Raw genomic sequence first — 215,776 nt, forward strand, 5'->3', positions numbered from 1 at the left:
CCCTCATTCAATGGCATAGGCAGGTCTGATACGGCTTATTCTTCCTTGCCTACAAGTTTTTCCTAATGACATTCTGATTAGCCACTTGCAAAGGGAACAACATTGTCTGCAGAAGATCAACTGAATAGATTCTAAGCCTCCAAATTCCTAGAATCCACCAGCCTTCTTCTAGGGGATTGCCTAATTTATTAAGCAAAGTGTATGTGGTGTGTGTGTGTGTGTGTGTGTGTGTGTGTGTGTGTGTGTGTGTGTGTGTGTGTGGTAGTCAACGCCAGGGCCTCTTGCATGCTAAGCAAATGCTCAACTACTAGGCTTTACCTCTAGTACCAGGCTTCCTATTTTGAAGGTTAAGTTTGTAGTGATGGGAGTGGATAACTGATCATTCCTTTGTGGTTCTTTTTTTTTTTCTCCCTAATTGCCTCAATTATTTGTGAAAATTGATTTTACTGGCACCAGGTGCTATTCAGCTCCTGATCAATGTAAAGGACAAAGAGAAAAGGAGTTTTTGTTTTTGCTTTACCAGAGATCCTGTCTTTTCGGATGTAAAATTCCTAGCTGGGTGTCGGTGGCTCTCAGCTGGAATCCTAGCTATTCAGGAGTCCAAAGTCTGAGGGCCCAGATGTGAAGTCACCCAGGGCAGAAAGGCCAGAGTCTTGTTTCCAATTAGCCAGCCTTAAGGAGAACAGGTAAGCAAAAGTGCAAAGCCCTGTGTTCAAGTCTCAGCGCGTGTGCACACGCGCGCACACACACACACACACACACACACACACACTCAGTGTGCATCCAACGTTAATCAAAAGATATAGGGAGACGATATGGATGGCTTGGTGGAATTTGGTGGTGGCCCACAGGGAATCTTGCCTATGGCCTGAGCCAGGAAGTTTCTGCAGAATTGACTCCAGGTTCACCAGGCCCCCCCACCTCGCCCTCACCCCGGTTCATTGGAATGCCAGGACCATAAGGATTTGCAGACACTAATGATAAAAAAAATAAATGGCACTGAAAATAGAAAGAAAAAAAAAAAGTAGCCACGGTGCCATTCCGGTTTCCTAACATTGGGGTGCTAAGATCCGTTTCAGGGACCCCCCCGCCCTCCTCCCCAGCCCTAGCCAAGAGATCCACCCGAAGGCGAGCAGACGGGGGTGGGGGGGTGGGAGGGGGAGCAGATCGACCCGAGAGCGCGCGGATCCCGGGGGAGAGCACCAATTATTATAATTGAAGGTAATGGGGCCGAGGCGCCGAGGAGCTCCGCTCGGCTGACACCCGCTCCGCCCGCCCCGTCCACGCCCTGGGGGGCTGGTCCGCCCTTCCCTCCTCGGGCGCCCAGGGTCAGATGCCCGGGGCTGCGCCCAGGAGGTACTGTGCACTCTTTCACCACGCCCCCTCTCATCCTCGAATGCGGGGGGAGGGGGAACTGATTGCTTTGTGGGTGAAACTAGCATCCATCCGTCCATCCCTCCATCCATCCATCCCTCCATCCATGTGTCCATCAAAATTATCTACCTACCTACCTATCCATCCATCCATCCATCCATCCATCCATCCATCCATCCATCATCCATCCCTCCATGTGTCCATCAAAATTATCTACGTACCTACCTACCTATCTATCCGTCTGTCCATCCATCCATCCATCTGTCCATCCATCCATCCATCCATCCCTCCATCCATGTGTCCATCAAAATTATCTACCTACCTACCTACCTACCTATCCATCTATCTATCTATCTATCTATCTATCTATCTATCTATCTATCTATCTATCTATCTATCTATCATCTATGTGTCTGTCTGTCTGTCTGCCTATCTGTGTCTATCCTATTACCTATCTATCTAAATATCTATGCTTTGGTCAGTTATTTATTTTAAAAGCAGTCATATAGCAGGGAGTTTGGCCTAGTGGTAGAGTGTTTGCCTAGCATGCATAAAGACCCAGGTTCAATTCCTCGGTACTACATACATAGAAAAACGCTGGAAGTGGTGCTGTGGCTCAAGTGGTAAAGCTCTAGCCTTGAGAAAAGTCCAGGCACCGAGCTCAAGCCCTGTGACTGGCAAAAAAAAAAAGAGCAGTCATGTCACCCCACATATTCTTCAGCAGCTGTATTGCTAAACAACAGCAGCAGAACAAACAACGACAAAACAAATGCAGATGTTGCAGGGTCAGGCAAAGGGGTGCAAGCCTAGGATTCTGTCTATCTCACAATCCAGGTAAAAATCACCTTTGAGACCTTGAGAAGTCTCTATACATAAACTAAAACCAGAAAGGCTGTGCGGCCCTGGCTCGAGTGGTAGAGCACCTACTTGGCAAATTCCAATTCGAGCCCCTGTGTTCCAACTCCAGCACGACCCAGAACAAATTGTGTAACAAACACAACAGATATGAATAATAATGCAAATATTTGGCTGGGCATCTTGGTACTGGTAAGAGGGGAAAGTCAAACCCAAGATAATTAGTGTCCTACAGGAAACTGCTCAGAACTGAATATTCTAGAATGCACAGCCAGTACATGTATGGTTCTTATAAAGATTTGGTTTATCTTCCTGCTTTCCTTCTTCCTTACCCTCTCTCCTCTGTGTGTGTGTGTGTGTGTGTGTGTGTGTGTGTGTGTGTGTGTGTGTGTGTGTGACTGGTAATGGGTATTGGGGCTGGAATTCAGGGCCAGGACACACTCTCTTAGCTTTTTGTTCAAGGCTGGAACTCTACCACTTGAAAAAAATACCTCCACTTCTGGCTTCTTGATGATTAAAAGTCTCACGGACTTTCCTGCCCCTTCTTCTTTAAATTGTGATGCTGAGACCTCAGCCTCCCATGTAGCTAGGATTACGGGCGTGAGGTGTTCTCGGCCCTTCCTTGGTTTTTACAGTTCTGGGAATGGAACCCGCAGCCTCTGGCATGTAAGCCCCAGTCCTGGTCCTCTTCTTTCCTTACGCAGCTTGTGCTTCATGACCTGTCTTGCTGGGTGGGGTGCCCCCACCCTGACCCTCCAGAACCAGGGACAGAATCCTTTTAACCCAGCCCAGGTGCTTTCATCTCTTGCACAGGTCACACTTTTCCAACTCAAGACCAGCAGGGCTTGGCCCAAGGCTTTTGCTTATTGTCTTTGGAAGCACCATGAGTTAAAAGGTGTTCATTCTCTAGAGAACAATCACATTCTGAGCTTTCAAAAAGGTCAGGGAAAATGAACAAGCAACCCTGACACTTCAAACAATCCACCAAGAGCCAGGCATACCTTCCTGCAGTCCTAGCAACTCAGGCCACCGAGGCTGGAAAATCATTTCAGCCCATTCTGGGCGACACAACAACTCCAACCCGACCAGGGGAACCACCTTTCTTAAGCCAACACCTGGACTTTGGCCCCGTCTTTGTTTTCCAAATGATGATACTCCAGAGTGGTGAGCGCCTTCAGGAGAGAGGGAGAGATGTCATGGTGTGCTTCTTTCGCCCTCTTGTGGTGAAAGCAAAATAGTGCATGGTCAGGAATCAGCAGCAGCTGTTGCAGTTGATGCAAGAAGAAATATTTCCACTTAGCGTTTTAATGAGGGGATCTTAGTATCTTGCAATAATCTCAGTAAAAGAGGACTGTGAGCCATGTTCCCAGACTTTTTGGACAATAATGAGCAGGATGGCTGCTTTTCTTTCTCTTGCTCCATGAGATCATTTATCTGCAGCTTCTCCCTGACTGGTAGGTTTCCCATCCAATAGTCTCCGAAATACAATCAAGTATGGACTTCCACAGCCCAAAATATCTCCCGAAGATGTCACTTCCCCAACTGGTTGGAGAAATCTAAGTTGATATGCAAGTAGTAATTCCTGTTGACTCCTGCTTTTACCCCCTAATTAGGGCTGACAGTCATGGTCAGGGCTAAAGATTTCCCATAGAATATATATAATTTTTTTTGCCAGTCTGGGGCTTGAGCTCAGTGCCTGAGCACTGTCCTTGGACTTTCTCAAGGCTAGAGCTCTACCACTTGAGCCTCAGCACCACTTCCAGCTTTTTTCTATGTATGTGGTACCGAGGAATCGAACCTGGGCCTTCGTGCATGCTAGACAAGCACTCTACCACTAGGCCAAACTCCTGGCCCCTATAATTTTTTTTTCCAAGGAGAAAGCTGAGTTCTGGTGACTTCAAACCTTGATTCTCTGGATCTCAGCCTCCTGGGTAGGTAAGGATTATAGGGGTACCCCAGCAGTACCCAGCTTCTTGATTGCCTAGGAAAGTTGAAGTCAATCAAATATGGTTTGTAGCCAGTCCAGGTACTAAAGACCATGAGACTCTTATCTCCAATTAATCACTAGAAAATGGGAAGGCCCTGTCCGCTGCTTCCATACTCTCCCAGCTTCTCTACATAACCGTGCTTCTTCTAACAAACAGCTTTTCTTTCATTAGCAACTGCAGGTGGCTTTTTTGCCATACATAAAAGGGACACAGGTGACACTCAAGAATACTGGACTGTCAGCGTGTATGTGTGTGTGTGTGTGTGTGTGTGTGTGTGTGTGTGTGTGTGTGTGTATTTGGGTTTGAACCCAGGGCCTTCTTCTCTGCTTTCGTTTTCTAACACCTGGCACTCTACCACTTGAATCAACCTCTACTTCTGGCATTTTGCTAGTTCACTGGAGATTAGAGTCTTTTGGATTTGTCTGCTCAGTCAGGCTCTGAACCAAGATGCTCAGATCTCAGCCTCCTGAGTAGCTAGGATTACAGAGGTGAGCCACTGGTGACTTCTGGCTTGATCCAAGTCACCTTGACTCACCTTGACACTAGCTCTTGGCCTGGGTTTGGATCTGGTCTCTTTTAGCCCCCTAGACTAAAGAATTCTCAGGTTCAACTGGCCAGAGAAAAGGCTTTCCATGTGCCAACCTGAGAATTGGAGAATGCTGGGCTTGGTTTGCAAAGCTGGAATCTGCTCTGTAGAACGAGGAGCTGGCCTTTTGCTGTGGGCTCTGTAGAGACGCCAGGACCTTGCTAAAAGCTTCTCACACAGCATGGATCAAATCATGTGGAGCGCTAATGAAAACCTACTCTGTGAGCCTGTCCCCAGAATGTCTAATTCAGTGGGTCAGACACAGGTCCTGAGAACTGGCATTTGTCAGGAGTTCCCAGGGGGAGCGGTTGCTGCTTACTGGGGACCACACGTGGACAGCTTTTGGCCTTCAGCTCTGCAGGGGGCTCCAAGTTCCCCAAGATAAGCCGAGAGATTGTAAATGTGCTGCATCAGGGAAAGCAGAAAAAGAGCCTGACTAGGCAATCAGAACAAAGGCCTTCTCTCATGGCGGTTCTGCATTCCACACCTCGGCCTTGAACTGGCCCAGCGTCATCACCACGGCCTTGCAGCTGCATGTTACGTGGGCATTACATCATGGTTTGCCTTCTTCTCCCCCACCCCCCACCCCAGGTCAGTGTCATTGCTAGCCTAGGATGCTTGAAATGTTTTTGCTTCCTTTTCCTCCCTAACAACAATGAGTTTCAGGGAGCTGTTTAGTGATGTACTTGATCTCAAAGTCTTTAAACCTAAGCAACCATTTCCTTATTCCTAGTAAGGTGTCTGCTATACAATGTCACCAGCAAGGGATGTGGACATTGTGAAGTACAGAGCGAGATGCAAATCATTGAGTAAGTCAAACTTGACCAACTGCTCATCCTCAGGCTTGAACTCAGAGCCTAGACTCTGTCCCCAAACTTTTGTGCACAAGGCTAATGCTCTACCACTTTGAGCCACAGCTCCAGTTTGGACTTTTTTGGTAGTTAGAGATAAGAATCTCAGAGCTTTTTCTGCCTGTGCTGTGACCCTCAGATCTCAGCCTCCTCAGTAGCTGGGATCACAAAGTGAGCCACTGGTACCCAAGGAGTCATTCTTCTTACATTCAGTTGTCATTTTGGTCACATGCTAAAGATCAACTAAAATTTGTGACTCTGGACCAACAGTGACATTTAGCCTAGGTTGTATGATTTGAGAAGGAACAGCTAAGTAGGCTCACAGCTGCTCTGTAGTTTGGATTTCTGCCTTAGTTGCTCATCTATCAATGGAGGGTGATGGTGATGTCATGGTCACAGACATTGTAAGGCTTCAATAAACAATCTCATCATAAGCTTTGAGGAAGCCTTGTGAAAGCATAGTGAAGGATGGGTTTCTGAGGAGGACCATCGAAAGAGGAATAGAAAGAAGAGCTGGGAAGATGCCAAGTTCAGTATCTGGGTTCATAATGGTGCCCGGAGGCTGACGTGAAAAGCCCAATGCTCAGGTGGGTACTGGTTGCCCACTTCTATAATCCTAGCTACTCAGGAGACGGAGATCTAAGGATCATGATTCAAGCCAGCTGAAGCAGGAAAATCCATGAGACTATTTATTTATTTATTTACTTATTGCCACTCCTGGGCTTGAGCTCAGGGCCTGAGCACTGTCCTTGGACTTTCTCAAGGTTAGAGCTCTACCACTTGAGCCTCAGCACCACTTCTGGCTTTTTTCTATGTATGTGGTACCAAGGAATCGAACCCAGGCCTTCGTGCATTCTAGGCAAGCACTTTAACCACTAGGCCAAACTCCTGGCCCCTCCATGAGACTCTTATCTCCAATAAACTACCAAAAAAATAAACATAAAAGCCAGAAGTGGAGCTGTAGCTTGAGTGGTAGAGCATTAGCCTTGAACAAGAAAGAAGCTAAGGGACAGCTCCTAGCTGGATTCAAACCCCAGTATGAGCACAGAAACAAAGAAGAGAAAAAGGAAAAACTAGGTGCTGGTGGCTCACACTTGTAATCCAAGCTATGGAGAAAGCTAAGATCTGAGGATTGTGGTTCAAATCTGTCCTGGGTAGGAAAGTCTGTAAGACTCTTACATCCAATTAACCATGAGAAACCTGGAAGTAGAGTTGTGTTTCAAAGTGGTAGAGCTCTAGCCTTGAGCAGAAGACAGTGGCTAGGCACTGAGTTCCAGACCAACCCCCCTCAAAGTTCAATTCCCAAACACAATTGCATGGTAGGCAACATTTTAATATCATTACTTGATTCTTTATATGGAGGTGGTCCAGATTCCCTGCTGAAGTTCTCTGGATTGTTTTTTTAAAATGCAGATAACGGGGGCCAGGAGTTTGGCCTAGTGGTAGAGTGCTTGCCTAGCATGCACAAAGACCCGGGTTCAATTCCTCGGTACCACATACATAGAAAAAAGCTGGAAGTGGTGCTGAGGCTCAAGTGGTAGAGCTCTAGCCTTGAGAAAATCCAAGGACAGTGCTCAGGTCCTGAGCTCAAGCCCAGGACTGGCAAAAAAAAATGCAGATAACGTACAGTTCCATTTTTGCATTTAATATGAAAAGCCACTAAATTCCAGGACCCCCATTCCTGCATCCGACCATCCATCCTCTCCTTGCAGCTCATCAGCGCTGCTAGGAAGAACAGCCATTACTCCTCAGGCATATCTGTTGTACCAGGAACTGGTACAGTCTTATCCTTACTCCAATTAACCACCAAAAAACTGACAGTGAAGCTGTAGCTCATGTGTTAGAACATTAGGCTTGCATAAAAGAAGCTAAGGAGCAGGAGTTGGACTTATGGCTCAGCTCATAAAGTGCCAGCCAATGGAATGAAATAAAGCCTCAGTTCCAGTTTTGGAGGTGGGGGGGGGGTGAGGGTGGAAACAAACATTACAACCCCCACAAAAACCTAGATTATCACAAGTTCATTTGTTTTGAGAGTCAAAAAATTTACAACATGTGTGTTGAAGGCAGACATTCTCTGTATTTCTCCCTCTTACTATGAGCTAACAGTATCACCAGCTCAGTCTGGAATGTCAATTTGAACTTTTAGCAGTAGAGTACCACCAACTCCAACTCAATATAAGTGTGCTTTTTTCATTTGATTGAGTGTTTCAATTTACTCTATACTTCCTGAGGCCCTCAGGTTAAAACAACATGATCTAATGCAATAAAAACCAGCAGAGGAAAAAAATAACATTCTTTGCTTCCAATAGCACAAGGCCAATTGAACCTACTGCAAGCAGACTTTAATTGTGTTAAACAGCTTGAGGATTGGGTTGTCTTCTTTCTTGGTGCTCAGACATCCAATTTGGAGGCATGTCTGTCTTCCAACATCACATGAATGAGCAGAACTTCTAGGACAATCAACTGAGACCTACAGGAGCATGAGCAGTGTCTTCTGAAGGACCTTTTGGAATCACCAGGCAGACTAAGCCAACGACTAATGAAGCTTAGTCCTTAATAATTATTTCTAATTCCATAACACCTGCCAGGGTCATAAGAACTTTACAGTGTTTTTGAGGATATAAAACCCTGAAAGGGGTCAGAGGGAAGTTACTTCTTGACTTAGGCATGAAAGCACATGTAGGACTTGGTAGATATAAGAGGAAATAGGCCAAGCACCGGTGCTCACATCTGTATACCTAGCTATAATCTCAGGAAGCTGAGATCTGAGAATCTCAGCTTGAAGCCAGCCTGGGTAAGAAAGTCAGTGAAACACTTCTCTTTGATGAACCCATACACATAAAGCCAGAAGTGGAGGCGTGACTCAAGTGGTAGAACACCAGGCTTGAGTGAAAAAGTTAAGAGACCAAGACTAAGAGTTTAAGTCTTAATACACACACACACACACACACACACACACGCACACACACACACACACACACACACACACACACACACAGACGTGCATGCACGCACAAGGATACAAGGATACACTGGCAAATGGAGCCACAAGTCAAGGCAGGTAGCTGCCAATCAGTGTGGGTATTAATAGAGCAGCTACTATGTAACAGGAAATGAATTTCAGGAAATAATAGCAGAAAACCTCCCAATCTCAGAGAAGATACGAATACCCAGGTTCAGAACCCAAATAGATGTGACCCACAGAGAGCCCCAGTATAACATTTTATTAAGTAGAAGACAAAGAAGAAAACAAAATTGGCAGAAGAAGCCTGTCCTGTGTAAAAGTGGTTTGTTCCATTAGACTAACTGTTCATTTCTAGCAGAGGACATGGGCCAGAATGCATCTCAAATGTGACTGAGGCCCTAGGTTCACTCCCCAGCATATGACACACACACACACACACACACACACACACACACACACACACACACACACACACACAGAAATTCTGGGAAAGATGTAGAGAAGAAATAACTCATAAACCCATACATACTTGCGGTGGGAACGAAAGTTAATATAGACATTATAGAAGATATTATAAAGGTTCTTCACAGTGAATCCCACTGATTTGAACAACTAATATGTACTAATAATATGTATTAAGAAATTAGAAATCTGAAAAGCACAAAAGATTTATCTTATACTTTCATATGTACCTGAACATATATAAATTACTAAGTGTGTGAACAGATTAAAAATGTTCAGTTTTAAGCAGAGTTATGAGGAAAAAGAACCCTATTGCACTGCTGGTGGGAATGTAAACTAGTATAACCACTCTGGACAGAGGGCTGAGACCTTCCCTACAACCCAGCAATACCAGCCAGCCCTGGAACCTAGAATATCACGAGCCAGGATACCATAAAGAGATCTACACATCCATGTTCATTGATACGCTATTCAGAATAGTCAGGCCGTAGAAGCAGCTCAGATGCCCTATGATAGATGTGAGGATCCAAAAAAGAGTAGACCCTATACACAATGGAACTTAACATAGCCATTGGAGAGAATAACATGTCATATCCAGAGAAATGGAAGGATCTAGAACAAATCATGTTAAATAAGGTAAGCCAAGTTCAGAGGGATAAACTGTACATGTGTTCTCTCATACGCAGAAGCTAAATCTAAAATAATCCAGGGCAAGGTAAGTTATACAGGACTCTAGGCCTTCATACACAGTGAGACGGAACACAAAAAAGGCCCGATGCCTCTGTGTCTCTGGTCATATAAAATAAGATTTATGGAAATGAACTCCAGAAAATGGGAATAAGAAGTTTTTCCTTTGTTGTTTTGGTTTTGTTTTCTTTTTGACTTGTTTATGTGTCTTTGGGAGTGTAAGGTGGGAGGAGGGACATAGCAATGGAGAGACAAAGGACAGACAAAGGCAGCAGTGGTATTCACTAGAAACTATGTTGAAAATTAACTCTACTACTTGTGGATGGGGACTGGGAGGAAAAGCTGAGAAGACTGAAGGAAGAGATGCCTTGTTAAAAAGGAAATACACCTTTTATCTGATTTATGTAACGAATTCCTCTGTATATCCCCTTTGAAATAGCAGTGAAATATTTTAAATGTTCAGTTTTAAAGATAAGATCTAATGATCATCAGCATTGAAATACACACATCACATTTTAAATTAACCAACTATTTTTTGAGGCAGTGTTCCTCTGTGTAGCTCAAGCTGGTCTCATCCTTCCCATCCTGCTGCTTCCATCTCTCGAATGCTGGGGTTACAGGTGTGTGCTCGTGCCTGCTCTTCTGGCTTACCTTTAGGGCTGTAACCTCTTAAAGCAGAGATGAAGACAAGGCAGAAGGTGAGCCAGACTCCCTCAGCTAAACTGTTCCAGGATGCCTCCAGGCTCTGGCAGATAAAATCAGTGTTTATTGTTTTAAGCTGCTGTGTTTAGGGAATCATCTGTTACACACACTGAACTCTCTAACAGGGTCTCCCAACCTTCACTCTCTGCTCTTAGAAATTATTCAGACCAGCTCTCAATGTCTCATCCTATTAATTTGTCACAGCATATTTAGACTAAGATCTTTAAAAATGCTGTAAAAGTGGCACCCCTGTGATTTAGTATACTAATTAATAGGAGTGTCGACTGTGATTAAGGTAGGGGGGATGCATGCTGTCTTCTGGAGTGGGCAGTCTAGCAGGTCATATGTAGTCAGCTGTGGACACCCAGCAGGATAATTCACCCTGTAGTTGCGGGTGTGAAAATAAGAAAGTGTAGTAACATGTCAGAGAACACATTTATAAACTCACTGTATTTTACTTTATTAGAGACAGACTCCTAGGAGATATTGAATTTAAGGTGAATTCAAGCAACACAACAAAAATCCCATCTCAAAACAATCAATCAAAACAAAATACTCTATTATGTTTTTTAGTATCTCTAACTAGTTGTATAAAAAGGTGACTGTTCAATAACTCAATTTATAAGCACAATGCCCCTATATCGTTTTATACAAGAGAGCTTTGTATGTGGTTAAGGTTTATAATTATGTGGGAAGGTAATGATGATCTGATTTTGTTCATATATAAGAGCAAAGCAATACTCACATTGAGGCTTTTTAAAAATTTCAGGTATGGGGCCGGGAGATTGGCCTAGTGGTAGAGTGCTTGCCTAGCATGCACAAAGACCCGGGTTTGATTCCTTGGTACCACATACATAGAAAAAAGCTGGAAGTGATGCTGAGGCTCACGTAGTAGAGTGATAGCCTTGAAAAAGTCCAAGGACAGTGCTCAGACCCTGAGCTCAAGCCCAATACTGGCAAAAAAAAAAAAAAAAATTTCAGGTATGGCACAAAAGGGATTTAGTTCAACATGGCAGTTTGCAAATACAATGCATCTTGATCAATGTCTCTCCTTCTTTCCTTTTCCCTCATCTGTCCCAACCTCATTCATCTCTCAAGTTACCTGATTCCATTTTCACATAAGTACATTGAATATTATGACTGTATTCACCCACTTTTCCTCTCTCTACTTGAGGATGAGGCTTTTCAAGGGCCTGATCATGAAGTTCTATATGCTTAGGAGTGATCTCCGCTGTTCAGTGATTTTTCCTTTACTTATCTATTTTTCTGAGCCCTGGCACACAACTTTAGGCCCTACACACTGTATATGTCATTGCTGCTAAGTCACTTCAGATTATGGACACCTTGGTTCACAGGCAGGCAGTCACTGTTACATACTGGTCTTAAGTGAATGATGGACAGATCGTGATGCCTAGTTCAAGTTGAAGTAACATTTGTGTTCACCAAGCCTCCTGGGCTCTCAGCAGATGAAGTGACAAGAAATCCCTGGTAAAGACAAGGGCCTCTTACTGAGTGAGGAACTAGCTCCATTCCTTCTTGGTTTTACAATCTGATTTTTCATCCAAGTCTGTAGATTTACTGGAAATTTAGTGCAACTCACTTCTATGTAGGAACTGAAGTAGTGTGCCGATGAATTTCATTTTGCATGTATAAATTGGTCACTACTATTTAAGTGTTTTGAGCTGAAATGAGAGCTAAAGGAGACGCCTTAAATCCTGGACCTGGTGAACTTGGTTTCAGGCAGTCCCATTTGTTTAGGAAGTTGAAGAGGAAATACAGGCAGCAACCTTGCTATAAGGTTGCTATTGATCTAGTACTAAGTGCACTTTATAAAGTTGTTATTAGTTGTCAAGAGCAACTAATTGGCTAATTGCTAAGTGCACCAGACTAATAACAACTCTAAAGGAATTCAGGGTGACAAATCGTTTAATGTTATTATTCTTGTTCTGCCTAGCCATATATGACCTGCTGTGTGTGACTTCACCCGCTGCTTATGTAAAACCTCCTTGTTCTCTACCCCTACCTTTCACTTTGCTTTTTCACCTTCTCTCATTCATCTTTTTCCTTCTTCCTTTCCAATGGTAAACTGCACTGTCATCCTCTAAGTCCTGTACCATTTTTATTCCCATCTTTCCCTTATCTAAACTTCCCCGAGCAACTAGTATGTTTTAGCCTATGAAATAAGGCTTTTTTAAAATTAAATAGTGAGGTTTGTTATTAAGGCTAAATACAAATGATTCGGATCATTGCATCAATTTAAATCAAGAGGTCCTATCTGTTGGTGTAAGGGCAGACCACTCCAACGTTACTTGTGAAGAAATCCCACATGAACTCACCAGTCGTGGACTTAGCACTCTGCAACAGCTTTGCTCCTGAATTTCGATGGAACCATTTGCAATCATAGTACGGATGCATCTAGTCAGCTGTGGGTAGGCATTTTCCTCCATTCTTATTTGCATTTTATTTAGGAGACATTCCACAAACTGAGGCCTTATAAATGCCATCTTGGCTCAGGTTCATCTTATTTCTTTGATCAGTCCAATAATGTCCAGTAAAAAGGTCTTTGGCAACTTTCCTTCCAAAAGCAGTAATTTTTTTGCGGGGGGGCAAGCTACTTGCTGATTCTAATGTTTCCAACTCTCTCTCAAAGACACTTGCTGATTACCTTATTAACACCTAAAATAGTTTGATCTTGGTTTTTTAAATTGTTATCTCTTATCCAAAAGCAAAGAATAATCATGGAAATCACTGTGGGTTTTTTCCCCAGGAAGTTGAAATTTCCTGGCTGAAATAACTCCGAGTCTGACTGTCATGGTAAGTGTCTACACTTGAAAGAATTTTAAAGATGGAACAAAAAAAGGCTTTATTTGGGTGTTTGTAAACAAGGAGGGAAATGGTTCTTTTTAAAAAAAATAACTTTTAAATTAACATACATCTATTGTACAGATTTCATTGTGACATATCCATACATGTAGACAATACATCCTGATTAAATTGGATAAAACATACCTTGATTAAATCTGTCCTTTCTGTCTTGCCACAGTACCACCCTCCCTTCTTAAAAGTAATTTCAACAGGTTTCACTGTTCTATTTTTATACATGCAACAAAGAAATAAAGGATTCCAATGAAAGAGTGATTCTTAAAGTGGTCCTGATTTTGGCAATGACTAATGTATTTTTTATTTATTTATTTTTAAGTGAGATGAAGTCTTTAATTCTTTCTACCCACAAGATGGCGCCACGTTTCCATTTAATATTTTTAGCCCACTGTTTTTTCATTTCTTTCCCCTCTGGTCTCCAAAATTACAAACTGTTGGATAAAGTTTAGTTACAAACTTTCCTAGAATAATTGACTCATGAAGCATAAAGGTAGGCTTATGGCACTAAACAAGAATTCACAGGAAGAATAAGATTTGCAATTCACCTGGCTTTTATCAAGTGACAGTATGGAAGAAACAATTGGTAATGAAAGGGAAATGCTTGGAGATTTTGTTCACAAGTAAATTACAGAGTTAAGTTTCAAACTCAAGGCCACAAGTGGGCAATTTCATTAAAACTTCTCTCATACAAACCATTCAAATATATTTTACTTATTTTTCCAACTCCCCCAACCCTACATTCATGAGCCAGCTAGAAAAAATAAATACATAAGGTATCTATTGGCATGCATCAGAATCTATTTATCTTGTCTTTATTACATGATTTCAAATGTATTTGAGAGTAACAATGGCCAAGCCCAATAAAGACAGTTTGCAATGGAAGTCCTCAAAGTAGATTGCATCTAATTACTTCCCTGCTGGCTTTTCTTGATTATTCTATAAATGGAATTTGAATTTCTCAGAATGTCTATAAACTTGAATTTGTCTGAAACTTTCTATGATCACATTTTCTGTGATGTTGGTTTTAAAGTGCCTTAAAATTGTGAGATCCTACAGCACTGGTTTTATGGCTCTGAGACTCTAACCCCTGGTGAGTTTGAGACAGAGCCTGGAAACCATGAGATGGCACACCATCTTAAGCATGTCTGTTACAATATTTTTCTTTCCTGTATTAGTTTACAAGTATCAGAACATCTGCCCATAAAACTTAAGGCGACGATAGAATTATTTTCTCATTCAACTGATAGTGTCTGCAGGTAATACATTAATTCAAACAATAAAGGCTGGGTGTTTGGTCCTAGTGGTAGAGCACTTGCTTAACATGCACATAGACCTGGGTTTGATTCCTAGGTACCATATACATAGAAAAAGCCAGAAGTGGTGCTATGGCTCAAGTGGTAGAGCTTCAGCCTTAAGAAAAGCCCAAGGACAGTGCTCAGGTCCTGAATTCAAGCCCCAGGACTGGCAAAAAAATAAAGACCAATAATATTGATTCATTCTATGTATGCTCCTATGACTCGCTAGGTAGCAAATGCATTGTGTGTGTGTGGTGTATTTTTACTCATCTCTATGGCAAACACTTAGTTCTCAATAGTTAGGGATTTGAAGCTTATCACAATTAGTGATAAATTTGCAGTGCCTGTATTTGTGTATTTGGACAACTTCTAAACCTACTGACCAATCAAAGCTCAGGAAATATTATAACAGGCGATGCTCAGGCCAACCCTGTACGATGGTACAGATCCTGAAAGGGCTGCTTTGTGGCTTAACAAGTGATAGATCCTTATCTAATTCATGATAAGCATTATATTCATTTTTCAGGTGTTTGCTGGGGCATCATCAGCTGCTCACAAAAATAATCTACACAGAGAAGTATGTTGTCATTTCTGAGATTGCTTTGCTCAGAATTAGAGTACGAACAATCGCTTGTATCAGGTAAAGAGAAAGTTCTGTGGGGATTTGGCTGGGATTTTTTGTTGTTGTTCAGTCATGGAGTTTGAACTTCGGGCCTGGGAGCTGTCCTTGAACTTTTGTACACAAGGCTAGCACTCAACTACTTTTGAGCCACAACTCCACTTCCATTTTTTAGGTGGTTAATTGGATATGAGAATCTCATGGCTTTTCCTGCCCAGGCTGGCTTTGAACCAGGCTTACAGCCTTGAGCTACCAGCGCCTCACTTGATTGAGATTATTATTCAGAATTGTTAGACAGTTTCTATTTGAAGAATAACAAAATAAAAAAGGGGGTGGGAACATGGCTCAACTGCCTTGTATGTGAAAGGTTATGAGTTCAAACTCAGTACTGCCAACATAAATAAATTAATTAACTCAATTGAAATAAAGGTTTAGGGCTTGAATGACTTCACACAACTTTGTTTCCTCATGTGGTCTGCATGTCTATTAGGTGAGAAAGATCCCCCTAAGAAGTGCCAGTTTGCACATTATTTTTACAGCTATTACTGTCAAAAGCCATCCATCTCTCCTTTCCAGCATGTGGACCCTCACTGCCTGTCCTGGGTCATTTGATGGATAGTCTCATAGGAATCTCATGAACACATGAGGCCAATGGCCTTGCCTGACCATGGAGCCATGCCTGAGTGCAGACTGAAGCTGGCCAGCCTCTATGCAATCCTGGAACAACCTTCAGCAGTCTTGCCCTGGAGCCACGCCAGCCCATTCGACCACAAACCCTGGCAACACACTGGCAATTCCCACGCCTGCAGCTGAGCCTCATATGATTCTAGACGGGATTGCTGGAGAAGAGGGTTTTGTTGTTTGTTGTTTGTTTTGTTTTTCTGCTGAAGCAGTCTAGAAGACTAGAAGAGGTGACTGCTTTAATGCCCACGGATCAAGGACTCATTCTGGTTTTAGGATCCTATTATTTAACAAATGCATCTGTAGCTACCATGGCTAAATAAGTCAAAAGCTTTCAGGAAAGGAGTCACCATTTTGGATAACACTGATAACACTATTTCTGTGGAACAATGGAAGAAAGTCAAAGCACCAGCATTAATGGGGAGTAGGAAGATGTCGATTCTAACCATCCCGACTGACATAAGAAGTCCAAGATTTCAGGAGGAGTTAGGGGCCTGGGGCTCAGGCCCAGGATCCTAACTACTGAGGAGACTGAGCTCTAAGGATTGAGGCTGAAAGCCAGCCTAAGCAGAAAAGTCTGTGAGACTTATCTCCAATTAGCCATCAAAAGGCAGAAATGGAGCTGTGGTTCCAGTGGTAGAGTGCTAGCCTTGAGCTAAAAAACTAAGGATTAGTGCCCAGAAGCTCCAGTACACACACACACACACACACACACACACACACACAGAAAGAGAAAGAGACAGACAGACAGACAGACAGACAGCCTTTAGTAGAGGAAGTAGCCTCAGGTAAGTATTGAAGAAGCAAGACAGAACTAAAATCACCCAGGGAAGCTGAAGATGTCTGCATTGCTGCAAACCCAGCTGAAACTTAACAGAAGAGCAGTTGATTTTAATGGGTGAGCAAAGATGGAGCATACTCTTGTTTTTGTTTTTTTTTAAATCAATGTGAAGCTTGAACTCAGGGCCTGGCACTATTCCCCCAGCTTTTGCACTCAATGCAAGCATTCTATCACTTTGAGCCACAGCACCACCTTGTGGTTTTTTCAGTGGTTAATTGTAGATAAGAGTGTCATGGACATTCCTGGCTGGGCAACTTTGAGTTTCAATCCTCAGATCTCATCCTCCTGAGTTACTAGAACTACCGGCGCGAGCCACTGGTATATGGCTAGAGCATACTTCTGGTAAGAACGCTGCGAGCACTGCTGAAATGACAACAAAGGAATTAGAACATCACATGGCCTTAGGAGATAAAGCAGCAGCACCATTTGAGAGCACAGAGTATGATTTTGACTTAGGTAAGAGGCATCAAATAGATTGCATGTTACATGCATGTTCATGAAATAATCAATAGATGAGGCAAACCCCACTGTTGTGTTATGTTAAATAATTGTCACAGCCATCCCAACCCTTAACTCTACCCTTCTGATTAGCCATGGGCCATCAACATTGTGATAAGACTCTTCACTAGCAAAATGGTTACAACTAGACAAGCACCAGGGGCTCCCTCCTGTAACCCTAACAACTCAGGAATCTGAGAGATGAGGATCATAGTTCAAAGCTAGCTCAAGCAGGAAAGTCCGTGAGATTCTTTTTTTTTTTTTTGTCAGTAGTGAGGCTTGAACTCTGGGCCTGGACACTTCCCATGAGCTCTTCAGCTCAAGGCTAACGCCCTACCCCTTGAGCCACAGTCCCACTTTATCATTTTTTTTTTTTGCCAGTCCTGGGCTTGAGCTCAGGGTCTGAGCACTGTCCTTGGACTTTCTCAAGGCTAGAGCTCTACCACTTGAGCCTCAGCACCACTTCCGGCTCATTTCTATGCATGTGGTACCAAGGAATCAAACCAGGGTTTTCTTGCATGCTAGGCAAACATTCTACCACTAGGCTAAACTCCAGGCCCCTATGAGATTCTTAACTCTAATTAACCACCCCAAAGCCAAAAGTTTGGTAATCTACCTTGAGTGAAAAATCCAAGTCAGAGCTTGAACACCAATACTGGCTCTACCATGTAAACCCATATCTTATACATACCATAAAACCAAAGGGTTGGTCTGACTTACTTTATGGTGATATTTGCTCTACTGAGGTGGGTCTATAATATTTCAGTGGTACACCTGTAAGCTTATCTATGCACTCAACATGAAACCATCTATCTATAGCAAGCATTGACTGAGTGATGAAATAGACAGAAAGATAATAAAAGTACAAGAGTATAATCCATTTAATAATGGATAAATTATCTTCAGGGAAGAATAAGAAAACTAGAAGCGTTGGATGACACTACAGATCAAATTAGTCTAAAAGGCATCCATCTATCTATCAATCCATCTATCTATTTATCTATCTACGTATATAGTAAGCTTTTTACCCTACAAGAGCAGAATACATGTTATTTTTAAGAGCCTGTGGAATATTCTCTAAGATGGGTCCTATGCTGGGTCATACAAGAATGCATCAAAGTTTAAGAAGACAAAGTTCATGCCGGTAACTTTTCTAGCCACAATACGTTTCTAGCCAAATGGAATAAAAGAAAGCATCAATGACAAATCAGGAAAAGTCAAACATACATGGGAATTAGCCAGCTTCCACATGCTTGAACAATCATGGATCAAAGAACAAATCAAAAGGAAATTATAGGGTATCTAAAAATAAAATATAAAAATGGAAGCAAGAGGTTTTGGGGTGTTTTTTTCCAGCAAAGCAATACTAAAAGGAAGGTCTTTAATGACAAATGACTCAGTAAAAAAAAAAAAGACATATCTCAAGCAATCTAATTTTGCCTCTCAAAGAACTGAAAAAAAGAAAAATAAACCAAGACCAAGTTAGCAAAAAAAAACTATAATAAAGATTAGAGCAGAAATAAATTAAACAGAGATAGTATGCACACACACACACATACACACACACACACACACACACATTCTGGGTCTTGAAGTTAGGGCTTCACTCTCCTTTAATCTTTTTTTTTTTTTAACTTTTTTATTGCTGGGCGCTGGTGGCTCTTGCCTGTAATCCTAGCTACTCAGGAGGCTGAGATGTGAAGATCAGGGTTCAAAGCCAACCTGGGCACAAAAATCTGTGAGACTCTTATCTCCAGTTAACCACCCGAATATTGGAAGTGGCACTGTGGCTCAAGGGGTAGGGCAGTAGCCTTGAGCTGAAAAGCTCAGGGACAGTGCCCAGGCCTAGAGTTCAAGCCCCATGACCAAGAAACAAACAAAAAAATACTTTTTATTGTAAAGGTGATGTAAGAGGGGTTATAGTTACATAAGTCAGATAATGGGTGCCTTTCTTCTTGAACAGTGTCACCCTCTCCCTCATTTTCTCCCCACTTTCCCCCTCCCCAACAAACTATAGCGTTCATTTCTAACGGTGTCTAGTGAGTATCACTGCCCAATTAGTTCATCCGTTTCTGTGCTTAGTCCCATCGTTTCTGTGCTTTCCCACCCCTCCCCAAACATATGCACAAGACAAAAAAGTGCAGAAGCCATCAATGGTGACAAAAGGGAAAAAAGAAAAGCAACACACAAAAAGTAGTGTAACGGGCCGGGAGCGTAGCCTAGTGGTAAAGTGCACGCCTAACACGCTTGAAAACCAGAGTTCGATTCCTCAGTACCACAAACTCAGAAAAAGCCAGAAGTGGTGCTGTGGCTCAAGTGGCAGAATGCTAGCCTTGAGCAAAAAGTATCCAAGCACAGTGCTCAGGCCCTGAGTTCAAAGCCCCAGGACTGGCCAAAAAAAAAAAAAAAAAGTAACATGACAAAAAAACCCTCTTGTTTATATTTCTTGGAGTTCATATTTTGATAAATATCTCTTTTCTTTTTGGCATTCTTTTTGCTTTGGGCATTGTTCCTGAGCTTCTTTTGCTCAAGGCTAGCACTACCACTTAAATCACAGTGCCATTTCTGGCTTTTTCTCTTTATGTGGTACTGAAGACTTGAACCCAGAGGTTCAAGCACTCTACCACTAAGCCACAATCCCAGCCTTGATAAATCTCATTTTCTATGATCATGATCGTGTAATCTTCTAAGAATATCCTCTTTTGGCCTCACTGAATGTTTAGAGTCCTGTTAAATTTATCATGTCCAGTGTAGTCTTTTTTTTTTTTTGTCTTTTACCATCCCTTGTGTTTACTTGTAAATTTATAATCACATTCCAGTTACTACAAATGAGGGAAACTATGCAAGCTATGTTTCTTTGGGTGTGGCTTACTTTGCTTAATATTATCTTTTTTCTCCTGATTAGCATTTTTACCACTTGAGCCATGGCTCAAGATCAGGTTTTTTTGTGTGTAGGCTAATTGGAGATTGTCTCATGGATTTCGCTCAGGCTGGTCTCAAACTGCAATCTTCAGATCTCGGTCTCACCAATAGCTAGGATTATAGGTGTGAGCCACTAGAGCCCAGCTATATTCTAAAGCACAATAAGTAAAGCGGTAGTTACCAGCATAAAAATCGATGTGTCTACTAAAGGATAAAATATCCAGAAATGAACTAGCACAAAGTCAACTAAGGGGCCGGGAGTTTGGCCTAGTGGTAGAGTGCTTGCCTAGCATGCATGAAGACCCGAGTTTGATTCCTCGGTACCACATACATAGAAAAAAGCCAGAAGTGGTGCTGAGGCTCAAGTGGTAGAGCTCTAGCCTTGAGAAAGTCCAAGGACAGCGCTCAGGCCCTGAGCTCAAGCCCAGGACCGACAAAAAAGTCAACTAACTAGGAGGATTGCAGATCAAGGCTGTCCAGGCATACATGCAAAGCCCCTTCTCCAACCACAGCTGAGTACAGGGGCACGTGCCTGTCATCCAAAGCTGTATGGAAGACTGAGATGGAAAGAATTGCATTTCCAGCCACCCTAGGTAGAAGAGTCTTCAATACTCCATCTCCATGGAGGGCAGCTGGATGTGATAGTACATACCTGTGATCCAACCAACCAGAGGAAGCCAAACGCAGGCACGTGCCTAGGGAGGAAGCAAAACTCTATGCTAAAAATAACCAGCACAAAGCAGGGCTGGGAATATTGCTCAGCAGAAGAGTTGCAACCTAGCCATCATGAACCCCAAAAATACTTACAGTGAACTGTGAATCTGATAAGGGTTTAATTTTCCAAAATATAAATGTCTTATAACTCAGTAGATGTATGCTCATATATGTGCATACATATATATGTGTGTATCTATGTATATATGTGTGTGCATGTTATATATACACACAAATATGGATATAAAAGACATTAATATACTTTTCTGTAAAGAAAGCACAGGGATTGTCAATATACACCATATGAGAAGATGCTCCATATTGAAACTATAAAGGAAATTCAAACTGCAATGACAGGAAGCTGTTTTTTCAAACCTATTAGGAATAAGAATTATCCAAAACAAGCAAACAAAATATAACAAGTACTGGTAAGACTGAGGTGAAATATAGTAACTCTGGTTTGGGGAGAGAAGACTCTTACCTGTCACAATAAGTAGCACATTCACAGCAGGTCACCATCTTTGACATAGTTGTGAATAAACCCTCTGCAGTCATTCAGTCTGGATTTTTAGAATTTTGTCTGTGAGGTTTGTTGTACTATCCCAAAAGGTGAGTTGGTCTTGTATCTTTAGGAAATAAAATGAGCGCCACTAAAATGGAGAATAAAGTTGCTTTTTCTCTTTTCTACAGCTACTTGTGTTGTGCCAAGATTGTTCCATGTTCTGGGAATGACCCCCCCCCCCTTGTTTAGGGCCCATGTACTTGAACCCCAGGTGGTAACAGCTTGGGGCTCAGTGGTTAGACACCTGAGCTCTGATTCGACCAGTGGTTTGAGTTAAATAGACAATCAGGTAATTGTACTTTTCCTATAAAAGCAGTGTAAAGTTCTTGCTCAGGGCCTTTTCAGCGTTGCCGGCTGCTGCTGGTACGCGGAGGCCCGAGTCTAGACTCGTAAATAAAACGACCCCTGCTCTTTAGCTTTGACTGTGGCCTCTGGTGGTCTTTTCGGGGTTCTAGGAATTCGGGTACAACACTTGTCTCTGTATAAAATACCATTGGTTTCTGTAGAGCTCTGTGCCTAGAAATAGCCAAAAGATGAGGTGTTCAAAAGGTGTTCTCTGTATTTGTCAGCTCTCCACTGATGTGACCAAATACCCTGACAAAGCATTTAAAGGAGGAAAAAAATTGTCTTTGCCTACTGTTTCAGAGGCTTTAATCTAGAGTCACTTGACCTTATTTTTTTCTGGGATTGTGATAAAGCTGAGCATCACGTTGGGAGTGTGTGTGGTGGTGAAACACATGCATCCCCTGGAGGCTAGGAAGCAGATGAGAGGTGAAGAACAAGGTACATCCTTCGAGGCCATACTCCCCTACACCAACTTCGCCCAATGAGTTCCTACTTCTGAAACTTTCTACCACCTCCCACTAGCCCACTGAATTCCTCAATGCATTCACCCATGGATGAGGTCAGAGCCACATGATCCTTTTACTCTGAACTCTCTGACTGCTATAGTATTCAGAGCCAAGCCTTCAACACATGACCTCCTAGGGAAGATTTCAAATTCAAGCCATAACACTGTCTCTATTCTCAAATGGAATATACAGTTATACCCTCTAATCTTCTAAACACATAGACATAAACCTAGCCAAACCTCATCTGTACACACACACACACACACACACACACACACACACACACACACACACACACACACACACTGTGTCCTGGCCACTAGTGATATGAAGACTCCTTCCCTTGGAAGATTGAAAATAAGTTGGTCAAACTGTAGTAGTGGACCATATCATTCAACTTTCAAAACTCACCCTTTTTCATAACCAGTGGCATGGGAGTGAGAAAAACACGTGCATTAAGTAAAGCTTTACACTAGGAAAGCTGCGGAAAACTTCATGGTCTCAGAAAGCTATCCAAGAGTGAATTAATTAGAAGCAGAATTCATCTGAAGGAAATAATGGTGCAACCAACGAAGGGGATTTCTTAACATTCTTGAAGTTAACCTGAAACTACATGCATGTCATCACATTTCAGAAAGAAAATAAGAAAGTGCTGTCTATAGCTTGTCTTGAACATTTTTATGTGAGGATGAAATAAGCCAACATCAAAGTAGAAAAATCTGGAAATATTATTGGAAAGGTATTGAAATTATAGATTATACTTATTCATTCCTTTACTGGTAAGGGGATTATGTAATACACTAGCTTTTATTCATTTTATTATTTAACCCATTTTTGGCAAAAGGCCTTCATAATATATTACCCTTGAAATAATTCTCTGCAATTATGAAGTAACCTATTGTTTATTTTCTAAATAATGCCTAAAGGAGCTATTGTTTATTTTCAAAAATACCATGATTGGCATTGTAAGTTATATGATAATGGGAAGAAATTGAACTCTATTTCTTGGTCAGCAGTCTGAAAACTTCATCACATCCCCGTCCCCTCCTTGACCCTTGAGGCCCCCAGCAGGAGACTGCTCGCACGTCATTTCTGTTGATGAAAGATACAGGTGCATCTGCAGAGGGACCAGTATCTGGTGTCCTGTTATGTGAATAACATTACAGGTTTAGATGCACAAGCAGTATTTATAAAAGGCAAAAGTTGAAGAAGGAAAGAGTTACAGTTCTTATGTGGGTGTAGGTTTGTGTAATTTCATTAGCTTCCTCGTTCTAAGAAACAAAGCATTTGTATAGATCATATGGACAAAGCAATTCAGCAAAGGGCAAAAAGTTGAAAGTCAAATCTAGCATTAATATATTTGGAAATCAAGTTTTGTATTGCTGTGTGTGTGTGTGCAAATTAGAGACAGTTACAGAGAGAAAGAGAAAGAGGAGAGAGAGAGGGGGGGAGGGACAGGGAGAGGGAGAGGGAGAGGGAGAGAGAGAGAGAGAAAGAGAGAGAGAGGTAGCTCCTATTTCTGTTGGGAATATCTATTTAAAATTATGCATACCTATGAACAGCCTCTTAGGCTAAACTAGTTTTTATTCCAAATGTCTGTTTCTTTAATAAATGATTTTTAAAAATCCCAATCCTCAATAGCTTCATCATGGTCTACAATTGATTCTTGGCTCAACATTTAGTTGGCTTTAGGTTTTTATTGACTAACTGTGTGTTTTTCCTATTAACATTTCTTTTATGATTTCCATAGCAGTTTAACACCTGGAATACAGTTCTTATTTTGAAGGAAGATGACAATTGTTTCATTTCATTCTGTTTATTTCAAGTTTTTTTTAAAATCACAACACTTATGATTTTTCTCATTGTATTATTGGTGATCATTTTTACTTGAGTGATTTGATGATCCTCTCAGCTTATTCAGTCTATAGAATGAAGTGAATTTCATTTTGTCGTGCTAACATTACAGCAGAAGAAAAACAACCTGCACCGTTCTGAATCTGTAAAAGAATCCCTTGGACATCTGGTATACCTGCACTAACTGTAATCACCTATTTTTCCCTCCAAGCATAATCCCACTTTTTTTTTTTTACTACATTTGTCTGTTGCAAGATATTGGGTTATGTGCATCCCCACAGTCAGGCTACCTGCATGTTATTTGTAATGTCTGCTTCAGTGATTCCTCACAGATGTTTAGAGGACACGTATTATACTGGAGTTTGGAGAAATGTACCTTTGGTTGGATCTTAGCATCACAGTAGAATTCCTTTCTTTTATTTTTCCTTCTGCCTTCTTGAAAGAAAAAAAAATCCAAGTAGTTCTCTGCAGAACAACTTTAATGATTCCTGCACATACAAGAATATCTTCCAATTCACCATAGTACCTAAGATCTACTGAGCTTGGCTGTAGTGTCAGCCTCGGATAGACTTATCCCTGGAAAACAATGAGGTGTGGTCTTCTTGTGAGGAAATCCCCTTGGAATATCAGTATCTTTTGATTACTAAAAGCTAAAATTATGCCTGTGAATCCCTTTCATTTATGTACTGTTAATACACTTAAGTATATACTTTATAATTCACTTTTTTTTTTGGTTAATGCACAGAAAGATGCTGCTGCTCTCAGCCCTTTTAGAAAAAGAAAATAAAACAATAATCAAGCTTGGTAATATTCCCCCCAACTTTCTTTCCACATTAATATATTGGCATGATTCTAAGGTGTGTGTTTTTTTCTGTGTGTTTGTGCGTGTGTGTGTGTGTGTGTGTGTGTGTGTGTGTGTGTGTGTGTGTGTTGGTTGTGGACTTAAACTCAGCGCCCGAATTTTTCCACTCAAGGTTAGTACTCTACCACTTTGAGCCACAACTCCACTTCTGGTTTTCTGGTGGTTAATTGTAGATAAACAGCTCATGAACTTTCTTGCTTTGAACTGTGATCCTCAAATTTTAGCCTTCTGAGTAGCTAAGATCACAAGCATGAGCTACTGGAGCCTAGCTTTATGAAAAATATTTTCTTAAACCATTGACCCTACGGCAAAATCTAAAACTATCACATTTGTCATAGAAATGCATCAAACATGACTGTGGATACACAGATTATTATTCAAGGAACAAATTCCCGGTCAATAAAAACCAAGAAGTCATATGTAGCACATAAGAAAAAAAGGTTGGAGGCACAACTCAATAGAGTGCCACCCAGTGAGTAAAAGCTTGAGATAACAAGTTCAAGTCCTGGTCTTGAATAAAATAAAACAAAACAAAAACCTCTGCCAGCCTAAGGACATTGTTACTAAAATAAAAAGACAATGCTGAGGGAAGATATGATATATAAGTGGTCAGTGATTTGCATGTGATGATGTGAAGAGAAAAATTCATTAGCTTCACAGATATAATTTTTATACTTTATTCTGTCTTTATATAAGTATTACAATGTTTGTTTGCCACTAAATTGCAAATACTTTAGAAAATAGGGATGAACCTTCCGTGAGTATTGAGCTTGGGGTCCAAAGGTAGATGAGAAGAAGCAGAAGCATGACACAGTGGTAGAGTGCCAATCTTAGACGAAAAAGCCAAGTCATTGTATGAGACCCCGAATTCAAGCCCTAGTACTTGCAGTGAAAAATCATGAAAACCAAAAACAAAGGTGAATGACAGCGATCAAGAAAACTTGGGCACTTTAAAGTGAGAGTGCCTTTGAACTGACCTTCAGAGCAACCTTGCTTTGAGGGTTTGTTGGATTTGTTTCCAGACACCAGGCAGGCCAACCACATAGCCAGATGCTCTGGAATTCCAAAAAGGGCTGGCTGGGGGTGGGGGATTCCTTTCTGAGGACCCTAAGAGAGAAAATCTGTTTTCCTGATTTTTCTTGTTTTTGGAAAGCTGCTTTCATTCCTTGGCTCATGGGTCACTAGCTAGCAGCATTCAATATGACTAGTCATGAATCCATCATTACATTTGATGGTAACCAGGAAAGGGTCTAAGGAGCCTTGTGATTTGATCATTCCCACATGAATTATATCCAGGGTGATCACTCCATCTCAGCCTCCTTACCTAAATCACATCTTCACATAAGGTATTATACTCATTCACAGTAAAAAGCAGGACCTGAACAAATTTGGGGTCACTCGTTTCCCTACGCAAAGTTGATAAAATAATCAGGATAGAAAGATTGTGTGTGTGTGTGTGTGTGTGTGTGTGTGTGTGTGTGTGTTTGTGTGTGTGTGTGTGTTGGCCTTGAACTCAGGGACTGGGATCTATCTCTTGAGCTTCTTTAGGTCAAAGCCAGCACTCTACCACCTGAGCCAGAGTTCTACTACTGGCATTTTTTTTTTTTGCAGGGCAGGGGGTGGGGGGAAAGAACATGTAGTTTATTGAAGACAAGAGTCTCAAGAACTTTTCTGCCCTGGCAGGCTTTGAACTGCAATCCTCAAATCTTAGCTTCCCGAGAAAGTAGAATTAAAGTTGTCAGCCACTAGTGCCCCGTAAGATAAAATATTTTATGATGGATGGACCTCCACAATACCTGAACACAAAAAGAAAGAGCCAGTCATTAAGAACATACACCAAATGAAGAAAGTTCTTTGTGTAATGTTACAACATCATGAGTTATCGCAATATACAATAGTGTGCATTGCTTACCCTTTAACTTAAAGCAGTCTGGTTGGCCATGATTTTAGCCCCTTGAACTATCTAATCTGGAGGGAGTCTAGACTAAGTTTCTATGTAACCAGCCTAGCCTTTTCTCCACTTCAAGGTAAGATTTATAAATAAGAAATATGAAGGCAGGATTTGCTATGGGAGTATCCAGCTCTCTGTTGTGGACTTAAATACATGTCAAGTATAGAAATCCATCATCAAGTTGCCAGATTGAAAGATAGGAAGCGAAATGACGATTTCACAATTAGCTAATCAATTCCTGAGGTTGTTCTTCCTTGTCACAGATAGGATGCTGAGTATGCTGTGTAGGTGTGAAAACTGAAGATGCTTTGACGAATTGAGCTGAGGCTATAATTAATTGATCTCAGAAATGAAGAGTGAAAGCTGTTGGATCCAGAAGTAGGTTAGAGTGAGCAAGTCTTTTTTTTTTTTTTTTTGGTCGATCATGGGGTGTGAACTCTGGGCCTGGGCGCTGTCCCTGAGCTCTTCAGCTTAAGGCTACCGCCCTACCCCTTGAGCCACAGTGCCACTTCCGGTTTTCTGGTGGTTAGTTGGAAATAAGAGCCTCACGGTCTTCAGTGCCTGGGCTGGCTTTGAACTATGATCCTCAGATCTCAGCCTCCTGAGTAGCTAGGATTGCAGGCATGAATCACCATGTCAAGCCATAATGTATTTTATATTTATATATGTAAGTCATCTAGTCAGATTGATGTGTAGTGGAGAGATCATATTGTGAAAGTTAATCATAAATTCTTTTAATGATGCTAAGAATCTATGAATAAAGCAAATGCACGTGTTCAGTCACCATTAGAGAACTTGCTTATACTAGTTTTCCCAGAAATTATATATATTCATATATATACATGAAACTATATGAATAGTCCATAGGATCATTTTCAAAAATAATCTTTCCAGCTGAGTGCTGGTGGTTCACATCTGTAATCCTAGATACTCTGGAGGCTGAGATTTCAGAACTGCATTTTGAAGCCAATCCAGGAAGGAGACTTATTTTCGATTAACCACCTTAAAGACCAGAAGCAGGGCTGGGAGTTTGGCCTAGTGGTAGAGTGCTTGCCTAGCATGCATGAAGACCCGGGTTCGATTCCTCGGTACCACATACATAGCAAAAAGCCAGAAGTGGTGCTGAGGCTCAAGTGGTAGAGTGCTAGCCTTGAGAAAGTCCAAGGACAGTACTCAGGCCCTGAGCCCAAGCCCAGGACTGGCAAAAAAAAAAAAAAAAAAAAAAAAAAAGACCAGAAGCAGAACTGTGGCTCAAAGTGGTAGAGTACTAATCTTGAGCAAAAGAGTTCAGAACTAGGGGGGGGTGGGGGGGGAGGCTAATGGGTACCAAGACATGTGAAAGGGTATCAATGTATGTGATTAATGCACCTTTTATCTGGCAAATATCATGTAACCCTTTTATTAATTACAATAAAAAATTTTTTAAAAAAGAGTTCAGAACTAGAATCTGGGCCATGAATTCAAGCCCCATAACAGACAAAAAAAAAAAAAAAGGTTTTCTCTGTACTCTGTCTGGAAAAAGTCTCCAAAATTAGTAAGTTTGGGTTATCTTATCTCCAGGAGTTTTTTGTTGTTGTTTGTTTGTTTTTGGCCAGTCCTGGTGCTTAAACTCAGGGCTCCAAGCACTATCTCAAGGCTAGAGCTCTACCACTTGAGCCACGGCACCACTTCCAGCTTTTTTATGTATGTGGTACTGAGGAATCAAGCCCTGGTCTTTATGCATGCTAGGCAAGCACTCTAGCACTAGGCCAAACTCCCAGCCCACTCTCCAATTTTTTTTTTCTAATGTGTCTCTTCTTAGTTAAATATATTTAGTCTGAAGTTCCCAGGAAGAAGGGATTCTGGTGTCTATGTTGCCACATTTTGAAATCTTTCCTTCTATTATACACATAACTGAGCTTCTCAAAGGCTAGTTACCTGAAATATCTAAAACTACAGAAATTGCTTGGCAGGTTTTCTTGTTTTGTTTTGTTGGTTTTTGTTAATTAGCAATCGCTCACTATCAAGATTTTAAAGATAATTACATCTTCATTTGGGCAGATGTGACATTTCCATAAAAAAAAAACCACAAGATCATACGAGAGGTAAATTTAAACAATTGGGAGATATTTTAAAGGAACAAAGAAAGGAGATTTTCTATGTTGCCTTTCCGGAATTGGAATCACTGCCTTAGCGTGACCTTATCAAAATAGCCACAAGATGGTGCTACTGTCCTATGTCAAAAGCTGTAGGAAACACCCAGCTCACTCCTGTTATTCTAATTGCTTGTAGGTGGAGATGGGAAGGATTGGGGTTCAAGGTCATCTTGGGCAAATATTTCAGGAGACTTCATCTCAACCAATAAACGCTGAGTGAAGGAGCATGTATTTGTTATCCCGGTTAGGCAGGACATGTAAATAGATGAGTCAACCCCTCCAAGCCAACTTAGACCCAAATAAGAGATCCTATTCAAATTGCAACAACAGGGGCCAGGAGTTTGGCCTAGTGGGAGAGTGTTTGCCTAGCATGTACAAAGACCAGGGTTTGATTCCTCAGTACCATATACATAGAAAAGCGGGAAGTGGTGCTGTGGTTCAACTGGTAGAGCACTAGTCTTGAGGAAAAGCCCAAGGATAGTCAGTGCCCAGACCTTGAATTCAGTCCTCAGAACTGGCAAAAAAAAATAAAAATAAAAATAAATTATGACAACAAAAGGCTGAGGACATATCTCAGGTGTAACCTTGCCTGCCTAGCAATCTCAAAGCCCTACGTCTGAATTCCAGTAAGTATTGCTTTTTTTTCTTTCTCTGACAGTTACCTCGGGAATTCATTATTCATGAGTTTGCAAATCACATTTAAATCTGTAGAAGCAGTTGATTCAGGCATTCCATTCGTTGGGCCATATTCATAAAGGGAAAATGGTTCAGATACTCTTCTAAGCCTTTAAGACAAAATGTCTTAAGTGCCGTACACCAGAACAGATCCAAACCCAGAGCCACTCCCAGCCCATGTTTGTGGAATTTCTGTAGTACAATATCAGCAGATAGATTTTTTCCTTAAAACAATCACTAAGCATCAAAAATTGCTCAGAAATGAACTGCAAAGCCATGAGTTCCATAAAATGACATGCATGTGTTTTGGGACCTGGTTTTATCTAATCTTCTAGTTATAGATGACATATTCTAGATTATTTTATTTTAGTCATCCTGATTTCCAGGTAACTGGATAATGTCTGTGTGGATATAGAATGAAAATCACAAAAGACTATCTGGTCAAATATTAATGACTCCTCTGTCAGTTTTTCTGAGGCTTCTTTTTTTTTTTTTTTTGCTGGTCCTGGGGCTTGAACTCAGGGCCTGGGCACAGTCCTTGGACACTTTTTGCTCAAGTCTAGGGCTCTGCCACTTGAGCCACAAAATATTATAAAGTCACTCAGTTATCTTCTTACTGGTTAAAAAAAAAATCCGGGAACCAGAAGTTTGACCTAGTGGTAGAGTGCTTGCCTAGCATGCACGAAGACCCGGGTTGGATTCCTCGGTACCACATACATAGAAAAAAAAGCCAGAAGTGGTGCTGTGGCTCAAGTGGTAGAGCTCTAGCCTTGAGAAAGCCCAAGAACAGTGCTCAGGCCCTGAGCTCAAGCCCAGGACTGACCAACAAATAAAAATCCGGATTTACTAAATGACATCAGATCTGGTGCTGTTGGCTAACTCCTGTGGTCTTAGCTACTCAGGATGCTGAAATCTGAGCATCTGGTGATCTAGATCAGCCCAGTCACAGAAGTGGATACAGACTCCAATTATCTCCAATTAACAAGCACAAAGCTGCAAGTGAAGGTGTGGTTGAAGTGATAGAGCACCAGCCTTTAGTGGAAAACGTCCAGGAAGAGCATAAGGCCCTGAATTCAAGCCCCAGCACCAGCATAAATACCAGTAAAACAAATCGCATCAGAAGTATTGAGAGGAAGTTCTCTTAGTGAATCTGAATAATTAAGGTAGACCCTGAGGTTGAGACTGAAAGCAACAGCAGCAGAACAGACAAGGAATACAGTGTATAAATATCTGAAGAAATGTTGTTAACATGCATAAAAATATCCCAGTGGGATTGGAAGAATCAACATCATGAAAATGACAATCTTGCCAAGGGCTATCTACAAATTCAACGCAATACCCATCAATATCCCAATGTCATTCTTTAAAGAAATAGAAGAGGCCATCCAAAATTTCATATGGAATAATAAAAGACCCCGTATAGCAAAAACACTTCTTAGCAGAAAGAACAATGCAGGAGGAATTTCAATACCAAACTTTAGACTCTATTACAGAGCTATAATTATCAAAACAACTTGGTACTGGCACAAGAACAGGCCTGAAGACCAATGGAATAGAACTGGGGACCCACATATTAACCCACAGACCTATGGCCACTTAACCTTTGACAAGGGAGCCAAAAAAAATAGAATGGAAGAATGACAGCCTCTTCAACAAGTTGTGCTGGCAGAACTGGTTAAGTACCTGCAAACTAAACTTGGATCCTTCTTTGTCACCCTGCACTAGAATTACCTCCAAATGGATCAAAGACCTGGAGGTAAAAGCAGATACACTGAAAACTTTACAAGAAGGAATAGGAGATACACTAGGCCTCCTTGGCACAGGTTGAAACTTTCTTAATAAGGACCAGGAATCACAACAAATCAGAGAAAGGCTGGATAAGTGGGACTGCATTAAACTGCAGAGCTTTTGTATGGCAGGGCATAGCCAGTAAACTAATCAGGAAGCCTACAGAATGGGAGAAGATCTTCACTAACCATACAACGGACAAAGGCCTCATATCTAAAAAATATCAACAGCTCAAAAAATTGAATCACTCCAAAACTAATCTCCAAAGAAACAACCATCCCATTAAAAAATGGGCCAAAGACTTAAAGAGAGTCTTCTCTGAAGAAGAAACAAAAATGGCCTATAGACACATGAAGAAATGCTCAACATCTCTGGTCATAAAAGAAATGCAAATCAGAACAACTCTAAGATTCCACCTCACTCCAGTTAGAATGGCCAGGATCAAGAAAACTGATAACAACAGATGCTGGAGGGGATGTGGCCAGGAGGGATCACTACTACACTGTTGGTGGGAGTGCAAACTCTTTCAAGCACTATGGAAAGCAATGTGGCAGTTCCTCAAAAGACTAAACATAGGGCCAGGAGTTTGGCCTAGTGGTACAGTGCTTGCCTAGCATGCACGAAGACCCGGGTTCGATTCCTTGGCACCACATACATAGAAAAAAGCTGGAAGTGGTTCTGAGGCTCAAGTGGTAGAGCTCTAGCCTTGAGGAAATCCAAGGACAGGGCCTGAGCACTGAGCCCAAGCCCAGGACTGGCCAAAAAAAAAAAGACTAAACATAGAGCTCCCCTATGACCCAGCAATTCCACTACTTGGCATTACCAATTGTCCAGAAATAAGGACATAGTAAATCCACTAGCACAACGATGTTCATTGCAGCACTATTTACCATAGCAAAGATATGGAACCAACCCAGATGTCCCTCAGTTGATGAGTGGATCAACAAGATGTGGTATTTATACACAATGGAATTCCTATGCTGCTGTCAGAAAGAATGACATCGCCCCATTTGTTAGGAAATGGAAAGACTTGGAAAAAATCATATTAAGTGAAGTAAGCCAGACTCAAATGAACATAGGCTCAATGGTTTCCCTCATTTGCCATAATCAGTAGAAACCTTGGGCTCTCCTAGCCGAGATTTGCAATAGAGCAAAACCTAGATACATAAGGTCATACAGTATGACGCTAAATGAAAGGACCTCTAGGATATAGAAACAAAAGCCATATATATATATATATATATATATATATATATATGAGTGATTGTTGTCCTTCATGTACTATGTTATCTCTCATCTCTTTTGCTGTCCCTTGGTTATCTCATATTGTTACAGTATCTCACTTTGTTATCTGATATATTGGATATTTTTGTATTTGGTTATTTGAAATTGGATAGGGAAGGGGGGAAAGCAAGATGAGGGGTGGGGGTGGGGGGATGGTAATGGGGACCAAGACATGAGAAAGGATATCAATGTATGTGAATTAATGCACCTTCTATCTGGCAAATATCATGTAACCCTTCTATTAATTACAATAAAAATACATGAAAAATAATATCCCAGTGGGTTGTGTGGCTGCACTCTCATTGATGGCTTCCACTGAATCTTGGCTCCTGGTATGTGTGAATATTTGTACTCCCTCCCAGAATGACACAGCTTGACCCCTGATAGAATACAAGTGTAGCACAAGCATTTGAGGCTTGTTACTTAGAAGCAAGAAAGTACAGGTTCTTACTGACTAGGGGTCAAGTTCACAAGGCTAGTAGTAAAACTTCACAGAGGCAGTTACTTTGTTCTTAACTTTGATTAAATTCCTTTTCTGTCATAAAGTGAATTTCTCATTTCCTGTAGAGTAGGGGTGCCAGAGGTGGTGGGTGATGGTGGAAGGGGGAGCTCAGGGAAGTATGTAAGACAAGGAGCAAGGGGCTGAGAATGTGCTTTAGTGGTAGAGTGCTTGCCTAACATGCATGAAGCCCTGGGTTTGACTCCTCAGTACTACACAATCAGAAAAAGCTGGCAGTGGTGCTGTGGCTCATGTGGTAGAGTACTAGACTTGAGCAAAAGAGGCTCAGGGACAGTGGCCAAGCCTTGACTTCAAACAGGGCTGGCAAAGAAAGAAAGAGAGGAAGACAGAAGGAAAGGAAGAAATGGAGGAATGGAGGGAAGGAGGGAAGAAGCAAACAGGTTTTCCTGATTGAGTCGATGGAGTTTGGAAGCTTACACTAGAAAGTAAAAAGAAAAATCGAAGTTTGTGACGTTACACTCAATAGGCAAAAAGGAAAAGAAAATAAACCCAAAGATAAGGCCATTAAAAGGTGGCATAATTTAATAATAAATGAGATCATAGAGTGACTAGAACACTCAGAATTCTGACAGAGACGCAAATGGAGTTCTCAACAGAAGTTCTGGTCCAGAAGATAACTGAGTCAGAAATGGACAACAGAAATGGGAAGGTATTTGGATGTGTTCCATTCCTTGCTACTACATACATAGAAAAAAGCTGGAAGTGGTGCCAAGGCTCAAGTGGTAGAGCTCTAGCCTTGACAAAGTCCAAGGACAGTGCTCAGGCCCTGAGCTGAAGCCCAGGGCTGGCAAAAAAAAAGAAAAAAAATTAGTAGGATATATATATATATAAAATATTAAACAAGATCCTATGGATTCTCTTCTTTAATGAGTATATTTGGAAAGGGGTATTCTTATATTTTCTAATCTTGAAAAAATGTAAAAATATAATGTGGTTCCATTGACTGTTTATGGAACATTTCTGTATGCATATTTATAACTGTATTGATCTATAAATATATTATTAAGTATATTATTTAATTTGGGTAGCCACTTTATATTGTTTCACTAAAATAAAAGTGTTTTATCTCTTTTTGCCTTCTCTCTGCAAGAGGCTTTATTAGGATAAATTAGGAATCTTTACAAAATTACGATAGTTTGTACCTAAAAGACTGCTTATTCTCTTCTGTGAAATTACCTGGATCTAGTCACTTTAAGGAACAGAAAAGCTAAACAATCATTTCTTTAATAATCAAGTGAGCAACTCAGATGTTTTATTTTATTTTTTAAGTTTTCTTCTTCAGCCAACTTGGATACCATATTTTCCTAAAAATATGTTTATGTCATTTATTTCTAAGTTAAGTTGTACTTTACAAGTATTTCAAGATTGAAAAAAAATGTGTAGCTTATGAATCTGTTTTCATTCTCAGTATTACTTAGCTGTGTGTAGTCCTGTTCTCCTTAATCAAGCTCTTAAACCTTGGACTTACTACTTTTTTTTTTTTTAAAGAATGGGGTCTTGACTTGGTAGTCACACTATTTCAAGATTCTTTGATCTTTCTGCTTTCTTAACATCTATGTTTGTCATTATTTCCTTTCTCCAACTTTCTTTGTGCCTTTTCTGACCTATTTGTTGGGTGACTATTTTCTTGTTTTAAAGTAAATACATTTAAAGCTTTAACTTTTCACATAAATAATAGGCTAATTCTTTTCTATCTTCTTTGAATGTGAAGCATTCTAATGATATTGCACCAAATTAATTATTTCCATACAAGTCTCTTTGGAACTCATGAACTATTTCAAAGTAGAGGGAGTTCTGAAACTATTGAACTTTTATTTCTTGTTATAATTCTATTACACTGTCAGAAAATGGTTCTATAGATTGTCAGTTCTTTGGACTTCATTGAGGTATCTTTTCTGATCAACTGTATGGTCATTTGGGGGCAGTAAATATGTGTCTAAAATAGGTTGTAACTAATTCTATGTATATATACACATGCACATATATAGACAAATATGCAAATATACCTGCCTATATATACATATATATACATATACATATGTATAGCCAGTACCAAGCTTTGAACTCAGTGCTTCTTGTTTCCCTCGTTTACTCATGGCTGGAATGCTATTATTCAAACTCTATGTCTAGCCTGTTTACTAGAGATATAGGCTTGGGACATTTCTCCTCAGGCTGGCTTCCAACTGTGATACTGTGGTCTTTGCTCCCTGCATGGCTAGAGTTCCAAGCATGAGCTATCAGGAACTGGCTTCAGATTGTACTTTTAAACATTAACTAACCAGCCTTACTTTCTGAGGATTCAAAGTTACTCTTTTCCTCTCTGTACATTGCAAAAAAAGATAGCAATGTGAAACTCTCAGTATAGTTGTTAGTCAAGAAATAACAAATCTAAGTCTGCGTCATTGATTTGTAAATTAAGTTGTACTTTCCTGGTACTTCAAGATTTATTTTTTTAAAAAATGTGCTCTTTGTAACTGTCTGTTTCTGCAATAAGGATCAAAGAAATTCCTAGGTTGCTTTGTAAAGTCTTAGCTAGTTGGCCTAAGATTTGAATGATTCTAGATTCCAACTGGTGGTCTGACAACTTCCATTTGTAGATTCCATCTGTGTGTGTGTGTGTGTGTGTGTGTGTGTGTGTGTGTGTGTGTGTGTGTGTCTGGGTCTGGGTCTGGGTCTGTGTGTCTGTCTGTCTTCATGTGCTTTGCTCTTGGTTTTGGTTAAGATTGATATTTTTCCTGTACAAGTTCACCATAATGGTAACTTATTAGACATTCTAGTCACGTATCTTTTCCCTACTTGAAGCTGGGCAATCTATGCCTATGGGCTAACAGTACAAAGAATGAAAAATTAAAGTGTTAGGTTGCTTGCAAACTTTATTTTCAGTCCCCAAAGACTCTGTCTAGACCTCTGCAGTGCATCCAGAGTGATGTCAGCTCCGTGATGGCTCAAGCAAGCTGTAAGGAGGCATACTTATTTTTGTGTCATGGCTCAACAAATATTAAATTTCTATTTGGGACCAAATTTAGAGTCCACTTTGGGCTAAGTTTTTCTTGTGAACTGCTGTAAAATTCCCTTTTTCCCCCTTGCCAACTGGTTCCAAAGACTCAAAGCATGAAAGCATGCTCAACAAAGACTAGATACCATATGACAATACACTAGACTACCTGACAGGTCTAGATTCAAGCATTTGTATACTTCTAATACAACAAGAATACACATTCTCAGGTGAACACTGTCTGTAATCCTAGCTACTCAGAATGAGAAGATCTGAGGGTCATGGTTCAAAGTCAGCCCAGATAGAAAAGTCTGTGTGACTCTAATCTCCAATTAACCATCAAAAAAAGCTAGAGGTAGAGCTGTAGCTCAAGTGGTAGAGGGCTAGCCTTGTGCAAAAAGAGGCTCAAGGACAGAGCCCAGGCCCTGAGTTCAAGGGTTGGCACTAAAAAATAAAAAAAATCAATCAAGGGGCTTACAGTTTGGCCTGGTGGTAGAGTGCTTGCCTAGCATGCACAAAGACCCGGGTTCGATTCCTCATAGAAAAAAGCCAGAAGTGGTGCTGAGGATCAGGTGGTAGAGCTCTACCCTTGAGAAATTCCAAGGACATTGCTCAGACCCTGAGCTCAAGCCCAGGACTGGCACATACACACACACACACACACACACACACACACACACACAAATAAAATAAATAAATAAATATACATATATTATATATATACACACACATATATTCTGTTTTGTTTCCTGTATCCTAAACATTGAATTCTCATATTTTTAATTCATAAAATATGACAAGATTCCTGATTTTCTTTTGACAATAATATTTTGTATGGTTCAAGAACAATTTTTCTGCTATACTATAGATGATGTGCACATATTTTCTATAGAAAAGAGAGAGGAGCTGTGATTGGTACAATGAAGCCTAACAGATTTCTTCCTTTCCTTCTTGCTTGCTTGCTTGCTTGCTTTCCTTGCCAGTCCTGAGGTTTGAACTCAGGGCCTGAGCACTCTACCACTTGAGCCACAGCACCACTTCCAGCTTTTTTCTATGTACGAGGTACTGAGGAATCAAACCCCAGTCTTTGTGCATGCTAGGCAAGCACTCTACCACTAGGCCAAACTCTGGACCCAATAGATTTTTCTTGGATGTCTTTATGTTAATGAGGCGTGTACTTACATTGAAACCTTTTCTTTTCCTCCCTCAGATTGATCCCATTTTACATCCACAATTTCTTGCCATTTCCATTCCATCCTAGAATGTAGTTTTGAGAATTCAAATCATTTGCAGTGGGGCCCATGAATTTTTGCTATTTTTCAGTAATAGCACAAACATTCAGAGTTTTTTTTCTAACCAAAGATTTGTAGCATCACACCGTTCATATACAATTGAAGTGTTGGATTGGGTTATAACATGCAGTGGTTGAAATCAAGCATACACCCTACAAAAGGACTACCTCTGAGACTCATGCTTGTCATAGAAAACCTTTATATCCTGAAAGAATGAATCCATTTGTTCTTTGAGTTTAAGAGATAAAGACCCCTTGGATGGGAGTATGTCCTAGTGGTAGAGTGCTTGCCTAGCATGCATGAAGCCCTGGGTTCAATTCCTCAGTACCACATACACAGAAAAAGCAGAAGTGGTGTTGTGGCTCAGGTGGTAGCGTATTAGCCTTTTGAAGGCTCAAGGACAGAGCCAGGGTCTTGAGTTCAAGCCCCAAGACTAGAGAGGGAGAGGAGGGAAGAAATAAAGGCCCAAAGCAAAGGTCTGTCAGAGATTCAAGCATATATGGTATTAATAAGACAGTTGACGTCACATTAATTCAAAGTTGCTCTAGTCACATTAAATTTGCATTGAAAAACATATTACAAACTATTTTTCTTTAACTTTGCCTTTGAAGAAATCATAATACCTATTTACCACATTGTGAAAAATATAACAAGTCAGCTAGATTCTCCCTCATGGAGTAATTTTTTTTCTAGTTCTGGAGCTTGAACTCAGGGCCTGAGCTCTTCCACTTGAGCCACTTCCTGTTTTTTCTGTGTATGTAGTGCCCAGGAATTGAACCTTGGGGTCTGTGCATGTTAGGCGAGCACTCTATCACTAGGCTATGCTCCCGGCCCCAGGTAACATTGTTCTTTACAATAAAGCTATGTGAACTGGGTGCTGGTGGATCGCACCTATAATCCTAGCTACTCAGGAGGCTGAGATCTGAGGATCAAAATTCAAAGCCAAACAGGGCAGGAAAGTCTATAGGAGTCTTATCTACAATTAACCACCAGAAAATTGGAAGTGGCACTGTGACTCAAAGCAGTAGAATATGAAATGGCCAATAAAGCCCAAAGACAGCAAACAGGCCCTGAGTTCAACCCCCCCAAAAAGAATAAAAACAAAAAAGAAAAAAGAATAGAAACAAAAATTAATCTATGTGGGAAAATTTTAATTTTATTGTTTTGAAAAGTCCTTGCACTTGTTCAACTTGCTTGTCCACTGGGCGGTGCCCTACCACTAGAACCGTGCCTCTAGCCCTACTTTTTGCTGATTATTTTGGAGTGAGAATCTCTGGGGCTTTTCTGCATAGGCTGGTCTCAAACTGCCATCTTCTAGATTTCAGCCTCTTAAAAAGTTTGAATTTCAGGATTGGGCCACAGGTGCTCTAATTTTTTTTTCTTTTTTAGACAAGGTTTGTTTTTTTTCTCTTTCATATTTTAAGATATAAATATCTGATAAAAGCCTGTGATTGGTTCCTCAGGCAAAGTGTTTTTGTGGGCACATACCCAACATTTGACCTATTTTCAGAAGGGTTTGGACTTCCAGGCTCCCATTTTTTGACTTCAGGGTTTGGAGAGACGAGAACAAAAGATTCCTTTGATGCCTGTTCTATCAGTTCTACTAAAGGGAAAGCTATGTGGTTGTAATATGTGTATTTCTTTAAATTTCCACTGTGTACAGAACCAGAGGAAACTAGAGGAAGCAAGAATCTGTAAGAATATAGGAATCTGAAGACTGTGGGGAGCTAGTGTAGTCTGGGTGCTAATACTACTAGGCCTTTACATTGATCATTTGCAAGTGTCCTGGGTGCTATGGAAGGACAAAAATCTGATCATGAGCTATCTGTGCTCTCATTCCCATGGGCAGAATCGTGTATAGCCACTGGGACAGCACTGGGAACAATCAGCCTGTGTTCAGCTTGAGATTGCACTGGTCCTTCGTGGAAATCTCATGCATGCTAGTGACTGTGTTCTAAACAGCCAAATGATGTCTTGTTCTTACAGTATTTAGACTAGTAACTGTAGATGTAGGAAGTCTTGCTGATCTACACACACACACACACACACACACACACACACACACACACACACACCTCCTTTCAAATTTCCTGAGCTTGCTTCTTGTTTCAATCAGCACTGTTTCTGAGAAGGGTAGCTGGGATGGGGGACACGTGTACCTTCTGAGAGTCCATGCTGTGACTGCTCCTCTAGTATTTGAGTGGTCTGCAGTGCTTCCCAAGCCTGAAGAGTGGCACTTAGCAGCATCTGGGTTTTTGTTCTGCAATTTGTAGTCTGGGACCATTAGACACATTTCTTGGTTTTGACTCTTTGGAGAACTTGTGGAACAAACATAATACTATGCCACCACATCATTAAAACTAGTAAGAGAGACTTCAGAACTCTCAATTTAGAAATGAGCTATTTAGAAATACCTCGGTAGGAAGGCAGGAGTTACAATTTTCCCCCCAATGACAGGATATTTTATACAAATAAATGTAAAATAATTACAAGGGTTTTTTTGAAGTACCCAGAGCAAAGCTCTGCAAATGACTACCTTCAGGCACCGATTTTGGTAATGGGTAATTTAGACAACATATGGTAGCATTTACAAAAATATATAAGCAAATGGTCCAAATTAATTCATTAGACATTTACATTTCTGTCATGTTTTTATCTGAGTTCTCTTATTCTGAGGGGCCATTGGTTCTTTTGGTGGCATATTATGTAGCAGATGGAAAGTATTAACTACTATTTTCTATACTTGTCAAAAATATTTTTGCAATCATTACTAAAATTATATATATAGTACTAAAGCAGAGTAAAGAAATATTCATTATAAAATGGACATTGGTATAAAATGAGGTAGAGTTGAAGACAAAAATAAATATGCACTGAATCTTGAACTGAGTAGCAATGTTTAAATTAAAAGCCACACATAAATAAAAAAGACAGGTATTTGATTTTGATTTCTGGGAGATTTGTAAGATGTATGTTTGTGTATATGCATCTAACAAGGATAGACTTTATCTTATTCTTAATGGGGTTACCTCTGAAAGCTGGTAATAATTTGTCATTGACACAAAGTATTTAATTAATAATGAATATTCTGAAATGGAAAGTCTGCAGCTAAGCTAGCTCAAATGTTTCCACATAGACAGTTATGTTCAAAATAAAAATAATTTTTAGTGGCCGGGAGTTTGGCCTAGTGGTAGAGTGCTTGCCTAGCGTGCACAAGGACCTGGGTTTGATTCCTACTTACCATATACATAGAAAAAGCCAGAAATGGTGCTGTGGCTCAAGGGGCAAAGAGCTAGCCTTGAGCAAAAAATGTCCAAGGACAGTTCCCAGGCCCTGAGTTTAAGTCCCAGGACTGGCAAAAAAAAAAAAAAAAAGTACATACATACATACCTGCCAATGGCAATAGATCGATAGATTCTGTGAATAGAAAAGATGATTATTTGCAATATTGCAGACTCATGGAACACTGTAACTTGCTTAACTTGCTTGCATCTCATCTGGAGAGAATCTCTTTTCATTGGTCTAGAACACAGTTGGGGTATTTGGGTTTTTACACATTTTGGATGGATTTAATATGAAGCCAGAGTTGAAAATCAATAGTTCAGAATGCCAAGAGTGTTGATTTTTAGGCAGGTGGTGAGCGATGCCTTTTTGATTGGGTGCCATGAGAAGAGGCTCAAAGGAAGAGAGTGAACTCTGCCTCAGCTGTCATTGAGTGGTGATTCTGAGATCCCAGCTTCCTGAGTAGCTGCGATTACAGGCATACTTTATCAGTGTACTAAAGAAAATTTTGAAACTAGAAAAATAATTTTGCTTTCAGGGTTCCGGGTGATAGCAGAATACATGTTATAAAAGATGTTTTTGTATTTAGTAGAGGCCTACTGAATGGTTGAGGATTTATTTCCCTTTGATTTTGCCAGCGGAACAATAAAATAATTCCTAGTAGATGAGGTGTACCATGTTGTGAATTTGAATGTCAAGGAGTAGATTTCCTGTGGTATCAGAAACCGGAATGTGGATTACAGCCTCTTTCAAATGACAGCAAAGATTGTTTCGTCCATTTTTCTCTCAAAATACAAGCCAAAGATTAGTTTTCTTATAGAAAAAGGGAAACATAAAAGAAAAAATCCTAAGATTAAAAAACAGAATGTGGCTAATTTTGTGTGCCTTTATGGGCGAGGATTTTTTAATTTATATTTATTTATTTAATTTGCCGGACCTGGGTCTTGGACTCAGGGCCTGGGCACTGTCCTTGGATACTTTCTGTTCAAGGCTAGCACTCTGCCACTTGAGCCACAGCACCACTTTGGGCTTTTTCTGTGTATGTGGAATCACCTGAGGAATCAAGCCTACAGTTTTTATGTGGTTCTGGGGAAGTGAACCCAGGACTTTATGCATGCTAGATGAGCATGCCCTGGGCTATCCAGGAGTTTTATTTCTTTTCACTAGCTGTGCAAGCCTCTACATGGAAAATATCCTTGGCAATAAAGCAAAGCCTCCCTTTGGTGACAAGAACCACCATCACAATTTTATTTATTTTATTTTCTTGGAAGTTTGATTGCTGTTAAGTGCCATGAAGACACTAGTGGGAGAAGCATTGTCAGCTTCTACCAGTCTGGGTCACTTTGGGGAGCAGTGTCTGGAGTCTATTCAGAAACATGCATAGCATGTAATCAGGTACACATCAGCAAAGTACCATGGCTGTTTGGTAGGACCATGTTTCTTTCTACAGACTTCTTCTTGTGGTTCTTTGACATGAATCCCCAAGGCAGAGCTGAGTCTTTAAGAACCTTGGAAGTCATACAGACTTCCAGGAGTGTTTCTCCCAGATGGATCAAGTAGCTTTCAGTGGTGACGCTTGCTCAGAAGACATTGGCACAACCAACAGCCATCTAGAGATTTCCCTGTTCTCTTTCTGCCTCCGCATAGTTTTTTTTTTGGTAATCTCTTTTGAGAAATTGATAAACATGATATTTCCAGTAAAAGCTGAAAAAGCTGACAATGAAATCCTGGTGACATAAATGAAAATTGGCCAAGATGTGATTACATGAATTGCACGCACATAAATATGACAATAATGGCTCACATATGTTCAGCACTGGTTTTACTATCTAACTATCTATCTATCCATCTTCCATCAGTCTATATAGTCTATGTTTATAATTCATCTAGCTTATCTATGTATAGCCATCTCAATCTATCCTATGTACATATGTATATATATATATATATCTATGTATATATGCATCTATCTATCTATCTATCTATCTATCTAACTATCTATCTATCTATCTATGTCATTTAATCCTAAAAACAGCTCAACTCTGTAGGGTAAACTTTACTATAGTTTCATTTTGCAGATGAGGAAATAAATCTTAAAGATTAAACAACTTACTCCACTCTATCCAGCCACTGACTGGAACAGTTGGAAATTATCATGGCTTCTCCAAAAATATGTGTCTATAAACCTTCCTGCAAACAGTATACATGGGCTCTCTGGCTTTGGGACTGATGACAAAGTCCAGATGAGATTACAACACCTCCTCCTCACCACCTATGAGGAAGATCTATCACACTGCTAGGCTCTGGGAGAGAGACAAACTGATGAATACCCTTAACAAACAATACCGTGAGAATGGGGGTAATATTATTTAAAGCTAGAACCACCTCTCCAAAGAAGTTATGGAACAAAGAAAAGAGCAATAATTGTCTAGTGAAAACTGTCTTTCTTTTTCCTTTAAGCTGAAAGAAGATTGAATTTTGATCCCTACAAGCCTTGCTTTGGGAGGGATCTCACAGAAGCAAACAGCAAATCAAGGCCAATTTCTTTTTCTTCGAAGTTCATTCATGTACACACCCTTGTTCTAACACTTTTACATGTTGTAAGGTTTTATAACAGCTAAGTAGGACTGGCTTTGGGGTCTTAAATTTCTCCAGTAGGGAAAACTCTTGTCTTGAAAGTACTTCTACCCCCCAGATCTCTGGCAACAGCTTGAAATCATGAACAACCTTGTTCTTTCTCAAACGATTGTACTTGCAAGTCATTTCTACATATTCCTTGCCAAGTGGCTGGACTCCTCCAATCCCTGCTGTCTCCCAGAATTCATGTCTAGTCAAATCTGCCTTGTCTCCTCTCCTAATTCATCTCAGGTCTCTATGACTGAACATGATTGAGATCCAGAGGTTGGTAATGCTTAGAAGCAGTATTTTCCCTTTGAACTGCCAGCCTGAAGGGAAGCCCAGGTAGGTGATGATTCTGGTTGAAACTACCTTTCTCCCTGTCCAAGTGTTTGCTTTTGATCTATAAGAAAAGTTCTTTGTCATCTGTGCCAGGGAAATACAATTTCTAAAATAATAATAATAATAATAAGTAGGAAATTATTATGTAAGAGGAAGATTGCTTTGAGGTCCCTTGGCTAGGATGTTTCAAATGCTGCATTACAAGAGGATAAATGTAAAGTGGAGAAACATGACAAGCAGGGTCTTCACACAAAACAGGGATATAATATTAAGGAGAGTGGAATTTAAGTACACCTTTTAAAGGCCTTTGAGACCATCTTTGGGCTTTTCATGTAATTCCAGTTGTCGTGGCAGCGGCTGCTGTTTCTTTCCTTCCAGGTCATGAAAATACTGGAAAATTATGAGTCACAAGACTAAGGAAAACATTCTTATTGTTGTTTTATTATTGAGTAAGAGGCTAAATGACTCTATCATGTCTCATAGACTACATAATGGAAGCCAGGCATGGTAGTACTTGCTTGTAATCCCTGCTATTTGAAAGGTGTCTAGTAGGCAGATGAAGGCTGTCCTGAGCAAAGTACTAGAAGATGTTTGTTCATGTGAGGCCTCAAAGTGGATATAATCATAATGGCAGGCGAGAGGGGTATCTCATTGTCAGACAGAAGACCAGACAGAGATGTTGGTCCCATAATCCCTCCTGAGGGCATGCCTTCTAGGCTCCACCTTTTCTTTTCTTTTATTCCTTCCTTCTTTCCTTCCTTGTGCTTGTGAGGCTTGAACTCAGGGCCTGGGCACTGTCCCTGAGCATTTTCAATTGAGCTCTGCTTCCTGTTTTCTGCTGTTTAATTGGAGAGTCTTATAGACTTTGCTGCCTGGGCTGGCTTCGAACTGCAATCTTCAGCTCTCAGCCTCCCAAGTAGCTAGGATTATTAGCATAAGCCACTGGCACCTACCTGTCTATGCTCCAGCTCCTAAAGGACTCATCAGCTTTCTATTGCCACACTGTAGACCAAGCCTCTGACAAAATGAATCCTGGGAGAATAAACACAAGCTGTAAGCAAACTCCAGCACTGGGCATCCTGCAGAACTCTCCAAGGCTAGAGAGAGAACTCTCGAGGCCCTAGAGTTGAGTTGTAATTGAAAAGCAGCCAGAACTTCTAAGTGGCCCAAGATGAGCAAGAAGCCTGGAAAGCAGAGAGCCATGCTTATGATTTAGAAAGCCAAAGCTGTCTTGCACAAAATCCAATAGATAATAGAAATAATAGGGAAGATTTGCATCGTGAAACCAGCATATATTCAATACTGAAACCTGACAAGAACACACAAGAAAATCACAAGCAAACCAAAGACATCTATGTAAACAGGATAATCTATCCCTATGTGAGGGCTTACATGAAAAAATGCAAATTAACTTTAGCAAATCACTAAATGTAATTTATTGTCAAAGGTTATAAATCCTGTACTAGGGCCGGGAGTTGGGCCAAGTGATAGAGTGTTTGCCTAGCATGCACGAAGACCTGGGTTTTATTCCTTGGTACCAGAAAAGCCAGAAGTGGTGCTGTGGCCCACGTGGTAGAGTACTAGCCTTGAGGAAAGCCCAAGGACAGTACTCAGGCTCTGAGTTCAAACCCCAGGACTGGGAAAAAAAAAGAGAGAGAGAGAGAGAGAGGCGGGGGGGAGAGAGAGCAGGAGAGAGAAAGAAAGAAAGAAAGAAAGAAAGAAAGAAAGAAAGAAAGAAAGAAAGAAAGAAAGGAAGGAAGGAAAGAAGGAAGGAAGGAAAGAAGGAAGGAAGAAAGAAAGAAAGAAAGAAAGAAAGAAAGAAAGAAAGAAAGAAAGAAGAAAAAGAAACAGAAAAATCATGGCTGGGGGCCATGATTTACCACTCAGTTATAATAAATGGTAAGAGAAAGTTCCTAGAAAGCACCAAGACCCAAGTTCAAGTTCAAAGCTTAGTATTGCCCACAATAAGCATATCATGTCCCTCTAGCTGTTTGTTGCACCCTGCTTTTTCTGCATCCTTTGTCCCTGGTCTCAGCTCGGACAATGCTGGACTTGGGAATCCCCTAGTGAAGCAGTAACAGGAAGGTAGTAGTCAGGGAGCAGAAAAAGTGGGTGATTGTCCACTGGGATTAAATCCCAGGGATTCTGTTGTCCCAGGTTTATTAGCCACACCTTCTATTCGTTTTTGAAGTCAGGAAGAACATTTCTGCAGTAATGGAAAAGCTTCGGAGCCATCATGTCACTAGATGTAGCTTTCTATTCTGCTTCTAAAATGAACACATGAGGTTCTTATGGCAGCTGTACCTCCCATCGTAGCAATCTCCATTGTTATTGGCTACTGGAAAGAAACCGGATCCACTGTCCAGTCATAGAATGAGTTATGTAAGGTGGAATTTAGTTTACTAAGACTTGCTAAGGCTGGCAGGACTGTACAGGTTTCAAGATGATAACATTTTATGAAATAGAAAACATTTTTGAGTGGGGCATGGAGAAGAATGTTTAGTAAGCTCTCTAGACATACTGGGGCAGAACAGCCTCTGCACAAACAGGCTCGTGGTTAATTCATCTGAGTAAGTAAAGGGTTACCTTCCAAATGAATGTTCTTGGTTTTCTCTTGTGACTTCACAGGGCAAGGGATACCTTAGGATTAAGGAATATTAACATCTGTGTAGACGCTGCACACAGCTGAAACCAAGGCAATCCAGACTAACTTGTCTTACCACCCAAGCAGGTTTCAGGACAGTGGTGCTATGGACGTTCTGAGTTGGCTAATGCTCTGCTGGGGATGAGAGTGGGTAATCCTGTCCTCCTTCTGGAGACACCAATGGTATCCCTTGAACTGGACTCATCAAACATGTTTTACAGCCTTTGTGCAGTGGTCCTGGCTCAAAAATCACAGGAAATCACTCATAAATATATGCATATCTGTATAAATATCCTCCCTCTGCTTCTTAAAGCTTGCTGTTACAAAGGAATATGATTTGTAAAGCATCAACCCACACCCACACATAAATTTTAGCTCTCAATAAGATGTGTGTGTGTGTGTGTGTGTGTGTGTGTGTGTTTGTTGGTTAAGAGTGTCATGGACGTGCAAGGTGCCAGTGACTCATGCTTATAATCATAGCTACTCAGGAAGCTGAGATCTGAGGATCGAGGTTCAAAGCCAGCCCAGGCACTAAAGTCCATAAGACTCTTATCTATAATTAACGGCCAAAAAAAATGGAAGTGGCACTGTGACTCAAGTGGTAGAGCACTAGCAGTGAACTGAAGAGCTCAGGAACAGCGCCTAAGTCCCAAGTTCAGGCCCCACAACCAACAACAACAACAAAAAAGAGTTTTATGGACTTTCTTGCTCTGTCTGGCTTTGAACTGTGATCCTCAGATCTCAGTTTCCTGAGTAGCTAGGATTATAGGCATGAGTACTTGATACCTGGCTTCAATAGTTTATAAAGTGATTGTGATCACAATTTTAGAGAGTGAAAGGAGTCCATGCTTAGTGTGTATTTATTATATGGTTGCCTGGTAAAGGAGTTACTTCCAGTACATTCCTTCACTTAGACTGGAAGAGAATCTCTACAGAACAGCTATTCCTCTTTTTTTCCTGGACCAGGAAACACATTTAGAGATAGTAATAGCTTTCCCAAGGAACTGAGGTAGTCATCTGACTTCAGGCTTTACTGCTCTTTGTCCTGCATTTTACAGCTTCCTGGGAGACAGTGATCTGCTTTAAAGAAGGTAAAGTAGTAATTAGAACCTACATGCCAGAATTAACTGTACCACAAGGACTCAGACCGTATTTATGGCACTATTATGCTTCCTGGCTGAGAATCTAGCCTTAAATCACCAGACTGAAATCAGTTTGAATACATTAGTGTATTTTCTCCCCAGTATTCCAGTGCCAGAAGTGTACCCTCAGTGTGGCAGTTAGAACCAGGCGTGGTCTCTTTAAAAGGCAGGGTCCAGAGGGAAGGAGTTAAGTTGTTGCCCTAGGAAGAACTTGACGTAATTCTCATGGGTTCTTGATTAGTTCTTACATGAAAGTTGTTATAACACAGCCTGTGTGGTCCGGCTCAGGTGGTTCATGCCTGTAGTCCCAGCTACTCAGAAAGCTAAGATCTGAAGATCCAGGCTCAAGACCAGCTTGGGCAGGAAAGTCTGTGACTCTTTAATGAAGCACCATAAAGCCAGAGGTGGAGCTGTGGCTCAAGTGGTACATTTTAAGTCTTGAGCACAAAAGTTCAGGGATACACCCCAGACCTTGAGTTCAAGCCCTAGGACCAGCACAAAACAACAACAAACTCCCAGCACGTGTGGTTCTTGCCTGGTCTATAGCCGATCTCCTCACTTGCAAATGGTCTCTCCTTTTTGCCTCTGGTCTCATCACAATGCCATCCATCATGAAATTCTCACAGGAGCCAAGCCAGTGCCTGTATCATGCTCTTGAACCTCAAGAACTGTAAGTTCAATAAATCTTATTATAAGGAACCAGCTTTGTGTATTTCATTACAGTAGAGGAAAATAGACTACCACAGCCTACAAAAGCCTTCTATGAGAGGCTAGCCTTGAACTGAAGGGATCAGGGACAGTGTCCAAGCCCAAAGTTCAAGTCCCATGACTGACAAAAAACATACTTTGTATTGATCCTTTACTGAAGGATCGGGAGTATGGCCTAGTGGTCGAGTTCTTGCCTAGTATGTGCCAAGCCCTGGGTTCGATTTCTCAGTACCACATGTACAAAAAAAGCCAGAAGTGGTGCTGTGGTTCAAGTGGTAGAGCACTAGCCTTGAGAAAGCTCAAGAACAGTGCCCAGGCCCTGAGTTCAAGCCCTAGGACTTGAAATGCACATGGTACACAAGTCTATAGGTCTTTATTTATTATTATTATTATTATTATTATTATTATTATCTAAGCCTGGGATTAGAACTCAGAACTTGATGCTTTCACTCATTGGTGCTCTACCAATTAAGCCACATCTCCAGTCTCAAGCTCTTTAATTTTTATTAGCTTGTTATACTTGTACAACCAGCACCCAGAATGTTACAAGTATTCCAGGGCTTCTTTGTTCCTTTTCTCAGTCAGTGTAGGAGTTTTTATTGACTTAGAGCCTGCACAAGTCTGCCTCTGTGTTCTCTCTGAAAGGTAAAGGCTTTGCCAGGAGGAATTAGTTTTATTGTTGTACTACAACTAGTCAGAGATTCATACATGAAGCACAATGTCTTATATTAATTTGTCTTGAAATCATGGAGAATGCAGTCAATTTTATAAATATGGTGGTTTACAGACTCAGGAGGTAACCAGGGAAACATCATAGGTCTTTGTGTTTGGATTTCTTTCTTGATATGCTGATCCTGAGGCTTGAACTCAGAGCTGAGGCTCTGTCCCTGAGAAATATTGCTCCAAACTAGCACTCTACCACATGAGTCAAGCTACTTTTTTGATTTTTCAGAGATAAGAGAATCTCATAGGCTTTCCTGCCTGGGTTGATTTCAAACTGCTTTTCTCAGATCTCAGCTTCCTGACTAGCTGAGATTACAGGTATAAGCTACTATGCTCAGCCTGTATTTGAATTTCTTAGTTTAGTAGTCTTTTTTTTTTTTTTTTTTTTTTTTTTTGCCAGTCCTGGGCTTGAGCTCAGGGCCTGAGCACTGTCCTTGGACTTTCTCAAGGCTAGAGCTCTACCACTTGAGCATCAGTATCACTTCTGACTTTTTTCTATATATGTGGAACTGAGGAATTGAACCTGGGTCTTCATCATGCTAGGCAAGCATTCTACCACTAGGCCAAACTTCCGGTCCTAGTAGTCTTTTTTAAGTAGATTTCTCTCCTAGTCACCTAAGAAACACATTTTCTCTGAGTTCTAGATTAGTCAGCTTTTTATCACGAAAGCAAAATACTTGAGCTTATCAAGTTGAAGAAGAAAAGGTTTATTTTGGCTCATAGTTTCAGAGGTTTTAGTTCACTGTCAGTTGACTTATCAGAGTTCATTCCTCGCCTGGCCCTTGTTTTTATTTTGTCTTCTGGTCATCCCTGTTGCTTTTGGCTGAAGAGAAAAGCCTGCCTTTAGGCTTCAACTGATTAGCTACAAAGTCCATTGCACTGTTTCAGCCAAAGAAAGGAAAAGACATGCCTTTGCATACAAAGAGCCACACACACACTCATCTCTGTTTTCTTCAGGTCACCTCATGCCAGCCAGGAAGAGAAAGAAAGGAAGAGGCAGCTGTATTCCCAGCATCAGGGGACATCGCTGATGGTCTAACTTCCTCCTACAGGGCCCCATCTCCAGAATTTCTGAGGAATGGTATCTGATATGGATAGTCTGGAGTTTCAGATATTTCTCAAATGTAACTCATGTTGAAAAGTAGTAGTATCCATTACCTGACGAATGTATCCATTACCTGACGAATGTAACTGTAACCCCTCTATATATTAAATCAACAATAAAATACAATAAAAAGATAAGTACATGCATAAACACAGAAAGAATCATATACACATATAAATATAAAAGTACATATATAAAATATATGTATGTGTCTCTCTACATGTAGTTAATGTATGGTATATCCATAGTGAGATATCACAATTAAACTCCTCTGAATAATTAACATATAGGAGGCTGGGGTCATGCCTAGATCAGAATATTAGAAGGTGGATCATGCCTATAATCCTAGCTACTGAGGAAGTTGCGTTCTGAAGATCATGGTTCAAAACCAGCCCAGATAGGGAAGTCCATGAGACTTTTATCTTGAATTAGCTACCAAAAACTCTGGAAGTGCAGCTATGGCTCAATTGGTAGAGCTCTAGTCTTGAGCCAAAAACTAAAGCCCGGGCCTAGCATGCGGGCGCACACACACACACACACAAATAATAATTAAGAGAATCATTTGGCGTATAAAAGGTGTGGAGGGAGTTGGGTGAAGGGAAAAGGAGAATATAATCTATAAACTTCATGTATATGGATGATAATTAAACAGTGAAGTTTGTTGAAACTGGCTTGGGAGGAGAGAGGAAGGGAAAGAAGAGTATTCATATATAAGATGAATGTAACATAAATGCATACAGTAAAATGAAATTCCTTTGGGCACTACTTGATGCTGATACAAAGTAAGTAATATAAAGTAATGAAACAATTGCAACTTCTCAACCTTTCCTTGGAACACCCTTCCAGCTCAATTGAAAATATTCAACAAGAGTCTAAATTTAATTCTCTAACTAGCTCTGAAGCATAGGTTAAGGCATCCTTTCCTTTTTTCCATTTTTTAGATAAAAGTCTATGCTTAAGTAGTCATGAACCAGCAAAATATCCTGTTATTCAACTATTTACTTCCATGAAGCACCAGGAAGGAATCACCAAATTCCCTTGGGATCGTGTGTGTGTGTGTGTGTGTGTGTGTGTGTGTGTGTGTGTGTGCGCGCGCGCGCGCGCGCGCGCGCGCGCGTGCATGTGTGTGTTCATGGTTTGGTCCTGGTGCTTGAAGTTGGGGCCCAGGTGCTGTCCTGGGCTTTTTTGCTCAAGACAAGCTCTCTCCCACTTGAGCCACAGCTTTACATGCAGCTTTTTGGTGCTTAATTGGAGATGAGTCTCACAGGCTTTCCTGTGGGCTGGCTTTGAACCATAATCCTCAGATCTCAGCCTCCTGAGTTGCTAGGATTATGGGCATGCGACACCAGGGCCCAGTCCCTGGAATCCCTTTGGTGAGGATCTGGAGAAGGCTTTTCTTCTTCTGCATACCTCAGCATATCTTTCTTTCTCTGGTGGTATTCAGTTCAGGACATGAGGATTTACTTGATCAAAGCCCCACAGCCAGCATATATTCCAAAAAGTTTTGTCTCCAGGGTGACCCACAGGGGAGGCAGTTGAATATCAGGTAGGTGGGAAGTGGTGGGAGGTCCTTAAATTGCTTGGGGCATGAAATATTTCCTAAGAAGCCTCTTCAGTAGTTCTTGAAAGTGAATGTTATGGCGCTACACTAGTCTTTCCTGTTTTCTCTCTGCTCCTTGTTTGACATGCAATCTTGCTCTTGACTCTTCATGCTCCTGCTGGGCTAGAAACAAGGGAAAGATAACTCTTATCATGAAGTCTGTTTTTGTTCTTGTTGTTGTTGTGAGTCCAGGCCTGGATGTGGTCCCAGAGCTCTTAAGCTCAAGGCTAGCACTCAATCACAGTGAGCCATTTCTGGTTTTCTGGTGGTTACTTGAAGATAAGAGTCTCTTGGACTTTCATGCCTCCTGGCTTTGAACCCATTCTCAGATTTCCGCTTCCTGAATAGCTGGGTTTACAGGCGTGAGCCACAGATACTGGGCATCTTGAAGTCTCCTCTATGATGTTTGAAGTTTGAATCACCAATACAGAGAGATAAAAGAAACCTTTTTGTTGTTGTTATTTTCTAAGTCTTTTGTGTCAGGGATTTCATTATAGTGATATGGAGGAATATCAAGGGGAATAATCAAGATGACCTATCTTTCCCCTTCTGTCAGGCTGCTCTTCATGATCATTTTAATCTACTATTTTTCTCCATGTGGATTGGGAAATGGATACTATATAGGCGATTTATTATTAGAAAAAGGACATTCCGTGCTACATTTTTGTGTGTGTGTCAATTGTGGGTCTTGAACTCTGGGCATGGGCCCTGTCTCTGAGCTCTCCAGCTCAAGGCTACTGCCCTACCCCTTGAGCCACAGCACCACTTCCAGTTTTCTAGTGGTTAATTGGAGAAAAGAATCCTACAGTCTTTAATACCCCAGTTCTCAGATCTCAGCCTCCTGAGTAGTTAAGATCGCACGCATGAACCACTGCACCTGGCTATTCCTGATATTCCCCCCCACCTTTAGATTTAAAAGTGATCTGAGGGCAAGTGGTTTTTAAGCCAGCCCTCCACAAGAAACCCTCGGGGAATCACCAATTCCACAGGAGATTGGCCTGGACACTATTCATACAGCCATTATTTCACCAGGTACCGTGTGTTCATCGTATCACCCAATACAGTCAACACTAAGAAGTATGATTCATTGCATTCCTTGGATGAAGAACTCAAAACTCAAAAATGTAAATGGTTGGCCTTAGATCACACAGGCAATAAACAAGTGAAGCTTTGAAACTGTCTCTCATTAGACCTTGGTACCTTTAATAAAGTTGGTATCTCATGTTTTGCTTCAAGGCAGAGCTGCTAGCCCCTCAGGGTTGCTTCTTCCTGGATAATATCCTCAGTACCTGAGAGCCTTCTAATGTCAAGACTTTAACCAAGATGAACTCCAGTGCTGAGGATTTTAGGGGCCTTGAAAAGAGAGGTTTATGAGGAGCCTTTAGAGACTTTTCTGAATGGGTCAAACAAGACTCTTGAGTTGGAGAGTAAGGGGATTCTATTTTAGGGAAAGGAAACTGGAAACATATATGCTCCTAGATTCTCTGGCTAGAGAACTGTAAATTAGACCAACAAGAGAAAAATAGGAGTAACCAGCTTGGGTGTTGGATACATATATATATATATAATATATATATATGTATGGAGAAATAATGAATAGCTAACTAGGGTAGTTACAGCTAGGGTTTAGGTAATATCTTAACAAATAATGATAAATTTGTAAGAAATGACAACACCAAGGAAAAAGCCTTAGGTTTCTGAAGGCAGAAAAGTGAATATGTATGGAGAAGAATTAGAATAGTTTGTGGACATCCATCTTAGCATACATATATATATATATATTTTTTTTTTTTTTGGATGGGGCTTGAATTTGGCTGTCCCTGAGCTTTTCAGCTCTTGGCTGGAGCCCTACCCTGGAGCCAAGTCCCACTGCCCATTTTCTAGAGGTTAATTGGAGATGAGTCTCAGGTCCTTTTGTGCCCGGATTGGCTTTGAGCCTTGATGCTCAGATCTCAGCCTCCTGAGTATCTAGGATTACAGACTTGAGCCACTGCACCCGGCATATATATATATATATATATATATATATGTATATATATTATGACCATAAAACTTCTCCAGGAAAGAAGATTGAGTTATTGAGGTCTTCACTTCTCAGAAGGTTTGCTTTTAATCAGATAAAGGAAGTTCCAGGAAGGAATCTTTATGCATCTATTAAATCTCAAATGCCTCCCACTAAAACTAATTCTGACGCTATATTTTCAGGTGAGATATTTTAATCTACAAAAATGTCCAAGAGAAAAAGAACTGATGAGTATATATAGCTTTAGAGAATATAGAATATAGCACTTGAAATGAAGTGACAACTACATCTCTCAACATAAGTACAAAGGTAAGTTGCAGATATATCTAAAATGTATAGAATGTGTCCTCTGACCTTCCCTATTTGACAAGCACTGCCAGTCCTATCCCTGATGCAAGGTGGTGAAGTTCAAAGTAGACAGATTGGACTCCATTGAATGGCTGACCATCAGGACTGCTTTTCATGTGGACCTCAGACCTCAGTTCTAGGCTGTGCATGAGTTAGTACAATTCCATGCATGGCAAGTTTCCTGGCAGTCAAAGCTGAGAATGTCAAATTACCCTCAACGGGAAAGTCCACTTCTGTCCTCCAGATCACCAAACGGGGTGCTTCTGGTGCTTCTGGTCTTTTCACTACCATGAAATCTGGGTTCACCCATATAGTGGAACTCAAAGGAACTCTGTTCTTTCTGCGGATGCTTCCATGTTGGTGACAGGTATGAACCAGAAGCTCAACAATTCTCTCATGACGGTCAGGAACCCATCCCATCCCCTGCCAAGGTCCTCCATGGCAGCTTTGACATCAAGGAGGGATGCAGGATCACAGTTCATGCCATCATCAGCATCCACATGAATTTCCAGCACCCCTCTGGAAAACTACGACATAAGGGCCATGGAGTTTCCCAGGACACCACCTGTTTGTCCACTGGTGGTGCCAGTGCAAAGGTCAAGGTCTTCCTAGAGCTGACAGGAAAGTTCACTGCCATGGCCTTCCATGTGCCAGTCCTCCCTGTGTATTCACTGTGCATCCCACTTTCCCTCTGCAGAAAGCTGCCAACCATGATGACAGCGATGAAGGTGCTAAAGCAGGCATCGCAGGGTCCCTGAAATCATCCTGGACTACACTAAGGGACCAGGGTGTCTTCTATGACTCACAATAGCAATGCCCACTTTTGATATTGGGGCTGGCATTGACCCCGATGCCCACTTTGTTGGGAAAGGGAACAATGGTATAACAATGAATTTGGCTATAATGATGAAGTGGTATTCCACTAAGGAATAAGATCTCTAAATGACCCAAGAATGGCAAGAATGTGAGATGACCTTGGCTGATCCAAGGTCAACATACTAAGAAGCCCCCCTCTTTACGGTTTCTCTCACAGACCCCCTGATGAAGGGATAAGGCTTAGGGAGTCCTACTCTGTCTCTCCTCAATTTTGTATAGTAGATTGAAGAATACAAAATTAGGGAGTAAAAATACAGCTTCGTGTGTGGGCATAATAAACACTACACTTATGGCAGTAATTATGGCTGAGTGAGAGGAAAAAGAATCAGAGAGAAGCACAGAGTGTCTTAAACTTGCCTTTGGTGTTGAATGTCTCATACCCAAACATCTAATGCATATGATGTTTAATACAGCTGATAAAATGTGGTGCTCTCTTTATAGCCATTACTTAGATGTGTCTGTCCGGTTAAATATTTCATAAGTTTCTTTACAAGGGGAATCTACCAGTTTAGATCCCAGGAAGATCAATGAGTATCTAACTGGGAGCCAGTTCAGTGGGTCATTCAGAGTAGCCAGGGATGACTCCTCTCTTAGATCTCTAGTTTCATGCCTATTTTGGTTCTTTACTCATGAATACACAAAGGCTTCTAGCATGTCTTAATCTGGATCTTAACCAGTGGCTTAATTGTCATGCATCTCTTGCAAAATGTACCTTTGTCTTCCAACAACTTCAGTAAGAGTCCTTGAATTCCATCTTATCGTATCATGTGACCATCTGTAGATTAAAGTCACTTTTACTTGAGGAGTGAGTTGGTTATCAGGGCTTGGGTTATTTGCTATTCCAGAATTGGTGAGATAAGAGAGAAATGTTCCAGAAATAACATTAAAAGAAAGGTTTTCTAAAGAAAAGAAGGGGAAAAAGACTAGAGGCAATAAGAAATAACTAGTGCCTCCTACATGGATCTTTCCAAAAATATTTATCTGTGTTCTATATCCATAATTATACAAAAATGCTTACTTTGCTCTGTCACTACTAAGTGACAGTAATTTATAGGAAAATATTAAAAGGTCTCATGCATTTCTACATACAAACTTATAAATATAAGCCAGCAAATATAATTGGCTAATAGGTAAAGAAATAAATTGTTCAATGTCATAATATAACAAAATCTATTGATATAATTCATTGCATTAATAAATAATAAAAATACAGGGCTGGGAGTTTGGCCTAGTGCTAGAGTGCTTTCCTAATATGCATGAAGACCGGGTTTGATTCCTTGTTACCACAGACATGGAAAATGCAGGAAGTGGGGCTGTGGATCAAGTGCTAGCCTTGAGAAAGCTCAAGAACAGTGCTCAAGCCCTGAGTTCAAGCCCCAAGACTGGCCAAAAAAAATACACAATAGGTGAAACTATATAGTTATTTCTATGAAACCTGGGAACAAGGTTCTCTTAGAACTAGAGAACAGGACATGGACAATGTAGCTGTCAGTAGTGAATCAGGAAGAAGATCACACAGCCAGCTGGCTCCCTCCTAGAAGTGGGGGTTAGAAGCTCTGATTCTCTGAATAAAGCAAAAGAAAGTAGGGACTCAGACATCTTTTTTTTTTTTTTCCCATGGAACTTGAACTCTGGGCCTAGGCACTGTTTCTGAGCTCTTCAGCTCAAAGTTATCACTCTACCTCTTGAGTCACAGCACCATTTATAATTTTCTGGTGGTTAATTGAAGATAAGAATCTCACAGACTTTCTTGCCTGGGCTGGCTTTGAACTGCAATCCTCAGATCTCAGTCTCTTGAGTAGCTAGGATTACAAACACGAGCTGACGGTGCCTGGCTTTAGACTTGTTAGGAAGTATGCCAACACCTCCTGGTACGCTTGAACCATAGGCATGTTTGACAGCATTCTCATAACAGTAGAAAGACCAGAAATGTAACTGCGGTGCTGGCTGGAATAAAGGAATTTATCAACGTTACTATTATGGAGCAAGAAGTCACATTAAGAAGACAACATCTGTGCAAGTTCCAGGAGATAAGCAAAGTATGGCTCATTGGATATATGAGAGAAGTTCAGTTTGGCTGGAACAGAGTGTAAGACAAGGAATAGCAGAAGGTTGGAGGCCTTCTAGTAAGGTGACAAGCATTTGTCAAGGCAGTAAGGACCTTATAGGAGGTTGATGAAAGGCAAGGGGACGCATTTCAATTAATGATAGCATTCTGGCTGCAGTGTCATGTGAGGGAGAGAAAGTGGAGGCAGAAAGGCCAGTTGTGCAGAGGATACAGTGAGCCAACACACCAATGAAGATGATGGTCTGAAAGATAATGCAGTTCTGTCACATTTGGCCAACAGTGTTGCAGGCTGCCAGGGGTAAAATCCTAGATTTGTTATTTGGAAGGTTGAATTTTTTCTTTTTCTCTTTTCCTTCCTTTCTCTCTCTTTCTTTTTCTCTTCTCTTCCTCTCTTTCTATTTTGCTGATCCTGGGGCTAGAACTCATGTCCCCAGGTGCTATCCCTGAGTTATTTTGCTCAAGACTAACACTGCCTATTAAGCTACAGCTCCACTTCTGGCTTATTTGGTGTTTAATGAAGAAAAGAGTCTTGGTTGGCTTTGAACTACAATCCTCAGATCTCAGCCTCTTGAATAGCGAGGCTTGGTGCCTGGCAGGTGTCCTAACATTTAGATGAATACAACATATAGCATGAATGCATGTACTTAGAAAAGATACATAAATTTTAATAAAATTACAATTTGCACTTTCTCTTTCTTTCTTTCTTTCTTTCTTTCTTTCTTTCTTTCTTTCTTTCTTTTTTTTAAGGCTAGAGCTCTACCAGTTAAGCCTCAGCACCACTTCCAGCTTTTTTTTTTTTTCTATGTATGCAGTACCAAGGAATTGAACCCGGTCTTCGTACATGCTAGGCAAGCACTTTACCACTAGGCCAAATTCCTAGCCCCTGAATACATTTCTTTTTGAACAGTATTATCCCATTCCTCATTTTCTTCTAGGTTTTTCCTTCTTGTCCACCCAACATATGCATGTCAATAGTTGGCATATTTGCTTAAAATATGCTGGTGAATGAGGGGTCTCATATAAGGCTCCTGGTTATTTCTGGAAAGAAAAAGACCTGACTAGGATTGGGGAAGGAAACTCCAGTAGACATCAGCTGCATATTTAAAATTTTTATTTCAAGTAAGGTCAGATAAATCAGCAAAATAACAGTTTGATTAATCAAGCATAAGTTAACGGCTGAAACAATCACCATACCCCAATGCTTTAACACAATATTTTATTTATTGCTTACTTTACATTGAGAGCAAGCATGAGAATTCTGCTCCAGATAATAGTTCAGGAATACAGATTCCTTTCATGTGCAGTGCCTCAGAAGGTGTCAGTGGTTGCCCCAGCCATCACTCAATTATGTTGAGATTCTATTGGCCACCTTTGTATGGCCAGCCCAACTACATGGCTGGTGGCCTATAAAAGTAGCCTGTGAGATTAGGCGGGGTCCACTCTCTCACTCACATCTTAGAGAGGGCCCTGACCGGTCACTATGATTCTCGATGCTAGGTGCAGAATAAAACTGTTTAACTTCCGCTTTTGTGTCAGACTCATTCCTTTGATCACGGACCCTAATATTGGGGGACTGGACCCTAACAACAAGAGTCTCACAGACTTTCATAATTTTCTTGACCAGGCTGGCTTTGAACAATGATCCTCAGATCTCAGCCTCCTGAGTAGCTAGGATTGTACAGGTATGAGCCACCAGCACCTGGCTTCTCAGTATCTCTTATAATCTTGAAGTTGTCCCGATTTTTTCTCATCAAACTGGATTACAAGGTACAAAAATGAGAAACTGGTTTTCATTTTGAGCAGTTGTTCCTCAAAATAACATCTGTGTGTGTGTGTATGAGAGAGTGAGGGGGGGGAGAGAGAGAGAGAGAGAGAGAGAGAGAGAGAGAGAGAGAGAGAGAGAGAGAGAGAGAGAGAGAGAGAGAGAGAGAGAGAGAGAGAGAGAGAGAGAGAGAGAGAGAGCGAGCGCTCTGTCTGGGGCTTGAACTCACAGCCTGGGCATGGCCCTTCAGCTTTTTCCACTCAAAGCTGATGCTCTGCTACTTGAGCCGCAGCTCCACTTCTGCTTTTTGATGGTTAATAGGAAATAGTAGTTTTCTGTCTGGGCTGGCTTTGAACTATGATCCTTGTATCTCAGCCTCCTGAGTGGTTAGGATTATAGGAGTATGGCACCAGTGACCAGTGAAATAGATCCTCTTAACTGTATTTGATTTGAGAAGTTGACTCTAGTTCTCTCATCAGAAAGAAATAGAAATGATATTTAGTAAATATCTAGCATACTCTTTAATAGAGGTGACCACTACTTAGTTCTATTAAGTGCATATGAGAATATTGGCCCAATGTTGCCAGAATTCTCAAAATGTACTGAAATTTGATTTTCTCTTTAAACATGATATTCCCTGGAAAATAACTACTTTATAATAAAACAAAACAGAATAATGAGAAAAGTGACATTGTTTTGCATTTTAGCAACTCTAATATTTGAGCTGGTTGAAAGCAGATAAATTCTCACATTGGGTCTTTCATTCTGATTTGCTATCAGGTTTTTATACCTTCTGGTAAACTCCATTGTGTTATCATGAAAGACTAAGTTCAAAAAAGTTAATACTATTTTAAATCATTACAAAAATAATTGGATTTTGTGAACCTCCAGAAAGATGCTCATGAATCTTTAAGAATCTGAGGACTAAACTTCTAGAATTATACCAGTGCAGTAGAACTTGAGAATATTGTGAATCTCTAAATGAAGTGCCTTAGCCAAAAGTAAGCTGCTAATGGTTTGAGATGTCAAGAAATATTTTATGAGGGGTTGATGTTGTCTCACTGGCATCATTCTTTAAGATTAGAACTGAACTTGAACATTTATTTACTCATCAGGTATTTTAGCTTATTATTTTTGTGTCAAGAAATAATCATTGAGGATCCATCAGTAAGCAAAACAGAAAAACAATTCTTGTACCAATAAGACCTCTTCTGGGGGAAGATAAGGGAACAAATAAATAGTATAACATAAGTAAAGTGTTAATACAGAAATATAATGGAAAGAAGTATAGGCAATGCTGGAGAAATTTGTAAATTAATAGTACGAACAGAAACGTGCCATTAAGAAACAACATTTGAGGAAGGGAGTAAGGGGGGAGGAAAAACATGAGAAGGGATATCAATGTTTGAGAAGTAATGCACCCACTACCTGACAAATGTAAATGTAACCCCTCTATACATTACCCAGACTATTAATAAAAAAAAAAAAAGAGAGAAAGAAGCAAACAACATTTGAGAAGGGTGCCCATGACCCACACTCGTAATCCTAGCAGAGGGCTATAAGTGTCAAACTCTCCAGTTAACCACCAGAAAACTTGAAGTGGTGCTGTGGCTCAAATGGTAGAGAGATAGCCTTGAGTTGAAGAGCTCAGGGATAGCCCAGAGTTAAAGCCCCATGACTGACAAAAAAAGAAAAGAAAAGAAACAGGGAGTTTGGCCTAGTGGTAGAGTGCTTGCTTAGCCCAGGTTCGATTACTTAGTACAACAAACATAGAAAAGGCTGAAAGTGGTGCTGTGGCTCAAGTGGTAGAGTGCTAGCCTTGAGAAAGCCCAAGGACAGTACTCAGGCCCTGAGTTCAAGCCCTAGGACTAGCAAACAAACAAAAAAAGCACATTTGAGCAAACACCAGAGGGTGAAGACATTAGACATCTGATGAAAGAGCTTTACAAATTATTAAATAAATTGTTAACATTGTTTCAGTTTTCATTGTATTTTATCGTTGGGGTAATATGTAGAGGGGTTGTGGTTACATTCATCAGGTAGTGGGTGAATTACTTCTTGAACCTTAATACCCCTTCCCATGTTTTTGTTCCCCTTTCCCTCCCCCTCCCCTTCTGTCATCTTGTTTCCCCCCCTTCCCTTCCCCATTTCAAATTCTGTTTCATTTGTATGCGTACTCACACAACTGTCTGTGGTGTGTGACACTAAGTGCAAATATAAGAAATGAAGACCCAAGAATTCATTCATGTGCGTTGAGTGTCTTCTGTGCTGGGCTTTGCTAGGTGGTTTCTAAAGTCTGTCCATACCACTAAAATGTACAATTTAGGCACAGACATCCAATTCTTGCCCTGACAATGTAGGGGATCTTATTATTTTTTTTTTATTGTAATGGATGTAGCAGTTCTTAATGAATGGGGATAGGTGCTCTACCACGGAATCCCTGTCAAGGTGAGTTAATGCATGGACGCATAGTCTTCAGTCTAACAGAGGGTGAGCAGGGGAGTTAGTGATAGCTGCTCACGTCTTTTTTTTATTTTTATTTTTCCTAATAATTCTAAGCGGCATGACTGTTAGAAGGATTGTCTGGGAGCACAGGCCCAGGGAGCCAGCACTTAGTTATATATGGTAGAGCTGGATCTGGATTTAGGAGAGACTGCTTGCAAAAGCAATGCTTTTTTCCTCCAGAATGCAGCTGTCAGGCACAGCTGCTGACACCAGAACTGCTTTGCAGGCCTTCCCCATTCCGTCCATTGCGCCCAGCGAAGGAGGGTGAGGGAGGGCGGGAAGGGGGCGGAGGCGGGACGGCGCTAGCGCGCTCGCCGGTCTGCGCTTGCTCAGGGAAGAAGCCGCCCGGGACGGTGGGAGCGCGCAGGCGCAGAGCGTCCTCCAGGCGGAACGGAGACGACCCGAGCTCCGGGCGCCCCGAATACCCGGTGCTAAAGGAAGGTGGCAGCGGCGGGGGCCCGCTGCGCATGCGCAGGCAGCTCTCGGGGCTGAAGGGTTGAAAGGCAAACACAGGGACGGGCGGCTGGGCTGGGCTCCGAGTGGGGTCAGGATGGACGAGGACGTGCTGACCACCCTGAAGATCCTCATCATCGGCGAGAGTGGGGTGGGCAAGTCCAGGTGAGGCGCGTGTGCGGGCGGGGGCGAGGGCGGGGCCCGCGGCGAGGGCTGGTCCGGCCCGGGATGGCCGCTGGCGCCCGGGGCCGCGAACCGTCACCCGGCCCCCGCCAGGCCCCAGTCCTCCGCCCCGCCGTCCGCGGGCTGTCTCCGGGGAGGGATCGAACTCGAGGCCGCGGCTCGAGGCCTGGCCGCGCGGGCCCCTCGGGGTCGGGTGCCCCGCCGGCCCCGGGACCCACGGCTGGGTCTCGGCGGGGCTCCCCGTCCCCGGGGTCGGCTCCCCACGCCGGGGGGGCGGCCGGGGAGGCTGGCGAGCCGCCCAGGGTCCCCCCCCCCACCCCGCTGGGGACAGACGTGTGTGCGCGTGAGCGAATGAGTCAGCTGTGACAGCACGCACAGGTCGTGTGGTCACGGCCGAGCCTCGAACGCGTGGATCGCCTTTCGAGGAGACCGGGCGAGCTGGCGGGGGCTGAGCCCCGCCTACCCCGGAGCGAGGCGGGCGAGGACGGACCCGCGGGGTCCTTCCCGTGCTCGGTGGGGTGGGGAAACCCGCCCGGCGGAGGTACAGCCGGCGTCCGTGGTGAGGAGGGGGGGCGGTGGGTGGGTGGGGCCGGAGGGCGGTGATCTCACCCAGGTCTGGCCCGGTCCTCCCCGGCAAGCCGTCCTCCTCCCACGGCCCACCTCCCGGTATTGTTCTGAGCGTTCAAACAGCGCGCGCGTGTGTGTGTGTGTGTGTGTGTGTCTGTCTGTCTGTCTGTCTCTGTCTCTGTGTGTGTGTGTGTCTGTCTGTCTGTCTCTGTCTCTGTGTGTGTGTGTGTGTTGTGTGTCTGTCTGTCTGTCTCTGTGTGTGTGTGTGTGTGTTGTGTGTCTGTGTCTGTCTGTCCGTGTCTGTGTGTGTGGTTGTCTGTGAGTGTGTGTGTGTTTTGGGGCCTGAACTCTGGGCCTGGGCCCTGAGCTTCTTTTGCTCCAGGCTAGAGCTCTACCTCATGAGCCACAGCACCACTTCCAGCTTTTTCTATGTATGTGGGACCAAGGAATCCAATCCAGGTCTTGGTGCATGCTAGGCCAGCACTCTACCACTAGGCCAAACTCGCAGCCCTCTTTTCTTTTTAATTTTTCCTCGAGATGGGGGTCATCTCAGGATAAGGCATATGAGATTACTGGGTGGGTTTTGTTTTGGTTTTAATTATGTCCCAGTTAGGGTGATGTAGCCCAGAGTGACCCTGATCTTGTGATGCTCCTGTCTCAACTTCCTAAGGGCTTAGATTACAGGCATATACCACCAGGACCTGCTTTAAGATAGTTGTTTATGAATTCATGAGTAGTGATTTGCCATGGCAATGATAGGTTCACACCTCATGTGTTGGATAGAGGATGAACTGAAGTGTTAAAATTAGTTGGGAGTTATTTGAAATAGGGAAGGAAAGGGGAAAAACACGATGATTGAGAGGGAGTGGGGGAAAGGGAAGTAGGAAAACATGGGAAGGGTTATCAATGTTCAAGAATTATTGTACCCACTACCTGATGAATGTAACTGCATTCCCTCTAAATATCACCCCAACAATAAAATACAATAGAAAACAAATTAAAAAAGTTGTTGGGAGGTTAACTGGTGGCATAAAACGTCATAATACATAATGAAAGTTTCCTTTTTAGAATAAGTCCTGTTAAATATTATTTAGTTCCTTAGTTCACTCCCCTTACAATGTCGTTTGGGCCTAACTGCTTTTGTTTTCAAGGTACTTAATGGGGAATTATTAACTGCTCACCACAAAAATTTAAGGTCTGTTTTAATAAGGGATTGCATCTAAGGAGACAATTGTCTTTTTGAGCTAAATATACATTATCGGTTTATCTGAGCAGAGCAACAGCCTTGAACCTTATTTTTCGTATGGGAACAAAGGATTCTACTATAGTAGAAGCCTATGCCTTTAAGAGCCTAGTTTGTTTTAGTATAAAAACATTTGTCACAGACATGATCTTAATGCATTCTTCTAACTAGTACTCTGTGTCTTTGTACAGACTGGAGTAAGTGTGTGAGATAGCAGTTAAGATGTTGAGTAATTATTACACAAAAGAAAATTTGTTGTCACTTCTGAGGTAAAGCTACGGTTTGAATTCAGGGTTCATGATTGCCAGACACACACTGTACCGCTTGGAACACCCCCCCCCCCAAAGAATATCTTGAATATTCCAGCGTATTTCATATAGATAGTGCATAGAATTTGGAATAGTAGCCAAAAGATCAGGATTATGAAACTGTGCTGCTCCTTGTGCAGCCTTATGTGTGATATTGAACAACCTAGATCTTCACTGGAAGTATTGCCAGGCTAGAATAAAACCGTTTCAATCTCATGTCGAATGTACAGTTTAAGTCTATGGTTCTTTCACTAACCTTGGTGACATAAAAAGAAGGCCAGGAGCATGAGACTCTTATCTCCATTTAATCACCAGAAAACTGCAAGTGGTACTGTGGCTCAGGTAGTAGAACTCTATCCTTGAGCTGAAGAGCTCAGGGATCCCCCTCCCCCCACCCCAAGTACAAGACCCATAACCAAGGGAAAAAAAAAAAAGAAGAATGGCAATTCTTAATCATTTTAGGCTTGAGATTTCTTTCAAAATCTAGTAAGAGAAAATGTTTTTTTGCCTAGAAAAATGGATTTGTATTACGTAGAATACATTTTAGGCTAATGGCTTAACCCCAAATATAGCTCTGATCTGGCTTACACTCAACACTTGTATTAAAATTTACTGTTTGCATTATAAGAATTTATCTTTTTTGACAAAGTATCATTAACAACAGGCATTCCTATAATCCTAGCTATGGTAGGAGGCTGAAGCAGGAGGATGATTAGTTTGAGGTAAGTTCAAAACCACCTTGGAGTATGTAGAAAGCCCCTATCTCAAGAAACAGAGGAAGAAATAAATATATTACGTAGAAAGTCAGGAATTTGGTTCCTCTGTTTTACCTGAGTTTTTAGTGTCTTTTGGGCAAATGAAGAAAACAAAATTACAAAAAGGGAGAGTTAAATAATATTCTGTGGACAGAAAATACACCTAGCAGCAATAACCATTACTCATAGATTTAAATGTTCAGGAAATTACTCAGTTCAGAAATTTTATAGCTGTTTCTTTGACTTTATTACTGTAAATAGATCGATAGACTAGTCTTCTACTTTAGAAATCGATGTAAAAAGATAGATTATTTTGTAAATTTAGGGCTTTAACAAAAGCTTGGATTTTATTCTTGAAGAACTAGTAACTGACATTTCTGCCATATATTAAGTGAAATAATATTGAGAGACACAAAAATATGAATAATGTTTTAGTCTTGTATAATTCATTTTAGCCCTTCTCCCCTCCCCTCCCTTCCCTCTCTTCCCCTCCCTTCCCCTCCCTTCCCCTCCCTTCCCCTCCCTTCCCCTTCATGACAGCTATCTTTGGTTGGTTTCCTTACAGTTTTTAATGTCCTTAACATTTTAGAATGTAGAGCAGGTCTTTGGTTCTTTGTCTTCAGAAGCTTCACTAGCTACCAGTTGCCTACTTGGTTTCAAACACTGCTTAGCATTTGTGTGTGCCTACTCTGACTTTCACTGCTTCTTCTGCCTTCTATTCATTTTTCACTTGACGTGGACTAGATTGCACAACAGGGTTTTTAAAAGTGCATGTGTACATTCCAAGAGGTATGTTTTCTCTGTCTGTCCATTTCGGCCTTACCTTTCCAGAATCATTTCTCAGAATGGCCTATCTGTGCAGATTTGAAGCAACATTTGGGTAGAAGAGGATGGGAATACAATGTAAATAGATCACTCTTGGGTTTATTTATTTGGTGCTGGTCCTGGGACTTGAATTCAGGGCATAGATATTGTCCCTGAGCGTCCTTTGCTCAAGGCTGACACCCTACCAGTTGAGACACAATACCACTTCTGGCTTTTTCTGGAGTTTCTTAGAGATGAGTCTCATGGATTTTTTCTGCCAGGGTTGGCTTCAAACTGTGATCCTCGGACCTCAGTAAATAGGATTATAGACATGAGCCACCAGTGCCTGGAGCTCTTAGAATCTTAAAATTGTCTTTCTAATTTCATTAGAAATATATACCGTTGGAAGCAGTATTCTTGGGAGATCCTACATCAGTAGCTCATATGCAATGTGTGAGTGTGTGTGTGTATAAATTTGTGACAAAATACAGTAATGAACACATGATTAGGAGTAAAAGCAAAGTTCCTAATCCCGCTTTTAAACTCTATTTTAGCCTGCTCCTGAGGTTCACAGATGATACTTTTGATCCAGAACTTGCAGCAACAATAGGTGAGTTGATGTCTAAAATTTCAGTAGAAATGTTACTTTTTGTTCCTTTTGGTCTTTGGGCCATTTTGTCAAAATCCCTTTACCCTCCTCCCACCACTCTGCTACTACCATGTGTCTTGAACTCTTACTGACTTCTTAGGAAGTAACTGCCACTAAATCTCTTAAATCTAAGGTTTCTTGAGAAAGAGAATGTCTCTATCATAGGCCAACAATAAAGTGTATTACTTTTGTACTTTTAGCATTTGCTATTTAGCATGTATCCTCAGTTCCACATATTTAAGATTGCCTAAAAATGGGTTTGTCACAGTAACACTGGGATGTGTGAAAAGATATTAGGTAAATTTTCCATATCATGTTTTGGGTAGTAAGCAATACCGTGAAGATTTGAGGAGTGTTGTTGTGGGATTTGTTTGTTTGTTTGTGAGTCCTAGAGCAACTCTAAGCCTCGGCACTGTCCCTGAGCTCCTTTTTGCTCAAAGCTAGCACTTAAGCCATGGCATACTTCTAGCTTTTTCTGGTGGATAATTGGAGATACAAGTCTCATGGTCTTTTCTGCCTGGACTTGATAGAAACCACGATTCATAGATCTCAGCCTCCTGAGTATCTAGGATTACAGGCGTGATCCACTGGTGCCCAGCTGATTGTGGAATAGTTAAAGGACTGAACTGAGTCAAGGTAGAAAGTTGTCTTAGCTGTGCTTTGAACAAACTTTGATCCTGAGCAAGTTTTTTTTCTTCATTATCCCCATCTGTAAGTTGAGTTTGGAGAGAAAAATGCATTTTTTTCTTTCAATTGTAAAATTTTATGATCTGCTGAGTATGCAGTAAAATGATAGTAAAAAAATGATCTTAGACTTATAATAAACTGATAGTAAAATGATCTTAGTAAAATGTAAAATGATCTTAGTAAAAATAACCTTAGAATTATTGTTAAGGAAAGTAAAAAGTTCTTGAACTGACTTTGTTTTTATTTACTGTGAAATAATTTTGTTTGGAGATAAACTACAAATAAATTATAAAAATATTTCCAACTCAATTCCCCAAATGTAAATATTTATCACATTTGCTTCATCATTCTTTCATTATATATAACTGTATATACATCCATTATATACAACTGTAAGTTGTAGGCATGTCGTTAAGTCCTTTTTTCCTAAACGAACACAGATGTAATTCTGTTGTCTACTGACAGATTTTATCAGTTTTCTTATTAGTGTCCTGTATAACAAAAGCAAACATTCTTTGTCCTGCAGTTCTGTCTGTTGTGTTGTTTTTTTTTTTTTTTGATAGTTGTGGGGCTTGAACTCTGGGCCTAGGTGCTGTCCCTGAGCTCTTCAGCTCAAGGCTGCCACCCTACCCTTTGAGCCATAGCCGCACTCCCTGTTTTCTAGTGATTAATTAGAGATAAGTGTCTCACAGACTTTAGTGCCCAGACTGGCGTTGAACTGCGATCCTTAGATCTCAGCCTCCTGAGTGGCTATGATTACAGGCGTGAGCCACCTCACCTGGCAGTTCTGTCTGTCTTGTTACTGTATGACCTTTACAGTTCTGATGCGTACAGTTGTTTGGGGACTATCCTTCACTTTTTGCTTGTTCACTATGTTCTTGTGGTCTAGTTTGGGCAGGAATTCTACAAAAGTCCTTGTCAGAGCATTCTTCTAGGAAGTACATGGCACGTGTTAGTCCTGCTGTTAGGACCGTCACGTATAGTGATGACTCTTTTTTCTTTGACTGATAGATTTCTTTACTTAGATATCTTACATACTTATTTTAGCATTAACTGGTACTTCTTGCCCACAGCGGGTAGGAAGGATAGTAGTTGATCCTCTCATCCAGCTAGGGTCACCAAGTGGCTTTCTGTCTTCATTTGTTATTTGGTGTTCTATAGGAGAAGCTCTTTGGTTTCTTTTTATCAATCTGAACTCATAGTGCCCCTAATTTGTAAATTATATCAGCATTGCTTAGCTTTTTGTAACATTGTTATATCTAGATTTCCTCTTATTTATGTCATAAGAAAGGGAATCATTGAACACGTAGTAATTCAAAACCCATTTTAATTTAGTTTCAGAATATTATCTGTTCTCTAAAGAACAAAATAAAACGAAAAAAACCTTTGGCCAGACATTGGTGGCTTGCACTATGATCGTATCACTCGGGAGGCTGAGATCTGATGATCATGGTTCAATATCAGCCTGGGCAGGAAGGACTGTGAGACTCTTATCTCCAATTGAGCACCAAAAAAACTGGAAGTTGAGCTGTGGCTCAAGTGGTAGAGCACTAGGCTTGAACACAGAAGCTCAGAGACCACCCAGGCCCTAAGTTCAAGCCCCAAGATTGGTATACACACCAAAAAATTACTTGGTAGTAAATCTTCGTTTTATTCAGAACAGGCCTGTTAATGGAGAGTGAGGAATAGAGTAGTAAATGGCAGGAGAATCAACTTGCATGCAGTTAAAGTTTTACTCAAGAACTGTTTCTTGTGTGATATGGAAATGGTATCATTTTACATTGAGCACCGGTAGCTCATGCCTATAATCCTAGTTTACTTAAGAAGCTAAGATTAGGAGGTATCAAGGTTTGAAGCCAGCTTTGCAGAAAAGTCCATGAAACTCTTATCAGCAGTTAACCAGCTAAATGTCAGCCATAAAGCATTAGCTCAACTGGTAGAGTTGTAAACAAACAAGCTGAACAAGAACTTCAGGTCCTGAATTCAAATCTTGATACCAACCTCCTCCATTCCCCAGAGGAATTATCTATATTTCAAACTATTCCAAGCCTATGGAGGCTTGCAGAATGACAAATATGACTTATGAAAAAGATGTATTCTTTTATAAAAACAAATACTAAGGCTAATGCTGATTAGAACATACTGTTTTTTCCTCTAAGCCCAGCATCTTAAATAGCTTTAAAAAAGTTTCTTTTTTCATTTAGGTATCATACTACTGTCTGCTTTTTATTATAATCAGCGAGTTTTAAAAACAAATTGGGGGGCCGGGAGTTTGGCCTAGTGGTAGAGTGCTTGCCTAGCATGCACGAAGACCTGGGTTCAATTCCCCTGTACCATATACATAGAAAAAAGCCAGAAGTGGCACTGAAGCTCAAGTGGTAGAGCTCTAGCCTTGAGAAAGTCCAAGAACAGTGCTCAGGCCCTGAGCTCAAGCCCAGGACTGGCACAAAAAAAAAATTGGCTCAGTTATTGGCCTTGTGAAAGTTAAGGTTTTTTGGAGACTTAGTATGCTACCTCACAGTAAAATGAAATGGACCTCCTTATTTTTCAGTAATAATGTGACACTTCAGTTTCTCCCTTGTATAAGAACTTTGAAGACAATTGTTGGATTTTTGTTTGATGATGGCCTCACAAATTATGATGGCATTTTCTTTTTGGCGAGGAGCATAATAACAAAGAGTGGGAAAGATGAAACATGAATTCTGTAACCCAGAAGATGGCTAAACCCCAGGCAAACCACAAAGTATGTAGAGTGGCTGCCAAAAAGGCAGTGGTGATTACACTGCATTTGGGAAGAGAGGAAAGAGAGGGTGCCTCAGCTTCAGGGACAACAGGAAAGGCTTCTTGAAGCTGAGCAGTTGTGTGTGTGTGTGTGTGTGTGAGAGAGAGAGAGAGAGAGAGAGAGAGAGAGAGAGAGAGAGAGAGAGAGAGAGAGAGAGAGAGAGAGAGTGAGTGTGTGTGTGTGTGTGTGTGTGTGTGTGTGTGTGTGTGTTTGCCAGTCCTGGGCTTGAGCACTGTCCTTGGACTTTCTCAAGGCTAAGAGCTCTACCACTTGAGCCTTAGCACCACTTCTGGCTTTTTTCTATGTATGTGGTACCTAGGAATCGAGCCCAGGTCTTTGTGCATGCTAGGCAAGCACTCTACCACTAGGCCAAACTCCTGGCCCCAGCTGAACAGTTTTAATGAACCTAGATCACTGCTTACCTCAGCATCCTGTGAAGTGGGGAGAGGAAGTCATGTAGTACCACACACCATTTGTGCCACAGATGGCACTTATTTGTCCTTGTAGCAGTGGGGTAAGAGATGGCAACGTTTTGATAAAAACTCCAGAATGTCTGTCTCCACTGCCTACTGAGAAGAAAAAACTTGACTGTCTTAAGTAACAAAATCAACAGATCTTTTAAATAACTCATTTCTTTAAAAGCCAATTTTATAATCAGTTCTGAAGTTGGCAACAAAGGAAATGCTCAGTTGAAAAGTAGAGACCCTGTGAGGTATACTCTAATTGTTTGTTTTTTCAGCTAATAGTTGTGACCTATTGTGCTGCTGTTATGTGAGTTGACAACAATATTTTTAAAATTATACCTTTAAATGAATGTTTTTGATAAATACATTTTAATATAATGTATTAAAACAAGTATATCATCATAAAACCATCACTGTAGTCTGGATAAGAAACAGTTCAATCCCCTAAAATCACCTGTTTGTTCCATTGTTCCATTTTATTCCCTTTCCCAGCCCTTCTTTTTTTGCTGTTAGTCCTGGGACTTGAACTCTGAGCTTGGGAACCTTTCCTGAGCATTTTTTGCTCAAGACTAATACTGTATCTCTTTGAGACACAGTGCCAGTTTTCTGGTGGTTAATTGGAGGTAAGAGTCTTATAGCCTTTTCTGCTGAGGCTAGCTTTGAACTGTGATCCTTAGATCTCAGCCTCTTGAGTAGTTAGGATCACAGATGTGAGCCTGGCCCTTGTTTTTGTTTTTTTTTTTTTTTTCTCTTTTGTATTTGCTGGGTCTGGTGCCTGAATTCAGGGCTTCATATGCTCACTTGTTCACTTAGTTTTCTTGCATAAGGCTGGCTCTCTCCCATTTGAACCACATTTCTACTTATTTTTCTCTTGTCTCTAAACACTGGCAGCCAGTGATATGACAAGAATTTGTGTAGAATGGATTATTATTTAAATATTTAGTAGAATTCACTTAGTACATGGAGGCATTTTTCACAGAGAGGGCTTTATTTTATCTTATTTTATATTTTTGGTGTATGATACTTGCAATTGCTAGGCACGTACTCTACCACTTGAGTCACACCTCTACTTCTTTTTCCTTTTGTTGTTTTTATGGTGAGGTCTCAAGTTTTGCCTAGTCTGGCCTAGAGTGTCATCTTTCTGGAGGTGGTTTGATAGGCAAGTACCTCGTCACCAGCATCCAGCTTTTTAAATTTGTTCAATGGGGTTTCAAGAACATTTTGGTTCAGGCTATGCTCCTCCTAATCTCCACCTCCCACATATCTGAGCCATTGCACCTAGCTCATGAGTAGGTGAGTCAGTTTCTTTAGTAGATAATGGGACTTTCCAGGCTATTTGTTTTACCTGTTCTTCTGTCTGTTTTGCAGTGCTTTTTTTTTTTTGCAGTGTTTTTATGATCAAATATAAACATTATTATATAAACTACATATTATATGTATAATTCACTGGTATGGGGTTTATTCACATTGTGGTACGACTTGCAACACTGACCATTTTCAAATTGTTCCCATTACTTTAAGCAGAAAGTCTGAGCCAGCTGAACAGGAATCCCACACTAGACTTTCCCTCAGCCACTGTACATTTTGTCTCTGTGAAGTTTGCTAGCCGTTAGTGCCTTGCATAAGTGGAATCATACAATACTTGTCGTGTGTGTGTGGCTTATTTCTCTTAAGACAATGTTTTCAAAGGCCGTCCATGTCGCTTCACTTAGCAGTACTTTTTAGTGTGATTTAATGTTGTTTCAGTGTACATACCTTCCATAGTCTGCTTATCATCGATATAGTGATCTATTGATGAACACTTGGGTTTGTGTCAACTTTTGGCGGTTGTGATTAATCTTACTGTGAACTTTGTGCTCCAGGTATATACCTGGAGGTACGTCTGTATGATTGAGTCCCTATACAAACAATAACCTATGCGCAAAGTAAATGCATGAAGGGCTGGGAATGTGGCTTATATGGCAGGGTGCTTGCCAGGAAAAGTGCAGGAGCCCTAACTCAGCTTAATTACTGGGAAGAGGGTGGGGATTTAAACAGGCATTTTCACAGAGAACATAAGCAAATGGCTGATAAGCACATAAAATAATAGTTAATAGCAATTAGACCTTAGGGACATGTGTATCACAAACACTATGAGATACTTCTTAGCATGCATTAGGATGGCTCTTATGTATATTAAGCATGGAAGATAAGAAATATGAACAGGCCTTTGGAGAAATTGGGTTCTATGCATTGCCAGTGAGAATCTGAGCGGTGCAGCTGTTTAAGCACAAAGATCAGTTTCCTCAAAATGTTAAAATAGTTGCACATATAGGTAGTGCCACCAATTCCAGTTTCATACTTAAAATTCTGATTCAGAATTTTGCCTGGTAAATTTAAATCCTGCATCTTTACTGAAATCAGTTATTCTAATAGTTCGTGTGTGTGTGTGTGTGTGTGTGTGTGTGTATGTGTATTTCTGTGCTTATTTCTATCTGTATGTGTACGTATGTATTTCTATGCTTATTTCTGTGTGTGTGTGTGTGTGTGTGTGTGTGTGTGTGTGTGCTATTGGGTTTTGAATTCACATCCTTTCTCTGGTTTATATTGTATTACTGAACTGTAGGTCTGCACTGGTTATTTTTACAATAGGGTTTCATTTTTCCCTAACCCTGGACCACAGTCCTCTCTTTTATGTTTTCTATAGTAGCTGGGATGACAGACATATGCCACCAAATCCAGCTGCTTCTTTTGAGAAGTAATTTAATAGATGTTTTTACCCAGCCTGGCTTTGTACTGTGACCCTTCTGGTCAGCCTTCTGAGTAGCTAGGATTGAACTGGTGAGCTACTAGACCTGTTCCCTTTCTTTACTTTCTTTTTTTTTTTTTTTTTTGCCAGTCCTGGGCTTGCGCTCAGGGCCTGAGCACTGTCCTTGGACTTTCTCAAGGCTAGAGCTCTACCACTTGCGCCTCAGCACCACTTCCGGCTTTTTTTTTTTCTATGCATGTGGTACCGAGGAATCGAACCTGGGTCTTCATGCATGCTAGGCAAGCACTTTAACCACTAGGCCAAACTCCCAGCCCCCTTTCTTTACTTTCAACCTGAATGACTCTCTAGTTCTGAAGTTCATAGATTGTATAACATTTTATCTTTTTTTTTTTTTTTTGGTTGGTTGTGGGGCTTGAACTCTGGGCCTGGGCATTGTCCCTGAACTCTTCAGCTCAAGCCACAGTACCATTTCCAGTTTTCTACTGGTTAATTGGAGATAAGAGTCTCACAGACTTTAGTGCCCAGGTGGCTGGCTTTGACCCCAGATCCTCAGATCTCAGCCTCCTGAGTAGCTAGGATTACAGGCATGAGCCACTGCATCCGCTCCAGCTTATTTTTTATGTTATGTGTTGATTCTTTTTACATTACATTTTATATACGTTGTAATATATTTTTTTCATGATCTGTTTCTTCTGATAGATTTTAATCTTTCAAGGAAATAGTCTATTTCATCTGAATTGTTTTGCATGATTTTTAATTTTTTTTAAATTTTATTTTATTATCAGTGATGTATAGAGGAGTTACACTTACACTAGTAAGTTAATGAGTGCATTAGTCCTTGAACACTGTTACCCTTCCCATGTTTTTCTCCCACTTTCTCTCCCCCAATTTAAAAAAAAAAATTATAACATTTTTGTAACATTGTTATTCTCTAATGACCACAACAATTAAGGAATGTTACAGAATAATGAATGAATAAAGAAGGAATTGTATGTATGTATTTATTTATTTATTTATTTTCCAGTCCTGTGGCTTGAACTTAGGGTCTGGATTCTGTCTTTGAGCTTCTTTTGCTCAAGGCTAGCACCCTACCAATTGAGCCACAGCACCACTCCCAGTTTTTGTTTTGAATATTTTATTGGCGATGAGTCTTATGGAGTTTCCTGCCTGGGCTGGCTTCGAACTATGATCCTCAGATCTCAGTCTCCTGAGTAGCTAGGATTAGAAGCATGAGCCACCAGTTCCTGGACAAGAAGGAATGTTAGAAGAAATAGTCTTAGGGCCAGGATTGTGACCTAGTGATAGAGTGCTTCCTTAGTATGCATGAAACCCTGGGTTTGATTCTTTGGTACCACATATACAGAAAGAGCTGGAAGTGGTGTTGTGGCTCAAGTGTCACAGCGCTGTCCTTGAGCAAAATAGTGCTCAAGGACAATGCCCAGGCCCTGAGTTTCCAGCCCCAGGACTGGCAAAATAAATAAATAAAGGGAAGGAAGTTATGTAGGTAGCTTGGTTGGTTGGTTGGTTTGTTCCTGTCAGGCTGTTGGCTCATGCCTGTAATGCTAACCACTCTGGAGGCTGAGATCTGATTCTAAGCCAGCCAGTGCAGGAAATTACATAAGACTCTTACCTCCAGTTAACCACTAAAAAACTGCAAGTGGAATGTGATTTGAGTGGTAGAGCACTAACCTTGAGCAATAGAGGCCAGGGACAGTGGCCACACCCTGAGTTCAAGTCCCAGTGTTGGCGAAAATATAAGCAAAAAAATTTATTCTTCACCAATCTGTAAAGTTTTTGTATTTTTAAATGATAATTTATGTCTTCTTTTTCCTGATCGGTTTAAAAGCTTATCAGCCTTATTTTTCTCTCATTTTTCTTTTTTCTTAATGGACACATAACACATGTGATAAGTGTGTGAAAAGGGGGTCTGGGGGAGGACGGTTACGGTGTAGGCTGGCCTCTTTCTCCTAGGAATTGCAGTGGTGTGTGAGTTCCAAGGCTGTTCTTCAGACCGGGTGAAGGCCTGTGAATGTGCGTCTTCTCCAGAAGCGTTACGGGGGCTGTTTGGAGCATCCACCTGGCTTACCTTCCCCCCATCTCCGTGGGAGCTCCCTCGTGGTTCAGTATTGTCTTAGCTGGACAGAGGATGGCAGGTGCTAAGTACAGTTCCCTCTGTATTTCCTGTAGGGTTTTTTTCCCCCTACAGGGTCAAAATCTCTTACTAGTCTCATCTCAGACATTGCTGTTTTTATTTCGAGAAATTTGAGTATGTCTTGGGTCACTCATGTTCTAGGCATGGCTTATCATGTTTTATCACCCTACTGTGAAATACAAAATGTTGTTTATTTAATTTTAATTTTTGCCAGTCCTGGGGCTTGAACTTGGGGTCAGGATACTGTCCTTGAGCTTCTTTTGCTCAAGGCTAGCACTCTACCACTTGAGCCACAGCACCACTTCTGACATTTTCTCTGTATGTGGTACCAAGGAATTGAACCCAGGGTTTCATGGAAGCATGTTAGGTAAGCACTCTACCACTAGGCCACACTCCAGGCCCAAAATTTTATTTTTAATATACCTTTGTCCTACAGGAAGCAGTGCTACATTTTATATATTTGTTTTGTTATCTAATTTAGGTCTGTAATGAATTATTAGAAGTCAATCAGAAGTTCCTACTCTTTTTCCATATTGGTGACAGGTGTAATATTAGGCATTAGTACATGAGGATGCTGTTTGTTCATCTTATTTGTAGTTTTTCGGAATTAATCATCACAAGCTAATAAGATCCTTTCTATTATATGCAAACTTCTTGAGCTATTATTTTCTCTCTGCCAGTGGAATGGACTGCATATTATTTTTGATACTCTTTTAAAGACGTGGGAAGTTACTGTTCATTTAAGCCAGATGGCTCGTGTTAACTCCTTTTCCTGGAAAGGCCTGAGTTTATTTGGAGCTGCTGTAATAAAACTTTGTATGATTTCTTATGAAATTCTTCTCTTACAAGAATTAGTATTCATAGAAGCTTTTTATAGGACATTGGGCTACACTCTTTAAGAAAGTCTTAGGATTTTTAAAAGGTTGAGCATAATCATTTTATGTATATAAATTCCAATTTTGAAAATGTACAGTATCAAGTGATTATTGGTTATATAAAATAATAATCTTAGGATAAAAACTAAAAATTCTTATGATAAGGAGTGAGTGGTCCTTGTGTTTGTTTACTTGTTTTTTTTCCAGCCCTCCAGGCCACTTACATGTGAGATCTGAGATAGCACTTGGCTGTATTGGATAATTCTCTTAGCAGAATTGTGTGAATACAAAAGGATTTCTGGGAACTTCCATGGTTTATAGTTCCTAATATTCTTTTTGTATTAGCACTGTTAGAATTCTAGCTCTTGACTTTAGATACACATAGTCAATCATCACTTTACACTGAGTTTTCATTTTCATTTTTGGAAATGGGTGAGTATTTGAATTCTAAAGTATTTGCTTTCCATTTAACCAATTACATCCTCTACAACTGATTGTTAGTGACACTTCTTTCTTTTATCTTTATATCCAGAATTCTGACAATACAAGGTTTGTAACTGAGCATTTGATTAAGTAGCTTTTTTCTTTTCTGATTTTCTTGATAATGGATTTTAAATGTATAATTTACTGGGTGAATTACCAGAATTTTTGTTTCTTCAAGGTGTTGACTTCAAGGTGAAAACAATTTCAGTGGATGGAAATAAAGCTAAACTTGCAATATGGGTAAGACAGTTTTTCAAATGTATTTTTATAAATATTAAACCAGTCCTTTTCAGGAAAGCAAAAATAGATTTCAGGTGAATAGATTTCTAAAATAGATTTCTAGAGGTGAATGAAAAATTTGTATTTAATAACTTTTACTTAGGAAAGCCAAACTTGGTAAAAGGATAGTTGTATCTTAAAATTGGATAGAGATTTGTTTCCCTTACACTTGTGAAATGCATAATTTTTCCAGAGGATTCCCAAACAAAACAGTATAAATGCCATCACTTACTCTGCTGAGGAGAATCAGTGTCACTGGAGAGTTTTTAAAACACCACCGAGACCGAACCATACTAAAAGCAGTTGTTGAGGAAAAGGAAAGTGGAGTGGCACTTAGGAAAAGAATTGCTTTTCTGTCCTGTTGATGTGTAATGTTTATAAAGTTTGAGTTTGCCAACTTGAACTTGTTTATTTTTAATACCTTGTCTCTCCTTAATAGCTTCTTTTTATTTGCTGTGATTTCTACATTCTGGTTCACATTGCTGTGTTGACAAGACCTCTTTATGCTAGTTCTCAGTCAGGTGGCATTTCTGTCAAAAACATAAAAGAGACTTGGAGTCAGTCTGGCTATTAGTCTCTAATTGCTCATCTATAAATACAAATTAGGTATTTTATTTTTAAAGACATGTTCTTTTACAGATCTGATTTCTACATATTGGATACACACACACACACACACACACACACTCACACACACAATAAATAATAATGGACTGATTGCCAGTCATCAAGTTGGGGTTCCTTCCACATAGAGATTCGATGGTAAATGCTGCTTACATACCAACCACAGACTGAACAGCATGTTTTATGTCTTGTATGATGATATTCTCTCTGGATGATATGCTATTTCTAACATACATTTTCTTTCAAGATAATAATTGTGTGGCTGTATTTAATGTTTTTATGTTAATTATTTTCTAGCATGTAATGTATTTGTCTCTAAATAAGTTTTGCAGCAATCAAATCAGCACTATTTAATAGAAAACATTGTAGAAATGGTTGTGCTAGACATAGTCCAACATTTTGAACAATATTCTAAATGTATTGAGCAATTTATAATGAGGTCTTCTGTATTAGAGTGGGGCCTGATTTTCCATGGGCTTTTCTTTATTTTTATTTTATTTTTTTGAGCTTGTGGATTTCATTTATTAGTTTTTGACATTTTCTTTCTGGTTCTTTTTAAATATCCCCCTATTTGCTTCTTTGTGGCTTCAAAGTGACTGCAGGAGACTGGCTCATGGCAGAGAATGTAGTTACAGAATGAAGGATGTCTTTGACAGCACATGTTGTTAACTTATGGGCCCAACTCACCGTTCAAAGTCTCTTAAATTAATGTATTGTAGGTCTCTTATTTATAATGCTTTATTTAATAATTGTCTCTTTTAGGATACCGCTGGTCAAGAGAGGTTTAGAACATTAACTCCCAGCTACTATAGAGGTGCACAGGGTGTTATTCTAGGTAAGTTTTTTACTTTAAATATACTGTTTAGAAATATCATTCATTGGGATTTTGGGTTTTCATAGTCTGGGAAGGTCAGTAAGTTTTAGTTTTAGTTTTCTCTAGGGCAACTTTTATATAACTTGAAATTGACTTCATTGGCATTAATGAATATAACATGGGCATTAATATTACAATTAAAAATTGTTTTCAGACTTTTGTCTACCAATAAAATAAAAACAAGACACTTTTCTCAAAGGTTTCTCAAAGTTTTGTCAAAGGTACAAATTCTGCTCTTATCAGAAAGTTATGAGAATCATTGAGGTTTAAAATTATATACATTTTTTTTATATTTTTCTAAGATTTGCATTCGTTTTTTGGTGTTCAGACAGCCCATTGGTCCCCTTCTCATCATTACATACAGGGTATCTGTTGTTTTATTGTATGGGTTTTGGTTACTACACAGGATATAATTTTATTTCCATCACAGTGTATTCTAATTGTGTTTTGTGTTATGTTAAAAAACAGTTTAAGTGGATCAAGATGCGCATTGTTTACTATTGAAAAGTTAACTGTAAAAACCAGTTAGCTTGTAGTTATATATCATTAATAGAATATTGTTGTCTCTTATTTTTATGCTTATTAGACAACTTTGCTTTTATTTCAGTTTATGATGTGACAAGAAGAGACACGTTTGTTAAGCTGGATAATTGGTTAAATGAGTTGGAGACATACTGTACAAGAAATGATATAGTAAACATGCTGGTTGGAAATAAAATCGACAAGGTAAGAAAACAGACCTGAGCAATGAGGTTTCTACTCATTGGGTGCTTTTGCTAATCATTCCGTTTATCTTTCAGGAAAACCGAGAAGTTGATAGAAATGAGGGCCTGAAATTTGCACGAAAGCATTCCATGTTATTTATAGGTAAGTATGGCATTAAATTCTTGTCCTTTCTTTTTAAAAGAGGAATTTTATATGTTTTTGTTAAATTTCTTAGGAACCAAAGCCTCTGTTTATTCATTTCATAGTTATTTTGTGCTACAAAGTTGAAGATACGTTTTCTTTCTCAGAAAACAAAAAACATCTTCCCTTGAGACATTACAAAGAACCTAGCTAACCTGTTGCTCCTTTTACTGGCATTCAGCAAAGCACAGACTCCAGACTGAAGTTGTGCCCCACTGGTTCGAGTGCTGGCAGGGCAGCTTTAACACCACCTCCAGCTTGTCAGAATTGCTTCACAGTCCACCCTGAGGCTTCCTGAATTAGAATGTGCATTTTAACAAGCTCTTCATACAGCTCCCATGCACTTTTATGTTTCAGGAATGTGGTGGAGTGGAACAGGGGTTGGCAAATGACAGCAGGAACAAAACCTGGCTCCTGCATTGATAATAAGCTCAGCCATGTCCATTTATTTACATATTGGCTGTGGCTACTTGTCTACTACGTGGCAGAGGACATATGGCTCACAAAGCCTAAAATATTTACCTTCTGATCCTTTGTAGAGCTTGCTGTAGTCCTCTAGACAGGTGGTTTACCTATATTGCAGTCACCCAGGTTGCTTCTTTAAAATCACAGGGTCCCATTCTTTATCACAGAACTGAGCACCCAGAGGGATCTGGGTGTGGAGCCAGCATTCAGAATTAGTGATATTAGCTATTCTGTGGCGTTAGAGTGGACTTGGGAGCACGTTATATATAGTAGCAGTAGGTGTTATGAGAGGCGAGTGTAAGGGTTTTCAGGAGGGAATTGATACTGCCTTTACTTGTCTATCGGATCATTATTGAACATGGACAATACAAACTCCCTAACTGATGGAACTACACTCTTGTAGAGAACACAGAACAAGTAAATAAGTACTGCTAGGAAGGAAAAGAAGCATTGCAGAGGCAAAGAGAATGGGGTGGAAGCTAAGTAGGGAAAGTTCTCTGAGCTCTTGCCCCTTGAGCAAGAACTTGTCAATGTGAGGATCTAGAGGTCAAAACTCAGTATCATCTTAACATAGGAACTGATTTAGGGTGTAGAAGGTATAGGAAGAAACCTTGAGGGATGGTGCTTTGTGTCAACTGGGAAGGGGATTAAAAGAGTCATTTGGGGCCCAAAGAGGTGACCTTTCACCAAATGAGGTAGGAGCAGGGGACTAGTGGTAGAATCTGATGGATACTTTTACAGAGAAGAGCCTGGCTCTTCTGTAGTTGCCCAGATGAACGATGTTGGCAACCTTGGCTGTGCAGCAGTAGTGGGTGGTGGGCAGTTGGCAGTTCTGGGGGACATTTACAGAATATATGGGTGAATTGGATGAAGAGGATACAGAAAGTCCGTGCAAGCACTGCCATCAATTACAGTATGAAGGTTGAACATGTTTGAGATAGAGATCTAGGGAATCAAACATTTTGCTTAGGCTTACACAGAAAAAGACATTTCCCAGAGAACCAATGGCCATTGGCCCTTAGGTTCTATTTAGAAGATCTGGTGGTTGGAAGGATCCTTAAGGAATGTGGATGGGGAAGGGTTGAAGAGTGTACCTTGGGGAGCCCCATGAACTAGAGTCAGCAGAAAGAGGCAGTGCCAGCAAAGCAGGCTGAGTGACGTACACAACCCGCAAGATAGGAGGATTACCAGGAAGAGTGAGTGTCCTGGAATTTAAAGAAAGAGGAAGTGATCGGCAGTAAGAAATGTCACAAGATGTTAGATACGGCCAAGATGTTGGCTTTGGCCAGGTAAAAGGTGTCACTGGTCTTAAAAAGCACGGGATTAGAGGGTGATGGGGAAAGAAGCCTTCAATATTACGGAATCTGGTATGTATGTATAGTTTCTTTTTTCATTCTCTTACACATGCTCAACCTTGGGGTGAAATAGTAAGTGGAAGCTTTTTAAATTATTTCTTGTTACAGACTATTATTATGATTAATTAGTGTATTTTTGTTTTTGTTTTTGCCAGTCCTGGGGCTTGGAACTCAGGGCCTGAGCACTGTCCTTGGGTTTTCTCAAGGCTACAGCTCTACCATTTGAGCCTCAGCATCACTTCTGACTTTTTTCTTTTTATATTTTTTATTGTAATTAATAAAAGGGTTACATGATATTTGCCAGATAGAAGGTGCATTAATTCACATACATTGATACCCTTTCACATGACTTCTGACTTTTTTCTTTTTTTTTTTTTTTGCTGGTCCTGGGGACTGAATTTAGAGCCTGGGCACTGTCCTTGGACTTTCTCAAGGTTAAAGCTCTACCACTTGAGACACAGCACCACTTCTGGCTTTTTTTTCTACGTATGTGGTACCAAGGAATCGAACCCAGGCCTTCGTGCATGCTAGGCAAGCACTCTACCACTAGGCCAAACTTGCAGCCCCACTTCTGGCTTTTTTCTATGTATGTGGTACCGAGGAATTGAACTGGGGTCTTTGTGGATGCTAGACAAGCACTCTACCACTAGGCCAAACTCCCGACCCCTAATTATTATATTTAATTATTCTTAATTTCATATTATGCCTAGTTTACAAATTAACCTTTATCCTAGGCATGTGTACATACAAATAGTGTGTATATCTCCATATATATTTCCCGTGAGTTAAGGAGATAGCTGCCATTTGAAGACAGAATGTGAGATAAGAAACTAAAAGCACTGCCAAGTGTGATGGTGCATGAAGAACAGGCAGGAGGATTATGAGATTGGGGTCCAGCCTGGGCTCCCTAGCCAGACCCTGTTCCAACAGAACAGAAAAAAGTAGAAACAACTTACGTAACTTTACTCCCTAGGGTGTTGAGAAACTGACGACAAGAAGGGTATGTGGGCTGTGGGGCAAGTCTGTTTGACTTTTAATAAGCTGAAAAATAATTTGACTGCATTTTAGATTGGTTGGCATATTGATTGAGAAGAGATGGGGTTCTAGGATCTAGAAAGGGTGTGGTATAGGTGACGTGGGTGAGGGTAGCAGTGAGTGTCCATCAGTTTGCTTGATGTATTTACACTGGGGTGATCAGGTAGTTGTGGCCAGATCACGTCTGCTTTCAACATGAGGCTAGATCTTGAAGGACTAAGGTGTAGTTCGATGGTAGAGTATATCCTTTGCTCAAGGCTTCAGTTCATTTCCCAGCACCCAAACACTCTCAACCAAGTTAAAAAAAGAAAGAAAAAAGCCAGATCAACAGCTGAGATAGAGGATCAGCAAGAAGGCATAAAGTTACTCACCTCTGACAGTGAGGCATGGAATCACAGGCAGGTGGAGAGCAGTGCTGAGTTTCACAGGCAAAAGTAGAATAGAGCCAGTGTTCATATTTGTATTTCATTTTTTTAATTTTTTTTAATTCTTTTATTTATTTTTTTATTTTTTGCCAGTCCTGAGCTTGAGCTCAGGGCTAGCCCTGTCCTTGGGTTTTCTCAAAGCTAGAACCCTGCCACTTGAGCTACAGCACCATTTCCAGCTTTTTCTATACGTGTGGTACTGAGGAATTAAACCCAGGTCTTCCTGCATGCTAGGCAAGCAAAGCACTCTACAACTAGGCCAAACTCACAACCCTGTTTGCCATTATTCTTAATAAATAAAACTTAATTAAATTTTGAGAGTTCAGATAAACTCATTAATGTGGGGAGAAATTATTGATTGGGATTTAGGGCTTGAATTCAGGGTCTGGTACTGTCCTTGAGCTTTCTCAAGGTTAATGCTCTACCATTTGAGCCACAGTACCACTTTCAGTTTTTTTTCTATGAATATGGTACCAAGGAGTTGAACCCAGGGCTTTGTGCCTGCTAGGCAAGCACTCTACCACTAGGCCACACTCCTGGCCCCAGTTTTTAGTATCTCATAGGTTGATATTCAGGTGATGATAATTTACTAGAGAAACAGGGGAATATAACCAAGAAAGAATCTACTATTACCTCCCTGTTTTTCCTTTCCTGAATTCCAGAGGCAAGTGCGAAAACCTGTGATGGTGTACAATGTGCCTTTGAAGAACTTGTTGAAAAGATCATTCAGACACCTGGACTGTGGGAGAGTGAGAACCAGAACAAAGGCGTGAAGCTGTCACACAGGGAAGAAAGCCATGGCGGAGGAGCCTGTAGTGGTTACTGTTCTGTGTTATAAACTCTGGGAAATTCCATCTCTTGCATAGTTGATCAGATAATGACATCTTTCTGTATATAAACTCACTGCTATTTAGGGACCTTGCAGTTTGCACATAATTGTTTTGTATCATGGCAGTAAATACTTGCAAGAAACCCCACTCATTGGCTTTCCCAGGTAGAATGTTATGGTAAGCATGCACAGTTCGCAGTCTCTAGGTTTTATGTAACATAAAATAGGTGTACCTTTAGGAGTACATTGGATTTTATGACTTACATTTATCATGTAATTTTTTTTAAAACATCCACCTGTCTAGTATACATTAATACAAAGTCTACTTTTGGTCTCTCTCTTTTTTTTTTTTGCTTAAATACTCCTGTCAATTACTGAATTACTTGGTATACAGGTATCATACCTGTCAGATTTCCTTTGAGGAATAACACAGCTTTTCTAGGATGTGGGAGATTCTCTTAGCAAAATTCTCAGAATGTAGCCCGGGTCAGTTTATAATTAAATCTCCATTTGTTATGATGATGCCTCTAAAATGTACTTAACTGTTAAAGAAGTTTGAGATTTTAAAAAAATTTACTTCAATGATTAGTTCTGTTATTTAACTGGAGTTTTAATCCCGTAATGTGTCCATTGGATTTGTGATTCTTTCACAGTATTGTTAGCTGCCTGGTGTTGGCAGAATGGCAATAAGGTTTTCCTCATTTTGGTCCCAGAAGACCAGAACAGGGCAACGCACTAATGTAATGCCTTTAGTACTTTCAACTTTGAACACCAACATCTTTTCTTATGTGTGCTGTTCGTGTTCGTCCAGGTACCTCAACTGTACTCAATGCCACCCTCATTGTACCCATGTAATGTTTTTGGATATCTATGTCTAGCACTTCCACAAGTGACTAGTTGATCCTCAAAAACTTCCTTCTGTATTTTAAAGGTAAGGAGAAAAACCATTTGAGAAAGGCATGTTGCTTCCAGATTCTGACATGTTTGGGAAAATTCTGTTGCAATGAAAAGATTGATAATTTTTGTTGTAACATTTAACCAAGTTTATCAAAGCCAACTTGTACAGACTAATAAATCTTTTCCACAGTATTCAGTTTTCTAACCTCTTACTATTGTACATTATATTTTATCTTCACTTACCCATTATTTAATTTGCTTTGACCTCTGCTCTATTAAGCCCCAGATAAGTAATTTGTTCTTTAAGGCTGGTCACTCACTGTAATACCCCTCATTATATTAATTTCTTGGCAGTTCTCTATGTACAATTGCAAATGATAAAAGACTTTTGTGAATCTTTGCAATATGTGTGTTCATGAATTTCCTTCACTTGGCTTCTTTTATCTATGAAAACCTCACACATTCTACTTGGTTTACTCCTATGATGAAAGGTTTTATACATTCTCTATTTTTATGACACAGGAAATATTTCTATAACATTAGAGAAAAGTAGCTGATGTGAGGCTAATGATTTACTCGTGTTACATTAAACCAGGTTTGTGTGTTTATTTAGAGTCTGTACTGACAAGATTTCTGTTTACTACTTTTTGCTCCTTGAGCTATATAATATTCTGTGTATTGGATTATTATCTTGATTGAGCCAAAATTTAGATCTGTATGAGTCACTTGAATGTTTTAAATACAGTTTTGTTTGTCATATTTACATTGTGACTTTTTGAGTAAATATGGCCTGCCTTCCCTAGATGCATTTGTGCAGAAAGTGTTATACATTACCTTGCTGTTCTCATCTGAAGAAGAAAATTTGCATATGGTATTACTGAAATTCTTTTATAGCCATGTGGCTTCCTCCTTCCCCCTTATTTCATTTTTATTATTTTGGGATTGGTGTTTAAAACACTCACTATGTAATGGCTTTTGTTTTACTATTTTCTAGTAAGCCTATAAACAAACACCAGTTTGTTTTATAGTGGAGATTTTTAAGTTAAGAGACTTACTGTATCCAGAATCTTATACTATCTAATAGCTATAATACCTAAAATGAGGCACGTTTATAACAAGATTTTGTTAATTCTTTTTTTTTAATTTTTTTTAATTTTTTATTTTTTTGCCAGTCCTGGGCTTGAGCTCAGGGACTGAGCACTGTCCTTGGACTTTCTCAAGACTAGAGCTCTATCACTTGAGCCTCAGCACCAATTCTGGCTTTTTTCTATGTACGTGGTACCAAGGAATCGAACCTGGGTCTTTGTGCATGCTAGGCAAGCACTCTACCACTAGGCCAAACTCCTGGCCTATTCTTGTTAGAACGATTTGACATAGTCTTAAAAAGTCTTTGCAGATGATGCAAAATATAACAATTAGAACATAAGTATTTTGAATTCTAAAAGTACTGACATAGACCTACACAAATAAATACATTTCAATTTATGAGTAATAGTGCATATTTACTGAAAGCTTCTTGGGTGTTAGGTGCCATTCCAAGTCCTGAATTGTCATGTTGAAGCTTACAGATTGATGCTTTTATGACCACTTTGTTGTTTTTTATTTAAACTCTTATTTTGCCTTTGAGAGACAGTCTTATACTGTGTATCAAGGATTGGCCTTGAACTTTGAATCCTGTGTATCTGCCTCTGTGTTGGTGTCTGTGTCTGCCCAACCTTGTCTGCCCATGCCCATTTTAATGACAAGATTGTGAAGCAGGTAACTTCCTAAGGGTTACGAGCCTGCAGTGGTCAGGCTGGCTCCTGCCAACACATACTCATTTTTGAACTGAAAATCTGTACCACGTTCCCCTTTCTTATGGTTAGTTTGCTACCTATTTCACACACCCTTTAGGTGTATGTAATTGAAACATTCCAGATTTATTCTTCAAGAGTAAATCCCTTTGATATAAACTTACCCATAAGGCATTTGTCTTAGGTCAATGATGAGCAGTGGAATTGGTGGTTTTACCTTCTCACAGTGGCATACAATCTCTGCTTTAGTAAAGGTACAAAGCTAGGGGACTTACAGAGCTTAAACTCCCTATTTGTAATTGGACATGATAAAAGAAATCAAGTTCTCAGTCTTTAGTTTGAAATAAAAATCAGGGGATAGGGTCCAGCTGTGGATAAAGGAGTTGTTACTTAATTACCATCTTCAGACTTAGACTTCATTTACATTCTGAGTGCAATGGAATTAAATTTGATTTTGACTTACATAATTAGCATACTCAAGAAATGAACAGCTGGACACGAATGGCTCACACCTACAATCCTAGCTATTCAAGAGGCTGACATCTGAGGACCATGCCTCAGAGTCAGCTTAGGCAGAAAAATCCACAATTCTTATCTCCAATTAACTAACCAAAGCCAAAACTGGAGGTGTGGCTCAATGTGATTGAGCATCAGTCTTAAGTGAAAAAGCTCAGGAAGAGAACGAAGTCTTTAAGCCGCAGAACTGACACCAAAAACAAAGCAAAAAACAGAAAAAGGAAAGAAAGTAAGAAAATAGAGATAATAGATATTAATTTCCTACTAAGTGTGAGAGACTGGCTATTTGTCGCGTGATAGACTTACCTGATTTACACACATTTTTTTCCTTTTATGCTGGTCCTGGGGCTTGAACTCATGGCCTGGATGATATTCCTGAACTTTTGTTTGTGCTCAAAGCTAGTGCTCTACCACTTGAGTCACAGATCGACTTCTGGAGACTTCTGGAGTCTCACACACTTTCCTGCCTCAGCTTTTTTGGGGGCAGGGAGAACAGGGAGTTTTGGGGTGTGAACTTGACCCGGGTGCTGTCCTTGAGCTCTTCAACTCAAGGCTACTGCCCTACCCTTGAGCCAAGCCACACTTCCCATTTTCTAGAGGTTAATTGGAGATGAGAATCTCAGGTCTTTTGTGCCCGGGATGGCTTTGAACCTTGATCCTCAGATCTCAGCCTCCTGAGTAGCTAGGATTAGATGAGCCTTTGTTCCCTCCACTACCCACTCCTACCTGCTATTTTTTTTTTTAAGGGACAAACAATAGGTTTTGTAGGTTTAGTGTGTTTTGTATCTCTGATTGCTAATGAGGTACTTGTGCTGTCTTACTGGATTTTCTTATAATCTTAATTCCTTGCTCTTCCTGGGTATAGTGGGAATCTATCAGCCCACACTTCCTCTGCTGATTCAACCTCACTTTCTTCTGATTGAACTCCCGGATCTGTGCTTGTCATTATGTATATGCTAGAGGCATTACAGTCTTAGCTATCAAGATGACCCACTTGCCTTTAAGCAGTGTTATCTTCAGTAAATGGGTCAAGGATGACACATGACCCAGACCAAGCCACTGAAATCTAAGGTGGTACTTGCTGAGGCTTCTTTGGGTATTGAGAAGAGAACATCAGATGGTATGCTGTTTTCATTTCATGCTGCAACTAATTGGAATATAAAGAAGCCAGCTTGATACAGTATGGAGAAAATGAGAGGGCATCTGAATTGGAGCCCCAAGGCAATCTGGAACCTCTAGATCAAACTACACCTGAAGGATGATTGATTTCTGAGCTTTCACTGGGAACTAATAAATTATTTTTATTTTTGGTTTAAACCAGTTTGACATTTTCCCCAACTAATTTATTACTTGAAAAGCTGCTGCTTTCATATACCTGTTAACATTTCAGTGATATCACTTCCACATTTTTATGGATACCTACATAGAAAAACAGATAATCTCAATATATATAATTAATTTACATATTATAAAATTAATATTACATATTATATATATGGGGGGTCAGTTATGAGGCTTGAACTCAGGGCCTGGGCACTGTCCCTGTTCAAGGCTCTATAGCTGTACTTCTGGTAGTTAATTGGAGCTAAGAGTCTCACGGACTTTCTTATTCAATCTGGCTTCAAACCATGATCTTCAGACCTCGTTCTCTTTATTTGCTAGCATTACAGCTATCAGTGCCCGGCTCTCATATTTTCTGTTTAAAGGATCCCTTGATTTATAGTCTTGTATTCTTTTGTTGAATTTTCTGCTGGGTTAGCGGTGGTCCAGCCTACTTGCCATGTATGCCATCTGCATTTCTCCATGCCTTTGTTAGGGTCCAGTCCCCCAATATTAGGGTCCAGTCCCCCAATATTAGGGTCCGTGACACAAAAGCAGAAGTTAAACAGTTTTATTCCTCACCTAGCATCGAGATGACGGGTCAGGGCCCTCTCTAAGATGTGAGTGAGAGAGTGGACCCCACCTAATCTTACAGGCTACTTTTATAGGCCGCCAGTCATGTGGTTGGGCTGGGCCATACACAAGTGGCCAATAGTTGAGTGATGGCTGGGGCAACCACTGACACCTTTGCTGTTTGAATGGACCTATCATCTCGGTGGGCTTCTGGAGCACTTCTCTGATGACAAAGGAAAGGGAGGGAGTTTCCTGGCAGGCCAAGGGGATTGGGTGGGGGAGGAATTCTGGTAGCTCCACCTAGTTTAACTGCTCTTGTCCCTGCCTTGGGTCAAGTACTCCTTTGTCATGAAGATGGGAGATGCTTATAGGGGATGGGTTTTTGGGTAAGTCCCTTTCAATTTGTACTTACATACATACACACAAATGCCCTGTAAGCAGTCTGTCCATAGAACATGTTACTTTACAAAAGTGAGATTGTTTGTGATCATCTGTGAATTCCTTTATGCATGCTTTTCTTAAAAGGCACAAATCCTTCTAAATCAATTACATATAATATTCATTTCAGTAATTATACAATATTAATCTTGGTTTGGAGGTATAACTGTTCAGTACTCTTGCAAAAGACATTATCTTGTTTCTATTTTGTTTGCTGCTAATGATGTATCTTTGTACATGTATTTTTGTTCATGAATCAATGAAAGTGTGTCTTTAATTTTGCTGGCATCTTTCCAAAAGTCCATGGCAATGTGGTTTAGTTTGATTTTTTTTCTTTTTTTTTTTTCTTTTTTTTGGTCAGTCTTGGGGCTTGAACTCTGAGCTTGGATGTTGTCCCTGAGCTTTTCAGGTCAAGGCTACATCCCTACCTTGAGCCACAGTGCCACTTCTGGTTTACTGGTGGTTATTTGGAGATAGAGGCTTTCATGTCCAGGCTGGCTTTGAACTGTGATATTCTCAGCTTCCTAAATAGCTAGAATTACAGATGTAAGCCTCTGGTGCCCACATTATTTTTTTTTAAAGCACCAGAATCTTAAACATAATTTCATTTTTTCTCATTTTTCTTTTTGGTGGGAATGCAAAAAGTGTTTTTGTTTTGTTTTTTTAAAAATGTGGCATGGATATGAGGCCCTTTGGGTAATGCATCACTGATAATCTTCACTCAGTCAATGTTTGTGGTTTGAATTTGAAATCTTTCAAATTAAAATTATTTAAAACAAAAAATATTACAAAAAGGAATAGATATACTAGGTCTCTTTGGCACAGGTCGAAACTTTATTAATAAAGACCCAGAAACACAAGAAATTAAAGAAAATTTGGACAAATGGGACTGCATTAAACTGCAGAGCTGTATGGCAAAGGACATAGCTAGCAAGTTAAATAGAAAGCACACAGAGTGGGAGAAGATCTTCACTAGCCATACGACAAACAAGGGCCTCATAGCTAAAATATACCTACAGCTAAAAAAAGAAAAATGGAATCTCTCCAAAACAAATCTTCAAATAAACAGCCATCCCATTCAAAGGTGGGCTAAAGACTTAAAGAGATACTTCTCTGAAGAAGAAATAAAAATGGCCTATATATGCTCCACATGTCTGTCCATAAAAGAAATGCAAATCAAAACAACTCTAAGATTCCACCTCACTCCAGTGAGAATGGCCATGATCAAGATGCTGGCAGGGATGTGGCCAGGAGGGCATACTGCTACATTGTTGGGAATGTAAACTCATTCAACCATTATGGAAAGCAGTATGTCGATTCCTCAAAAGACTAAACATAGCTCTCCTCTATGACCCAGCAATTCCACTCCTTGGCATTTACCCAAATGTCCAGAAACAAGGACATACTAAAGCCACTAGAACAATGATGTTCATTGCAGCACTATTTACCATAGCAAAGATATGGAACCAACCTAGATGCCCCTCAGTAGACAACTGAATCAAGAAAATGTGGTACTTATACACAATGGAATTCTATGCTGCCATCAGAAAGAATGACATCTCTCATTCATTTAAAATAGGAAAGGGAAGGGGGAAACAAGATGATTGGGAAGGGGTGAGGGAAGGGAAATGGGGACAAAAACACGAGAAGGGGTATCAATGCGTGGGAAGTAATGCACCTACTTCTGGTGAATATAACTGTAACCCCTCTATACATTATCCTGACAACAACAACAAAAAAAACCAAAATGTCATCATTATCATTGTTTTTTTTATATCGGGATTCAAATTGAAATAACTTGCATTAATTATGAGAAAACTGATAATGACTTAATGTGTTTTTACGTATCTACATGGCTTATCTTTTTGTACTCAGATTCTTTACTATCTTTCACATAGATCCTGCATTTTCTTCATTGACGTTGTTTTTTGTTGGTGAGAATATTGTATGAAGGCGAGTGTGTGTATGTGTGTACTCACTTGAACTTTCACTTCAAAACCTAATCTATTGACTTTGCTTGGTTTATCTGGGCATCGTGGTATTGTTAATTTGGTACTTTGGTTTCAAGCAGTGGTTCTTTAGTTTTATATGTGTTAAGTTGCAAAAACATAACATGAGCCTTGTTTTTATGTATGTGTACCAGTTCTGGGCCTTGAACTCAGGGTCTGGACAATGTCCTTGAGCTTTTGTGCTTAAGGCTAGTATCCAACACTTGAGCTTTTCTGGCTTTTTGGTGACTGCATTCTCTTTTCTCTTCCCTACCCACTCTCCATTATTATGTGGACAGACTTGCACATCTTTCATTCTATGGCCTCTGAGTTCTCTTTTCAATTAAGAAGGCAACCTCACCCCAAAATGACACAAATAGTCCAGCAAATTTTCTCCCACTCCTTGGTTTTATGTTTTGCATGTTTTTGGTCTATATTTCTTGGTTTGTAATCTCATGTGGAATTGATGCATGTTTATAGTCTTCTTGTTGTTGTTGTTTTTTGTGGGTCATGGGGCTTGCATTCTGGCAATGTCCCTGAACTCTTCAGCTCAAAGCTACACCCTACCCCTGGGCCATAGCCCCACTTCCCATTTTTTTTAGTGATTATTTGGTGATAAGAGTCTAACAGACTTTAGTGCCCAGCTGGCTTTGAACTGTGATCCTCAAGTCTCAGCCTTCTGAGTCCTAGGATTACAGGCATGAGCCACTGCACCCAGCTGTTTATAGTGTTTTATGATATTTATTTTCTTTGAGGATGATCTCAGCAATCCTACCTCCATTTATAAAACAAGCATTTCTCTTGAGTAATAGCAATGTTATACTGGGTCCATACTTCCTTTCTTCTAGACACTATTCTAGGTCCCCAGAATAGAGTGATTAATAAAACATAGCTGCCATAAGAAGTAGGGTGGAAAACTTAGAATAAATAACATGACTGAAATAACAATGAGTACAAAGAAAATAACTACAGTCTACAAAATACTTATAGCCTCAAGCAAATCACCTGAGCAGGTGATATTTGGTCTGAGACCTTAATAACAAGAAGAAATCCTGATGTGTAGAAAAGGCTGGGAGAGGAGGAGCATCCTCGAGTGACAGCCATGGAAGGGTTTGCATTGAGCCAGCCTCATGAGGAAAGTGGATTCAGTAAGCCTTGCTAGTCTTATTGAATGAGGAAGATTCCTCAGTGTTTGGCATTTGAGGCTGGATAATGGCTCTCCATTATAAGATAGGAATTACAGAGGGAGAAATATTTGAAAAGGACAATACATTTGAACTTAACTAAATTTGTGTTGAGTATGGGCTATCCCAGTGAAATTTTGAATTTTTGCATAATGATTTGGTCAGAGGAGAGGAGAGAGCGGCATATATTTGAGAATACTCAGCATCTAAATGAACCTCAAATCAAAGACACAAGGGTGATGCATAGATCACCAAATAAGAGAGCATGTCTATAAAAAGAGAGGAATCCCACTTCCTTCTACCGCTCAGACACTAGGAGGAAGAGCTGTCAAAAACCCCAGTGTGTATCTGAGAATCAGAAGGAGGAAACAATCAATAGCAATGAGCCAATGAAGCTATTTAGCCCAATATCACTGAATGAAGATGGTTCACCAGCCATTTCTGAAGTGTTGATGTGTATGAAATCATGGAGGCTTTCCAGAGCCCTTTACCACAGTACTAGAATAGTATTGGCACCTTATTCATTTTCCAAATGAAGCAACCTTGGCATTGGAAGTGAAGAAACTTACGTACAGATGATGGATGGTCAGCAATCTTGCTTCCAGTCTGTGTGTTACCCTGTGGTTTAAACATGCTTTTACACATTGCTCTCTGCTGTTGAGAGTTGGAACATACAAGAATGGAGAATTTATATTTGGATTGGTAAATACAGATGTCATTGGTGACCCTGACAGATTGTAGAGACATGAGACAACAAGGTGGGGGTGGGTTAAAACAAGGATTGGGAGAGGAGAAAGAGACAGAGAATGGAGGTTTAGATTGAAGGGTTCACAGTCCAGGAAGAGGTAGGAGAGAGGTTATAGAATGTTTATATGTGGGTGAGAATTACTTGCTGGAGTGAGAAGAGAATGCATTTATAAGAAGGCCGATATATAGGACTAAAGTCCTTGACTGGGTGAGAAAGAATAGAACCACTGCTTGGGTGAAGGGTCTGGGCACTGTTCCTGAGCTTTAGGGGGTGTTTGGTGGTTAATTGGAATGAAAGTCTCACAGATTTTCCTGCCCACTTGATTATATAACAAATCCTCAAGAGCAAGTGGAGGAAAGAAGTTGTACTCTGGTTCATGGTTTCAGAGGTTTCAGCGCATGTTTGATTGGTTCACGCCTGAGAGGAGGCTAATGATGGCCGTGCTAAGCAGGGATAGCCAAGTAGCTCACCTTATGGTGAACAGGAAGCAGGGAGTGAGAAACGGACCAGAGACAAGCCACCCTCCCCAGTGACCCACCCAAGTGACTTATTTCTCCACGTAGGGCCTATCTTTCCACTTGTGCTGTATAACCCCACCACCAGATGGGGACCAATGGTTCAACCAATGAGCCTAGGGAAAACAATTCATGTTCAAACTACAGGATTCCTCTTGTGGGCCCCAGAAGATCAAGGACATCTCCACCCAAAATGTATTTGATGTGTTGCCAAGAGCCCTGAAGTCTCTGATGAGAATCAAAACAAACGGGGAGCCCTTGTAAAATCATGGAAAGCACATGACAAACTTTCAATACAGTGACACTGAGGACACATTCCATTCCAAAAGTATAGAAAGAAAGAGTGTAACCAAAGCCACATCGAAACCTATCATTCACTCCCAGACTCTGGGACACGTTGCAGTGTGCCGTGGTCCTCAGGGAACTTCAGCAGTCAGCCACTACTATTTACGCTTTGCAGACTACATGGCCTCTTTTCCTGGGATAGCCCTGCTTGCTATCTTCCTAGAGCTTCCACTGTATCTTTGACTTTCCCCTTTCAACGTTTCTCAGGTGCTGTCATATTCTCAGCCTCTTAGGTCTTTCTTTGAAGTCTGGGTAGAAGCCTCCATATTTAGTGCATACCTACAAAACCAACATCACCTAGAGGCTGCCAGGATCTGCCTCAGCTCAAACTGTGACTGATTCCCTTCCCTGTTTGGCTGTGGTTTCTGGGTATCTGGATGGCTGAATTTGGGAAGACAATTCCCTATCCACCTTTATAAAAGCAGGGTGTCCCGGTGCTTTTGTTTCGAAGTGTGCCTTTTCAGATGAGTTAAAACCTTGCAGTAGGTAGGATCTGGCTGCTTTCTAAGAGGCCCTCAAATGAATCTTTCTGTTGTCCCAATTCCAAGTACATTGCTTCTTTTAAATGCCCTTAACCTCTTCTGGAGTCAAATTTTCCATAGCCCCAGCTTTACAGTGTGCCTTTTTCAGGCAAACACTCAAGGTTTTCAAACTGGTTGACTACTTTTTACTCGTGATTTTTACGGTAAACTTGGCTAAATTCAGCAATAACTGGGCCACAGTCTGAATGCTGAGTGACCTTCCAATTCCCTCCACCCCCATAACCTTAAATGTACTGCTCACAAAGTATAAGGGCATGGATACAATATAAACAAGTTGCCAAGCCCTGTGCCACTATGTAACCTGAGTGGTACCCAGTCTAAATTCAATAGAATCCTCCTTCTCCTCTGAAATCTCATAAGCACAGCCTTTTCTGTTTGTTCAGGCCAAGTGCCAGTGGCTCACATTGGTAATCCTAGCTACTCAGGAGACAGATCTGACAATTTCAGTTTGAAGCCAACCTGGGAAGCAAAGTCTATGAGACTCTTATCTCCAATTAGCAACCAGAAAACTGAAAGTGGAGCTGTGGTTCAAGTGGTAGAGTGCTAGCCTTGAGCAGAAAAGCTCAAATAGCACCCAGGCCCAGAATTCAAGCCCCAGGATTGGCAAAAAAAAAAAAAAAAGAGAGAGAGAGAAGAAGAAGAAGAAAAATGATTAAGCTTGGCACAGCATTTTAGACTCATGTCCAAGTCTTTCCAAACTCAAGCAAGTTTCAAAGGCATCTTCGCTATGTCATCAGGTAGTCACAATAACAGCCCAGTTTCTGTAATAGATTGTCATGGTAGTCACAGCTTCCTGAGAGAAGTAATTTGAAAGGAATGTAGATGCATTTTAGCTCATGATTTCAGAGGGTGTAGTTCATTTGTTTTTTTTTTTTTCGCTGGTTGCATTACTGGGGCTCTAATATGGAATTTGAAGTGAATGAAGTCAACAACAACAGCAATACCAAAAAGGGAGTCAAAGGATAGGTGTTCCCTAAGAGGTACAATATTTTGGTATGGATATGGCAAGGCAGGTGAACAGGAAAGAGAGGCCATGTCTGTTAACATGTTGGAGGCATGAAAGAACATAGTTGAATGTTAGGCGGCTGAGTTGCCAGACAGTGGGGTTTTCTCCTTTTAATACTCATGAATGAACACAGTTAAAAACAGTGAATCTGCTTCTAGAATCATTTCCATCTCTATCAATGCTGATGTGCCAAGACTATAACCATGTTGATTTACTGTGTATTCACACCACAAGTTCTCCTCTCCTATTCTTAAAACTATTTTGGCCATCATTCTACACTTACAAAGTAAAGCCCTGAGGAATTCTAAGCTACTGCTTTAAATTTATATATTAATTTATAAAAATGACATTTTAATAAGCTTTCCTACCTGGAAACATGGCATATCCTTCCATTACTAACTTCTTATTGTACATTTGTTAATAAAAATTTAAAGTTTACTTCAAATAGTTCCTCCTCATCTTTAATGTTTTCTGATATACTCTACCACTTGAGCCATAGCTTCACTTCTGGATATTTGGTGGTTAATTGTAGATAAATGTCTAATGGACTTTCTTCCTGAGCTGGCTTTGAACCATAATTCTCAGATCTCAGTCTCCTGAGTAATTAGGATTATAAACACGATCCACTGGTACCCAGTCCATTTTTAAAATTTATTCTATTTCTCATGCATTTGCCCTGAAATAAAGAGAAGTGACTGTTTATATATTTCTTATAGTCTCATCAAATTTAATATTAATATTAACCTTTTTTGGTATTTCTCATTTTCTAAACTTATATGTGAAAAAGATAATTTGGGCGATTTCTTATTTTGTGACGATAGTTTTGGCCATGAGTATACTGTTAATTTTTTTTGTCAGTTGTGGGACTTGAACTCTGGGCCTAGGTGTTGTCTTTGAGATTTTCAGCTCAAGGCTACTGCTCTACCCCCTGAGCCACAGCACCACTTCCCTGTTATTTTTTTTTAATTTACCCTCAAAATTATTCTTTACTATTTTAACCCTTTTTTTTTTTTTGCCAGTTCTGTGCTTGAGCTCAGGGCCTGAGCACTGTCCTTGGACTTTCTCAAAGCTAGAGCTCTACCACTTGAACCTCAGCACCAGTTCCAGCTTTTTTTCTATATGTGGTACTGAGGAATCGAACCCGGGTCTTTGTGCATGCTAGGCAAGCACTCTACCACTAGGCCAAACTCCCAGCCCCTCTTTACTATTTTACAATGTTGATTTAACTTCATTATTTTAATATTTGACTTCAATCGTCTACGAGCAGTTGTGGGGAAATAAGTGTGATTACTTTGTCATTGTCCTGGGTTCTTGGCTCTCCATGAGGGTTTTTGTTTGTTTGTTTGTTTTTTTGTGTGTGCTGGCCTTGGAGTTTGAACTGAGAGTCTGGGTGACATTCTTAAGCTTTTTTGCTCAAGGATGGCACTCTACTGCTTGAGCCACAGCTCCATTACCAGCCTTTTTATTTTCTTACTAACTGGGTATAAATATCATATAGAATTTCCTGCCCAGGCTGGCTTTGGACAGTGATTCTCAGATATCCGCCTCATGAATAGATAGGATTAAAGGTGTGAACCATTGGTGCTTGTCCTTTGAACATTTTGCTCAAGACTAGGGCTCTAACAAGTGAGCCATAGCTCCATGCCTGGCTTTTTGGTAGTTAACTGCCTGGTCTGGCTTAGAGTGATCCTCAGCTCTCAGCTTCCCAAATAGCTAGGATTACAGTGGGAGCCATTGGTGTTCAGCTGATCATTTCCTTTGATTTATCATAATTCAAAAATCTCTTTGCTGATTTATTTATTATAATCTGTCTTTTCTTTTTTCTTCTTTTGGTCAGTTGTGGGGCTTGAACTCAGGGGCTAAGCACTGTTCCTGAGTCTCTTTGCACTCAAGGCTAGCACTCTACCACTTGAGCCACAATGTCACTTCTGGTTTTGGTGGTTAGTTGAAGATAAGAGTCTCACCAGGAATTTTCTCTCCTGGCTAGCTTTGAAGCACAAGCCTCAGATATTAACTTCCAGAGCAGCTAAGAGTACAGGCACGAGCCACTGCCATCTGGCTGGAACCCATCTTTTTTAAATACTTGAAGCACTTAAACTATGTATTTTTGTTGTGTTTGGTTAATACTTATAAATAAATACATATACGTGTGTGTGTGTGTGTGTGTGTGTGTGTGTGTGTGTGTGTGCTGATTTTCCTTTTTCTTTTTGTATTTTGATGGCATTTGAATTTGAACTTGGGGTCCCACATTTACTAGGCAGAAACTCTAACATTTGACTCATAATGCCAAACCACAATCCTTCTACTTATTATGCTGCCAGAAGCTGGAGTTACAGCTTATCACAACCAACGCTCTTTTCTTTTCCTTTTCTTTTCTTTTCTTTGTTTTCCTCTATTTCTCTCAAGAAGAAAGATGAGGTTCAAGACTCAATGTTTTAAGATAGAGTTTGATTATGTGGTCTAAGCTGGCCTTGAACTCCTGGACTCAAATGATATGTCTCATTTAGAGTTACAGGCACTCCCTACTGTGTTCATCTCCAAATATTTTTACTTGTAATATTCTTTTATCTTTTGGTATCAGCCTGAGTCACAACTCTGAGTAGGAACTATTTGAAGAATGTGTCTTAATTTTGTATTTAAAGGGCTTATTCCCCAGTAAAGTTATTATTTCTGCTTACTGTAAATTTAAAGTTTATAATTCAGTACTAGTTACAGAATCTCTTTGCTTTTGGGTCATCCTTAAGATTTTCTTGGCCAAGAGTTTGATTTGATGGGATTTTTTTTTTGTTAACTTGTTCATGCTTTAGCATTTCTTATTTTGGACTTGAGGTGTGGAGCACTTTTCAGCCAAAGGGCAAAGAGCAGGTCAGCTGGCTGGCTGGTGAGTCTAGCTGGCTCAGACTAAACTGCAGTGTGTGGCATGGTGGATAACTCAGTTTGGGGCATCTAAAATTCTGAGTAGCAGCACAGAGTAGTGCTATGGAGAAGTAAGAAGTACATACTACTCAAATTGAGAAAGATAAAGCCCAGGAGAAAATACAAATGCAGAAAGAAAAACAATAGTATTTGTTGTCTTGTTGGTATTAGGACCTGTGCTTCTCTCTTATTCACATTTTTATCATTAGATCACAATAATGTAAGAGTATTAGGACCATTTGTATTGTACAGAGAAGCCCATGGAAATTCAGAAAGATTAAGATATTTTTCCAAGGTCACAAAGCTAGAAGAGAATAGAATTGAGACACTGATTTTGAAAACCTGCTTCATGGATATAAGAAACTGAATGAAGACTACTTACAGAAATCAAAGTTTTATAATGACACACTTAATAAATAACATGTATTATTCACATTATACACATGAATTGTCAAGTCTGAAAGGTTGCATTGTGAATATTGTAATAAAGGGTGATGATTTTTTATAAGATTCTACCAGAAGTTCTAGTTTTGTATCATTTAGGAAGTGGGGAAATACGATGTACATATTCTTTATTGTTATATATTTAATGATATGGATATTCCCTTTTTGTCTTGCTTCAATTTTTCTTATTTTGATAGTAATGCAACCATGTTTTTTTTTACTTTTTTCATATATTTTTATTGTAATTAATAGAAGGGTTACATTATATTTGCTAGATGAAAGGTACATTACTTCACATACATTGATACCCTTTCTCATGTCTTGGTACCCATTTCCCTCCCCCCCACTCCCACCCCTCATCTTGTTTTTCCCCCTTCCCTATCCAATTTCAAATAATCAAATACACATATATACAATATATCAGATAACAAAGTGAAATACTGTAACAATATGAGATAACCAAGGGACAGCAAAAGAGATGAGAGATAACATAGTACATTAAGGACAACAATCACTCATATGGCTTTTGCAACCATGTTTTTTTTTAAAAAAAGTTTTATCTCATTTTGAATAGTTTTTATCTTTTGTGGGGGGAATTGAACTCAGGGCACGAAGTTTGGTAGGTAAGTGTTCTAACAGTTGAGCGAAAGCTTCAGTCCTTTTGCCTTTTGAATTTGTTTTTCAGATAAGGGTCTCAAGTTTTTGCCAGAGTTGGCAACGGACGGTGATCTTTCTCCCTCTACCTTCCCAGTAGTGTGGATTACAGGTTTGTACTAGCATAGCAATTCAATTTTCATCTTCATATAGGAGTATAGATAATACAGATATATTATAAAGAAAAAAATGATGAGTATTCATTTGAGTCTGCCTGTGTGTGTGTGTGTGTGTGTGTGTGTGTGTGTATTTGTGAGAGTGTAGTTACATACATGGTATTAGTTATAATTATTTGTGGTGATTTCTTAAGCTTCTTTATAAACTGTCTTGTTAGTAAAAATTTAAAAAGACTTTTATCTTAAATTTTTTCATTATGTTTGGAAACAGTAGAGGATATGTAAAATATAAATTCAAGAATTCTATTTTACTTTTTACTAAACAAAAAAAATGCTGCTTAGGATAAAACTGCAGACTATTCTCTTAGGCTAGTTCTCTGTAATGACATGCTTGAGTGAAGGAATAAAGAAGTCCATAACTTGTTGGCCAGGAGTCTGGCCTAGTGGTTGAGTGCTTACCTAGCATGGACAAAGATCCAGATTTGATTCCTCAGTACCGCGTACATAGAAAAGCCAGAAGTGGTGCCGTGGTCCAGGTGGTAGAGTGCTAGTCTTGAAGGAAAAGAAAAGCCCAAGGACAGCAGTGCTCAGGTCCTGAGTTCAAGCCCCAGGACTGGCAAAAAAAAAAAAAAAAAAAAGAAGTCCATAACTTAAAGCAAGTTTATGTTTCATTCCTTTCCTGGGTTTGTGTTATACAATACTATGACAATCCAGAGTAGAATCATTTATTTTACAATTAAATTACTTTTGAACTAATACATTAAAAATAGCAAGAAAGCCTGTACATACTGGAACATAATCATGCAAATGTTTGAGTTATTTTGTTTTCTTTTATTATACCGATATTGTGTCTTGAACAATACTGGGTCTCATGCTTTTACTAGGACTTTTTACTCATCACTGGTGCTCTACCACTTGAGCCACTCTTCTAGTTTTTTTTTGGGTTGATTAGGAATAAGAAATAAAGAGTCTTACACATGTCTGCTTAATCAAGCCTTAAACTGCATAGCTAAAATTTCAGTGTGAGCTACCAGTTCATTATCTAATAGGAAAAATTGTAACTAAGAAGAGAAGGTGTTTTTGTTTGTTTGTTTGTTTGTTTTTGCCAGTCCTGTGGTTTGAATTCAGGGCCTGGACACTTTCCTTGGGCTTTCTAAAGGTTAGAGTTCTCCCACTTGAGCCACAGCACCTCTTCCAGCTTTTTTTTCTGTGTATGTGGTACCGAAGAATTGAACCTAGGTCTTCGTGCATGCTAGGCAAGCACTTTAACCACTAGGCCACACTCCCGGCTGAGGTGGTCTCTTCTAAAGAAATCCATGTTCCATTTTGGGTTTAGTTTTTCCAGTTCATGGAAGGGGACATGGACATACTTGTTTCTAGGTGAGATCTTGCACTTGTCCAGGAGGTGGCAGCAGACCCCTGTGGTGAAGGTCAAGTTCAGCGAGGCCTTCCACACTGCCCAAGCGAGAAGTTTTACAAGGCAGTGTTTTCTTCTGCCAGATTTCTGCAGTGACTTTGTTTCTTTTCTTTTGGCAAAATTTCGCCATGAATCACCTTTTTATTAGATGTGAACCTTTCTATTCTGAAATGGCCTGCTTCTATTGAAGTCAGTAAACAGACTTCATCAGCTGTCCTGCAGCTGAATTACAGTTCTGTATCTAGAGACATCGACTGAATCTAGAGGACACAAATTCTTAAAATTTGGGAGGCCAGCATTCTTCCTTCCAACAGTATACCTTTATCTTTTATAAAGAGAGTTTTCATGGGAATCCTTCCAAAGAAAGCAAGGAGGCCAACTACATTTTGTCACACTGATTTAATTTAGAGCTTTAAGCTAACTTCTTGATTTATCGTTGTGATTTTTGCATTGAAGTCATTCTGAAGATTTCAGGTGAGGTTAGACCCATCTTTTTGAGAGAAGAGAGATCTGTTTTCTGGAAACACTCAGTTAAAATAAAGGATCTTAAATTACACTTCATTTTCCACCAAACTTTTAAAACTAAATCGCTCCATGATTTTGACTTCAGTCTACTGAATAGTCTTAATTGTAATAAGCTTCTTTCTCCAAATGGTTTAAATTAAGAAGACAACTCTGTCATTGTATTCGTCATCAGAATCTGGCACTGTCCCTCTCTCTTTCTTTCTTTGCTTAAATAATGTTCTTCCTAGATGAATAATGACAGACAGTTGTCATACAAATATGTATGTGGACTGAGAGAGTCACTTTTAGAATGTTCAGAAGTCTTTTGGTTTTTGGCAGTTAACATTTCTGGTCACACTTTATAATTGTGGCTTTATTGATAAAGTTTATGATGCTACTGCTGATGTTGTGCTGATGTTTCTATGTCCTTATTTTTTTTTTTTTGCCAGTCCTGGGCTTGAGCTCAGGGCCTGAGCACTGTCCTTGGACTTTCTCAAGGCTAGAGCTCTATCTCTTGAGCCTCAGCACCACTTCTGGCTTTTTTCTATGTATGTGGTACCAAGGAATCGAACCCGGGTCTTCATGCATGCTAGGCAAGCACTTTAACCACTAGGCCAAACTCCCGGCCCCATCTATGTCCTTATTTTTGCTTCAGTGTTGCTTAATACTTTCATTTAAGTTAATAGATGTATTTTTTTTAGTGCCACTGCTGGGGCCTGTGCCTTATCCTTGAGCTTTTATACTCAAGGTTAGTTGTCTACTATTTGAGCAACAGCTCTATTTCTGGCATTTTGTTGGTTAATGAGAAATAAGAGTCTCATGGACTTTCCCATCTGGGCTCGCTTTGAAGCATGATTCTCACCTCTCAGCCTTCTGAGTAGCTAGGATTACAGGCATGAGCTTCTCTTTACTCATATACCTTATCAACATACTTTGTGACCATGGTTAACCAGAGTCCATAGATTCAACTGGGCTTCTCTCCTGGACTTGTACATTGTGTAGGCTCAATAGTGTGTTTCAGGACACATTACGTAAGACATGTAATACAATATCAAAGAGAGTGGTTTTGCTACTGCCACCGTTCTCACCTGCCTCCCTGCTCTCAACTCACTCACTTGCAGCGTTAGAATCTCCATGGCTTCATCTTCTTCGGAATGTCATCCAGTTGAAATGATCATCGTTTGTAGCCACCTCAGACTGGTTTCTTTCACTTAGTAATACTTACCTTTGCCCCCTGTCTTGTCACAGCTTACTGGCTTAGTAAGGCAGAAATGAGTACTGTGGCTTGAATACAGCACCTCGCTCTTGAGTTTTTTTGCTCTCTGTTTACTTTCGGATTTTGCCTAGGCTAGCTGTGGATTGCGTTCCCCCTTTTTCACATGGCGTGGGCCTTCGGGCCCAGCTACTTCCCTTTCCTGGATCTGCTCCCCTAGGGAAGAACGTCATGGTTGCTTCTAAATTCCCACTATCATGAGTAAAGTGGCTCGAAACACCCACGTGCACATCTTTGCCTAGACATGGCTTTCGGATCATTTGAATGACTGTCTAGCTGTCTTCTGAATTAGCTATTGCACCTTGGACTCCCGCCAGCAATGCAGGAGATGAGCATTTCTGCAATTCCCATCTTTGCCAGCATACAGTGGTGGCTGTAATCTGGAGACTGGACGTTCTGATAGGTACAGAGTGGTATCTTTGCAACTTTCAATAACGTGATGCTTAGCATTTTTTTAAAAATCTACTTATTTGCCATCTTCATACCTTCCTTGATGAAGTGTCTGTTAAAATCTTTGGTTTATTGTTCAGTTGGGTTGCTTTCTTATGATTGACTTTTAAGAGAGTTTGCTCTATGTTTTGTATTATAGCTCTTTTTCTGACATTTTCTTTTATTCTGTGGTTAGTCTTTTTAATTTTCCCTCCCTCCCTCTGCCTCTGCTTCCCATGTAGCTGGGATTACAGGTATACGATACCATGCCTATTTTATGCATTCTTCTTTACAGTGCTTGGAAACATTCATAAAAGTGAGCCATGAAATGCATTTCAAGGAATGAAATTATATGGCCCATGTTCTTAGACCACAACAGAATAAAAACATAAATCAGTAATAAGAAAACATTTAGAGAACATCCAGCTTCGTAGTATATTTCTGCAGAGTCCATGAGCCAAAGACACAATTTATAAATTTGAAAAATATTTCAAATGGAGTAATGAAAACACAATCTATCAAGATTTGTGGGATGGAATAGCAGTAGTGCTTACAGGCAGATTTTAGCTTTAAATGAATGACTAGAAGGAAAATTTGAAATGAGCAATGTAAGTTTCCATGTTATAAAATGAACTAACACCAGAGTGGTTAGATAGGAAGGAGTAATATGGATAGGCCATATGTATAAATAAAACAGGAAACAGAAAAAAAGAGGTAAAATTATTAAATTCTGTGGCTTTTTCTTTTTTCCTTTTCTTTTCTGGTAACACAAAAGTTTGACCTCTAGGCTTACCACCTGCTGAGAGGGGTTCTACTACTAAACCACAGGTCCAGTCCTATTTCTGCCTTTTGTTTTTGTTGTTGTTGGGTTGGATTTTTGGTTTTTGTGGGGATCTTCCTTCTTGCATGGGTAGGCACCTGAGTCACAACTCACCTATTTTAGGGTTCCTTTCATTGCTGAGATGATCTGCTTGTACCACCATGTCTAGCTCTTCATCGAGAAGGAGTCTCAAGAACTTTCCTGCCAGAACTGGCCTTGAACCACAGTCTTCCTAATCTTAACCTCCTCCGTAACTAAGATTACAAGTGCCAGCTACTGATACTTGGCTAAGTAGATATTTTGTTCTTAGAATGATGAATTTTACAGACCAATCACATTAATAAACCTTAGCAATATTGATAAAGAATAAAAGAAAGCAAGGTGGTAAAAACATGAAGACAGGGAATGCCATTCCAGATCTCACAGGGGTTCTAAGAATAAGATAGGTCTTCTCATTCCTTGGGACAAATTTACAGTGGATTTGACATTTGAGCTGAAATAACTAATTGCTGGGAAAAAAATAGCCAAGAAACTGGAACCTGATAAGAGGATTGCTGATCAAGGCCAAAAAGTTTGAAAGAGTCCACTCTCTAAAATAGCCAGCAAAAAGACAGGCTGAAAGTATGGCTCAAATGGTAGAGCACCAGCAAACAAGACAAGTGAGCTTGCGAACCCAAGTTCATACCCCAGTGCCAACTCCCCCGACAGAAAATTCACTAATTCTGAGGAGAAGGTGTGGATATTTAGGGGACCATTTTCTGTGCATCTCTTTGGTCTGGGTTCCCCCTGAGCAGTAAGGATGGGCATTCTGGGTTTGAAGTTTAGTCTGCAATCTCCTCTGCTCCATGATGATCTTCCTACTTCTCAGAAGTCTCCTGTTTTTTCCGGTCCTTGTTAAATCTATTCCTCCACACTCATCTCTGCACGAGTCATCCTGCAAGGGGTCGGAGGTCATCACAGCCAGTTACCACAACTCCACATGTACACATGGACTATCAGCATGGAGAGAGAGCATAAAAAAAGAAGGCAGGGTTCCCTGTGGGTTCTGTACAGGCTTGTAAAAATCCAGTTCATGTACCAGAAATGACTACAAATGTTCTACAATCAAAATATCTCTACCAAATCCCGAAATATGTATGTGTTAGGCCTGCATTTAATCTAGGGTCGTCTCTTTAGATTAGGTGGAAATGTCCTTTTGGGGACTCTGTCAAGAAGTACATAGTCTGTCCTCGTCACTGAGCCCTGGCATGGGGCTGGCCCTCTGCTGTGCTGGACAGTGCAGGTGCGTCCGTCTGGCTTTTTTGCTCTTCTGTAGTGATAGCTCCTTTCATCTCAAGTCATGAGACCTGACAGTGGAGCCCATACTTAAGCCAACAGCTGAACTGTTCATAGAAATTAAAAACCTGGGGCCGGGAGTTTGGCCTAGTGGTTAAAGTGCTTGCCTAGCATGCATGAAGACCCGGGTTCGATTCCTCGGTACCACATACATAGAAAAAAGCCAGAAGTGGTGCTGAGGCTCAAGTGGTAGAGCTCTAGCCTTGAGAAAGTCCAAGGACAGTGCTCAGGCCCTGAGCTCAAGCCCAGGACTGGCAAAAAAAAAAAGAAATTAAAAACCTATCAGCCAAAGGGCTATCCATTCTCAACTTCAAAAATTGTGCATTAAAAAATGTTATCTAAGCCAGGCATGGTGGCTCATTTCTATAATCCTAGCTACTTAGGAGACTGAGATCTGAGGATCTTGGTTTAAAGCCAACCGGGGCACTAAAAAGTCTACCCGGGAAACTCTTATCATCAATTAATCACCAGAAAACTGGAAGTGGGGCTGTGGCTCAAGGGGTAGGGCAGTAGCCTTGAACTGAAGAGCTCAAGGACAATATCTAGGCCCAGAGTTCAAGTCCCATGATTAACAAAATAAAATGTTATCTTTCCAATATTCTATCTATAACATGGTGCTCTGAAGAAAGGAAAGACAAAAACAATAGGAAGAGAAAAGTGCTGGAAGTGGTACTTGATTAGACTCATTCATTGCTAGTTTGGATTATTATTTTTATTATTATTTATTATTATTTTCCATGTTGGGACTAGAACCCAGGGCTTCCCACACACTGGCAAGTGCTCTCCTCCTCCAATCTAATAACATGTTTTCAATGGAGCCCCTCTAATTAAGCACATTACTTCCTGTGTGCTCCTTTTTAAAACACAATATTTTCTTCTCTAAAGGAATCCAGGATTATAAGAAATGCTTCCTACATTCAGAAAATACTGACTGGAATATTTGTGTGCTACCTGAGAGTCCAAATGGATGAATCTTATATTTGCCTTGTTTAATTTGGATTTTTAAAAGAAGAACAGATATGATTATAGGCTCCTTATCTTTGTCTGATGGTATCATCTCTCTCTGTATAGGTCTAGCTATTCCAAAATTGCAGTGTCTTTCTCAGTAGACTTAAAGTTCTCTGGAAGGTTCTATGCAGCATTAATAAGCATTGTTGTTGACACGTTGGGCATTTTATATGAAGAGTGTCTTACTGCACTTAGCATTTTATCCTTTAGTGCTGCTTTTCAGATCCCTCCGCCCCTCCCCATGACATGACACATATGGCTCTGGTTTAAATAGTATCATTTATATACATCATTCTGATGCATTGTATCAGCACAGCATGTGACAGAAATTGAAATTGTTTTCAGTGCTGTGCTATAGAGTGTGTGTGTGTGTGTATGTGTGTGTGTGTGAGAGAGAGAGAGAAAGAGAGAGAGAGAGAGAGAGAGAGAGAGAGAGAGAGAGAGAGAGAGAGAGAGAGAGAGAGAGAGAGAGAGAGAGAGAGGGAGGCTTGAACTTGGCTTGGTTGCTATCCCTGAGCTTTTTTTTTTTTTTTTTTGCCAGTCCTAGGCATGGACTCAGGGCCTGAGCACTGTCCTTGGGTTCTTTTTTTTTTTTTTTTTTCCTTAAGGTTAGAGCTCTACCAGTTGAGTCTCAGCACCATGTCTGGCTTTTTTTCTATGTATGTGGTACTGAGGAATTGAACCTGGGTTTTCGTGCATGCTAGGAAAGTACTCTACTACTAGGCCAAACTCCCAGCCCTCCCTGAGCTTTTCTTTGCTCAAAAATAGCACTATACCACTTGAATCACAGCTCTACTTCTGATTTTCTGCTGGTTAATTGGAGTCTTACAGACTTTCCTGCTTGGAATGGCTTTGAATCACGATCTTCAGAATTCAGCTTCCTGATTTAGGATCACAGTTGTGAGCCACTGGTACTGGGCTGTTTCTTTTCTTTTTTTCCCCATATATTTTTATTGTAATTAATAGAAGGGTTACATTATATTTACCAGAGAGAAGACACATTACTTCACAGATAGGGGAAGGGGGAACACAAGATGGGGGTGGGGATGGGGGGGAAGAGATATGGGGACCAAGACATGAGAAAGGGAATCAATGTTTGTGAAGCAATGCACCTTCTCTCTGGTGAATGTAATGTAACCCTCTATTCATTACAATAAAATATATGAAAAAAAGAGTCTCAGGTCCTTTTGTGTCCGGGTGACAACGTATTTTTCATAATATTATTCCAGTTAGATCTGACATCTAACTGCTACTCTTGACAAGTCAATCTGTAGTCTTAATTGTTGTCCTTTTGACAGGAAGTTCTTTCTCTGGCTGAATTTAAGATCATATCGGTAGCATGGATACCTGACAGCCAGTACCATCAATGACTTAATTGGAAGTGATTGTTAGTTTCTTACTTCCTGAGTTACTGGTAATACAGAAATGTCATCTTAATATAACTTCCCAGATTAATTATTGACTATCATAAAGTTGGTTCCAGAGTCATGGAGAACCCACAGCATCTTTGGAATCAAACCGATCCAGGTCACACACAGCAGCAGCAATATTATGACTCACTTCTGTTGACAGGATGTTTCTCTAGGAAGGACGATCGCATTCCAGGCACAACAAGATAGGTTCTGGTATCTTCACCTTGACTTTTCATCCCAACTCTAACGAAGGAGGAATCAAGCTTAGAGTTTTCTTCATAAGGTAAATGGAAATATCAATGGGGAAAAAGGGATTATGCATATCTGATCAATGTGTTAGATATGTACAGAAAGAAATGCAGGTCTCATTTCCAAGTTCAGTGGTGGAGGCAGAGTTGATGGCCACCTGAATTCCAGGCTGCCAGATCTCTGTATTAACACACAGCCCAGAACTGCTCTCAAGTGGTTACTGCTTCTTCTTCTTTGAAAACGGTTATTTATTTTATTATCTTTTAAGTATCTGTACAAAAGAACTGCCATTGATCAAACCAGTGTATGAAGACAATTGTTCTTGAGCAATGTCACCTCTTTCAAAACAGACATCTACTAATAGGAATTTGAGGTGTGCCTCTACTTCATGAGCTGAGAGTTGGGGTCACTCCTTCCATCACTCAGAACCCAGAAATTTCACCATTGGATAGCAGCAGAATGATTGGGATACAATGTAAACAGAAAGCTGGGTACGCCAAACAGAAAACTAGTTGAGCTATGCAATTGCAAAGACATATCAGTGAATCTAGGAAATGTAGAAGAAACTTTCAGATGATTCATCCAATGAAGGAAGGTATGCTTAATTTATGTATATATGTCCTCATAGAGTATCTATAGGAGGCTATGAGACATTTACAAGTGACTTACACGCAAACACACACACACATGCACGCACACACACACACACACACACACAGAGTCATTGTAAGAAAGAGGAAGAAAGGCTTATTTGTCTGAGAACAATACATAATTCAAGTGTGTTAATTTCCAAATATATGAAGACATTTTAGCTATACTTTTAAACTGATTTCTAATTAAATTCTATTTTGGTCAGAGTATAGGCTTTATCAAGCTTCTGACATTTCCTCAACTTTAAATCATAGCTTATATGACCTATGGTTGTGACCATGTTTGGGGATCATGTTCTAGAAATGTCCATCTAGATAAATATGATGGATAGTTTATTTTGTATTCTATACCTTACCGGTTATTTTTTGGTCTATCTTTTTACTAATTGCTGAGAACTGGGTTGAAATTTCTGGCTATTATTGTGGCCTTAAAAAATCTAAGTGGTTATACAAAGAGGTTTCAATTCAATATATCAGTTATAAATACAATGCATCTTGATCAGTGTTACCTCCTTCCATCGATTGTGGATTTAATTTTCTCTCCCTTTAGTTCTATATTTTTTTTTGCTTCATATATTAGAAGTTAGATGCACAAATACTCAAGATTTGTTTTTGAAGTTAAGCAGTTATGTTGTCTCTAGTAATTTCTCTTTTTTATTTAGCCTACTTTGGTGTGTCAAAGACACACCAGCTTTTTACTGCATGGGATATTTTTCTTTTTATTTTCAGTCTTTTGTAAATAGCATACAATTTGCTTTGATTTTTAAAAAATCAACTCTGATAGTCCATACTCTTTAATTAGAATAGTATACTTACATTTAATACAATTATGGCTTTACTTAGAAAAATAGCTATCTTCCTATGATTTGATTTTTAAATCTATATTTCAGGTTACTTTTCTCTTCCCTATTCTTTCGGTATCTTATGCTTTTATTTTGTTATCTTATTTTATTAGTCAAAATGGGAATGAGACTAGGATGCTTTCTGAGTCTTTACTGTCTGATGGAGTCAGTCAGTCTGAGTCATAGGTTGAGTTTTAAAATCAAAATGGATCCAAGTAATATTTCACGTAGCTCCATGAGAACTGTTGCTGGGCTGAGGGTAGCCGAACTTTATCTCCAGTCTCTCAAAAGCAGAAAAGAAAAAGAGCAGAATCCTGACTTTTATGTTGCTCAAGCATTTCTAAGTGTGAGGTCTATTTACTTATTTTCCCTCCTTCCTCCACCCCCCTACACTCATCAAGCTCTTTCCACTTGTGGTGATATCTATTTCTTCCTGATTTTAGGAGACTGGAGTTTTTTCAAGACCCATCCTAAAGAGAATTATTGTCTGGGTACAACATTTTAGAGAGCAAATTAAGAAGACAAGTTGCCCGAGCAATTGTCACCAGATTTTTTCAGCTCTGTATCCTAGAAACACAAGACTGTTGAATAAAAAGGAACATAAGTAAGAGACTTTTTCATCAACAAAAACAACAAAAAATTCCCTTAAGCTGCACAAAATTAAATAGGTTATAATTAAAGAAGTGCTGTAAATATAGTCCAGCTGTTAATCTAAAGGCTACTGTTTTATATTTTTTTATAATAGTTTAGGACAGAAAAGATTTGAAGAGAGTACCTTACAATTATATCATTTTCCTTAATATTCTCTGAGCAGAAGTGCATTCCAGTTGGCTAGCCTAGCTGTCACGGTAGCAGTACATTTTGGCCCTCCTTTTATTATTTAACGTACTTTTCTTAGACTAGGAGGAAGTCAACACTTACTTCTCTTGACTTCAGTGGATCCTCTGAACTACTCTGATGTAAAGAGTGGGCAGGGATGTAAGAATATAATCTACCCAGTAATTTCAATGTGTCTTAAATATACATCTTGAGTTTCCGAGACCATTGTTATAACAAGTATTTATTAGATGGCATGAATTTACTTTGCAAAGGTGATAATGTCAGGTCATGTCTACATCTCTGGAGCCCCAGGGCCAAGGTAATAATTCAGTTCTGTTTATGCTATATAATGTTATTATCCTAAACACAGGGGTCATAAAAACATTCTGTCTGCTAGTTTGAATGTGTCACTATTTCTTTATGGAGTCCTTGTGTGCATCAACCATGAAGAGCTTGTTTTATGGTATCTGTAAATTAAATGCATTACAATCGAAGAAGACATTTGAACTTGGCACAGCTTGTAGTAGTCCAGATACATCAGACATAGCTTTGCTACTAGTAGTACCAGCAAAATGGAAATGTAAAGCCCCAGAGCCTTGCAGATACAACACAAGGGATTCCAAAAAACGATTACAACGCATGTGAGCTGAATATCTCCAAGTAAATTGAACCTAATGTGAGCTACCAGCCACAAGGTGGTATTTAAATCCTGATGTATTTAAAGTCTGGGACAATATTGGAATTGTACCCATTCCTAAGTCAGTCTCTTTTGCGTTCACTTCCGTATCACTGTCTGATCACCAGATTTATTTTCTGGGTCTTTTTAATTGTAAATATTTTAAGGAAAATTTATGACACATATTTTTAGGACCCTGAGTGGTATCTTTAAGAAATTTAGACTCTAGGGCCGGGAGTTTGGCCTTGTGGTTAAAGTGCTTGCCTAGCATGCATGAAGACCCGGGTTCGATTCCTCGGTACCACATACATAGAAAAAAGCCGGAAGTGGTGCTGAAGCTCAAGTGGTAGAGCTCTAGCCTTGAGAAAGTCCAAGGACAGTGCTCAGGCCCTGAGCTCAAGCCCAGGACTGGCAAAAAAAAAAAAAAAAAGAAATTTAGACTCTATTGAGCCAACTCCTTAAAACAGAAACAACAACAACAAAAAACCTTTGTATTTCAAAAGATAAAAGCAAAAGCTAAACGACAAACAAGTCTGGGGAAAAAAAAAAACACTTGTAGCATATGTGAAAGACTTAGAATTAATGTTACTCAGCTTGTACAAACTCCTTAGTTAAACAAACAAGCTAATATAACAAAAGGAGGGAATACAAGAAAGAAGAAATCTTGTCTAAGAAATGACCAACCATCATACAAACAGAAATTCCAGTAAAAATCTGCAGTAAGATCATTTTATATCTATCAAAGTAGTAAAAAGAAGCTAGGTTTTTCTGTCTTTCTTTTTTTATTTTAAAGAAGTAACCAGTGCTTGCAGAATTATGAAAAAAATAACCTAGGCCTTTGTTTCTACTGCTGGTAGCTTTCAGTCTTATTGATTTAAAAAAATTGTAATAACATAGATGAATAAGAATTGTAGTTGTAGGAATTGCTCTTCCACAAATGAAAGTGCATGTGTACAATGAGAGAAAGAGAGAGAGAGAGACACCCACAGAAAGAGACAGAGAGAGAGAGAGACAGGGAGAGAGAGAAAGAGAGACAGAGAGAGGAGAGAGAGATTTATTTTCATGAGCTTGTCTGAAATAGACAAAAACAACCTAAACGTTCATTAATACGGTGTAGATCAACCATGGAATAGTCGGCATCTTTGAAAAAGACTTCTTTAATGCCAAGATGACACCATAAGACCTTGAGAGATTTTGCTTTAAATTCCTCTAGAATTCCCCTTGGCTTTGTGTGCTGGCTGAGTTCCGCCTAGGATAATATTACGGAAACCTTGTGTTTGTGATCTTGCATTTAGTAGCAAAACAGGTGTCCCACTCTGGGGCCACCCACGCGGTCCTGCTTATGTACTTAATGGGTTCACAGCTTTTGCCCTCTCCCCATGAGAGGCAGAGGAAATAGCATCATCCTTCTACAAGCGTGGCAGGCTCTGCCCCCAGCCTTTAGAAATAGGGCCACTTGAGGTAGAGCTCTATTCCAAAGTTCTTTTAGAAAAAGTTCTTGGGATTGGGGAGAGGGTAGGTGGAGATTAAAAAAATACTATTTTTTTTTAAAAAAAACATCACATCTTGAACTTATAACTCTGAAATGTTGTCCTTGAGCCACTAATGGAACATACATTATATTAGTGGCCTTGATGAAGAGAAAGAATGGAGGGAGAGGGAGAGGGGGAGGGGGAGGGGGAGGGGGAGGGGGAGAGGGAGAGGGAGGGAGGGAGGGAGGGAGGGAGGGAGAGAGAGAGAGAGAGAGAGAGAGAGAGAGAGAGAGAGAGAGAGAGAGAGAGAGAGAGAGAGAGAGGAGAAAGGATTGTCAGGGAGGAGGAGAGAGAAGGAGTGAAGACAGGGGGGGATGGAGAGGCAACTGTATTCACGATGCTCTGTGTACCTTCTTCATTATGTTCTGGCCCCATTTGTCCCAATTTGGGTCCCTGAGAATCTCTGGAACCTGAGCCATTACAACCAGCCCAATGTAACAGTGGTCCTGCAGATCCATGGTGATGCTCTAATGCCTCCAAATGCCTTCCGACATTCCTCATTTCCTTTGGGTCCTCCTTCCTGGGGAAGGTCCAAAGGAAATGAGAAATGGTAGAAATGAGGTTGCTAGCCCCCCCCCCCCCCAAGACTTTCTATTACAGGCCGGAGAGAACTCTGAACTCTAGAAAGGATGATCTACTTCCTGGTGGGGTCCCCAGGTAAAGTCTCTCAGTGAGTGGCCTTTTGATAAGTCACACCAAGTGCCACCTGGGAGCTTGTTAGAAAGCCAGAGTTCAGAGCCTTTCATTAAGTAGGTCTGGAATGAGAACTAGATATTCAGATCTCAAAGGCTTCTGGGAAATCTATGTATCTCTATAATATTGGAAACACTGTGTTAGACTCAGTGTACCTCTCCCAAGTCCTCTGTCCAATGACTGTATGGCTGGTGGCCACATCCCAAGTATTAGAAGACCTGAGATTTGGAACTTGAGCCCTAAACTATACAAGATGCTTTCACTGCATCCTTGAGTGACTCCTCCTGGCTCTTCAAAGGGCTGGGACTGCCAGCATGGCTGAACTTAAAACTGATATTTTGTCATCTCCTCCTCCTCCCCCTCCTCCTCCTCCTCCCCCTCTTCCTCTCCCTCCTCCTCCTCCCCTTCCTTTTCAGTCTCTTTCTTCTTCCTCTCTCCTCCCTTCTCCCTCCAATCACCTGAGAAAGGCTTGTCTTCCTGGACTGAGAAGACTAGATTTTTATCCTCTTTGGCTTCTGTTTGCCTGTAAGAGGTGTGACTTGGAGGCTCCTGGTAGGCTGGAAGAGACGAGCACAAAGCTCTTGGTCTTGTAATTAAGTGGATTTATCTTTGGAATCGGATGGAAACTCTCGTCTCTTTCAGAAACATTCATACACATTTATATACTTTACATGTATTTCTCAAGACACATGGGGATCCTTGAAGTCACATTTAGTTGCCTAATGCGGACAATATACTGAAGGTATATTCTAATAGATTTGGAAATTTAGAAAATCTGCTTTTCAAGAAAACAGTAAGTGAAGTGGGAGCAACAATGTCTGTAAAATGTGAATCACTATTGAGGTTGTGTTCTGGTTGTATGCGGGTTCATTGGTCAGTTTTCTTTCAGTGAAAATTTTAAAGCCAATTTTTTAGTTGTTATTTTTTTCTCTCCAGTTGATGTTTGGTATCTGAGTTATCTAAGGAGCCTGGAGTGCCAACCAAATGTCAGAGGGGACAAATCTGGATACAAGAGTAAGAGTCCATTTCCAGGGTCTGCAGCTGTACAAAGAAACCCTATATCATATACCAGGTTCCATTAGAAATGTATCACCTATTCTATTTTTAGTAGGAGACTAGTATCAGTCAAGCATCAGGGCATAACCTGTCACCCTATATTCAGTGACAAAAAAGTTAAATAAAGTAAGGAATCAAATGGACTCCAGCAAGTTGGTATCACATTTCAGGCTGATTAGGGCAGCTCTGATGACCCATTTGAACCTATTTTCAGCATTTCCCATTTTGCTGGGATTGCTGAGCCACCAGGCATGAACTCCTTGTGACAGAGGCTTGAGATAGCAAGGCAGTGATTATCTCACATTGCTAAGAGGCTGTGGGGTAAAGTAAATCACACAGCAGAGCCCTAAGTGAAGGGGAGAAGTACAATGTTGTAGGGCAAGGATACAAGATGTGAGAGGGCCAATAATCTATGTATCTCAGGGCGAGTCCCTTGCTTTTTCACTTCCAATAAAGAGTAGTTCCCTCCCGCCCATGGAGTTGGAAGTGATCCAGGCCCAGAGTTTAAGCACAAAGGCTATGGGAAGCCGTTCTCCTCAATCCACTCCCCCCCCCATCCCATCCCCTGATTTTGGATTTCCATGGCTTTGGCAGGACTATTTCCAGTTCTGGCGCTCAAGTCTAAAATTACTGAGTTGATGACTAGATGGTTATAATGTATAAAATTGCAAAGGCTGTCAAATTGGATGCAGGCGTGTAAGGGATAAGGAGTCATGTTTAGTAGGATGGATTTACGCATTAAAACCCACTGGATCTGTGCTTTCAGGAAGCTCTACAAAAACTGTATCCACCACTAAGAAGCCAAAGAGCTCAACTTCTGTTTCCAGCTCTGGCCAAACTGCTTTTCTTTAGTTCAGATCAGATAGGAAAAGGCTCCCCAAATAAAGCTGGGTGTTTATTTAATTCTCCTCTCTTCACTTCCCTTCTCTTGCCTTCCCTTCCTTCTTCTCCTACAGCTTTCCCCAGTTCAGGAAGACTTTTAGACTAGTGTGGTTCAAACCTGTAACTTGGGAAGTGAAGATCAGAAGATTACAGCTCAAGATCGGCGCACACATAATAAAAAATAATTCATGAGACTCCATTATGTGGCATGCACCTGTCATCCCAAGCTAAAGTGAAGAAAGCACAATGGCTGGGTGTGGTAGCTTGTTTCTGACATTCCAGTGACTCCAAAAACCACTAATGGGAAAATCACAGTTCAGACTGGCCTGGGCATAAACTGAGATCAGCATTTGCAAAGTAACCACTACAAAAAGGGGCTGTAAAGTGTTTCAAGTGGTAGAACAACATCAGCCTAGAAAGCATGAATCACTGAGTTCAAACCCTAATACTGCCAATTTTAGTTGTTTTGTTTTCCCTTTGGGACTTTCCTTGGGTGATAAATCATTACTGACTTTTTCTTTTTTTTGTTGAGACAGGTCTTGCTTTGTAGTCCTTGAATTTGGCCTACTGAATGCTGAGATTACAGGTGTGTGTCACCGAATCGAGCACAAATTGTTACCTCCGAGTTTAGACTGGTAGAAAACCTAATGCAATGATTGCTTAGGGAATCATGACAAGTGAAACCAACTTTGCCGTGTGTGCTCAGTATAGATCATTTCCCCCCTCTGTGTTTTCAATCAAGTTTGGTCAAATCTGCACAGTCCAAACCCAAGCACATAGAGAACAGATAACACTTTACTAGGGTCTAATAACATTTTATGCGGTTTGATTGTTATCTGAAAACCTATAAATATATGTGAGCTGAGTTGCCAGAGGGGTGGAGAGCTGAGGAGGAAAGGGGCGAAGGCCTCTGCAAGGATTTCTCTGATCTATCTTCATGAAGGTATTGTTCACTGACAGGATTTAGAAAGCAGTTACAGGTTAGCACATCTGGGCTGTCTTCCAAATACCTGCTTCTTCCCAGCCACTGGAGTGGTGGGCAGACCTTAGATGGCAAGGAGAGGGTTGATCTCATGAAATGATGATGCAAGGCCAAGCCAAAGGCTCATCTGATCTCCTCTACAAAGAATCATTCTGAATGGGAATCTCCTTCTCTACCTTTTCTCTACCATGGCAGTCACATGTGTCTGCAAAGTGGGCTGGCAAGGTGGTCTCCCTGAGTTTCTTAGGTGGTAAACTACCCAGCAGGCACTTTCAGGCAAGGCTGCAACTGACAGCTATGGTCTTCCCGATCCAGCTAGCTGCACACATCCAGAGACATCATATTCCTCTCTCCACATCACACTCTATGTCATGTGGGCCATCAGAAGTGGGAAAAGCCAATTGTGCTTGACAGAGGGGTATTTGTCTGCCCTGAATCCTCTACCTCTGCTTGTGCCTTCTAAAATAATTCATTTCTTGTATAGTTAAAAGCATTTGACACATTTCTTGAATAATTAAAAGCATTTCCCACTTTCAAAGTACCTTTCAATATCATATCTAATTCTGTCTTAAATTAAAAAAATGATTTAATAAGGAAGAAAGAATATTTCTAGGTTGACTAGGCAAGGGAAACTGGAATAGAAAGATTCAAGCACCAGTGGTGGCTTACACCTGTTACCCTAGCTACTCAGGAGGCTGAGATGGGAAGATCAAGGTTTGAAGCCAGCCTAAGCAGGAAGGTGCATGGAGATTCTAATCTCCAATTAACCAGCAAACAATTCAAAAGTGGAGCTGGAGCTCAAGTAGTAGAGCCCCAGCTTTGAACAACAACAAAAAAATCCTAAGGGACAATGCCCAAGCCCTAAGTCCAAATGCCAGTCCTGGTATGCATGCACACACCCAGGCATGTGCACACACACACACACACACACACACACACACACACATACACACACACACACACACACACACACACACACACACACAGACGGAAGGTTGACTCCAGGAATCCAGTGACTTTCCATAGCCTGACTTCTGGCTGACTCAATGGACAGGCAGTGTAGAGATGCCAGATTGCATTGGTTTACTCATTTCTTACCATTCTCCCATGCTAAAAGATTGCTGTAGAACACATCTCCCAACACCGCTGTCTTCCTGCTTCTGCTTATTTGAAGCTCCTCTTTTGATGACTTACAATGGAGTGACAGAGGGGAAGAGATTTGTTTTTTTGTAATACCACAGAACCTAATGACAGGTAATCAATTCCACGGGTATTACTCCCGTTGATCTTTCTCCACGTGAGACGCTGGGGAAATGCCGTGAGTATGAATGCGGTCAGGCAGATCATGTACTCTGACTTTCACACTTTGCATTGTGTGAATAACTGTGTACATAATTACACGCCTATCTTTGTTGTCCCAGGAAAATTCTCAATGCAGTTTAAATGGTTTGTGAATGCTCCTCTAAATCCCTTCCAGATGGGTCAGACAGCATCCTGTAAATCAGATTTTCATTCTGTGTCTTCTTCTTTATTCTTTTGCTAGGATTTACTTTCCAGGTGGCGAATATTTTGGATTACAGAAAAGAGATCAGTATAGACTAGATTTGCTCTCTCTTTCCCCTTTCACTCTCCTTAAAGAATTCTTCCAGTATAAAGAGTCCAAAGCTTCCTATGTTATTTTTTGGTTTGGTCCCTACAACAATTCAAACCTTTGTCTGGGCCAAAAGAAGAGTCAAGGAATCTCTGTCCAGACGAGAAGTAGTTTTCAATCTTCCCTTTCCAAGTGAAGAAATAAATTAAAACTGACACTTTCAGCGTGTGCACAAGCCTGCTGCTTTTGGATTTGTGCTCGTGAGAGCTTATTTATTTTTACTCCAATGCAAAAAGATTGATGACCACAAATCATGAATTCTGACACTTTTGTGCTATATAGGTGCATTTTTTTCTTTTTGCTTCTTGATGGCTTTGCAAGCATTAGTGTTCAATACTAAGCCCTCAAAGGCAACAAGGGCTCATTTTTGAAAGAGGCCTGACTGATGCCACCTTGTGCAAAGGCTTGGAGATTGATGGATGGATAGTAATCTTGGCTGCTGCTTTATTTGCATTTTCTTGGCTGTTTTCTCTTTGCAGAGAATTGAAGCGAATACATTTAAAAAATGTGCTTTTAAATAAAAGCTGGCAAGCAGAGGGTCAGCCTGGAAATAACTTTTTGAGACATTGCAAGAAAACAAGAGAACTTCATTATTGAAGTTTAAAAAAGATAACAGTGGAAAATGGACTCAGCAAGCACCATGTCACAGCATGGATTCAGCAATGGAACAATGACATGGAAAATGCATCCAAAAGGACATGGGAAATGGCACCCTTATGTTCTGTTCTGCTAAGGATCAGCTGATGATGTTTCTTCATAATTAAGCAAGAGGAGATGTGAATGGGATCAGAGCTGTAGGTGCAGAACTTGAGATTGGCCCATAGTCTTGCAGGCAGCCTGGATAGGAGTTGATGGGATGAACTTGAAGCATCACTAAAAAAATTCCAAATATACTCTGACACCTGAGCAAGAGCCATGGCCTTTCCTGCTTCCTCTTCTCAGGTGAAGCTTCTATTTTCCTCTTTTGTGGTGGAAGATTCTTGGAGATTCTTGGCCTGAAGGACAATTAGTGTTGAAAATCTAGAACTTGACCTCTAAGTTCAGAGAAGAGATGTCAGGATTGGGCCACCACATGACATGGCTATCTGAAGGGAAGGATGTGGTTTGTTTTACTTTTTGTGTTTTTGTGTTTTTTTTTTCATCACCAGAAAATTGGGACGGAAAGGAGAAATCATTTTATTGGCCACATATTTTAAAACATTACCATTTTGTCGTCGTCCTCTTCCTCTTCTTCCTCTTCTTCCGCCTCCTCCTCTTCTTCTTCTTCTTCTTCTTCTTCTTCTTCTTCTTCTTCTTCTTCTTCTTCTTCTTCTTCTTCTCCTCCTCCTCCTCCTCCTCCTCCTCCTCCTCCTCCTCCTCCTTCTCCTTCTCCTTCTTCTTCTTGTCAGATGTGTGACTTGAACTCTGGGCCTGGGCATTGTCCCTGAGCTCTTCATGCATTTTCCTGCAGTAAGGCTTCTGTAACAAAGTCACCAGTTTCACCTCCACTCTTCCATACTCAGAACCTCCTCACCTATTCTAACTTACCTCATGGCTCTTAATGGTACTTGATGTTACCTTGTTCTATTGTTGATTTAATATACTGTCCTCCCCTCTTCCTCTGTCTCAACCCCAGAATTTAAATACTGGTGATATATTTAAATAATAGGGGAGCAAAGAAGGACTTTCTGCCTAGCATTCTTCATGCCTGGGATAAGCTCCTATTACATGAGAAGTGCATAGCTTTCTCTCACTGTGATGAATGCTTGAGAGGATTTATTCTGGCTCATGATTTCAGAGGTTTCAATCCATCCTGGGCTTGCTCTGTTTTGGTGGGGCCTGTGCTGAGGCAAAACACTAAGAGTGGGTGTGGAGTGAATTTTCTCACCTCAGGATAGCCAGAAGGCAGCGCAAGGCAGGTATAATTTATAGCCTTCAAGAATATGTCCCAATGGCCTTTCTGAAGCTAGGTCCCACTTGCTAAAGGTTCTACCAGCTCCCAAATGACACTACCAGCTCGAGTGCCATTCATGAGCCTATGGGAGATATTTTAGAATTAGAACATCACAAGAATAAGCATGAATAAATGAATAAAGGAATGAGCCAGGCAGCATTTTAGTGACTGAGAATCAACAATGAGCAAAAAGTGATACCCTTCCATCTGTATGTGATTGACGTGCCAGTTGGAGGAGACAGAAAGACAAATGTTCTCTTTATACTGTTCCATGATAAGTGCTATGACATACAGTCTCAGGGCATGTGACAATTCTAGTGGGACCCTCTTCTAGCTGTAACAGAGCCATGGAAACTTTCTTGTAAAACGAAGTTGAAAGATATCCTAAGTGTAATTTTTCAACTTGATGTTAATTTGGTTCGTAGAAAGGGAATCAGATGGGAAGGCACAGTCTATCCCTCCCTTAGATAACCAGAGAATTTCTAATTCACAACTGCTTTTATTTCCATTTCCTTCTCTCCTATTTCTTTCTTTCTTTCTTTCTTTCTTTCTTTTCTTTTCTTTTCTTTTCTTTTCTTTTCTTTTTTGGTACCAGTCCTGGTGCTTGAATTCGGGGCCTAGGCACTGCCCCTGAGATTTCTTCCTCAAGGCTAGCATTCTACCACGTGAGTCACAGCTCTACTTCTAGCCTTTTGAGTTCTTGATTGGAGATAAGAGTCTCATGGACTTTCCTGTCCAGGCTGGCTTTGAACTGCTGTCCTCAGATCTCAGTATTCTGACTAGCTAGGATTACAAGCACGAGCCACAAGCACCCTGTTTCTTTCCTCCTTGTTTTTCCTGGAAAATAGTAACAAATTCTCTTCACCAAATAAACTGATAGTTTTTTTCCACACACATTTGCTTTTTGCCCCTTGAATGATTGGTTTCCATTACTAATACTTGAAAAAATATCTTTTCTAGCCAGCCATTGGTATCTTATGCTTGTAATTTTAACTATTCAGGAGGCTGAGATCTAAGGATCCTGATTTGAAGCCAGCTGGGACAGACAAATTTGAAAGATTCTTTTTTTTTTTTGCCAGTCCTGTGGCCTGAGCTCAGGGCCTGAGCACTGTCCTTGGGCTTTCTCAAAGCTAGCATTCTACCACTTGAGCCACAGCACCACTTCTGGCTTTTTCTATGTATGTGGGTTGCTGAGGAATCGAACCTGGGTCTTCATGCATGCTAGGCAAGCGCACTTACCACTAGGCCAAACTCCCAGCCCCTGAAAGATTCTTATCTCCATTTAACCAGTACAAGCTGAAAGTGGAGCTGTGGCTCAAGTAGTAGAACACCAGCATTGAGAGAAAGCGCTAAGCAAGCACGGAGGACCTACTCAAGCTCCAGTGCCAGAACACACACACACACACACACACACACACACACACACACACACACACACACACAGTATCTTTCTCACCTATATAGATCTTTTTGTTAAGTTTAAGAGCGATGATCACAGCCCAGCCAAGTTCTGTCAAGCATCGTTTTGTTTTTCTTGAGAATGTATGTATATGTCAAAAGAAATTTCTCCATTTAAATCAGCTTCTTCAAAAGTTGTTTGCAAGAGTTGTTCAAAAAGCAGCAAGTTCCTTTGTATCTTTTTAGTGTTTATTTTTTTTTATTGTAAGTAGACATCTGACACCAGTGTCTATTTCTGGGGGAGAAAGCAATGTTATGATTTATGAATATGGTGTGGAATAATTACATAAAGCTGGTTAACATATGAATCACCTCAAATAACCAAGACTTGTAGGAGCCCGTGAAATTACTCACTTAGCAATTTCAAAATGTGTTCTATTACTAACTATATTCATTATACTGAACAACAGATATATTTAAAAGCCTATATTCTGTAGTTGTACCCCTTTGTCTGAGGCTTTATGTACTTTGAACATCAGCTCCTCGTTCTCACTTCCCAATCCCCCATCACCATTTTTCTGTTCCCTCAGTTGTTATTTTGTGTTCCATGCAGAAGTTGAGAATGTGTGAATTTGGTTTTCTGTGCCTGGATTACTTCACGTAGTGTGATATTATTCAGTCACTTCCATGTGGTCACAAAGGGTATTACTGTTCTCAAGTTTTGAATGGATTTTCATACTGTAATTTTGTCAACAGCAATATAAAATGGCTCCCTTTTCTTTGCCTTCCCACCAACATTGTTACCTTATCTTTTCATAAAAGTCATTGTGAAGGCTGTGAAATACATTCTCATTTTCACTTCCTGAAGGTCACAGGACATTTACATGTCTTTCTTTGTCAAATGTCTATTCAAGTGTCTTGCCAATTTCTTAATATGTTATTTAATTATTTATTGTTTGGGTTTCTTGGAGGTGTTTACATTCCTTAGATAGTCTGGTGCTTAGGTTCTTATTGGATATGTGGCTTGTAAATACTTTCTCCTAGTCTACAGACCTTCTGTACATGCTCTTAATACCGTTGTTGCTTTGCAGAGCCTCAGTACTTTGCCTTCTCGGAGCATATTTGCATTGAAAGCAGAATGAAGGCAGAATGCTGCCTGAGATGCGGGATGCTCCCCCCTGGGAAAGTCCTTAGCTTTTGACTTCTGGCTTTGCAGTTGTTGGAAATGGCCTTTACAGCTGTGTCTCCACATAGAGGTAAATGAGGCACAGAAGTGATCATTCCTGCCTCCCTGTCTGGATGGCCTGTGCATTTCAAGAAAAGACTTCCTTACCGAATTACAGACATTGTGTTTTCTATTTTTATTTTCTTGGCTGCTCCAGAGGCTTGAACTATGGGCCTGGGTGCTCTCCCTGAGCTTCTTTTGCTTAAGGCAAGCACTCTACCACTCGAGCCACAGTGCCACTTCTGGAGTTTTTGAGCAGTTTATTGGAGATAAGTCTCATGGACTTCCTTGCCTGGGCTTACTTTGAACCATGATCCTCAGATCCCAGCCCCCTAAGTAGCTAGGAGTACAAGCATGAACCACTGCCACCCCTTTTACGGATATTTTCCTTATGGCCAAGTTGTAAAATGCTAGTTTTAGTGCGGCACACTCAAGGAGCTGAGATCTGGGGATTACATTTTAAAGCCAGCCTGATCAGGCAGCCCAAGAGACTTTTACTTTCAACTGACCACCAAAAGGCCAGAAGTAGAGCTATGCATCAAATGGTAGAGTCCCAGCCTAGAGTGAAAAATCTATGGGATAGTGACCAGGCTCTGAGTTCAAGTCCCAATACCAACACACACACACACACACACACACACACACACACACACACACACACACACACATTGCTAGTCTGACACCGAATCAATAATTCAAATTTAGCTGTTACATTGGGTGTAGAAATTGTTCACTGGTTTCCCATAGTCATACTTTGTCAACCAACATAGTCCAATTGGGCAGAAGACAAAGCACTGGAGCTCTATATCTAAGCCAAGTCATATGTGCAGCAGGACACATACAAGGTCAAATACCTCTTACATAAAAACATAACTGTCCGTTCCTCAAAAGACTAAACATAGAGCTCCCCTATGACCCAGCAATTCCACTACTTGGCATTTACCCAATCATCCAGAAATAAGGACATACTAAATCCACTAGCACAACAATGTTCATTGCAGCACTATTTACCATAGCAAAGATATGGAACCAACCTAGATGTCCCTCAGTTGATGAGTGGATCAACAAGATGTGGTATTCATACACAATGGAATTCTATGCTGCTATCATAAAGAACGACATGGCCCCATTTGTTAGGAAAAGGAAAGACAGAAAAAATCATATTAAGTGAAGTAATCCAGACTCAAAGGAACTTAGGCTCAATGGTTTCCCTCATTCGTCATAATCAGTAGAAACCTTGGGCTCTACTAGCAGAGATTTGCAATAGAGCAAAACCTTGATACATAAGGCCATATAGTATGAAGCTAATTGAAAGGACCTCTAGGATATAGAAACAAAAGCCATATAATGAGTGATTGTTGTCCTTAATGTACTATGTTATCTCTCATCTCTTTTGCTGTCTCTTGGTTATCTCATAGTGTTACAGTATCTCACTTTGTTATCTGATATATTGAATTTATTTGTATTTGGTTATTTGAAATTGGATAGGGAAGGGGGGGAAAACAAGATGAGGGGTGGGAGTGGGGGGGAGGGAAATGGGGACCAAGACATGAGAAAGGGTATCAATGTATGTGAACTAATGCACCTTCTATCTGGCAAATATCATGTAACCCTTCTATTAATTACAATAAAAAATATATGAAAAAAAAACTGTCCCTCTTAAGTCTGTCCTAAGGGCGATAAGGTCAATGTGGGGCACTCCCTCCTCTGTTTGTCCTAAGGCAGGTCTTGTCAGAAAAATCTGGTCCTTACTGTAGGTTAAAAGTTGAAATGGGAAGAAAAATATCCAGATAAATCAACAGCTTACAATAGAGTTGTGGAAATGAAGTCCTTTCAGGTATGGATATAATTCAAGAATTCATTCTGGAAATGGTTACTTAAGTCTTTTGAACTATGTGCAGAGTAACAAATTCGTTTATATTCCTCCTAGTTAGGAGATCAGGAGACCAAAGCCAGAACCAGAGAATCTCCATCTCCCCCAGTGGCTGAGTATGTTGGGTTGTTACCCCAGCTTCTAAGGAAGCACAATGATTGAGCAAAATGGCATCTTTTTATGGCTGCCATCTTCTGCAACAAGAGGAGGCACAAACAGGAGGATTGTAGCCAAGGTCAGCCCAAACATAAAGCGAGATCCCACCTTAAAAATAACCAATGTGACTCAGGCACCAGTGCTTCAGGCCTTTGATCTTAGCTACTCAGGAGGCTGAGACCTATGGATAGGGTTTAAAGCCAGTCTGGGCAGTAAAGGCCCTGAGATTGTTGCCCTCCAGTAAAAAATGGAACTGTAGCTCAAGTGGTAGAGAGCTATCCTTGAGCAGAAAACACTAAGGAACAGGACCTAGTTTCTGAGTTCAAGCCCAAGTACTGGCGCGCACACACACACACACACACACACACACACACACACACACACACACCCCACGACCACCACCACCACCACCACCAATAGTAATAATACTAATAAATAAAAAAGAGGGCTAGAGGCATGGCTTACGTGATACCGCCCTAAATTCAATCCCTAGTATAGGAATTGTTTTAGTATTAGTAGTATGTCCTATAAAATCTTTAATGTGGGGCCGGGAGTTTGGCCTAGTGGTTAAAGTGCTTACCTAGCATGCACGAAGACCCGGGTTCGATTCCTCGGTACCACATACATAGAAAAAAGCCGGAAGTGGTGCTGAGGCTCAAGTGGTAGAGCTCTAGCCTTGAGAAAGTCCAAGGACAGTGCTCAGGCCCTGAGCTCAAGCCCAGGACTGGCAAAAAAAAAGAAAAAAAAATCTTTCATGTGTATTTTATAAAAAGACACATTGGCTCTACTAGAATGTTTTTCTCCTCTAGTTTGTTTAGACCCGAAGAATTTTAATCAGCATTAAAAAAAGTCTAGTGTCCGTACTTTGAAAGATGGCTTTATAATGACACCTCAAATCAAAATGAATATGTTTAACAATAGGCTAAAGCTTACCCTCAGACATTTCTAACACTTTGGAAATCAGGTATTTCCAATGGATTCAAAATTTCACCCCTGAAGTTCTCCCACGTTACATTTCTCAGTGCATGTTTCTCGTTAGCAGTCCTCAGCAAGTTTGAGCTTTTCCTTGTTAAAACTTATTTACATGGCCCAAGGTCAAATGGTGTTGTTTCACATTTTGCTCCACAGGAACGTCATTGGACTTTATTATTTTTATAGGGAAAGATCGGCTTCCACAAGGTGGCAGAGAATGTCACTCCTACTCGGAGTCTTCAGCCTCTGATTAGGCAGAGAACAGTGAGCACATGGGGTCTGTGTCTGCAGTTTCCATGTGTGGAGAGAGGCTGGATCCCCCACTGTCAAGCTAGGACAGAAAGGAAGAAGTTCAAGGGAAGCATTCTTTCCAACAGAAGCAACAGTGGCTTTGCTTGCTAGAAGATTATGTAAGACACAGAGAGTTCTGGAGGTCACTGATGGTAACTGGAGGAGAAAATTGAACTGAACACACTGCTTCCACTTACCAAGGTGCCTTATGGACATTATTTTTAATGTTCACTGTCCAGAGCTGATGCACTTCAGTTTCACAGAGTCAGAAGAAAAACTCTAAAATAATCTGAGTTCTTCCCATGCAATATTTGAAAAGACAGGAAAGAATGGAGAGAGAAGCAAGGAGAGACAGATGCGGTCAGGGAAGGAATGGTTCCTAGATCTTGCTTAATTTCTTCCTTTCCTCTTTGTCTTTGTCCCCTTGGATTCCATTTTCTTTTGCTAAATCTGCAAGTCCAGTGAGTGGAAGTGGATGGCCAAAATGGTAGCCACGTCAGCTGTTCCAGTATTAAAGCCTTGAGATTTAGGCAGCCATTTTCTCCCCCTCCTTCTTGGATCATGGATATCCAAAGTCATATTCTATTAGCTCAGCAGCACATGCAAAATAATAACCATAAACCCCAGAAATGTGCTATGGAATTTTCTCCAGCTCTCTTAACGAGCTTTGCAAAAGCTCCTCTGTCAAGGAGACTGGGGAATGTGTAATTTCAAACACATTTTTTAATAGTTTCTCTTGGCTGTCTCTGAAGAAGAAGGAGGCATGCTGACGCGGCTCTATGAGAGGCAGCAACTCTACAAGAGCAATGTTAAACAAATCACTGAGGGGCTGGTAGCGCTTGGAAAACATGAGGAGCTGCATAAGAAGCTGTGGATTAACAGGCAAGGGGCAGCTTTAGAGGCTATTGTGTGATTGTGGGGGTCAACTGAGCATGCCCTGTGGTCCATCTGAAAGAGGTCAGGCAACATCCATACCCTCTGTCCACCTCAATCTCAGTCCTATCCTTTCCTCAAAGGCCCCAGAACCAAGCCAGATTTGGGAAAGCAGCGCAAAAAGGGCAGCGAGAGTGGAAGTTGCACTAGGGGCTGGATCTCCCGAGAGCATGGGTAAGGACTCTTGGCTGTTTCCCTGGTGTGCTCATTGCTGCACCAAAACGTCTTAGACTTAGTGAGGAAGCTTCAGAGGATATGGATCACCAGAGGGTAGGATGGCCTAACATCAGGGCTTCCTCTTGGCGCTCATACAAGACTCATCCTGAAAGACACACGAAAATCGTAGACTCTGGCTAAAAATCAGTCACAAAATAGTATCCTATCTCTATTATTTTGCTTCTCTTCATTTCCCCACTAGTCAGTTAAGTTCCTAATCATAGTTCCTTAACAAATTCGCAGCAATTCTTAGCAGAATTCACAACTAAGCGGATGGGTCAGAATCTTCAAAATGGGACTGTTTTGGAAAGAAAATGTGTGTGTGTATAGTCATGGGTCATAGATTTAATCCAACAAATTAACTGCAGTGATCATGCTTTTCAAATTAGAAAGTGTCCTCTTATGATGTGCACTGATGGCTCACACCTGTAATCCTAGCTACTCAGGAGGCTGAGGGTTGAGGAGCATGGTTTGAAGCCAGTCTTGGTAGGAAAATCTGAGACCTAACTCCTATTAAACACCAAAGAGCTGGAAGTGGAGCTGTGCTTAAGTGGTAGCGCACAGAAGGTTAGGGACAGTACATAGGCCCTGAGTTCAAGCCTTAGGATCACACACACACACACACACACACACACACACACACACACCACACCACACACACACACACAGATGGAAAATAAAAAAAGGGTTCCACCTCTATCAAAAGTAATTTCTGTGGGGGAGAATGAGGAAAGAGGATAACATTGATCAAGGTACACTGTACTTATGAACTGACATGTTAAAGTGAACCCTTTTTGTACAACTTCTTAAGGGTAATAAAAAATTAAAAATAAATACATTTTAAAAGAAAGCAATATTGGCCTTTTCCAATCACGGGTGGTTAAAGAGTTATTTTCTCCTTATCTACTTCAGTGATTTATCTGATTTGTAAGGAAGAGAATAGTCGAGGACCATTGAAGCCATGGGTGGCTAGATAGAAAGGTCACCAAGTCCCAAGCACCTCATTTGATAAATGAGATCATCTCCAAGAAATGATAAAAATCTGTGTCTGAGAAACATGCCCATTCCTGGTTTCTAAGTCCTCCATTATTTCTAGCTCGTTCTGCAGCCTGCTGTTCTAGCTTCATGTAGGCTAGTGTGCCTCACGGAATGCTGTCCCAGCCACCAATGGATCCTCCACCTCACAGCTTCCAGTGGAAGTCAGAACACTGGAGTCCCTGGGAAGAAAATGCTAAATGGAGTTTGGCTTCAGCACAAGTAGGCTAATCGTGGCAAAAGGCTGCTTCGGTGCTACAGAGAAAGCCATGTGCTCTCTGCACTCCCATTTTCCTCCCTGATCCCTGTCTTCCTCCCCAATTTGTCCCATCAGTCTCCTTTGGGTCACCTATTTCTGCCCAGACATAAACATCCAGTTGGTCCCAAACGGACATTTCCATGCATTTCAGCTCCTGCAGGAATGTTGAAAAGCTGTTCTAAAAAACATAGTGTCTCCCGGTGCCAAACCAGTTGGGCTGGAATGAGCAACTGTTGTTGTAAATTTCCCTTCTGCCTTCTTCAACAGTTCTACAAGGTACAAAATAGAAGGTTTCAGCCAGATGGATTGGATCAGACTTGCCAAGAGCAGGCCTGGGCCTGAGACAATAGAACCCCCTACCCACTTTTCTCTTCCTTTTTCTGACTCCTTTGGACTATTTCTGGGACTTCTGGCCAAGAAAGAACAGGTCAGGAATCTGTGGATTCACAACAAATCCTTTTGTGACCTTAAGTGGAAACTATATTTTATGACATGGCAGAGCAATTGCCTGTCCTATGAGTGATTCACAAAGAAGAATCAGCATCCTAATGATGGGTGTCCTGGCCAAGACCAAGGGAGGGAAAGAACTGAAAAACATTGACTTAGAATCAAAAGGCTGAGTGGAGCCTTGTAAGATATTTAAGCTGAGAAGTCACCTTTCCTTAGAACTCCCAGAAGTGGACTGTGGAACTTCCTCAATGGCTGCCCAGTAGCTCAAGCCCTTGACTTTGATGTTTTGGTGTTGTGTCCACATGGGCTTTCCTGGGAATGGGTATTCCTATTAGATTCATCTGTTATAGCTTGTAGTATTCTGGAGAAAGTACTGTTTTTGTTTTTTGTTTTTTTTTTCCCTGTAAAATGTCTTTGGTCTTAGTTCAAAGTACCATGATGCCTTTTTGTGGCCCATCAAAGAATCTATGTGACTCACTCCCTCAGGTCTCATTACAGACCTCAAAGATAATGCTTCTGCTGGAGTGATGCGCTCTCTGTGCCTTACCTGGAAGTGTGAATGAAGGGGTTCTGTGTAATACTTGCACCAATGTCATCATATGTCCAAGGCCATTTGTTCAGAAAAGTTGACCCTTCTCCCGCCCCCTTTCTCCCTCCACTATTTTTTCTTTTGCTTTTTTTGGCAGTGCTGTGGGTGGAAGCCAGGGCCTTGTGTGTGCTAGGCAAATGCTCTGCTCCTGAGCATAACCTTGGCCTACTCTACCACAAGCCAAACGGGGGAGTGTTACTAACATGGGCAAAGGGAGGTGCCTGCCACACACCAGGGTTCTATCTTCACTGTACTGCAGCCAGGATGTTTTAAGCTAGTGTTGGAAGTGATCTCAAAGGGCTGGAGAAAGCAGCGGAGAGGGGAAGGTTGGTGATCTAGATAACCACAATGCGCAGTGCAATTCCGACAGGGAGAATAAAGCATCTTGACCAATTTGTCACACAGGCAGGGGAAATGTTTAAGTAAATCTACTTGCACACACAGATATAGCCCAGAGTTCCACGTAGAATGAAGACCGAGGGGAATAATGGTTTGGGGGGGGGTGATGGGAAGAAGAGATCAGGGTAATAGGTGTCAAAGCTGCCCTAGGAAGAGTAGTCAGTTGGGGGCCACTAAGAAGTTAGAAGAAGCTATCTGAGCCCAGAGTTGTGTGTCTAGAGCTCTTGGATCCTTCAAAGGACTCAGGCTTCTGTGTGCAGGTTAGAAACAACCTTACAAGATCTCTTTCAACCCTCTACTCACTTAAAACACGGAGGCTGTCATAGCCTTTGTTTACCTACAGAATATTTACTTAACTGTAATGACATTTTTTTTCTTTTTCTTTTTCCTTTTTTTGAAGGGAACATGTCTGTAGTGCTTCCATGGCATTGCTGGAGTTGCCAACTCTCCCCATGAAGTCTCCCCTTCCTCTTCAAAACACAGCTCTGCCCACAGTGCCCAAAGTCGCCTGCTATAATTAGACTTTCTGACTTCTTTCCCTAGGGCACTGGATTTAAGACACTCGGGCTCTGGTTCTGCAGCCTGGCAGGCTCAATGGACTGCACTGTGCTCTGCCCCCCTTTCTGGGGGGTCAAGGTCTCCCTGCCTGGCCTGGTCTGCTCTGCTCTGCCTTCTATCCACAGAGCCTGCTGGCCAAAAGAAAGGGAGTAAAAAGGACCTTTATGAGAGGAATTCATTCTGACTTATCCGTCTCTGCTTCTGACCTTCTTGGAAAGAGGCGATGGGCAAATCTCTGCTCCCCTTCTCCTTGTCCCTGCCACCATGCCTGTTCTGCATGCCACACGAGGCACACCTTGTTCACTATGGCTGGATGGCCACGCTGCCATCTTGTCAGATGGCTTATTTCCTTGTTCCCATGCTAGTCTAGGACTGGAACCTTCCAGAAGCACTTTGTCCCTGAATAAGCACAGCCAGCGGGGAGCCCAAGTGCCAGGGGATACATCTGCAAATGTGGAAAGCTTCCACTTGCATTCTCCCTAAACATTTGACAAGAATTAAAGTTTTCCCCCCAGGGGAAACCAATTGCACATATTGAAACCAAACTTTTTCCTTCTCCTCCTGTGTGTGTGTGTGTGTGTGTGTGTGTGTGTGTGTGTGTGTGTGTGTGTGTGTCCCTGTGTCAGATTGAAAAGGAATTGACTTCTTCTGAAGTGAGGCCACTTGCGCTCGAAGGCCATGCACTGGTAAACACAGCCTGCCCCCGGTTTAAATTAGGGTGTTGCGGGCTACTCAGTGTTTACTGTTCTGAATGCATTTCAGAGCTGTCACAACTCATATCCTACTGTGGCACCCAGGCCTGGCCAAGGCAAAACCTGTTTTGCCTGGAAAAAGAATAAAACACAGAGCCGAGTTCTTTGAAAATAGCTTCTGTTTCACAATTGCAGTTAAGTTTTCTATCAGAAAATGACTCCCCATTAGGTCTTTCAGGTACAGGAAGGGGGTGGTAAGGCAGGGGACAGGAAGGAGGAGGGAGGAGAGAGGAAGACACAGAAGGTCCAGTTTCAGACCAGGCTCTGTCCTTTGCCTGTCTGAGCATTCAGCATCCAGTGACGGGCTCTCCACTTGTCCCTCAGCCTGACAGCATGGAACATTCCAGGCAAGGCAGAACTTTTGCTGTCAAAGAAGCAGCAGCAGTCACCCTCAGGGGATGGGAGGGGGTGTGGTAGCACTGGTCAGAGCTTCCTTCAAACAAGCACGGGTCCCAGCCTACGTTAAGGCAGATACACATCTGTAATGAAGCCAAACAGCCACTGGATGTCAGCAACTTGTGTCATTTGCAAACCACTGGAATGGGTCCTCCCTCTGGAAAGATCTCAGACATCTTGTCAACCTCCATGCAAACAGAGGACCGTGGGTCCCCTGAGCGGAGACGCACACCATAAATATGCATGTCTGTCTGTGTGGGTTTTAGATGGAATACTAATGCATTTATACAGGATGCAATGAGGCATGTTTGTGAATATTCCCCAAAGGGTAGTGAGCTCAAATACACATTGGAAATTTTTTCATTGGAAACATATGCGCAATTAACAAAAATGAAAGCGTCCCTTAAAAGAATTAAGCTTGCACCTCAGCAATGAGTAAGCTGGCTCATGCTTATTTACTCACCGTCTTGAAGTGTTGGCAGTTTTCAGACACTTCTAGCCCCACTATGGCTGGTTTTCCAGACTCAAGCTATCATTGGGGAAGGATGGATAACTGAATTACTTGTATTTAATATTCTCTGAAGCCCTACTTGTCCATTTTGGAAAATGGGTTTTGTGGGTATTGGTGCTTTTATTGTGAAACTTGCTGAATATATATAGAATTTTCTTCCTTTCTGAACACCTTTGTGGAACCAGTAACCAGATTAGCAGTGTTCCAGAGGTTTACTGATGTTTCCTCTCAGAAGTTAATTTCTTGCCTTTGTTTTTATTTTATTTCATATTTTATGTTTTATTTTATTATTTTCTCAGGGCCTCATACTCTCATTAGACTCCTCCAGTGATTCCAAGGCTGACACTTTATCATGAAAGCCACACCTCTACTTCTGGCTTTTTGATGATAAATTGGGAGTAAGTACCCCTGAGATTATCTTCCTGGGCTGGCTTCGAACTGTGATCCTTAGGTCTCAATCTCCTGAGTTGCTGGATTATGGGCGTGAGACATTCAGGTCTGGCTACCGATTGCATTTTCAATCAAGTTTTTCTTTATTCAGTCACTAAAGCTATCAGCGGAATCTGGAGTGAAGTGAACTCAAGTCTCCAATACCATAACCCACTGGGTATCTGTGCCTGCCCCTAGTAGTGGCAACTTCCTGAAATCTCTCCTGATCTCCCCTCCTGAAAGGATCTATCATTTCCCAACAGTGACACAGACTAAGGACCAGCCTTTTAGTCCACAGCCTTTAGGGACTATAACTGAATGGGAATTAGGTTAAAAGGATCCACTGAGATCAGATCATGAAGCATATACTCCTTCTTCCTAGATGAATATCTCCTTCGTGCCTTGAAGTTGATTGCTATGTACACCTATACTACTCCCTTCCCTCTTTCACACTCAGTTGTGAATGGTGGGAGCAACAAATCTATATGAACACTCTTTGAACTCAATCCTAAAGACCCAAGAAGACACTGATGTTTTTTGAGAAGGGAAGATAGGTGATCACATTTATATATTAGGTAGATTAGATTGGAGAAAGCAACACTAGAGCCAAGGGAAGTTTTTTTTTTTTTTGAGGATGATTGTACTAATCCAAGGTCAAGACAGAACTAGTCAGGTGGATAACTTCAAATGTCTGAGAAACACTGAGAAGGAGAAACCCACAGGAAGCAATGGGTGTTATTTATCCAATATTCACTCATTATTTAGGTACTACCTTCTAAGACCTAAATCTTGCATTCTTCGAGAAGCCTGGGCATCTGTTTCCAGGAAACCAGCTCTTGCTAGTGCAAGAGAAGGAAGAGGAGGAGGTTTGGGGAATGTTACAGGCTTGTGAACTACGTTTTTAGAAAATATTTTCTCAACACCTCTAAAGTAGAACAAACTCCAGTCACCGACACATGTGTTTTCCATGTGTTGCAATTATAGAAAGTAACCAAACAACTTTGGGTTGAACTTGTCAGAAAATAATCAAGAATTCCACTAATTACTTCAGCATGAACCTCTGAGCCCTCACCCTAATCATCAGAAGCGGGGTCCTTTAATGAGCAGAAGCTCGGCTCAATAATATGCTTTATTGTATTTCTTGGACAACTAGCAAAAGCTTATCTTGTGCTGCTAAGTTTTCTCATTTTTAGAACCTTTGCCCTCATAATTGTCACCATTATTAACTACATCAAGGGTAAGGTGGGGATAAAAGAACCTTGCAAAAAAAAAATCCCTGAGCTGGAAAGGATATTTGCATTAAACCAGGGGGATTTGCCAGAAAGTTTAACTTCAGCAAACAAATTGATTTTTTTTTTAGCCTGATAGTTTCATGGATTAAAAGAACAGCAAATATAAGACCTACAGATCCACACATATTATTTCCCATGATTGCTCTATCTCTGAGAGTCCAGGAATAACATTAGCTGAAATCAACCCAAGTTAAGGAATTTTAAGCCCAGGAGGAAAAATGAAGAGGCTTGCCACATTTACAGAGAAAAACAAAACAATAGCGAATTCTCTTTGATATTTCTTATATCTCATTTCAGCTCTGAGTATCAGTATAGTCTAGAATGGGGATGAAGAAACAAGAGAGGAAACCATTGAAAAAAAAACAGTAAAATCTCAAATTGAGAAAATGCATAATTATTTATATGGATAGGAGAAGGTCATGGTGCAGAATCTGTAAATATTTGTATTTGGCTTTTAAATGAGATCGAGTAAGCTCCATTTGCTATTCAGAAATCCAAATTTCTAAAACAGATTTTTTTTGTTATTGTTGTTATAGGGAAGAGGAGTTGGGAAAGGGGTTGGGAGAGGATTTTATTCATATTGCAAAAAAAAATCTTCTTCCTTTTGCAAAATGGACTTACTGAAAACTTCCTTTAAATAACAGGGCTGCTGGTGTGCTTAATTTACCAAAAAGAATCAATTTTAAACAGAGTTTTAGGAATAAAGTCTGTGTTATACGGTTTGTAGGCATTTTAAAATAAAAACAGACTTGAGGGAATAATCAAATAAATTTGAATATTTTAATTTATCCATGTAATTTTTTCTTGCCACTCCTGGGGCTTGAACTCAGGGCCTGAGCACTGTCCTTGAGCTTTCTCAAGGCTAGCATTCTACTACTTGAGCCACAGCATCACTTCTGGCCTTTTCTATATATATATGGTACCCGGCCCCTAACCAAATACATTTGAGTGATAGTGTAATATTATCCCTTTATTATTCACTTTTACTAGGCAAAAAGTAGGGATAGTGGCCTAATTGTAATGACAAGGAAAGTGAGGAGCTAAGATAGAATAAATCAGCTAGGATTGGAAGTGGAAGAATGGATTTATACTTAAACAATTGGACAAAATATAATCAAAGCAATGAGTTTTAGTAGGAAACCTTGCTTAGAAAAAGTTAATGAGTAGATTTATAGTATAAGATGCAGGTAAATTACCCTGCAGTTCAGAAAGCAAATTCCTATTGAAATGATCAAATAAACCTGCAACTGTAAAGTCAGCTTCTGTATTTACCAGGTTGGTACAAAGCAAGTATTCCAGTTAGAAAATAGCAGAGAGAGTCAGGAAGGCTGATTCCACAAAGGTCTTCCTGGAAAGACTACCAGGGTCCTGGAAAGGCTCTATAATCAGATTTAAGAGTTGGGTACACACAGGTGTAGGTGTCAGCAAAAATTCATTCAATTATACATTATATATGATTTGTGAATTTAGGTGCCACAGCAAACCACAAAGTGAATGTCAGATGACCTCCTTGTGGGGAATTTTGTGTTCTTCCATGTTCATTAGGTCCCAGAATATTACCAATAGGAATGAACTTTCTAATAGAGGATTGATTGGTTCTTTTGGGGGCAGGGAGTGATCAGCCCTAATGAACAGATTTCCCTCACCCTTTATTTATATTTTATTTTATTGTTGGGGTGATGATTTACAGAGGAGTTACAGTTACATTCATCAGGTAGTAGGTACATTACTTCTTGAACATTGATACCCCTTCCCATGTTTTTCTCCCACTTTCCCTACCCCCACCCCCTCCTAATCATCCTGTTTTCCCCCTTCCCTTCCTTATTTCAAGTAAACAGTACATAGTAGAAGTCAATAGGACTGAAATGAATGAAATATGAGTCTTCAAATGATAAATGTGGCACTTTACAAGAGCAGGAAAAGAATGAAAGAATGAATTAATGAAGTTGGGCTCTGAAGTCTCACACCTGTCGTCCTAGCAACTCGAGGCTAAAAATAGAATAAAAGAAGTGTAGCACAAGGATCAGAGTACCAGTCTTGAGTGGAAAAACTAAGGGACAGAACTCAGGCCACACTTAGAAGCCCCAGTACCTACCTACACACACACACACACACACACACACACACACACACACACACACACACACACCCCAAGTCTGAGATAGAGACTGAGACAGAAAGATAGAGAAATTGAGCGAATGACTACTAGAACAAGGAATGTGACATAATTTTCTTTCTTTTCAGGACTTAGTTGAGTTCATAAACAGACCTGTTGAATTGAGCCAGGCATTCCACATCAAGGTGAATGATTTTTTTTTGCACTATCCCTGAACTTTTTTTTTTTTCTCAAGGCTAGTGCTCTGCCACTTGAGTCACAGTGCCACTTTTGGCTTTTTCTGTGTGTATGGTACTAAGGAATCAAACCCAAGGTTTTGTGCACACTAGGCAAGCACTCTACCACTAGGTTACACTCCCCACCCCAAGATAAATAATCTTGACCATGCCTTTTCCTCAACAGTAGATTAGATACGGTCATCCAGTCATTTGCCAGTTAAGCTCTTTCCCAGCTTCATCCTAAACCAAGGTGATTGAAGCTTTTATTTTTTAATTTTAATTTAATTTATTTTTATTATTTTATTTATTTCTTTTTCCAAGTTCAGTTGAGCTTTACCATTTCAATAAATCAAAATAGAAAGACAAAAATAAAAATAAACTTGTCTGTCTTTCTCTCTTGAAAGAGAATGGAGAATGACTGAGCTGGGTCCATTTTAAGCCTCGTTGGCCTCAAGGATGTTTGGCTCTCCTTTTTCTTTTCTTTTTTTTCCCTCCTTCTGACATGCACTGTTTGTTTTCAATGGGAAATTACTCAAAATGTAATAAGGAAATATTTTTGCTGAGTAAATAGATTCGTTTACATCTTGTGGCATGGACGGTTAAAAAAAAATTCTGGCCTTTGAGCTCACTTGGCAGAACTCCCTTAGTCAAAAAGAGGGGTTTGTCTCTTCACCAGTGTGTCTGTCTTTCCAAGGGGCTCTTCCTCCTCCTTCTTTTGAAATTAGATACTCTAAGACCCTTGAAATCCAGAGAGGGAAAAGAGACTTGATTCTACTGTGATGGGGCAAGAAAATTATATTCACGTTTTGCGGTCACAGTCCCCTTCCTGTACCTCTCTATGTCTCTAAAGATCGTTCTGGCCTTGTCAGCTAAAGAGCCTGGTGTCTCATAGGGAAGCCTAGAAATGGTGATGCAGGCAAGTGGGAAAGCAGCACCCAGTGGACAAGCAAGGACACGGGATTTGCATTTTAAAGGACAAGAATATTCATGAGAAAGAGAAGTTGGGGGGGGGATGAGATGAGGGACAGGGAAGAGAGAGAAGAGAGAGAATCAGGATGTGGGCCATGAAAAGCATGTGGACCAGGAGCTGAGAGGGAGAGAGAAAAAGGTTTCTGGAATTGGCAGTAATTTCCATGGTGAATACTGCCTGAAGCGGGGGTGGGGGGGTGCTGGGGAGAGAGGATCTGGGATGCTTGGCTATGCACTCAAAGTGTCATTCCCTCCACATTTCCTGGCAATTTTCCCCCTGTCTAAGTGAATGTTGGAACTGATTTCATTTCTATTTTTCAGCAGTGTGGTTCTTTGAATCAAAACGTATGTGCTGAAGCCAGGCCAAGACTATTCCACTTACATTTGGCTTCTGCCAAGAGAGCCAGAGGTTGTTATCACTCTCAGCCATTCTCTCTGGCTTTTCTCTTGGCTCTAATCTACCATTTTCATCCTCACATACTGGGTCTCCTCTTCTTTCTTCTGGACCTTCTCTCTGCTGCATGTTGTTCGTCATTGAGTCCCTGAATCCCAATACAGTAAAAAAAAAAATCATTGGAAAATATCACTTTAAAATGCTACCCAGCCAGGCACTGGTGGCATATGCTTATAATCCTAGCTACTCAGGAGGCTACGTTCTGAGGACAAACCCCAGGCTAGTGCTCCGCCAGTTGAGTCACAGATCTACTTCTGGTTTTTTGGATAGTTAAAGATACGAGTCTCATAGACTTCATTGCTCGGGATGGCTTTGAACTGTGATTCTCAGATCTCAGCTTCCAGAGTAGCTAGGATTATATGCTTAAGCCACAGATGTCAAGCTTGAAGTGATTTTTAAAAAATAATCATTTCAAAATTCAGCTTTTCTTCAGAGACTCTGTCAAGGAGAATAAAAATAAAATTCCATGCTAATATTTCATTAGTTATTTTTGTTCCAGTACTGGGGTTTGACTTCAGAGTCTGAACCTTAGCTTTCTTGATCAAGGCTAGACCTCAACCACTTGAGTCACAGCTTTACTTCTGAGTGTGTGTGTGTTATGTGTGATTAATTGGAAATAAAAGTCTCACAGATTTTTCCTGACTAAGCTGGCTTTGAACCACTGTCCTCAGAACGTAGCCTCCTGAGTAGCTAGATGGCCATTTGAATTTGATCATCTATAGTGTCGACAAATCAGATTTGACTCCTTCCCTAGAGTTTGCTGTATTTCTGTGCTGGGTATCAGCCTGATATATAAACATAGGATCACCTTTTCTTGGGCATGTTGATCCTAGAGCTTGAGCTCAGAGCCTAGGCACTGTCCATGAGCTCAAGGCTGGTCCTCTATCACTTGATTCACAGCTCTGCTTCTCAGTATTTTTGGTCTTTAACTGGAGGTAAGAGTCTCATGGGTTTTCCTGTCCAGGAAAGAATAGAATTTTAGTAGTAAACCCATTTTCACCTTATCAGTATTTTTCTTCTAGCCATGTGTTGATCAAACACAGCCAAAGTATTTCTTTTTTTTTTTTGCCAGTCCTGGGCTTCAGCTCAGGGCCTGAGCACTGTCCTTGGACTTTCTCAAGGCTAGAGCCTCTTGAGCCACTTGAGCCTCAGCACCACTTCCGGCTTTTTTCTATGTATATGGTACCGAGGAATCGAACCCGGGTCTTCATGCATGCTAGGCAAGCACTTTAACCACTAGGCCAAACTCCCGGCCACAGCCAAAGTATTTCATAGAGAATTCCCACTGCAGTTTGTTTCTGGAGAAAGCTGTGAAGGGGTTGGGAATATGGCCTAGTGGTAAAGTTCTGGCCTCGCATGAATGAAGCCCATGTACCACATACACAGAAAAGGCTGAAAGTGGTGCTATGGCTCCAGGGTAGAGCCCTAGCCTTGGGAAAGACCAAGGACAGTGCCTAGGCCCTGAGTTCAAGCTCCAGGACTGGCACAAAAGTAAAAAGAAAAAAGAAATAAAGGAAAAGAAAGCAAGCTGAAAGTGCTGTACTGAGCCTGAGCTTGCACCCCTGTAGACAGGCCCGCTGCTCTTCCCAGAAGGAACCAGCTCTCAGCCAATGAGGTCACCTAAGGCTAGGTTCTGTTTGAAGTTGGTTTAAAAAATATTTGTGAGACGGCTTCCGTAGTATTCACAGCTTGAAGGAAAGGAGTTATTTTAAATGTGCTTTACGAGGCCTGTCTGAGGAATAGGATAGATTCCCTATGAAAAGACTCAAAGTGACTTGCAGGCTCCCTAGAGAGTTTTTTTGATAGCACACTTCCTGGGTCTGGATTGGGCCACATTCATTCAGGGAGAGTCTTGTTTGGCCTGCTTGTTGATGCAGGGTATTTTCCTGAGGGCCAGCCAACTCCACGAAGGACCGTGGATCAGGAAGGCTGGTGTTCCTGTGTTTTCTTGGTGGGTGTAAATCTGTCTTCTGATCTTAGGTGATCACTGATCTGTAGCACTGACAGAGGTCACTATTAGACACAATCAATCACAATCTCCAACTCTGAAGCCAACCTGTACCCAGTCAGAGTCTTAGAAATACTACCGAGAAAGAGGGCCAACTACCAGACAAGCTGGAAGTAGAACTGGCTCAAGTGGTATATCTCTAGCCTTGAGCAAGAGTTCAGGGACAGCATCTAGGCCCTAAGTTCCAGGCTCAGGTCCAACACACACACACACACACACACACACACACACACACACACTTCCCTAGAATGGAGAGAAATACAAGTTGGAACTCTATTGTAAAGCCAAAGAACCTTTGATTAAAGAACAAAGAATTGAATGATAGGCAAAATGTAAATGCATGTTAGAGTTTGTATCAAGAATTTTAAAAACCAGGTAATTGCCATTCAGCTATACCTGAGAACTATCAACACACCCAGGCATGTCCTGTCTCTTATTCTTGGAGACTTTACTGAGCAGATTTGGGACATGGCCCTAGAATATATGTTTAAAAAGATTATCTCAGTTCATTTTAACTTCAGTTGATCAAGGCTTTTAACTACAAATTTTAAAAGCAAAGTTGAAGTATTGCACCATCTGGTGGTATTGTACCCCACTTGCAAGTGTGTGTGTGTGTGTGTGTGTTGAAAGAGCCAGGGAGAGAGAGAGACAGCTAGGCAATTGCTAGTTAAGGTAGCACCTGATTCTTTTTTTCTCTTAGATTGAATTAATTCTGTTGAGCAAGGAGTAGTGCCTGGCAGCAGAATTTCTGGAAATGAAGAATTGGATGACTAAGTGAATTGGATAAGAAAAGAGAAAGGTAGCAGCAACTTCTCTAATTTGAAGAAAATGGCCATACATTTCTAAATGAGCAGGAGAGCAGTCTTCTTCAACTCTGCTCTTCCTTCAGTCCCTTCTCTGTGGGGTCAGGCTTGACTTGGGGGTTCATTGTAATGTTAGGACCCTCCAACTGATATCTTGGGGAAGAGACTCCTTCCATGGCTCTGTGAGGCTAATGCCCTAACCACCAATGGGAAGATACATGTAGAAACTATTAAAATAGTCGCAGTCCATTTCTCGGGTAGAGTGATCCACAGGTCACAGCCCCATGCATCATTCTGGCATCAAATCTGACCTTCGTTTGAGACTTGAACTTTGAAAGCACCTACCATTTTACACCAACCATTCTGAGATGGTCCCTTCCACATTAGACCATATAATGTGTAGACTAAGAAAACTGCAATGTCTATTACACTTCGTGTAATGGCCAATCTTGACTACCAATTGGACTAGACTGATTGATATCTGTGATATTTGTAAAACCCACTTCTGAGTATGTCTCTGAATGCATTGACCGAGAGGAACCAATGTGTTTATCCATCAAAATTGGAATAGATCACTGAGAGGGGAAAGAATCATGGAGGATGGAGTCTTGTTAGAGGGTGAACCATTCTTAGCTCTGGGCTCTTCCTTTTACTTCCTATCACTGTTTCCCAACTACTATCAGATAAGCAGCTTTTCTCCATAAAGTTCTCACCTCCATGACATCCTGCCTTGTTTTATACCTAGAGAAATGGAGCCAGGTGAACAGAAAACTATGAAATCATACGCCAAAATAAATATTTCCTTCTCCTAAATTGTTTCTTTTAGATGTTTGTCATAGAGACAAAAATGCTACCCTAGCGTGCCTACCTAGGTTTATGCTTTGTTTCCAATTTCCTCTTAGTGAGATCTGAGCATCATTTTCAAAGTTAGCCTAGAAGCCATGCCATCTCTCCATCTGTCTACCAACGTCAGTGCAACTTGACCCTTCCTGATTCAGCAGTAAAACTGTACACAATCCAATACAACCTAGTCAATTTTCATGCTATAGGGTAACATTAATATGATAAAAAAAAAAACGACCCCTAGAGTGTGCATAAAGAAATTTGATGCCTAGGCTGTTGGCTTTGCTTTTTGGTGTTTTTTCTTTGTTTTGTAGTCAACACAAAAAGTTCCAATTTTGACTTGGAAGCAAGTCTTTCATAAAGGGGAAAAGTGGGAGAAAAGAAAAGGGAGTGAAGAGTGAGGGAGGTAAGGCAAAGCATAGAGCTCAATTATGTAAATCATGAACACAAGTAAAATACTCCTGCAGAATAGCAATGGCAGAAAAGCAAGAGAATGTGATTCTCGAGCATGGTGATAATTTTAAGGACAGATGCAGCCGAGGAAACTGGCAGCTCTGTTGGCTTCAAGCCATCGGGACTTTTCCCTGTGTGATGAGGTTTTATCCACTGCTTCTCTTCTAAAAGGCCTTTATGAGTCTCAAAGCAGAGGCTGTTTCACCATTGGTGAATGGCCTAAGTGTGGAGTATTCTAGACAGAGGACAAACACAAACCTTTCAATGTATTTGGCTTTTGGAGAGTATGATATATAATTGCTGGGTTTTTAAGTAGTACTTTTCTTCCCTGATGGTGTGTGTGTGTGTGTGTGTGTGTGTGTGTGTGTGTGTGTGTGTGTGTGTGCATGCCAGTCCTGGGGCTTGAACTCAGGGCCTGGGTGTTGTCCTGGAGCTTTGCTTTTGCTCAAGACTGGCACTCTACTACTTGAGCCACACCTCCACCTCTGGCTTTTGTTGCTGGTTAATTGAATATCCCAAATCAAATAATATAAAACCCTCAGATCTCAGCCTCCACAGTACCCAGGATTACAAGTTGTGAGCCACCAGTGCCCAGCTTCTTATTTTGAATATCTTGCAACCTTGAATACTTGATAAAATGTCAGAAATCATCTTTGTGATGGAAGTTTCAGGATCAGAGGAGTTATATTTCTGGGGCAACACAGAGTTCCCATCTTCAACTTCTTTGTGAACTGACCTCATTTAACTTACTCATCCCAAACATTTAGAAGAATGACCCAGAACGGATTTTAACTATATTGAGAAAGATGGCTTGCTATCCATATTTAACTTTGCCTATACCTTAAAGGAGAAGCAATTTTCCTAATTTGTGGTTATTTACAGCACTGTAAATCAAGCAAATGCCATGAAGTGCCAATAAAAATTTCTTAAAAATGAGCCTTAAATAGCTAAACTCTCAATAGCGGCTCATAAAGAGAGGTTTGGCAGGCATTAGGTAGTTATGGTTAAGTTGACAGTCCTTTGGGGAGTTCTGATATCCAAAAGGCAGAGGTAGTTAAGGTTATGGAGATAAATATTGGTGAGGAGATTTTATGGCACACACTGAAGCTTAACTACCTGTGAGGACTGAACAGGAATTAGAAGTTTGCATTCTTCATAGCTGTTCGTTACTCACCTCTAGGGCTCTCCTGACCTATTTTTATGTCAAGTCTAAAGCTACTTGAATCAGAAGATCACTGAGGGAACATGATATTGCCAAGTCAAATAAATAGTAAAACATGATAGGGAGACAGAAAATGTTAGAGACTTGTAGGAGACTAGGGAAGGGACAAAAACAAAGGTAAAGATGAAAAAGGATCAAAACATGGCTTTCCAGTACCATAAAAAGAAAGAGTATTAATTTCTCCTGACACTTCTGCAGATGGTACTGCACTCATTGTGAATTTTTCTCACAACACACACAAGTTCCAAGAAGAGGAAAAATATTAGGTGCTGGTGGCTCATACCTGTCATCTTAGCTACTCAGGAGTTTGAGATGGAAGACATTTATTTAGATCCAACCTGGGTAGAAAATTCCTTGAGACTCCCGTTCAAAATAACCAGGAAAATAACTCTGGCTGGAGGCATGGTTCAAGTGGTAGCGTGTCATCTGTGAGGAGGAGAGGTGATTGAGAGAAGTCTTGAGTTCAAGACTCAGTACTGGCAAAAAGAAAATGAAGGAGGAGGAAGGGGAAGAGGAAGAAGTGAGAAGACGGGGGAGGAGGAAGAGGAGGAGGAAGAAGTGGAGGAGGAGGAGGAGGAGGAGGAGGAAGAAGGGGAGGATAAAACACACCAGGAGAGTTCTATCTTAGATAAAGCTGAGTTTTTACCCAATGAAGAATATGTTAGATACAGAATTTTGACCAACTTTTAAAAATTGGTGAGCATCTCTCTATAAGTCCAGAAAGCTATGGTTTGCTGCAAAAACCAATGAAACAAAAATCCTAACATACCCAACAAACAACCCCTTCCTTAGAAAGACGAAGATGTGGTCCTAAGCAGACCACAGAAAGGGGGTAAACCCTCATGAGAGTGTAGTTTGACGAGATAAAGGCAAAGCAGAGCTGAATGACTTCTTTCTCCTAGAAACAAATGGAGTAAAAGTGACTCACTGGTAAAATGAGAGGAAACAGGTAATTTGGTTTGCAATTGCTGCCCTGAGTTGTTGAATAGAGAAATGATTTGCGAGGTGCGCCAGTGCCTGCCTGGAGAGACCAACCACACCTCCTCTAGGATGAACAGAGATACAGATTGCATCCTTCTAGTCCTGCCTACGTCATGAGCAAAGCAATATATACAAAGGGATAAAAGGAGAGAGGGGAAAGGGGAAAGGGAAGAGAGACAAGAGGGGGAAAGAATTGGAGAGAAGATGGTGGGAAGAAAGATGTAGGAAAGGAAGGGGAGGGGAAGCATGGAAGGGAAAGGAAAAGGGAGCGAGATCATTTATTTGTTATCTTTGCCCAGACTAGACCTTCAGAGTACTCTGAGCCGAACCTGTGCTCTCAGTGCTTAAAGAGGCCTGGGTTGCAGAGATACAGGGCTCTCTGCAGAGCAGAGGGCAGCACCCACAATACAGTGTGGCATGGATACCCTCCAGGTGCTGTGCCCAAATGATCACCTGGCCACATTAGCTTTTCTTCTTCTCCAGCTGTTGAGCATCTGGATGCCTTGGCAAGGGATGGCAGCTTGTCAGCCTGTCCATATTGTGATCACGAGGGCTGGAAATAGCTGTGGCACCCTCCCCACTGCTGAACTCACAAGATATCCATTGTCCCAGGCGATTGTCCCAGGCGATCCCAGGTTTCCAGATGAAGAAAGTCTTGAGCATTGTATGAGTAATTCTGACTGAGCAGCCAGAGGGATGACGAATACAATAACCAGAGCAGGCAAATTCTAGTGACCCAGAAGTGTAAGGGGAGAATGAGGACAGCTTGACACGAAACAGGCGAGTTAATCAACAAATGCAGTTAGGGAGATCCAATGGCAGCTCTCTGTACCTTTCCTTTTTCCTGGAAGAATTTGATTTTAAAAACAGACTGTGGATGCTACTGTTTACTTGATGGTGCTTCTTGGAGGGGGCAGAGCCTACAGACAGAAATATGACTGCTTCTTCACCATTTTATTACATATATAATCTCTCTATGTAATGTATTATGTGATACATGTAATTATGTAATATATAAGCTATAAATTACATATATATAGCTTCTTCATAATTTTCAACACTATAATGCTAGACAAACTTTGTGAACTCATGTGTATGCAGGCACACACATGTAGGTTCACATATAACAAAGTCCTCATATCCAGAGTATAGTAAGAACACTTCATCAGACAAGAGCAGGTAATTAAAAAAAATCCTGAACAATAACTTCCATAATACACACAGCCATTATTTGAATAACTGAGTGGGAGAAAGTATTTGCAAACTATATCTAATAAGAGGTTAATATCCAGAATATACAAGGAACTCCACTCCGCAAAAGAAAAAAATACAATTCTATTTGAAGACAGGCAAACACCTTAATAGATATATCTCAAATAAGATCTAAGCCAGGCATTGGCAGTTCATTCACATAATCCTTAAGAGGCTGAGCTCTAAGGATAATGGTTTGAAGCCCGCTTGGGCAGGAAAGCCTGTGAGAATCTTTTTTTTCTTTTTGCCAGTCCTGGGGCTTGAACTTACACCTGGCTAGAAATAGCATAAGACTTTACTGTGCTGGAAAACAACTCAAACCCAGAAGGAATGAATGTTACTAAAAAAGACAAAAGATTTCGTCTTCTCACTTACTCACTGTTGGTAAAAATTTACATCATTATAGTTTACAGCTTGCATTGCTATAGAAGACACCTTAGAATCTAAAATCAATGAAAATAAACACTTAAAACTAGCTATACAGTATGATGTATAGTATGATTGAGCAATGCCTCTCCTGGGTGTGTCTCCTCCCAAAATGAAATCCGTGTGAAGACATAGCTGTGCTTCCATGTTTATGAGCAGTACTAATTACAACCATCAGATACTGAAAACAATCTAGGGCCTGGTAACAGAGCTACGGCTAAAGAAAGTGGCCCTGCTATCAATAATAGTCTACTACCCAGTCTTTAAAAAGAAGGAAATTCTACTTATGGACATGGATGGAGTTAGACAATAAGTTATGTGACGCAAAATAAACCAGGTGCAAGACAAAAATGGCACACATTTTTTCCCCCTACAGGAAGACTCTGAAATAGTTGAGCTCGCGAAAGCACAGAGAGTAGAATGGCTGGTGCTAAAATGGGGTAGAGGGAGTGGAGAAGATGGTTGTCAAAGGATACTAAGTGAGAATTAGCTACAAGCGGCTTGTAGACGTTTGCAGTGCCTAGAGTCAATAATAATGTACTGTTCACTTCAAAATAGCTAGCAGAAAAGGATTTTGATGACTATGCCACAAGGAAATCAGTGTTTGAGGTGATAAATATATTAGTTATGCTGATTTTCTCACTTTCCATTAAGTAAGCACACAGAAACATCACACTCTACCCCAAAATATTTGTTCAATTATTCTACATCAGTTAAAATTAAGCTTAAAAATGAAAAGCAATCAGATTAGATTCATTGCAGGTCAAATTTGCAGAAATGAAGCTTTGAGCTAAAATTTGTTTTAAAAATCATACCCATGCAAAATGTGTGTGTGTGTGTGTGTGTGTGTGTGTGTGTGTGTGTGTGTGTGTGTGTGTGTGTACACATGCATGTTAGCAGGGGCAGGACTCAGGTCTTTGTGCTTGCTAGGCAAGTGTTAGACCACTTCAAATAATATCCCCATTACTTTTCATTCATATTTAGTTTAGTTTCAAATGAGCTTTTGCATTTTTGCTCAGGCTGACCTCAAAACATGATCCTGCTACTTGTACCTACTGAGCAGCTAGTATTACGGGTATGAATCAACCTGCCTTGTCTCTTTTTGCGATGAGATCTTACTAACTTTGCTTGGGCTGGCCTTGAAATTTGTCTTCCTATCTCCTACTAAGTAGCAGGGATTAGAGACAAGAACTGCCACTCTAGTCATCATGCATTGTTTACATGAGATGAAGTTCCACAGAATCATATTTGTAAAGATAGAAAAGAGAAAGAAAGAAGAATGATGAAAGGAATGATAGGGATCAAGATGTATTGAACTCAGAAAAGGCATATTGAGTTGAAATCCCTTTTTACAATTACTTAAAGATCATTAAAAAGAAAAGCACACTGTATTAGCTGCTTTTTCCAAACTCAGAAATCTTTTCACCTTAAAAAATAGTTCTTAACTGGGTACCTGTGGGGCATGCTTGTAATTCTACCTACTCAGGAGACTAAGATCTGAAAATTGTAGTTCAAAGCAAGTCGGGGCAGGAAAGTCCATGAGGCTCTTATCTACAATAAACTAAAAAACAATGCTGGAAGCAGAGCTGAGAGCTATAGCACAATTGGCAAAGCACTAAAAGCCTGAGATACAGCACAGGGACAGTACCCGGGCCCTGATTTCAAGTCCTAGGCCAGTATGCACACACACACACACACACACACACACACACACACACACACACACACAGCACTTATGGCCACTGTGTATATGTGGCAAACCAACTTTTTGCTCCATTTGTAAGATGGAGAATCTGGATGCTAGGACAAGTTGAGGTTGTATTCAGTTTTTGCAACATGACAATCAGTCCTTGAACTCTGATCACAGACACTCAGAAAAAAAAAAATCAAAGATGACAGGCCATACTGGAGATCTGAGGAAATGCTTCATGGAAAACACAATTTATAGGGCCAAAAAGCATAAGAGTCTTGCTCTTGTGGTTTACATGGAACATTCATCACCATAACCAATCGTACAGGTAGCTCTATGCAGTCAGAAAAGCACTTTTCTGTCTCACTGCCTCCCAACTAGCTTTTGGAGTTGGAAAGACCATGGGTGTAATTTTTCCATGCAAATACTGGGTTTAAAGGCATGCTCATTTTTTTTTTTTGCCAGTCCTGGGCCATGAACTCATGGGTCTGAGCATTGTCCTTGGGCTTTCTCAAAGCTAGAGCTCTACCACTTGAGCCACAGCACCACTTCCGGCTTTTGTTTTATGTATGTGGTGCTGAGGAATCGAACCTGGGTCTTCGGGTATGCTAGGCAAGCACTCTACCACTAGGCCAAAGTCCTGGCCCTGGCTATGCTCATTTTTGAGTTACTATGGAGGAAAGTGTAAAAGCCAGGAAGCACCAGTAAGTGGAAGGTTTTACCCATACCCCAAGGCATGGCATCCTATGCATTCCTCAACAGAAGAGACTAGTGGGCTTCCTCTGGGTTCATTTATGTGATGGGATGCCATTGAGCTGCATGAGTTTTAAAGCTGTTAGCACTGCTGGCTAAAGGTTGCTACATGGAGCAGGCAGAGAAAGAAGGCAGCAGCTGGAGATCTTCTTAGTCCTCTTACACAGTGAGGAGCTGGCCAAACAGAGGCAAAAGGGATTCTTGGTGTATCCAAGTGAAGGAAGCTGTTGCACACAGATCCTGTGTTTTCTATGAGCACATCAGTCTCTACTTACCTTTGTTCTAGTTTAAGCTTTATGAAGATAGCTCAAAGTGATGAGAAGAAACCCATCTTCCTTACAGGTCTTCAACTCTGATATCAACTTTTATCATTTCCCCATTGTCTTCCATGTCGGACATCTTCCCACCCTGGGAACTTTCTTTTTCTGCTATTTATGTTTCATATTCCATTTCCATTTCTATTTTTATGCATATAGAGGAATTATAAAATTGGGTGATTGCATCTTTCATTTATCGCGCATCGGTTATCTGTCTGGCACTATAGTAGATATCTTACAAGCTGTCCATTTCCTCAATTTTCCAGCAAAAAAAAAGGACAAGTGTACTATTTTCTACCTGGCAGATAAAGAAATGAGAGACTAGTGGCCAAGTCAATAGTTTGCAGGAGGAAGGGATAGAGCTAGGAATCAAACAGCAATCTGCCTAGCTAATGGGGTGATTATATTCCTTACAAAGCAAAGTTGGATTTGGATCTAATTCTGCTCCCTCCAACTTGCAAAGGAAAAGAGAACAGAATCCATGTGATTACTGAGGTCTAGAGATTAACTTTTATTTTAAATCTGTCAAGTATTCCTGGCAGTTATTAATTTTATTAAAATGAATATACAGTATGGCAAAGGAAACACGTAATCCCATTTCTCTACCATATAAATTATGAATTGGAGTCTCAGCTGTTGACTCAACGTTGTTCAAGATTCTTTGGAATGAAAGACTGAAGGGACTTTTATTCCCCCAAAGTATGAAAGCAGAAAAGTAAATTAAATTAAGAAGTAATTGCAATTGCAGATACTGCTATGGAGGTGCTAATTAGGAAATGTTTTTAATGTTCTTAGAGACCAGACTCCAACTGTTGGTACTTTAATGAAATCAGGAAGCTAGCTGTCTGATACTGACCTAGTATCTGCCATTTCTTTTTCTTTTTTCCTTTTTTGGGTCCAAGAACTGTACACAAACTCAGTGTCTGTCATTTTAGCTCATTGACTGATTCTTTACTATCTGAGCCCCACCTCTGATCTAGTATCTACAGTTTAGAACACAAAACAAGTATGATTTTTAAAAAAGAGATAAGAAAAAGTGAATTATAACTAATTCAGATAAAATACCACCAGAATTCACTCATCTATCTGAAATATGTTAAAACAACAAAAACACTTTTATTTAAAACATTTAATACCAGAATAACTTATAATAGTATGAGGAAGAATGAAGTATTTTGTCCTTAGTTTTCATTGACATGCTCACATTTTGGCAAAATTGTCTCAAAACAATTCCAATGTCTTCATCATGCATCTCTTAACTACGAAAAGACATAAACCAAAAGAGCCCAGTACATCATCTGCTCATACAGTCATAACTTACATATTTTGCTTCGAACTTACTGTGATTTCAAACTGCAATTAAAAAAACAAAAGTAAAAAATATCTATACAAAATATTTTTATATCAAATTATCTTCATTACACTAAATAAACCCAAGTCCCCAAATGTTATGTTACAGGAAAAAGTGTCCTACAGTTTTAGATCAAGACTGTTGCTGTTTGTAGATCAGACAGAGCAGCCTTTGGTTTTAAAAACATTTTGCAAAATAAAGAAAAATGTCACCATATGGCTGCACTATTGGCTCTTGTTCATATTCACACACGCACACAAAAATTGCTTTCCAGTTTTTTTAAGCCTACAATTACTACCCAGAAAAAGAATTCCACAATATTGTCCAATCTATGTCTCTGTTACATATACACTTTGGCATATTTGGCGTCCCCACTGTTTATTTAGATTTAAAGTCTTCCCAGGTTGATTAGAATATAATTGTTTGACTAAAAAAGATACTCTTCTTTCTTGATATTGATTATTCGCACTCAATGGTAGTTTAATTTAGAAACAAAATGTTCTTTTTTTTGAATGCACGATTTCACTTAATTTTTACTTAAATATCCTACTTGGCAAAATTCAGAGACAGTTCAATGTTTTGTTTTCCATATGTTTTGAGTTTTAAAAAAAAATCAATTTTATGCCTGTAGGTGGATTATCCTATAGGGATTCATTTCCTATATTGTCTTGTTCTCATTGCAATACAAATTGTCCAACAGAAATTGTAATTTGAAATGAGCCAAATAAAAACCTTTTAGTCATTCCATATGAAAAAAGTTTCCATCACAGAAAAAACACTGAAGTCTTAATGCAAACAGGATTATGCTTTCAAACCAAACTGTAGGTTTAGTTTTACACAGGAACGTTTTCAGCCATTTATAAAGTAAACTTAACAACAACAAAAAAGCCCCCAGAGAAAGAAAATCCGAATTAGTTCTAAAGGGCTTGGTGCTGCCTTCAAGTTAATATTTCAAATGTTTCACCAGTTTTGTTTTTTTTTTCCTGATCACAATATGCTCACTGCAATTTTAAAGTCATTTTGAAGGAATCTTAAATGTATACACTATATGGATCAGTGCACCTTTCATTTGGGGAGTTTGAAATGTCAGCTATACAGACAAAAAAAATACATGTACAAAATTTCCACCCTGGCTCTGAACAGCACAATGAACAAGTTTCAATTCTGTGGTCGTCCTTTTAAAAGTGTGCTTCATGTGGGCTAACCAGATTTCCAAGTTGTAGCGTGTGAATGACTGAATATATTTCAATGGCTTCGAGCAATTCTCAGTTCTGTCCGGCAATACTTAGTCCTGTCTGTAGCAGTGCCCACAGACTAATAAACACATGGAACTGGCATTTTGAGGCACAGCTGTGTTCACTGTACCCACGTTAAAGCGTATTTTTTTTTCCTCAGAAAGCAAGGCACTTACTGTAATGGCAATGCAGATGTGTTTTTATGCATAGTTTGAGTAACATAAAATAAGTTAATATTTTTGATTAAAATAAGTTCTTTTTTTATAACTTATGTCTTTTTTAAGGAAGCAACTACATGATATATTTAGGATAATTAAAAATGAGAGGTTGGAAATGGAGCTGATTTCATTCCCGCTTCAGCTCTTAGGACGAAGATGTATATGAAACAAAAGGACCTGGAACATATCAGCTGGACGAGCGTCTAAAAGGGCTGTGTGAGTGGCACTTTGACTGTTTTTACTTCTGCTATGTGAGAAGACTTCTGGATGATACAGCTGGTTGTTCCCTGCAGTTTATCTTTTCCTTGTGCAAGATTTGTTAAGGCCATAGCGGCATTGATCTCTCTCCAGTATGTGTCCTCTTTGCTCGGTCCCTTTCTGTGAGCTGCACTGGATTTAAGCAAAACATACAGACAAATGGTCAAATGCACTACAATTTGCACTCCACATGCCATCCTTGCAAAACGTGAATGAGAAACAACAACAACAACAAAAGCTTTTGCTCACCTGTCACCCTTACTGGATCCATTTTCCAGAGTGTCTGTGAAGAGAAGCAAATAATCAATTATTTTCTGTCTCTCTGTCTCTGTCTCTGTCTCTCTCTCTGCAATGTACAAAGAACTGCATGTTCACTTGGCTTTCTTGCTCACAGGTAGTGCTCTCCCACCTGAACCATGACTCCAGTCCTTGTTTTCAACAAAGAGCAAGGAGTTTATGAAGCTTATTTCTGTATCATGAATTAGACTCACAGGTAGCTTTGGGAGATGAACACACAGTTAAACCTCTTCATAGGGAGTCAGTGTCCAGAGAGAAAATGCCGACTGTACCTGGGATCAGGTTGTTAATCTTGCCCTGCTATTCCTCTGCTATGTAACTTTGAACTGATTTCAATGTCTCACAAGGTCTGGGCCTTGAGTCCTTAGCTAGAATCTTTCATGAAGATTCTGGGGATATCTACAGATCGATAGTCTATAATTTCAGCAAGCAGGACTGGCATATAATTAGTTGCTCCTGGTAAGTTAACAGATGAGTTAGGGACCTCATATTCCTAGCAACTCAGCATTCAGGAGTATTGGAAAGAACAAGCGCCAGTTCTGAATCTCCCCAAGTGTCTGAACACTCCTGGGATAGCTGTGGTAAGAAGTTGGGGAGGCAGGCTGGTAACATTTACTCTCTTACTCAGAACAGGAACACCCCCCAAATCTGAAAAGATGGAAAGAAAGAAGACAGAAGGAGAGAGAGGTAGGGGGGGGGGAGAAGGAAGAAAGGAAGGAAGGAAAGAAGGAAGAAAAGAAGGAAGGAAGAAGCTAGCTTCCTGACTGATTAAAATACAGTACAAGGAACACCAAAATTGACACTGGAAGGCGGGGGTGAAGAGGGGAGGGAAGGCTGAAAGGCAGAAGAGTACAGCAGGGATCCCCTCAGCTCAGGAGACTGAATCTTATCCATGTTTAAGTCACCAGAGTCACCATTGTCCACAGCAGCACGCATCTGGGAGCTGCGGAATGAGGCATCACGATCTCCCCCCGCCCCTCTTTCTCTATCTCTCTCCCCCTCCATCCAGCTGCAGCCTGCTGTTCCCCCTAACAGTTCACTTTCTCTCTCTCTCTGCCTCTATTAAACTCTTTGCCTCTTAGAAAAGAAAAAGAATAGAACTCTATGACCATGTGGGCCAGGAAGCTAAGACCCCATGCCCTCTGTGCAAAAAAGAAAAAAAAAATCAAGAACACCTACTAATTCATCCTGAGTCAGGCCAGGTGGCAAGGTTCACTCTGAGTACAGTGCACTTGGTAAACAAATGACAAGGCTGTGGTGAAGAATAGCGAGATGTGTCCTTCAGTGTTCTTTCCCTGATGACGGGTGGCTCTGACTAAGGTTTTAGGGATGGTGGGGAGGAGGGGACACGGGCTCGGTGAACATCAGGACAGTCATTGTCTGGAGCCTTGTCAGCTGCTGAATCTTTGGGTCTCTTGAGGTTGGCTTCCATGGTCAACTATGTCTCTGTTGCCTTTGATAATTTGGGGTTATACATTTTCTCAGGTATATGGGAGAAAGTAATACTGAGTTTTAGTTTATACAATCTTGATCATCCTGGTTGATAGACTATTTCCTGTGTGCCATGCTCTTTTGGAAGTGATTTGTGTTGTAACTTATTTAGGGGTTAGGGACTTGGCTCATGTGAGCTCATTTCTGGAGTTTACACTCCATTTCTTGTTTACTTCTAGAACGGATGCAGATTTACTCAGTAATCCCAGGGACAAGGTGCTATCAGTACAGACAGCAAATGGAAGCCATTGTCTAGGGGGGGAGGGAAAGCAGCATTGTCAGACATTTTACACACACACACACACACACACACACACACACACACACACACAGAGGGAGGGAGGGAGGGAGGGAGGGAGGGAGGGAGGGGGAGAGAGAGAGAGAGAGAGAGAGAGAGAGAGAGAGAGAGAGAGAGAGAGAGAGAGAGAGAGAGGTTCAGCCTTTTCCCAATTCTGCCCACAAATTGCAGCAACCCTACTTCCAAAGTGAAGCAATGGTTTATGGAGATATTTATTCAAAAGAAGGATTTGGCAAAAGCAGAAGTTTCATGAGCTCCAGTAACATTAGGGAAATAACAAGATATCGTTTAGTGAAGTCATGCAACTATGCTCACAAGCGCAGTGGCTCCCTTAGACCCAGGTCCCAGAATCCAGCTTCCTAGCTGAACCAGAAAGTCAAGGACCACTAGCTCCACAAGGTAGCCTGTGGCTATCAAAGTTGTAACGGGACGCAGAATCTGAAAAATGACATCACGCAGGCCCAGGGAGCACTTCTTGTTTTAGACAAGGCCGGAACTTGTGTGTTGGCATTCCCTCCAGCCAACACCTTGAATTTGTGCCACCAAGAAGCGAGTTTACTGCAGCCAATGGTGAAATTATAAAATTCAACTTATTCTTCAGGGTCTATATGCTTTACCCTTTGGTGCCTATGAAAATAACTTTGAAGTGTAAAAACCCAGGCTCTAATCCCAATTCTGGTATTCTAAATTAGTTTCACAAATCTTTACAATGTCTCAGGCAGTATGTAGACGACTTAATTTTCGATTTTATTTGAAGGTAAATGAGCAAGCCTAGAGTCATAAGGTATGGGTTAGGTTCTGAAGACAGAGAGAAAGTCTTCATACGAATTACCAAAGAACAGAAGCATCTTGGCTCTCTATTCATAATCAGTGTTAAAAGCATGTCACAAAGGCTGATTTTCAATGTTTTCAACCAATCCAAAAAAATGATCACCACTCTGGAGTTCTTCTGTGTCCAAGGTGGTTGGAATTCAAAAGTAAATTACAGGAAGTGGCTCTGTGGCTCCAGGGATAGGGCAGTAGCTGAAGAGCTCAGGGACAGTGCCAGGCCCAGAGTTCAAACCCCATGACCGACAAAAGACAAAAAAAAAGTAAATTAGAAAGTATTAGCATGGCCAAGTACTAATTGCTTATACCTGTAATCCTAGGAACTCAGGAGGTGGTTCAGAATTAGTCTGGACATAAACATTATAAGATTCTTATCTCCAGTAAAGCAGCTAAAAGCCAGAAGTCAAGATGTAGTTCAAGTGATACAGCCTTGACCTTGAGAAGATAAGCAGGAGCACAAGGCCCTGAGTTCAAGCCCCAGTACTGGCATGTACACACACACACACACACACACACACACACACACACACGGTATTACTAAAAGAGGTTAATTTATCTGTTGCTATTCCTGGTACGCTGCCTGATCTGTCTAAGGATATCAACTATCCCAATGCTGCCTCCTGTAGAGTATTGAGTTCTAGTTTCCAGATGAATTGGCAAATGGAAAGTATCTAATAGATATGTAAGACCTGGTAATCTAGGGGACATAATTTTTAATTCATTATTCTGAGATGTATTCTGGGAGTCATCCTAGCTATTTTTGACAACTGATATCATTTGAGGGAAATTCAGAAAATTTATAATCCACTTATTATATTAAACAGTGGTCCTAAATATTGTAATTTTTTTTCTCATGTTCATTTTGTTTTGAAGTAAAACACTGACTGGTTCTTTTTCTAGTCCAGCTAGCTTGTGTCTTCTCTGCCTTGAATCGCTACTCAAAGAGCAGTGAGGCTGTTGTCTCTGTCATGTGTATCCCCAGGCCCACATTGCTTCTGCCCACTGAAAATGAGGTGGTCTCACCAGCTCCCTTCTGGAAGTGGTACCAGGGGCTCCACAAAAAGGAGAAAGTTAGGAAGATTCAGAATGCTGCTGAAATCCAGCCAGTCTCCATGAGTCTGAGCTAGTTCTGGTTTGTAGACTGTCAGGTTGAAGTTCATTAGCACCCAGTGGCTTAGCGTCTTATGGCCACACACTTGCTCAGTTGCATCTCTTACTCTGCAAGTAGCTTGGCACAGTCCCCTTAAAGTCTAAGCTAAACTGCCTTTTTGGATCCAAAAGTTCCAAAACCCAGCTATGCTGTCAATTACCATAAAAGCAACTGGTTGGCAGAAGTAACTTGTCAAACCAGCCAAAAGAGTGTGTTTTAAGACCAGAAAAAGAAAGGGAAAAAAAGAGAGAAAGGTGTATAGTTAGGAAATTTTTAGATGCCGTAAAATCCCAAACCATGCTGAAACTTAAAAAGTGGGACAAGGAGCCAGGAATGTGGCCTAGTGGTAGAGTGCTTGTCTAGCATGCATGAAGCCCTGGGTTCGATTTCTTGGTACCACATACACAGATAAAGCCAGAAGTGGCACTGTGGCTCAAGTGATAGAGCTCTAACCTTGAGAACGCCCAAGGACAGTGCTCAGGCCCTGAATTCAAGCTCCATGGCTGGCAAAAAAAAAAAAAAAAAAATGGGACTAGCCTCAGTTTGGGCATGTTTCCTTGTAAAAATTTAGAAACAATCATATAAAAACACAGCTTGGGGAACAACTCAAGATGTGTTAGTTCAGTTGTTTCATGGGCCAAAGTTCCTTCAACTTTGATTGACAAAAAACGCCACTTAGAATCTAGCACATGAATTCTAGTAGCTATTCCTGAGGTAACATTTGTAATCCTGAAAAAAGAGACAAAAAAATATGGCTGAATCTTTTTTTCTCCTGAGCTTTTTTTTTTAATTTAAAAATTTCAAATTTAATAAGCAAACCCTAAAGTTGAGAAATTTTTAAGTGTTCTATAAAATAGCACTTACTACACTGAAATGTAAATAAAATGAAGCAAGATTAGCCCATGAGTCTTTTTCCCATTAAAATCTCTGAAAAAAAATCATATAATAGGTTTCCCTAAATTAAAGTGGAGTAGATGGAAAGCAGGAAACTTTGGGGGACCTGGAAGAAGGAGGTAAAGAGATGGAAAGTCACCAGGGAAGTGGTATTACATAGAGAGAAGAAAGGTAGGCAACTGGGATTCGCTGTGTGAGAAAAGGGCCCCATCATTTATCTATGACTCTCAAAGAAGAAGTTCTCAGTACCTGTTATGCCTGGCAGGATGCTCTTGTGGAGGAAGTGAGCAGAAAGGAATGGCCACTGGACCACAATTTGGTACATGGCAGGACAGACACAGATGCTTCTCATTTGCTTTTTCTCCGCTGTCCACTGCAATGCAGTGGTTGGCTTGCATTGGTCATTTTGGATGGCCTGAAAATGGGTTATAAATGTCCTAGACAATGGTCCTAGACAGACAAAAGATATCCCCCCCTCCTTAATTAAGCCAGGTATCTGCACAAGCAGGCCATATGGGAACTGTTATTAGAGACAGTAGGTATGGACAGCCAGGGTTTACTGTATTTCTGGATCCAAGGTAACACAGAGCCTTGGTATACTAGATCACCTTCTGTAATTATCCAATCATCCATCTCTTTGGAACAAATGATGAAAGAAACATGCCAGAGAGTAGGATAGATATCAAACGTCACAGACTACCTAGAGCTCTAATTGTTCAGAGTCTTCCTAAATGTATGGCATGGTTCCTGGTTCCCTCCTCCCAGAAGAACCGGCTAGGTTTACCCGCATGCCACACACTGGTTCTGATGTCACTCTCCCTTAGATGCTTTCCTCAAGGCTGATACTTTACTACTTGAGTCAGACAGCTCTACTCCCAGCTGTTCTTTTTTGTGTGTGTTCTTTTGTTTGGTTTTAATTGGAGACAGAGTCTTATGACTCTTCTTGACCTCACTGGCTTCAAAGCTGGATCCTCAGATCCTGAAGAACTAGGATTACAGACGTGAGCCAGCCTTTCTTTCCTTTTTTGAACTAGTGTCTGTGGCTCTCCTCAAGTAAGAAATTAAGACAGATATATCTTGGAAAGTGAAAAAGAGAGCATTACCAAGCATTACCAATAGGTAATATGAACCTTTCATATATTATTTTCCAAAGTAGTACACACATTTTAATGAATTCTTTCTGCACATATCTTACCAACTACATTGTTTTTGGTCTCACTGAACGTTCATTTTTGTCTTGCTCTGTAAATAAGATCAAAGCTACTATGAGGGGCAGCGTGGGGTGGTTTATGCCTGCAATCGCAGATATTCAAGTGATGAACACAGGAAGATACTGGTTGGAATCAGTCTTAGTAAAATGTTATTGAGTCCTCACCTCGACCAAACAAGCTAAGGCAAGGTGGTGCATATCTGTAGCTCCAATTATCTGTGAGGTGTAAGTAAGAAGAGCAATATCCAAGATGGTTCTTGAGCTATAGCTTTGATGCTATAATGAAAACTAAACTAAAAGCTAAAATGGATGGGGTGTGGCCAAAGTGGTAGAGTACTTGTCTAGCAAGTCTGAGGTCCTGAATTTGAAACTCAGTGCCACAAGAACAACAACCATGACAACAACTACTATTAGGACTTCCTGATGTGACAATATTGTGTGTGTGTGTGTGTGTGTGTGTGTGTGTGTGTGTGTGTTTCCTTCTGCAAACTAGAACTTAACAAATTCTGTACCTACCTCTGTCCAATTTAGAGTTATGTATGAAAAACGGATGCCAAGAGAAGGGGTTGGCTTTAGAATAAGTATTGGTTACATTTATTGGCTGTTTAAGCCTGTGCCAGACAGTGTGCCAAGAGCTCTACAAATGGTAATCTTGTGAGCTGGCACCCTAACCTGGTCCACAAGTGACCCTGTAGCTTAGAAAGTTCAGGAATTCACACAAGGTTCAGATACTGGACATGAACTGTGAGATTCAGCTATAGGTCAACCAGCACTGAAGGTCATATATTCCTTTTTTGCCAGTCCTGGGGCTTGAACTCAGAGCCTGAGCACTGTCCTTGTGCTTTCTCAAGGCTAGCACTGTACCACTTGAGCCATAGCATCGTTTCTGGCTTTTTCTGTGTATGTGATACCAAAGAATTGAACCCAGGGCTTCCTGCATGCTAGGCAAGTACTCTATCATTAGGCCACACTTCCAGTCCCCGAAGCTCACATTTTTAACCATAGAATTTCATTATCTCTGTGGATAAAGCACCAACTAAGACCATGGTGAAGCCAAAGGCATGATTCACACAGAATTTCTGTGAATGAATGATAATCTATTCAAAACCTATTGGAGCTGGGTACAGTGGCACAAGCCTGTAATCCCAGTCACTGGGGCAGCTAGGAATTGGAAGACTGAAGTCTGAGGCCAACTGAGCAAAAGCATCAGAAAAACAAACATAAAAGTCAAAGGGCTGGGGAGGAGATTCATGCTGTAGAGTCTTGTCTAGCAAGTGCAATAGCCCTAACTCAATCCACAATACTGCCGAAAAGGAACAGCTTACTCAGCCTTCTTTGTAGAGAATGAAAGCTTGTTTTGAACTCCCCTTATGAGCTCATCTCTGATACTGCATACCAGCACAACTCACAACGTTTCTTGAAATGTTGATCTCCCTGTAATCATACTCCATTAACTCAGAATAATTTACTGCAAGATAATGCCTGGCCTGGACAGCTACGACTCAATCACTTTTAGATGACATTTCTCAAGTGATTCTCTTTAGGGGATAGTTGGTTGAGTTTTCCTTTGTTTTGTTTGCCATAGTGGAGTTTGAACTCAAGGCCTCATGCTAACTACATTGATGTTCCTCCATTTGAGCTATGCCCTCAGCCCCGCTTTTTGCTGATTATTTTGGAAATGGACTCTCGCAAACTTATCTGCCTAGACTGGCTTCAAGCTTTAATCCTCCATATCTCAGCTTCCTGGATCCCTAAGATTACAGATACGAGTCACCAGTGTGGGGCTTGTGATATGTTTTTTTTATATTGTAATTAGTAAAAGGGTTACATGATATTTGCCAGATAGAAGGTGCATTAATTCACATACATTGATACCCTTTCACATGTCTTGGTACCCATTTCCCTCCCCCCCCCACACTCCCCACCCGTCTTGGTTTTCCCCCCTTCCCTATCAAATTTCAAATATCCAAATACAAATAAATTCAATATATCAGATAACAAAGTGAGATACTATACTAATATGAGATAACCAAGGGACAGCAAAGGAGATGAGAGACAACATAGTACATTAAGGACAACAATCATTCATTATATGGCTTTTGTTTCAATATCCTGGAGGTCCTTTCAATTAGCTTCACATTATATGGCCTTATGTATCAAGATTTTGCTCTATTGCAGATCTCTGCTAGTAGAGCCCAAGGTTTCTACTGATTATGACGAATGAGGGAAACCATTGAGCCTAAGTTCCCTTGAGTCTGGCTTACTTCACTTAATATGATTTTTTCTAAGTCTTTCCATTTCCTAACAAATGGGGCAATGCCATTCTTTCTGACAGCAGCATAGAATTCCATTGTGTACAAATACCACAACTTGTTGATCCACTCATCAACTGAGGGACATCTAGGTTGGTTCCATATCTTTGCTATGGTGAATAGTGCTGCAATGAACATTGTTGTGTTAGTGGATTTAGTATGTCTTTGTTTCTGGATGGTTGGGTAAATGCCAAGTAGTGGGATATAAGTTTTTGAATGATTATTCAAATCTAAGTGACTGGTTCATTCTAAAGTTGATACACTTTTAAATGAATCTAAATTATTCTAAGTGATAGCAGCTTCCCCCTCCACAAAAAAAAACTCAGTAAGCTGAGATTTGAGGATCACAGTTCAAAACCAACCCGAGCAGGAAAGGTCATGAGACGCTTATCTCCAATTAAATAGCAACAAAACACAAAAAGCTGGAAGTGGAGCTATGGCTCATGTGGTAGAGCGCTAGCCTTTGTAAAAATGCTCAGACCCTGAATTCAAATCCCCCCCCACTCACACACACAAAGAAAAGAAAAAACAAAAGAGGTGATCACCTACCATACTTATCTGTGGATGCATAAATTGCTTCTGATGGTTCCACGAACCAAAAGTGAGTTCTACCTTAAGATTTTTGTCTGACAGGAAGAAGCCACAGATAAAGGTCAGTGTTTGTAAAGGTGGCTGCCTAGAGAATTGTGAACTTGGATTTTGTAAACGTAGCAGTGGGGAACTTTAGAAGCTTTCCAAATTATACCATGTGACCTACCCTCATCTGTATGGATGGCTCTAGGTTTTTTGGCTTTCGGTTCTCTATATACTAGCTAAATTATTCATCCTGGGGAAGAAGGAATAAGCAGCTTCCAAAATCATTTCAGAGTCTGAAGAAAAATCTTTTCCAAAAACGAAGCCAGTGTTTCCTCTAGCAATGGTTGTCACCATCTGGCCGAGCTGTTTTTCCTTCCCACCACCTCTCATCTGGGGCTGGCCCTCACCGTGGCTAACGACGCCCAGATGTGGATCCGATGCAATCCTACCTTCATCTGCCTGTCAGTGGACTGGCCCCTCTAGCTCATGCCAGAAAAGTACACTGAGAAGCCACGCCCCCTCTATTTTGGACCAATGGCATAGAGCTTCCTCAAGGGTACACAGCACTTTTCTGATTCCAGAAGTACCAATGCCTATGGATAGAGTGGTTTGGTTCCTAGCGCATCGCGGATCTAGAACCTTGGTACACTTTCCTCTTTCTGTAGGGTATAGGAGCTTGTGGCTCCTCTTTAATTCTCTGTGCTGGCAGAATGCATAGTTCTTTTGGCCCCATCCATTTGGGCTACTGCATTGAAAGTACAGGAAGTGGGACTTGTAATGTGAACCTTCTTAGGATAACAGAATAGCACCCAATGATAATGTTTTGATTCACTTTCAGTCTTTCCTACTAATTATATTAGATATTCTGGAGACTCTATTTAATTCCGCAGAGTCCCTTCTTCCAAGGTAGTCAGTCCCTTTGTCAGCTCAAAGGCTCTACATGCCACCCCTTCTCCCCTCCCTGACTCCATAGGGGAAGGTGTTGGTGGTGGGGGGGGTGACCGGACCGTGGGTCTGAAGTGTTAAGAACTCTCTTTTCTATTCTTAGCTCTTCATATTAACCATGAAGGTATCCCCATAGTGCCATCACAGAGTTAGTAGGTACAGTAGATTCTCAAACCAGAGAGTACCAGCCAGACCTCTGCTCTCTACTAACTCTGGGAAGATTGGCCAGCTGCTGGATGTTTATGTGATATGATGTGATGTGTTATGTCTGTGTGTGCACATGTGCATTATAGAGTTTGAACTCATGGCTGGGCACTGTCCTTTAGCTTTTTCACTCAAGACTGGCACTCTACTGCTTGAGCCGCAGCTGCATTTTGGTATTTTGCTGGTTAATTAGAAACAAGACTCTTAGAGATTTTTCTGCTGGCTTTGAACAGTGATCTTCAGATCTTAGCTTCCTGAGTAGCTAGGATTAGAGGTGTGAGCTTCTGTGCTTTTTCCATATTTTGCCACTTACCACATGGGGGTAACTGAGATATGAGGTAGTTATAAGGATTATATAGTTTGATGTTTGCAAAATGTTAGAAGGGAATTAGAGTCTTTAAAAATCTATGACAAAAACACATATAAGTCCTTGCCTAAAAAAATGAACCTCCTACCTTTTCATTTTTCTACAGCTACTCAATGGGCTTGAAAAGAGTCACCAGGAAAATTAGTATTGTTTACAGAGTTAATATAAAAACTATTATGTAAGGACAAAATACTTAGCTCTGGGCAAAGCCCATCAACTTGGATTTAATGGATTAAGTGTGTAGGCTCTGTCATCTTCAAATAAAATAGCTTTCTTCATCCTCTCCTGTGCCAAAGTTTCATGATATGCCAAGACAAAGAACAGTGAAAGCCACATTAAAGAATATCTGCTACCCTCAAATGTCGGGTGGATTTTGTTGCTTTGTTTTCTCAAGGGGAATATTTGAGATCTTTACCCCAAATGCTTCATCCATGAAAGCTAAGTTTCCAGCCAAAGTCTCAGAAAATGACTTCCTAGCATATGCATGAATAACTGCTGTGTGTGTCTGTGTGCTGTACAGAGAAGTAATTGTCTATAAAAACATCCCATTTCACATGCATGTTGGGCACTGGTTCTGATACCCGGATGCCCTTACTGTGCTTGGACTTAAACTGTAATTATGTCCCAACATTGGAATACTGATTATCCTGCACACTCCAGAATCACAAGAGGGCCCTGTCTCCTAAGACGACCTTTATGGAGGGATGCTTCTAGAAGAGCTGAGCTGTGTAATAAACACACAGCTGAATGGTGTTAGGCTACAAAGTACAGCTATGGCTTTCTTCAACAAAAACAACAAAGCTTTTTAAATGGAAAAAATGTGCATGAATAGTAATCTAGAGATGGGCTGGAAAGTCAGGCTCATTGTGCATTTTTGAACTCTTCAGTATATCAAAAAGAACCATAAAAAATCTTATTCTCTCTGCTATGTGAACTGCAGAGTGCCTTTGATTTGGCAGATGGTCCTGTTATGTTATATGCTACTCAAATTCTTCACATTGCCAACTCCAGGGATGATAGTTCAATCTAGGAGATCTTGGTGTTAAACCTGTCTGACGGCATTAACAACGGAAATGACACAATAAAGAAAAAGGATGTTCATAAATCTCTCAACTCTTTCAGAAGAGTGGCCAGTGACATCTGCTATATTTACAGTTCAACTGCTGTTTTTATTAAAAGAGAAAAAAGGTATTTTAGATAAAAAATGAACACTACCATTGATCTTTCTGCTGTATTTCAAATATGAGTTAATGTTCTTCATAGACTAAAACCTCAAAATTACACTTGGTATATCGGTAGTCTCTGTTCTCATCTTTTCCTTTTTCTAAAAAGAAAAAAAACATTTAAAATATAATTTAATTACAAATTTTTGTGTGCTAGAACTGACGCTTGAATTCAAGGCAGCAGCACAATCTGTCCTTTAGCTTTTTCACTCAAGTCTATCCCTCTACCATTTGAATTATAGCTCTACTCATGGCTTTTTGGTGATAAATTGGAAATAAAGAGCCTCATCGACATTTTATTTTGTTTTGTTTTTGTTTTAATTAGAGCCACTCCTGTGTATCTGATGGTAGATCTCTTGACCAGGGTACCTGTTCTGACATAAGGAAGGCACAGCAGGATATCTGAGGGCTGCTAAATGAAATGACATCCCCCTATTCACTTATAAAATATGAATCACAGCTGGGTTCCCCTGGCTCACGCCTGTAATCATAGCCACTCAGGAGCTGAGATCTGATGATCATGGTGTGAAGCCAGACAAAGCAGGAAAATCTGTGAGACTCTTATCTCCAATTAGCCATGAAAAAGCCAGAAGTGGAGGTGTGGCTCAAGTGAGAGTGAGCTAGCCTTGCACATAAAAGCTCATGGATACCACCACCCAGGCTGAGTTCAAGCCCCAAGACTGGCACTAAAACAAAAATAAATAACAACAACAAAAATACCAAGCCCATGAAGTCACTGCATGACACTCCTCTTTATGTTCCACTTTCTGTGCTATGTGCCAGTTAAAATAAATTTAAATTAAAATACATTGATAAAGTCAAGTGCTAGTGGATTACACCAGTAATATTAGCTATTCAGGAGGCTGAGATCTAAAGATCACTGTTCAAAGGTAGCCTGGACAGAAAAGTCTATGAGATTCTTATCTCCAATAAGCTACCAAAAAGCTAGAAATGGAAACATAGCTCAAGTGGTCAAGCACTCTAGCCTTAAATGAAAGAATGAAGGGACAGTGACAGCCCCTGTATCCAAGCCTGAAAACTAACACAAAAAAGAAAATACATTTATGAAATCCTCAATACATAATTATTATCTGATGACATCCCACAAATATGTACAACTATGTATTTATGCATCTGTTTCAAAATAAATTTACATAAACTATGCATTTATTAAATTCCAATAGCATACAGAACATCTGAGTACACAATAAAAATAGATTCCAGAAAAATAAGTAGGGAGTGAGTTGCTTAAACAAGTTGATCTTTTGGGGGTATGGTTAATCAAAAACATTGCATCAAACACAAAACACCTCCAATGAATAGTTTGGTGTGAGGGAGAGGATTTGAGGTAGAATCCACAAGTAAAGAGTTAATGGAATCAAGATGTGACTCTATGCAAGTTCTGTATGATGCTGTATGGATGGTACTTCTACATCCTGAGGGTAACAAGAACCTCAGCCTTCTCTCTAGCGCTGCTGTGTGAAGGATGGACCATGGCCCAGCACAGAAATTGGAGTAGGCCCTTCCCATTCCTGCAGTGAAGAAACCCTGCTATAACCAGGTACAGCTGGCTCAAGTTCCACAGAGGAACCAAGGTCAAGGTATGACTTATTTCTCCTTTTATACCTTAGGACTTCAACCTACTTTCATGGTATGCTGCTGAGAAGAAAATAGAACTCATAGGGAACTTCTCCAAAGTGTAGGCCTCTGAATGGCATCTCTAAGATGTACTATTAGGTGGTTTAGGAGCCTGTATTGGGACAAGCTCCTCAGACACTGTAATACAGGGTCAAAGGGATGCTTTGTGGGAAAAAATGTTAGAAGTAGATGGCTTTTTATTAAAAAAAAAAAAGCAAGGATTCCTAGACTTTTCTCAACTGTTTTAATGCAAGGCAGTATTTCTTTGTTGCTTTGTTATTAAGTAATGGAAACATTATTTTCCTTTGTCTTGTTTTTCCTTTTTTGGAGCATTAGAAAAAGGTAAGCATAATAGCAAGAATGCAGTCATTGTATTCAATATATACTACGTAAAAATGAACTATGTTACTTCTGGGTAAGGATAGAATAAGGTATATGGGGGAAAGAGAAAGAAGGAGTGATATTATTCAAACAAAAATAAATTCTTTACTTGACTTCTGAAATGGTAGCCCCTTCACACAATTCCTTAAAAATAATGTAACAATGTATCTCGGATCCCTACTATTCCAATGAGGGTGGACTTTGTTTTAGCTAATACAATGTACCAAGTTGTTGTTTCTGCCACAGTAGGTATAGTGGATGTAACACTTTATTTTTTCAGTATCAAGGTTTGAACTCAGAGACTTGTACTTAATAGGGTAACACTGTACCAATAGATACATGCCTCGAGCTTTATAGTGGTTATTTTGAAAGTGGAATTTTACAGATTTCTCTGTCTATGCTGACTTAAAGCCTCCAGATCTTAACCTCCTAAGTAATTAAGATGACAGGTGTGAGCCTAGCTAGGGTTTAACTTTAAAAAATAAAATAAGATCCTATTATTTAGCAATGGGCAACTCTAGCTTCCAAAATACTTTTTGCTAATGGGGCACAGTGGCTCACACTTATAATCCCAACTATGTGAGAGGCACAGTCTAGGAATATTATACTTCAAGGCCATCCCAGGCAAATAGTTCACTAGACCCCATCTCAACCAAATTTTTATTGGTACTTCATGCTTATCTTATTAGCCAGGTGTGATACATAAATGCGAACATCATGGTTCAGACTGGCCTATGCAAAAATATGAGATTACTCAAAAAATAACAGCTGGAGGCATAGCTCAAGTAGTTCTTTTTTTAATTTAAATTATTTATTTATTTATTTTGCAGTCATGGCACTTGAACTCTGGACCTAAGTGCTGTCCTTGAGCTCTTCAACTCAAGACTAGCACTCTACCACTTTGAGCCATAGCTCCACTTCTGGTTTTCTGGTGGTAAATTGGAAATAAGAGTCTTAAGGATTTTCATGGCTGGGCTGGCTATGAACCATGATCCTCAGATCTCAGCCTCCTGAATGGCTAGGATTACAGGCATGAGCCACAGTCATTCAGTTTAGTAGAACATCTTTACAGCCAATGATCAACCCCTAGAACTACTACACATACATAAAAGAATACTAAAAATGGTCATTAGGGGTAAAACATTGTAACTTTCCTTTTATTATTTTTGCCCAACTATCACATTTTTTTTTTTGCTTGAACTCAGGGCCTGAGCACTGTCCTTGGGCTTTTTCCTCTGCTACTTGAGCCACAGCACCACATCCAGCTTTTTCTATGTATGTGGTACTGAGGAATTGATCCCAGGTCTTTGTGCATGCTAGACAAGCACTCTACCACTAGGCCAAACTTCCGGCTCTTGTCACAATTTTTAATATGCTAGAATATAGGAACCAAGAAGAATCATTAATAATATAAACTTCAGAATAAAATAATCAAGATTTTCACTCTGTTACAAAATACTTAAAAATCATCTTCCCTTACTCTTCAGGTTGGCACAGCCATGGAAATAATATACTGTCATAAGATCTGTATTTTCTGTTTGGAAATTGAAACATGTTGGCAAGCTCTACATTGTTGTGGTAGTGGAGCCTTTTATTTTTGTAAGTCTTCTGGTTTTGTTTTTTTTTTAATCCTTCCTTTGGGAAAATAAGGTGACAAATAATAATCCGCAAGGGGTCATCAAAAACAAATTATTCAACCTAAAATAGATTTTTCTTGGATAGGATAGTAAGCTTTTATGAACTTAAGTAAACTTAATTTTCTTTAAGCCTTTGGTAAAATATTTTATTCATGATTGTCTCTAAAAGAACAGAGCATGGTTTTATTGTACACCAACTTAGTGATAACGTTTTGCAAACAGACTTATTTATAATTCACAACGTTCACCTTGAGATGTGGAATTAATTGCTTGGTTTAAAAGGAGGACTAGGGATAAAGAAGCAGAATTTCTAGCAAAACTATGAGGCAATCATCAAGGCCAAAATGAACTGAGTGGATTGAATTGCAACCTCAACTGAGAGGTTCCTATCTGGGCTGTTGAGTGGACTGTAATGGCACCCGTACAACATGAATAGTGGTAGCTTTCTTTTTCCTGGGGACCCAGCAGAAAAGTGTTGAGAGGTAGGGGCCACTAGAAGATCTCTGCACACTGGATCCCAGGAGTGAGTTTGTTCCTGTTCCTGTGGGTTCTGATGATAAACAAAGCAAAAACACCAGTTCAGTCCCATCTTTCCAACTGTCTGGTACCCTCTTGCCTTTCAGCCTTCTGCCATGGCGTAATGTAGCCTGAAGTCATTCATCAGGTATGGGTACTTCGATTATGGACTTTCCTACCTACAATACTATGAAAACTAAGTCTTTTCTTTATAAATTACTCAGTCTGATATTCTAGTATATCAACACAAAATATGACCACAGAAAGACTACCTAGTTAACAGTGACCCCCCTCAAAGCCACCTAATGGTTCCAAGGACAGAGGCTGAAATCTAAGGATGACTCTTGTCAGGCTTAGATTTCAGCTGAGACATGGGTCTAAGCTCATGCACAGTCAATCTGTGCTGAGACCTAGTGGCTACAGAAAAAATCACACATGGTCAGTTTAAAGCAAGAAAACTCCACACTGCAGCTTTACGAAGTCTAATACTCAAGAGGGCAATTTAGTTATCTTTACAAGAGATTTCATGCATAGTACTTAAACATGAATCAAAGAAATCAGAAAGACAGGAAGAGTGGGAAAGCAAGCAGATGCCATATTGTGTTTTATATATCATATCTTATAAGTAAGCAAAACACTTAAAACTAAAACACACACACACACACACACATTTTTGATTTACTGATTGAGAGAAAGGAACAAAGCACCTATTACTTTTTTGTTCTAGACTAAGGCTAATCTTGTGCTGCTCTTTTCATCTTTTCTACGTTTTAATCTTTTCTCGTTTTTATCATATATTTTGATGACTTTAGGAGAAAGTTAAGTATGCTTTCCTGGGGCTTGAACTCATGGCCTGAGCACTGTTCCTTGGACTTTCTCAAGGTTAGAGCTCTACCATTTGAGCCGCAGCACCACTTCTAGCTTTTTCTATGTATGTGGTACCAAGGAATAAAACCAGGTCTTCATGAATGCACTAGGTCAAACTCCTGGCCCTGAAAGCATGCTTTTAGCAATCCCTAAAAATGCAGTCTGAACAAAGTTAAATGTGTGTGTGTGTGTGTGTGTGTGTGTGTGTGTGAGAGAGAGAGAGAGAGAGAGAGAGAGAGAGAGAGAGACAGAGAGAGAGACACGCAGAGAGAGAGAGAGAGACACAGAGAGAGACAGAGAGAGAGACAGAGAGAGACAGAGAGAGACAGAGAGAAACAGAGACAGACAGAGAGAACAGAGAGAGACAGAGAGAACAGAGACAGAGACAGAGAGACAGAGAGAAAAAGAGGGGTGCAGAGAAATTTGCATTTCCAGGACAAACCAGATTCACATTTTGCCACACCCTGGGTCTGGTGATGGTACATATTCTGAACCTACTCCAAAGTAGTTTAAACATTATATTTCCTGAGCTGGGTTCCAGTGGCTCACACCTATAATCCTAGTTACTCAGGAGGCTGAGATCTGGGAATCTAATTTGCAGCCACCTGGGACAGACTCCACTTAGTCATCAAAAGAGCTGGAAGTGGGGGTCAAGAGGGTGGCCTAGTGATAGAATGCTTGCCTTGCACTGATGAAGTCCTGGATTCGATTCTTTAGTACCACATACACAGAAAAAGCTGGAAGTGATGCTGTGGCTCAAGTGGTAGAGCACTAGCCTTGAGAAAGCCCAAGGACAGTGCCCAGGCCCTGAGTTCAAGCCCTAGGACTGCCCCCCCCCCAAAAAAAACAAAAGAGCTGGAAATGAGCTGTGGCTCAAGTGGCAGAATGGCAACCTTCATTGAAAGGGATAAGGGACTATGCCTAGGCCCTGAGTTCAAGACCCAGTAATTACTCAAAAAATGAATACATTGGAAACTAGAAAATAAAAATTAAATTTCCCAATCCCAAATTCACCCTAGATATCCAGAAACAGAGAAACAGATCATAGCTACTGTTTTGAATGGAAGTGTTACACAGCAAAGAGTCTGGCTCTCATATATTGCAGTAAGCAGACTGCATGTTTTTGTCATTAGAAGCACAAATGAATTGTGTGTGTGTGTGTGTGTGTGTGTGTGTGTGTCTGTGTGTGTGTGTGTGTAAATAGCCACGAAAATGACACATTCCTTACAAGATTGCTATGCTCTTACAGGCACACAGCCATCTTCCTCCCTTTCTAGAGATGCTACCAATTAGGGGATGGAAGCAAGAGGGGCTTGTGTGGACCTGCACTGGGTTCCGGGGCAGAAGGTCTCAGATAAACTGCAGAGTGGAGTGAGGGCCAGTGCACATGGGAACACTCTCATTAGCCATGATCTTCTTTTATTTCAGATGTGTGTCCAGTCTGTCCCATGCTCTCAGAGGCCAGTAGGGGGGTCGGGCAGCCACTCTTAACAATGCCAATGGTTTGGACATGGGTCTGGGAAACACAAGGGAGCTAAGGCATGTGCAGAAGAAATGCTCTTTCCGAGGCCACCCACAGAGAAGCAGATACCAAGAAACCCCCAAATGAACCAGTGTTCTGGGCCTCGGCCAGATTGATTGCATTGTCCACAGCATGACACAAGGAGAGGCTCAAGGACACCCCCCCCCCCCACCCAAGAGGCTGTCCCACCAAAGCCCCTTTCTCCAGTGGTACACACTCAGTATAGCAAGGCATGTCATCTGCTTGATTTTCTGCTTACTTTGGGTAGAAACAATTAGTTAGGCAATCTAATAAATATTAGACCCTTGGCTAGGAAGATACATCCCCTCCAAAAAAGGAGGAAAGGAAGCAGTAGTGAGAGTTAAGTAGGACAGGGGTTGAAAGCATCTATCGATTTGTGATTGAGAAAATAAATCAATAAATAAGCCAAAAAAAAACCCAAAACAAAAGAAAGCATCTATCATGCTTTTCTTTTTTGCCAGCCCTGGGGACTGAACTCAGGGCATATGCACTGTCCTTGGGCTTCTCTCAAGATTAGTGCTTTACCACTTGAGCCACAGCACCAGTTCTGACTTTTCTATGTATGTAGTACCGAGAAATCAAACACGGATCTTTGTGCATGCTAGGCAAGGACTCTATCACTAGGCCAAACTCCCAGCCCCAGAAAGCATCTATCAAAGGGTTACAGTTATGCCTCCTCTGCCTATGTGTGTTCCATAGTCACAGATAACCATCAAGTCTACAAACACAAAGTGGAAAATTCCAGAAAGAAAGAGTTTATAAGTTTTACATTGCATTCTGAGTCATGATGTCTTCCTCCAGCTCCCTGCAGATGCACCATCACTCCTTTCTCAGCATTTTCACATTGCTGAATCATCAGACCATCACATATGCAAGTGTATATGTCCAGTTGCCCTTATTTTATTTCACAATCCCAGTGTGGACATTCTAATGTGCCAAAGAACAATCCTACAGTGCTTCCTGTAGGTCTGAAAGGAAGCACTTGGTAAAGGTGATACTATTCTTTTTATTACAGCACAATCTATGGATGTACCATTTTGAAAACATCAGACCTTATCTGATCTTGGAAGCTAAGTAGGGTCAGGCCTGATTCTTACTTGGATGGGAAACTTTCATTATAGCATATACTTTAATGACATCATTGGATTCTTGGGAATAAGTAGGAGACTAGAACTGGCCATCTGAGTGTGTTATGATAAATGGAAGGTGTTTTTAGGTGGAAGTTCCACATCAACAATTTGCAGTCATTTGAGCACAGGAAAGAGAATGTCAATTAGTTACCTGGATTCCTAAAGCTGCTTTCTGACAGTATTCCAGCCTCTTAGTGGTCTATCTTTCACTGGACACATCCACTGATGCTGAGCTGTAAATTTTGGGGGAGGGGGCTACTTAAGTACACTTGGTCCTTCCAACAGAAAATTTGGTCTTCCCAACAGAAGAAAGTGAACAGATTTGGGGTGTTAGAGTCTGGGCTCTGAACCCCAGCTCTATTACTTATGTAAGTGTGGCTAGGGCGAGTCATTGGGTCATCTGAATTTCCTCATTTTTATATATGAAATAGATAGAAGCATTGCCAATATTGACATCAGTTGCAAAACTTGAAAATGGTTGTTCAAGGACACTAAGCACCAGCAATCACAAATAGCAGCAATCATAATCCCACAATTACTCGGACTTGTTTCTGCCTCTAGGCAGTGAACTTTTGAAGGCTTATCTCGAAACACAACAGATAGCAAAGGAACACAACAAAATCGACTCTGTATCTGAATTGCCTAAGCCATGTTATGTCTACAATGCGCTAGTATGGAAAATTCTCAAAAGGGCAAAACTGCATAATTGTGAAAGCTTCGGTTTTGCAACAGCTTGGAGAAGGTCACTTAAGTTGCTTAGTAGTTATAATATGAAACACAGCAGGATGGAATCTATAGCAACAGAAAGAATCAGCATACTAAACCAATCCAGGCTCGTGTCAGCTGCTAATCTGATATCGTGGGCTTAATGGGTTAAGGCACTTAGCAGCTTGAATATGTTAATCATACTGTTACATTAGAGCAGTTTACTCTTTTTGTCTTGCTTCTTTTCTTTTCCTTTTCATTCTCCTCCTTCTTCCCTGACCCTCCTTGCTCTCGTCCTGAAGATTGAACCAACTGTCTTGTGCATGTTAATCAAGCTTTCTACCAAGTTGCACCCCTTAGTGAATGTTTAACTTGTTTGGAGAAAGTATTAAATATGGAGATCCTTATGTAAGATAAAGTATAATTTGGGCAAAAGGCTGAGATAGCAAGGTCATAAGTTCAAGACCAGCTTGGGTTATGCAGTAAGATGCTGTCTCCACAAAGCAACACAAAATTTCACCAAACAAAACAATACAAAAGAATATCTCATCCAAACTTGGAGCATACACTTTTTAGAAATTTCCAAATTTTTAAATCTACTTTTCTAGAATTTCTTATTAAAATCTAGAGAATCTTATTAAAATCTACTTAACTACTTAAAAATAATGACAAGACTTTAAATTGTATCATTGCTGCATCCTAAGCAAGGGTACTTGGTATCCAGATTGGTGAAAAACCATAGACGTTACTTTGAACACTTAACATTTTATAAATAGACTGATAATCCCAAGGTTCCTTTGTTGAAAGGGAGAAATACTTGACTTCCTTGATATGTTTTTTTTCTTTAGCCATCTTTAAAGGCCTGCCACTTTGGGAGAGAATGTGTAACCTTACAATGAATCTGAACTCAACCAAGTGAAAGTTAAATGAGTTTTCTGAGTGTCATAGAAAACCTGTACTCAGAAAAGCTGATTACGGGACCAAGGCCAAGTTGTCATGAAAGAATAGGGCTGGGACTAGAAGGCAAGTCTTCTCAAGTGCAACAGCAGCTGCTCCTCAATCTGCAGGCTTCAGGTATTTCTTCATAGGTTCATTGACTTATTCAATAGATATTTATTGAGTGCATACTATATGCTAGCCAATGTGACAGGCCTTAAGAACAATTACAAAAGGACTTCATCTCAAAGGAATTCACACTTTGGCCAATGAGTGACAACAGATTCTTTAAGTAAGAGCTATAGAAGCCTAGAAATGATGAAGCAGGATCAGAGGATAGCAGGCATGAAAGAATATGGTTTCCTTGGGACAGTGGTATAGAACTTCCAACACCAAAAATCCTTTTCCATCTAGGCCCATGTACCTGACAGGAGTTACTATCATCCAAGTACAGAAGACAATGAAGAATTGGAAAGCACACGCCTGAGATCCAGATGGATAAGGTGGAAAAGAGAGCAGAGAGTGGCTGGGGGAAGAGCTCTGAGTACAATACCATTTAGGAATCTCTCTCTCTCCCTCTCTCTCTCTCTCTCTCTCTCTCTCTCTCTCTCTCTCTCTCTCTCTCTCTCTCTCTCTCTCTCTCTCCCTCCCTCCCTTCCTCCCTTCTCCCTCCCTCCCTCTCCCTCTCTCTGGTGTACTGAAGTAAAATATGGTTGTTCAGGGCCTTCTATGACTAACAATGGGAAGACACAGTGGTCTAGGGGTTTTCACCCAAGATAAAGAATGGGAACTCAAAAAGTTCAGGGAGCCACAAAAGAATGTTTAAGGATCAAATTCAGAGATCTCATGCTCTAACCCTAGCATGAGATCAGATGGAGGAGCTAGGGTGAATTCATCATAGATCCCAAAAGGAAGAGTGAGGAATCCTTGAATTAAGGAAACAGCACCAACAAAAAGGCAAGATTGAGAACTGTGAGGGAGACAGGCTTGTAGGTTGACTAGATGGAGTTGAAGCCAGAAGCAGGAATTGTGTAGTTTCTCAGAAAACTGTAGAATGGTTGAATGGAACATTAGCAGTGGTATTCTCTAGGCCAGAGAGGAAAGAAAGAAGGGTACATTTACTCTTGCTGGAAACAAGTAGAAGGAATATTGATCTTCAAAGCATGGATGTTCATGCATCACTCAAGACAGCTTTTAACATATAAGACAAGCTGTGATGCTGTTTTTTTAAAGGTGACATATTTAGAAATTATTTAATATTTCTGGCTCCAATCATTTACAATGTATAAATTCAGTTACTTGTAAGATGAGATAATATACTGGACATCACTGGCTCACACTTATAATCCTAGCTACTAAGGAGGCTGAGATCTGAAGACCACTGTTTGAAGCCAGTCCTGGTAGCTAAATCTATGATACTCTTATCTCCAATTAACTACCAAAAATCCAGAAGCAGAGCTATGAAACAGCACCCAGGCCCCAAGTTCAAGCCCTAGTACTAACACAAAAAATAAGATGTATAATATGAATAAGTAGATACCTAGTTTTGTATGAGTCTAACTGCAGAATAATATAGCATGTAGAGATAAACACTGTCCTATGACCAGCTAGTATTATTCAAAATGTGATTTTAGAAGAAGAATGTTTAAAATACCAACTTCATTTTTGTTATGGTGGTCTCATGTGGAGCTTGAATTCAGGGCCTGGATGCTGTCCCCAAGACACTTTGTGCTCAAGAAGAGCACTCTACTACTTGAGCCACAGCACCACTTCTAGTTTTTAAATGGTTAATTGGACATGAGAGACTCACAGGGACTTTTATATCTGGGCTAGTTTTGAACCATGATCCTTAGCTCTCAGCTTCCTGAGCAGCTAGGATTACAGACATGCGCCACTGGTACCTGGCTAAATACCAGTATCTTGAAAGATCAATTTTTGAAAATCTTTACTGGTCACATACTCTTAATACATCTTCCATTTGTCCTCAAGGAATAAAGGAGAAAGAAGCATCCTCTAAGTGACGGAATAGAGGGTACAGATGACATGTCTAGCTGACAGCTAGCCAAGAAGACATTGAAAAGCTAAAGGTCTCAAGGCAAAGCTCCTTTTACTCAATCTCCTTTTACTCACGTTCTCATTGGGAGTCCCACTTCTTGACTGAAATATTTAACTGAAACTTTATCTCTAAAATACTCTGATGTTTTTAAAAACTGGATTCCGTGTGTGTGTGTGTGTGTGTGTGTGTGTGTGTGTGTGTGTGTGTGTCTATCTCTTCTACCTACCTATCGACATATAGAGAGATATTTGTGGAGAGCATAAAACAGTGAATCAGAATTTGTATTAAAAACCAAAAGTTTTTTCCCCCAAAATTAATAACCACAAAAAGTTCCCTTCCTATTGAGGACAGATGCTCCTGACAGAATGGAGAGATCAATAAAGTTTACTTGGAACCATACTTTTAAACTCTTGTCATGGCACAAAGACAAAAAACACAAAGAAACAAAACTGGGCTTTCTTTTTAGACAGCAATTCTAATTCCTTGGCTTCTAACCTCATCTACCTAGTTTATATTCAGCTTCTGAACATCAGAATTACTCCCCCAGGGGTGTGGCTTTTTGTTGGCTGCAGGCATGCTTTTCATTTGTCGTGGATCTAAAAATTAGAACATAACAAGTTCCTAATCATCACTTGTTAAATTTAAGCAAAGAAGAATCCTTTTTTTTCCATTGAAAGCAGGCTATAGTTAAAAAAAAATCAGAATTCTCCAAGGTCATATGCCACTGGCAAAGCTCAAAAAAAAATCCTTGTAGTCCAACTTGCTTATGATCAGCTGTGTTTACTTAGACCTAACTTGACAAAGTCTGCCTCTGATTATCCAAGAGCAGTCATGTGCCCACAGATAAATAGATATTACACAAACTTTTTGGAGGGGATGACATTTGGCCCCCATAATTTTGGAATCATTTACAACGTACCCTCAACCTAAAACACCAAAATGATTCACAATATGTTTGGAGGATGGAAACATAAATATTTCATTTATACAAAGGGAGCCATTTCTATGACCTTTGCAGATTGGAGGTGATTTGCTCACAAAGTATGGGGCCATGCTGGAAGATGCCGAAGAGGTCTACAACAGGCCACATTTATTCCAATCTTTTCAATAGCCATCAAGGATTTCAAGGAATTTCTGTAAACAAACCGTCACTTAAAGAAAATAACGTTTCCATCAATGTTGGCAACAAGTCTTCAGAACAGAGCAAGCACACAAAAATAAAGAGTTAAGTAAATTATTTCCAGAGACGACGTCTTGGAAATATGTTTACACTATGGGTAGAAAGCAAAAGCTGTGTTTCTTACCACTATATCTTATACTAAATGCAAAATATTGCTTTTAGGGTAACGTAAACCGTTTCCATGGGGGTAGAATCTGTTCCTAATTAGCTAGGAATTCATTCTGGCCCATTGTATTTATGTTGCTTGCTGTTATACTTGCACAGCAGAAGATACACAGGCTTTTCTCTCTAAATTGAGATTGTTGTAATGGTAAAAGTACCTTTTCTCCAATGAGCAATCACGAAGCCAACCAATCAGCAGATTTCCACTGCTATTACCACTAACAGGACCACAGTGGAGCATAAAGACAGCAATAGTCCCTGTATCCAAAGCTGATCAAATGACTGTCATTTCCTGTCATTTGAATTCATGCAATTACAACCAGCTTTTCTCCCCCACTGGAAGTAAAAGTCTTTTCTTCCCTGAGTCTTGTTGTGACATGGGATTATCTGAGGGTTGAAATACTCCATGGAGAGTGGGGAGGGGTGGTCTGGCAAGAGAGCCACCACACTGTGTCAGGTCACATCCTCAAGCAATTATCCAGATGGGGTTGAAAGGACTGAGTCCCTGAATGAGCCACCAGAGATGTCTGCTTTGACTTTCACCCCAACTTATTGAATGTGCTTTAAAGCACGCTATGAATGAAGCTCACAGAAGCAACAGCACTGCTTCTGTTATGTAACATACTACTACATATGTCTATATAATTATTATTTGTATATACTATCTCTAAGTAGTTGTACACAAAGGTTTCAGTTCAACATGTCAGTTTATCTGTACATGAATCTTAATCAATGACACTCTTTCAATTGTTCTTTCTTCATCACTCCCATTTCTATCCATCCCATCAATCTGTACATAAATATATGTATATATTTACATATACATATACAGTGTATATATAGTATATACATATATATAGCGAATATATAGTGTATACATATATATAGTGTAAACATATATAGTGTAATTGTGTGTATATGTGTGTGTGTGTGTGTGTGTGTGTGTGTGTGTGTGTGTGTGCCTGTACAAGGACTAGACTTCAAGCCTAGGAGCTATCTTTAGCATTTTATTCCACTTTGGTGGTTAACTGGAAGTAAGAGTCTGTTGGATTTGTCTTCCCAGCTGGCTTCAGACTGTGATGCTCAGATCTCAGCCTCCTGAGTAGCTAGGATTACAGGTGTGAGCCACTGTGCCTGGCCGTGCTTACAGTGCACATGAGAATTTTCAAGACCATTCCATATTCTGGGCCCATTCCCACCCATTTCCTTCATCCAGCTTTTACACTGAGAGCCACAAAAAATGGGTTTGCATAAATATTAGTTTATAAGATTATACAATCCATCAATGATTTTACATATATCAAAATGTGTAGGCATATAAAACATCAGATGTGTGTGTGTGTGTGTGTGTGTGCGTGTGTGTAAAAGAAGGAATGTGTTTTCAAATGTGCAGACCTTTAAGGTCCGCAAACAAATTTATAACATGTGTATCCTTTCCAAATCAATCACCACGAGGGAATACAGTAAGCCCTCACTACATTTTAATGCAAAACTGATACACCATCATCCCAGAAAGAGCAAATTCCGATGTGCAGTCCCAGAATGGGGGAGAGTAGTGAAAGGAGCAACACTAATCAAGATGCATTGTGCTTCCAATCTGTCCTATCGAATAGAAAACTTCTTCCTGTAACTGCATAAAGATAAAAGGAAAGAAAGTATAGTCCTACAACTGAATCCAAGAAAAGGAGAAATGAATTTCTCTTCTTACACCAGTAGGGGAGATTGCTGGAGGAAGGTGAGAGGTGTTAGGGATTGAAACAAGGGGCAAAACAAATGAACACACGTTTTATTTTTCCAGTAACATGACTGCATGGCAGGCATAAAGGAGGCAAGGGATATACAAAATTCTAAGGAGCAAACAAAGTCTTCTAAAGGAGTGGATCCACTTGCTGGGTGGCTTCTTAAGAAGGAAAAGTAAATTTGCACATCTTACCAGATTGGACCCAGAAATAGAGCTCTGAACAAAAGGTAATTCTGGAAACTCATTTTTAAAAAGGAGCACAAGATTCTACTGTCTGCAATTGTTTTTTCCATTTGGCTCAAGGCTATCATGCAATATTGTGTCTAACAGAAAGGGACAGCGCTGTAATCTGGAGACTGGAGACATGAGTCTATTCTCTGCAATAACCAATTTAATTCCAAAGAAAATGTGCATGGGTCACTGGCTAGAATTAGTTATCAGAAAATCTGTAGTTGAATCAAACTTACATGGTTTCTTACTGTTAAACTGTGTGTATATATGATGTGTGTGTGCGTGCACATGCACGTGTGTGTGTGTGTGTGCGCGCGCACGCATGTGTGAAACAACAAACAAAAAAAAGCAAGTTTTCCCAACCAAAAAAAAAACTGGACAAATTTCCTTATATTTTTTCTGGTTTCATTTTTCCCAGAACTGAAACACCACAAAATAACAACCCGTCCAATGCATTCACTTCCAGCTCAGTCAGGAAGCTCTGAGGTACAGAAATATTTCTTATTTCACTTTTTTTTTTTTAAACAAGAAGGTGACCAACATTTTCTTAGCTTTCCAAAAAGCTTCAGGTTTGGAATACATTTTGGTTAAATGTCAGCAAAGGAATTTGCTCATCGTTCAAAAAACACTTTTTCTTTCCAACCTTGGAGTAAATGTAGAAACTGTTGTTGTGAATGGAATTACAAAAAGGCTCCAAGCCAATGAAGGGAAATCCAGTTTTTATAATTCCTAAAAGAGAGTGATGGGGAAGTACTTTCTGTAGGAGGAAATAAAGGGAGACAGAATATTTATATAGTGTTATATACTGATGATTTTTGTCATATTTGAATCTTACAACAGCAACTGAAGTAGTTATTTTTGTGTATATGTGCAGGTACTGGGACTTGAACTCAAAGTCTTTTTCTTAGCTTTTTTTTTTTTTTTGGCCAGTCCTGGGGACTGAACTCTGGGCCTGAGCACTGTCCTTGGGTTTTCTCAAGGCTAGAACTCTACCATTTGAGGTACAGCACCACTTCCAGCTTTTCTACGTATGTGGTATCAAGGAATTGAACCCTGGTCTTCATGCATGCTAGGCAAGCACTAGGCCAAACTCCAGGCCCTTTTTCTTAGCTTTTTGACTCGAGGCTGTTTTGGGGTCTACCTCTGGGCCATCCTTCCACTTCTGACATTTTGCTGGTTAATTAGAGATAACAGTGTCTCAGATTTGTCTGTTCGGGTTGGTTTCAAACCTTGATCCTTAAATCTCTGTCTTCTGAGTAGCTAAGATTACAGACACGAGCCACCAGTTCCTGGCTTTTGAAGTAATTTTTTTTGTTAATTTCCCTCATTTTATGGATTTTGAAATAAACCAGAAAAGTTAGATGATATACTTCATGTTTCTCAGACAGTAAGTGGTAAAACAAACAAAAAAAAAGTAACCCAGATCTTTACAAGTCTAAAACTATAATCTGAGTGGGCAGTGATTGAAACCAGAGGCCAGCATCTTATGTAATAGGAAAATACTAGAAATGTGTTGCTAAAGTCAGGAGAGGTGAAATTCAATGCAATAGGATGAGGAAAGATGCTGTTGGAAAAAAAATTCAGAAAAGAGGTAAAATGATCACTCTGCAAATAATATGACTGCATTACTAGAAAACACAAGGAAATAAACTAAAAGACTATAAAAATGACAGGCAAAGTTATTGTCAATAGAGACGACATGATGAATATACAGCAATTCTCTCTATAAAAATAATTAGCATGCCTGTGATCTTAATGCCTCAAGAGGCAGATACTTGAGGATCATAGTTTGAGTCCAGACTGAACAGAAGAAATTCCATCTCCAATAAGTCAGCAAAAAAATGGGGGACTGGAGCTATGGCTCAAATGGGAAAACACTAGGAAGAAAGGACTCTACCTAGAACAACAACATAACAATGCGATAAAATGTCTCAGAAAATTTAATAAGAAATGTGCAAGACCAATTTAGAACATCTTAAGATATCACTAGTAAAAGACATGAGTAAACCCATCAAGTTTTTAGGTAAGATGATTGTACATCCAAAAAATATCTATTTTCTGTAATTATAACAATCACACAATACCAATAAAAACCAAAGGCTTCTATTGTTTTAAGTAGACATGTTGGTCCTAAAATTAATATGGAAAAATAAATAAGAAGGAATAGCTAGAACTATAAAGAATGGGTGTATGGGGGGATCCAAACCAGATAGTAAACAATCTCTTAAGTCTTAGCAATTGAAATAGTGCAGGATTGGAGTAGGAATAAAAAAAAATAATGGAGGAAAGTGGAAAGACAATGATGACTCAATTAAAAATATGGTATTTCCAACCAGGAAGGGATGTAAGAATATCTGGGGAACTATGTAGAAACAAAATTAAGGTAGATGTTGCCATCATGGCTCTAATTAAAAAATGTGGCAAATAGAATGAACAGTTAATGAGATCATAGAAATAATAGAAGAAAACTTGGAAGCTCTATTGCTTAAAATCTAGAAACAGAACATTAATAAATACAGTGACATTAATAAGAAGTACAAATGAAAAAAATAATAAAATAAATCATTAAGCTTATTTTTCAATTTGATTTTTAGATACTAGTAGGGCCAAATCATTGAACGAAATAGTAACCTCTTCACATGAAATTCCTCTTCCAATAGTGCAGTAAGTTGATATAAATTTGAACTTCAATGAGATAGGCCAACCATAAAACAAGAAGTACAAATGAAAGAAAGGACAACTAAAAGTATATATAACAATTGATTGCTTCAGTGAATTTAGAGTGGTAAGCTTGCTAGCTTGCAGATTAGCTAGGAATTGATTTAGATTCATGTACTTTAATTCCTATTTTAAATCCTGGCTTAAAGGAAGCACTTGTTCCAGATTCAGAGTAAGTTGATTTGCTGTCTCATCAGCTCACCTTAAGCTTCCACTTAGTTAGAGAAGGAAACATTCCTTGATTTTTGCTAAGGGAATGCCCACTTCAGTATGGTTTCCTCCTTTGTATGCCTTGCTTGGGCGCTTCTGGGGTAAGAGTGGACAAATCCCATACTTCTCAATAAAGAACAATTTTGTTTTCAGATCCATTAGCACTACTCAGTATAAAATCCACAAATTCCTTCAAGAGCTCAATAGCAGTGTGTTCTGTGCTTGATCATCAATTCTGCTCTAAAGAATCCTGATATAGTCTTTTTTTTTTTTTGCCAGTCCTGGGCTTGAGCTCAGGGCCTGAGCACTGTCCTTGAACTTTCTCAAGGCTAGAGCTCTACCACTTGAGCCTCAGCACCACTTCTGGCTTTTATCTATGTATGTGGTACCGAGGAATCGAACCCGGGTCTTCATGCATGCTAGGCAAGCACTTTAACCACTAGGCCAAACTCCCAGCCCTCCTGATATAGTCTTAAACTACTATGGACCCCTAACAGATTGCAACACTGCATTGAGAGCCAAGAGATGAGGACTGGCTTTCAGAAACATCATAAACAGGCACAAATTGCCAAATATTATCGCAAATGCCTACGGGAAGGTAAAGGACGTTCACATAGCATCTTGGTGGGTGGCATGAGATACCAAGGTTGGCCTGGAAGAGACTGGAAGGAAAATATGGAGAGAGACAAATTGTACTGTACTGCCTAGAAGGAAGGGGAGAGTTTGAGGTTTGAGGCAAGAGAGGATTAGGAGGTAAAGAGGAAGGAGGGGAGAGAGGAAGAGCAGAACTACAAGTGGTGTACACCTGGGGCAGGCAGGGAAGAATCCCACAGGAGAGGACCACAGGACACTTGTGAAGAAAGGACAGGAGGAACTCCACACAGAGCATGCTGATCCTGGGTCAGCATGAATGAATGAATCAGGACAGGTAGTGCTCTATACAAAGTCTTGTACATGGCTGTAATGGAAAGCCCTCCCCGCTTCTTTCCCACCAGTCTACCTCATCCCTGTGCTTTCTGGCTTTTGATGAAGGAAATACGTCTCACATCTAAGTCCACATGAGGCAGAAGAAGAGACCACTGTACTCGCTGGCCATGCAATCCATAAAGGGAATGTACTTTGCAAAGTATACAGTACTCTGTGGGGTTTTTTTTTGTTTGTTTTGTTTTGTTTCTTGTCAGTCCTGGGGCTTGAACTCAAGGCCTGGGTCACTGTGCCTGAGATTTCTTCATCAAGATTAGAGTTCTACCACTTTGAGCCACAGCACCACTTCTGGTTGTCTGGGGTTTAATTGGAGAGAACAGTCTTGTGGAGATTTTCCCTCCCTAGCTGGCTTGGAACTGCCGCCCTCAGATCTCAGCCTCCTGAGTAGCTAGAATTACAGGCATGAGCCACCAGTGCTGGGCTCAGTATCCTATGTTTGATGACACAGCCCTAAGGGATCTTCAGTGCTCAGGCTAACTTGGGCAAGGAAATCCTGCTTTGATCTAATGGCTGAGCCTTTAGCTTTTTGCTAGCTAATGAGAGATAAGAGTTTCAGAGACTTTTCTGCCTGGGCTGGCTTTCCATGGCAATCCTCAGACATCAGCCTTCTGACGAGCAAGGATGACAAGAGTCTAGTTCCAAAGTTCATTTCTTTTTGGATCCAATGTTTATAGCAGTCCACATACAAGAGGAGGTGCAACTCCAAATAAGTTAAGAATTTACGTTCTTAAAAAATTCTACTCAGCAAATAATTTCTTTTATTTTCAGTGCACTTCATCAAGTTGGAAAGCACTATTAAAAAAAAAAATCCAGTGGGGAGACTCTAAGCCAGCAGCTGAGAATCTTTATCTTCTCTTTCTGGCTCTGCCACTGGGTTAACTGTGCCTCAGCAGGTCGCTCCCTTTTACCCTGCAGAAAGTGGGAATAATTATCCTTATTTTTACCTCAGAGCTCTGTAATGAGAATCAAATAAAATAACAGCTGTTCATGCACTTTTCAGTACATAGCCCAACATAGTCTACGATATTATTAGAGCTAATCTGGCGTTCCATTTGCTAATCTAATACCAGAATAGTAAGTACAAAAATGAACTTTGGTAAAAATACTTTTACAGTTCGATCACAGATACTATTTCTGTTGAGTGCCATGATAAACAATGACATTCTACTTTAAATTGACATTTCTATCTTACATCCAACTCAGAGTTTCACTGTGTTCTAACCTCATTTTACAACTGCTCTGGAAAGACCTTTTCTTAATCATTTTCTTTTCTGTCAGTAAGCACAACAATCTGTACATAGGCAAAGGAGCTTCATTTGATTCCTCTCTGCAGGGCAATGGACATAATAATTGATCTTGTGCAGGAATTAAGTCATTAGTGGGTAGAGCTCAAAAGGAAGGAAGAACTTAAAAAAAAACACACAGCAAAAAACCCAGACTTGATGGTACTCTAACCTCTAGAAAAGCAGTCAGTTCTGCTATAGTTATAATTTGCAGCCTGTCTGGCATTGAGAAATCTAACTGCAGTCTCTGTGGTTTAAATAAAAATGTATCTACAGCAGCTTGGAGCCATGTTTTAAAATGTTCCATGTTATTTTAGTTCAAGGACAAGCTTTTAAAATTAAAAATTTAGCTTTCATTATAGATGAAGAGTGTAAGTTGTTTGAAAGGAAGATTATGATATCCCAGAGTTAGAGAAAGCATTTGAGTTAAAAAAATTAATTCTTCTCTTAATGTAGTAATCTTCATTGGTACAGGAAGAGGAAAATCTGGGAGGGTACAGAAAGCATACACAAAGACAAAATTTCTGTGGCTTTCAAACTATGCTAGTCTTAGTTATCCACTGAGTATTATATTTTCCAGTGATTTCAGTTACATTTTAGAGGTGAGATGGGGTGTTTTAATAGGTGTTACTCCTGAAATAATGATAGATCGAATAAAAAGGCAGTTTTCAGCATTGGTTCTGCCCAAATGTAAAACACTCTCCAATATCTTAGGATCTAAACGAGATAACATTGCCATTCAAATAAAGGCTTCACTGCAGGATTATTTTTAAAACTCAATATTTAAAACCCGATTCATATGTTTTCAGAATACATCTCTTCTGAAAAGTAAGACACACCTTTATTTTTTGTGGATTCCTTTAATTTTTTTTCCTTGTCCTTTGAATGGTATTGAAATTTGAACTCGGGGCCTTTCTCTCACTCGGCCTTGTCAGTTGTCACTTTACCACTTGAGCCTTGCCTCCAGTTTGCCTTTTTGCTCATTATTTTGGAGCTGATGAAGTCTCATAGACTTTTCTTCCCAGGCTGATCTAGAACTAAGATCTTCCAGATCTCATTTTCTTCAGTAGCTGGAATGATAAGCCTGAGCTACCAGTGCCTGGTTTTCTATGTATTTATAGAGGCATGTGAGCTAGATATCACAAGCCAAATCTGTAAGAAGGGAAATTAGTAAAGCCACAGCCCCAGGTTCTAGAGCCTCCCCTCTCTTTCCCTCTGCCTCCTGGGCCACTTTGACCTGGGGCCACAGGAAGGACTCTGACTACAGTCCTCTTTCTCAAAAGACCCATTGCCCCTTGCAAAGAATCAGCTTCCCTTCATTCTCGAATGAAGGGCCTGTCATCCTTGCTCCTGCCACGAGGTCTGTCTCCTGATTGGCGGCACTGGGTGTCCTTATGACTCTGGTTATGCTGTAGGTCCCAGACTGCCAGTAATGAAATTCACCACTGCCTGACCCTCTGGACAAGGCTTGTCCTAATGACGTCCCTGCAGACCCAGGTACCCCTGCAGGAGCTATGAGGGAATATTTTTTCAGTAAAGCAAAGGAAGAATGAAGTAAATTGAAAGTTGAGGTTTTTTTTTTTTTTAACCAAAGATGGGAGAGCCATCTTTGTCTGCTCAAATCTGTAATGATGAAAGAATACTCAGAGTAGCCAGAGTCTGTCTCAAAATCCTATCACACTGTGGATCCCTTGCAGATTGATGAGCTTGCCTGCCTGCCTGCCTTCCTTCCTTCCTTCCTTCCTTCCTTCCTTCCTTCCTTCCTTCCTTCCTTCCTTCCTTCCATCCTATTTGCTGGCCACAGACCTTGAACTCTGTCCCTGAGGGAAGGGCTACTGATCTACCACATTGAGCTACAGCATGACTTCTGATTTTCTGTTGGTTCATTGGAGATAAGAGTCTCACAGACTTTTGTGTTGGGGCTGGTTTTGAATCGCCCTCCTCAGATCTCAGTCTCCTGAGTAGCTAGGATTACAGGTATGAGCCACCAGCACCCAGCTGGTAAGTTTTGCTTTCAAAGTACCCTTTGGGAAATAAGGATGCTAAAGATGGTGTCTCCTCCCATAGAAAAGGATAAGACAGGGAAATGTGTGTGGAAAGCTGACTCAATGCTGTGTGTGGCCATAGAGGGTTCAGCAATCAGCAGCTAAGTATGCCATTACTACGCCCCAGTGTAAGCTGCATTAACACTGCTGTTTCCATGCTTCATTACTATCCAAAGTAAGAGCCTGCAGTATTAGACCACGATACCACCAACCATCAATTCTGGTTGCACAAAGGACCTCCTGAGATGGAGTGAACTTGAACAAAGACTAAGGACACGGGCTCTTCAGTGGGAAGAAAAAAAAAAAAAGGAGCAGGGGAGTAGAAAGCAGACTTAGAAAAGGAGGGGAGAAAACCCTATAGAAAGATAAACCACTCTGTCACATTTTACAAACTTGAAAAAAAAAAAGAAAAAAGATAAGGGTCAAGAGCAGGGTTTTAGAGTTAAGCAAACATGAGAGGGAAAGTTGGCTCTAATATCACCATATGTATGGCAACTATTTAAGTTTGCTCTCTCTCATTTTAAAAATAAGAACAGTAACACATGCATCAAAACATTTTTTGAAAGGGCTATATAAAATATAGCCCATGGAAATAAAGGACTTAGTATAATGCTAGGCACAGAGGAAGTATAAGACAAAAGATGACTTTATTATTATGTATAGCAAAAAAATGTGTTGTACACATCAGTCTGGTAAGAATAATCTAACCTTTGAGCTCAGAAATATGCCTCTAGTGACTGTGTGATCAGTTGTGTGCCTACTTTGTGTTATATATAAAATACATGTAGCTCCAGGAAAAGCATGGTTACCTTATAGAGAAGACACATGTATAGGTGCAATACGTACAAGTAAGTATATAAAGTTAAATGTACTTATTTTGGCAGTATCTGATTATTCAGCTTATAGATGATCCACCAACAATGTTACAAGCTGTATATATGTTTTATAATGCCTGCAACAAAAAGATCACACTAATGTGTGTATGAATATGTTATGTTAATGAGGAAAGAAACTTTGAAATTATAACTAAGATTAGGAATCAACTGACTTTAAAATAGATTTTCAGAGATGAGTGCCCTGGAATTGAATGGACTCTTAAACGCAGAGTTTGTCTTTTCCTGATTGAAAGTACAAGGGGGAATTCTGAGAGACTTGAGCAAGTAAAAAATTCAATGGGCTATTGCTGGCTGGACAATGAAAGGGACCATATAGAGAAACAAGAGCTACCTCTAGAAGCTAAAATGGCTAAAAAACCGGTACCTCAGTCCTACAGCCTCAAGGAAATGAATTATGCTAATGGCCTGAAAAACTTGTAAGAGTTTTCCCAATGACTCCAAAGAGAGATTTAGCTGGCCCATCTCTGTATCAACATTGTGAGACTCCAGCTGAGAAGCCAGCCACTTTGCACCACACTTCTGACTTATAGAAATGTGAGGAGTACATGGGTGTTTTAGCCTATAAAAATTCATAGCATGCTAGCTATGTCCTTTGCCATACAGAAGCTCTGCAGTTTAATGCAGTCCCACTTATCCAGACTTTCTTTGATTTGTTGTGTTTCTAGGTCCTTATTAAGGAAGTTTCCACCTGTGCCAAGGAGACCTAGTGTATCTCTTATTCCTTCTTGTAAAGTTTTCAGGGTATCTGCTTTTACCTCAAGGTCTTTGATCCATTTGGAATTAATCCTGGTGCAGGGTGACAAAGAAGGATCTAACTTTAGTTTTCTGCAGGTGCTTAACCAGTTCTGCCAGCACAACTTGTTGAAGAGGCTGTCTTTCTTCCATTCTATTTTTTTTTGGCTCCCTTGTCAAAGATTAGGTGGCCATAGGTCTGTGGTTTAATATCTGGGTCCTCAGTTCCATTCCATTGGTCCTCAGGCCTGTTCTTGTGCCAGTACCAACTGTTTTGGTTACTATAGCTCTGTAATAGAGTCTAAAGTTTGGTATTGAAATTCCTCCTGCGCAGTTCTTTCTGCTTAGAATTGTTTTTGCTGTATGGAGCCTTTTCTTATTCCATATGAAATTTTGGATTGCCTCTTCTATTTCTTTAAAGAATGACATTGGGATATTGATGGGTGTTGCATTGAATTTGTAGATAGCCCTTGGTAAGATGGTCATTTTTAAGATATTGATTCTCCCAATCCAGGAGCATGGGAGGTTTTTCCATTTCCTCAGTTCTACTTTAATTTCTTCAGGGTTTTAAAGTTTTCATCAAAAAGATCCTTTACATTCTCAGTTAAGGTAATTTCTAGGTACTTTATTTTCTTTGAGGCTATTGCAAAATGAGTTTCTTTCCTGATTGTTGCCTCATTCCTCTCATTGTTGGCATAAAGGAAGGCAGTTGATTTTTAGGGTTAATTTTATACCCTGCTACCTGGCCAAAGTTTTGAATCAGCTCAAGGAGCTTGGGAGTGGAGTCTATAGGGTTCTTTAAATACAGAATCATGTCATCTGCAAAGAGGGAAGTTTTACTTCCTCTTTCCCTATTTGGATCCCCTTTATGCTTGCTTCTTGCCCTATTGCTCTGGCTAGAAATTCTAATACTATGTTAAAGAGGAGTGGAGAGAGTGGGCATCCTTGTCTCGTTCCTGATTTTAGAGGGAATGGCTTTAGCTTTTCGCCATTAAGTATAATGCTAGCAGTGGGTTTGTCATACACAGACTTTATTATACTGAGGAATGTTCCATGGATTCCTACTTTTTCCAGAGCTTTTAGCATAAAGGGGTGTTGCATCTTGTCAAATGCCTTTTCTGCATCTATTGAGACAATCATACGATTCTTGCCCTGTTGATGTGCTGAATTATATTAATTGACTTGCATATGTTGAACCAGCTTTGCATCCCTGAGATGAATCCTGTTTGATCATAGTGTATAATCTTACCTAATATAATGACAATAATTCCAGTTTGGGGCCAGGAGTTTGGCCTAGTGGTTAAAGAGCTTGCCTAGCATGCATGAAGGCCCGGGTTCGATTCCTCGGTATCACAAACATAGAAAAAAGCCAGAAGTGGTGCTGTGGCTCAAGTAGTAGAGCTCTAGCTTTGAGAAAACTCAAGGACTCAGGCCCTGAGCCCAAGCCCAGGACAGGCAAAAAAAATAATAATTCCAGTGCAAGCAAAAGACTCTAGAAGTGCTAATGGGTCCAACAAAGGAGTTTCCTGGTCCTTAGAAAGATTTTATGAACAATAACCTATTTAAAATTATTCCTAGCCCACCACTGGTAGCAATTCAGGAAGTAAAGCTCTGAAGAACCTAGTTTAAGGCCAGACTGAGGAAACCTATGAGACTCTTACATTCAATTAACTAACAAAAAGCTCAAAGTGGGGGCCAGGAGTTTGGCCTAGAGGTAAAGTGCTTGCCTAGCATTCATGAAGACCTGGGTTAGATTCCTTGGTACCACATACATAGCAAAAAAAGCCAGAAATGGTGCTAAGGCCCAAGTGGTAGAGCTCTAACCTTGAGAAAAAGAACCCAAGGACAGTGCTCAGGCTCTGAGTCCAAGCCCAGAACTGGCAAAAAAAAATAATAAAAAAGCTCAAAGTGGGACTGTGTTTCAAGTAGTAGAGTGCCAGCCTTGAGCTATAAAAACTAAGAGACAATCCCTTAGCCCTAACTCCAAGCCTCAGCAGTGGCAATAAACAAACAAACAAACAAACAAATCTGATCTCCATAACACAGTCTGTACAAGTTAACAGTAATGGACAATCAAGCTTATCTTGAATGAAGAGAGAAAACTCACAGGAAAATTGTCTGTGATCAGTTCAGAGACACAGACGTTGTGGGAAATAACACCCACACAGCTTAGTTACAAACACACCAATGGGGAAATCTAACCAAGAGTGGTATGAGCAAGAGATGCACAATTTATTGTTGGGATAGAAAAGAGAGAAGAGGAGGAAGTGGAAAGAAAGATGGAAAGGCATTAGAGAAAAGCAAATATATTCTGACAGTTGCGAAATAAATCACAGGTAAAAATTTCAGTATGTAATGGGCTTGGAAGATGAAAATTCTTTTACTATATCACTATGTTGTTTTTTTCTTATATATAATTTTAATCAAGAACATTTTCAATCAACCACATATGAAGCACTAGTTAAAAATGATAAAAAGTAGCCTGAGAACAAAAGGGAAAATAAAACACTATGATGTATATGATATTTAACACTTCACTAATTGATCATTTTAATTGATGGAAGGATTGGTAAAAAGGAGTGGAATTCTTAGCTCTTTGCTTTTCCTTAAAAATTACCACCAGAAATCACTCAAAGAACTTAAAGTTTTCCACTGAAAAGACAGAAAGAAAAGTTAGTGACTAGAATATTCTTGACTACTGAGTAACAGAGCACCCACAGAGATTCCAGACACATTTCCAAGGTGTTTATGTGTATTAGATGTACAACTTGCCAAGTAATGCCGGATCTTATTAGTTTAATTACAGGTATTTTTTAAAAATTGATTAAATCATACCTAGAGCTTTACTTCAAACTCTGTAGGCTAAGAAATCCTACTTATCGTGATAATATCATGTTCAAGCGGATGAAAAATCATAAGGAATTTTTGCAGTTATTCCCTCTGCAGAAAGTCTGTAACATATTCTTTACTCTTTGGAATCTATGCATAATTTTAAATGTGTGCAGATTCTCACTGAAAACTAAGAGAAACGAAGGAACCATGTCCTATGATAAAACCATAGGGAAATGTTTTAAAGTCTTCTCTTAAGATAGTGTAGTGAACATGCTCGATTCATTTTTCCCTTCCAAATCCCAGTAAATTACAAGATGTATCTTTAAGTTAAGCCTAGTGGGGCTTGCAAGCAATAAAAGTTATCATTGTCAAATCAGAAAAGTTGAGAATTTCATGAAAGATGAAAGACATAAGGCATCATCCGGTTGGAAGGAAAATCTACACAGAGAACCATAGAACTATTTCCCAACAGGATGCAGAAAATAGTAAACTTTCACAATACACACAGGGAAAATAGAATGGCTGCTAATTTAGTGAGGACTCCAGGAGAAGGCTTTAAAGCCATTCAGAGGTGGAGAGAGAGAGAGAGAGAGAGAGAGAGAGAGAGAGAGAGAGAGAGAGAGAGAGAGAGAGAGAGAGAGAGAGAGACACAGACAGACAGACAGACAGACAGACATGGTGGGGGGAGGCATATAGCTCAGTGACAGAGCACATGATTGGCTTGTATGAGCCCTGGGTTTAATCCCTAGAACAACTACCACAACAAAATACAGAGTAGTGATTCAGGTAACCTCTGATCTCTCTAGAGGGTCAAGAGTGTTAAAGGAGTCAGTTTCCCAACACTCTGACTAAATGCCTGAGGAAAGTCAACTTCAAAAGAAGAAAGGTCTGTTTGACTTTGCAATTGCAGGGTTTTAGGACATCATCAGTTAGCTCCACTATTTGGCATCCTGTGGCACGGTGGAGTGGCAGGGAGTGTGTGGTAGAATGAAAGTAGTCTTGATGGCCAAGAATTGAAAGAGAGGCACAGAGGAGAAAGGCTTTCGATCATTCTTTCAGTGGCACACTCCCCAGTGACCTCTTTCTTCAAAAGTACCAGAGGCTTGTGGTCAAATCCTTACCATGTGGGCTTTTGAAAGGCATTGCAGATCTAAAACCTGCCTGAAGATAAAAAGAAGGCATTCTTGGGCTAGGAGTGTGGCCCAGTGGTAGAGTGTTTGTCTGGCATGTATGAAGCCCAGGATCCAAGTCTTCAGTAATACATACAGAGAAAAAGCTGGAAGTGGTGCTATGGCTCAAGTGGTAGAATTTAAAGAAAGACTAGAAAAAAATGAGTTCATGACACCGAAGGAGAAAAATAGAAGAGAAAAGCTAAAATCTGAGCTAGTAATCAGGAAGAAATAAAGTGTTTATTACATAAGAGAAAAAAAATGCAAAAATGTGAGAAGAAAAGAGGAGAATCGAGGCATCTCAGGCCCATAACATTTCACAGATGAATTCTTTCAGCCTTTAAGGGAAAAGTAAGAGCTAATCTTTACTTCATTTCGTTCTCCAGAGTGGAAGAAAGATGAAATGTTTTCTAGATAATTCCACAAGAACAGCAAAAGTATGATATTAAAATAGTACGAAGAAGGGAGGAGGGGGAGGAGAGGAAATTTTCTCTTATTAGCTGTCTGGGGAATAGAAGGAAAATCCTTTAATTTTGATAATTTTCTTATCAGAAGACTTTTGCAAGCACAGGCTTCATAGTAAACACAGGAGGAAAAAAATCTCCTTAATTTTTGTTGTCCAATGGTATCTTCCAGAATTTCAATATTAGCAATGAGTAGAGGATAGGAGGAGGAAAAGAATAAGGATATAAAATGATTAATATCTGAAGATGATACATTTGTGTACATTAACAATCCAGCCAGATACAAAAAATTTTCATAATACAATTGTTATCCTAAATCAGGCATAATTATAATATTACAATTATTATACTATGTAACTATTTTAATACATGATTTACAAGGGCTCATCTGCACTACAAACAGAACAAGTCCTTACTCAAATATGTAATCATTAACTTAATGAAAAAAATATAAAAATTGTATGCCAAAAAAACTACAGAAACTTACAGAATGTCATAAAAGATGACCAGAATAAACGTTCATGATTAGAAAGATTTGATATGACAAAAATGTTCCCCAAACTAATATTCAATATTAATGTTTACCCTAATAGTGAACGCAATCCCAAATTAGTTTCCAATAAGATTTTATTAATAGAGTATGTCAGATATACTAAAAAATAAATTCAATAGCTTAGATGAAATCTTTTGATAAAACAAAGTGATTGAATAGTGTCAGGTGTGGATGTACAATAAATCCTCATTCACCAAAATGGTACTCTGCTAATATGAGGATACATTTGCTAATCCGGGTGCTGGTGGCTCATGCTTGGGATCCTAGCTATCCAGGAAGCTGAGATCTGAGGATCATAGTTTGAAGCCGGCCCAAGCATGGAAGTCTGTGAGACTGTTAGCCCCAGTGAGCCACCAAAAAGTGGACCTGCAGCTCAGCCAAAAACCAAAAAGCTAAAGGTCTTTAGTTCAAGTCCCAAAACAAAGAGTAAATTTGCTGGGTTACAATATAGACTGGAAGTAAACATTACATGTAACAGAAGTCAGCGTAAGTACTGTCACATTTCAAGGCAGTTAAGACAGAGAGAAATACACAGTTAATTTTGAGACAATTGTCTATCCATTTGGTGGAAATCAGAAGTCCAATGATAACTTTCTATAATTTATAGAATTGGCAAAAATACATTTTAACCTATACAATTGAAATACTAAAAAGATTCCAAAATTAGAGAAGTGTACTTCGATAATCTTGGATCGATCTTCTAAAATGCCACATAACACAAGGCAATTCATTTGACTTCTTTTACACCCACCCTAGGCAGGTTGAACTACTGTGAAGGTTCACTACTACCCTGGGCCTCAATGATCCTTTGCTGTGGTCCCAGCAAAAGCTTTTCCTAAACCATAATTGAAACAGAAGACATTCAGCCATAGTCAAAACATAGATTGAACTTACAGTGCTTCAAGGGAGCCACTGTTTGGGTCTCTAATATTATTATTCTGTTGAAAGTAGCTGAAGGACAGGTGAGATAAAAGAGCCAGGTAGACCAGGGGGATTCTCCTCCAAGCTTTCTCTTGGCTTTGTGCCAAGTCTCTGTGTGTGTGTGTGTGTGTGTGTGTGTGTGTGTGTGTGTGTGTGTGTGTGTGTCAGGGAGTGAGGATTAGGAACTGTATTTAGGAGTTGGTAATTTGTCATGAGATCATAAAGTTGAGCTCTTATTTTTTTTAACATTTTCCTAATGAGAGGAAAGTTATCGTAACTATAAACCAAATTTTACTATTTCAATCGTAGTAACCATGAAATATTCTTCAAATGCCTCTCAAGATCATTGGGAATTGCTATTCCAGATGATTTATGTGTATTCTTTTCCAAATACACTTTAAGAAAAAAGTATGTGTGTAAAAATTTTCTTAACAGTAAAAAAAGTGCACAGGTTAGGTAAACTGGAGGCTCTATGAGTTATGAGAATATTTTCAATAGTGGCATATGTCTTAAGAGTCTAAGGCAATTATTTGTAGATAAAAATAAAATAATATTTACAAACAAAACAACAGCAAAAACTTCAGTACTGCAAAAAGGAAAAATCTAAAACAAAAATAAATGCAAGGAAACTTATATAAAAAAAAAACCCGAACAAAACCAACTGCACTATAGACAAGGCTATAAAAATATCTTCACGTAACTCGATGGATTTAGCAACTCCGAAGAGAATTCTAACATAAACAGAATATATAGCACAAAGAAATGCAACCAAAACCTAATAAGAGATTATGGAACACAATAATACCATTCAACTTTGACTTCCAACAAGTCACTGTTAAATGGATAATGGAGTAGCCCCTGGTCCAGCCATCAAGCCCCATACTAGGCTAAGACATCACAGCAAAGGTACTTGGCACCAAATGACCTCTGGCCAGGAATTTTACACTTAGAAATGTAAGACCCAGTAACATTTAAGGAATTCTTGCTCTTGCCAGATAACCATCCTCTTGCCTTGAAGCCATCTGACAAATGATCCTAAATACCACTTGCCCTTTTAATGCATCTGTTGTCTAAATCAGTGTAGAAACTGGAAGGATAGCCTCTGAGTTTTTGGCCCTTAGCAAAAGGGTACATTTCAGTGTCATAATGACAGTCTTGGCAGAACAGGGCATTCTTACTTGCAAATGTGTCTGCCATACTAAGCTTTGTCCATCACAATCCGCGTCTGGCTTCCGCTAAAGGACAATCAGTTCTTAACACACAGGCAGCTGTGTGGGTGAAAACGTAAAGAGCAAACTGTTCCTTGGAAATCTCACTCTATGAATGGCTGTCTCTGTACACCTTTCAGTGGTTTCAAAGGTTTCCTTTTACTCTGTGTGTGTGTGTGTGTGTGTGTGTGTGTGTGTGTGTGTGTGTGTATGAGTGTGTGTGTGTGTGTGTGTGTGTTTTCACTTGAATTTTATGTTATCAAAATATTCCTCTTTAAACCATTGCTGGAAAAGATCTTGTTGTTCTCAGCTAAATGAGAACTGATCAAAGGCAAATTTTGTTTTGTGATGAGTGTGTGTGTGTGTGTGTGTGTGTGTGTGTGTTCTCTCCACAAGAGATATATATCACTGTATAAAAAGTGGTCTAAAAATGGGTGCTGGTGGATAATGACTATAATATTAGCTACTCATGAAGCTGAGATCTGAAAATCCTCATTCAAAGTCAGCCAGGCAGACAAAACTTCAAGACTCTTTTGTCTAATTGTCCAGCTAAAACCTGGAAATGGAAACCTGGCTCAAGTTGTAGAACTCAAGCTGTGAGCAAAAACAGCCAAATGAAAGCACAAAGCCCTGAGTTCAAGTCCAAGTACAGAAATAGAAACATTGCCTTAAAATCGGTACGCAAGAGGTATTTCTAATCCTGAAGCACAGAAAGTCTGAAAAGACCACGTTCTCTTAAGAACTTCAAGGGCTATAGTGCCCATAGTTAAAAAAACAAAACAGGAATTCCACAAGATAGTGAAGTCAACACTTTGATTTTGTTTCTCATTAGATGTCGAAATGGAAGAAATTCTACAAATGAATTCCACCTGCAACACCTCAGGCAAACTGCCTTGCTCCATCCCACTGGGCCACAAAAGATAATGTATAGTTCACTTCTGAGTAGCAGAGGTGAGCATGGATTGGTTAAAGCTGAGAGTCCTTCTCCCCCAGACTGATTTCCACTGGAGATGCTGTTCAATTCAAATCATCTCACCTACTTCCCACAAAGGACTTCTCTCCAGGGATGCAAGAGCAAAGGACCACCCCTTAGGCATTGTTCATAGCTAATGTGTTCTTTCACTTGTGTGCTATTTCCATGATTATCCATGATAATTATGACTACTACTAGCACATGTGCGCGCGCGCGCGCGCACACACACACACACACACACACACACACACACACACACTGGGCTACCACTAGCAATTACTAGGAATCCTATTTCATCCTATTTAAAGGAGAATAATCAAGATCCATGGCTATTATCTTGCAACTTAACACACTAGCTTAGACATTGTCAGAAATGCACACAAACATGTATCGTAAGTTCCCAAAAGCTCAATATTCATGATTTAACAACTACATTTTAATAATAGTCAACTAAGTGCTTAAATTTGACAAGAAAAATAAAATAATTAGACTTATTGTACCAAAAGACAAAAATGTCCTAAATAAATTTCAATTGTTTTTCTAAGAAGGAAAATTAAACATTAAAAGAATAACAACAACAACAAAAAAGCCAGGTGTGGATATGTCACAAAGTGTAATCATAGCTTCTCAGGACGCTGAGATCTCAGGTGTACAATTCAATCCAGCCCTGGCAAGAGAGTCTAGGAGAGTCCTGTCTTCAATTATTCAGGAAGCACAGTGCTAGCCTAGAGTGAAAAACAGCTCAAGGACAGTGCCCAGGTCCTGAGTTCAAGCCTCACAACCAACTGGGGGAGGAGGGAAGATAAAACAATACCTTGGAGTTAAGAATAAAGCTCAGTGGTAGATCACTTGTCTCGGAGGTGCATGCATCTGGGACATGAATGCATTTCCATCTCAGAATAAGATAAAGCTTTTATGGACATTAGACTTGGCTTCTACAGAGTGGTGCTCAGAATTTTAGCCTTGTTCTACTGGCGTTCATTAGCAAGCTCAGCGCAAGTGATTTTCTGATTCTCAGTGCATTTCAGTCTTGCAACAGCAGCCAGACGCATCGTGGTATGCGCTCACAGAAGAGCTTGCTCGTGTCACTGTGTTTAAGACTGTGTCACTGTTTCCATTAAGAGACGTTTTCATTCCCTGGGGCTTCTAAATAGGTCATAAAAATTCAAGCCAAACTCAAAACTGGCATAAAAGAGTCCTTTTTCTTCTCTGTATAAGGAATATAAGTGTATATAACTCCTATGTTTAGCTAGGTTTGTAAATTCTTTATGCACTAACGAGACCAAATAAGACTGATCGATCGACACCTCTGTGGCCTGAGATGAAGAGGACGTCTGAAAGCTTTACTACGAAATGAGACCTACATAATGAACTTGAATGTGCTTTCTCTTTTTATTTTTTTATTTCTTCTTGTCCTTCTTCCTTTTTGTACAGCAACAGTTAGTTTTCCTTTTTATTATCAACACCCCCTCCCGTTGTTTCTAAAATTAAACAGGCATTTTTCAATGTCAAAATTCATCTTGTCATTGCTAATGGAGTATTACTTGGGATAATTATGTGTTTGCCTCTAGTCCTGAATTTTGGCACTCTTCAATTTTAGAACCTTGTGTTCTTGTTTTCTATGATACATGGTTGCATGGATAATAGTGAGGAAATGAGGAAGGCAATAAACTTGTCTACTCTACTTGATTTTCTTTGAGATAAATTGATTTCTTTTTCTTTTCAGTTTGAATGATGGATGACATGTTTAGCTAACAGTTATATAATGAGCCTTTTTGCCCTTTTCACTGACAGCTTTGCACCTAACATTTTTTCTCAGTTTCATTGTTCTAAAAGAGAAAAATAATCTAGGATGTTTGCAATCCAGCAGCCAGTTTTTCAAAACTCTTTCAATTCAATCTCTCAGTTCACAGATGAAGAAATTGCTTTATAATCTGCTAGAGGCATTGTTAGGTGGTTTGGGGATATAAATCGTTTAGTTGCTTGATAGAAACAAGTCAACATATACCATCTATATTAGTGTACTTAGATGATTTAAAGAACAGACTAATATAAATACTGACTTGTTACCTTAACAACTATTTATGTTACAAATATGTTAAAGAAACCAAATTAAGTGCTAGAGTGACTGTAAAACTAAATTAATATAACACTATTTTAGCCCTACAAGGAACTTTTGATACATACAAGAAAGGAAAGTAAATACTCAAGGGAGGAGAGAAAAAAGAATGTGGCTACTTTGTAGACAACAGTTTGCCTACAGCCAGACAAATATGACCTCAGTGTTGCTATCTTTCTTAGACTGTAAGAGAACAGAAATACCCAGATCAAATACAGCTCTGAAAAACAAATCTTGTACATTTTTAAACTAGCTGCCTTGTACTTTGAAGCCATGTTTTTGTTTAAGGTTGGAGGACTCAACAGCTGTTTTTTAGCTTTTTTTAAGCACTAATTTGATACCAAGTAACAGAAAAGTTAGTGAAAAGCCACTATCTCCCCTTCCAAGAGCCAGAAACTGCTCAGGTTGTCAATATTTATGCTCTCTCTCTCTCTCTCTCTCTCTCTCTCTCTCTCTCTCTCTCTCTCTCTCTCTCTCTCTCGCTCACTCGCTCTCAAATACACACACACACACACACACACACACAGTTAGTCATCAATCTCTTAATTCTTCACAATGAATGGGAACATTGGCTTAATTCCACTTAGATTTTTGCAAGTAAATCCATATAGTTAATATCAAAATCACATGGTTTTGAATTTCCAAAAGAATCTATATAAATATGCTTTGCCACCATCACCACTACCAAATATTTATGCAGAATCTACAGTGTTGAAAGTAGTGCTTCAGGTTTTAGATTTCTCTAGTAATCTGACACATGTGTACAGGGCAGAAGTTCAATACATTTCATTTAAAAGACTACAGCTTTGAAAGAAGTCAGTAGGAGCGTTCCCTCTTTCAGAAACTATTAGCCCTTGATTTTTATTCAAAGTTTTAAGGACAGATTTGGATTGCTGTTCCCTCTAAAGGTACTAAATGGAAAGAACAAAGGGCATTTACAAAACACTAAGAGGAAGAGACGAGAAGAGAAAAAGGGTTGTTCATTTGTTTTGTTAGTATTAGGGCTTGAACTCAAGTTCTGGGTACTATCTCTTAACATTTTTTGCTCAAGGTCAGTCTTGTAACACTTGAGCCATAGCTCTACTTCTGGCTTTTTGGTAGTTAACTGGATATAAGAGTTTCATAGGCTTTCCTGCCCAGGCTAGCTTCAAACTGTGATCCTCAGATTTTAGCTTCCAGAGTAATTAGGATTACAGGTGTGAGCCACCAATGGCGGACATTAGAATGGTTGTTAAAGTACGTCCCAGTAGCATTGCCAAACTTGGAAGATTTAAGAGAGCAAAAACAAAATGCCATAATTTTTAAACGGCAGCTTCAAATTTTGCTATCTGGAAAGTTCACTTATGTGGAACACCTCATTCCCAGATGGCATTTGATAGGTCAGTAGCAAGACAAGAAGTTGGATTGTCTTGCAAGTGTCCTTTAAATGTCACTAGCTGGCTTGATGAGAGAGGATTTTATTTATTTATTTATTTATTTATTTATTTATTTATTTATTTATTTTACTAAAGTGTGTCAACAGTTATTTGCCTGCCAGGAAAAGAATGTTTAGAATAATCCAAAATGGCAAAGTTTACTTTTTTTTTTCCTAAGAAACAAGAAAGAGATGCATCAAAAAAGGAAACTAAAATAAGAAAATAGTTTCCAAAGTATAATCACGAATCAACAGAATCGCAAAGAGAAAACCAGTGTGCACAATCCACTCAGTCCTCCTTCCCACAGCTCCTCTTGATGCTATAGTCTATTATGTGAATCTATTTCCAAACACAAATCCTGACACGACTGCCACAGGGCCATCAGAAATGGCTGTTCACTGTTCAAACTTTGTGTCTGCTCGGTGCCCAAGGCTCACATCTGTAATTCTAGCTACATGGGAGCTGAGATGGGAGGATCACAGTCCAAAGCCAATCTGGGCAGAAAAGTCCATGAGACTCTATCTCCCACGAAGTGGAGCGTGGCTCAAAGTGATAGAGCACTAGACTTGAGCAAAAGAGCTCAGGGACAGCTTAGCTAGGCCCTGAGTTCAAGCCCCAAGACTGACCAAAAACAAACAAAAAATGTGCTTTTAAAAGCTTTCTTCTAGTTCATCATATCTCTTTTACTGATGAGTAGCCTAGCATACAGCTCAGAACTGTAGCCATTTCTAGCATGGAATGGTTTGTACAAATACTCTATGTGTGTAAAGCCAGGTACTTTTGACTCATGTCTGTAATCCTAGCTACAGGAGGTTGAAATGTGAGGATCAAGGTTCAAAGCCAACCCGGCAACAAAGTTCATGAGAATTTTATCTCCAATTAACCACTGGAGTGGGAGGCAAAATTGTGGCTCAAGTGGTAGAGTTCCAGCCTCAAGGGAATAAGCTAAGTGACAGTGTTCAGGCCATGAATGTGCCCAGGATGGGCACAAAGGAAAAAAAAGAAAAAGAAAAATGATCTCTCACAGTCTATGAATGAATACAAGTATGAGCATGTCTCTCTCTCTTTTTTTTTTTTTTGCCAGTCCTGGGGCTTGAACTCAGGGCCTGAGCACTGTCCTTGGGCTTTCTTCAAGGCTAGCACTCTTACCATTTGAGCTACAGTATCACTTCTAGCTTTTCTATGTATATGGTTCCAAGGAATCATACGCAGGTCTTCGTGCATGCTAGGCAAACACTCTACCACTAGGCTAAACTCCTGGCCCCACGAGCATGCCCTATGCGAACATACTGGTCTGAAGGATTAGTATTTGTTTCATATGTTTAGAACCCAGAGTGCGTTTCTCCAGAGAAACTGCTATTAGCTGAGATGAAATCTCAGGCTGATCGATGGTGTGGAATTATGAAAACATCTAGATTTTGCTATTGACACCAAAGTTAAATTCAGAACTATACAAGCATGCAGGAAGAGTGAAGCAGATAAGAATGTCTCCCTTTGAGGGTCATCTTTGGGCAGGAAAGAATGATTAAAAATGGCAATTGGACTTTTCCATTCTCATTCATTTCCTGCTTCCTAGTTCTTCTTTCTTTTTGTTCTAGTTCTCCAACAATAGCAGACAGTCCAAACAGATCCTAGCTCCCAAAGTGTATCCTGTTCAAAATAAATCTCTTTTTGTTCTCTCTCTCAAGATCTCTGTTTCTTCAGGGACATCACTTCAATCAAGCAGAAGGGCTGCTAGACTGATGAATTCACACTAACATCCAAATAAGCCCCACCCGCCTATATGCGCTGACTAAAGAAGTGTCTAATTACACCAATTTAACAACATTAAAGTTTAAAAAATATTCAGCCCCTTGGGAGCAAGTTCTGTTTGTGAATTATGTTCTGGCAACCTGTCTCAGATAACAGCCTCTTCAATGTCCCAGACACCTGGAAGCTGTTGTTTGGTTTTTTTTTTTAAACTGAGAGAAAACACACACACACACACACACACACACACACACACACACACACACACGAGGACTTGTCCTTAAGCCAAGTAGAAAGTAGAAGTCTACATATTTTATTTCAAGGTCTGCTTGCTTTCTCCTTATCAGTTTACTTCTTAGAAATGTCTGTCCCTTCTACAGAGTCTGTGAACTTCGTCCAAAGACTCAAATGCAGATTAAGTTAGATCCCAGGAAGGTCTCTGTCTGTTCAGTAGCATGGATTATCTCACCTGGAGAAAATGCGGAAGGAAGACAGGAACAGAACAGACTTGATGACTGAAGTGCTTATCCTGACATGACACTTCAGACCCACAGAGATGCCAGAGACTTAATGTCAGTTTCCAAAGGGAATTCACTCGGTCAAATGTCTGAAAATTACTATTTAATCAAACGTGGTACAAATGGACAGACTGAATGGCTATAATTCCTTGAGTGTTACTGCCCTAAATTGTATTTAGAAGCAACGACTTTAATTCTAATCAGATTGGATGCTTATCATAACTACTGCTGTAAGAAATGCGTCCATGTTTATAGAGGGCTTACCATACTCTAGCATGAAGCCAAAGACAGAAGATTACAGAAAAGAAAGGTCTACATGAAGTCAGTAAAATATGGTTATTTGAGCTGATAGTTCCTAATAATATCCTCAATGAAGATTACTATTTAATAATTCTCCAAAGATTCAATGAATGAAGCAGAATTCAATTATTCACTATCCTTCCACATGCCAACTTTCTTTTTCTTAAGTCTTCATATTTAATAAAATGCATTCCTAGGTAGCAACTTTTCACTAAAATGGGTGAATAAAATATCTTAGCAAGGATAAATGAACAAAGCGGACTTAGAAATATTCTGTTTAAAAATCATCAAGATTGTATCATAAACTAACATCCTCACTAAAACCCCTTTGTACATCTACAAATAAAAAGTGATTCTTTTAAAACATTTAATGTTAAAAATCTTTCTACTCATAAGCACAGTAATGATAAAGGCATGAACTAATAGTAGGGTTAGAAAATTTCTATTTAGGTGTGGAAAGAAAGAAAACTAAATCAAAGGAACTGAAGGAATACAGAATGAACCCGAATGCCAAACACAACCAGAACAGTTTCTCAGAGAGTATTTCTTAAAGTCTGCTGTCTTATTTATAAAAGCATGTTGTTGTCACCCTGTGTCCCCAGAAGACAAGACACTCATTCATTGTTTGGTCTGAAACTTAACAGGTCATTTTTAGGCCACCATTGGCTTTCTTAATTCTCCATCTCTAAAAATAAGATTTAAAAAAAAATCCAGACTGTTCTTTTTAAGTTTATACACATGCATGAAAAGAAAAAACCCAAACAGAATTTTGCATGTCCAAGTTGCTTTCTCATTGGTTTCATAACTAAAAAAAAGAAAGGCTTTTATTTAGAAACAGAACTTGGCAAATGTGGACCAAGTGCATTTTGAAATGCTTTAATAAAAATAAACAGCCAAGATACTAAACTTTGAAAAGCATCCACTGGAGAGAGGCTAATTCTTTCTGATTTCATATTTTGTTGCCTTTGAAAAGAGCATGAATTTTCAGGAGACTTGACATACTGGTACATTCTATAGGCATATGGCCTTGTTTTTACTTGCAAGAGCACAAAATTTATAAGGGAAATTACAGCTAAATAATCAATTGCCAGTTAGTGTGGCTCTCTTCTAAGATTAATCCTGTTTTTCCCAGAAGATTTTGCTATTTTTGTTTAAATACATCAGTACTTCCATAACTGAGTCTTTCATTTCCATAATTTTCAACTGTTTTCTATTTAGTACTAGCCTTCATAAATATTGCTTCTATTATTTCATAGTAGTATCATAAAAGTATAGTTTTTACATTGTCATAATCTTGTTTGAGATTAGGATAACATTTACTGAGCAACTTCCTGTAATTCTATGTGTTCCAAAAATTGCATTGAATTTGGGAATTTAATTATGTCTTCAAGGATTTGGAAAAAGTTTCAAATCAGTGGATCAGTGAAGTCATGTGCTGAGTGATGGCTCATTTAAAGTATTTCTTAATTATGAATGTGTAATTTATTTGTGTGGCTAACACCATTTAATTTCATATATGCATTTAAATACAATATACTGCCACTAATTACTACTTCATATTTTTAAATCACTTTTAATGACTGCATGGATTGCAATACCACTTCCTTTGTTATTTCAAATATCCATTTGTGTTCATTTCGCTTGCTAATTTTAATATTACTTTCAGAGTCCATTTTTGATTTAGTTGTTTGTTTTCAGCTTTCCCTTTCATCTTATTTTACCTTTATTTTTATTTTTCTTGTAGTCATTTGTATTTGAATGACTTGGTTTCTTTTCCTCTCTCTGAAAAGAAAGTCATAAAGCTCTGAATGTCGCCTAAGTTCTCACCTAAACTTTCACCTTAGTTACATGTTAATTATATAGCTTCTACTTGTATGCAGTAGTAATGCAAAGAGAAAATGAGGTTGATTAAATTCTCAAAGACTGTGCTGATACTTCCTCTAAGTCTTGCTAGATAAAAGAACCTTCGTTTCATGTGTAGACACATGAAACTGTGGTATCTTGGTAAATATTGTGGTATTCTATTCAATATTCCACATGTGGATTGGCTCTTAAAGCCCTATTGTATGTATTCCTCTGTATCAAGAGGATGGAATATATATAAAATTGTGACATTATCATAACTACTAGTTTATTATAACTACTAGGTAGAACAATCATACCACAACTGCCTGGAAAGACATTTATCCTGCCTCGTATGCTGGCCCCAACTGGACCATTCAGCTCAAGAGTAACTCCTCTGGGTTCTTGGTCTGGGGTTTCTCATCTATGATTCAATGTGGTTGGACTGAATGCTTTCTGCTATTGTTTCCAGATCTCACATTAAAGCTCATTTTGTTGGCATTTTCAGGACCAAGCCTCTACTACAACAGATTTAGGGCACACATATCCCTTATTATAAAGCTACTTGCTCCAGTACTTCTCAGAAGCAAGAGCAGGAGTCAAGAGAGAAGAATTTTTACCAAACCCACTATTCCACCCAAATGTTTTAGAAAGGAAGAAATTGAGTCAATATTTCTGGGGTGAATGTAAAATTTTCAAAGCTATTGCTTTCCAGGAATGAAAGTAAAATTTCCAATGCAATTGAAGCCAGACCTATATTTTCTCTCTCAGGAAAAAAAAAAAAACTTGGCACACATGTGAATTTGTTTGCCCTTCACATCACTATTAGCCATCAAAGTATGTAAGAGAAAAGATGAGATAAATATGAAGTATTTGCATAATTGGCTACACTCCAGAATATTCTTCCATCCTACATTATTCCATTAAATAAAAGCCATATAATCTCCTGTAAACATTGCTGTCATTATGATTAAAAGTTGTCATCAAGAATGAAAAACTTAAGTTGGGTTCCAGTGCCTCATGCCTATAATCTTATTTACTCAGGAAGCTGAGATCTGAGAGTCATGGTTAAAAGCCAGCCCAAGTAAGAGAGTCCATGAAACTCTTATCTCTGATAAAGCACCAAAAAGACAAAAGTGGAGCTATGACACACAGTGGTAGAGCACTAGCCATGAGCACAAAAGCTCAAGAAAAATGCCTATGCCCTGAGTTCAAGCCTCAGGACTGACACAAACGCAAAAAAGAATAAAAGCTTCTATTTATTACTATGAACACTGACAATATCTGTTATCTCTGATCGTTATCTGCGAACATATCATCAATTAAAAATGACAATCCATTGTACAACTATTCAAAGATGATAAAAAACCAAAAAAATATATAAATGCATTTTAAAGGATTTTTTAAAGAGCTTTCAAATTGAATTAGGGGCAGCTGATAAATAATCTGATGACTTTGATACGTGCTTTATACAAGATATCACGGTAACTGCAGCAACAAGAAGAACATCAAAAGCCACCAACTTGCCTGTGCGGTAGACAAAGTTGCCTTCGGTTTCTGATGATGATGGCGACACCAATTCTTCCTCAAATTCATTGGAGCTAAATGATCCTGAATGGTTTCTTTGCCTTGTTTTCCCCACCACAGCAGTGCTGGTGGCCATGACATGTCTCAAAGAGTCGTTAAGGTAACGGTTCAACAAGCTGCTCTTGTATTTGGGAGGTGACACGTAGTCCTCAACAGCCCGAGCCTCTGGCTGCCCTCCAGCTTTGATTCCTGAGCTCTCACTCTTCATCACAGGGTGGACAGGTGTACTGTAGCTTCCCTCCTTCATGTGGTTTCTTGCAAGGTTTTCCCCATCTAAGGGGGGAAATAGACCACTAAGATGTATTTGAACTAATTTTTCCCCAGTTGTTCAGTTACCATATTTATTCACTGAAAATGTATAGACATAAAGAACATAGGTACTGTATAAAATTATCATTGATAAAGTTACCTTTTAGGCAAAAGAAAGCAGTAATCTCTGTAATCTTTCCCTATGTATTTTTTTTTTGGGGGGGGGTTCCTTTGTTTTGTTTCCAGCACCAGAGTTTTGATCTTTAAGGCTTTATACTTATTTAATTTGCTTGCTCTGTTGGCATTCTCTCCCTGGAGCCACACCTCCAGTCCAGCTATTTGCTAAGTAAAATGGACAATTGTGTCTATTGAGATGGATGTGGGCACATTTTCTGTAGAGCTGGCTTTGAGTTTCAGCCAATACTTTCGTTTTAATGAATTCCCCAGAAAATATCTTTTTAACAAGATACATTTATAAACAAGAGGAAATAACATAATTCTGTTGATATGCAATATAACACATAATTTTGTTAATATAAATGTAGGATTGTTAAAAACAGAATTATCTTTTTTTTTAACATTTTTAAGATCCAAATATAATTTTAATGTAAAGATAAAGACGTTTTTCCCCAGTCTTAACTATTAGGACTTGGAAGTACAAAAATAGGAATTGATACGAAAAATACATATTTTTTCTCCCTAATGTGTTATTTAATACTAATATTTTATGATGGAAAATAATGTTTTTTTCTCAAAAACAGAACTATCTTACATAATATACAGGTCAGTTTGGGCACTAGAATATTCTGTAGGGTTCACCTTCAAACCAGCAATCAAGGAGGCTTTTTTCTTCTCACAAAGGCAAAGAAAAGAGAGTAAAATAAAATTCTTAACCAACCTTCAGAGCAGGAATCGTCACTGCTTACGCTGAGCCGTTCTGCATTCCCTTGAACGTACTTGTTATATAACTTGATTCTCAAGGCCCAGCTTAAGTCTGGCTGCCGAACGGTATTCTTAAGCCGACGTCTTGCATTAGCAAACCAATTTGAGACCTAAAACGGTATTTTTTCATTAAGAAAATATTAAAACTCAATCCCTTACGCAAGTCCTTTCTCATAAATGATGTGAGCCTCTCTCTGCATCTTTGATCATTAGTCTTAGGACATAATTGTTTGATATTTTCATATTCATCCATTCCTTCAACATGCTAAACATGTACCACAGTTCTTTGGAGTTCTTTCTACATCTGGGGAGAAGAAAAATAAAGAGGTCTTATAATTTTTTTTGTAAAAAAAAAAAAGGTTAGTGAGAAGTCTAGCAAGAGTCATAAAAGAATATAGACATAGCTAATGTAACAAAAGTGTGAGAAATGGCACACCGGGCATTAAAATAAAATTAAGCCAGATATAGTAGCACAGGCCTATAGTACTAGCTATGTAGGAGGCTAAGGCAAGAGGATAAGACATACACCCCCAAAGAGGATGTGTACACAAATACAAGGAAGACAGAATTGCTAAAGATGATATTACAGTATCAATCTATGTAACCAGGAGAAGGAAAGCACTACTTGAAAGATCAGAGAATGAGGTGATATGTTTGCTTTGAGGAATATCTACTCTGAATTGTTAGAATGACATACAGGTAACCAGGTCCCCGTGGCTCACACCTGCAATCCTAGCTACTCAGGAAGCTGAGATCTGAGTATTGCCATGTGAAGTCAGCCTGTGCAGAAAAGTCTGTGAGACTTTCCAATTAACCATCAAAAATATGGAATTGAACCATAGGAAAAGAATGAAGCCTTTACTCCCACTCCCCAATTTATTCCTTTCCATAGCCCCAGATTACTATATGTCTTCATTAGAACTTTCTTTTTTTTATTGTTTCTTTTTTGGAGTTAGCCTAAAAATACACATTTTTGAAACTACTATTTTTTAATTTAACCACTTAATTTCTTTTCTTTCCTTTTTCTTTTTGTGCAGATCTGGGGACTTCATGATCTTGTTTGGCTTTTTCACTCAAGGCTGATGCTCTACTACTTAAGCCATACCTCCAGCTTTTGTCTGATGAACTAAAGATCAGAATCTCTTAAATTTGTCTGCCCAAGCTGGCTTCATACCATAATCCTCAAATCTCAGCTTCCTGAGTAGCTAGAATGACAAGCTTGGGCCACTGACACCTAGATGAAATTTTAATTTACTTATGTTTTAATTAATTTCTTATTTACATATTGTTACTTATTTACTTATTTTTCAATATTGGTTATTGAACCCGAGGCCTGCTAGTCAAGTCCTCTACTATTTGAGCCACATATATATATATATATATATATATATATATAAATTTTGCTTTAGTTGTTTTTCAAATAGGTTCTCTACTTTCTATTCTATCTCCTCCCCAAACCAGCCTCAGACCGTAATCCATTTTTCTAGACTTCACAATTCTTTGGGGTTGCAGACATACCAGCTTGTTTATTGAGATGGAATTTCACTAACTTTTTTTTTTTTGTCCAGGTAGTTCTTGCCTTCTGAGTAGCTGGATTACAGGTGTGAACCAATACACCTATCACTAATCATTGAAATTTTTCAGAACCTCATTCAGGACCTATAATTGTCATTTAATTTTTCTGAACTTCAAATCTTTCAACGAGTGATTGAGGTGTTGTTCGATGAGAGAAAAAATTGCCTGGCATGTGCAAGGCACTGGATTTGATCCAGACTGGTTTCTGATATCCTTGCCACCTATAAGAATTAAAACCTATGAATACTGCTCAGAGCTGTCCTGTATCAGGCTGGCACAAACTTACCCTGCTCTTACCATTGTTTGCTCTAGCAGTCAGATTGAGGTATGTTCTCCTTTGTTCCTCTCACATTTCGTGACAGCTGCAACTTCCTCTATGTCATTATTACTTCTATTTCATAAAACCCCATCTCCGAGACATTTTATTATCCCTAAGTAATTGTATAGTTGTCAGCTTATGAGTACAGTGCATCTGGATCATTTCCCATCTCTCCTAACCCCCATTCATCCCTTCAATTTACTTAGCTCCATTTTCCCAAATGTATGTTGAATAATACCCCAGTCTTTTTTTTCTTGCTTTTTTGAGTAAATACCATATAATTGCAATGGAATTAGCTAAATCTTAACTAATCTTAAGTGTACCTAACTTACATTGAACTCACATAATAATACAGCATGAAACCCAAGTTGACCAACCATCTTTATGTAATGAAAAAGAATGGTCTTCTAACTTGGTAAGCATTAGAGGCTGGTAGTTTGGGTTAGTGGTAAGAATGCTTGCCTAGCCTGCACGAAGACCCAAGTTTGATTCTTTGGTACCACATACATAGAAAAAAGCTGGAAGTGGTGCTGTGACTCAAGTGGTAGAGCTCTAGCCTTGAGAAAGCCCAAGGACAGTGCTCAGGCCCTGAATTCAAGACCCAGGACTGGCAAAAAAAAAAAAAAAAGAGAGAGAGAGAAATCATTAGAATACTACAGTTCTTGGGTACAAAAATGGGAGGTCATGGAGGGTTAATTAAGCTTTCATAAACAGGGATCATATCCTTTTCAATGTTTTATATACTCATAGTTCTTACCATATTAAAATAGAAACCCACAAGAAAATTTTCCAAGCAAGGTTTGTTGATATCTACCACAGCATATTTCTAAACTAATTTCATAAATTTGACTGACACCCAATCTGCTAATATATCTACAGTGCCAATATTTTACCACCAGAAGTTTACAGTTCAACGTAACATCTGAATATAGTCTGAGGCATTTATTACTAATTAATTTTTTAGTTTAATGGTTTTGGGGTTTCTTTGTTTGTTTTTTTTTGGGGGGGGGGTCATGGTGCTTGAGCAGGGCCTGGGCGCTGTCCCTGAGCACTTCAGCTCAAGGCTACAGCCCTACCCTTGAGTCAAGCCCCACTTCCTGTTTTCTAGAGGTTAATTGGAGATAAGAGTCTCAGGTCCTTCTGTGCCTGGGCTGGCTTTGAACCTTGATCCTCAGATCTCAGCATCCTGAGTAGCTAGGATTACAGGTATGAGCCACCTCACCTGGTTAGTTTAATGCTTTATTCTGGTACTGGGGCTTGAACTCAGTGCCTAAATGCTGTTGCTGAGCTATTTTTGGTCATGGCTTATTGGTGATCTCCTCACAGTTCTACTTCCAGCTTTCTGATGGTTAACTACAGGTAAGTCTCACAGACTTTCCTGCTCAGGCTAGCTTTGAATCACAATCCTTGGATCTCAGGCCCCATCTTAGGCTTTTAGTATCTACTTTCACAGCACCCACCAAGCAGCAGCAGACAAATTATTGGTTAATTATTTTTGCATAGTTTTCTGGTTGATTAATGTAAACTCCATGCCACACTGAAGGTAAAATATACCAGTTTTACTTTTTATTTACTATGGATTCCTTCAAGGTGTCCTTTGAATCCTTTTCAAATTATATTTTACACAAAAAAGACCTCCTTATTAAAGGTAGGTTCTGGAATATCACATTAATGGCAAGCTAAATGTTTTGAAAACTGCATGTTTTATGGTAAATATTTAGAGTGCTAAGTATCTAGATGTTGGAAGAGAATACTAAGTCGTGTTCATACAACTTAAATCCAAGTGTTGACATTCATCATATTGACAGAACAATCATTATATTTATAGTGAACCCAAAAGAATAAACCAACATCTGTTCAACATACTGAATTAACAAAGTGATTCTGGATTATTCCGCTGAAATACTGACTACTTTATTGCTATACTAAGTAGAATAACATTCAGATTAATGTCTAAAGGTCAATCTGTGGAACACTTAACAGATGTATGAACGAAGCCTTGCAATTGTTAAAGATGTACTAATTCTACAGGAGTATCTAATGCCCAGATGTAACCGAGCTCTCTCCGCATAGAGGTAGCAATCTTGTAGCACTTCAGTTTTTTCTAAAAGATACCTAGCCAGGAGCCCAAGGCACAGGAGTTTAGAGCTTCTTTTACAAGATCAGGAAATACTAAATCCAGTTACTATTTCTTGGTAAGCTGCTTATCTTGCAAAAACACAAAACTCCAATCTTTTACTACAGTATGTTATTGCACAGCAAAGCCATCTCTATTTGTTTGATGGTTGTCATGTTTGAATGACAGCCAGTAGAAATCAAACATAGCAGAATACTTTGGATGGTTAAAATCAAAGCAGAGATGGGTGCTGGTGGCTTATGTCTGTAATGTTAGCTACTCAGGGGGCTGAGATCTTAGAATGACAGGCTGAGCAGGAAAGCCCGAGAGACTCTTCGCTCCAATTATCCACCTAAAACACCAGAAGTGGATCTGTGGTTCGAGTGATAGAATGCTAGCCTTGAGTAAAGCTCAGAAATAGCACTTATCCCCTGAGTTCAAGCCCCAGGTTCTGCATACACACAATCAAAACACTCACACACAGAACTGAACTCCTTGTTAACTTTCTAAAAATGCTCATTATGTCATTAAGAAAATGTCACATTGGCATTACTTCTAGTAAATTAGGACACACTCCAAAGTCACAAATGACAGAGTCAAGTAAAAGCTGTGTAATATTTCCTTTGGTTTCATTTTTCCAATGATAGCAAAAAAGAAGGTGCTGATTAATGTTCACAGAATTTGTATTTGTCAGAAAAGATAGCTGTGAAAAATAGGCCCATTGTTTTATTTTTAGGTTTCATGGGATGGTTTCTCTCCTTCCCATTCCTAGCAAAGGAAGGTCAAATTACCTTGTATGCAAAGTCTGAGACATAACCACAAGGAAAATGTTAAGTGTAAAATAAATTCCCCAAATATAAGGTATTTTTGCGCTGCAGTTAAGAAATAAAACAGTTGCACTGACAACTTGTTAATCTAAACCATGAGAAATAGGATCTAGGGATTGCAGACAATAAGAAATGCTTGGACAGAAATAAACGAAGGAATCCTTATTTGTCTACAGACATCAATATATGACATACATTCAGACATTTTGAAACTAAAATGAGCTATCCTTGTGGTTGTTTTTATGGAACTATCATACAACATGAAATGTACTAAGCTATTTTCTGCATATTCCTTACAATATGACAGTTTCAAACTAGAACCTCTTAGGGTACAAGGCATTCTTCAGTTGTGAGGCAACTGCTATTACTCTGCTATTATCTGAGACAAAGCTACTCTCTCTACAAACATGTACGGGTAGTTTACCATATGGAAAGCACCAGAAAGATGGGTTAAACCCTGTGTATTGCTTGCTCTAGAAGCCTGACTCCACAGGAGAAGCTTATTCACAGGAAGAATCTGACTCATTAATTTCCAGGGATCAAAAGCTTTACTTAGATCACAGCTTTATATATTTTCCCCAGAAGTATAAAATAGTTCTTTAATTTATGCAATGTTCCATACAGCTAGAATTTGCTTTGGATGTTTAATTTCTGTTAGACCTTTACAAACCTCTCTATATCAAAATAGAAAGAGGTGTGCATAAATTTACAAATAGGCACATATATTTATATCTTTTATATAGCTATACCATTGTGCCTGGTTGAAAATAAGTGGACTCAATTCAGTTTCCTTAGACATCCTATATAGATTTCAACTCTTTTTCCATTGGTCATGTTAAAGTTTAAAAAATCTACTTCATTCACAGTAAAATTTGGAAATCATTGTTATACGGGTTTCATTTTCTGTTGGTACTGTAATATCTTCATCTCATTAAAATCAGAGATTTTATGCATTTTTATCTTCTGAGAACTAGTGTCACAGAAAGAAAAAGTTTGAATAAAAGTTCACATAAATTAGAAAAATGTAATAACTTTGATAAGCTCTAAATGCAAAAGCAATTCTCATTTGCATTGGAAGTTAATCCTATATTGAAATGTTAACTACTTGTATTTGCAGCTCAACAAACTGCTGCATGAAAACTTAAATTTTCAGGCTGGTGGTAGAGTACCAGCCAATCATTTTGAATTCAAACTCCAATACCACCCAAAAGAAAAACACAATTTATGTCTCTCCTCATAACAAGCGCTACTTTCCATAATTTTTAAATGTTCTAAAATAGACCAATTTTTGTTTTATGAATAAACATGACAAGCATTAAATATAAAACCATATAATCAACCAAAATAATGTAATGTTTTCCTGGTGACATCATTGTTAAATATTCAAATAATCCTATAAATTAGTATGTGTTCAAAATAAATAGCATGCCTGTTTTAACTGAAATCTGAAATGGGGGCTACATTTATTTTCGTGTCAAATTTTCCTAATTTTAGTAATTTATTTAGCAACAACATTGGTAAATCGTTCCAAAGTTCATAGCTTTGTGTTAAACAGACATAAAACCAAGCCCCTCATTATACATTTAATGGGGTGCACAAAATTTCCTAAATGCAATTAATTGCATAATTAACTATAATGTATATTTCTGAAATTCCTAGTGCAATATATAAAATAACCAGCCCACCCTGCTCCTTTTCTTTTTAAAAAATATATCTCTTCTGCCACATGAATAAAAGTTTATATCACCATACCTATTAATGAACACTGTGGAATAATGAGAAAGAAAGCACTAGGTTTGGAATTACATTGTGGTTGTTATTAGTTTTTATTTCCAGGACTACCTCTACCCTTTCCATTTACTTGGGTTATATCATTAGTAAAGTGCTGATAATAACTGCTATACCTCACCAAGGAGGCTGAGATCTGCAGATCAGGGTTCAAAGCAAGAGTAGGCAGGGAAGTCCCAGAAATTCCTATCCCTAATTAAGTTCCACAAATTCTTATCTCTAATTAAATTCCACAAATATGATAAGTGAAACTGTCACTCAAGTGATAGAGCAGTAGCCTTAAACAAAAAAAGCTTACGGACATTGTCTAGACCGTTAGTTAGAGCCCCACATAAAAATGTAAATATAATGTGTGTTCATTTGGGAAGAAGCAAGCTTGTACCCTCTCTCTACATTAGACAATGTAACCCAGCCATCTGCGATCTGAATCCTGTCTCCAGTCCTTAAGCCTGGTACCACAAGAGCTGTTGTTAGTTACAAGTAACTGTATGATTCTTTCTCTTTTTTTCCCCCCTTTCTTTGTTTTTCTTTTCTTTCTGCATTTAAAAAGCCACTTCCACTGTACACCAGTGGCTCATGCCTATAATCCCAGCTGCTCAGGAGGCTGAGATCTGAGGAACACAACAGAGAGCCAGAGCAGGAAAGTTTGAGTCTCTTCTCTCCAATTAAACTACCAAAAAGCCAGAAGTGGAGCCATGGCTCAAGTGGTAGAGTGCCAATCTTGAGCAAAAAAACTAGATAGCACTGTGGCTTTGTGTTCAAAACAGTGGGGGAGGGAGAGAGAGAGAGAGACAGAAATTTGAAAGATAGGGGGAAAAAAACCATTATATTACATGGCATGAAGATAGCATGAGAAAACATCAGTACTTTTTCTGGCATACAGACATTTTTTTTCTGTGCATATGTGTGCATATGTGTGTGATTGTGTGTGTGTGTGTGTGTGTGTGTGCCCACACTCAAACACACTTTCTCCTTTTCCATCTTCTCACCTACCTCTATCAATACTGGTAACTTCCAATGTTACTCTGTACTTGAGCTTTAATGTAGGGTTTCAATGTGTCACGCTATGGTGGAATCATATTCTCTATAAAGTTCTCAATGTGAGGTCCGGGGCGAGCAGCTTCAACAACTTGTTATATTTGTTAAATGCAAGTAAATAGTCCACTCCAGATTTATCTCCCTCCACCCCTATCAAGCATTCTCGGGTGTGGGATGCAACTATGAGAATTCTCACAAGCTCTGCAGGCTCGTGAAATCCACTCGGGGAAGCCTCATCCGTGTCCTCCTGCCTAGCTGCTGACTCCCGGTCCCCAGCTACCATCTGCCTGGCGTCTGCAATCCCTCTTGGCCTGTCTGCACTGAAATGATGGATATGGCTGGATGAGAAGACATTCGGAAGCTTTTTTCCCCCCTGAGCAGAATTCTGTCCCTTGTGCTAGCCAGCACCCCAAGCCTGAGCGTCCTGACCCCGCCTCTCTGTCCCCCCCTTCCCAGGGGACCAGTGTCACCTGGAGGACCACACCCCCACGAAGGGCGCCCTTCAGCCTCGGGATGGGAGCCGGCGGGAGTCCTGTTGATCCGGGTTACCTGCACTAGGGTCATCTGAGATCCCAGGGCCAAGAGGATCTTCTCGGTCTTGGTGGGGTACGGATTGTCACGGTGCTTGTAAAGCCACTGCTTGAGGGGCCGCGCCATGTCCTGTAGTGCCTGTCTCTTGTGCCTCACCTTCCCGCCATTCTGCCGGGTCCTGGGATATGGGGAGAAGGGGAGGCCGTGGTGAGAGGTGTTCTTGAGGCTGAGGTTCGGGCCTCTCCACACCAGGGTACATTTCTGGGGTTGCAGTCTGGGATTGACTCTGAAGCCCCACCCTGCACCCCCAGAGCTTAAAGCTTTGCTGTGCGCCCTAACTTGGACCAACCAGAGGTTGGGACAAACCAGAGTGAGGGTGGCCCACAGTGTCTGGGTGTGTGTGTGGTGGGGGGAGGTGACATCCTTTTGTAGGCGTCTCTGTTGGGTGTGCTTGTCGTGGGGAGTCAGTGCAGCAAGCTAGGTTTCTCGTGAACCGGGAACTGAGAACTTGTAGGAGAGGGAAGTGAAATGATTGCCAGCTCTGGCTGGCAAGGTTAATGGTGACTTTGACACCACCTGCCAGAGACCATGCTCTGCTGAGTGGGGCTGGGTTGGCATCTCCTATATTCTTCCAGGGAACCCCAAGATGGCACCCTAAGCTTCCAGTTATGCATGCACAGGGAAAGGCCCGTCAAACGACAGGAATCCAGCAAGAAATGCCACCCCCACCCCCAGACCCTCTTAAACTCTGGCTTCATCCTTCCATCCTCTGGGCAACCAGGAAATGTTCCAAAGGAAAGGTTTGTGGAAGAAAAACAAGAAACCCACTGGGAACCTTTTCCCTGCTAAGCGAGAGTTAAAGAACGAAAGCTCTGCCCCACCAGGTAAAGTGAAAAGATCCACTGGAAGGTGGCCCAGACATGCTCAAGCCTGCAGCCCGGACACCCGGGGCTGCGCTCCCGGGAGTTCCCGGGAGGTGTCGCCCGCCGCCGCCCGCGCGCCCCGGCGCTGCCGCTGCCTGCGGGACTTCGGGGTCTTTAAACACTTGGAAATGCAATCCCAGCCGAGCCGAGAGGTTGTAAGGCTCAGACGAAACCAACCTCCGCTGGACTAACCAGCCTCTCCGCAGAACCATCGAGCTGAGGCCACGTTCTCGGGTGGAGACCCCTTCCTTCCCCACCGATCCGTCAGAACCCAGCAGGTCCCGCGCCGACCTTCCGGTACCTCCGGGGGTCAGGGCCGGTGGCCCGCCAGCGAGCTCCCGCGCACCCCGCTTAGCCACCTCCCAACCTTACTAAGCCCCAAGCCGAGCCGGCGGGTCCGTGGCCTTCCCCTCCGGGCTCGCCGCGGGCCTCGCCGAGCTGCGCGCACGCCGTCCCCGACACCAAGCGGGATCCGACCTTTCCAGGACCAGGAGATCCGCGGAGGAGGAAAGAGGGAGCCCCCTGCGGCCTGAGCTGGCCATCCCCCCCACCCAACCCAGGAGCTCTGCCCGGTTCCTACGCACCCCGCTCAGGGCGGGCCAGAAACGACCCGAAAGATTCAGGTAGCCGAGGCACCCGTTTCCAGCCAGCCTCTTGGAAACCCACCACCCGGTGTTTTCGAAAGCTAAACCCTTCAAGTGAGGCCGCGTGAGCCTAGAAATTCCGATCTGCCGTTTTACGGGTAATCTGGACCCCCCCCCTCCACCCTCAGGCCCTTGCGCCCACCTGCTCCCCTCCCGCCCACCCCTCTGGGGCAGGCGGGCAATGTCCCCGGGAGAGTGCGCTCACCCGGTTCTCCGGTGTCTCAGGCTCAGGTTGTCCTTGAGGGACTGGCCGTCGGGAATGCCCACATCGGGGCGGGTATGGGGACCGTCTAAGACGCTGCCAAAGGCCCGGCCGCCCCGCTCGCGCTCCGGAGCGCTGCGATCTTCAAAAAGCACGGCGCCGCTGAGCTTGTTGAAGACGATGGCGTTCATGGTGAGGGCTGGCGGGGACGCGTCGCCTGGCCGCGGCGTCTCGGGGCCGGGCCGCCAGGAGCTCCGCGACAGGGTTCGGGTTCTAGGAGACGAAGGTGCATCACGTTACTCACGGACACGGCTCAGAGTCCTGCAGGTCCCCGCGCCCTCAACTTGGCAGGGACGCGGGGCTGCAGAGCCGAGGGGCGGAGCGGAGCCGTGGCTTCCGAACTAAGGAACGCCCGACTCGTCCTCACCTGGCCCACCACCACCATCACCATCACCATCACCATCACCACCACCACCATCACGCACTGCGCCAACCTGGGACGGATGGCTGCCTCCCCCCACCCCCTTTTTGCGTTTTTGTCCAGGTGATTGAGCCCCAACTCCCTATCTCTTGGCAACTCTAATCAGGAATAATTATGCACGGAAGCAAAGGAAAACCCCAAACAAAGATCCTGGTCTCCGGGAGAAGAAGCACGCTCGAGATCGCTCTAACCAGACTGGCTACTACCGGCACGCGCGCTTCCAAAACAGAAGTGTCTAGGGCGTCTGGAGGGATTGGAGGGAAGGGTA

The 215,776-nt window shown here is 40.3% G+C and overlaps 2 protein-coding genes and 1 long non-coding RNA gene across 4 annotated transcripts; 2 read left to right on the forward strand and 1 right to left on the reverse strand.

Annotated features, from left to right (window-relative positions):
* The first annotated feature begins 61,813 nt into the window (after window positions 1-61,813).
* On the forward strand, window positions 61,814-84,680 carry Rab18 (RAB18, member RAS oncogene family). The gene is made up of 7 exons (XM_090319100.1): window positions 61,814-62,051; window positions 66,301-66,356; window positions 76,766-76,827; window positions 78,253-78,325; window positions 78,972-79,090; window positions 79,165-79,231; window positions 83,213-84,680. Exons 1-7 carry the CDS (start codon window positions 61,984-61,986, stop codon window positions 83,386-83,388), a joined length of 621 nt encoding a protein of 206 aa, XP_090175226.1. The 5' UTR covers window positions 61,814-61,983; the 3' UTR covers window positions 83,389-84,680.
* Window positions 84,681-88,777: 4,097 nt separating this feature from the next.
* On the forward strand, window positions 88,778-139,949 carry LOC150046053 (uncharacterized). 2 transcript variants are annotated; one of them, XR_016532675.1, is made up of 5 exons: window positions 88,778-88,864; window positions 107,733-107,855; window positions 133,569-133,636; window positions 135,516-135,572; window positions 139,737-139,949. It is a non-coding gene; the product is annotated as an uncharacterized LOC150046053 (long non-coding RNA). The 2 variants fall into 2 exon arrangements; XR_016532674.1 differs by lacking the exon at window positions 88,778-88,864 and adding an exon at window positions 99,278-99,370.
* Window positions 139,950-148,920: 8,971 nt separating this feature from the next.
* On the reverse strand, window positions 148,921-215,218 carry Mkx (mohawk homeobox). Its single transcript, XM_090318691.1, has 6 exons — window positions 215,031-215,218; window positions 213,277-213,436; window positions 205,021-205,174; window positions 203,814-204,146; window positions 151,087-151,120; window positions 148,921-150,969 (listed from the first exon to the last, which is right to left on the reverse strand). Exons 1-6 carry the CDS (start codon window positions 215,216-215,218, stop codon window positions 150,783-150,785), a joined length of 1,056 nt encoding a protein of 351 aa, XP_090174817.1. The 3' UTR covers window positions 148,921-150,782.
* Window positions 215,219-215,776: the final 558 nt, after the last annotated feature.

Source organism: Megascapheus bottae, chromosome 26 (genome assembly GCF_031878675.1).
Source record: "Megascapheus bottae isolate mThoBot1 chromosome 26, mThoBot2.hap1, whole genome shotgun sequence".
NCBI classification, from domain to species: Eukaryota; Metazoa; Chordata; class Mammalia; order Rodentia; family Geomyidae; genus Megascapheus; species Megascapheus bottae.

Coding starts and splice junctions, on each gene's coding strand:
- Rab18 (XM_090319100.1), top strand. CDS start 61,984: ATGGACGAGGACGTGCTGACCACCCTGAAGATCCTCATCATCGGCGAG. Junction 76,828..78,252: donor AAGCTAAACTTGCAATATGG/GTAAGACAGTTT, acceptor TGTCTCTTTTAG/GATACCGCTGGTCAAGAGAG. Junction 79,091..79,164: donor TTGGAAATAAAATCGACAAG/GTAAGAAAACAG, acceptor TTTATCTTTCAG/GAAAACCGAGAAGTTGATAG.
- Mkx (XM_090318691.1), bottom strand. CDS start 215,218: ATGAACGCCATCGTCTTCAACAAGCTCAGCGGCGCCGTGCTTTTTGAA. Junction 213,437..215,030: donor CTGAGACACCGGAGAACCGG/GTGAGCGCACTC, acceptor CCCATATCCCAG/GACCCGGCAGAATGGCGGGA. Junction 204,147..205,020: donor TGACGATTCCTGCTCTGAAG/GTTGGTTAAGAA, acceptor TTCCCCCCTTAG/ATGGGGAAAACCTTGCAAGA.